Source organism: Galleria mellonella, unplaced genomic scaffold, assembly GCF_026898425.1.
Source record: "Galleria mellonella isolate WM207_F2 unplaced genomic scaffold, CSIRO_AGI_GalMel_v1 utg109, whole genome shotgun sequence".
Taxonomy (NCBI): Eukaryota; Metazoa; Arthropoda; class Insecta; order Lepidoptera; family Pyralidae; genus Galleria; species Galleria mellonella.
In genome coordinates this window covers 334,731-623,088 of record NW_026441972.1, presented here as the reverse complement: position 1 = coordinate 623,088, position 288,358 = coordinate 334,731, and the positions used below count along the sequence as shown (strand labels likewise).

At 35.0% G+C, this 288,358-nt stretch overlaps 2 protein-coding genes across 2 annotated transcripts; one reads left to right on the top strand and one right to left on the bottom strand.

Moving 5' to 3' along the window:
* Positions 1-42,290: 42,290 nt before the first annotated feature.
* Positions 42,291-45,642, top strand: LOC128200150 (uncharacterized). The gene is made up of 2 exons (XM_052892561.1): positions 42,291-42,983; positions 43,508-45,642. Exon 2 carries the CDS (start codon positions 43,513-43,515, stop codon positions 45,382-45,384), a length of 1,872 nt encoding a protein of 623 aa, XP_052748521.1. The 5' UTR covers positions 42,291-42,983; positions 43,508-43,512; the 3' UTR covers positions 45,385-45,642.
* Positions 45,643-80,955: 35,313 nt separating this feature from the next.
* LOC113511273 (orexin/Hypocretin receptor type 1-like) lies at positions 80,956-234,340 on the bottom strand. The gene is made up of 8 exons (XM_026894891.3): positions 234,020-234,340; positions 123,360-124,168; positions 114,371-114,518; positions 112,300-112,441; positions 109,934-110,061; positions 107,053-107,209; positions 102,551-102,663; positions 80,956-89,079 (listed from the first exon to the last, which is right to left on the bottom strand). The coding sequence occupies exons 2-8, from the start codon at positions 124,053-124,055 to the stop codon at positions 88,745-88,747; spliced, it is 1,719 nt and encodes a 572-aa protein (XP_026750692.3). The 5' UTR covers positions 124,056-124,168; positions 234,020-234,340; the 3' UTR covers positions 80,956-88,744.
* Between the last annotated feature and the right edge of the window lie 54,018 nt (positions 234,341-288,358).

Here is a 288,358-nt window from a genome sequence, read left to right as displayed (position 1 = left end):
GTAGGCACCATTACCATTCCATTATCATCCATAAGAAAAAGGTCTGTTTGAATCAAAGCATTTAGAGTTCCGTTGTTTCTGCCTACTCTTATAGGAATAGGCGTGACAGATATGTATGTATCATCTATAAAAAACCGCTTGTTACGTATCACGGTAGATTTTGGCAGTACTAATACTATGTACATATGATAAAAATCGCGTCGTTTATAGACACCAAAACACACCCGTATGTTTCCATCACACGTTAGAGCCTGATGAAAGGGGTAATTAAATTATGTTGGTACACGCACCGGCGCTTTTGTGATCGTTATTAACTTAAACTCAGATCGAGTCTTCTATAGCGAATCAATTAGGTGTGAACCTTTGTGACTGGTACCCTAATTACTGACTCCGCTGTTCCTAAAACCAGTCTAGTCACGGTTTCATTGCGGCCGCATTAGGCCCGATTCACACTGTAGTGCCTTCCCTATCCGCCCCAAAAAACGTAAGAAACGCTTCCAAGAATTTTTTTTATGCAACTTAGAATGGCAAATAAGCTGACGGCCCACATGATGGAAAGTGATAACCGTCGCCTATAGACATGAGCAGTACCATGGACATAACAGAGTATTATTTAACTGTTTTGCACACGACACCCCCTATGCGTTGCCATTCCTGAAGACTCAGGTGTTATTCCTCTGTACCCTGTAAGTTCACTGCTATATTCCACCCTTCAAACCGAAGCAGCCATGTAAACACAGCTGCTTCACAGTAGAAACACGAATGGGACAGAGGTGACCAAGCAAACGACTTTTGTACAGTCTGTCTGGCATATGCAGTAAATATAATCTTATATTCGGTTTAGATCCGGATATGGTCGTAAGACATGGCTCGTTAGCGACGATTCGCGGTGAAGTGCTGAAGATCAAGTAGATTCGAGAGTTTAATAACATATTAATTGTAAATTTAATTTATTATATTAATTATATTGTGACATTTATATGCATGTAATCTGTAGTCAATGTTGTGTAAGCCTGCTATAGGTAAGTATGCATTGAGTCGGGGCCCGCAAGCCGGTGCGGGCTAACACCGTTGGGGCTCGGTGGACTTCGAAAGGGAACCCGGGTCCCTAACACTTTGGCGCGGCGAGGGATGCCGTGGTGGTTTTAGTCGATAGTCCGGCATGCATTTCCCCACGATAAAAAAAAGGTAAGTATGCATATCAGCATGCTACACAAAAAATGTTATTTACTTTACATATATATATATATATATATATATATATATATATATATATATAATATATATATATAATTTTTATTTTTGTTTATTTTATTTTATTTGGGAAACAAACAATTTCTTGTTACATTTAGTATATACATATAAATAACATACAAGCCATCAAAGTTTCCACAAGTAAATAGAACATATATAGCATTGAATAGACAGAAATGCCAAATATTCATTTAACAGTAAAAAGCAAGCATGGCAGAGATAATTGGAATTAAGTAACTACAAATATATAATTAGGTATAGATAACTTCTCTAAGATATTTTAAGAAAGAAAAGAAAGAAATAATTTAATCAAAAGAAACATGCGGCCCACACAGTAGCGCACAAAACAAAAACAAAAGATATCAAAAACAAAACAAACAAAAGAAAATAATAATTATATACAAATAGATAGCAATTAAATTATAATGTACGCGTGCGCGCGTGTGTGTCGCAATGTTCTGTGATGTAGGTCCGTGCTCAGCATATTGCTGCAGCGCTTGAAGCGCTACAGCGCTGTTTTTCAGCAAAGGAAGGTAAAATTCTGAAGTAAGGATCTTAACAGTTTATTATTATTTTTTATTTATTTATTATTACAAAAATACAGAATTACAGAAAATATGTCATATTAGCATTCAGAAACCACGTAATAATAAGCATTTTTGATATATTTGATGATAGTTATTTTGTTATAAACTATTTAATATAAATAAATAAATAAAACAAAATATGCATTCACACTACAATCCAGTCCCGTTTCAATCAATCTCGAACTGTTTCTACGAACTACTGAGCGTAGCAAGAGCGAGCCCAGACCGGCACTATAGTGGGGATCAGGCCTTAGTTACTAGAGACATTTCGTATAGGATCATTTGTTGTTTCACACGTGTTCCTATCGTCAAGCAGCTACTTAATGTTACTTATTAATGGGTAAAAATTGAACGATAACCCCCTTCCCGGGGGAAAGGGATTGTTAGTAATAGGGTCAAATAGCCCCATTACTACTAATTAAACGGTTTTATTTAGCTCGACCTGTACGGTATTTATTTATTTGGGTCAAAATTAGAAATTGGAATTTAAGCACCTTCCCGTTGTCAGATTGATCTGAAATTTGGTACACACATTTAATTTAGATGACAATACAATATAATAAAATCAATAACATTATAAATCTAAGATGGCCGCCGATACAAAATGGCGGAGTACATATTTTTCCTTAACCCCTGCAATATGGGTATCAAATGAAAGGGCTACACTAGTAAAACACGATGATTATGTCAAAATTTAAAATTCAAGATGGACGCCGTTCCAATATGGCGGACTAGGTACATATTTTTCCACAACCACCACAATATGGGTATCAAATAATAGGACTACACTGAGACACCCAGACACTAGACACTCGGACACTAGACACTCAGACGCTAGACCCTCAGACACTAGACACTCAGACACTCAGACCCTAGACACACAGACACTAGACACTCGGATACAAGACACTCAGACACTAGACACTCGGACACTAAACACCAGACACAAGACACTCAGACACTCGACACTCAGACACTAGACACCAGACACTAGACACTCAGACACTCGACACTCAACGTCACTCGACACTCGACACTCGACACTCGACACTCAAATACTAAACACTAGACACTAGACACTCCGACACTCGGATATAAGACACTCAGACACTAGACTCTCAGACACTTGACATTCAGACACCCAGACGTTAGACACTCAGACTCTAGACACTCGACACTCAACACTCGACACTTGACACTCGACACTCGACACTCGACACTTAGACACCAGACACTCAGACACCCAGACACTAGACACTCAGACACTAGACCCTCGGATACAAGACACTCAGACACTAGACTCTCAGACACCCAGACACTAGACACTCTGACACTAGACACTCGACACTCGATACTCGACACTCGACACTCGACACTTGACACTCGACACTCGACACTCGACACTCGACACTCAGACACTCAGACACTAGACACTCAGACACTCGACACTAGACACTCAGACACTCAGACACTCAGACACTAGACACTCAGACACTAGACACTCAGACACTAGACACTCAGACACTAGACACTAGACACTAGACACTCGACACTCGACACTCGACAGTCGACACTCGACACTCGACACTCAGACACTAAACACTAGACACTAGACACTCAGACAGTCGACACTCAGACACTAGACACTCGACACTCGACACTCGACACTCAGATACTAAACACTAGACACTAGACACTCAGACACTGGACACTCGGATACAAGACACTCAGACACTAGACTCTCAGACACTTGACACTCAGACACCTTTTTGGCCTCAGTTCCGTCGAACCCAAATGTACGAAACAGATATATCATCAGTTTTAATTGACTTTGGCACAGACGGCATGCACGTTATTTACCCTAAAGCCATACAGTTTCCAGCAAAATTCAATTATGGTACGGCTGAAAAAAGGATGTTGCCCTTAGTTTTGTCATGAGCATTCACCGTCCATAAAATGCAGGGCAGCACCGTCGACCATGCAGTAGTATATTTGGGCTCAAAATGGTTTGAGGAAGGACAAGCATACGTGGCTCTAAGTCGAGTCAAGTCTCTGGAAGGGCTATGTATTGAGGAATTAGATTGTACTAAATTATCAAGTAAGAAACCATGTAATAATGATGCACTGAATGAATTAAATAAAATGAGGAATATTCGGTAAACAATTTCACTAAATACTAAAAACAAGAAAATAAAAATCGGTAAAAAAACTTTTAAGTTAAACGGTTTTATTTTATGTGCACTGAAAACTACAAAATAAATAAATAGTTACTTACCTATCAACCTACGTAGGTGATCTCGGTCATTAATATCTCTGATGGTAGTGGTTGTCATAACATGAACCATGTCAGCGGCCGAAAGGCAGTTCATGAGAGAACACTAACACCAGGGTTTGCTTGGTAGGTAAACTAAGCAGCCCGCACTATAACAAGTAGGTATTTTGACCTTCTAGTTCAGAAATATTTTAGTACTAGGCAGAATAGCTTTTAGGCATATTAGACTAAAATAAAAACGTGGGGCCCCTCTGAAATCATACCTATAGCAGAGCATATCTTATACTTTGCTAGATCATGAGCTCGGCGTTCGCTGGTGAAGCCGTAACGGCTGGTTATTGATGGTCAAAACCTCCAGTTACGATTATAGTAAGTCGATTCAGCGGACCCTGGACTCCGGAGCTATGAGGTTTCGGATGCGACCGGGATAAACCGCTAGGATGATGATGATGACGATTATAATAAGTCGATGCAATCCACACTTAGTATAGTAGAAAGTAATACAGAAATAGTTAATGGGCCCCACGTTTTTATTTTAGTCTAATATGCCTAAAAGCTATTCTGCCTAGTACTAAAATATTTCTGAACTAGAAGGTCAAAATACCTACTTGTTATAGTGCGGGCTGCTTAGTTTACCTACCAAGCAAACCCTGGTGTTAGTGTTCTCTCATGAACTGCCTTTCGGCCGCTGACATGGTTCATGTTATGACAACCACTACCATCAGAGATATTAATGACCGAGATCACCTACGTAGGTTGATAGGTAAGTAACTATTTATTTATTTTGTAGTTTTCAGTGCACATAAAATAAAACCGTTTAACTTAAAAGTTTTTTTACCGATTTTTATATACCCTGTCAGGTCGACCTCCACGTGGTTCCTCCTGGAAACCATCGTGGTTAATTCTAGTTGAATTCTTCGTCAGGATTGGCTAATTGACCTGCTTTCATCCTCATCAGTCATCTATCACTGGTGTCCCGCCAGTGTATACCGATAACGCAGACGGGGTTACCATACCATTTTCAACCGGTAAACTCCCCTCTCCCCCGTCCCGCCCGTGCTAACGATATATACTGGCGGGGCACCAGTGAGAGGTGACATGTTAGGATAAAAATAGGTTAGTTGATTTATCGTCACGAGTTCAACAAGAATTAACCATAATGGTTTCCAGGGATTGTTAGTAATGGGGTTTAATCACCTCATTGCTAGCAGTACGCCTTATCAGCGCGACCTCCTCACAGTTTCTCCTGGAAACCATTGTAGTTAAATCTATTGGATGTGGTAATTGACCTGCTTTCATCCTCACCTGTCATCACTCACAAGTGTACTGCTAGTATGTATTGATCACGCAGGCTTTGTTACCATTTCATTATCATCCATTAAAAAAAAATAGAATATACTCAGGTCGACCTCCACGCAGTTTCCTCTAGAAACCAACGTGATTAATTCTTGTGGATGAAATCCACAATTATGATCTTAGTTTGTTCTGCTTTTATGATGAAAGATGATAGGTAAAGACCTATCATCTTTCAGCGTACACTGATAGCGCATATAGGGTTGCCATTCCATTGTTGCCAGCTACTACAAAATAACATCGAATCTAATGAAAAATACCTTAATTTTTTTCCACTTGATGTACCGAAAACAAACACTGGCCACATTATTTAGAATGACTGGCGTTTTTGCAAAAAGTAAGACGCCCAGTTAGAACCCATTATAAACAATTCCTTTCCCCTTACAAAGTGGGTATTGTAAGAGACGATTAAGGTAACTTAACATCTTTAAAAGCCTCATTGCGTTTGCCAAGCTACCTGCCAAGTGTATCAACTACGGGCAAAATTCCCCTCACTTTCTTTCACTTCACCGTATTTTTCATTCCTTTATTTTCAAAAACTTGTATAAAATTTAATTAAATCCCACTTTGATTAATTTTAACACCAATGTAAGTCTTAAATTTAGAAAGATTCAGAAATATTCGTATTTAAAGAAATCGGTTAAGTAAAAAAAAATTCAATATGGCCGTCACTTTAGTGACATTATCTGTTGATATTTAAAGTTTGCATGGATTCACAAACACCGATTTTCAACTTTCACTTCAAAATTTTATTAATTTTTAAAGCAATACCGAGAGTATGAAATTAAATATTGTAAAAGATTATTTAATCCTAATAATATTGTAAGTTACAACCTTCACATATTAACTTTAATTTTAAAATTAAAAGTAATAATTTGTAATCTGGTAACACTGCCACGTACACAATTATATGAAAAGTTGACCCGTTCTTTTCGAAACATTTGTATGGAGACAACATAAAACTCGTATACATTCTAATAATGATGAAGGTTATAATATTAAAAATAGTTTATAAATATAGAAACTGAATAGTCTAAAGAACCGTATAAAGAACGACTTTACAATTATAATAAATGGCAACACAGCATTCTTCGTTATCTGAATTACAACGCGAATTCTAAAACGCGCTATTGAAATATTTTTGTCCGTTAAGTATATATACAAACTGGACGATAGTATTGTTGGGCCTTAGTCCGAACAAACAACAGTCCGGCCATATTTGATGAAGAAAAGGCTGAATGCCTAGCAGACAGCCTAGAGGCCCAATGCATGCCGAGCACCCTTCCGGTGCCCGATGATCATCTAGAGAAGGTAGAATCCGAGGTGGAGCGAATCCTGTCGATCCCTCCATATCTACCCCACACTGGATGAGGTGCGAACACTCATCAAAGGAACTCCCAACCGAAAGGCACCCGGTGCCGACGCTCTAACAGACTCGGAGTCTGCCAGAAACCATTCTGCTACTCCTAGTAGCGATCTTCAATGCGGCAATTACCAATGCCATCTTTCCAGATGCTTGGAAAGAAGCCGATGTCGTAGGCTTTCCCAAACCTGGGAAAGATAAGTCCCTTCCCACCAGTTTTCGCCCCATCAGTCTCCTCAGCTCGCTGGGGAAGCTGTATGAGAAGCTAATACTCGCACGCCTGAAAGACTGGCTACAGTCCAAAGGCATCCTGATCGATGAACAGTTCGGCTTTAGAGCCAAGCACTCAGCTGTTCATCAAGTACATCGTGTAGTAGAACACGTCCTCAACGCCCGACACCTGAAATCCAACGGGGTCACATGTGCGACGTAGCGAAGGCCTTTGACAAAGTCTGGCACAGCGGCTTGATTTTCAAACTGCACAAGATGGGAGTGCCAGACAGGCTCGTGCACATCATACGAGCCTTCTTGTCCAATAGGTCATATCGCTATCGCGTCAATGGATTCCAGCGCACGACCGATTAGAGCCGGCGTCCCTCAAGGCGCTGTCCTTCCCCCACCCTCTTCTCGTTGTACATTCCCGCGTCAGCCCCGATCTTTGATGATACACCCTATATGTGGACAGCACGTCGGCCGCCTGTGCAGCCAACAGGCTTCAACGGGCGGTGGACGAGCTGGCATACTGGTTCAGAAAATGGCGCATCGAAGTCAACCCAGATAAAAGCGCCGCCGTGCTTTTCAAGCCTCTATTCAGCTGTTTGGCACGCCCGTATACGACGAGGCGTTAGGCAAATTAAATTTTTATACTGGGACGCCTATTTTTATTAACAAGCGCAGCCAATTGTCGCTTAACGCAAAGCTGACGCTCTATAAAGCATGTATAAGACCGGTGATGACGTACGCTAGTGTCGTATTGAAGAAAATTATATATTGCGCAACGTATTTTCAAAATACCCACTATAAGGCAATTCATGAAGCAAGCGTCTCGACGCTATTTTTTCAAATCCGCTCATAGTTTATAAATAAGAACGTCGCTCCAAAACGTCGTCGCCCGAGGCACGCACTCTTGGACCCCGATGATCCAACTACGACGGCAAACGCGTCTCCCTCCCTACCTACCGCGGAACCCTCGACAAGAGCCCCTCCAAACACACCCACACATCGCACACACCGCCCCCGCCGGCGGGGGCGAAGAACCCTACTGTTTTATTTATAAACTTGCCGTCCCTCGACGGGGGTCGAAGTGCGGTGGCCTAAGCCGAAACCCGAGCCACTCTGGCGCCCTTAGGCGCACACACACACCGCAGTAAATACACCTCTGTCGCTCCCCTCTCGCGGGCTTGGAGTGCCATCAAGAATCCATTTCTACTCGGTAAAATATATCTACCCCAACGCATTGTATATATTTTTTCAATGCCGTCAATCCTACCGGTTTCTAAACCGAGTGCGACCGGCCCTTGCGGCCTCCACAAATGAATCCTACAACCACGTAACTCGTGGTCTTACCTATCGAAGTATTTCTTCACCCCACCGCAGTAGAAGCTTTGATCCCTTTTTGGTTTCTTTTTATATTTAAATCTTTAACGTAGTTCGTAACTTCGTAATACAAGTATCTAATATAACGAGGCGTTAGGCAAATTAAATTTTATTTATTTATAACCAAATTAATCTTTGTATTGAAGAAATTATATATTGGAATTTTATTTGTTTTGTATTTTTACAAGTTTATAAATAAAGTACCATACTGTTTTATTTATAAACTTGTAAAAATAAATAAAGGTAAAAGGAAATCTTAAACATACGTACATTAAATTAACATATTCGCTTGATTGTATGGAATGTTTGTTTTTGCTCTTTAAACTTTTTTATTATTCTCTCGATAGAACAGGACATGTTTGCCTACAAACCCTGCATTATCAAAATGTGATGAAATTAAATTTATTTGCTAGAAACATTGTAGAAAAGGTATTGCATTTGTGAAGTTTATTAGATGTCCATTATGTTTCGCCACATCAAATAGCATGCAAATATGCAATGCCGAAACAAACATACAAAAAGACAGGAGAATTTCTGAACATTATTGTTTTCACTACTGATCTTATTAAGACTCGTCATATATTTTTTTCTAAAATATCTCCAATGCATAACAGATAGATGTATGAATGTTGAGGAAACTAAAATGATATGTTAGAATGGTAAATAACTGGCGGTCGGCGGGGTCCACACCAATGGGAATAAGGCGTGAGATTATAATAATAATAAATTTTTAGTAAAATCATTATTAATGTCTTCCTGTCCTGGTGTCTCGCTTTGTTGGAATTTATTGTTTGTGAAGGGGATACATTTCTTCATTACCTGGTTTTTAAGGTACCGCAATGAAAGCGTCCTTTTTTTCAATGATAGATAGATGGATATTCTTTATTGTTTCCTCCAAAAGATTACAATAGTAAACTTATTATAAATATAAAGAATTACAAGAAATAATCACAATGAGAAAACAATGGGCGATCTTATCGCTAAGAGCGATCTCTTCCAGGCAACCTTTGGATGGAGAGGAGTAATTATAAACAATTTGGTGCGAGGCACTGATGTACTTAATTTTTTTTTTGTGTACTGTTAAAGTAACTATTTACTCTTTATTGCACCAGTTAAAGAATAATTCGGCGGTAGTCACTTACCATCAGGTGAGCCGCATGCTTGTTTGCCCCCTGTGTTGTAAAAAAAAAATATAATATATCTTCATATCAGACGATATCTGTCCACTGCTGATGGGCCTCCCCTATAAGGGAGGTTTTGCTAGTAGTTGCCATGATGGCAGGTGAGTTGGCAACCGCAGTTAAGGTTTTGGTGATGTTTTAAGAAGGGTCCTGCTATTCATCCCTCGACTATTAAGGTCCCTTAGTCGCCTCTTATGACACCCATGGGAAAGGAAGAGGTAGCCGATTCAATGTTGGAATCACACCTAAATATATGTATAATAATATACAATATCATTGGCTTGTTGTAAATATTGATATAAAATTTATTCGCATTAAATTTAGTTTATTGAAATATGAACTTTAATATTATGCAACATTAGGGTGAAACTTGTAAAATTCTGAAGCACCACAAGTATTGAAAGTTTTCATAGTATTCTCAGAGAAAGGGAAATTGTTATTCCCGTAATGATGCACAGGTGTGTAAGACGGATTGGCTAGAGTTAGCTATTGACGGTTACGGCGATTATATTTTTAACTGGTTCCAGTTAGTGACTTTGCTTATTGAATAAGAAATTTGTGGTAAAGTATATTTCCAATGGCTCGCATATAACTGACAATATTAATAAATAAAAATAGTCTTATATACTAAATACAAATACAGTAAATGAAGACAGAAATGATGGGGCGACATATTGACCTAGTACGTGCAGTGCTATAATAACAATTATTAAATTTTTAGTAAATCAACAATTTTATTGCACTGCACGCGTGAATATAGCTTAATTCTGCAAATTGCGTTAGAGTTACTAATTAATGCAGTAGTTTAAAATGAAATACCAAGGGCAATGGCCCTTTTACTATAACACCAAAGCCCAACTGTGGATGTCATTTCTCCTACTAGCAAAACTCCTCCTTATCTCCTCCATAAGGAAGACAGGAGCTTATGTTCAGCAGTGGACAGTTAACGACTGACATGATGCTACATATATATGTATACACACACACACATATATATATATATATATATATATATATATATATATATATATATATATATATATATATATATACACACACACACACACACACATATATATATATATATATATATATATATATGTATATAGTAATAGCTAAGTTTTACTCAGTTAGATTTTAAAAATGATGGTTATATTTGAAGATATTGGAATAAAAAATAATGCATTTTTTATTTATTTCATTAACTGGATGAGTTTTACAGTCTTCCAATACGCTCATTCAATCACGCTTCGGACACTAAAAACCGACGTCCGTTAAGTCATATCAGAGGCTTTTGTACACATCGAAGGCGACCTAGAAACTCTCGACATCAGAGGGCGATATCCATATACGAGTAGCAGTAATTGGATGCTGGATTCCATTACAAACAATCCCCTCTCTCCCTCTAGTAGGGTGCTTTTTTTTGTTGGATGAAAATGGATTGGTAACCCCACCCGTGCTAACGGGATACGCTGGCGGAGCACCAGTGAAGGGTGATAGATGAGAATGAAAACAGGCCAGTTAGCCCATCATGATGAATTCATCATGAAGAATTAATCATGATAGTTTCCAGGGGGAACCGCGTGGAGGTCGACCTGGTTAGGTATATTGCTAGCAATGGGATTTTTAGTCTCCATTACAAACAATCCCTTTCCCCCCCTCTAATAGGGTGTTGTCCTAAACGTCAAAACATATAGAATAATTTCTACTTTATTTTTACAGACTGATTATTTGTGGAATTACAGAGTAGCCAACAAAGGGGCGAGCACCATAGCTTTAATTTAGTTCGACACTAAGGACTGGTTAGTGAATAAAGCGACCTTGAGTGAACGTTGTAGGTTCATAGCACCGCATATAATGTAATACGATACCACTGTAATAAGAGAGTAGCGGATAATTTATAGCTTTACCCAATATTTGACTATCCCAAATATAAATCATTAGAAATGAAAGATACAAAATACTCCTTTTTTTTTAAGTCGTATTATTTTTCTGTTACGCCTTGACCAGACATTTTAATTATTTCTCTTCATCCTAAGGTTGCCTGGAAAAGATCACTATTTAGCGATAAGGCCGTCCATTGTTGCCTCTTTGTCTTGCTTTTAAGTATACATTTTGTTTAGGTACATATTGTTAATATTTACAATCTTTATTATTCTTTCAAGAGAACAATAAAGAGTTTTTATTCATTCATTCATTGTCCAGCTTTAAATCCAATGCAAGATTGCTGGCAGCAGAAGTGTCGGGAGAAGTTTTAAATTGAAATTCCCTTTTAAAAGGCCGGCAGCACACCTGCAATGCCGTTGGTGTTGTGGGTGATCATGGGCGGCGGTAGTCATTTACCATCAGGCCAGCCGCATGCTCGTTTGCCCCTGTGTTGTAAAAAAAAGTTGTCATTCCTGGCTGAAGAATCTGCGGGAGTGTTTTGGCGGTGGCAGCATATCGCATTTGACAGCGGCAGCTTTAAAAGCTAATATTGTCTCTATGTCGTCTAACCTCCGATAGGAGTGAAACTCAAAGAAAAAACGTTAATCAAATTGAGAACTCGTCTAATGATGCCCATACATGGTGCGACAATTGTAATGATCTATGTCCGATTTTGAAATCGAACGATGAATGTTATACTAAATTATTCGATTAAAATGATCAATCGAAGATAATAATTTATTTATTTATTTTATTTTATTTATGCTTTATTGACCATATTACAAAAAAAAAATGTCTGGTACAAAAGGCGGACTTAATACTATATAGCATTCTCTCCCAGTCAACCTTTGGCAAAACAGAAATTTTAATATGCTGTGAAAAAAAATTACAACACATGTATGTGTTGTAATTTTTTTTCACAGCATAATAGAGATTATATAAATATACATACATGAATATATTAAACAAATATTACATAAATATACAAATATGTAATAAAAATACATATATACAAATATAAATACACCTATAAATTATAATTACTATTTATTACTATTTAATTATTACAGATTAGTTTATTTATTTAATTTCCTTGTTTCCATGTCTTTACAGGACACATTCCAACTCGACATGGTACAACAAACAATAATGTTTAGATTTTAGAGTACCAAATAGTGAACACTACATTAAATAAAACACGAGAACAAGTGACTTGGTAAAAACCCATCCTTGTTTCTATAATACCAGGTAAGTATAAGCTGAGAAATAATGGAACATAATTGTAATATTTTGGAGGCAACAATAAAGATAGTTGCTCTTTATTGTTTACAGTTTCAATGATTGTTTAAATCGAAAAGTGAGTACTCGTATATACTTTAGTATTTTATTATAAATTTTAATTGTCATAAGATATTAATTGGTTTGGTCATTTGGAGAGGATGGATGAAAGAAGAATTACGAAAGAGATATATCGAGCAAGAATGGATGGAGATGTCGGTAGGGGCCGTCCTAGACGGACGTATGTCGACCAAATAGGCGTCGTGCTGAAGAGGGGCCAAATTAAAAGTACCCGTAACCGGCGAGCGTGTATGAAAAGATTGATGAATGTGGAAGAAGCGAAAGAGGTTTGTTTGAATCGAAGCATTTGGCGTTCCATTGTTTCTGCCTACCCTAATGGGAGACAGGCGTGACAGATATGGATGTATGTATGTATATTAATTTTTATGAAAAACTTCGAAAATATTAGCAAGTTTTTGAAATAATTTTGCATTAAGCTGGCAATTCTGGACTGGAGTCTGTTGATTTGCGGTCCACCGTCACGTGTCACTCGACTATTAGAGTATTCTTAACTAGTAGAGTACTCAGCAGGCTGTAGAGAGGGCAGTACTTGGGGTTTCCGACATAGTCCGAAAGATAAGCAAATGAAAGTGGCTTTGGGCTGGTCACATAGCTCGAATGGTCGAAAACCGATGGAGAAGAAAAGTTCTTGAGTGGTGACCTTGTACGGGCAACTGCAGTGTAAGACAATCCCCAATAGACGTCCTCAAATACATTGTAGGGAGTCACTAGATGCAGTTGGCTCAGGAGCATTCCTTATGGCAGTCTATGTGGGAGGCCTATGTCCAGCAGTGAACAGATAATGGCTGAAATGATGATATTGATATTTTTTTTTATACAACTTAGAATGGCAAACAAGCTGACGGCCCACCTGATGGATAGTGGTAACCGTCGCCTATAGACATGAGCAGTTCCATGGACATAACAGAGTATACTGTTTCGCCCATGATACCCACCATGCGTTACCATTCCTGAGGACTCAGGTGTTATTCCTCTGTACCCTGTAAATTCACGCCATATCCCACCCTTTAAACCGAAACACAGCCATGCAAACACAACTGCTAAGAAACACGAATGGGACAGAGGTACCAAAGCAATCTACTTTTGTACAAAGTCTCCCTCTGGAAACAAACAGGATGAACATACTGTTGAACATTATATACTCTTTGGACTATGTCTATTGGCATTACATCATTCTATCACACCGAAGTACGATTATGGGGTCGATGCAAGAAGACGGATCTTTGTGATTATCGTCTAGATTAATCGAAGAGATAAATCTGCCCGTGCATGTGGGGCTTACGATTTTTCTTTCCTTTTCCTGGAACTTTGATCAATCAAATGGATTTAAAGCAGATAAAACTATCCGTTTCCAGGGCAACTGAATGATATGATAAAATAAACTTAGATGGCTACATTACAAATGCGCCGAAAAGAAAATTTATTATCTTTCTGCCATGATGTCGTTATATATGGCAGTGTTTCAGTTATTAAATAAATATAGGGCTCTTCCATAGCAAGGAGGATTGCCAGAAATTGCCACGCTTGGCACGTGGGTTGGCAACCGCAGTTAGAGTTTGGTAATATTTTAAGAGGAACGCTGCAGTCCATACCTCGACTATTAAGTTCCATTAGTCGCCTCTTACGAAATCCGTGGAAAAAGAAGATGTGACCAATTCCATGCCTAGATCACCCGGTAAAAGCTGGGATATGACAGTGAAATTAGAGTGTATGAAAACATAAAACTTTAGTTTTCAAAAATGGTAAAACACGAGGGGCGTCATGGACATTATAGTATACATTCTGTCAGTTTCACGGTGTTGTTTATGTCTATAGACGATGATTACCTTTTTCCATCAGGTGAGCCGGCAACTTGGTTGCCAAACTTTACATACATATGTATGTATCTTTGACACATTTGATGTTTCATATTCAAATTAAAAAGGCAGCTTTATTATAATTATTATAAAACTAATATGGTGGCTCCGTGTGCTTTTAGAATCTTATATATATTCATCGGTTATCAAAAATAATTATTTAAATCTTTTCAGAACTTTCGACGTACATACTCGCGTAATTTAGTCACGTAGTAATTATAGAAAACGTTTTTTCTTTTCTCTTAAAAAAACACTATACTATGTCTGATTATACTATTTTATGGTATAATAAGCTAATGAATATGTATTGTAATATGCTATTCTAACAACCAGACTTTTGACATATACTTACCAAACAAAAATAGAAGCAAAGTTAATTAAAATTATTAAAAGACCTTTCGAATTATCATTAATATTCATGAGACAATATTCCCTTCGAAGTGCAAATAATACGATCTCTTTAGAAATTATAAAAATAAAAAAGACATGCAATGAGCATTATATTCTTCGCTGAGACTTCAAAAATAAAAAATAAAGTTCTGCATTAGTTTATATTTGTGTATGTATTTTTAGGCGAGAGCTACCTCAATTAGAGACGAGGGATAAGCAACAGCGTCCCTTTTAAAAGATTTCCAAAGCCTAACTGTGTTTGCCAATCCGCCTGCCAAGCGTGGCAACTACTGGTAAAAGCCGCCAAGGGCTTATGTTCAGTAATGGACAGTTAAAGGTTGATATGATGATGACGAATATGGTCTACCTCAATTATATATGAAGTTTTATTAATTAGTTTTAGAATTAATATGGTTTTCTTCCGAGTTGGTTTTTATTAATTTTATTAATGAAGTTGCTGGTTTTATTGCGGAATAGTTTCCAACTGACTTCAAAAAGAAAGAGGTCCGCAATTCGGTTGTTTTTTTTTTATTTGTAACTTCATAACTTCGCCATTTCTAAATCGATTTTGAAATTTTTTTTTTATCTGAAAGGATATACTTACAGATTGATTCTATAGAGATTTTATCATAATCGGTTCAATAGTTTAATTTTTAAATCAAAATAAATGGTTGGTCGCAATTAAGGTCGGTTTTTTTGTGGAACACAATTTTAATTAGTTATTTTACAAAACCAAATATACTTTTTAATCTCAATTATTACATTTCTATTCGATATGGCATGTCGTAAGTCTAATTGTGTGATCAGGAACTTTGTAACGAACAAATTATATACTATTTTGAGTTTTAAACTTCATTCGAGAGCAATTATCTTAGTTTGCACATGCAAACAAAAGCGATCGGGAAACTTATAGGGAACTATATAGATCGAGAGCTTGCTATCATAGTTTGTTGTTGTCCTGATCGTCTTTGAGTTATGAAAACGGTGCATTAATATAGAAATAATAAATTTAAACGTCACAACCAAAAGTCAGTCTTATCTCCATCATCCTTGAGGTCATTATTTAAAACGCTACCGAAAATAACCCTCTATTAGTGTTGTCAGTGCAGTCGCCATCTTGTGTACCTACTTGACTTGCAAATGGCGGATGAATAAATTAAAAACTTACAGTGTGTAATTAACACGACAAGCTTGATATAGGGTCTTCATTATTATGCTTGTTTAATAAACATACCCACTAATAAATAGTGAAAAATATACTGTTTTTTTTTTAATCGGAGTAGTAGTTACAGAGGGCACTAATTAATGAGCTGTTAAGTCGGTTTTTTTTGTACAAAAAACAATTTTTGTAATATGGTCAATAAAGAATAATGCCCTGTAAAAAAAGAAAAGTTTAGCACGGCAATCCAAACTCCAAAGATTTTAAAGAAAAAGAATTAGCGGGAAACGGGATGATTATCATCCATTGCCATAGAATAAATAAATTATAAACAATATTTATAACCAACTATGGATCCTGTAAAGTGTAATGTTACGGATAATATAAAACTATACTAGATAATGCTAATTAAATTAAAGCACAATAGTTTCCTGGTAAAAAAAAAAAAAAAAACATTTTTTTAATTTTCATATAAAATTAATGAGATTTGGTTTAAGAATCCATTATTTTATTTTTACGTATTTTGGAGATTTTTTTACAATAAGAATATATATAATATATAAGTGATTTTGTTTATTTTCTAAGACTTTCAGAAGCATTAATAGTAAATCGCGACTAATGTCGCCATCTATTAATTTTTTTAAGCCAATTTTTCTTCGTCATTGCCATCCCCTGTTAACGTGCACTATTAATTACAAAGATTTAGGACAGCACCTGCGGTCCTAGTAGATATGACACGCAATACCAGTAATAGTTAGAACGAGACACCATTATAAGCAAAATCTGATTGTGTGAGCAAGATCAGAAAAATTTTGTGTGTTTCTCTGCATACGCAATTTATTTTTAAATGACTCATTTACTGCGTAAAAAGCATTATCCGTTTAAATTAAATATCTATGTCATTATTATACGTCGCGAACAAGGAGATATATTTTTAATTTGGTTTATATATACTACGTACATTTTTTATTTCAAGAGTAAACTTACTGGACTTCTGTGATATTCTAAATCTGTTGTCGTGTTTGTGTGTACCTACATTACACTTGGGTTTCAAATCTAGGTCTAAGAACAAGGAATTACATAGGAGTGATAAAATTGTCAATTTATAGCAGGCTAGTGTATAGAAAATGTTATACGGCCGTATAACCCAACCAAATTCAGATACAACCTGCTTGCATACTTTTTTACATAAACTGTGTCGAATATATATTATAATCTAGTAATAATAAAATTTGTCACTGACAAATAATTGACTTATCAAACATTTTCTATACACTAACCTGTTATGAATTGAGAAAAATAGCAACTGATGGTGTATCTTTTGTCCTCTTTTTACTAATTATATTTGCATAAGAAAAAGAAGGCTACCATATGATTTACAGATTTTATTTTATCATTCCTTTTATGTAATTCCTTGTTTTTAGGTCTAGGCTAAGTTATACGGCCGTATAACCCTACCAAATTCAGATACAACCTGCTTGCATACTATTTACATAAACTGTGTCGAATATATAACTTAGTATTGTAAAATTTGTTATAGTCAAATAATTGATATATCAAACATTTTCTATACACTAGTCTGTTATGAATTGAGAAAAATAGCAACTGATGGTGTATCTTTCGTCCTCTTTTTACTAATTATATTTGCATAAGAAGAAAGGAGGCAAGCAAATGATTTTAATTTTTTATTTTATCATTCATTCTATGTAATTTCTTGTTCTTAGGGTCTAGGTAGCTATTGACAAATGACTGTAAATAGTGGCAGTCGTTACGGGAGCTTGGAGATGGCGATAAAATCGAATGCTGGTATCACGAGCGTTGAGCCAGTTCAAGTGTCGGTTTGTTAAATCTAAAGGTTCTCGACAATCGAATGTGATTCTTTAAATTTTATATTTAGAAACACGACTGCGAAAACCGCATCCGATTTGGTGTAGTAGTTTAATCATGATCCCGTAACAAACAAAATTATTTCTCTTTTCTATTGTTCTTAATAGATAGATAATTTATTTGCATTTCTTACAGCACACAAATTATAACAAACATAAAAAGCGAGATAATATATTATAAATGATTAGAAAAATCCATAAAGTCAAGTACAATTTTTCTATTGTGCGTGTGCCATAACAATACAAAATGGTCACAACTCAGTTTATTGCTTCGCCCTCAAACGAGTAAAGCACTGCACTGATTCTATTGCGGCCAAACACAATAATAACACATAAGTATCAAGTTTTCTTAAATATCTTCCATGTGCTGATATCAAATTGCAATTTTATTTTATTAGTAAGGCAAGAAATAAGAATTAGTAAGAAGAAACCGCGTGAGAAACTTACAGTAAACAGAAACAATTAATATTATGACTACATTTAGTTTTACAAATTTGTAAGTAGGTTATTTTTAATGCGTGTGCGTGCGTGCGTGCATGCATGCATTGTTGCGTGTGTATAATAAAAAAAAAACATTTGAACGTAGTTTTAAGTCTTACTAACAAAATGAGTATTTGTTATTCCAATTTTTTTATGCTACTTAGAATACGAGTAGTAAACAAGCTGACGGCCCACTTAATGAAAAGACGGCTGACCACCCGCTTATAGACATGAAAAGTACCATGGATATAACAGAGTACACTGTGTCGCCCATGATACCAATCATGCGTTGCTATTCCGGAGGACAGACAGAGAAAAATTTTAAAAATCATTGTTTTGGTTCTAATGCGTTCAAAGTGCACCTATAATAGTTTTTCTTTTATATCTTCCTTTCTTTTATATACAAACAGCGACCAGTTACCGTTTTATTGTATGTATTGATTTCACACAATTAAATTGTGTTTCTCAAAAAATATAATGACTTCAAATATGACAAAATCAGTTATTTTGATTTAAACATTAAATACTGAATCGATTTTGATAAAATTGTTATGGAACTGTTTGGTGTGAATTTATTGGGTACAGAGGAATAACACCTGAGTCCTCAGGAATGGCAACACATGTGGCGTATCATGGGCGAAACAGTATACTCTGTTATGTCCATGGTACTGCTCATGTCTATAGGCGTCGGTTACCACTTTCAATCAGATGGGCTGTCAGCTTGTTTGCCATTCTAAGTTGCATAAAAAAAAGTCGGTTTCCAATTGACGGAGTTGTGACGTAACAAACATAGATAGATAGATAGACAGATAGATACTCTTTATTGTTTCCTCTAAAAGATTACAATAGTAAACTTATTGTAAATATAAAGATACAAACAATTACAAGAAATGTTCACTCTGAGAAAGCAATAGGCAGCCTTCACGCTAAAAGCGATCTCTTCCAGGCAACCTTTGGATGGAGAGGAGTAATTATAAACACTTGTTCGGAGGCACGATTTAAATTTTGTTATTTTAAATATTGATAAAGATGATACATGAACAAAATATAAGCAAATTGAGAGCTTTCTTCTTTTATAAGTCGCTTGAAAACGCGGGGACAATTTTCAATGTATCGACGTATTGTTTAGGCGAAGTTGAATAACCCACTTTTGATCTTTGTACCGTATTGACTCCGTATTCATATTTTATGTTCTTTTTTTTTCTGTAGATTTATCGCGATACGAGACGAAGCGTTAAAAGGTACTTTGTTATGACAATGGCTCTGAAGGAACGGATTAACATACGAGGGTTTTGTGAGAATAAATTCTGTCATTCTTTTCAGCGACGCGGCGGCGCGGCGGGCGGAACGAAATTATTCTAGCCTTAGATTATGTAGATAAAGTATCGAGTATCAAAACTATTGTTTGTATTGTATTGTTGTATGTATGAATGAATGAAAACTCTTTATTGTTCCCTTCAAAGAATGATACAGATTATAAAGGTTAACAATATGTACACAAAATGAATTATTGATTACATAAACTTAATTATATAAAATCAAGATGAAGAGGCAATAATAAGCGACCTTTAAGTACATTTTTTTGTTTTTTTTTTTATGGGTGAAAATGGTATGGTAACCCCGCCTGCGCTAACGGGATACGGCGGAGCACCAGTGAAGGGTGATAGATGAGAATGAAAACAGGCCAGTTAGCCCATCATGATGAATCCACCAGGAATTAACCATGATAGTTTTCAGGGGGAACCGCGTAGAGGTCGACCTGGTTGTGTATATTGCTAGCAATGGGATCTTCAGTCTCCATTACTAACAATCCCTTTCCCACCAGACCTTTAAGTACTACGACGGAGATGTTTGTTAATGTTTAAATCTTAGATTATGTAGATAAAGTGTCTCTATACAAATACGTTTAGATAAACGGGTCAACTTTTTCATACAATTTTGCGTGATAAATAGTATTATTTATTTATTTATTCATTAATACATATATGTGTACATGGCGGATGATGCTAAAAGTATTCTCTCCCAGTCAACCATAGGGAAGTGTTATAATGCTTGAATGCGGTACTAGTTATAAGTGATTCCTTCATAGCTTCTATATTTATTTTGTATTATAATTTCTGTATGTTTTTAATGCGCAAACACTCATTATAGTTATTAAATAATACGTCAAGATACATTTTATGCGTAAATATATAGAACACAGATTAAGAAATAAATATATATAATAATTCAGGTATTCAGAATAAGTCAGGTAATTTGACAATTTGCTGACAAAAACTTGACCCGTTTTTGAGGCTCGATACTCTATCTACATATATAATGTAAGGTTTAAGATTTCTTGTTAATATTGCTAATTATGTACCGGTATCTGTATCATGCTGTATACACATTATTTATGGCCTTGAAATTTGTACAAATACATTACCTACAATCAAACAAATACGTTGATTTAATAGGATTAAGATTTTAAAATAAAAAAAATATATATTTATTTATTTCCTTGATCCTTTGTTTATTTTTATAACTTTATAAATAAAATAGTATTTATTTAAAAACTTGTAAAAATACAAAATAAAGAATTAAAGTTTTGTTTGAGAAATCAGTTCAGGGTACAATAGGACTGATATACCTGAAAAAGGTAAAAGCCCTTAAAAAAAAAGAAGAATTTCTTCAATATAAAGTTTGATTTAGCTATAAATAAATAAAACTTAATTCGCCTATCGCCTCGTTATATTAAATATTACGAAGTATTATTACTATAAACATTCCGTACATCACGATCTATGTTAAAGATTTAAATATAAAAAGAAACCAAAAAGGGATCAAAGCTTCTACTGCGGTGGGGTGAAGAAATACTTCGATAGGTAAGACCACGAGTCACGTGGTTTTAGGATTCATTTGTGGAGGCCGCAAGGGCCGGTCGCACTCGGTTTAGAAACCGGTAGGATTGACGGCATGGCGTCGGACTGCATTACAATAGCTCCGCCGATAGCGTATTGTACAATGCGTTGGGGTAGATATAGGCGGCTCTGCCCCAGGTACCGTTTCACCGAGTAGAAATGGATCCCCAACAATACTATCGTCCAGTTTGTATATATACTTAACGGACAAAAATATTTCAATAGTGCGTTTTAGAATTTGCGTTGCAATTAAGAAAACGAAGAATGCTGTGTTGCCATTTTTAATAATTGTAAAGTCGTTCTTTATACGGTTCTTTAGACTATTCAGTTTATATATTTATAAACTATTTTTAATATTATAACCTTCATCATTATTAGAATGTATACGAGTTTTATGTTGTCTCCATACAAATGTTTTGAAAAGAACGGGTCAACTTTCATATAATTGTGTACGTGGCAGTGTTATCAGATTAGAAATTATTACTGTAGACTAAGTTAAATATGTGAAGGTAACAATTTCCCTTTCTCTGAGAATACTACGAAAACTTTCAATACTTGTGGTGATTCAGATGTTTATAAGTTTCGCCCTAACGTTGCATAATATTAAAGTTCATATTTCAATAAACTCAATTTAATGCGAATAAATTTTATATCAATATTTACAACAAGCTAATGATATTGTATATTATTATACATATATTTGGGAGTGATTTCAACATTGAATCGGCTACCTCTTCCTTTCCCATGGGTGTCATAAGAGGCGACTAAAAGAACTTAATAATCGAGGGATGGATAGCAGGATCCCTCTTAATGGGCCTGGAGACCCATCAGCAGTGGACAGATAAAGACGGATGTGATGATTTATATAATTATTATTTAAGTGGTGAAATAAAAAAGTGACAATCACTTGAACAAAAAAATAAAGTGCATCATTAAAAAAAAGGACGCTTTCATTGCGGTACCTTAAAAAGCAGATAATGAAGAAATGTATCCCCTTTACAAATAATAAATTCCAACAAAGCGAGACACCAGGACAGGAAGACATTAATAATGATTTCACTAAAAATGTATTATTATTATAATCTCACGCCTTATTACCATTGGTGTGGACCCCGCCGACCGCCAGTTATTTACCATACTGACATATCATTTTAGTTTCCTCAACGTTCATACATCTATCCGTGCATTGGAGATATTTTAGAAAAAAATATATGACGAGTCTTAATAAGACCAGTAGTGAAAACAATAATGTTTAGAAATTCTGCCTGTCTTTGTGTATGTTTGTTTCGGCATCACATTTTGATAGTGCAGGGTTTTAGATGTTATTAATAAGGGTGAAGTGTCCTATTCTATTGAGAGAATAATACAAAATATTAAAGAGTAAAAAAGTACATTCTACACAACTAAGTAAAGATTTAACATGTATTCAAGATTTTAATATAAAAAAAATATATATATTTATTTTACAAGTTTATTTTTGTACCTTTATATATTTTTACAAGTTTATAAATAAAATAGTACGATTCTTTATTTAAAAACTTGTAAAATACAATAAACATCCAATATATAACTTCTTCAATATAAAGTTTTTAAAAAATGTATTTGCCTATCGCCTCGTTATATTAAATATTTGTATAATATTTCGAACTATTATTACTATGTACATTCCATACATTACGAACTATGTTAAAGATTTAAATATACAAAGAAACCAAAAAGGGATCAAAGCTTCTACTGCTGTGGGGTGAAGAAATACTTCGATAGGTAAGACCACAAGTTACGTGGTATTAGGATTCATTTGTGGAGGCCGCAAGGGCCGGTCGCACTCGGTTTAGAAACCGGTAGGATTGACGGCATGGCGTCGGACTGCATTACAATAGCTCCGCCGATAGCGTATTGTACAATGCGTTGGGGTAGATATAGGCGGCTCTGCCCCAGGTACCGTTTCACGGAGTAGAAATGGATCCCCAACAATACTATCGTCCAGTTTGTATATATACTTAACGGACAAAAATATTTCAGTAGCGCGTTTTAGGATTCGCGTTGTAATTCAGATAACGAAGAATGCTGTGTTGCCATTTATTATAATTGTAAAGTCGTTCTTTATACGGTTCTTTATACTATTCAGTTTGTGTATTTCTAAGCTATTTTTAATATAATAACCTTTATTATTATTAGAATATATACGAGTTTTATGTTGTCTCCATACAAATGTTTCGAAAAGAACGGGTCAACTTTTCATATAATTGTGAACGTGGCAGTGTTACCAGATTAGAAATTATTACTGTAGACTAAGGTAAATATGTGAAGGTAACAATTTCCCTTTCTCTGAGAATACTACGAAAACTTTCAATACTTGTGGTGCTTTAGAATTTTACAAGTTTCGCCCTAATGTTGCATAATATTAAAATTCATATTTCAATAAACTCAATTTAATGCGAATAAATTTTATATCAATATTTACAACAAGCCAATGACATTGTATATTATTATACATATATTCAGGTGTGATTCCAACATTGAATCGGCTACCTCTTCCTTTCCCATGGGTGTCATAAGAGGCGACTAAGAGAACTTAATAATCGAGGGATGGATAGCAGGACCCCTCTTAATGGGCCTGGAGACCCATCAGCAGTGGACAGATAACGACGGATGTGATGATTTATATAATTATTATTTAAGTGGTGAAATAAAAAAGTGACAATCACTTGAACAAAAAAATAAAGTGCATCATTAAAAAAAAGGACGCTTTCATTGCGGTACCTTAAAAAGCAGGTAATGAAGAAATGTATCCCCTTTACAAATAATAAATTCCAACAAAGCGAGACACCAGGACAAGAAGACATTAATAATGATTTTACTAAAAATTTATTATTATTATAATCTCACGCCTTATTCCCATTGGTGTGGACCCCGCCGACCGCCAGTTATTTCCTTTCTAACATATCATTTTAGTTTCCTCAACATTCATACATCTATCTGTGCATTGGAGATATTTTAGAAAAAAATATATGACGAGTCTTAATAAGACCAGTAGTGAAAACAATAATGTTTAGAAATTCTGCCTGTCTTTGTGTATGCTTGTTTCGGCATCACATTTTGATAGTGCAGGGTTTTAGATGTTATTAATAAGGGTGAAGTGTCCTATTCTATTGAGAGAATAATACAAAATATTAAAGAGTAAAAAAGTACATTCTACACAACTAAGTAAAACTAAGTAAAGACATGTATTCAAGATTTTGATATAAAAAAAAAATATATATATATTTTTTTTTTTATTTTTTTTTTTTTACAACACAGGGGGCAAACGAGCATGCGGCTCACCTGATGGTAAGTGACTACCGCCGCCCATGATCACCCACAACACCAGCGGCATTGCAGGTGTGCTGCCGGCCTTTTAAAAAGGAATATACTCTTTTCTTGAAGGTTATGTTGTCGTATCGGTTCGGAAATACTGCTGCTGGAAGTTGATTCCAAAGAATGGTTGTGCGTGGAAGAAAGTGCCTTGAAAAACGCACGGTGGAAGACCGCCACTCGTCCAGATGATTGGGATGAAACTTTAGTTTGTGGCGGGTTGTACGGTGGTGAAAATCAGCAGCAGGTATCAATCCGAACAATTCCTCAGAACACTCCCCATGATAAATTCGGTAGAAGATGCACAGAGATGCAACATCTCTGCGCAGTTTCAGTGGATCAAGCCGGACAGTAAGGCGTTGACTATCGATAATTCGAGCCGCCCGACTCTGAATGCGGTCTAACGGAAGGAGTTGGTACTGTGGCGCTCCTGCCCACAGGTGAGAACAGTATTCCATATGCGGCCTGACTTGGGCTTTATATAATTTCAGGCGGTGTTCTGGCATGAAATATCGTCTCACCCTATTGAGCACTCCTAACTTTTTGGAAGCTATCTTAGCCTTCTCCTCCAGATGACCGCAAAACTGGACGTCGCAAGATATATCAACGCCCAGAATTCCTAGACTCGACTTTTTATCAAGGGAAGTGCCCTGAAAGTGAGGAGATACGACAAACGGCGTCTTTTTTGCGGTAAACGCGCAGACTTGTGTCTTTTTGGGGTTAAATTGGACAAGATTTTGTTCACCCCAGATCGAAACTTGATGGAGTGAAGTTTCGATTTCAGACACAAGTCTATTCCGGCACTCATCGGTATGTGCCCGCGAGATCTTTGCATGACCGGTATATAATGTATCTCCTGTACTGTCGTCTGCATAGCAATGAATATTACTTATCTGTAACATATCATTGATATGCAGAAGAAACAGAGTCGGAGATAGTACAGCCTTGCGGGACACCAGCATTCAAAGGTTTTAAATCAGAGCATGCTCCGTCGACTACGACCTTAATGCTACGTTCCTTGAGAAAACTGGCGACCCAAATGCACAGTCTCGCAGGCAACCCAAATGAAGGTAGCTTTGAAAGCAGCGCTCTATGCCACACCCGATCAAAGGCCTTCGCGATATCCAGACTAACTGCTAAGGCCTCTCCCTTACTCTCGATTGCCACTGCCCATCGGTGTGTTAAGTAAGCTAAAAGATCACCAGCCGAACGTCCCTGTCGAAAGCCGTACTGGCGATCACAGATCAGCTGGTGCTCTTCTAGGTACCGGAGCAGTTGACGGTTAATGATGGATTCCATAACCTTCGAGAATAAGGAAGTGATAGCTATGGGCCTATAGTTAGCTGGATCTGAGCGATCTCCCTTTTTAGGGATCGGATGCACCAGAGCAGTCTTCCAAAACTTTGGGACTATGCCCGATGAGTAGCTAAGCCGGAAAAGACGCGTAAGAACCGGAGCCAACTCTGGTGCGCACGTCCTAAGCACAATTGGAGGAATACCATCGGGCCCACTCGACTTATGGATTTCGAGGGAGAAAAGTGCTCTACGCACTGAGCTATGCGTGAATTTAATGTCAGGCATAGAGCTCCTACAACACGTGATGGTCGGTGGTGATTTCTCCCCGTCATCCAATGTCGAGTTTGACGCAAAGATGGATCCAAGAAGATCGGCCTTTTCCTTAGTGTTCTGGGCCAACGAGTCATCCTCCCTGCGCAATGGTGGAAAAGATGACTTACAGAAATTCCCTTGTGCAGCTTTGGCAAGAGACCAGAAAGCTCGAGTTCCAGAGGGCAAACTAGCCAATCTCTTGCCAATTCTACTAATATGCTCGGACTTCGCTGTGGCTATAACTCTTTTGAAAGACCTAGAGGCAGAGTTATACTTCTTTTTAAGAGCACTGGTGTTAGGATCTCGCGTCGCCACACCTTTAGCCCAGGTTAGGAAGCACTCCTGTTTCAGACGAGATGCTGTTCTACAAGAGGCTCCATACCAGGGCTGGTATTTCCCGCCGACGGGCACCACAGAGTTAGGAATAAATAATTCCATTCCCTGAAGCACCACATCAGCAATGGAATCGGCAATGGCGTCGGGATCATCCAGTGTGAAGCAAACCTGCCTCCATGGGTAAGATGCGAAAAAAATCCGCATCTCATCCCAGTCTGCTGACCTGTAGTGCCAAACACGACGTCTACCCGTGGAACGTGGTGGAATCGGACTCATGAGAGGCACCTCGCTCCGCACCAGACTGTGATCCGACGATCCAAGCGGAGCTTCGACGGAAATCACATAGTTGTCTGGGTGGGTGGTCAGCAGAAGGTCCAACAGTGAAGGTGAATGGTCCAACACATCAGGTATTCGCGTAGGCGAGGAAACAAGCTGCGTCAGACCATAAGCCAAAGCAAAGTCATGAACAGATCTTCCCGCATAGTCGGTTGTACGTGAACCACTCCATTTGAAGTCCATTCTACTCGTGTCATTCACAGCGAATAGAAAGTGTACAGCGTGCTTTTACTAGGCACCTGGCTTGGTTTGCACAAAACATATCGCATAGATGCCCATACAACCAGCGTCTTAAATTCTTTACTATGCGGACCCTGTTCGATCGTCGCCGCCTGCATGATTTGGTATTTCTCCATAGGATTACGCATCATGATATGGACTGTCCTGAGCTTTTGAGTGAAATTAAATATGTAGTTCCTCACGGTATCCCTAGGTATCCTATCAATAAGATATTTTATGTGCCACTGTGCAAAACTAATTTGGGATTGAGTGCTCCTCTTGCAAGAATATGCAATAACTACAATCATATATGCGGTATAAATCCGGATATAGACGTAAGCCATGACTCGTTGGCAGTGTTTCGCGGTAAGATACTGAAGACCATGTAGATTTGATGATATTGTCCAGTCTTGTTTTATATTTAATTGAATTTTGTAGAAAAGAATATGTAATTGTAAATTTAATTTATTATATTAATTATATTATGACATTTATATACTTATAATCTGTAGTCAATGTTGTGTACGCCTGCTATAGGTATGCATATCAGCATACTACATAAGAAATGTTTTTAATTTATGTATAATATGTATACTGTTGGTGTGCCTAATTCAGAATAAATAAATAAATAAACCAAGCCATTCGGTATGGTGGGCATTAAAATCGCCAAGAATCACGACTTCAGCGGAAGGAATCTGTTCGAGCAGGGAATCTGTAGCCATTTGGACGTGCTCAATGAGTTGGTCGGTTTCGATGTTACCGCTGTGGGACCTGTATAGGCATGCATAGACGCGAGGATGGTCATTGCAGTCTACGCGCAGCCATAAAATAGACAGGTCCGTACCTTCAAGAGTTCCAAGGCGACAGCAGATATCCTCTCTGACATACGCGCATACACCGGCACGCGAAACAAAACAATGTTCAAGTTTATAGCCCGGGTACGTCAGGTATGAAGTTTCGTTTGGAGAGGATATCTGTGTCTCCGTTAGAAAGAGCAATGCCGGCCGCGCCGTTTCTAGGTGGTGGTGGACAGCGTTTAGGTTAGAATGTAATCCCCTGATATTGCAGAAGCTCACATTGAGCGAAGGGGATGCCGTAGAAATCTTGCTCCGTTTGCCCTTGGTTCCAAAGAGCGGAATTTTGCCCCCCCAGAATACGCAGGGCAGCCCGAGCGTGGTTGCTCGAGAGAGGATTCTCCAGCAACATGGTTACTGGTACCTCCCTGGGGTATGTTATTTTTTTTTAATTCCACTGCCATGGTTGCGTGTTGTAAGATAGGGGGACGGGGTTGGGGAAAGGATTTTAGGAATAGGAAAGGGATGGGTATGGGATGGGCCTCCGGACTCCCTCACTCACCATACGGAATGTGATCGCACTAAAAGTGCAACCACTTAGCGTCGGTATTCTGTGAGGGTGTGGTACTTCCCCGGTCGAGCCGGCCCATTCATGCTGCAATATCATATGGTATTACAGCGTGGCTCTACCACCTGAAATATATATATATTTATATATATATATTTATTTTACAAGTTAATTTTGGTACCTTTGTATATTTTTACAAGTTTATAAATAAAATAGTACGATTCTTTATTTAAAAACTTGTAAAATACAATAAACATCCAATATATAACTTCTTCAATATAAAGTATTTAAAAAATGTATTTGCCTATCGCCTCGTTATATTAAATATTTGTATTTCGAACTATTATTACTATGTACATTCCATACATTACGAACTATGTTAAAGATTTAAATATAAAAAGAAACCAAAAAGGGATCAAAGCTTCTACTGCGGTGGGGTGAAGAAATACTTCGATAGGTAAGACCACGAGTTACGTGGTATTAGGATTCATTTGTGGAGGCCGCAAGGGCCGGTCGCACTCGGTTTAGAAACCGGTAGGATTGACGGCATGGCGTCGGACTGCATTACAATAGCTCCGCCGATAGCGTATTGTACAATGCGTTGGGGTAGATATAGGCGGCTCTGCCCCAGGTACCGCTTCACCGAGTAGAAATGGATCCCCAACAATACTATCGTCCAGTTTGTATATATACTTAACGGACAAAACTATTTCAATAGCGCGTTTTAGAATTCGCGTTGTAATTAAGAAAACGAAGAATGCTGTGTTGCCATTTTTAATAATTGTAAAGTCGTTCTTTATACGGTTCTTTAGACTATTCAGTTTGTATATTTATAAACTATTTTTAATATTATAACCTTCATTATTATTAGAATGTATACGAGTTTTATGTTGTCTCCATACAAATGTTTTGAAAAGAACGGGTCATCTTTTATATAATTGTGTACATGACAGTGTTACCAGATTAGAAATTATTACTGTAGACTAAGTTAAATATGTGAAGGTAACAATTTACCTTTCTCTGAGAATACTACGAAAACTTTCAATACTTGTGGTGATTCAGATGTTTATAAGTTTCGCCCTAACGTTGCATAATATTAAAGTTCATATTTCAATAAACTCAATTTAATGCGAATAAATTTTATATCAATATTTACAACAAGCTAATGATATTGTATATTATTATGCATATATTTAGGAGTGATTCCAACATTGAATCGGCTACCTTTTCCTTTCCCATGGGTGTCATAAGAGGCGACTAAGAGAACTTAATAATCGAGGGATGGATAGCAGGATCCCTCTTAATGGTCTTGGAGACCCATCAGCAGTGGACAGATAACAACGGATGTGATAATATATATAATTATTATTTAAGTGGTGAAATAAAAAAGTGATAGTCACTTGAACAAAAAAATAAAGTGTAACATTAAAAAAAGGACGCTTTCATTGCGGTACTTTAAAAAGCAGGTAATGAAGAAATGTATCCCCTTCACAAATAATAAATTCCAACAAAGCGAGACACCAGGACAGGAAAACATTAATAATGATTTCACTAAAAATTTATTATTATTATAATCTCACGCCTTATTCCCATTGGTGTGGACCCCGCCGACCGCCAGTTATTTACCATTCTAACACATTATTTTAGTTTCCTCAACATTCATACATCTATCTGTGCATTGGAGATATTTTAGAAAAAAAATATATGACGAGTCTTAATAAGACCAGTAGTGAAAACAATAATGTTTAGAAATTCTGCCTGTCTTTGTGTATGTTTGTTTCGGCATCACATTTTGATAGTGCAGGGTTTTAAATGTTATTAATAAGGATGAAGTGTCCTATTCTATTGAGAGAATAATACAAAATATTAAAGAGTAAAAAAGTACATTCTAAACAACTAAGTAAAACTAAGTAAAGATTTAACATGTATTCAAGATTTTAATATAAAAAAATATATATATATTTATTTTACAAGTTAATTTTGGTACCTTTGTATATTTTTACAAGTTTATAAATAAAATAGTACGATTCTTTATTTAAAAACTTGTAAAATACAATAAACATCCAATATATAACTTCTTCAATATAAAGTTTTTAAAAAATGTATTTGCCTATCGCCTCGTTATATTAAATATTTGTATTTCGAACTATTATTACTATGTACATTCCATACATTACGAACTATGTTAAAGATTTAAATATAAAAAGAAACCAAAAAGGGATCAAAGCTTCTACTGCGGTGGGGTGAAGAAATACTTCGATAGGTAAGACCACGAGTTACGTGGTATTAGGATTCATTTGTGGAGGCCGCAAGGGCCGGTCGCACTCGGTTTAGAAACCGGTAGGATTGACGGCATGGCGTCGGACTGCATTACAATAGCTCCGCCGATAGCGTATTGTACAATGCGTTGGGGTAGATATAGGCGGCTCTGCCCCAGGTACCGTTTCACCGAGTAGAAATGGATCCCCAACAATACTATCGTCCAGTTTGTATATATACTTAACGGACAAAACTATTTCAATAGCGCGTTTTAGAATTCGCGTTGTAATTAAGAAAACGAAGAATGCTGTGTTGCCATTTTTAATAATTGTAAAGTCGTTCTTTATACGGTTCTTTAGACTATTCAGTTTGTATATTTATAAACTATTTTTAATATTATAACCTTCATTATTATTAGAATGTATACGAGTTTTATGTTGTCTACATACAAATGTTTTGAAAAGAACGGGTCAACCTTCATATAATTGTGTACGTGGCAGTGTTACCAGATTAGAAATTATTACTTTAAATTAAGGTTAATATATGAAGGTTGTAACTTAAAATATTAGTAGGACTAAATAATCCTTTATAATATTTAACTTTATTTATATATTTAATTTTATTATTTATTTATTTATTATGAATAATGAGCAGATAAAGAATAAAAATGCGGTAGGTAGATTTCTTAAATCTTTCATAATGCTTTAAAAATTTGTAAAATTTTGAAGTGAAGGTTGAAAGTCGATATTTGTGAATATTGCCGGCCATTTTGATTTTTCTTTTATTTAACCGATTTGTGTTTGTGTTTCGGTTTGAAGGGTGGGATATAGCGTGAATTTACTGGGTATAGAGGAATAACACCTGAATCCTCAAGAATGGCAACGCATGGGGGGTATCATGGGCGAAACAGTATATACTCTGTTATGTCCATGGTACTGCTCATGTCTATAGGCGACGGTTACCACTTTCGATCAGGTGGGCCGTCAGCTTGTTTGCCAATCTAAGTTGTATAAAAAAAATCTACGTATGGGAATGGAAAATTTGAGTTAATTAATTTTAATTATGTTAAGTACATGTAAAACATTGAATTGTATTTTATTTAAGTTTACATTTTTAATGCTATTTTGTTAATTCTTACCCAAATAAATACTTTATCACTTTAAATAAAAATGGCGGGCATTTTGATTAATTCTAACACCGGATCCATATTTAAAGTTTTTACGGACCTTCAGATATCCATTTTAAAATTAGTCAGTCAAATAACAAAGAAAATAAAAATGGCGGCCATTTTGATTAATTCTAACATCAGATCTTTATTATATTAATTGCAATTATACATATATATAATAAGTGTTCTGCTGGCCGATACTAAGGGTCCCGGATGGTCCCAAAATGGACCTGAATGGTGGTTTTTATTCTATATATAGACATTCGACCTTTACAGTTTTATTATATGTATGTATATATAGATATGACTTTGTTATTATTGTCAATACTCGATAGTACTTAATTAAAGATTTTGACGTTATTCAAGTAAGATTACAATATTCCGTTCGATAAAAATCTAACTCAAAGAGAAATGACGAGGGTTGTAGCTCAGATAAGTAACTGTTTGCTTTATAGAGTGACTTATCTATGAGTTATAATGAGATATATTCGATTTCGTGGTCGTTAAACTTGATAAATTTGTTTATTTATTTAAACTTTAATACACAGTAAAATTCCACGTACATTTGGCGGACTTAACACCGGACGGTGTTCTCTACCAGTCAACCATTGGGCAAACCGAGAAATAAGTAGGCGGTGCATTATTTAATGGTAGTAAAATAATGCAATCCTTGATATATTCACATAAATGCTTTTGTACATTCGCTTATATGTAGTACATATATTTGTTTACAACAAAAATATACACAGGCAGACTTATTATTAATATTTTGTTCTAAAGATATTAAAATCATCCAGGGACTTTAATTCTTTAGGTAGTTTATTTTATAACACCACCGCTTAGTTATACATATATATATATATACACACACACACACATATATATATATATATATATATATATATATATATATATAACTAAGTACATGTAATATTATACTAATACTATAACTTTTTTGTCGGGTGAAAATGAAATAGTGATCCATCCATGGCTGAGAATGAAAACAGGCCAGTTAGCTCATAATGATGAATTCATCAGGAATTAACCATGACAGTTTCCAGGAGGAACTTGAAGTCGACCTGGTTGGGTATATTGCTAGCAATGGGTTTCTCAGTCTCCATTACTAACAATCCCTTCTCCCCCTCTTAACTGCGGTTGCCAACCCACCTGTCAAGCGTGGCAACTACTGGCAAAATCTCCTTTATGGGAGAGGCCTATGTTCAGCAGTGGACAGTTTGCTGATGTTCTGATCATGGTGATAAAATAAAGATAAGAACTAGTTTATCTCAGACTAAAGTATAGACAGCTGACATTAAAATGCGTAACGTGATACATCCATTAAAATGATCTGTCATGTTAATTACTTCTATCCTAACTTATGAATATTAATGATTAATTTAATAAAATTAGTTCATGAAATTTTATAACACTGTCCGGGATATATTTGAAGGGTGTTCTTGAAGTTTTCAAAATGTTACCGTGTAGATTTTTTTTTATTGGATGATAATAGAATGGTAACTCTCTATGTTCTATTTCGAGGGCTACACTGAAAATTTTAAGAACTGGTCATTACGTAGAACTACTGGGTCATCCGCCTTATAGCCCCGACCTCGCACCTTGCGATTTTTATTTATTTCGAAAAATAAAAAGAAAACTTCGAAGAAAACGTTTTATGGACGTCGAGGAAGCTGTGGCTATGTTTCAGAAGGCCATAGAAGAGATCCCTAAGGACGAGTGGGCAAAGTGCTTTTCTCAGTGGTTCTATCGGATGCAGCGATGTATTGACGCGAATGGACACTATTTTGAAAAGATAAAATAAAGGTAAAAACTTGCTAATATAATCAGTTTTTGATTTTCTAAGGCCTTTGAGTTTGACCCTCGTATATGCTTTTTTTATAGATGAAAATGGAATGATTACCTCGCCTGCGCTATCGGGTTACGCTGGCGGGGCACCAGTGAGGGATGGTAGGTGAGGATGAAGCAGACCAATTGATCTACCGTAATGAGTTCATCAAAAATTAACCATGATGGTTTCTAGGGGGAACTGCTTGGAGGTTGACCTGTTGGGGTATATTGGTAGTATATTGGTATATGCTGGCAGGGCATCATGATGACAGGTTAGTTGGCCTATCGTGACAAATCCAAAAATTATCAACTACGATGGTTTCTAAGAGAACGGCGTGAAATGCGACTTAATAGGGCATATATTGATAGCAATGTGGTGGACCACTAGAGGAAGACTGTACAAAAGTCGTTTGCTTGACCACCTGTCCCATTCGTGGTTCTACCGTGAAGCAGTTGTGTTTGCATGGCTGTGTTCCGGTTTGAAGTGTAGGATTTGGCGTGAATTTACAGGGTACAGAGGAGTAACACCTGAGTCCTCAGGAATAGCAACGCATGGAGGCTTCATGGGCGAAGCAGTATACTCTGTCATGGCACTGCTCATGTCTATAGGCGACGGTTCCATAAGGTGAGCCGTCAGCTTATTTGCCATTCTAAGTTGTATATAAAAAAAGAAGAAAACCAGTTTAGTAATATAGTAAAAACATAGATACATAGAGAGTGTTTTTTTTTTTTATTTTAATAGATCATTTTGATCACACGGATCATCCTGATGATTGGTTAAAAAGATTAGTATTCGAAGAACGTCGAGCGGAGCCGGCCGGCGCCTTTAAATAAATATTTAGAAGCCGTTAAGAGGGCCAATGAGTGCAGTTTCTGGTTTGTTGAGTATTAAGACTTTGAGTACGTAAGTGGTTAGTACGTAAGAGCTAATTGCTGATGAAATAGACTTAGTTAATGGCAGTCAAACAAAAGTAAGGAATAGAAATAAAATATTTCTGGGCAAAATTATTTACATAATAATATAATAATAATAATAATATTTCTTTATTATAGATCACAAAGATCCATTTTTGTTAGTAACAATTGACTTAAACTATGTTAGTAGATTTAGGATTGCGTTACACAAAAAAAAAAAGATTTAATTTTTTTTTATGCAACTTAGAATGGCAAACAAGCTAACGGTCCACCTTATAGAAAGTGGCAACCGTCACCTATAGACATGAGCGGTACTATGGACTTAACAGAGCGTACTCTTTCGCACATGATACTCCCCATGCGTTGTCATTCCTGAGGACTCAGGTGTTATTCCTCTGTACCCAGTAAATTCACTGCCATATCCCACCCTTCAAACCGAAACACAGCCATGCAAACACAACTGCTTTACGGTTGAAACAAGAAACAAACAAAATAAACATAGAAGTTATAAAGAATCACTCATAACTATTTATCACGCAAAATTGTATGAACAAGTTGATTAGCTTTTAGATAGATAGATAGATAATTTATTTGCATTACTTACAGCACACAAATTACAACATACATATACAAAAAAAAAAAGCGAAATAACATAAATGATAAAAAAAATACATAAAGCTAAATACAATTTTCGTTTGTGAGTGTGCCATAGCAATACAAAATGGTCACAACTCAGTTTATTGCTTCGCCTTCAAAAGAGCAAAGCACTGATATTGTGTTGCGGCCAAAGGGAATAATGTAACAATAAAACAATACTACCAGATTATCCGTACAATAAAAAGATAGATATACAGTAAACAGACAGATACGACAGTTTATCTAGCAGACAAATGGAACATAGAGGTAAGGTTTTATTGAAGTATTTGTATGGAAACACTCTATCTATATAATCTAAGAGTGTACGATATTGCCGCTCCAGGCAGAAATTTGATTTGCTACTATATACAACGGTCAATATGCCATCTTTCATTTTGCCTCTTTAGGCAAATGCTTGACAAGGAAATTTTGCCTCAGCGGGCAAAAAATACATTTGTCGCCTTTTTCTTTCAGCCTCCACTTTGCCGGACTTTTGCCCTGCTTGCCCGCTCCAGACCAAATACTGTAATATCTTCGTATTTAGTAAATTCATTTACATAAATGCATATATACTCGTATATATATATATCTGTCACGCCTGTCCTCCAAATTCATTTAAAAGTATATAAATTCAATGCATACTCGTGCTTATAAACCTTTTACTTTGAAAATAATATAAACTTATGTCTAAGAACACCGAAAACGTTATGGAATAATTTGAGAAATTCTGTATTGATGAAAACAAGATCAACAGAACTGTCAGACTTCTGTGATAATCCTGATGCGTTAAATGCACATTTTATAAATATTCCAGGTAATAATCAGGTTACAATATCGGCTTTAACATACTATGAATTCAATAAAACCATTACAAATGCATTTACTTTAACAACTGTAGATGAACACCAAGTAGCTAGTATTTTAAATTCATTAAATTCCCAAGCGGAAGGAATAGATCAAATTAGTTTAAAAATGATAAATTTAACTCTGCCGTATACATTGGATATTATTACAATCATAATAAACAAATCTATTTTAACTTCAACTTTTCCAGAAGTTTGGAAAACAGCAATTATAAAACCTGTTCCTAAAATACAGATTCCTCTTAGTATTGGGGACCTTCGCCCTATAAATTTACTACCCTGTCTATCTAAAATTTTAGAAAGAGTAGTACATAAACAGCTATATCGGTATATAGAGGCTAATAGATTATTACCCCCCAGACAATCAGGATTTCGCCCTGGATTTAGTACATCTACAGCTCTATTAGACGTTACTGACAGCATTCTCGCAGCTCAAGATCAGGGAAAGGGTACGATCTTGGTTTTACTTGATTATACACGAGCATTTGATTCCATAAATTTAAATCTACTTATTACAAAATTGTCGTTCCTTGGATTAGATTCTAAAACAATAGAATGGTTTCGAAGTTTTCTTACTCTTAGATCTCAAATTGTAGAAACTCAAAGAATGGATGGTACAAAATGTTACTCAGAATCTAAATATGTAACTAGAGGAGTACCCCAGGGGTCAATATTGGGTCCACTTTTATTTACTTTGTATTGTTTTGATATTATTAATTGTATTAAAGGCTGTGAGTACCAAATGTACGCGGACGACTTCCAGATTTATATTCATTTTGACCCCTGTAACATAGCATGTGCCATTAAAAAACTAAATGAAAATTTGGATCGTATCTCCAGTTGGTCGGATAAAAATTGTTTGATGCTTAATCCTAATAAATGTAAGTTTGTGGTTGTTGGGACAAAAAAGTTGATAGCTGATATAGAAAGACATAAACCATGTATTAAAATCAATAATAAACCTATTGATCAATTAAAAGAAGCACGTAATTTAGGATTAGTCATTGATCCTCATCTTCGTTTTGAAACATATATTATGCAAACGGTGAAAGTCTGTTTCTATCGTCTTAAGTTGCTATATCGATTTCGGAAATATCTAACTGTGTCTACTAGGGAAAAGTTGTGTGAGGCTCTTGTCTTATCCAAATTAAACTATGGTGATGTAGTGTATGGCCCCTGCTTGTTGTCTAGAACTGAACGATTGATCCAAAGAGTGCAAAATGCATGTGCCCGGTTTTGCTATCACATTCCTCCGCGCCATCACGTTACTCCTTTCTTAAACAATGCCGGTATCATGAAAATGTTTTCACGTAGGAAGTTGCATCTTGCATGTTTAGTGTTTAATATAATAAATACAGGTAAACCTCAATACCTTTACGATAAATTATCGTGGGCGCAAGAGCATAGTATATATAATTTAAGAGTAGCTTCTATACGTTTAAAGGTACCACGACATAGAACTGCAAGTTTTCAGAGAGGGTTCAAATATGCAGCTTCCAAGATCTGGAATGACCTCCCGCCTCCCATACGAAATTTAAAAACAACTTATACTTTTAAAAAATATGCTAAAAACTATTATTTAAATCTACAAAAAGCATGTAACTCCTTGTGATTGCATAACATTGCTGCTTCGTTGTATAATATAGTGTTGTTGTATTGTTATTGTATTATTGTTGTACATATCTATATGGGTATATCTTGTCGGTTAGGTGTATGTATGTATGTATATGTAAGTGTGTGTGTGTGTATGTGTATGTATGTATGTGTGTATGTATGTGTGTGTATGTATATGTGTATGCGTGTATATGTATATATATATATGTATATATATATGTGTGTGTATGTGTGTATATATATATATATATATATATATATATATATATGCGTATGTTTGCTGTCGTCGTTCGTAATGTCACGTATGGGCACCACAGAATATCAGCGCTGTAGCAATTAAATTGCTGCAGCACATGCTGAGTGGTGACCATGTTGGCAATAATAAATGTAAAGTTTTTTTTTTTTTAATTCATAATGTATGTAACTTTTTGTTGTTGTCAATAAATGTTTTCTTTCTTTCTTTCTTTCTTTTAATATGCACACGACACAAATACATAAATTAGGGTTGTCAACTCCAAATTTGCAAAAAACAAGGATTTGAAGTCTGAAAAGCAGAGACAGTTTAAAAAGAGGACGGACTCAAAAATTGTGTAGCAATAATTAAATAATTTGTACTGAAAATAGGTGAAATGAAATTCGAGTAATAATAATTTTGTAATAAAAGTATTTTTATTCACTAGTAGAGTTTATTAACAATTACAGTACATCAATAAATTAAAGTTAATATACAATTTCTTAAATACTAATTATAAGTAATCTCCCAACGCACCACACCGAGGCAACGTACCCAAGATACTGGCAGCATTACCTCTTTGGATTGGCAAACTTATCTTTCGGGTAAAGTAGCTACTAGCTCTCGGGTAACCAGTAACCTATATGAGGCACGCTGTGATCGTCCAATAAAAAATCTTTGCATCTGGATCCCACTGGCCCATCGTCAGTACAACAAATGACAGAAAACAATAAGACCCCTCCAGATGTGAGTATTTACGCCTTACTGTTTCCGCTGTCACTGCCGCTGCACTCGAACAAGAGGACGATCTAGATAAAGGGCTTGGAGCTAATGTGTCTACACACGTCGCATCCCTCACCAAGCACTTCCCCATTTTCCAAGTGACTAAGGTCATTAAGGTATTTAAAATGTTTAGAAAAAATATTCGAAAATTATAAAGTCTGTGAGAATTTTAAAATACACGACTTTGTCAGGGCGCTTTATAAACTCAGGACGCTGTTAATAATTATCCAAGACACCCTAGAATACCTGCTTCAATAATCAGAACATGTCCTTGGATACGAACGGTTGACAACCCTAACATAAATGAAACACAGGACAAGTCACGCCATCTGTTGTAATTAATAATACTCGTATTCTGCGACAGAATAATAACTCTATAGTATTTTAACTATTTTATTATACTAGTGCTAATGACTTTTGTATATTTAATTTTTTATAATTATTTTAATTTTTGATTAAAAAATAAATATATTAATAAATAATTTATAATTTCATTATCATATCAGATTTTAACTATCTACTGCTAAACATAAGTCTAGGGGGAGAAGAGGTTGTTAGTAGTCAGGGGTCTAACAGTCCTATTGCTAATCTATCAGGACGACCTCCACGCGATTCCCCCTGGAAACCATCGTTATCAATTCTTGTCGAATTTGTTGCAATGAACTTACAGATCTGTTTCATTCTCACTTATCATCCCTCACTGGTACCCCGCCAGTGTATGTATACCGACAGCGCAGGCGTGGTTACCATACCACTATCATTCATAAAAAAAAACAGAAGTCTCTCCCTAGGGGAGTTTTGCCAGTAGTTTCCACGCTTGACAGGCGGGTAAGCAACCGCAGTCAGGCTTTAGAGATGTTTTAAGAGGGACGCTGCTGCCCGTCCCTCGCCCTCCCTTAGTCGCTTCTTACGATGCCCACGAGAAAGAAAAAGGTAGCTTCTTCTATGCTGAGCCCACACGACCAACATTACGTATTTACATTTTTATTATATTCTATCGAAACGGATTATACTGTCTAGATAAATGCAATTCTTTATCGCTATTCGCTTATAAATTCCATCCTAAGTTTGGAGAGGTCAATCAGCCCGCAGATTAAACGCACCTGTGACGTCAGACCTTGACATGATACGCCATAGTGCGGTTATTATGACGTATTCGAGCTTCTAATGAACTGGCTTTGTGAGTTGCTAGTACATGCGTTTGTCACAGTGAATCACCTTTATTTATGTACTTATTAGTACATTTATTTATTTATTAAAAATAATTATAACATTATAACAGCAAAAGCCAAATCAATGTTATAAATCTAGTGTGCTAACACACAAAATTATAATAAAATAGCGGCACGGTACGTACTTCGCTACGTATAAAGTAAAATAATAATAAAAAAAAAACAATTTAAAATCCTCATTAACAAAATGATCCGCCATTTATTGAATTCATTTGTTACAAAAAATGTGATAAATGAAGAACCGCTCGACCGATGTTGTGCAAACTTCACATAAACCAGCTACTAAATAGTCCGAACAAAGCCTAAACATTTGGTTTGGATAGGTGAGCCCGTTCTTGAGTTATAAAATTACAACCACAAGTGGCATTAATTTATATATATATATATATATATATATATATATATATATATATATATATATATATATATATGTATTTAACCCGACTCTAGATATTTGTGAGCCGCTTCCAATATCTTTGGCAGGCTGCTACTAAATATATCAATGATGTTTATAATATTATTTAATAACCGTACTACGTGAGTTAAGGGAGCGTGCTGAAGTAGGTTAGTTCTTACTGGCGGGACATTCAACGTAACCGTATGTATACATGGCGGATTTAATGCTAAAAGCATTTTCTCGCAGTCAATATATAATTTACATACAAAAAAAAAAAAATATATATATATATGCCACACTTGACAGGTGGATTGGCAACCGCAGTCAAGCTTTAGAGATTAAACATCTCAGAGGAACGCTACTACCCTTCCCACGGCATCCCTTAGTTGGTTACGCACCTACAGGATAGGAAGGGGTGGCCTATTCTATGCCGGGATTACACGGCCAACAAAAAAAAAACAATATAAATAATGTTTATGTAAACTTAAGCTTTGATAACTGATCAATACAATTAATATGTACTTTATGTATTCGTTTACACGAACAATACCGCGGGAAACAACTACTAATTCATAATTTGCAATTTAATTTCCTGCCTCTGTTCCGGCTGCACCGAAATTCGCCCGAAAATCACTTTTCGGCAATATAAAACATACTAAAGAAGATTAATAGCAAATAACATGTTATTTTAGACTATTACGAATTGTTTACGAGATACGTAATTAGGGGGTGAAACATAATATACAGCAAAGCTGCCTTTTTTTTTATTATTGCACGTACAGATGGGCAAAGCACCGGGTTTAAACCCGGTGCTTTGGTAAAAACCCAATAAACACCCATAAACTCCCATAATCACCCAAAAAAATAGGTTTTTACGTATTTTTTTGAAAATATGTAAGTAATACCAATAAATTATTTTTATAAATTGTATTGATCAATTCTACAATATTAAATAAAACGTTAACTAATAATATTTCAGGAAATTTTAAAAATCTATATATAATAAAATGAAAGTAATTAATTTTCAGTGTTTTCATGTTGCAGTTGATCAACATGTTGGCCTTTTGCTTCCCGTAGATACTTTAAAATTTCTTCATAACACCTCGTTCGCACACATGGCCGTATATATTTAAATTCTTGAGCCACTAACAGTCCGAAATACTCATTTCTTTTATCCTCTTCTCCATAAATTAAGCATTTAGAACAGTTTGTTTCTTCTTTCAGTAAATTTTCTTTTACTTTATCCTCGTTTTTTTCTTTGTTGCGACGACGCTGGGTAAATCATCTGGACACTGGGTCTCACTATCGCCAAATATATTTGGAGATCGGCTTCGGCTACGGCTTGGCAGACATTTTTTTCTTTCTACAATTTTAAATTAAATTTATTAGAATAAATGCTTCGAACACACGCGATCTAAGTATTTTGTGTTTATTATATTACCTACCTATATAAAAAGAGTATATATTTTCTTTTATTAACTGTTTTATATATCTCTCAAATATCCATTTTATATATTATCATAAATTAATAATATATTTTTATGAAATATATACCCTTTAAATATCGATCGTCAGTAACTGTGGCTGACTTACCTATATTCTAGCAAGCAGGACTGCCAGATGTGAAGGGGAAATCCCCAATAAATTGTTGCATGTGACTGATGATGTGAGCATGTTCGTTTCATAATAAAAATGTTGCCAGGTAACCAAAAAGTCGTATGTTTTTGTGCGAATTACGATCATAATCTTTACGATCGTACATTAAAAAATAGACAAATAATAGTATGAGTACGATTTAAATCGTATATCTGTCAACCCTGCTAGCAAGACAGCGACAAAATCACGTTGCATAACAATGTAGCCCAAGCTTATATCTTATGAAATATACGGAAGAGATACGGACTTAGAAAAAACAGAAATGTTGTTCTTTGTGGAAGTCATTGATGAAATTCTATGTATTTTAGCCCGCAAACTTTCTTCAAACAAAAACAGCGCCATCTAGTATCGAGTTCTGTAATTATCTCTTTGTTTATGGATTTGAAGTAAGACCGCCACGCATGCAATACATTATGACTGGGGATTCCCCTATTCGTCGACGCTGAATATGAGGCGACGACAATCACTGTCAAACGTGTTCACTATTACTCTGACTCTGGTAACGTGACTTCCTGGTAACGTGTTAGGTAGGAAAAGCAGTAAAAAAGTGCATATTAAGGGAGCAGATTTGAAATAATATTTATACTTAACAAGAAATAATTAAAGGTAAGTGGATTTTTGAATGATACAATTATATCATGATCACTTAACAATTTTAACTTAAAATTAGATGTATTATTACAAGCTTTTATTTAGCTTGCGTTATGTAAATAAAAGTATGTAGGTATGTTCGTATGTTGATGCAATTATCCTCAATCCTCAACCGACTGGGATAAAATTTTCTATACACGTTTATTTTGGATGATAGTGCATAGTTAGCTGAGAGTCGTCATTGGATAATAATGGTGGATAGCCTAAGATGTGTACTAGATATTTATTTTTAACATAATATGCGTAAGTACCTAATCGAATTAAAGAAGTTGCTGAGAAAAATACAGAACAATACGATAATAAACTAGCGTCTGCGTTTAATCCTCCGAGGAGATGTAATTTTACAAAGGTTTTTTGTATTTATTTTATTATTTTTTTAATAAATTTATTGTAAATAACAAGAAATAATCATTGTAAAAAAATAGGCACTCTATTGTTGAATTTTCGTCAGACCAACTAATCATCGTTCATTTTTTTAGGTTCAATGGGGAGACCTAAAGATTTACGCATATGGGAGCACTACCGTACTTTACCAAACAAGTCTGTTTCTTGCAAGCTTTGTAATAAGGTCTACAAATTCAGTAATGCTGCCAAAATGCTTCAACATCTTATCACTTGTCCAAAATCTCCAGAAACATTAAAAGACTCTATGAAACTTATAAAAGATAGCTCGTCCAAAACCAAAATGTCTGGACTGTCAGAGATAGAGACAAATGATTCTTTTATAAGCCCCTCGTCGTCTGCTAACACTACAATAAATGCTGAGTTTCAAGACACCGATGATCATATAAAAACAGAATTAGCGAGAGCTATATTTGTAACAGGGACGCCATTATCGATGGTGCAACATCCTTTATGGATACAATTTTTCGAAAAATTGCAACCAAAATTTAAAATACCTTCACGTAAAGCTTTAGCGACAAAATACTTAGATAAAATATATAGAGAAATGCGTTTTGAGTTAAATGAGGAACTAAATGCTTGTAGTTACTTACACCTTCAGTGCGATGGCTGGTCTAATTTAAGAAATGAAGGAATAATAAACTTTCTTATATCAAAACCTCAACCTGCATACGTTAAAAGTTTGAATACAGAAAGTAATCCTCACACTAGTGAATACCTTAGCCAAGAAGTTGAAAAAGTAATGAAAGTGTATGGAGCAAATAAGTTTCTTGTACTTATTGGCGATAACGCTAGAAATATACAAAAGGCATTCGAATTAACAAAACTCAAATATCCACATGTTGTTCCTCTCGGTTGCTGTGCACATATCCTTAACTTGTTGTGCCAAGATATTGTAAAGATACAAGAAGTAACTGTGTTTATTATGCAAGCCATAAATATAATAAAAACTGTTAAAAGGAGTCAACGATTAAGTTCCTTGTTGATAAAATCAAGACAGGGTGAAGATTCTACACAAACACTAAAATTGCCTTGTGCTACAAGATGGGGAAGTCATGTTACTTCGTTAAAAAGTTTGAAAGCAAATAAGATAGCTTTGCAAATATTAACAGTTAGAGAAGATGTGGTAATTTCAAGAGATATTAAAGATTTAATTCTAAGTGATGATTTCTGGACGAAGACAGGGGAATGTATAAGTATTTTGGAACCAGTCACTGAAAGCATATTTTACTTAGAGAGCGACCAGAATCGTTTGCATCGCACATACATTACATTTAGAGATGTACAAGCTAAGATACGTTTTGCATTAAATGAGATTTCGACATTGAGCGAAGAAAGCAAACAGCAGATTATAACATCAGTATCTTCAAGATGCAATATGGCAATGAGGCCAATACATTTTGCAGCATATATTCTAGACCCCAGGACTCTAGGAGTCGAACTTACTCAAGAGGAAGAACTTAAGGGTATGGAGTTTATCTACAATTTAAGCCAACACTTAAGTTTGTCAAATGTAATGGCAGATTTGGCGTGTTATAAAGCTAAAGAAAACTTTTGGGCCAGAGGATTTGTATGGAGCTCATTAGATAGCATTGAGCCCCTAATATGGTGGAAAGGTATTTGTGGTTCCACTGAGTTAAGCAAAGTAGCGATTCGTATTCTATCAGCTCCCTGTACTTCGGCAGCCACTGAGCGTTCCTTTAGTATCCAAGGCTACATACATAATAACAAAAGAAATCGACTTACAACTGAAAGAACTGAAAAAATTTCATTCATTTGTTATAACTGGAATCTTAAACATAAAGCTGAATGCGAGGACATTCAGTTTAATGAAGAAAATACCTTAGAAGCTTTCATTGAGCAAGTAAATGAACATAACAGTTTAGACGAAATAGAGCCTATCGAACCTATACAATTCATCGCTTGTAATAACTCTGAATCTGACAGTGATTGACTGTAGTTTTACATTTTACTTTCATCTCTTTCTTAATAAACTCAAAATCAAATTAAAAGTTTTTTATTCTGTAGGCTGCATAATAATATTGTCTATGTCCAGTATAGTGGACGTCTTGCGGCTGAGATGACGATGATGAAGTACAAAATCATAAACACCCAAAAATTTGGGTGTTTATGGGGTTTAAACCCAATAAACCCAAAACACCCGGTTTTTACCCACCAGACTTTAAACCCACCCAGGTGGATTGCCCATCTCTAATTGCACGACATGTGACCACACCATGCTGAGCAAGCACAGTTTTTTTTCTAGCTGTTGGCCGCAGTTGGCCTTTACAGCTTCACCGAACGCGTGTGCAGGGGCCAGTGCAGACGGTACTCCAAGCCCGCAAGAGGGGAGCGACGGTAGGCGTCAGCTCTTTCTGATGGACTGCGGCGTATGCCCAAGGCCGCCAGAGTGGCTCGGACCTCGGCTTAGGCCACCGCACTTCGCCCCCCGTCGAGGGACGACGAAGGGGTGACGGGGACGACGTCGCGATGGATGTGGACTCGGGGTCGTAGGGATGCGCTCGGGCGCAAACATGATCGCGCGCGGACTGTGTGTCGCGGTGGGTCTTCGTCACCGCCGGCGGGGATGCTGTGTGCGGTGTGCGGGTGTATCTGCGGGGGCTCGTGGCGAAGATTCTGCTGTAGGGAGACGACATGTTCTATAAATACGATCATATGAAAACAGACTGTTCTGCTCAATGTCTCTCATTCTCTCTTTCTCTCACACACATACACACACACACTCACTTTCTCTCACACATATACTCTCATTCTTTCCCTCAGTCTCTTTCTCTCTCATTCTCTCTTTCTTTCTATCTAGCTGTTAGCCCCACTATGTCAGCTTACTTAGTACTTTTTCAAGTTATGTTTGAAGGACCCGAGAGTATAGGAGAAAAAAAGACTACGAAAAAGGCCATTTCAACAACTATTGGCCAACGGCAAAAATTTAAACAAGGTTTCCTCAGGGTCGGCAACGCGCGCGTATTGCAGGCGTTCATAGGCTACGGTAATCGCTTACCACCAGGTGGGCCGTATGTTTATTTGTCACCTTAGTGGTATAAAAAATATATAAGGATAAAGGCCAAAACATAAAGTGGTTTTTATGCAATTTAAAATAGCAAAGACGCTGACGGCCCGCCTGATGGAAAGCGTTAACCCTCACCTATAGACATAGTCCTCTCTGCCTGCCCCACAAGCGACTCGAGGTGTAGATAAAAAGGTTTTGTCAAACATAAAAGTTTGGACAGACTAGACGATTTATCGCCTTTAGAATATCTACGACCAAAAAGTTCCCCGACTGTGCAAACATAAAGGTCACCTTTACCCGCTGACATTGATGCTCCTGTCCATTTTGGGTATTGCTGGAAGAAAACTCTTGTAGAGTTAAGTTCGCCTTTGTACAGGAAGGTTTCTGCAGGAAGCAGTTAGTATATGAATATATTAATATAATAAAGCAGAAGACTTTATTTGTTTGAATGCGATAATCTCTGAAACTACCACTTGGACTTGAAAAATTCTTTTTGGATTTAATAGCTTAACTTTTAAGTATGGTCATTGGCATTTAACATTATGGTGTGACTATAGGCGAAGCCGTAAAATATAGCTAGTTGTTTGTAAGACAAAGCTATATCCCAGTTGCAAGCAAGCGAGGTCAGTTTTCAAGTTACAATTCCCGATGTGCCACTTCTTGACGTTTCATGAATGGATCGTCCTCGTAACAATATCTGGGCAATTAATCAGTACTTTGTAATTTATAGACCCTTTTCCGTTCGCGGATAAGGTTGGCACTTATTTTAGAAATATTTTATAAAGTTTGAAGCCTTTGCTCGAATTTGTCTTTTTGGGATTGCATGTATATAACTATAGATAACTCGGCAACGAAAACGGTATCATGGGCGAAACAGTATACGCTGTTATGTCTATGGTACTGTTCATGTCTATATGCGACGGTTACTACTTTCCATCAGGTGGGCCGTCGTAACAAATTCAACAAGAATTGTTCACGATGGTTTCCAGGGGGAACTACGTGGAGGTCGTCCTAATAGGGCATATTGCTAGCAATGGGGCTGTCAAACTCCATTGCTAAGAATACCTTTCCCCTCGGTAGGCCAAAGTTTAGCAGTGGACAGTTAACGATTGATATGCTTACGAAGCTGTATATAAAAAATACATATTTTTTATATATCTGTCACTAGACCAGTATCTATAGTACATTGTTAATTTAGGAACTATATTTATCGTTATTATTATTGAGAGACGGGGTTTTTTTCAGACAGAAAAATCTGTGACACTACGACCCTTCCAAAATCTTTTGTGCTTGCCTCATTTTTAAAGTTTTCTGTTAATCCCTATCAGTGAGAGGTATTTTAAGATGTTTTTTTTTTTCGTGGCGATGTTTTTTTATCTTCTCAGGATATAAAGTATATTTTTCATAGGAGATATATCGTTTATGTATGAGTGGGCTACAGTCACAAATTAAGTGCTGCGGCGTGTTTTCCTCGTTGTGACAAAATCTGCAAACACTTTTTGGGCATAAGCCTAGTTGGGCCAAGTGGTTGTTTAGTTTTCATTGTTCTGTGAGAGCTCTTGTTAATACACATATATTATTTTTGCTCAAAATAATTAATTTCTTAGAGTAATTATCTGAAAACCCCTTAATCAGGACTTTTGAGTGATTTAATTCTGGCTACAAGAGCCAGCTGTGTCTGTGTTTTAGGCTTCGAGACATGCCACAACAAGGTCCTATTTGGGCATTCGAATATTATAAACTAGATGGCGTCACTAAACTATGTAGCATATGCAGTGGTATTTATTATTAATATATTTTATTTTAATAATTGCTACAAAAATTTGCATACATTTTTCTTTAAACCTTTACAAATATTAAATACTAGCTTTTACCTGCAACTTCGTCCCTGTGAGCAGGATATACCTACTGACCAAGATAAAAAGTAATGCTGTCTTTCTATATCCCATATTGTTACTATGAAATTTTGTATATATATTTTTTTTATACAACTTAGAATGGCAAACAAGCTGACGGCCCACCTGATGGAAAGTGGTAACCGTCGCCTATAGACATGAGCAGTATCATGGACATAACAGAGTATACTGTTTCGCCCATGATACCCCCATGTGTTGCCATTCCTGCCATATATCATCATCATATCAGTCGTCAACTGTCCACTGCTGAACACAGGCCTTCCTTTATTGGAAAGTTTTGCCAATAGTTGCCACGCTTGGCACACGGGTTGGCAATCGCAGTTAGGCTTTGGTGATGTTATAAAAGAGACACTGCTGTCCATCCCTTGATAATTCAATTCTCTTAGTCGCCTCTTACGACGACCACTGGAAAGGAATCGTTGGCCTATTCTATGTCGGAACCACACGACCAGGGGTGAAAGGGATTGTTAGTAATGAGTTCTAACAGTTTCATTGCTGGTAATATACCCTATCAGGTCGATCTCCACGCGGTTCCCCCTAGAAACCATCGTTGTTAATTCTTGTCGAATTTTTCACGATGGGTCGACTGATCTGCCTTCATTCTCACCTATCATCTATCACTGGTACCTCTCAGTGTATACCGATAGTGCAGGCGGGGTTACCATTCCATTTTCACTCATTAAAAAAAACAATGTATTTTATATACACGTACTGTATATGTACTAAATTTCATAGTGATCGGTGGTTAAGCCATTAAGGCCTTAAGAGGTAACAAACAAAAAAACATTTTTCATATTTATAATGTTATTAGAAATAGTCTAAAAATACACTAATAAAAATTGTTCACAATGCTGTATTCTCTCACTACACAAAAGGTAACTCTAATTCAAGCAATATGTTCATTATATAAAAGCCCATTCATGTTATTGGAGTCTAAAATATATCTAGACGGCTGTCACCTACTCCCAAGTAAGTAGTATAATATATATATGCTATAACGGACCGAATGTTATGTTTTTTTTTTGATGGGTGAAAATGGTATGGTAACCCCGCCTGCGCTAACGGGATACGCTGGCGGAGCACCAGTGAAGGGTGATAGATGAGAATGAAAACAGGCCAGTTAGCCCATCATGATGAATTCATCAGGAATTAACCATGATAGTTTCCAGGGAGAACCGCGAGGAGGTGGACCTGGTTGGGTATATTGCTAGCAATGGGTTTCTCAATCTCCATTACTAACAATCCCTTTCCCCCTCCGAATGTTATGTTGGTAGCGTAAACCAATAATATAGATCATATATAGATAGATGGAGCATTGAGTAAAAAAAAAGTGTAACAACCAGAGGGTGACTTTGTACAAAAGTCATCTGTTTGGGCTCGAGGCGTAGGTAATATGGGTACCGATTTGATATCTATGTATTGGATTTCTTTGGATATTGGTCTCGGAAAAAAGGTCATCATCCATTTCAATATTGCACATGTCGGTCAGATCTCTCTGATCTATTTTCGAATATGTTGAAAGTAAGTAATCTAATATACCAGAGGGAGACTTTGTACAAAAGTCGATTGCTTGCGTACCTCTGTCCTATTCGTGTTTCAACCGTGAAGCAGCTGTGTTTGCATGGCTGTCGGTTTGAAGGATGGGCGTGATATGGCGTGAATTTACTGGGTACGGAGGAATAACATCTGAGTCCTCAGGAATGGCAACGCATGGGGGGTATCATTGGCGAAATAGTATACTCTGTTATGTTCATGGTACTACTCATGTCTATAGTCCACGGTTACCACTTTCCATCAGGTGGGCCGTCAGCTTATTTGCCATTCAAAGTTGTATAAAAAAAAATTAAGATCTGCTACTGGCAATCACCAATATTTTGTAAATAAATTAAAAAAAAATTAAATATGCCGAGACCGATTGCAACTCTTCTAGATACTTAAGTACAAATCATAACATAAATGGAAACTTGAAATATTTAATACAATGTGTATGGAACTAACCAGACATAAACAAAAACTTAACCAATACGGTTACTGTTATGTATTATATAGGGCCGATGCTTACTGACAGGAGTACGCGACATGTGATATCAAAGTATTTTTTGTTACTATCCAGAAATAAGTTAAGGAAGGAGTTATATTCAGCCATATTCTTAAATTCACCATTAATCGTCATATCAGCCTTTAACTCTCCACTGTTGAACATAAACCATCCCCTTGGGGGGTTTTGCCAGTAGTTGCCATACTTGGCAGGCGAATTTGCAACCGCAGTTAGACTTTAGAGATGTTTTAAAAGGGACGCTGTTGCCCATACCTCGCTCTCTTTTAGTCGGTTTTTACGACACCCACGGGTAAGGAAGCGGTGGCCTATTCTGTTCTATTAAATTATTCAAGTTTAAAGTACCGTCTTTTTTTTATACAACTTAGAATGGCAAACAAGCTGACGGCCCACCTGATGGAAAGTGGTAACCGTCGCTTATAGACACGAGCAGTACCATGGACATAACAGAGTATACTGTTTCGCCCATGATACCCCCCATGCGTTGCCATTCCTGAGGACTCAGGTGTTATTCCTCTGTACCTAGTTTCTTCATTACGTTTAATTCTAAAGGTCAAATCTCTGTATAGGATACAAAGGACTACCGTAGGATTGGCTGTAATTTTTTTTGTGTACTTCGATATTTAATTTATTTACAATCCTGATTGATTCACCAGTGAAGAACCATAGTAATTTCCAGTGGAGAGTTCGCGTGGAATTCGGCCTGACATGGTCCATTGTTAGCAATAGGGTCATTTATTCCCGTCCCTAACAATCTCCCATTAACTTTATATTCCAAAATTTGGCACGAGTCATCTAATAACCTACTAACCTACACGTCGATGAAGTAGCTAGTTAATGAGTTTCTTTACCAGTTTTCCTTATTTTTACACAAGCATTCTCTATTTCCTAGTCATCTTTTACGATGTATTGGAAATGAGAATAAGTGGCAATTCTTATTTCATCATCTCCACCATACAGAACTGTTTGATAGACCAGGGCTTCCTAAACATTTAAGGAATAGGGATAAGGAACACCCATCAAATACATTTTTTTATATGGAACCCCATATCAAAAGATTATAGATCAAAGACTGTAATTTAAACAAGGACGAAAACTTTTATTAGTAGAATATAATACACATATAATGGGAAATTAAACAACTCACCGTGATTTGACGTTTCCGACAATTTGACTTCATCCGGATGTCTTTTTCAGGGGGCGTACAGCGCTTTTCGTCGCTTCTCGCTAAAATTGGATATTTTCCCATTACATATTTATTTATTTATTTATAGGATTACTGACATAAGATACAGCTAAACATTTTAATACAATACACTGGTAGATTAGATCTAACTGTTCTTACATTTATAGGCGACCACAGCATGTCTTGTGTTTGATAAACATTAAAATATAATTAAATTATTAAATGTCATTATATGAGTAAAGATATTAACAATATGAATAATAATTTAATATAAATAATGGAAATTGTATTTAAATTATTATAAATTATAAATAAATATAATGTAATGGGGAAGTACAACAACATATGTCATATAGACATCGTATCGAAAATAAATATAAGTATTATTTAAGTTTCAGTCAAATAAATATTCATTTTAAGAATTTTAAAAGTGAAACATTTTATTTTTTTCTTTAACTTTTGTGTATATCGAAATAATATTTGTTCTTAACTGTGGTTTTATTTAACAGCCAAAAATAAACAATTTCGCGGAGCTACTAAGTACTCGAAAAGAGGATTGATTTTTTTTGATACAACTTAGAATGGCAAACAAGCTGACGGCCCACCTGATGGAAAGTGATAACCGTCGCCTATAGACATAAGCAGTACCATGGACATTACAGAGTATACTGTTTCGCCCATGATACCCCCCATACGTCGCCATTCCTGAGGACTCAGGTGTTATTCCTCTGTACTCAGTAAATTCACGCCATATCCCACCTTTCAAACCGAACACAACTGCTTCTCGGTAGAAACACGAATAGGACAGTGGTACCCAAGCAATCGACTTTTGTACAAAGTCTCCCTCTGATTTATTTTTCGCGCCATTCCGTCAGTAAAAAATAGACACGAAGCTCAATACACTAATAGGTTTCGCGGACTTTATTTTCGGATAGACTAAGTGCAAAGTCAAAGTCTGTCCTCAACTAAAGAGGTTTGTTTTTTCGCGCCATTCTGTCAGTAAAAAACGACACGATGCTCATGAGCGAATATAGGAAATGTACGCTTCAGTGAAGTTACTGCTGAATTAATAAACATTTCTGAAAACTATCGTTGTTTGGCAAAGCCGTACACGGTTGCGGTTTGGCTCTCAGCCTAAATTTTCTGCATCAGGTTATGCTGGATACCAACGAATTATTCAGATATAGTATATATCTATGTAATGTTTAAAATATATCCTTTAATATTGTGTATGTGAAAATGAGTTTTTTTTATTACATTTAAAATGAAAAAAAAAAAAAACTGGTAGCCCATCTAATGTTTATTCTTTTTTTACCATTGATAGGGTCTCGCGATTGATTACATTTACAGATTGATTTACAGAAGAATAACACAACAATGTCTGTTTTTATTTTTAATTATATTATTTAAAATAACAAATTTTAATATACGGTAACTATGTATTTAAAATCTAGCTTTGTGTATGAATTTATATTAAGACATATCGTCGGAGATGTACTGATTCCGAATTTGGCATTTTATAGAAGTTATTCTTCTGTAAAATGCCAAAACAATAAAATTCAATATCATTTTTTTTTATTTTTGTATTATTTATTTACGCAATAAGTTTAATTATACGGCAATTGTATAAAATCATGATTTCTGATTATTTCAGCTAATTCACACTACTCTAAACAATTGACTCGAATCAAAACATGAAAACAACGAAACAAGAAATTACTTAAGCGGTGTTAGAACTTCACATGTCTTCAATATGTCTTATCTCGCACAATGCAGTGTTCTGATAATAGTCGCTACGTGCAAATCAACAGTGATTCCGGGGTAACCAGGTCAGAGATGGGGTTCTGAGATAAGGGAACGTTAATGGAACATATATATATGTATATTCAGAACTTCCTAAATTAAATATGTAGCGGGATTATCTTGCTATTATATATACCTAAGAACAATCTTGTATGTCTGTTTGTCAAGCTGATAAAATTGAATTGGTAGGGAACATTCTCTTTATTATTATTATCCTATTATATTTCCATCTGGGGGGGGGGGGAAGTATTGTTAGTCTAATGGGTTCCAATTAAATTAATTTTTTTACACAACTGTCCTGAAAAACAAGTATGCGGCCTGCCTAATGGTACCGTAGCCTATGGACGCCCATAACGCCAAAAATATCACATACGTTGCCGACTCTTAAGCAACCTTATAACTCTTTTTGAAGAACCCCACGCTGTAGGCATTTGTTGCCATTGTAAGTAATATAGCCTATCAGGTTTCTTTACGCGTTTATGTCGGGAAACCATCATGGTTAATTCTCGTGGAATTCATCACGATGATTTAATTGAGGTGTTTCCATCCTCACCTATCGTCACTCACTAGTACTCTCCCAGCGTATATCAATAGCGTACTCGAAGTTCATATTCCATTTTCATCCTTGAAAATCATCATCATCATCATATCAGCCTTTAACTATCCACTACTGGGGGGAAAGGGATTGTTAGCAATGGAGTTTGACAGCCCCATTGCTAGCAATATGCCTTATTAAGTCAAACTCCACGTGGTTCCCCCTGGAAACCATCGTGAACAAGTCTTGTTGAATTCGTTACGGTGGGCTAACTGACCTACTTCATCCTCACCTATCATTCTTCACTGGTGCCCCGCCGGTGTATACCGATAGCGCGGGTGGGGATACCATTCCATTATCATCTATTCAAAAAAACTATCCACTACTAAATATATATATAACATAAGGGTTTTACTACTACGATTAATTGTATGAAATCGACTTGAAAAAAAATACACATAATAAAAGAGATAAAAGAATGAAAATAAAAAAGCACAAAACAAAAAGAACACAAATAAAAAAACAAAATATATAAACTAACAATCTCCTTTCTTTCTCTTCCTTCATGCGTGTGCCATAGTAACATAAAATGGTCACAACTCAGTTTATGGCTTTAACCTTAAAAGAGCAACACTGATATTTTGCTATATAAGGTATATAAGGTAATAAATATAAAAAAATCGGTCATTTAATTTAAAACCTTTTCTTTTTAATGTCGGTTGATAAGCTGTGACAAGTTGAACACTGGTCGTACGAGTAGGTACGTGATATTCTAAGATCTCACCCGACGGTTTTTCATAAAAATGTTCCCCAACGAACATTCGAAGTGGAAACAATACGCTACAAAGGTAACTTTTGAATAGAACAGAGCTTTCATAACGAGAATGTAGACTTTATAACGGTATAGAACTGTTTTGTAATTATTTACTTACTACTGTTGCTGATTGTACGCGACCAGCGTGCTGTTAAATAACAGCATGCTGGTCGCGCAGTGCTGCTCGCGAGCTCCAATAGCGAGTAATTTACGCGACCCAGAACTACCAAAAAAAAAACACACTCATGAATAAGAAAGCTCTAGCTCGAAAAGTCAATAAAAAAAATATAATATGGTATATAACTGTCTGGTTTACTTAGGCTTGTAAAGTCACTTAAAAAAGTAGATATACGAGATATGCGAATAGTTTATTAAATTTGAAAAATTTGCACTATGAAGTACATGTATAATACATCAGAAGTTTTTTAAGGGACCTATCGAAATCGATATTTTGAACAGAGTCATAAATTACATATAAAAGTAGTATAACACTAGGAATTAAAAGCTATTTAAAAAATTTGTATATACATACTATAAATATATATATATATATATATATATATATATATATATATATATATATATATATATATATATATATATATATATATATATATATATATATATATATATATATATATATATACATATATATTTATATATATATATACCTTAATAGTTACGTAGATAAAATCGTGGTTAAAAGCTACTATTGAATTAAAACTATAAAAAGTCTTGGATCATCAGCTAGTTTGTCATTACAGTTTCCATAACAGAAAAGCTAAAAATTGCACTGTAATTGTTGTGAACAGTTACTATTGGTAACTTTTAAACAAAGACGCGAGTTCTAACTAGTTTATATATACTTCCAATTTAGTTTTTAATGTCGTTACTGCTTTACAAGGTCCATGTGACCCTTTTCCCTTTTATTTGCTGGGAATAGCTCCATTGGTTGTTAACTCGAATTGTGTTAATGGTTGTTTGAGGGTTAAAGTTATTTTTGGACGGAATGTGTCCATTTTCTATTTAATTAATAACTAGAGGATACCCACAAGTCCGTCTGCAGTTATTTTTATCTATATTCGTAATCAGATAACAGAACTTTTTGATGAAATTCATCCATTTAGAAACGATATAGTTTTCTGTACTTTTTATTATAATAATTTTTGAATACATATGTATATATTATACATACATACGTATCTGTCACGCCTGTCTCCCATTAGGGTAGGCAGAAACAATGGAACGCCAAATGCTTCGATTCAAACAAACCTCTTTCGCTTTTTCCACATTCATCAATCTTTACATACACGCTCGCCGGTTACGGGTACTTTTAATTTGACCCATCTTCAGCACGTCGCCTATTAAATATGTTTTGATATTTCTAATTTATCTAATAACTTATTTACATTCAATTGAAAATAAGATAAATTAAGTAAATTGGAAGGCTGATAACAACGATGTCTCAGCCTACTTTGTTAAAGAAAAAATCTTCCGTTTGCAACAAGAAGTTTTTAGTTCTGCTTAGAAAAATAACAACTTTAATCGTTATGAAACTAAGGCTGTCGATTGTAAAAATAATCATTAAAATCGCATCAGAATTGGCAATGTAATGAAACCAGAGTGAGACTTTGTACAAAAGTCGATTGCTTGGGTACCTCTGTCCCATTCGTGTTTCTACCGTGAAGCAGTTGTGTTTGCATGGCTGTGTTTCGGTATAAAGGGTGGGATATGGCGTGAATTTACAGGGTACAGAGAAATAACATCTGAGTCCTCAGGAATGGCAACGCATGGGGGTATCATGGGCGAAACAGTATACTCTGTTATGTCCATGGCACCGCTTATGTATATAGGCGACGGTTACCACTTTCCATCAGGTGGGCCGTCAGCTTGTTTGTCATTCTACGTCGTATGAAAAAAAAGAACACAAATAAAAAAGATTTTGAAACTCTTTTTAAAAAAAGAAAATTTTTTTGTCTATGATTTTCCTGGTTATTGTCATAACTTAATATAATAGAATTTCCAATAACTCTAAGTGGTTTACTCGAAGACGCGCCTACACTGTCGTTTTTATTAAATATTTAAAAGTAACAATCCTAAAACAACTTCGCAACTCCCACACATTTATTGGAATATCATTACCAACTGTGTCCTTATTGTTTTCCGTATCATTATTTAGGTTAATTCATATTTAAAGCATTCTGTGCATAGACAGTTTCTGTTAAGATTAAAAAAAAAATCTAGTTTTACACCAAGAAAGTGGTAAACAAGCATACAACCCGTCTGATTGTGGGGGAAAGGGATTGTTAATAATGGAGACTAAAAATCCCATTGCTAGCAATATACCCAACCAGGTCGACCACCTCGCGATTCCCCCTGGAAATTATCATGATTAATTCCTGATGAATTCATCATAGTGGATTAACTGGCCTGTTCTCATTCTCATAAATCACCCTTCACTGGTGCTCCGCCAGCGTATCCCGTTAGCGCAGGCAGGGTTACCATTCCATTTTCACCCATCAAAAAAAAACCCCGTCTGATTGTAAAGGCTCACTGTAGCCTATGGACGCCTGCAGCACTAGGGGTGTCACGTGCGCGTCGCCGACCTTGAAGAAACCTTAATACTTATTTTTTGAAGAACCTCACTCTGTAATCTCTAGGTAAATATAATTCCCTGTGACATAAACGAAGGTTTAAATATAAGAATATATATTTTTATGGTTTCTGAATAACGATGCGCGACTTTACTATTCCGACTACTAATTATTCGACTGAGCAAATTATTCGGATTATTCGAATGTAATTCGGATTATTTTTAAATACCAGAGGGAGACTGTACAAAAGTCGTTTGCTTGGGCACCTCTGTCCTATTCGTGTTTCAATCGTAAAGCAGTTGTGTTTGCATGGCTGTGTTTCGGTTTGAAGGGTGGGATATGGCGAGAATTTACAGGGTACAGAGAAATAACACCTGAGTCCTTAGGAATGGCAACGCATGGGGGGTATCATGGGCGAAACAGTATACTCCATGTCCAACAGTATACAGTATGTCCATGGCACTGCTCATGTCTATAGGCGACGGTTACCACTTTCCATCATGTTGGCCGTCAGATTGTTTGCCATTCTAAGTTGTATATAAAAAAACTGCTAATGTCAATCGATTACTAATGTCGTTCGACTATTAATATCATTCGATCATCGACTACTAATTTAATTCATTAGTAGTTATTGATGTACGAGTCGGTACGAATATATCCGAGTCGATCCGATCGTTGGAATATCTTTTTTTGTTAAGGAACAAGAGTGTTGCCAATTAAAATTTTGTAAAAATTACCAATTTTCGATAGTAGTATTTAAAGTAAATGAGAAAGAAAATTTTTAGTAAAAATTACCAAATTGTAATAGTTATAAATAAAGAAAGTAAGTAAGTGATTTATTTTTGGTCGTCGCACGTTATCACCGACCGATAGTAACATGGACAGGTAATGGACTTGGTAGCAGCAGATACAGGGAAAGGACTTTGGTGTAATTAGTTACTAAATAGTAAAATTATTGGAATATGGAAATTATTATATTACTGATTTAGTAGTCGATTTTAAAATTAGTAATTCCTAATTATTCGATTACCGAAATTATTCGGATTCATGCATCGCTATTTCTGAAGAATTTTTCTCTATATTCAAAATTAAAAATTGTAATTTGATATTACGGAGCTACGATTATTCCAAGGATCAGCGTAAATTTTTAGTAAGATTGCGCCAGAACTGTTTTACATTTAATTGATTTATTTGATTTTTCTATTTCAAAAATCCACGTGTACGAAGTGGCTGGCAAAAAGCTAATATTACGAGTATATATATATATATATATATATATATATATATATACACTCCTCGCAAAAATTAAGGGAACAATCGTACAGGAAATTTAAAAAAAGGGTTTTGAAGCTTGAAAACTCTAGTTTTCAGATTTTTTGGTGAAAAAATTTTTTGAGCTCCGGTTTCTATGCAATTCTTAAACAAAGCTGAAAATAATTTTTTTCTAAATTTTCTAGGTTTCGTTTTTCACTCTATGGGCATGGAAAAATTTTTTCGAGCTACTCCATTGTATAGGTCTCTTAGCGTGTTTATTCAGCTTCAAAAATCGCTTTGGATGGCTCAATTACGACCATTTGTCTCCGAGATATCGAACTTTGAATGCAAAAGCATCCTTTTCCATTCAACTGCTAATATCTCTGGAACTACTGGTCGCACAGCAAGCGGGCGCCGAGTTTCTTTATCTGCATAAAATTTCCAATTAAGCACAGTCAAGAGTTAGTGAAGAAAAAATTTTTTTCCACCTCTAACATTGAATTGAAAAAAGTGGAAAAAAGTGACTTTTTCTCCTTTTTTGGTTACTTGGCTGTATCTTCGCTAATATAGGCGGGAAGCTTCAAGCTTCAAAACCCTTTTTTTAAATTTCCTGTACGATTATTTTTCACTGAAATACAGCCTGTTGAAAATCACCCAAAAATTTCAAAATTTTTTATGTTCCCTTAATTTTTGCGAGGAGTGTATATATTCATTCATCGTCATTACTTGCTCTTTGGCTTCAGCAAATATTATAAATGTATTGCCGTGTAGTCCCGGCGTAAAATAGGCCACCACTTCCTTTCCCGTGGGTGTCGTAAGAAGCGACTAAAGGAGAGCGAGGGATGGGCAGCAGCGTCCCTCTTAAAACATCTCCAAAGTCTAACTGCAGTTGTCAATTCGCCTGCCAAGCGTGGCAACCACTGGCAAAATTCCTCAAGGGTAAGGCTTATGTTCTGCAGTGGACAGTTAAAGGCTGGTATGATGACGATAATATTATATTTTACACATTTAATACAGAATCTGATAATATCCATGTTTTTTTTTTTGTTTTTTTTATACAACTTAGAATGGCAAACAAGCTGACGGACTACTTGATGGAAAGTGGTAACCGTCGCCTATAGACATGAGGAGTATCATGGACATAACAGAGTATACTGTTTCGCCCATGATACCCCCCATGCGTTGCCATTCCTGAGGACTCAGGTGTTATTCCTCTGTACTCTGTAAATTCACTGCCATATCCCACCCTTCAAACCGAAACACAGCCATGCAAACACAACTGCTTCACGGTAGAAACACGAATGGGACAGAGGTAGCCAAGCAATCGACTTTTGTACAAAGTCTCCCTTTGTTTATTCTGTTCAGGTAAAAAAACGTGTCCTGTCTATGAATTTTCGTGGTCTACAGTCCATAGATTAGAGTTGAATATGAATCCGCAGCACCGCATGCCGTATCTGTCATGTTACAACATCGATTGTTTTATATCTTAACGCCAATAAAAATCGCCGAGCGAACTGTGGAGAATTTTGTTTATTTTTTTTTATGCAACTGTAAATGGCGAACAATTCGACGGCGACTCTGATAGGTAGTGGTGACCGTCGTCTATAGACATATACAGCTTTGTTCTTTTATGACCATCAAAGAACTACATCACCGTAATGGGCGTCACAGTGTACTATAGCAACTATAATAGTGCAATAGCATTGTTACAGTTGTTCTGGACAATTATAATATAAATATAATATAATAGAAACTCATTTCTTTGGAGTTCTATTTTAAAATTTTTATTTTTTCTATATTTGTTAGAAATACATTGACAGATTGACAGAAGAGATTGTAAGTAATACGGGCAACCATTACCAGCAATATACCCTGTCAGGTCGATTTCCACGTGGTCCTCCCTGGAAACATCGTGCCGAATTCCAGGTGTATTCATCACGATGGGCTAACTGACCTGCCTTTTCATCCTCATTTATCATCTCTCATTGGTTCCCCGCCAGCATATACCGTTAGCGCAGGCAGGGTTACCATTCCATTATCATCCATAAAAAAAAAACTATACAATTAATTGAACAAACTGATTTACACATTTCTAATATTAGTAAGGAGTTATTATGTAAATTTATTTAGGTACTTAACAGCCAGCAACAAAATATAATGCAGACGTAACTAATTGTGGAACTAACTTCCATTTGCTCTGGGACCAATAGTTACTTGAACTGTATTTGTTTCGATTCCGCAGTTGCATTGTTTATAAACTAACACGGGGGTTATTGTTGGCTCGCTTTTGTTAAACACTAGCTTTTGCCCGCAACTTGGTATACTCGTACATGGATTTTGGAAGTCACATCTAGATGGCATATTAAAATAAAACGCACATCAGATTTTGCCTTGCCGTATGGTCCCGGTATGGAATAGGCCACCCCTTCTTTCCCGTGGGTGTCGTAAGAGGCGACTAAACGAGCTATGGTCAAGGGATGGGTAGCAGCGTTCCTCTTAAAACATCTGTAAATCCTAATTGCGGTTGTCAATCCGCCTGCCATGCAAGGCAACTATTGGCATGAAACTTGCAGGAAACTCCCCTGTATGCTTAGGCTGGTTTCACAGTCGCCACGTCGAACAGCGCGTTTCAACAGCACGCGCTTGACGACGAATCTGGAGTATGTGAATTCGGAACACGACGAAAACGGAACAAACGATTTTAAATAGCTTAGTTGGGATCCTAGTTTATTTTTTGTCCTAGGGTCTTTGATGAAAGCAGGTCAGTTAGTCCATAGTGATGAATTCATAAAACAATCAAGATGGTTTCCAGGGGGAACCGCGTGGAGGACGACCTGACAAGGTATATTGTTAGCAATGGGGCCTCTAGTGCCATTCTTAACAATCCGTTTCCTCCCAAACTAAGTTGGATTGTATCTATTTATATCGAATTTAATATATTTACAAGACATTATGGATTTTGTATAATTCTCATTGAAGACGTCCCTTAAAATAAATTAGTAAGCGTATGTATAAAGTTCATTCCATTTTTAAATTACAGTACAGATATGAGTTTACATAGTAATTTATCTGGCCGCAAAACACGACAGATATGGATTTTCATACAACTTTTGCCGGCCGCTGCCCGCATGTATCTGGCCAGTACGGCAATTCTGATTTATCTCGAAGAAGACTGTCAAAATAATGCTCACATTTCCAAGCATGTTTGAGAAAAGTACTTTACTAATACATCAATATATTTATAATGTGCTAACTGTCACTAACAATAATATTAAATATAATATCTTAAAAGTTCTACAAAAACAAACTTTATATCATTCGTATAAGGTTTGATTTTATACAATTAATTTTTATTCGGCGCTCCAATTTTTGTTTCGGATAAAACTGGATTAATGTCAATATATTTCGTAATCGTAAGCCATGTCTAATATTCGTCTCTGTGTTCGGGACGTATTGATTGATTAGCAGGCTTTTTATTAATCGAATTGGGCTCAAATCGTATCGAATAAACGTAAGGTCGATTTGATGTCTGATCGACGCGACGTGATATCGATTCGATCCCAAGTCGATTGTGTCCAAAATCAGCTAACCTCTGTCTCACTCATTAGCTCACTCATCATAGGTCATGTTTTTTGTTATGGGCGCGTCTGTCCCATTCCCGTTTCTTCTATGAAGTATTTGCGTTTGCAAGGCTGCGTTTTTGTGTGTTGAGGTTCATTGTTTCCACTAAAAACACATTATAATGTTTATTCTTGAAAAATAGCAGACAATTCTGACATTGCCACCATTACGTTAAGAACGCTCTAAAATAAAATCGGTCAAATACAAGTTCTACCTGTACGTCGAGGGTTCTGTACATAAAGAGTAAAATAAATTTGTTCAATTTCTTATAGACAATTCGTGATTTATTACACACACAATTATGTTTGAATACTGTATTAAGTTTGTTTTTATGAGTATTTTTTTTTATTTGATAAAATATCAAAAACTGTGCTTGTTACAAACGTAGTTTTATTTTTCTTGTATTATTGATGTTTACCTTTATAAACTATAATTATTTTACATTTTTCGCTTTATAAACTTCGTAGATGAGCCTGGGAGATGTTTTTTTTTATTATAATTCAAAAATTATATGGCATAAAAATATATAAAAAATAATTTATATAAATGTTTGCCATTACATAATACATGAGTATCCCTTTTTGACCATTTTGTAGAGGGAATGTAAGTATTTTTTTCAATTATTTTCATTGCAATATATGTGGGTTCACAATTTGTACAACTATTTCAAATTTCAAAATGAGAGCATCAGTAATTACTTAGATATATCACAGTGTGACAGATGGACTGATAAAGTCGCACTAAGAGGGTTCTTTCGTATCTTTTTGATACGGAACCCTAAAAAGATATATAAAATAAAATTTACAACCTTCTCCTTCTTACGTACTTCTTACTTGCGCAGGTTAATAATAAATTTTCAATGTACACTCGAGGTAATTCCAATGCATCGGTTCGTTTCAAAACAAAAATTTCCCCGAAACGAGATCTTTGTGCCGGTGGCGTTTTCCCATCCCAAAAAAAAAGGTTATTTCTAAATTCTATAGAAATCGTTAAAGCCTTTTATGGTATCTTATTATTTGTTATGTTAAAAAAAAGTATCTATTGGTTCAAATACATAAAACCCGTGTGGAGTATCTGTCCTATCATTGAATATCGTATTCATCCTGGAACATCTCGTCCTATTAGATATATAAAGATGAAAAAATGAAAAATGAAAAAATATTTATTTCGTAACAAAATTGATACAATACTAAGATCGTTGTTGTGACCTTCTAGTAAGTGTTATCACCTGCATCAGAAGGTCACGCTCCTCCATAACCATGCAAATACAAATCATAGTACCATGAAATTAAGACATAACATTATCTAGTATTAGTAATAAGTATATCTAAATGCATGCATGCATGCAAGATATATCTTTATCTATATTATCTATATAAAATTAGATATATCCTATTAGATATATAAGAAAGAAAGAAAATACATGATACAATTTCAATGACTGGATAATATTGTAACAGACTCTTAAACTATTTCTAAAGTGAAAAAAAGTGTTTTTTTATACAACTTAGAATGGCAAACAAGCTGACGACCCACCTGATGGAAAGTGGTAGCCGTCGCCTATAGATGTGAGCAGTACCATGGACATAACAGAGTATACTATTTCGTCCATGGTACCCCCCATGCGTTGCTATTCCTGAGGACTCAGGTGTTATTCCTCTGTACCCAGTAAATTCACGCCATATCCCACCCTTCAAACCGAAACACATCCATGCAAACACAACTGCTTCACGGTAGAAACACGAATGGGACAGAGGTACCCAAACAATCGACTTTTGTACAAAGTCGACATATTTGATATATTTTTTTATATAACATTACGAATTTTAATGACTCATTTAATTAACATTCATTATTTTTAAGTTTTAAATTTTGCATGCCTAATTATGGGGAAATATGAGTAAATAAGTAAATGAATTCCACAAAGGTGGCAAACAAGCATACAGCCCGTCTGATAGTAAACAGTCATTGTAGCCTATGGACGTCTGCAACACTAGGGGTGTAACGTGCGCGTCGCTGATCCTGACGGAACATTAACTAAACTAAACTTTTTTGAAGAACTCCATACTGTAGTCTCTAGAGAAAACTTCGGCAGGGAGCTCATTCCACAGTCTGAGCCTTTGCGGGAGAAAATCCCTTTGAAACCGCACTGTACGTGACCATTTAGGTTCCTGATAAATGAAATGGAACTCTTTAAGGTAATTTTTGTTTTTATAATCACACTAATAAAGTCAGATCGGCCTCCACGCGGCCGATCCTTGTAACTATCGTAGTTCATTCCTTCTCAATTCGTCACGATGGCCAAACTAACCTATCTGCATTCTCACTTATGACTCTTGATTGGTACCATGCCGGCGTGTACAGATAGTGCGGGCGAGCATTCTTTTCTATTGCATCCTTTAAAAAAAATAATATGTAATAAAAAAAAAAATTATCATTAATTCGAAATTGTTACTAATATTATAAATATGAAAGTGAGTTTGTTTATTTGTTTGTTACCTTATATCGCCTCAGTGGCTTAACCAATCACTGAAATTTGATATACACTTACTATGTGGGATGGAGAAGAATTTATTACAATTGACAATTGAGTTACTTGTATACATAATATTTATTCTATGTTTATATAGATTTATTTAATTATAATTTTATTTATCTATTAATTATATAGCCATTATATTAATTTATTATTTATGCATCATATATGTTATTTATTTATTATATTTTATATACAAACCCTATAGACATTTTCTCCTTTTCAGTTCTCCAAGTTGACTGGAAGAAATCTCTTCAAGGGATAAGTCTTGCCATTTTTGTTATAACTTGATATTTGTATTAAAAATAATTGTTTAAAACTATTATAATTATCATCGTCATATCAGCCTTTAATTATCCACTACTGAACATAAGCCTCCCCTTAGGGGGTTTTAGCTGTAGTTGCCACGCTTGGCAGACAGTTTGGCAACCGCAGTTAAGCGTTGGAGATGCTTTAAGAGGGACGCTGCTGTCTATCCTTCACTCTCCCTTAGTCGCCTCTTATGACACCTACGGGAAAGGAAGGGATGGCCTATTATATGCGAGGACTACACGAAACGGGTATAAAATCATATAAATAAATAAATATAGGCAACTTTTTATCCTGGTCAATAAACATATCTCGGTCACGCGGATAAAGTAGCCGGTGAAAGATACTAAAAAATGTTAAAAAGAAATGAAATGAATTTGAAATGAAATGCGGCGTCTCGAATCAATAAAACATAAAAATAATTTAGCTATATTTATAGAATTAAATTATGAAAATAAAAGTTCTAATAATAAATCTTTTTTAATGGCAGTGCGGAGTTATTTTAAATCGGTATGAAGGAATCATTAACTGTTATTGGTGGAAATCGCCGTGTTTCTTAGTATTATTCAAATTTGCGAACTTGAAAAGCTTTTCAGTTAGTACGCGGATTACTGGTGTAGCGGAAAACATGTAGGCATTTGGGGAGTCCGTGGGATATCCGGGGAAACCGCGATAAATGTTGCTATTCTAAAGTGTTACGTATTCATGAAAATTGATTAATTTAAATTACAATTGTAAATAATAAGTCAATATTATGTTTTTAAAGTGTTAATCAGAAATCTTAAATTACAATTATTTAAAAAAAAAAACTTTTACAAAATAGAAACAATTATTAAATAGTTGTTAGTTTTCTACCGTGAAGCAGTTGTATTTGCATGGCTGTGTTTCGGTTTGAAGGGTTGGATATGGCGTGAATTTACAGGGTACAGAGGAATAACACCTGAGTCCTCAGGAATGGTAACGCATGGGGGGTATCATGGGCGAAACAGTATACTCAGTTACGTCCATTGTACTGCTCATGTCTATAGGCGACGGGTACCACTTTCCATCAGATGGGCCGTCAGCTTGTTTGCCATTCTAAGTTGTATAAAAAAATAGTTTTAAATTGTTTGTTGGTCAAACTTTAATTATTATCAAACAATCGTGGTTATTTAATGATGAATGTACCACAATGGGTGAACTGACTTGGCTTGATCTTTATTAATCATCAATCAGTGATAATACCAATACTGTTACCTATAGGTCAAGCTCAGCCTAGTGGAGGAATCAATGATAAATTTTGTGCTTATACAAATATACTTTGTTAATAAATATATTTATATTTTTTTTATTGGTATTCCCGTCAGTCTACATCGATAGTACAGGCATCACTATTTCAGTAACATTTACATACATACATACATATCTGTCACGCCTGTCTCCCATTAGGGTAGGCAGCTACAATGGAACGCCAAATGTTTCGATTCAAACAAATCTCTGTCGCTTCCTCCACATTCATCAATCTTTATATACACGCTCGCCGGTTACGGGTACTTTTAATTTGGCCCATCTTCAACAAGCCTTTGTACAAAAGTCTTTCAACCTTAAATCAGTTGTTTGCATGGTTGTGTTTCGGTTTAAAGGGTGGGATATGGCAGTAAATTTACAGGGTATAGAGGAATAACATCTTAGAATGGCAACGAATTTACAACACTGGGTATAGAGAGAATATACATCTTAGTCTTTTGGAATGGCAACGTGAAGCAGTTGTGTTTGCATGGCTGTGTTTCGGTTTGAAGGTGAATTTACTGGGTACATGGATAAACAGTATGGCAACGCATGGGGGGTATGATGGGCGAAACATGTCTATGTTATGTCCATGGTACTGCTCATGTCTATAGGCGACGGTTACCACTTTCCATTAGGTGGGCCGATTCCTTGTGCCCAAGCAGACGACTTTTGTACAAAGTCACTCTCTGGGACGTATAGTCCGCATTACTAACAACCCACTATGGCAAATATTATCTGTCCGATGCGGTAAAATATCTAGATTTGGCACTGACTATCCTATTACCGTTCCACTCAGACCATCCAGGTTTAATGGTTGACCTAATTAGAACTAATTGTGAATTATCAACCGCATAAAAGAAAATGGGTTATTCGAGCTTAATAATGTTCATAACTTTAGAACAAAGCCCTCTAAAATCAAAAGGCGGTGGCCAACCCATTTACAACCGACATCAAAAAGGAGGTTCTCGATTAGGTTGAACTTCTTTACGTTTGTTACCTCATAACTACGTCGTTTGTAAAATTCTTTTTTTTAATTTTATACTTATAGATCGGTCTCTTAGACATTTTATAAAAATTAGTAGTTCAATTTTTAAGTCAAAATAATTGATTTTTTATAATCGAAATCGATTTTTTTGAAACATACACGTAATCTTTAATTATTTTTTTTATTGGATATTACTGGAATGTCGGTAGGGCCCGCCCTTGTCGACCGAATAGGGGACTTTTATTATGCAACTAAAAATGGCAAACAAGCTGGCGGCCCACCTGATGGAAAGTGGTAACTGTCGCCTATAGACGTGAGCAGTACCATGGACATAACAGAGTATACTGTTTCGCCCATGATACCCCCCATGCGTTGCCATTCCTGAGGACTCAGGTGTTATTCCTTTGTACCCTGTAAATTCACGCCACATCCCACCCTTCAAACCGAAACACAGCCATGCAAACACAACTGCTTTACGGTTAAAACGTGAATGAGACAGAGGTACCCAAGCAAACGATTTTTGTACAAAGTCTCTCTCTGGTTTCTGTTTTTCCTTCTTTTTTCAAATTTAATTTAAACAATCCTGACTGAGATTTGATCTTAGGATCTCTAAACTGCAGTCTAGTATTGTGCTAATAAGGTGTCAGTTTGGGGGGAAAGGAATTGTTAGTAATGGGGTCTGACAGCCTATTGCTAGCAATATACTCTATCAGTTTGACTTCTATGTGGTTCCTCCTGGAAACCCTTGTGGTTAATTTTAGTGGAATTCGTTTCGATAGGCTATATGACCTGCTTTCATCCTCACCTGTCATTTATCACTGGTGCCCCGCCTGTGCTATCGGTATATGCTGGCGGGATTGACATTCCATTATCATCAATATATAAAAAAAAATAAGTGCTATTTTCCGTTAACATTTTGTTTCATTAATGCGAGTTAATTATTGCATAGACTTCAATTCTTCCAACTAAGATATGGGGCGAATCACTTAGTATATCATTTAAAACTGTACGCCAAGTTCGTCCAACTGCTCAAGCTTTTGAAGTTTGGCAACGAGTCGGATGCGACGGCAGGTAAGCAGCGATGGGGGGGGGGGGGGAGTCAAGTGGAAAAGGTGCGTTCACAAGGCAATAGATTGCTGTGCAAGTTTTATACTACATTTCCAAAGCCATCCATTACCAAAATAATTTTAACACATATGAATGTATGTATTTACTAGATATAACTACAAGAAAATAAGTGGTTTTTTTTTTCAACTTCAAAAAGAAAGAGGTTCTGAATTCGTTTGAATTTATAAAAAGTATAACCGAATTCAAGAAAGAACGAAAATACAACACAAAATACAAGAAAGAACGAATATAATTAGCTGTATCTCGTGGAGTTATCGTTGACTATAAAGGACTCTCTTCTCCGCTGCTGCTCTCTTCTGAGTTGGTTATCTCAAGGGCGTCATCACGGCTATGCGAGTTACAGTCCACATTGCGAGCCGAGATGCTGTCATGCAAAGCGCTAAACTTCATGCATGACTTTCGGATGAAGTCAAAACAATTGTCGAAAACGACAAAAACAGTGAGTTCATTATTTTTCCGTTACATATGTATGTAGTATAATGTATATTCCCGTGTGTTTTCGGCGTAGAATAGTCCACCCCATTCCTTCTCTGTGGGTGTCGTAAGAAGCGACTAAGAGAGGGTGAGACATAGGCAGCAGCGTCTCTCTTAAAACATCTCTCAAGCCTAAATGCGGATGCCAAACCACCTGCCAAGCATGGCAACAACTTGCAATTGACTGATGCCCACCTCAGGATATGACAGCGAAGCTTCGTAAACACATGTCTGAGATCTTTATTAAGCCCTGGAAAAATAATCTTAAATTCACCAATGCAGGCATTTGTCACACTTATTTTTTTATTTAAACATAAGTATTAGTTACAATCTTTGCTTAGTTTTGGCTAGATGGCGTTGTATGATATTTTCAACAGTGTTTCTTTATTTGTAAACTAAAAGATGTAGTGTGAACGGATCCTAACGACGGTGGGTGGGACATAGCAAGATAAGCGCAGGTGTCCGTCCGTAGAATGAGGTCGGAATTGTATATATTCAGTATCAAGTTATATATTGTTTTATTTATTAGCACTGTGTCGAACTAATGATTAATTTTGGAAGTTCATGTCGAGTCTGACAGGTTGGTAGGCTCACATGTTAGTATAGAGGACTATGGTGTTATACTTCTGTACCCAATTACCCGTAATTTCACAGCCGTATCCCCTTCAAACAAAGCGCAGCTGCCACATGACGAGGGCAAGTTTTAGTCTACCTGTTGTATCTATGTAAATATTTAACAGTGCCCCCCTAGTTTCATTCCTTGCTGAGGTTGCTCTCAGCAATCCGTGTTTTTTACTACAATAATCACTGGTACTTCTGTGACTCCACTCTTAGACCTTAGCTCCCTTTTTGGATCTCGACGCCCTCAATCTTTCCAGATAACGTCATACTAGTTCCGACTCCCTCCCAAGGTCTTTACTATTTACGACAGAAAGATGAGTCATCATTATCATTAACTGTTCACTGCTGAATATAAGCCTTCTTCTTAGAGGGTTTTGCCAGTAGTTGCCACGCTTGGCAGGAGATTAGCAATCGCAGTTAGGTGGAAGGAGAGATTGTTTATAATTCGGACTACCAGTCCCATTGCTAGTAATATATCCTGTCAAGTCGACCTCCATGTGGTTCTCCCTGAAAGCCATTGTGCTGAATCCTAAGTCTATTCATCACGATGGCCTAACTGACCTACTTTTTCATTCTCACCTGTAATCCCTCACTGGTATCCCGCCAGCGTATACCGTTAGCGCGGACGGGGTTACCATTCCAATATCATCCATTAAAAAACCACAGTTAAGCTTTTAGTGATGTTTTAAGAGGGACGCTGTTGCCCATTCTTCGACCATTGAGACTCCTTAGTCACCTCTTACGACTCCCACAGGAAAGGAAGAGGTGATCCATTCTATGTCGGAACCACATGGTAAGAAATACGAGTGCGACTTATCAAATGAAATGCCTTATTTTATAAAGGCTTTCCCTGCTCCCTTTTTACCTTTAGCAATATTTAGGTTTTAAATTCAAGACCAAGAATAAAACTAATCCGAAACTAAGCTAGGTATAATAAATCCCTTTTTTGTTGCTGTTTGTTTAAAAAATACTTTGTTTCGTACCGCGATAAGGCTACTTGCGTCACTCATTGTTTTATTTTATTCCTTATTTAGGACCCCGCGGGTTGGCGAGGCTCGTGCTGAAAATCAGCGCTGTAGCGCCTCTGACACTACAGCATAATGCTGAGCACGGACCTCATTTTGCAGGTATTGCGACGCACGCACACACACTCATTTTGGATGAAACTGTTATTATACGAAATGTTTTTTTTTTATATATATATAAATATTGTGTGTAGTTTCGTTGTTATAATTCTTAATAATTTTTTTTAACTTCTGTGTGGGTGTAGTCGCATATTTCTGTAGAATAAAGTTTCTTTCTTTCTTTCTTTCCTATTTGGTTATATAAATTAGGTAATTATTTATTTAACTCTCTGTTTATAACTTGATCATGCTGTGTACGCATACTTTTGGAGGATTAAATTGAAATCAACATTATTGTACCTGTTTTGTTTATCTGCAGTATATTTAATACTAATACATAGGGGTGGGGGGAAAGGGATTGTTAGTAATGAGGTCTAATAACCCCATTGCTACCAATATACCTTCTCAGGTTGACCTCTACGCGGTTCCCCCTGGAAACCATAATGGTTAATTCTTGTCGAATTCAACATGGTGGGTCAACTGATTTGCATTCATTTTCACCTATCATCTTCCACTGGTGCTCCGTCGGTGTAAACCTACCAGTAGCGTGGGAAGGGTTACCATTCCATTAGCATCTATTGAAAAAGGCAGTGCCAGCCATGCCAGTCGTTCTTTGCCTGTGAGCAGCGAATCATCTCATTTATCTTTATTTCTCAAGGTGCATGTTTTAATCATTATATTTTATTATGCGATGAAAATGGAATAATGACGCTGTCTTTGCAGTCAATATACATGGGTGGAGAATCAGTCAGAGACGAGAATGAAGTAAGGCAGTCTAGTAACTAGTGTCGTGATTAACTTACCAGTAATTAACTACAATGATTTCCAGGTAGTACCGCATGTAGGTCGATCTGATATGATATATTTTATAACACAAAAGTGGCAAACAAGCGTGGCAACCTGACTAATGGTTTTTTTTTGTATACAACATAGAATGGCAAACAAGCTGACGGCCCACCTGATGGAAAGTGGTAACCGTCGCCTATAGACATGAACAGTACCATGGATATAACAGAGTATACTGTTTCGTTGCGTCCCCATGCGTTGCCATTCCTGAGGACTCAGGTGTTATTCCTCTGTACCCAGTAAATTCACTGCCATATCTCACCCTTCAAACTGAAACACAGCCATGCAAATACAACTGCTTCACGGTTGAAACACGAATGGGTCAGAGGTACAATCGACTTTTGTATAAAGTCTCCCTCTGGTAAACGGTCATTAGTAGCCTTTGGATGCCTGCAACACTAGGAGTGTCACGTGCGCGTTGCTGACCTTGAAGAAACCTCAATATATTATTTTTGAAGAATCCCATATATAGATATAGAACTAGCAATAAAGCCATGAATTTCCATGACTAACAATTCTACATAGCTTTGTTTAGTTGGCTTGCATAGTTAGTTAAGTTTAGTCGGCTATACTAAATTAAGTTAGCTCAGCTTATTAGTCAGTTAAACTAAATTAAATAAGTTTAGCTCTCACTGTGGCCTGCCCTTAAAAATAACCCAAACAGAAAATAATTTCCTATTCTCTGTGTAATCTTTTTCTTTACAAATTTATATACATTTGAAACAGTGGATATAAGGTACATTTTTAAGTAAAAACATCCTATGTCAAGCGTGAGTTGACGGGTTCGTTGGACGCTGGAAATCTGCAAATAATCTGTGAAAAGGTTTTTTGTTTACGTTAGATAAAAAAAATTTAGAGTACTAGCATTTATCCATGACTTTGTCCGCGTGACCGGGACATGTTTACTGACCGTGACAAAGGTTTTCTTTATATAATATTCCTTTATATATATAATATTGTGACAATATTACTTAATTGTATTATTAAGTATTAATGTCGCAATATTGTACACCGCTTTACCCGCTGACATTGATGCTCTTTTCCACTTTGGGTTTGCTGGTAGAAAACTCTTGTAGAGTTAAACTCGCCTTTGTACATTTGATTACCTATCATATGTCATATTTTTTATGTATTATTAGTGTATACAATAAAATATTAAATAAATATTAGCTTTTACGAACGACCATAATAATATGTATATACAATATTATAAATGTGAAAGTGAATTTGTTTGTTCGTTCGTTACCTTAACGCCGTAACGACTTAACCAGTCACTATAAGATTTGGTATAAACGTACCATAAGACATGAAGAAAGGCACTGACTACATTTAACACGTTGAGCGCCACGTGTATTTCTACAGCAATCCCGTTCAGGCCACGGGCGCCGCTTCGAAGCGCTGGTACTGCAGGAGCTGGTGTTTCCTATCGTAGTAGAAGGTAGTTTACGTTTGGAACGTGATTCCTATAAATTTTAAATAAATTTTCTGTAATTCCGTAAAATAGTGTAAAATTTTATAGTTCTCATGTTACACGCTGTCAGACACCGATGGCTGACGCGGCCTACACGGAAAGTCTAGTGTCAGCCACCGATGGCTGACATGGCGCTCAACGTGTTAATACCGATAAGTGACGTCACGTGAACGAAGTTGCGCTCAAAAGTTACTTATAAATATTTTATTAATATAGTAATTCGTTTAGATTTTTCGCTTTTTTTATTTTTCTAATTACACATTATGGCAATTCACGCTTTATTTTATTTACCCCACAACTGATAAACTAGGGTTGTATTGTGTCGATATGTCGATAATAGAATTTATCGACAAAACGTTCCCATATAAGATTAATTGCCTTTACACTAATGATACGGGTGCTGGCCAAAATAAATCTTGTTGCGTTTGATTATCTCGGTATCTGAACAAATAAATAAATAAACCGTGGACATTCTGTTTATTTATTTATTTATTTATTTATTTAAATAACTTTAAGAGAACACTTAAATAACATCTTCTAGCTTTGTGAAGATATATTATGTGTGTGTATGTATGTATAAGTATATGCATAGGTGTGTGTATATATTTATGTCTATGTATATGTGTATTTATACGATTAAATGTAATGTAATTAATAACGTATAGATTTAAATTTGTCTTAGATTCTTTGTTTGAAAATTGTCACAATATTGTACACCGCTCTACCCGCTGACATTAATGCTCCTTTCCACTTTGGGTGTTGCTGGAAGAGAACTCTTGTAGAGTTAAGCTTGCCTTTGTACATTTAATTACCTCTGTCATATTTTTATTTATAATTAGTGTGTACAATAAAATATTAAATGAAATTAAATAACTTTACTGACCAAAAGAAAATATGGTACAAAAAAGAGAGCTTAATGCTTTACTAGCACTTCTCTATCAGTGCATATTACACTAAGGTATCTAATTCTAAACTTAGCAGAACTTGTATTCCGGATACTAGACAACTGAAAGGTAAAATACTTTTTTAGTTTTTTTTTTTTTGTTTAATTATAAATACATAGATTAAATAAATACAAATAGTTTCATCCCAATCATCTGGACGAGTGGCGGTCCTCCACCGTGCGTTTTTCAAGGCACTTTCTTCCACGCAAAACCACCCTTTGGAAACAATTTCCAGCAGCAGTATTTCCGAACCGATTCGACATCATAACCTTCAAGAAAAGAGCGTATTCCTTTTTAAAAGGTCGGCAGCACACGTGCAATGCTGTTGGTGTTGTGGGTGACCATGGGCGGCGGTAGTCACTTACCATCATGTGAGCTGCATGCTCGATTGCCCCCTGTGTTGTAAAAAAAGAATGTATTGTGCGAAAATATAACTCACGACCATAGGAAGACAAGGCGATAATAATAGTTAACTTTAAACTTTTGCGTTATTTATACATGTTTTTAACTATATTATAGGCTCCTGTCGTGACTGCGGCGTAGTGCATTCCACGTCGAAACGTCGACAATAAAGAAGCAGCTATGTAGGTACCACAGCTATGTAGGTTTACCTGCAAATTTTTCATCTTGCTAAATCCCGATAGTGTATTTAAATCAGGTTTAGTAGTATAATACTAAGAAACTTACATGGATTCTTATATTCCGCCTTATCTTATCATACATATTTTATTTATGCAATAAAGATAAGCAAAGGAGTCGTTTTTATGCAACATAAAATGGTAATCAAGCTGACGGCGCACCTGATGGAAAGTGGTAACCGTCGCCTATAGCAAGCAGAACCATGTACATAACAGAGTATACTGTTTCGCCCATGTTACCCCCCCCATGCGTTACCATTCCTGAGATATCAGGTGTTATTCATTTGTACCCAGTAAATTCACTGCCATATCCCACTCTTCAAAACTAGATGGAGAGACGGGGGGGGGGGGGGGGGTGTGAGGGATTGTTAGCGATGGAGTCTAACAGCCCTATTGCTAGCAATGTTACTAATCAGCTCGGCCTCCACGTGGTTCCCCTTGGAAACCATCGTGGTTATTTCTCGTGGGATTCTTCACGATGGGCTAACTGATCTGTTTTCATCTACGTCTATCATCTCTCACTGGTGCCCCGCCAGCGTATACCGTTAGCGCAGGCGGCATTTCATTATCACTCAAAAAAAAAGATGGAGTGACGACTTCAAATACATTGCAGGGAGTCAGTGGATGCAGATGGCTCAGATCTTTTAGACAAGTGGCAAGCAAGAATTTGTGCGTTGGAATGAGACATCCGACATTGCTATTTCATTCTATCTCACGGACTCGCTAATGATGTCGATTCCATTGATGAATTCGCTTGTCACTTCTAGAGGGCCAGGAACCGTTGTTTATGGTAGTCTTTGGGGGTGGCCTATATTCAATAGTGAAGAGATAATGGCTGACATAATGTTGATAATGATTTTACCCTGTACGCAGGGACAAAATCACTCATATGATTGATTCTCGTCTGAGCAAAATCTGTTGGTCTGGAATTACCCTTCTTATATTAAAGTCGTGGTATGAATAAGTTAATATATGAAATTTGTTATTCTATATAGACGGCGAATGACTACGAAATACGTTGGTACGACTGATAATAAACCGATTTTGATAATACTTTTTAGAAAAATAATGTTTCATTCAGTTATTTATTTATTTTATATTTTATTGCACTATTTATGAAATAATAAATACAGTTAATTTTAATGTGATGTGATACAAAAGGTAACTTTATCGCTAAGCAATCTCTTCAAGATAAACTTTGGGTAGAGAAGATTGAGAAAAGAAAGAAAAACAAAGGGTAGGTAGCGCACTGTAATATATAAACTAATACATATATGGTATACAGGGAGAAAGGAAGTGTTAGTAACGGGGTCAAATTTCCCCATAACTAGCAACTCCCTATTAGGTCGACTTCTACAAGGTTCCTCCTGGAAACTATGGTGATTAATTCTAGTGGAATTTGTCACGATTACCTAATGGACCTGCTTTGATCGTCACCTATCACCCCGCACTGGTGCCACGCCAGCGTGTACCGATAGCGCAGGCGGGGTTACCATTTCATTTTATATACATATATATATATATATATATATATATATATATATATATATATATATATATATATATATATATATATATATATATATATATATATATATATATATATATATATATATATATATATATATATTATGTCAAGCGAGAGTATGTTCCAATGTTCAATATGTAGCTTGAACAATAAATATATATATGTGTGTGTGTGTGTGTGTGTTTTGTATGTTATGATAAAACATTCTAACAACAAACAGTAATGTAAAAATCGATCCATATATAGACATACATTCATATATACACAGGAAACAGGAAAAAATGAAAGTGGAGGCTTAAGAGAACACGGAAAAAGACTTAAAGGGTAAGAGACAGTAGAACTTGACAGAGATTTTGAAGCTAGCGAGAGATATGTTGCACTTCACTGTACACAGTTATAACAATTTTCTATAAAACAAAGACGTCGTTTTTATTTTGTGAAATTTAAATTAAAGACTTAAATTATTTACACTTCTAGCGTTAAATAGCTACCGTTTTTTTTCTCTTCTACTTAAAGGTTGTCTGGAAGAGATTGCTTTAGCGATACGACGGCCTTCTGTATTTTGTAATATATATTTATCTTTGTTTAAGAGATGCAATAAAGAGTAAATAAATAACTAAATACATTTTCTTACCGCTATAACTCATGTGAATTTACCATTTGCTATCAAGAGTTTCCAGGCTGCCTTCATCCTACATGAAGTCCTCTGACGTGGCTTCCCTGATGACGGCTTTACATGTCCTCCAAAACACAAAGTGAACGATAGACATTTTTAAATGATTTTAACATGATTTGTAAAATCCAGTGTTTTATATTTTGATGTAATAACTAACGGATTAACTTACCTGTAATTAGATCGAAAAAGCTCGACCAGTTTCGAAATCAATTCGTGATTCTTAGTCATGAGTAACTGTCATGCGAGCACAAGCCTGACTGCATGCCTCGGCCCACTGAGAGATTAAAGATTCAGAAATTTAAACTGAGATTTGATTTTAAGATCCCTTGACAGCAGTCAAGCGTTACTCGACTGATCTGTTATTGTTTATTTTTTTTAATGCAACATAGAATGGCAAACAAGCTGACGGTCCACCTGATGGAAAGTGGTAACCGTTGACTATAGACATGAGCAGTACCATGGACATAACTGAGTATACTGTTTCGTCCATGATACCCCCCATGCATTGCCATTGCTGAGGACTAAGGTTATTCTGATTTTTTTTTATTACACTTAGAATGACAATTAAATTAACAGCCCACCTGATGGATTACGGTAACTGTCGCCTATAGACATGAACAGTACCATGGGCATAACAGAATACACTATTATACCCATGGTACTCCTTATACGGGGGGAAAGCGATTGCTAGTAATGAGGTCTAATAGCCCCATTGCTAGCAATATACCCTCTTAGGTCGACCTTCACGCGGTTCCTCCTGGAAACCATCATGGTTAATTTTTGTCGAATTCATCATGGTGGGCCAAGTGACCTGCATTCATTCTCATCTATCATCTTCCCCGCCGGTGTATGCCGATAGCGCGGGCGGGGTCACCATTCCATTATCACCCATTAAAAAAGGTACCCCTTATACGTTGCCACACCTGAGGACTAAGATGTTACGCCTCTGTTCCCTGTTACTTCACTGCTATATCCCATCTGTCAAACCGAAACACAACCATGCAAACGTAACTGCTTTACGGGAGAAATACGAGTGGGACAGGAGTACCCATGCTGATGACAAACTCAAACTATCTATGTGGTATTGATTGAATAATTTATACTATATATATATATAGTTTTGAATAAATTTATTGAAAATATATATATATATATATATATATATATATCACGATGTACAGACATGTTATATTTCCTTTAGGGACCAATTTCACTATTATATTTTACATGGCACATATATGATACGAGTATATGCAATATGCATATTACAGTCACAGTGGAAACGAAAAATTAATTCATTATATTTGATTATTAACTTTACTTTGACATGTAAAAGTTTTTACAACAGGATGAAGTCGAAATTGTTAGCGTTGTTTGAAGGAAAAATTCTACTATCAAAAGAAAAAAAATACAGTTAAACAAAGAACCTCCTTCTATTTTGAAGTCGGTTAAAAGAGGGTTAGAAAACGACAAAAATATTTCGAGTCACCCATACTAACACGGCGGATTCGGGGGGAAAGGATTATTAGTAATGGGGTCTAGCAATCCCGTAGCAATATACGCTATCAGGTTGACTTCCACGCGGTTCCCAGAGAAACTATCGTGGTTAATTCCTGTGGATTTGTCACGATGGGCTAACTGACCTGCTTTCATCCTCACCTATTATCTATCACTGGTGCGGGCGGGGTACATTTTCACAAAAAAAAAGCGCATTTAGACGTTGCGTTAGTATAGGAGGCTCAAAGTTCTTTGAAGATTTTAAAAATTTCGTTCACAAAATTTCTGTCCTAATAATAATTTTATATGTAGATAGAAATCGCTGAATTCTTAATTTTTCACGTGCATTAACGAATTCGACTTCATCCTATATATAAAGAATATTAAATCATATATATGATCATACATACGATCATTTACATGTGATAATGGAATAAACTCCCCTATAATTTATTAAGTTATAACTGGATGTTACATTCCGTGTTTTTATTCTTACCCGAGGAAAACATTTAAAATTCAAAATTCTCTCGTGATAACAATTCCAAACTCTACATTCGGTAGAAAAATCTCGGAGAGTCTGTGACAATATATACAAACTACAAATTATTATTAATTAATAATTTAATAAATAGACTTTAAATATTTAAATTATCATGCCTTACTCAATAGTAGTACAATTATATTTACAAATTTGAAAAATACTGCCTCATGAAATACTTTGGTCTATATTGCATTTTTAACATGTCGTAGGCGGGAAACATGTAAACTGTTTTGTCGCTTTTTAGTACTAAATCAAAAGGGCGCGTAAAATGTGTAAAATTTAAATTCGAATCATCTTTATTGAAATAAACTTATTTACAAGCACTTTTAAATTGTGATTTTTTAATTTAGTGCAGTGTGCAGGCTATTTATTATCTGTTGAGAAGAGCCCGCAAGAAACTCAACAGTTACTCTTTTAACATTAATCTGTTAACATTATGTGTTTTAATTTGTGGGTTGACTATACACAGCGGGCATACAGCGCTCTGCGTGTTCAATACAATAATGTTTTCAGGGTGTTGTTGCGGCTGCCACGTTTTTGTAGTGCATCCACAATGTTTGCAGCGGCATGGACAGATGACTTCTATGCCATCAGACGCAAACGGATTGCATCTCTTTTATACCGATTGCGTGGCAGCAGTAACGGCATTCTGAGGGCATTATGTAATAAATACGATAGCCCGATCCTCTCATTGTGGGTCAAAATTATTATAGGGGCTATAAAATGAATTTTGTATTTTTTTCTCTACTAACATAGTTTAAGTCAATTGTTACTAACAAAAATGGATCTTTGTAATCTATAAATAAAGAAAATATTATTATTATTATTAATTTAAATGTACAATGTCTAAAATTACATGGTCGTTAAAAGCCCGTGCATGGTCGACTAATACCATGCACATTTGTTATTCAAGTAATCGTTTAGTGCGTAATAGGCTTTGTTCAATAAGTGTTTTTTAATACTTATTTTTTTTATGCAACTTAGAATGGCAAACAAGCTGACGGCCCACCTGATGGAAAGTGGTAGCCGTCGCCAATAGACATGAGCAGTACCATGGACATAACAGAGTATACTGTTTCGCTTATGATACCTCCCATGCGTTGCCATTCCTGAGGACTCAGATGTTATTTCTCTGTACTCTGTAAATTTACTGCCATATCTCATCGTTCAAACCAAAACACAGCCATGCAAACACAACTGCTTCACGGTAGAAACACGAATGAGACAGAGGTGTCCAAGCAAATGACTTTTGTACAAAGTCTGCCTCTGGTTTTGTCGAACCCCGCGTTTTAGTACTAAAAAGCGATAAATAAATTTACATGTTTCTCGTCTACAATATGTTCATATTAACAGAGTGCTGAAGAAATTTTTTTTTCACAATCGATACAAAATATTTAATCTTAAGGATTTATTGCATCGTCAAATATGTAGGATCATATAATATTTTACTGTCACAGTGTCTACTAGAAGTAATAACAGACAATATTATAAAAGTAAAAGATGTTACAATGTTTTTTTCTTATCTACCTACCCAAAAGACTAAAGTAATTTTATAGACTAACCCCTCGTAAACCTATTCTAGCTATTGAACTGTTTTGTCTCTTTCTTGTGTGCCACATTCTCAATTTGAATGAAAGTGACAAAACACTGTGATAATAAAAGCAGGTTTGAAGGTTTAAAATTTTAATAATAAGAGGGTAAGTAAGTAATTTTAATTTAACACAAACTATTAAAGCCAGTAATAAATGAAATCTAACAACAGAAAAAAGTACAGGTTAATACATAAAAGTAATGTAACTATATATTAAAAAAAAAAGTATTTATCATCATATATTTATCACTAAAATCTTTATTCCCAAAATCATAATTAAAAACGTAGACATATATATATATATATATATATATATATATATATATATATATATATATATATATATATATATATATATATATATATATATACACACAAGAAAGATTATATAAATCAATACACATAATGTTAACAGATTAATGTTAAAAGAGTAACTGTTGAGTTTCTTGCGGGCTCTTCTCAACAGATAACAGCCTGCACACTGCACTAAATTAAAAAAAAATTACAGTTCAATAGTGATTGTAAATACGTATATATATATATATATATATATATATATATATATATATATACACGTTTAACGAATATAATAAAACCTTAGATTATATAGATAGTGCATCGAGCCTCAAAAACAGGTCAACTGTTTCTAAAACAAATAGTACGAAAACTTCATAAATGATCCTATATATTGGACAGTGTAATAAATCCCTTAGGCGTTTCTACATTACAGCCGCTTAAATGGTTAAAATAAATTTCAAATACATACAATTCATGTAATTCTAATTAGAAATTACAAATAGCATAGAATAAGCAATTCAAGTAATCTTACTTATTTAATACTTAATTATGTACAATTTTTTTTTTGGATTTGAATTTATTTCGTAACTCTTTACTGATATTTAATGCATTTATATGATAATTAAATTAAGATTTTGAAATGAAAAAAGTATACCGTCGTCAATTGTGAAAAAGTTAATTATTTTGATTTAAAAATTAAATAAATATATAAATTATATGTCCTTCTTCATTCCATGTAATAAGTGTACGAGTTCATAGAGATTGTTTAAATTGTTAAGGTACCGAGATGTGACAAACAAACTCACTTTCTGATATATAAAATATTTATAAGAATTGGGTTCGGAGACTAAATAAAATACTATAGTAACTTAGATTATATAGATAGAGCATCGAGCTTCAAAAACCGTTCAACTTTTGGTCAGCTAATTCTCAAATTAGCAGACTCATTTTTTTTATCAGTATTTTATTTACTTACGCATAAAATGTATCTTGACGTATTGTCTATACTTATAATAAATCTGTAGAGAGGTCAATTCTGTACATGAAATATATTTCCAAAATAACTATCAGCGGGTGATTAGTGATCGATACTGATGCCGAAAATGCAATCAGTAAAATTTTTGTCTGTCTGTCTGTATGTTCGTTATAGAAACAAAAACTATTCAACGGATTTTAACGAAACTTGGTACAATTATTCTTCATACTCTTGGACAGGTTATAGTATACTTTTCATCACGCTACGATCAATAGGAGCAGAGCAGTGAAGGGAAATGTGTCTGTTACATCAAAACCACTAAACCGTGAGGAAGGACATGGGCTATTTATTTTACGATATTTTGCCATTTCGCCATTGTTAGCAATATGCCCTATTAGGTCGATCTCCACGTAGTTCCCCCTGGAAACCATCGTGAACAATTCTTGTTGAATTCGTCACGATGGGTTAACTGACCTGCTTTATCTTGACCTATCACCCTTCACTGTTGCCCCGCCTGCGTATACCGTTAGCGCAGACGGGGTTGCCATTCTATTATCACCCATTAAAAAAAATCAGATTAATATATTTTCATTATTTTTATTATTTATTTCACAGATATTTAAAAATTCTTACACATGTATAAATCTACATTGTCAACAAGTAACGTAATATATATTTCATTTAAAAAACAGTGCAAAGCCGGGCCCTGGCTGCTAGTTAGTTATATATTTGCTCCGTCGTCAGACGAATATCTCTCATTTTAGTACACAACTATAAATATATTTCCAAGATATGACCACTAAAATAATGTTTTTCATTGATATTAAAATAAACCAAGATTCATAAACTCATACAAAAGTAATTTAAACTATTTTGAATTTAAATTAGAAAAAAAAACCTTAGTAAAAAATAGAAGTGGTAAAAAGAAACTATATGTCTAGTTACTAGAAAGAGATTTTTTTTAAAAGACACTTTCTTTGCTTGGGTACTTCTGTTCCATTCGTGTTCATGGCATGAAACAATTGTGTTTGCATGGCTGTGTTTAGAAGGGTGGGATATGGCAGTGAAATTACAGGATACAGAGGCCTTATTTCTCGGGAATGGCATTACATGAGGTGTATCATGGGCGATAGAATATCTGTTATGTCCACGGTACAGTTCACGTGAGTAGGCGACAGTCACCATCTTCTATGTAGGAAGCCGTTAGCTCGTTTGACGTTTTAAATTACAAAAAAAATTTACAAAATGTGTAAGTAGATTTCTGACTACCAAATTTTTTGGTTAGTTAGAAATAAATAAGTGTAAAATTTGATTTAAATGCGTTCTATTTAAATCAAATTTTACACTACTTTTTAGTATTTGATTGTGTATCTAGAGATTATATATTATCGATGTTTATAGTATCATATTTAAATACCTATATCAATTCTAACGGACGTTATTCGAACATTTTATGAGAAAAACCGACTTTGCGCATAAAATTTATGACCCCTAATATTATTCTGTCATTTCCAAGTCTAGTATATCATTTCGGATGTAGATAAAGAGCAAGTCTCATCGGATTCCAGGTGGAATATTCTAGAATATTCTGGTATCTACTTTGGTGGTTATTACTCGAAAGTTTGAGGTACGTTGCTTTGAATTGAGATTTTGTGTTCGATTCCCGTTGAGAATTTTGAAAATGAAGTTTTCTAAATAAAATCGTACCTGGGTGTATTGGGTTGTGGTTCAGTTGAGAAAGCAAACATTACACGTTTATGGAAAGGCCAGTTGTGTTAAAACTTTATAGACTTTCGTGGTTTATTTTGTTAATTAAAAAAAAATTAAATAAAAACAGTGGCACTCCGTGAGTGCCGACAGAAGGGTGGAATATGGCAGTGAATTTACAGGGTACAGAGGAATAACACCTGAGTCCTCAGGAATGGCAACGCATGGGAGTATCATGGGCGAAACAGTATACTCAGTTACCAGAGCGACGGTTACCACTTTTCATCAGGTGCCCACCTGATGAAAAGTGGTCAGCTTGTTTGCCATTCTAAGTTGTAAAAAAAAAAACCTCTTTACTCCTGTTTTGAAGAACCCTAGTGTTCTATATTTTTTATTGATTATTTTAAAAGAGACTACGTTCTAACATAAAAGTAAATTTCTGCTGTTTGACTAGATAGTAACATGTATAAGGAATGAAGGGTATTTTAGTCTTTTACTATACTAAAGACGCGGAATCATTCTGGTATTCGGTAGAAACATTCCGGAATTCTTCAGGTTTCGAGGACACACGTCAATCTTATGTTAATCGTATCATGTATAGATAAATCAATATTAAACACAGTATTGCCAGGTTGTATATTTTTTTCACAATTTCGGGTAAATATGTTTAAATATGACTTTGGAATGTTTTGTAGAAATAACATTGTTAAAGAATATTTTGGAGAAAAAAGAAATGGGTGTATGCAACATGAGGTAAAAAAGCCGTATGCTGTGTGGTCCCGGCATAGAATAGGCCACCCCTTCCTTTCCCGTGGGTGTCGTATGAGGCGGCTAAGAGAGGGCGATGGAAGGCAAGCAGCGTCTCTCTTCAAACATATTCAAAGCCTAACTGCGGTTGCCAATTCGCCTGCCAAGCGTGGCAACTATTGGTAAATTAGTAAGAGGAGACTTATGTTCATCAGTGGACAGTTAAAGGCTGATATGAGGAGATAAATAAGGTTTTTTTTTATTATTTACATAGTGGTTACATTGGAAAACGTGGTAAAAACTAACAACACAAGTATGTGATTGGATAAAAGTGAACGAAATCCTTTTAGTGTAGATTTTCTTGACATTTGGACAAAAATAACAACCGAATCTGGCAACTCTGTTCAAAGAATCTGTATGTTTCAAGTTGGCAAATAAAATATTCGCTAATCTATATATATATAAAAAACAATTGCTGTTTGTTAGTATCACGAAAATTAAAAAATGGCTAGTCCGATTTGAATGCATTCTTGTTCGTTTTATTTATTTATTTATTTTACTCATTATTGTACCAGAAATACAAAAATAAACAAAGACGTATGAACAATTTATTCTACGATTACCATGAATACAGGGTTTGTTTAAAAAAAGTCGAGAAAATCCCAAAATTTAAAATAGGTAATTTTGTATGAATTATATAATCAGGTCATCTCATTCCTCGTACGAGGGAGAAACACTACTTCTGATTACATTTAATAGATGGCGTTGATGTTACAAATTTCGCCGGTTCATCTATTTCCGAATAAATTTTGATAATTTGTTTTTGCAATTAAAAGATTATTCGATGTTCATTCGAACAAAATGAGATTTTGTTTATTAGAACCGCCATTTTTTTTGGTGCTTGTTGTGACGTAATAAACATGTCATGTGTTCTAAATTCAAAACGAAATGTTTCGTTTATCGAATGTTCGTAATTAAATTTGTTATTGTTACTCGGTTAGAATGGAGGAGGATGCTTTTTATTTCGTTCAACCAATATATTCCGATTACGCAGACAGACTCACGAGTAAAAACTAGTAATATAATATATTTTTTCCTTTTTAACAATTCTTTTTGCGTACATATATGAATATCATATCAGCTTATAAATAAGCTTATTTTTTTATTTGGTATGTACGTAGTTTCTTGTAATGAAGGTACACGAATTTAGTATTAAGCACGAAAACGACATAGTGTTTATACAGCGCCTAACTAAACATATTCTTGGGATTATCCATCTAATCTGTCTATTTATTTATAGCAATGGTTCTCAAAGTTGGCGGTATTTTTTTTATGGGTGATAATGCAATGGTAACCCTGCCTGCGCGATCGGTACACGCTAGCGGGGCATCAGTGAGGGATGAAAGGTGACGATGACCAAGTGGGTGGTATTGACCCCTGTGAACGGGGGAAAAGAAGATATTGTTAGTAATGCGGGCTACCGGTCCTATTGCTAGCAATATACTATAACTTGTGTTAAGGGGCCACAGAAATGATGCATTATTCACAATTATACTCCTAAAGGTCTAATTTAAAATCCGGTATCTGCTTTATCTTAATACGCCATCTAGCGGTGATATATTTAATTAGTTTTCCTAATACTGAAATAAACGCTCCGAAGTAACCGTCAAGAAGATAGCAAGAAAAAATAATAAAGAAAAAGTAATGTTTGCAATTCGAACGATTTTTAAACATGCAATAAATATTTTAAGGAGCGCTAGAAAGTAATTGATTCACACTGTGGGCGGTGGCCGTCATAAATTTGGGAGCAACTTTGAGAAACTCTGATTTATAAGGTGGAGGAAGGTAGGGGCTAGAAAGTAGGAAAGTACCTTAGATATGAATGCTAACAAATTTTATTTAAATAAGCATCCCTCTTAATTAACTATATTGATAGCATTAGAAACATCTACAGGGACTGTCTTTTATGTTTAAGGATCAATAATAAGGGATATTTTTTAGACGAATTCCAAACGGGAGTCTCGATTTGACGGTGTATTTTATTACGTGATACATACATACATACATATCTGTCACGCCTGTCTCCCATTAGGGTAGGCAGACACAATGGAATGCCAAATGCTATTTGCAATTATAATATATTATAATATAATGCAAATTACGTGATATGAATGCTAAAACTATTTATTTATTTAATTTCATTAAAATTTTAATGCTCATTGAAATTTTATGTATATTTGGCGGACTTGACACCGGACGGTGTTCTCTATCAGTCAGTCATTGGGCAAAATTTTTTTTATACAACTTAGAATGGCAAACAAGCTGACGGCCCACCTGATGGAAAGTGGTAACCGTCGCCTATAGACATGAGCAGTACCATGAACGTAACAGAGTATACTGTTTCGCTCATGATACCCTTCATGCGTTGTCATTCCTGAGGACTCAGGTGTTATTCCTTTGTAAATCGAGAAAATAGTAGGCGGTGCATTATTGAATAGAGAAAAAATGAAGTAATATTTAATATATTATAAACATATAATTTTTTTATGTAATTTAGAATGGCAAACAAGCTGACATCCCACCAGATGGAAAGTGGTAACCGTCGCCTATAGACATGAGCAGTATCATGGACATAACAGAGTATACTGTTTCGCCCATGATACCCCCCATGCGTTGCCATTCCTGAGGACTCAGGTGTTATTCCTTTGTACCTTGTAAATTCACTGCCATATCTCACCCTTCAAATTGAAATACAGTTGTGCAAACACACAACAGACAACTGTGTTGTTGAAACACGAATGGGACAAAGGTGCCCAAGCAAATTACTTTTTTGTAAAATTTAGAAAGGTTAGGTTTTCATTTAAGTGACTGTTATTACTGAAATTATATTATTGTAAATAAACCTTGTTTTTGTTTGTAATTTACCTCCTCCGTTTGACTTTTTTCTCTTCGTACAGTTAAAAGTATTATGGCAGGTAGGTTAAAAATATAAATATAAAATATTACATTTTAAAATAAATCTGTTCATACTAATATTATAAATGTATAAGTGAGTTTATTTGTCTTTACGGCTTATTCAAACATTAGCACGTTGAGCCCGGCGCCGAATTTGCTGTCCTTTCCGTTCAGCCGGCAGCCGGCGAGAGATACAATGTTGTATGCTATCGCCAAGAGATTACTTTAGTACTAATGAGATAAAGAATTCTTTGTCGCGCTATTTTGGACGTTTTTTAGGTGTATGTGTAATGTAAGTGTGATTTTATTCCATATTTTCGTATGATGTACGTATTTTCGAGAGGTGATCAGTTACAAAAGACCTATCGAAGTGTACAGATTGTTCGTAAAAAGAAAATTGAATTTAGTTTTTTTTTGGAAATAGTTATTGCCCATCACATTGAATATGTCCGACGCTGGCCACACGGAAAATTCTAGTGCCGGTCCCCAGGGGCCGACGCTGACCACACGGAAAGTTCGCTGCTGGTCCCTAGGGACCGGCGCCGGCCACACGGCAAATTCGCTGCCGGTCCCCAGGGACTGGCGCCAGGCCCAACGTGTTAAATAAAATATGAAATTTTACTTACATGCAGTATTTCAATCTCCAGGTCGTACAAGCGAAGTCACGGGTAAAAATTAGTGACACTTATATTATTCACTTTGTGTACCCAAAATGCTCGCAAGTACTTAATACAAGCAAACAGCTGCCCAACACGCAAACCCGTACGGGTTAACTAGCTAGTTATAATCGATTATGTTTACAAACATAGTTAAGTCCACGGAAACGGCGTATGTTGTTTATGCATCTAAATGCAAACAGCGTTTCTACACATTGTATTTTTAGTAGCTGCTGTTACTGTGTTGAGTTATTTCAATTGGATTATCAGCTTTTTCAGCTTGTTAAAAAATTAAATTTGACACCCATGTTTTGTTTTTTGCAATGGACATCAAACAGGTATCCAGACACGATCAACTTAAAGTGAACTTGGTTTTTTATATATTTTTTGGACATTCAATGTTATGATGGAGATTTCCACCATTATGCAAAGAAGGGTTAATGATGTGATTTTGGATTCTGATGTACATGATTTACCTGTATTACCAAGTACCTTAGTATTTTCTCCATATTCAGCACTACATCTATCGTTGTTATTAACAGTCTTTTTCACCGGTTACACTAAATTAAAGAATTCAAATTAATTTATGATTATTCCAAAATATTCATGTTCCAAAAAAAGCCAGATCTAACTTGTTCATGGTCTAATCCTACTTAATCTAGTACACGGTATTAATTTTTCTCTTATTTTTAATCTGACAACTATTTAAACTACGGTTGAACTTAAATTTAAACCCGTTTTTGCATTCGTCGTGCAGAGTGAACAGTTCTTTCGACTCGTCCTCTCTGTAATCCGCATAGGTGTCGCTGTGTCGTTCGTCCATGAAATCGATCTTCTTCTTACCAAACTCACACCCTCCGCTCGTACCAGCACCTTTGAAGCAATCGTAGTGCGGCTTACAGTCGATGCTGTTCGTGCTTCTAGCTATGTAACTTTCGATACCGTCTTTTCTTATATCGTTGTAGCAGACAAGAAAGTTCTTGCCTAACTGTCAATCTCTACCGTCGGTAGTTAGGGTGAATCTCGTAGCGGATTCACTGAGCGAATCATCCCGGACCTTCGGTCGTCGGTTACCGTTTATTTGCTCAATGAAAGATGTATTGGAATTCCTCACACAGTCTCGATGTAAGTTGTGGTTCGATGGGGAGAGATGGGTAAGTCTGTAACTCACGCAGGAGTCGTTACGTCTCACAATGGTCCGGGTGGTGCCCGCTCGGGAGCTGCCGATCGGAGCGAAGGATGTGCCATTCTGTTCTGCTGGTGGTGCTGAGAGGCAGCAGCAGAAGCACTTGAAGTAGGATCTGTGGAATTCCCTGCGGAATTTGCCTGCAACAATGGAGAAGGTGATGAGAAATGTGATGGAGTATTGAATGGATAGGCCACTACTCAAATCATAATGAATCCATTATCATCTTTAAAAACCCTAAAAACTGAAACACAGCCATGCAACCACGGCAGAAATACGAATGGGACAGAGGTACCCAAGCAGATGAGTTTTATGCTATATTCTTTTATTTTCCCTCTGATATATATGCGTTATTTAGATTTTGCCACATAAAACGTAGTTCTTTTGCTCTGCATAAGAAAGCAGCTACCATAATTATAAAATTAATGTGTAATCAACACTGGAGTAAACCCGATCATTAGAAAAAAGAATTACGCAAATCGATGCACAATTATCGTAAATACTTAATGTAGTCGCAAAAAAAAAAAATCAAACATACTGAGAATGTCGTTCTTCTGAAAATAATTTAAAAACAAAATAATGGATTGTCACTCCCAATATGTTCGTGTAAATTGAATTTCTTTGGAACTCTGAGTTACGCACAGGAAATGTACTTTCTAAAGTAACTGAGGGCCACATAAATGGGAAATATGTATAATTATTGAAATATAGTGACGTCCTAATAATTTATTTATCGATAAAAATCATTCTCATCATATCAGCCTTCAATTGTCCACTGCTAAACATAAGCCTCCTCCTTGGAGGGTTGTGCCAGTAGTTGCTACGTTTGGCAACCGCAGTTAGATTTTGTAGATGTTTTAAGAGAGATGCTGCTGCTTATCTCTTGCCTTCCCTTAGTCACCTCTTACGACACCCACGGGAAAGAAAGGGGCCACACACAACCAACCGATAAAAATCCAGACATATTATGTAAAAATAATGCAGAGTTATCTAGGTAATATATGGTACTAGAGACACGCCCCATGCCTTTTTTTTAGACGAGCGTGTAAAAAATTACGTCTACGTACTCGTAATTCATTGCTAATGTAGCTTTCTATAAATGAAAGAATTATAAAACCATTTAAGTATTTTTTGAGTTAACAAACCTAGATTTTATTCTCAAGCGTCTCTTAATTTCATACAAAATTCACAAGAAGCATAAAACTGAGAAATATGCAAATTGGCTTTCTTAGTATTTTACACAATCAATCTGAAACTAATGCAGTGAGACATTGACCTCAATTCTACTACGATTGATACGTTACAAACTAAAAACTCTGTGACTGAACTAGATAATTTTGTGAAGTCAAACACAAATACAAATAAATCAGACTTTAACATGCATGTTGGACAAATCAAGTCTACAACACGAATCGATGACTAGTCTCACGAGGCTAGAAGAAGAAGAAGTATAAAACTGAGGAATATGCAGATTGGCTTTCCTAGAAGTCTAAACAATCAACTTACAATTAATACAGTGGGACATATTGACCTGAATTCTACTATGATTAACATGTCACAATCTAAGAACTATGCAAATGATCTAGACAATTTTGTGAAGTCAAATACAAATACAAATAAATCAGACTCTAACATGCATGTTGTCATCATCAAGACTACAAAGGAGCAATACGAATCGAAGGCTAGACTTGTGAAGCTAGAAGAATCTTCAGATAATAATTCACATAAACAAAAAATAAAATTGACACATAAAGTCCTATTATTAACTGATAATAATAAATGACCCCCAAAAAAGGAAGGCCCATGTTCAGCAGTTAACGGCTGATATGACGATGATGATGATTAACAAACAAATATGGTAATGGTATGAGAAAAAAGAGTTGGCTCAGGATCATTCCTCATGGCAGTGTACAGAGAGACCTATGCCCAGCAGTGAACAGATAGCTGAGATAATAATAATGATGAAAAAAACATTACAGACTCTTTTGGGAACGGATTTGTTGTGTCCTCAACTATAAAGACTCACGAACAGTTATATGATATTCTTAATTCTTGTTACTAAAGCCCAATTGCGGTTGCCAACCTGCCTTGTAAGTATGGCAACTACTGGCAAAAATCTTCATTGGCAAATTTTTTTTGATGCGTGAAAATGGTGTGGTAACCCCGCCTGCACTAACGGGATACACTGGCGGAGCACCAGTGAAGGGTGATAGATGAGAATGAAAACAGGCCAGATAGCCCATCATGATGAATTCATCAGCAATTAACCATGATAGTTTCCATGGAGAACCGCGAAGAGGTCGACCTGGTTGGGTATATTACTAGCAATGGGATTCTCAGTCTCTATTACTAACAATCCCTTTCCTCCCTATTGGCAAATATTAGGTCAAAATGGCTTCCAGTCTTATGGCTCGGGAGCATTTTTTATAGTAGTTTATGCGGGAGGTCTAAGTTTAGCAATAGGTAATTCACAGCCTATATCATTTCTCATTCTCATTTCAGCTATTGTCCCACTGCTGAATATAAGGCTTTCCAATGAGGAGAGTTTTGTCAGTATTTGCCACGTTAAGCTTTAAGTTTTTAGAGATGTTTTAGGAGGCATGCTACTGCCCATCTCTCTACTATTAAGGTCATTTAGTAGCCTCTTACAACATCAAAAGGATAGGAAAGGGTGGCCTATTCTAATTCTCGGGACCACACATGATGATAAATTTATTATTTTGTTATTTCGGTTTTGGATTTTTTTTAATTTATTATTTATATTATTTAGCTATTAAACGTTATTTTCCTTTGTTTCATGTTCATTGTACTCCATAGAGCTAAGGGTCTAAACCATTGCAGCGCCACAATGTCTGGACGAGGCGATTAGATTGTTGGAATTATATTGAAGTTTCAACCTAGTTACAGAGTTGTGTTTTGTCTTATTGTCTCATCTGGATATAACTGGAGAAAACTTGTTGGGTAAATTTAATTAAATGTAGTATTTCAAGGAAGAAATAATAGTAGATTTCTTAGTTTCAAAGTCCACTTATTAAAGTAAATATTATTTTATAAATTTGAAAGAGTTATGTCAAGGAAATGAGTAAATTTAATTATAATTTCAGTGTAGTCAGTGCAGATAGTAAACTAAATAATATAATCTTGTTAGTAACATTTAAGGAGGTTTTTATTTCGTTTAAATTTGTTATGACTATGTTACGTGATCGAAATCTTTGTTATGTGATTAAGCTGATGGTTTTAGACTGATTTTCATAGTTCTTTTCTGTTCCCTGTTAGTTTAGAATGGAATTTTAATATATTAAATATCTGTTTATTGGTGTGCGTGCGTGCGTGCGTATATACGTGTGTGTGTGTGTGTGTGTGTGCGTGCGTACGTGTGTACGTTCGTGTGCGTGTGCGTGTGCGTGCGTGTGCGTGTGCGTGTGCGTGTGCGTGCGTGCGTACGTGCGTACGTGCGTGTGCGTGCGTATGTGTATGTGTGTGTATGCCCGCACACACATATCTGCGTGAATGCGTTGTTGATTAAAATAGCTTTTTTTTGCGTAATAAAAATTTTTTTCTTTTATTTTTGTCATATAACAAACAAAAATAACTTTTAATGAGAGATTAGAACACAATGTGTTATTGCCCTATTAAGCTCATAAAGTATTCACTAAACTAAACTAAACTCCAGGCCACCTGATACCTACTATAATCCCCTAATGAGTGGTGATCTTTTCCCATTGAGAGATTGTTTCAATGGGTTATTCAAAAATGCTTAAAAATAAAAATGTATTGGCACAGTAATGTTTAATTATTGAAACTTAATCAAGAACACAATCCTTTGTCTATACTTATAATTAAATTCCACTGAAAACTGTTATTTTATTCAGAAACAATGGGTTCGATATTGACATGCGTGCGCTTAATATAATTTAAATCGGTAATTGAATTAATTATTGTGTTTCATAGCAAAGGGTTTTAATATAAATTGTCTACAAATATATAAAATAAAATAGAATATATAGAATAGGCAATCTATTTCTTTCCCGTGGGTGTCGTAAGAGGTGACTAAGGAAGAGCGAGGGACAGGCAGCATCCTCTTAAAACATCTCCAAAGACTACACTAAAGAGAAAGTGAGTGTGTAAGTTAGTGAGTGGGTGGGTGTGAGTGAGCGAGCGTGCGAATGAGTGAGTAAGTGAAACAGATGATAGTAGAAAATTATTTTATAATTATTATATATTAAATAAAATATATATATTTATTAGTTATATTTATTGCGTCAAATAGCTATCGCCTTTTTCTTTTCTCCTCTACACAATGGTTGTCTGGAAGACACTTGTATTAAGTGATAAGATCGCCTTTTTTATTTCATATATATTTATATATATGTTTTGTATTATTCTTTAAGTGTTGCAATAAATAATAAATAAATAAATAAAATATATACTTTTCTACCTTATTCGCATTCTGCCACCAAGCTGCTGGCAGTTTCGTGAAATTATACGAAGATAAAATATTATCACCCTCAGGAAACGCACGAGAGGCACCATGGGTGTCACAATGTATACTGTTAATTCCCAGAAAACGTATGAGAAACACTATGGGTGTCAAAGGATATTCTGTGATGATATTTATGTCTATAGGCGAGGGCTACCACTTTCCATCACCTAGGCCATAGTTTGTTTCCCATTCTAATTTGCATTATAAAAACTATTTGAATAGACAAGAAAAAGTGTAGTTATAAAAAAAATATTACTAATAATAAGTGCCAAGCTAATATTATTAAAGTGCATACAGATAAATTGTTAATGTTTTCCATCAGGTGAGCCGTCGGTTTGTTTGTTTCATAAAAAAAGATGATATGGAAATATTTGGCTACGTAAATAAACAGTGATTTCAACAACGCACTTCACAGTGACGCACACACACCCAGACACACTCACACACACACGCTGGTACGCATGCATGCACGTATACATACAGACCTACAAATACTCATTGAAGAACGTTCAGATATTTTTTAGACAAAATGAATTTTAGAACGTAGAATTGCACGTTTACATGTAGATTTTGCTTAGTATTGCTAAGCAGATGTTTTAATTTAATTTTTAAATTTACATATTTATAAATTGACTATATATATATATATATATATATATATATATATATATATATATATATATATATATATATATATATATATATATATATATAATAAACTTACACACATATAAGATATACTATGTATATTATACAATATTATACAAAAAGATGAGAATAGTGGATAGCACTATATATTATATTATTGTTAATTAATGCATGCAGGCAAAGTCGCGGGAAAAGGCTATTTTATAATAAATATAACGGAGAAACATATACAATGAAACTCATAATGGAAAATGTTTGTTGGACCCGTGTTTGTCATAGGAAATTCCAACCAAGCCTCACAACAATGACCAAGGGTATGATAAATTCCTTAACTTCAGAACTAACCAAAAATATACTAGTGTGGAACTATAATATGCTGGAATAAATTATATTATTTATTTCAATATAAATAAAAATAAAAATTGGCCAATATTCCATTTTTAATTTTATTTACATATTCATAAACAATAATTTGTATTTGAATCCATGACGTTACAAGCAAATACAAAAAATAATTAAAAACAATGCATAAATTCAAATGAATTTAGAGTCGCCCTCCTTTAGTCGCCTCTTACGACACCCATGGAAAAGGAAGGGGTGGTTTATTCTATGCCGGGACCACACTACCATTATTAATATATTATGTAAAAATTAAAACATTTACATGCCTACTGTTAAAAGACTGCCAGGTAAAACCACTGTGGTTCTAGCTGGTAAGTTTCAGGGGGGAGAAGGGATTGTTAGTAATGGGTATTAGCATCCCTATATAAACCCTATCAGGTCGATCTGCTCGCGGTTCCCCCTGAAAACCATTGTGATTGATTTATTGTTTAATTTGTGACGATGGTCTAACTGACCTTTTTTTTTTATACAACTTAGAATGGCAAACAAGCTGACGGCCCACCTGATGCCGGCCCCCATGCGTTGCCATTCCTGAGGACTCAGGTGTTATTCCTCTGTACCCTGTAAATTTACGCTGCTTCATCTTCACCTATCATCGCTCACTGGTGCACCGCCAGCGTATATCGATAGCGCAGGCAGGGTTACCATTACATTATTACCCCTTAAAAAACCACTGTGGTATCAACAGTGTATTATATATTGGACTGCATATAAATAAATGTTTAATCATTCATTCATTCATTCAATAATAGCGACTAGGATATAGTAAATTGGAGAAAGATACACGAGTTCATTGCCCTTTTCACTTAGAAAACTCTTAAATTGAACGGACATGAAACTACTTACATATATAAAATAAACTTCAAATTGATTTTCGTCTATTTTTCCAATAATCCACACGTTTTTCTCAATATTATGATATATTGTATAAAATATTGGACTCGAAACGATGAATGAATCTTTATATGAAAATTGAATTTTTACTATAATATTTATTTTACGAAAATGACTATTTCAATTTTATGATAAGAAAGTGATAGTGTTTGAATAAGTTTATGGTAGACTTTAATTACTATTAATACTACTTATTAAAAAAATATTGACTAAAGCGAGTTTTGTGTTAGTTGATCATGCACAAGATTATTAATAAAATAGGCATTCGAAATATTAAACATAAAAAAAGAAAGAACAAATTAAAATATTAAATTATTTTCTGTCTTGACAGCTAATAATCTACCAAATTCTCTTGTAGAATAATGAAAAAAATAAATATGAATAAAACACTTTAAAAATAGAAAAAAAAAGAAAAAAAATGTTTCCATTTTCTATTTCTTAATTTGAAATTCTTCTCTCGAATATGGTGCTTACGTAATTTAACGCAGCACAACATGTTATCATACGATTTTATCGTTACGATATAATGGGAGAGCAAAACGTATGCAATCGTATGGAACTTTTACTTTTATACAACGATATCGTGAATGTGCATGACACGAACATACTGTATATGTGTTATTTAATTTGAATATGTCTCCATAAAATTTCATGCATTATGCTCTTCAATTATAATTGTAATAATGAAATGGTTTGAAAAGGGCTGTGACAGTATACAGTTGTGCAACATGCAAACTATATATTGTGAGAAAAATGTAAGGAAACTATTCAAAAGGCTATTGTCACGGCATTATGGATGCATCTAACTACAACACTGAATGGGTCACTGACCTGAGAAGCCTGGGAATCCTGCAAGCAAAATATATCAGATGCATTTTTTAACAAAAGCAGACGATAAAGAATGTTACGATATGATACAGATATAACGCATGCAAAAGTAGCTCATATTTACTAATATAATAAATGTCAATGTTCATATAGATGTTTGTTACATAATCACGCTTAAAGCTGAACGGATTTGGATGAAATTTGTTACACAGATACGTAACTAACTAACACTAGGTAAACACATATGATATTTTTATTCTAATACACGCAGACAGAGTCGCGTGATACAGCTAGTTAAGAATATTATTTACCTTTTTGATTTACTAATATAATTGAGTCTGTAATGGTGTATGTTTGTAACTAAATCACACTTAATCAGATGAAATGAATGAAATTTGAATGAATTAACAGATGAAATACTTTTTATGATAACTCACACAGATAAAGTCGCAAAATAAAGTTATTATCTAATAAAAATTGTAAAGATATTAAGACATTTGTTACTTAATTACAAATAAATAGATGAACAGGTTTGAATGGAGTTTAATACATAAATGAATGGATTCATTTCATTTACATATGATGACAATCTTAAATTTATAAATGTAACCCATGCGGTTACATTTTATTCTAATTTATATGGGCAAAGTCACTGAATATAGTTAGTATATACAATTTTGTCAATAATATCAATAAAGTTATTTTTATGTCTGATACACAATAAAAAAGACTAAATGGTTTATATGGAGATTTGGTACACAGTTGTGCGATGTCTTAGAATAACATAGGCATGGAACTTGCATATTGTTTTAAATTAACAAAGCCATTAAAATATAATAATATTGCAATAAATATTATAATTATTTCGAGTTTATTTTTCAATTCTATCGACAATACATCATTTCCAGCACTAAGCTTACTTTGTTAAAATATACGAAAATGAAATCCCGAGAACTTGAATATTCTAACGATTTATTGAGATGCCACTGGCGGGAAAACGTTATTAATAGTGACGACTAGTCATATTGCTAGCAATATATTCCATCAGGCTGACTTCTATGTGGTCCTCCCAAGAAACCTTCGTGGTTAATTCCTAATAAACTTGACGCGATGGTCAATTAAAATAACAAGAAATAAAAATCCATTTATAGTTGAAATTAAAACTAATAAATTGGACGTTTTGATAATTTACCGTAACATGGCACAGCACCGTACAATATTATTATCACGACATAATAGGTAAGCAAAATGTATGCAATTGTACAGTACACTTTTAATTTTATACGCAATTCCGCGTTCTAAATTCAAATATATTAAATGTACTGTCACGATACCATATGAGAGCAAAATGTATGCAATTACATGGGAACGCTTTTTATTTTGCATGCGATTCCGTATTCCAAATTCAAATATATTCAATGTAAGGTATATATCTACAAAAATTACGTGTGTGTGTAATCACTATTAAAAGCTACTTGCATTTTTTTTAATAGCAAAAAACGTGTTCTTAATTAATATTTTAAATATGTATAAAAATACGTTTGTTTGTTTATTTGTATTGTACCTTTACCTCTCTTTGGTATGTACTCTCTGAGATGTGAGAAGGACATAGTTTATTTTTTATCTTAGTCAATCTATATGATCAAAGTCGTAGAAAGAAGCTAGTATTAATTATATTCTTTATACATACTCTATACTCGGCGAGCTATGGAGAGGGAAATACTTGGAGTTTCTTTGCGTGATAGAATCCGAAACAAAAATCCGATATATGCAGAAGAAACAAAGTGACTTACACAGGCTGAAGGATAAGCAAATTAAAGTGGCAACTGGCTGGTCATGTAGTTCGAAGAGCGTACAACCGATAGGTAAGAAAAATAACTTTTCGACTCTGAAAATGGTAGTCAATTTGTAATAAATAATGCCTGAATCGATTTAACATAATAGCGCGTCTTCCGAAGCCCATTAGCGTTAACAAAAGGACGTAAGTACTTACATTATATCCAGTTTCGATATTATAATGAAGCGAGACGTTTGTAATTAGATTGAAGTCACTGGTTATTTGATTACAATTATTTTGTTTAATTCCGTTGTTAACTGCCAACTAGAGATAACAATCCCGGGATCCTGACTGACAAAGGCTGTTACATATGCAGCTCAATTATATGTAAATGTTTTATTTTATTTATTTATTTATTTATAGGAATATAGAAAGCATATTGCATTATAACACATATAACAAACATTAATTACAATACAATATTAATGCACATGCTTTTTAAAGGTATTCACAGTATTTGTTTAATCTTGAATGTATTGTATAGTCGTAAATTAAAACAAAATAATTAAAAAATTTTTAATGACCACAGACGTAAAAAAAAAAAAATATTAAATGAAATAAAATTCTCTACTGCCAACACTGGAACTTTGACCACCACTATTATTGCTGGAAGTTCCACAACCTCCCATATTAGTCCTCGATATCCAACTACGGTACCCAAACTATCGAACAGTTAAAACTAGGCTCCGAGTAATTATCCAATAATCTGCACGAAGATACCTCCTTTAAAGGTGAAATATGTGTCGCAAAATGTGCGTAGACGAAATGGCAATCGGAGATGCGATACGAACACAAGGCGGACAACTTCTGTGCAGTATTCCCCTAGGCTCCTTTAGACACAGAGTACAGTACGCATTAGCCTGTAAAAGTCCCTTGGGACTTTTTTCCGTAAGCTGAAATTCTCTGTTGTATAAGTTATAGCTATGAATATTCGTAGGACAAAAAAGTATACGTCGAGGATTGATTCTCACTTACACAGATCTTTATATCAAGATGAAACAAGCATTTTACAAAACCATATTTCAGGAAAGTCACGATTTTTTCCCATGAGAACAAATAATTTATTGAAGAAATAAAAGTAATGTTTATATATATATATATATATATATATATATATATATATATATATATATATATATATATATATATATATATATATATATATATATATATATATATGTACGAGCTTTTTATTTGAAATTTTTTACGCATGTATTTTTGAAGTAGGCATCCATTTTTAGATTATATATTAGGACAAAACATACACTAGGTTTCAAATCAGATTTTCAGCAAAACAACTGTATTAAATGTATCCAATTGGGTCAAGTATTTTTTATGTGATACTTGAACAAACATACACAAAGATTACATTTTAAAAACTCCTGTTTTTTGGCTTAAGAATAAATATCTCTTTATTGTTATGGAAAACCATAATAAGAACCCTCTCCTTTTATTATTGGTGATATTAATTTTATTCTATTAGTAAGATATCTCTCCCAGAGTAATAACATCGAGGAATGTTCCCTCTTAATATTTGACCAACTTTTCTCATCACCTCGAATCGAAAATATCTGTAGCATCGAACGTTTACTTCATTTTGTTTGTTACATATAACTTTTTATGAAAATATTAAATTCGATGTCATTTTGGAATAATGAACATGTTTGAGAACATAAAAGTTATACTACTTTATGTTAAAAAAGTGGATCTTGTAAACCTCCTCCCCCCTTAGGGGGGGAAAGGGATTGTTAGCAATGGAGTTTGACAGCCCCATTGCTAGCAATATACCTTATTAGGTCGACCTCCACGTGGTTCCCCCTGGAAACCATCGTGAACAAATCTTTTTGAATTCGTCACGATGGGCTAACTGACCTACTTCATCCTCACCTATCATCCTTCACTGGTGCCCCGCCTGTGGATATCGATAGCGCGGGCGGGGTTACCATTCCATTATCATCCATTAAAAAAAAACCTCCTCTCCCCCGACCCCCTCCGATTTCAATCGCACTAAACCCAGTTTTTTTAGATTAAAAATCCAAACTGCTGAACTGACTGGGATCAATGTCTTAATTTGGTCATACAGAGGGAGACTTTGTACCACAGGGAGACTTTGTACAAAAGTCGATTGCTTGGGTACCTCTGTCCCATTCGTGTTTCAACCGTGAAGCAGTTGTGTTTGCATGGCTGTGTTTCGGTTTGAAGGGTGGGATATGGCGTGAATTTACTGGGTACAGAGGAATAACACCTGAGTCCTCAGGAATGGCAACGCATGGGGGGTATCATGGGTGAAACAGTATACTCTGTTATATCCATGGTACTGCTTATGTCTATAGGCGACGGTTACCACTTTCCATCAGGTGCGCTGTCAGCTTGTTTGCCATTCTAAGTTGTTAAAAAAAAATACAGGATAGAATAGAATAGAATAGAATAGAAATCATTTATTCAAATAAACTTACATTGAAGCACTTTTGAAAAGTCATTACATTTTTTTTAATTTACCGCTCGTTCGGAAAGCTGTCTCATCACAAGAAGAACGAGCAAGAAACTTGCGTGATGCTCTTTTAAATAATTTTATTATTATTTTACATTTTTAAGTTTAATTGTGTGAATACAAACTACCAATTAGCACTAATTCAATTAAATACTCAAAAAGAAAAAAAAAATTGAATACATAACCAACTGGTTAAACAATTAATAAGAGGAAATCAGTCATAGTGATTAGAGCAGACCAGTCCCTACAAGCAGCACCCGTTCACGAGTATGACGGATGAGCCAGCCATCACTGCGCTCGACCATATTTTAGGGAGCCCAATGACCCGGCCCACCACGCCGCCACAAGTCTGGACATTTTAGTGAGCATGACTACTCAAAACACTAGACCACGTCAAAGCTACTCACAATTGCCATCTGATAGTTATAGTATTCACATTTTACATAAGAATGCATGCGGCAATTAATACAAAAAACCGCTACGCTTTCATATTTCTAAAATTAATCAATTAAATCAAGAAAGCAATGAGAAAATAAAATTATAACGTTGTATGCTACAGGGTTACACTTTGGGTTCGTTGCACGCGTCCGTGTAGCTCAACTTCAGACTGTAGCTGAAAATCAGTGCTTTGCTTTTAAGAAAAACTATCACTGAGCTGTATCCTGTTTGGGTCACTGCGACACACACGGCGAAAACATATTTTCTTATTTTATCTTTTATTTTATATTTAAAAAAGTACAATTAATTTGATTGTATGAACCCATTTGTTAATTTACGTGTCTCATAAATGACTCAAATAAAGTATTCTTTTATCTATCTATCATATCCTTTCAGAAAATAAAGAATTTACCAAATATTTATTTTACATATATAAATATTTAAAATAATCACAAGGGAATTCCCAATTGGGAACGTCCTTCATTTTAAAGTCGACTGAAAATTACATAATATTTTAAGCCCTCTGAACTGGTTAGTATGGGAGATTCAAAAATCTTTTTGTTTGAATTTCTGATTAATGAAATTTATGTATTAATTTATTCTGTTGTATGAGTGATTTCTTACCTTCAACCTATTTTAGCTATTGAATTGCTTTGTCTCTTTCTTTCGTGATACATTAATTAATTTTATGCTAAATTAATGGTGTTTTAACCTAATGATTAGCTGGTAAAGACAGCATTAAGCTCGCCATTTGTATAAATATTGAGTAAAAAAGAATAAATAAGGTGAATAAATAGAGGTGAAAGGGGGGAAAGGGATTGTTAGTAATGGAGACTGAGAATCCCATTGCTAGCAATATACCCAACCAGGTCGACCTCCTCGCGGTTCCCCCTGGAAACTATCATGGTTAATTCCTGATGAATTCATCATGATGGGCTAACTGGCCTGTTTTCATTCTCATCTATTACCCTTCACTGGTGTTCCGCCAGCGTTCCCCGTTAGCGCAGGCGGGGTTGCCATACCATTTTCACCCATAAAAAAAAATAGAGGTGAAATTGGAGAACGGGAATTTATTACTATACTTCATCATCATCATCATATCGACCTTTAACTATTGGCGGGTTTTGCCAGTAGTTGCCACGCTAGGCAGGTGAATTGGCAACCGCAGTTTGGCTTTTGGTAATGTTCTAAGAGGAACGGTGCTGCTCATTCCTTGTCCTCCCTTAGTTGCCTCTTACGACACCCACGGGAAAGGAAAGGGGTGACCTATCCTGTGCTGAGATCAAGACTAGGACCGGAGTCACCAGTGTTACTTAGAATGAAATTTCTGAACGAAGCCAAAAACAATTGTAGGCAGCGTTACCAACAGTAAGTATGGTACAGATATAGTAAGTATGTATTAAAAGTACAAGCAGAGTAAGTTACAACTCCCGTCTATGTTATAAACTGCCATAAGAACGGCCAAGTTTTTTATGACAGCCTATGAGGGAAGCCTATGTTTAGCAAAGAATATTAACAGCTGATATCATGTCGATGATGTCCAGTTATATATAAATAGATGATAACGGTGGTGATGATGAAGATACTCACCACTCATGAAGTTGTAGATGAGCGGGTTGACGGCGGAGTTGGCGTAACACATCACGTGCGATATGAGGGCAATGCACGTCATCACATCCGTTTGTTGAACGTCGTAAGCCAATCTGCGGGGTAAAAATGATCATTAGCGTCAAGGGCAATAATAATAATAATAATAGTTTTTGCTGAATGTCACCGTACTGCATGATGAGAACCTCGTGAAAGCCGAAACCGAGAAAAAGAAAAAATATCTCGACCTGGCTCACGATGTGACTGAAATATGAGGGGTGACGTCCACTGAAATCATTCTAATCGTTTTGTCGGTGAACGGTCTTATCCCAACCAGCCTGGAACAACATCTCAGACGGTTGAGATTCCGAGGCGGCTCACATCCGGGAAAGATGCAGAAAGCGGTGCTCTTAGATACCGCCCGCATTGTATGCCGGTTTCTCGCCCTGGGCCCCTGAACCCCGGCCGACTGTCCTTCTGCCGGGGATTAGTTACCATCTCCACTTCTTAAGAGGGGAGACAAGAATTTTTGTAAAAATTAAAATTAAGAGATTGTTAGTAATGGAGACTGAGAATCCCATTTCTAGCAATATACCCAACCAGGTCGACCTGATAATTCCTGACGAATTCATCATGATGGGCTAACTGGCCTATTTTCATTCTCATCTATCACCCTTCACTGGTGCTCCGCCAGCGTATCCCGTTAGCGCAGGCGGGGTTACCATACCATTTTTACCCATAAAAAAAACCCTTTCTATTCCCGTGGGTGTCCTAGGAGGCGACTAAGGGAAGACGAGGGATGAACAGCAGCATCCCTCTTAGATTCCCTCTAAAGTTTGACTGAGGTTGCCAATCCGCCTGCCAAGTGTAGTAATTACTAGCAAAACCCCCCCAAGGGGTTAACCCCTTAGATCTTTTAAACTACGCAACGGATATTCATGCGGTTTGCATCAATAGATACAGTGATTCAAGAGGAAGGTTTATACATACAATTTAATATTGTTTTGTATTTATTAATTTGTTGAAATATGTCGATAATTGTTTAAGATTTTTTACCGAAGGTTTTCCAAGAGACTAAATCGTCGGGTTCTTCAAAAGGGGAGGTAAAAAGATTTGTTCTGGATCGGCAACGCGCGCGTAATACCCCTAGTATTGCAAGCGTTCATAAGCTATGGTTACCGCTCACCATCTGGTGGGCTGTATGCTTGATTGTCACCTCAGTGGTATAAAATAAAGATGTTCGAAGAAATCAAGTCGACTGACTGAGAGCTTTCATCGAAAACGCTGTCTAATCCGTTTGAGATATAACAAAATAATGTATGGTGGGGTTATTTCTCTTTCTTAAGTCAACAAAAAAGGTATGGTATATGTCTATCTTTTAAGGATAGTTTACTATATCTACTTTAATTCATACTCGACACAAAAAGTTGAGACAAAAAAGGAAAGCATATATGCTCTGCAATTCGTGCGAAGCCGGGCCATGTCACTAGTAGCAAAAAAGAAAAGAATGTACATAAATACTAAGTAGCAATGGCATTTTGTATACAGACTTTAAACTAATTTACCTCTAATGAAAAATATTTAAGCAATTTTACAAATTGAATTTATTTATGCGAAGATTTCGCTTTCTGGCCGAATGTTCTGAGCATCTTAAACAGATTTCTTTTTTTATACAACTTAGAATGGCAAACAAGCTAACGACCCACCTGATGGAAAGTGATAACCGTCGCCTATAAACATGAGCAGTACCATCGACATAACAGAGTGTACTGTTTCGTCCATGATACCCCCATGCGTTGCCATTCCTGAGGACTCAGGTGTTATTCCTCTGTACCCAGTAAATTGACGCCATATCCCACCCTTCAAATCGAAATACAGCCATGCAAACATAACTGTTTTACGGTTGAAACATGAATGGGATAGAGGTACCCAAGCAAACGACTTTTGTACAAAGTCTCCCTCTGGTAAAAATTCCGATAGAATACCGGAAAATTAGGTAAGAGATAAGCGCGCGGAACAAAAACTTTGCCGTTAATGATCTAGTGTCGAAGCGTTCAGGTGGAGTTCTCAAGTAAGTTCACAAAGCGCGGCGCGGTGAGCAAAACTCAATATAAAATTTGGTCGACAACAGTTTTAAAAGACCACACCAGTTTAAACAATGTTATTCACACTTAGAAATGAGAGAAATATGTGATTTTGAATTAAATTCATTAAGGGAATTTGGAAATAAGATGGTTTTTATTCGGGTAATTTTATTGTAAATATGCCATGTGACCAATCTAGGATCGATTTTTACATTTCTGTTTGTTGTCGGTTAGGTTTGGTGTTAGCAGACCAATCCGTCATACTCGTGAACCGGTGTTCACGAATATGACGGATGGACCAACTTAATTAATGGAAGCTTCACTGGTAATACTTACTGTTATAAATGTAAAAGTTTGTTTGTTACCTCTTAGCGACTCAATGTCTCAACGAATCGTTATAAAATATGTTATACTAACTCAAGTATTGCTGATGAAAAGAGACAAAAGTAGGTTATATTTTATCTCTGCCAATAAATAAATTACCGACCGTTCTTTATGGCAGTCTATGGGGTAGACTTATGTCCAGCAGTGGACGGATAATGGCTGAAATGATGATGACGATGAATAAATATATAAAGGTCACACGGACGAAGTGGCGAGTCAAAACTTGTATTATAAAAAAATATATACATCCAAAGCACATAATAAGAATGCTTCCAGCGAAAATATTCAGACATTAATTTTAATTTGAAGAGAAACAGCAGCCGTGTCTCAAATAAACGCAGGGCTCGTCTCACGAACCTCGTATTTTATTTATTAGCTTATTTACCTTCACAAAGTTAGTCGAACAATACATAATTCTCATTTAAATATTGTCATCTAACCACTATTAGAAAATTATACACAAAATTAATTTAATCTGAATTATACAAATTAAAAAAAGTCCAATGTAAATTTACTTTACTGTGTGTTCAAATACGTATTTTATGTTTTATTATTTCAGCCGTTAATTGCTGAACATAAGCCTCCCCTTAGGAGGGCTTTGCCAGTAAATGCCACTCTTGGTAAGTTTTTTGTTATTTTTTTATTTTTTTTTATACACCTTAGAATGACAAACAAGCTGACAGCGCACCTGATGGAAAGTGGTAACCGTCGCCTATAGACATGAGCAGTATCATGGACATAACAGAGTATACTGTTTCACCCATGATACCTATCAATGGGTTGCCATTCCTGAGGACTCAGGTGTTATTCCTCTGTACCCAGTAAATTCACGCCATATCCCACCCTTCAAACCGAAACACAGCCATGCAAACACAGCTGCTTCACGGTTGAAACGCGAATGGGACAGAGGTACCCAAGCAATCGACTTTTGTACAAAGTATCCCTCTGGTAATAGTGAATAAGTGGATTGGCAACCGCAGTTAGGCTTTGGAGATGTTTTAAGAAAACGCTGCTGCCCCTCTCTTACCCTCCCTCAGTTGCCTCTTACGACACCCACGGGAAAGGAAATGGTGGCCTATTCTATGCCGGGATCACATGGGAAGTATTTACTATCAATAAATTATTATAAAATTCAGATTTTGCTAATAATATAGATTTTATAAATGAATTTAGTATGTAATTAGATTTATATTACATTTACATTATCCCTTCTTTGCATAATGGTGGAAATTTCCATTATAACATTGAACGCCCAAAAATTATATAAAAGACCAAGTTCACTTTAAGTTGATCGTGTCTGGGTACCTTTTTAATGTCCATTGCAGAAAAAAAACATAGCTGTCAAATTTATTTATTTAACCATTTCTCCTTTAATTTTTAACATGAATTATATCACTTTGATTTATTTTACCAATAAAAAAAAATCATGTAAAGAAGTGTTAAATTATAATTATTAAAAAATAAAATTTAGTGAAAAAAAGTGTTTTTAATTTAAATAAAGTGTATAGAACTAACATGTATTGAAAAAGAGATTGTAAAAAGAGAAATTATCACAATAGTTGAGCATTAACAAATATATTGTGTAATGTATTATCAATCATCATCATATAAGCCGTTAACTGTCTACCGCTGAACATATGCTTCCCCATTAAAGGGGGGTATTGTTAGTAATTGCCAAGATTGGCAAGCGAGTTGACAACTGCAGTTAGGCTTTTGGCAATGTTTTAAGAAGGATGCTGCTGCCTATTCCTCAACCATTAAGTTCCTTTAGGACAATCACGAGAAAGGCAACGCATGAAGGGTATCATGGGCGAAACAGTATACTCTGTTATGTCCATGGTACTGCTCATGTCTATAGGCGACGGTTGCCACTTTTCATCAGTTGGGACGACAGCTTGTTTGTCTTTCTAAGTTGCATAAAAAAAAAATTAAAAAAAGGAAGGGACCGCCCATTTTACGCCAGGATCACAGAGATCTTGCTCTGTGATCCTGGCGTAAAATGGGCGGCATAAACAATAAATAATAATAAATTTTTACCTGAGTACAGACAGAAGATGCACTGGAAAGTAGCAGACAGCGAACATGACCACAACTGCTACCAACATCTTGGCGGCCTTTCTTCTAGAACGAAGTTGTCCCTCTGTCGATGCGTTGGCGTGGATTGAAGGCGTTGTCCTTCTATTTGCTGCTAACCCTATGAAATAGGGAATGCTTGGTAACAGGTACTAGCGACTACATTGTTTTTACCAACGGTACTTGATGTTACTACATTATTATGTCAGTATGTATTTTTTTTTATATAACTTAGAATGGTAAACAAGCTGACGGCCCACCTGATGGAAAGTAGTAACCGTCGCTCATAGACATGAGCAGTATCATGGACATTACAGAGTATACTGTTTCGCCCATGATACCCCCCATGCGTTGCCATTCCTGAGGACTCAGACATCTGAGTACATTATTCCTCTGTACCCTGTAAATTTACGCCATATCCCACCCTTCAAACCGAAACACAGCCATGCAAATACAACTGGTTCACGGTTGAAACACGAATATGACAGAGATACCCAAGCAATCGACTTTTGTACTAAGTCTCCCTCTGGTATTTATGTTGATTTTATTTCTTAGTATAAAATTTTTATGTTGTTTTATTTTATATTAAAATATTATTTCTCCTGAACAAAATAGGTTTAAAATAGTTTATAATGTAATAAGTATTTGTTTTAGATTTCTTTTTAGTCTAAAAAGCGCGAACAAAGTTAGACGATCTTGTAATATATATAGATGGAGGCAAGAATGAGCCATTCTTGTCTAGCTCAAACAGCAGTTCTCTCCAATCAAAATCTATTTTATACATAACACTTAATGCGGTATGCATTAGAGAAATAAAGCAAAATAAACTGCTGCTAACAATTTTAGGTCGAAAGGAAAGGAACCGTTGGTAATAGGCTCTTAGCGATAAGGCCGCCCATTGTTTTCCCATTGTGATTATTTCTTGTAATTGTTTATATTTATAATAAGTTTACTATTGTAATCTTTTGGAGGAAACAATAAAGAGTATCTATATATCTAGGAAATAATGGGGGAGATTTATTTTCTAGTTTTTTTTTTATTTTCTAGTACCTGTGATGAACTTAATTATATTTAAAAAGCGCAGAGAGAGTTTAATGATCTAGTACCTTGTGGGGGCATGTACTGATTTCATTCCTACCTAGCTCAGGCAGCAGTTTTGTAAACTGTATAAGTTACTATAGCTTTTTAACTATCCCACGGGAAGTCTTTGATTTTACGAGACTAAAAGTATCTAAACTGTTGACCGGTGATGTAAGGTAACACCATGATAAATTTCACTAAAATCAGTCTAACCGTTTCGGAGATTAGCCCGTGCAAACAGACAGAGAGACAAAAAAATTTAAAAAAACATCTGAATGTGTTCTACATCACTTCTATCATCCTCTTGATTCGATTTTAACCGTTTTTTTTTCTATGTACAGATATTCGACCTCTACAGTTTTATTACATGTATAGATGAATGAGTATAAATGAATGAGTATACTTTATTTTCATTATACAGTATAGGAAATAAGCAAGACAATTTACAAACACAACGATACAATTGTATAAGTACAGTGAGGCGGTCTTATTGCTGAGAGCAATCTTTTCAAGACAACCTTAAGGTAATGGACTAATTGTTGTACAAGTAGGTATGATAGTGCTGTATAATTAAAAAAGCATTTTTATTTCCCATTTATATTTTAGTATCTGTGGTGAATTTAATTACATGACATATGTATTTAAAACAGTTCGAATCAAGATGAGTGATTTATGCGGAACAAATTAAAGGAACGCAACGATGGGTGGTTTGTTTGTTGTTGTAATGGTTTGTTTATGTTAAAACAACTTAATCGGGTCGGGTAGGGTTTTAAACTTTTCTCATAATAATAATTTCCCGAGCGTAGATTATAATAAGTGTGTTTAATAACTTATTCTGATGAAATATACATATATATTTATAATTTAAAGTTTGACCATTTGTATGTACAAATGTATTTGTACCTTTATGTGCATGTTTGTTTTTTTTTTATATCAACATAGTAAACAAAAAGAGGCATAACTTTTATTATAAAGTTTACAGTATTTTCAACCGACTTCAAAAAAGGAAGTTTCAATTCGGTTGTATTGTTTTTATATTTGTCACCTCATAACTCCGTCAGTTATAAACTGATTTGGAGAACTCTTTCTTTATCCAAAAGGTTAATTTTACAGATTTTTTACAACACAGCGAGCAATCGAGCATGCGGCTCACTTGATGGTAAGTGACTACCGCCGCCCATGATCACCCATAACACCAGCGGCATTGCAGGTATGCTGCCGGCCTTTTAAAAAGGAAAATACTATTTTCTTGAAGGTTATGGTGTCGTCAAAATTTTTACAAAATTATTTAAGTTGTTTGTTTTGTAAATTAAAATAACAAAGTTTGCTACAATTTAAGGCGATTTTTTTTTGTGGATACAGTAATAAATTATTAAATTAATAGTCATTGTTAGAAAAAAAAAACTAATAAGAATTATGAACTGTATGTTGATGTATTTAATATCTTTTGAAAGGAAAATAATTATAATAAAGAAAATTACAGAAGACAGACTAAGAAAGCGACAAAGAGCAAAATTTAAAAACAAAATCTGTAAAAGAACTAAGAAGTTTACAACAGTCAGGAATTTGTTATAATAATTTGGCCATTATTTATAATGAAATTTGTCACTATTATAATGGTTTGTCTGATATTTATTATAACAATTTGTCAGGTATTTATTATAACAATTACTTTTATATATATATTATAATACTTTGTTAAATATTTATTATAACAATTTGTGGAAGAATACAAATATTTTTATTTCAATAATATCTAACTTACAGTTATTCTGTCCAGCGGTGGGAGTGGCGCAGAGTTTATGGGATTCCGTGTGGCCAGGTATGTTGTCAGACCTCCATAGCACCCTCACGATTTGACAGTACGCTATCATCATGAGTAGTAGCGGAAACCTGGTGGAAGATAAATCGATTATCCATATAAATTTTTTAAGCTGAAAAGAAATTTAAGTAAGAATTTAAGTAAATTTAAGAAATTGATGAGTAATACATAAGAAAGGTCATAGAGCCTCTGCTAATTGAAGTCACTATTCAAATGTTGGCAGTCGCACCCGTACTAATGGTAGCGGAATTAAGTAAAAAACAAACATATTTATTAGTTACTACACTAGAATTATTTATACATCTTGGAATAACAATCAAGTAGATCATAAAGCCTACTAGTTATAGAAAATACTCAAATGTTGGCAGTCGCACTCCTACTAATGGTAGCGGTAATGTTTATATATTTAGCGTGGTAATCTTTATATATTATATGCGTATTTCTAGATATACAGACAATGTTTTTCAAGAAAACATTGCTTTGGCATTTATTAGTCTTAATAAGACCTTTCATATTAAATTCTCCTTAAATATCTCTCATGTACACATATCGTCTATTTATAACTTTATTATATTAATAAGATACATATCGAGTAGTAGTGAAGCTATATTGTTTAATACTTCTTGAAAGTTCTTAATAAACCTTATTAAGTATTAAGAACGTCGAGAGGCAAACAACGCTAGCCTTATTATGCCGAGAAGCGAGAGATTTTGCTTGCTATTCAACAGGATAAATTTAAATATTCAATGACATTATTTTAATGAATTTCAAGTTTATAAATTAAAGTATTGTTTATGTAAAGGATTAATTATTACCAACTCGTCTACCAAGCGTGGCAACTATTGGCAAAATCCTTCCAATTGTGAATTGGCATAAAGAATACCCCTGTTCCTTATAGGGGAAGTCAATGTTCAACAGTGGACAGATAACGGCCGGTATGATAAAAGGATTAATGGGGTCACAGTTGTAATCCAAGATGTGATAGTCAGCGGTATTCGTCAACTAAAAACATTATGATAGCGTGAAGTCCCCGCGGTATTATTCGTGGTAGAGGTCAACTATCCAAAATATGGTTCAAGTAAATGCAAGGCCAAACGACAATGACAGATTTGAAGTTTTTTTTTTTATACAACTTAGAATAACAAACAAGCTGACGGCCCACCTGATGGAAAGTGGTAACCGTCGCTTATAGACATGAGCAGTGCCGTGGACATAACAGAGTATACTGTTTCGCCCATGATACCTATCAATGCGTTGCCATTCCTGAGGACTCAGGTGTTATTCCTCTCTACCCTGTAAATTCACGTCATATCTCACCCTTCAAACCGCAAAAAGATTAATACGACTGCTGTATACGGATAGATATAAACGTTGTGGCAAATATATGAAACTGGAACTGGGAGGTGAGAGCACTTAGGAATCGAAATTGATAAGAGATGAATCGACTGTTTTTCGATATCGATCGATTAATCGATTCAATTATATACGAGCATTTAAACTTTTATGTAGAATATAAAAATACACATATGACGGATTTTAAACTAGAAGGTGTTCTCTACTGGTAGATATTAGACATAGTCGTGACTCAGTTTTGATATAATTTTCCAAAGGATTAAGAACTTAAATTTTTTTTCTACAACTTAGAATGGCAAACAAGCTGACGGCCCACCTGATGGAAAGTGGTAACCGTCGCCTATAGACATGAGCAGTGCCGTGGACATAACAGAGTATACTGTTTCGCCCATGATACCCCCCATGCGTTGCCATTCCTGAGGACTCAGATGTTATTCCTCTATACCCAGTAAATTCACGCCATATCTCACCCTTCAAACTGAAACACAGCCATGCAAACACAACTGCTTCACGGTTGAAACACGAATGGGACAGAGGTACCCAAGCAACCGACTTTTGTACAATGTCTACATGGGTACGGTTTTTCCACTCATATTTCCGTCACGAAGTAGCTGTGTTTACATGGCTGTAGTTTGGTTTCAAGTATGGGATATGACAGCGATATTACAGGGTATGCAAATATAAAATTTTAGTCCACAAATGTAAGAAGTTATTTTTATTTAAAACTTAATCTGCTGAAACGACTTTGATAAAAATTCTGGAGCCAATCTGTAAGTATATCCCATTAAGATAAGAAAATCTTTTCTAAATCGGTTTACAACTAATGAAGTTATGAGTTAATAAACATTAAAAAACATACAACCCCTCTCGTTTTGAAGTCGGTAGAAAAAGAATATTGACATTTTATACAGTTCTCCAGTTACTACTTTAGGTGACGTTTTAAGATTACGACTTACGTGTAAAGAAAAAGCGCTTTTATGATGTGCCAATTGAGGTCACTGTCGTCTGACCACGTCGAAGCACACTGCATGAAGTACTGCACATTGAAACGGAGCTGCATCTTCCTTTGCACTTGTAGCATCACGAATTCTGGTATGTCTGTGAAGTAGACGATTTGTTAAGGCCACAGTGTAAAGATCAAGAAACAGATTACAGTGAGTTAACTATTTTGAAGTTGTTAAAAATATCAGCGAACAACTTACAGAATAAATTAATCAAGTAGCCTAGTAAGAAGACAAGGGTTTTCATGTATTTGTATTCGCAGTAATTAGGTATGATAAAAAAATTTAAAAAACTGTTGATAGAATAGTAATGGTCAACATGTTGCTATACACACACTGACGGGATATCAGTGATGGACGATAAGGCAAGGATGAACATAGAGAAGCCATCGTGTTAAATTTACAAGCAACCAATAATGAAAATTTCTAGAGGGTCACGTGGAGATTCCAGAAGAATTTATAGTTAGAATCGTTATCATTCTTGTTGCTTCCTGAGACAGAATGAGATTATAAAATATCTGGTATTTTGTTATTTTTTTTTTCTTGGAATGATTTAATAAATTGATTTATTTGCCAATTGTCTAATTATAATTGATTTATTTGGTATACATATGCTAGTAATATATTTTAAAGTTAGTATGCTAGTAATAGTTTGGTATAAATATGTTATCAACATGCGTGTTTTGCTAAAACAATGGCATGCAAAATTTTAATATTTATAGTAATTTTTTCAAATACTAATAAAAAAATATTATGTATGTACTTAAAAAGTGTAATTTTTTCTAGACTAACAAGTCCTTAATTGAATAATAATAGGAGATTTCATCCTTCCACCTCCCTACCCGTATATCATTTCTCCCCCAAAGGATGGCATTTTAAGCCGAGGGCCGAGCTGTGTTCTGAGCCTTTATGCAAGTCTTGAGTTTTAACTACTTCATAAATTCATTCGCGGATTTATTCTAATTTATATAGTCCATCAGTCAACAGTGATTAGAGACCTTTGAAAAGAAAAAAACAGCAAGACAGAAAATATAAACACTGAGAATCTTGGAGGGTTCATACAATAATCATGAAATTTTGAACACGTGACACGAATAAGTACTTTCTTTTTCGGTCAATGAGGTCGGTAAAGTGGTGTAAATTGCGAGAAAAGTGAATGTATGTATAATCGGAGTAGTATATAAGAGGTCTAGCTGACCCGACCTCGTTCTATTCTCAATAGATTTGTTTGTAATGTCTTTGTAAATTGACAAAAAGGTATTGGAGATATAGAAAAACTAGAAAATTTCTAAAGAAGTTTGTGCCTAATAGGAGCGTATATAGATAGATAGATACTCTTTATTGTTTACACCAAAAGATTACAATAGTAAACTTATTTTAAATATAAACAATTACAAGAAATAATCACAATGAGAAAACAATGGGCGACCTTATCGCTAAGAGCGATCTCTTCCAGGCAACCTTTGGATGGAGAGGAGTAATTATAAACAATTTGGTGGGAGGCACGTTGAAAAATTTTGTTAGTTCTAAATATGGGAGATGTGATACATATAATAATATAAATATTATCCCTACTCATTATTATAATGTTCTTTATTTACTTTCATGTCATGATTTTACATTGTATCCTGTCAATCATAGATTATGATTGTTCCAGTTTGGGATATATTTGTTCTTAATTTAAAATTACTTTAATGTTTTTAATATTGAATTTTTGAGACAATTTTCACCATTGACGATATGGTTACCAAATTAGTAGTAGGAATGTCCTAGGAGTCGATCGCGACCAACTAGTTAAGCGCCTTAACAATGATTATTTTTAATTTTAGCTTGAAGAAGTGTGACAATTATCTGTCATTTATTAAAAATAATTTAATAGTAAAAGTAAAGGAACAGAAGTTGACAATTACTTGAGGTGAAAGAATAATTTATAACACATAGAAAAATAAATAATTGAGGCGTATCATGTGTAAACATTATACGTAAATATTAATTTTATTATATTTCTATTTCTATAAATACTTACTGAAAAGAAGTGATAGCAGCCATATAATAAGTATGGCGGTCTTGGCTCGTCCAGTAGTGGACTTGAACTTGAGCGGGAAGCAGATGGCGTACCAGCGGTCCACCGAGATGAAGGTCAATGTCAGCACGGACACTGTCACTGACACCGACTGAAACAACAAAAAATACATTCATTTACACACTAAACCATAAAATGGTCCCGGCATAGAATGGACCACCCTTTTCTTTTCTGTGGGTGCCATAAGAGGCGACTAATAAAACTAATGTTGAAGAAAAGTGCAGTAGCGTCCCTCTTAAAACATCTGTAAAAGTCTAACTGCGGTTGCCAATCCACTTGCCAAGTATGGCAACTACTGGCAAAACTCCTCTTATGGGGTAGGCTTATGTTCAGCAGTTAAGAGCCGAAATAATAATAACACACTAAACAATTACTTGAATGGCAAACGTGCATGGTGTTAGTCGATCACGCACGGGCTTTTAACGACCATGTAATTTTAGACATTTAAAAAAAAATACACATAATGTTAATAGAGATTTAAAAGAGTAACTGTTGAGTTTCTTGCTGACTCTTCTCAAGAGATAACAACTTTGTGAATACTGCGTTTATAAAAAAATTAACTAAACGGGCTTGTATGATAAATCTTAGGTTACATGTTTATTTTTATTATTTACCTAATTTTCTCGCACTGTGTTAGTATGTTAAAGTGAATGTTGTGAATACCTATAATAGACATGTGCATTAATATTGTATTGTATTTAATGTTTGTTATATGTGTTATAATGCAATATGCTGTTGGTGTTCCTTAAATAAATATTTTTTTTTAATGTGTTCATCTTAAGATGTTGATTATTTATTATCAAGGATTTTTCCCATTTAAATTTATTAATAATTATATTAATTAATTAATTAATATTATTAATTTTCTAACTAGATTACAGGCTGAAAACACGGAACGAACTATTACGACCTTTTGTAATATTGCATTTTGCAAATAAATTATTTTATTTGATTTGAAATGTTATTGTATCTAGAGTGGGACTAAGCTATTTTTACTTCTCTGAATCAGAATATCCTATGCTGGGGGTTTACCATGTTTCATTACATGGTCCGAATTTTCGAATTCAATTCCATGTTTTTTTTTTTTCATATAGAAACCAGCCCCGTAAAAGGTGTTTAACATTTCGTTTGTCTTAAATCCTACCATAAAAGTCTAAAGGGACAATATTTTAACCCATTTAATATTTTTAAACAGTATGTATTATGTAATTTATTATTTTATCTATCTGTATATTTACCATATTTCTTGCAAATAAATATTCATTCATTTATTCATATATTTACAGTGTGTTGATTTTTATTATAAATAGTTATTTAGATAGATAGATACTTTTTAGTGGTTTACAGTAACTTAGTAAAAATCTTAGTATTTAAATTAGTATTTTGAAATTAATGTGTCGTTTAAAAAATAGTAATAAATGTATAATTAATAATTTAGAAATTGTAATTAATTAAAAGGAAATTTTAATCATAATAACTGTAAACTATAGGTTAAATAAAATAAAAGATTTATTATTATTATTTAATATATGAAACGCTAGAAAATTCAATTAAAATACTTAATACAAAATTGTTATTGACATTAGACCGGATTGATATCGATATTAAATTCAAGAGTTATCCTAATGTTTATTTATTTATTATTATTATTTTTAATTTATACTTTAATTGAGCAGGAAATTTTGGTTTTTATTTGTATACTATTGTTTTTTTTTGTTTCTTTTGTTCTTGTTTTGTTTGTTACTGTGTGAGTCGCATGATTTTTTGATTAAATTATTTCTTTCTTCCTTCCTTTCTAATACAAACTTTCTAATATTACAAAAAGGAAATTTGAATATTTAATAGTTTGGAATGGATAAATTCAAAAATTTATCCATTACAAACTACTAAAAGCATGGCCGTAGCTGGGGGGGGGGGAGGGAGTGACATTGAGGGACCAATGCCCTACCTTAAAAAGAAAGACCCCAAAAGTATTAGATACATTAGCTTTTTCGAGGTCATTTAATTATGGCTTCTTAATAAAGATAACAAAGATACTACTTATGATGTATTTAGTTTCGTATTTTTTTTAGAACGGCCATAAGTTGAACTATAAGACGTTTCAAGGTTATCCATTAACTACCGGACACCCTATATGTATTAATGAACAAATAAATAAATAAAAAATAAATAAATCTTGTACACTTAAATAACCAGACTGAATTCAAATAATTTTTATATAATTAATATGACATTTTAAATTGTTGTTCATTTATTCAACGTAATTCGAAATTATTGCAAGACAAATTTATTTAAAAACGAGCAATTATATGTAAAATATTTAATTATAATCTGACATCTAAATTGACATTAATACATGTACAATAGCTAGCTAACAATATAATTTTGCTACATCCATACAAGGTTCGTGTACTTACTCTATATAAGAAAATTATAACAACTCTATGTTATTTATTTATTACATTACATCTACTGGATGAGCTTTACAGTATTCTAATACGCTCATCCAGGAAATCATCAATACAATAACATACGAGGTTTGTCCGGAAAGTACGTATAAAAGTTTTTAAAAATTTTATTTTACAATTATTCAGGTAAATCAATTTTATCCCCTTCAAAGTACTCCCCCTGTGACATAATGCACTTGTGCCAACGCCGTTTCCACTGTGAGAAGGCTCCTTGAAAGTCCTCTGGTTGTAGGTTTCTCAGCTGCCCCGTCGTAGCTTTTTTTATCTCATTTATGTCCCCCAAATGCCGCCCCCGAAGTACCAATTTGGTTTTTGGGAACAAGAAGAAGTCACACGGGGCCAAATCCGGCGAATAGGGGGGTGTTCGGTCACCGTAATGGAATTTTTACTCAAAAACTCACGGACAACAAGAGAGGTGTGGGCAGGGGCATTGTCGTGGTGAAGAATCCAACGCCCCTCTCGCGCCAATTCTGGACGAACTCGTGCCACACGAGCTTTGAGGCGTCTGAGCACATCGACGTAGAATTTTCCATCAACTGTCTGGCCTGGAGGGACGAATTCTTGATGGACAATCCCCCGAACATCGAAAAAAACAATCAACATTGTCTTGACATTTGAGCGGGATTTTCTTGATTTTTTTGTTCGTGGTTCCCCGGATGTCTTCCACTCTTTGCTTTCACGGCCATTCTTGCCGAGTTTCGAGAGAAACTTGATTACGACGCGCTGCTCTTCAACGGAAGCGGGCTCCATGCCGACGGGGTTTCGTTAAGAGGTAACTTCACAGATGGCGTGACAAGCCAGTTCGCACCGCACGGCGGTCAGACCAGAACTGAAGCATTGTTAGGGACATAAGGAAGGGGTCCTGCGCTTACCTGGCCTCCCCACTCCTCTTTCTCGCATTCCAGAACACTTTTATACGAACTTTCCGGACAGACCTCGTATATAAAAAGGAATAATACATATAAATAAATTTAATTTCTAAATTTCTGCACACATACACTTTGCGGTCATGCGACGAAACTTCAATATTATAATTAAAAATTTGGACTATGGCAAGATTTGGCAACTAGCCAAAGTAGATCGATGTAAATAGGGGCATATAATGTTAGGACGAACACATTTTCAGCGTACTGTTGATTGGTTAATGTAATTATAGCTTAACCACACTGATCCCTCGCTGATTAGGCAGCCTCCTTATCTTAAGGTCTCGACCTCGGGAGAATATCCTAGTGAGAGCTCATATGATCTTTTACTAATCTTAATTAGCTGTATCAATTGACTTAAAAAAAATGGACGTTTCCAATTCGGTCGTATTTTTTTATGTGTGTCATCTCTTAACTTCGTCAGTTTTAAAACGATTGAAAAAATACTTTTATACAAAGACTTTTATACAAAGTCATCCTGTGGTAAAAGTAATTAATAATTAATTATTCTTTATTATAATAATAGGATTAAATATGTTTTAATTCCATTTACGATAATTTTAGATATAAAGCTACTCAATAATCAGCCAGTATCATTACAATCCGCTTAAACCTTGAATAATTAAACACGTGGAACGAGATCTGGGACAATATTATTATAATGAGGAAGTTACAGGGCTGGATTCAAACTGTAATAACAACATATTATTTGAATATTACTTATTTTATATTACACTATATATATTTATACTTTACACGTTTATTTTGTACCTCTCACTATATGTTACATATATAATAGAAGGACAACATATTTCTCTTCGTTAATTTAAAATGCTGCGCGAACATACTCGGTCACGTGACATTTGAGTTGTGACGTCACAATCATTACAAATGTTTAAAGTAACTACGCTTGTAGATGCGTCTTTGTGGGGAAAGTTTAGAAATGTGACGTCACACGACACTTAAATATGGAAGCCCGCGTTTTGTATCTTACAAAATTGCAAACACAGACAAAAAATAATAAATTTATTTTGGAAAATATTAAATATCGGCTTTTACCCGCAGCTTTGTCCGCGTGATCGACATGTGCTCACTGACGGGGGAATAGTAGCCTATAACCGTCTCCAGGGTCACATTTAACTCTAAAATCTCCAAAATTCATTATAATCGATTCAGTGGTTTAGGCGTGAAAGCGTAACAAACAAACAAAAACACATTTTTGCATTTATAATATTAGTTAAGGATTATTATATTTATAATTTATTTGTATGTTTATACAAGAATACATATGTGTATATATATAATATGTAAATACTTTATATTTTTCAACCAACTTTAAAAAGAAAGAGGTTGGTTTTGGTTTCGGTTGTAATTTTTTTTTTAAGATAAGTTACCTATTAACAACGTTAGTTCTAAACCAATTAGATTTTTTTTATCTGTTATAATATACTTAAAAACTGGTCCCGTAGAAATTTTATCAAAACCGGTTTAGTAGTTCAGTTTTTAGATTAAAATAACTGATTTTGTGACAATTGAAGCTGGTTTTATTGTGGATTCGTCTTTTAATCATTGTGTTGGATCCTGTGGAGGTTGTTCCTTTTTCCTACCTTTATCTTAACTATTATTTGAGGTCGGCGTTATATGTTTTTGTTTTCCATTCTTTTCTATTTCTATTTCTGCATTCACGCCCATTCTGGCCGTATCAACTTTCACACAGTCCATCCATATCTTTTTAGATTTTCCTCTGCCCTTATAGCCATTCAAATTCATTTTTGTGAGACACAATCTTTAATTATTTACAATAATTCCTGTATTCAGATGCGATGAAGGCGCGGGTGTAATAAATAATCAATTTTGTTTTTTTTTTAAATAAACAAATAATAAATAAATAATAATAAATATACATTTTCAGGTGCTGTGTTTACTGAATGCGGCCCAGTGCGTTATCACCTAATAACAGATGGTGTTAACTTGTTGATCGTCGACGAGTTGTTAAACAATAGATTAATAAAGCTTAGGTTACGTTAGTACTAGGGTAGCATGTTTCACAAACGAGTGACAGGAATCGGTGACATTGGAATGATAGGAGTAAAACATTATAAAATTATAAAAAAATTGCTTTTATATTAGTTGATATTTTTTTTGGGTGTTTGAATGAATAAATGAATTTTTTTCCCTTCTTTTGAAATTAGTTCCTTTCAAAGAATGATATTGAAAAAAATCTTTGTTTGTATCATCTTCATTTCAGCCATTATCCGTCCACTGCTGGACATAAGCCTCCCCCATAGACTGCCATAAAGAACGGTCCCGAGCCACCTGCATCCATTGACTCCCTGCAACGCATTCCAGGTCGTCACTCCATCTAGTGGGTGGTCGTCTTATACTCACTGCGTTTACCCGTATGTGATTGCTCTTTGCTACTCAAGAACCTTTCTTCCCCATCGGTTGTCAGTTCTTCGAGCTATGTGACCAGCTCATTGCCACTTCAGCTTGCTTATCCTTCGGGCTATCCTATATTCCTTTGTTTGTATACATATTGTTTATCTTTATAATATATTTGTGTGTTACCTCATTGTTCCATTTGATTTGATTTGGAGATTTTTTTCTTCTGTAAAGATCGACACGGATTAGTCCCTGAGAAATTTTATCAAAATCGGTTCAGTTAACAGTAGTTAGGTAGTAGTTCGGTTCAGTAGCTGGATTTTTTGTGGGACGCAAACTTTAACTATGTTGTGTAAGAAGTAAAAGCAATAAAATGAATTATGTAGTTTTGCGTGATATTGGAACAAATATACAGACAGAAATCAATTAAAAAAAATATATTTTTACTTTTATTCTTTTTTTTATTAAGATTAATATATATATATATTTTTAAATTTTATTCTAAACTACAGAACAAATTTTGATAACATTTCTAAGAGACCAATTTAACAGTATATCCTTTAAGAAAAAAAAAATCCTAATCGGTTTATAAATAAAGGATTTAACACGGCAACAAGCTTAAAAAAACGAATTGAGAACATTATACTTTTTTGAAGTCGGTAAAACTTCCTTAACTAAACCACAGATAATATAATACTATATAATATAATAGTGACTAAATAACTATTGCAGATAATATATATTCTTTATTGCACAAGTGCAAGTTACATATAAAATAATGTATTTATAAATGTTGTGAGCAAGGCTGGACTTCTCTCTGACAGAGATCTCTTCCAGTCAACCCAGTACAGTAAGAAAACATATTGTTAGCGGGCAGCTGAAGTGCTACAACTATTAATACATAAACAAATATACAGTTAAATAAAATATTAAAATATATAATAAAATATTACATAAATACATACACTATAAATACATGTAAAACCTACCTACTTATATAATAAATGTTAAAATGAATGAATATACTACTTAAATTAGAAATTTAGTTTAATGATTTTAAGATTTGACAGTTCAATTAGAAAAATACAAAAAAAAATATTACTAAGGGAAAGAAAATGTATGTACTTATAGATTAATTATGACAAAAAATATTGCACCTAAATGTTTACCTAAAGTTATTATTAATATTCATTGCAAAACAGCAATAAAATAATCAGTGGCAGCAATAAGAAAAAAAAAAATAACGACGCCATTTGTCGAAACAAAAACGTAGACCGCTTTAAGAAATTCGGCCGGTGTTTTCGTGCCGTTATCACGTCTCATTGTATATTGTATCTTATAAAAAATATATGAAAACTTTTTGGGTCCAGACTACGGGTGCCTATATTACAATAAGTTGAAGAATACGAGAGTTTGAGTGCTCCGAGGTTACGTGATGGTATTTTGAATGTGTGCGTGTATGTGTGGGTGCGATTGCGGCGTCCCACGCATTTTTCACTAAAGTCAACTAAATGACAGTTCTGACACTAATTCTATCTCACTAATATAATAAAATAACTAGACGACTGACTATACATGGGAGATAAATAAGAAAGATTTATAAGCGGGATCCGAGTAAGTACAATAGAAGCTAAAACAACTTTTTTTTTAGAAATTGTGTTGCCCTGTTTGTCTGTCTTAATTGGTCCGACATCACACCTATACTATGTCAAATCAGGTGAGGTATTCACAACTACTTACGTACGTACTTCTGAAGGTACAAGTTGAAAACATTTTTTTTTATGCAACTTAGAATGGCAAACAAGCTGACGGCCCACCTGATGGAAAGTGGTAACCGTCGCCTATAGACATAAACAGTACCATGGACATAACAGAGTATACTGTTTCGCCTATGATACCCCCCCATGCGTTGCCATTTCTGAGGACTCAGGTATTATTCCTCTGTACCCTGTAAATTCACGCCATATCCCACCCTTCAAACCGAAACACAGCCATGCAAACACAACTACTTTACGGTTGAAACACGAATGGGACAGAGGTGCCCAAGCAATCGACTTTTGTACAAAGTCTCCCTCTGGTAGATGTTATATTTTTGCATCGCCATTTAGAAGTGCTCTATATAATTACTTTTCCTATTTTGAAAATGTCTACCAAATGGCGGGAAAATAGCTAAGCTAGTAATTTAATAGCTGGAAGATTGATTACCGGCTATTATCAGAAATAAAAGATATTTTTAAACCTTGGATACGTATGTTTAATACGTGTTCCCTCGGCAAAAATTAAAGCAGCAATGAATGACAGCCAGTCTATTCATTACTGCCCTCTCCAAAAATTGTAAATACAAAAATAATTTATTATTCTAATATTATAACTTTTTTAATTAATTAAAAATTTCCAAAAATAATAACACTTCAGTTGTGACAAAACCAGTTGTTTTAATTTAAAAACAAAACTACTAAACTGGTTTTAATAAAATTTCTATGAGATCAAACTGTAAGTATATCCCTTCAAAAAAAAAAGTATTTTCCAAATCGGCTTAGAACTGACAGAATTATGACGTAACAAACATAAAAAAAATACAAACGAATTCGTTGTATTGTTGAGAACCTCCTTTTTGAAGTCGGTTGATCTTGATAATACTAAGATTTAAATAAAATAAATTCTTATTTTTAATTAATTCTAAAATGCAATTATTAGTTTTATATATATATATATATATATATATATATATATATATATATATATGTGTGTGTATATATATATTATAGATTATTAATAATATGTTTAGGTGTTATTGTAAAATCTTTATTGTATTGAATTAATTATGTATTATGTAGAATTGTATGTTACTATGAATATTATAACAATAAATTTAATTCTTATTAAAATTATAAGCGTAAAAATGAGTTTGTTTGTTATTTCTTAGCGCACTAAACAATCACTATGAAATTTGATATACACGTATTGTATGGGATGGAAAAGAACATACGAGTAGGCTACTTTTTATTCCAGTCAGTAAACATATCCTGGTCACGCGGGCAAAGTTTACGACTTCATTCGGAAGTCTTGTTCAGGGTCAAACAATTATTGGAAACAATAAACATGGTGAGTTCATAGAATTCCTGTTACCTACTATGTATAAACATATGTTGAACTCACCTGAAAATAGAGGACGATTCTACACATTGCAGTGCCGAAGAACCACGTCTCTGTCACGTCCCACAGCACGGTCGGCGGTAGACATATTAAGATCACCATAAAGTCAGCCACTGCCAAATTCACTATGAAATAGTTCGTCACTGTCCTCATTGAATGATTCCTATACACCGCTATGCACACTAAAGCATTCCCTATGAGTCCAATCACAAACACAATCGCATGAGTCGCTATCAATACCCATTCGTAAGGGTGTGGAAATATATATTCATTTAACATATCTATGTATTCTTCTCTTGTCATGTTACAAAATTCTGGATCACCAACACATGGCTCTTCTGTGTAGTTAAAGCCATCGTATTGATTATTGATATCTTCTTCGCTATTTACAATTCTTCCATATTGTATATCGGAGTCATTTATTACCTTATCATCGTTTGGAACTAATTTATTACTATTATTTGTAAACATATATTCAGCATCATCAAAAACAGGTGATGTATCACCCGAGTTATTTACAGATCTTTTATATTTATCTAAATTTAATGAAATAAATTTGCTATCTACTATATCATTTAAAATCACAACGTTTGTAAACTCCCCGTTCATGTTTTCGTTTTTTACGTTGTTTATTAAACAAATATTGCAAAACAATACCATAGCGATGGTTTGTGATATCCGTTCTATTCTTACATCCATTTTATTTGTAGTTAAGTAAACATTTTCCTCTGTATTGTTTTTGATGTGATATGTTTCCGCTCATTTTACATTCATCAGAAACTTTTGTAATCACAGTCTCGAATCCGCATTATCTGAAAAAGAAAGAAGTCATTTGAAAATATTCTGTTTGCTTATTGAAGTTGAAATGTTGGAAAGTTTGAAATTGGTATGTATTCTATGTACATTACTGTAATAGACGATGTTACGAACTTTGACAAAATTTATTAGGTCATGGTATGCGGTAAGAATAGCTATAAATGAAGATTACCTTTGTAGATACTAGGTAGGGAGACAAATTTATGGTTTAAAATTTAGTCAAGTAAATATATTTGCAGGTGTTGTCGGGAAGAAATGGGAATATATTTAGCAATTGAGTATAATTTGTAACGAAAGTTAGGTTTTAAGTTTGATTTTGGTATTGTTGTTACTAACAATTTTCCAATTATTAAAACATATTTTTGGGTTCTATTATGTCTATGGTTAAGTTTTATATGTGTATTTAGTATATCCATGTTCATAAATTATGGTTATTACTTTCTATTAAGTGGTCTAATATATCTTGTGCTTTTCAGAGTGGCGGGTTTTTTTATAGTTAGAGGTAAAATTTTTCAGGTATCATGTTCTCGTTATTTGATACAGGTGGCGAGATGCCTGCTCTATTGGGCACATAGAGTATATATATTTGGAGATAAAGTGCAAATTAGGGGACATAAAGTAAGATCGATGGCCTAAGACTGCTACTGAGATTATAGAGTGGTCGGCCCTCAATTGGGCAACCCCATCATCTTCTGATCGTCCATTGCATAGTCGACGACGATTGAATAGTCATTGGCCGTCAAGTGCGCGTTATTGGTATATTTTTTTTTTGAGAAATCTCATGTTATGATGAAATACATATAAATAATTATCCATACGAAATTATTTTAAGACTAAACAATTGAAATCCGTAGACGACTTATATTAAGTTGAGCTTAATGAGCTTTGAAGATTCAAAATTCAGATTCATCACATGTTAATCGACTTCAAAGATAACTCTCAGCTTTAATTATCTAGGTCTGAGCCTTTTGATCCGTGACAAAAGCCAAATCTGAGCGCGAAAACCCAGTCTCATTTGAATATGTAATTAGGATTTTATGCTAAAACGTAGGGTTATCCAAACGCGTTCTGGTAAATAGTGATACAGCTTTTGATTGTGTAAATGTTGCTAGATAAATGAACAAGGGTCAACTATCGTTTGGCTTACAGCATCTGTCATTTTAGTATTTTTATGTAGCAAAGGAAAGAAGGCTTTTACTAAGTTTGAAATCTATCTGAATGTATGTGATGATGTAGCTTTCAATCGAATGATTTAGTTTAAGTCTCTCGTAAAAAGTATCTTAATAAGTCTGATTTTTATATATTAAGGTTTCATGATTACGAATCAATATTGAAAATTCTTTTCGAGCCAAAAAAGCAAAACCTATTTTCTATGTTTTTATATTATCCTTGATGGAAGTGGAGCCAGCAGAGGAGGAGGTGAAGCCTGTTTTGCTAGCTCTTCTGAACGGAATATGGAAAAAGTCACTTTGACGTACTCGAGCATAATTAGAAGACGCTCGAATGAATATCGATGCCATTGTGATCTGATTATATTTACACCCTTTATACACTTTTAAACACCTGAGTCCTCAGGAATGGCAACGCATGGTTGGTATCATGGGCGAAACAGTATACTCTGTTATGTCCATGGTACTATTCATGTCTATAGGCGACAGTTACCACTTTCCATCAGGTGGGTCGTCAGCTTGTTTGCCATTCTAAGTTGTATAAAAAAAAACTTCTATCCCATATAACATTCTCTATCAGCTAATAATTAGGTAAAAAGCAGAAGCGATATGTAAGCAGAGACGTTATCTTTTTCTTTATCAGGATATTTTTAGGGGGCAAAATTGATAACGTAAACTTGTAACGTACACGAAAAAAAAAAATAGAGACGAAATTGGGAACTTCATCGTTTTGAGAGCCGCAAAAAAATGTATAGAACCTCGTCGAGTCACCTTCATCAATCAATTTCTTCGGGGTACATACAAATCTAAAACAGTTGGTACAGATAAATTAGGAATCCACTTAAATTGCTCTGTACACGAGGGTTTTCGAATAGTAATTAAATTTTGTTGGAACGCTGATAAAAAGGAGCGATTTGGGTACGTTCTCAGTTAATTAACCTGTCAGTCCGCGATTCTCACCCGTTTGCGGTAAACTGGGCACTGACTAAAAAAATATTTGGCAATCGAAATATTTATTTAAGTAGTTAAATATTTTCTTTAGATTAGTTAGCGAATTAATTATAAGCAAGAAAGTTATTGCCGTGTGGTCTCGGCATTGAATAGGCCATACCTTCCTTTCCCGTGGGTATCGTACGAGGCGACTAAGGGAGCTTATGGGAAAGGGATGGGCAGCAGCGTCCCTCTTAAAACATCTCCAAAACCTAACTGCGGTTGCCAACCCACCTGCCAAGGATGGCAACTTTCGGCAAAACCCCCCAAGGGGAGGCTTATGTTCAGCAGTGAACAGTTAAAGGCTATATGATGTGATGAAGAAAATTGTAAGCCACCATGTTCAATAATTTAATTTAATTAATAATTTAAAGTAGCGTCCCTCTTAAAATACTACCAAAAGCCTAACTACGATTGCTAATTTGCCTGCCAAGCATAGCAACTACTGGCAAAATCTCTCTTATGGAGGAAGCTTATGTCCAGCAGTGGACAATTAACGTTTGTTATGATGGTAATGACCACATTACGTAAAACTGCAATGCACGTTAAGTTAACTGCAAGTCACTGATATAGTTGTTTACCTAGATAGAGTCCAGTTACCTAGAAACAATATAGGAACAAAATTATCTTATAGCTAAGGTAACCACAAGGATTTTATTTTGATGGGTGAAAATGGTACGGTAACCCCGCCTGCGCTAACGGGTTACACTGGCGGAGCACCAGTGAAGACTGACAGATGAGAATGAAAACAGGCCAGTTAGCCCATCATGATGAATTCATCAGGAATTAACCATGATAGTTTCCAGGGAGAACCGCGAGGGGGTCGATCTGGTTGGGTATATTGCTAGCAATGGGATTCTCAGTCTACATTACTAACAATCCCTTTCCCCCCACAAGGAAAATTGTATTTACATATGAAAGTATATCTATTTTATTCATTGTTTGTATTCTTTTGTCTGTATATTGTATAAAAAAATATACACTCATTTATTCATGTGTCTGATATTTTAAACGTAATATTTAATAAAAAAAAAATGCACATTTTACGATTGTTTCCTGTGGCTTCTGGAGATTTGACACGTGAAGCCCTAATGTCACGTTACCATAGTAATTTCCAAAAATCTATTCATTGTACGTTACAGCTTGTATTATATGTAATATACGTTTTATTTATGTTACATTGAATACGTTCGTAACGTTAATTTTTGTACACGCATAATAAACACTGGGCACTGTGTAAAATTGTAAAAGCGCTTCATCTATACATGTATGAATCATTGGTTACTCGATAAGAATTATTTTGTGTTAGTTTTTAGGTGCAAATTCACAGACTGGATGCCGAACGGTTAACAATAGGCTCCGATCAGTGATCTATTACTTTGCCTGAAGATGCCTCGTTTAGATGTTTTAAGAGGGTCACTGCTGTCCATCCCTCGATTATTAAATTCCCTTAGTTGCCTCTAATGTCGTCTACGGGAAAGGAAGGGGTGGTTTATTCTTGCCAGGACCACAGGGCAAAGGTAATGGCAATGATAAACAGTGCCACATAATCATACCAATCGTCTGGTCATCGAGACAGGATACCCTGGCTTACAATATACCTTGCGACGAATATCTGAGGGTGCAACCCAAAATAGGATTTGGGGGGAAAGGGATTGTTAGCAATGGAGTTCGAAATTGCTAGCAATATTCCCTGTCAGGTCGACCTCCACGTGGTTCCCCCTGAAAACCATCGTGAACATTTCTTGTTGAATTCGTCACGATGGGCAAATTAAAAAAAAACTCGGAATAGGACTAACGGTAATGGAAACTAAGGGCCCCATTGCTAGTATTATGCCCAATCAGGTCGACCTCCACGTGGCCCCTCTTAGAAACCCTCGTACTGAATCAGTGGTCAAGGCCTATTCATCACTGACCTCCCTCTTCATCCTATCATCACTCACTGGTACCCTGTTAGCGTATACCGTTAGCAAAGGCAAGGTTACCAATCCACTGTCACTCATTAAAAAACAACCCAGAGCATAGACAAAACAATACCTACTACGTTGTTATTTCTCTATGACATATCGTGTAATTGGTTGGTAGTTTTTGGCTGTCACACGAAAATAAATGCTTCGTCAGCATTAAACATGCAAGAAACACGCGAGGTTACCTCGTATCGTGAGGACTGTTCGTGCCGGCAATTAAATATCTTTGTGTACCATGAAACAGGTATACAAAAATAATTCGTTTACAAAAAAAAGAAGGTACGTGACTAAACAGCGAAAACTCTATAATTAATCTTCAAGGGGCTTAATTAATAAATGCGAAAACGGGACAATATTATTATAATTTCCTTTAAGTCGCCACTTACGCTAAATTATCGAATTATCGCACAGAGATATACAAAAATAAAAATAAAATACAATATATAAGAAAAAAGTATAATTCCCGTTTCCAAAATAATTAAAAATTTTGCTCCACAAAAGAAAAAAACTACGTCAATAGGGGCAAAATCTGTTATTTTGATTTAAAAATCTATTTACTCGGTTTTGAAAAAACGACTATGAGACCAATCTGAAAGTATTTATTTATTTAACTCTTGATTAGGTGAGGTTACCATTACATTATCATCCACTAAAAAACCCCCTATTGGTGGGCTTTGCTAGTAGTTGCCACGCTAAGCTGGTGGAATTATAACTGCCGTTAGGCTTTGGTGACGTTTAAAGAGGGACGTTGCTTTTTTTATACTTTTTTTATAATGGAAAGTGGTAACCGTCGCCTATAGACATGAGCAGTACCATGGACATAACAGAGTATACTGTTTCGCCCATGATACCCCCCATGCGTTGCCATTCCTGAGGACTCAGGTGTTATTCCTCTGTACCCAGTAAATTCAAGCCATATCCCACCCTTCAAACCGAAACACAGCCATGCAAACACAGCCGCTTCACGGTTGAAACACGAATGGGACAGAGATACCCAAGCAATCGACTTTTGTACAAAGTCTCCCTCTATCTATCTCTTGAACATTAAGTTCCCTTAGTCGCCTTTTACGATAAGCACAGGAAAAGAAGGGGTGGCTCACTTTATGCTGGAACCACATTTCAAGCCAAACTAATTTTATAGGAACAGGGGAAGGAATTGTCAGTAATGCGAACTACCAGTCTCATTGCTAGCAATATACCATTTTTTTTATACAACTTAGAATGGCAAACAAGTTGACGGCAGGTGGGCCCTGATGGAAAGTAGTAACCGTCGCCTATAGACATGAGCAGTACTATGGACATAACAGAGTATACTGTTTCGCACATGATATCCCCTATGCATTTCAGGTCGACCTCGTGGTTCTCCCTAAAAACCATCGTGCTGATTTCGTGGTGTATTTATTCATCACGATGGACTAACTGACCTGTCGTTTCATCTCGCCTATTATCCCACACTGGTAACCCACTAGTGTATGCCGTTAACGCAGGCAGGGTTACCATTCCATTGTCATCCATTAAAAAAAAATATAGTAATAAAGTTTATATAATACGAAATCAAATATCAAGATGTGTGTACATTTACACATGAGCGAATGCATTTGCCATATTGATCAAACATTCGTACCAACATTATGAGAGTTTGTCAAATATGTATACAATTTATAAATATTTGTATTGAATATTTGTACAAACGAGTTCTATCTATAACTTTGAAAACAGAATCCATTTAATGGAATAGAAATTCTTTTTTCACTGAAAAATAAAGTTATGAAACTTACAAATAATTTTGGAGTTGTTCAACAGGAAATATCGACTTTAAGAAATGAATGAAATGGAATGAAATGAATTTATTTTGCTATAGAGTATATCCCTTTAGATAAGACAAAGTTATACTTACAGGTTTTTTTAAGAGGTGATAATGGAATAGTAACCCCGCCTGTGCTGTCGGTTTACGCTGGCGGGGTACCAGTAAGGGATGATAGGTGAAGATGAAGCGAGTCAGTTAGTCCATCGTGACAAATTAAACAATAAATCAATCACGATGGTTTCCAGGGGGAAGCGCAAGGTTTTTTTTAATGAGTGATAATGGAATGGTAATCCCGCCCGCTCTATTAATATACATTGGCGAGGCACCAGTGAGGGATGATAGGTGACGATGAAAGTAGGTCAGTTAGCCCATCGTGTTGAATAGGACAAGAATTAACTATGAACCAGAGGGTGACTGTCTCCTATAGACATGAGCAGTACCATGGACATAACAGAGTATACTATTTCGTCCATGATACCCCCATGCGTTGCCATTTCTGAGGACTCAGATGTTATTCCTCTGTACTCTGTCAATTCATTGCCATATCCCACCCTTCAAACCGAAACACAGCCATGCAAACACAACTGCTTCACGTTATAAACAAGAATAGGACAGAGGTGTCCAAGCAAACGACTTTTGTACAAAGTCTCCCTCTGGTTCTGAACACAAGTCTTATTTATAACGGAATTTTTGCCAATAGTTGTCACGCTTGGCACATTTCGCAACCACTGTTTAGTGATGTTTTAAGAGAGACGCTGCTGCCTATCCCTCTACCATTAGGTTCCCTTAGTTACCTCATACGACACCCACGGAAAAGGAAGGGATATATCCCATCCGGGGATATACTCGTTGTTATATTCGTTTCCTTTTTAATTCGCCTACGTAAATTAAGGCACGTAGTAAATTTCTCGGAGACTCGTTTCAAACAGTTAATTTCGTCCCAAAGGGCTTGTTGTGTTGATAATGTCAAAGGTAAGAGATATGTGACAAAATATTTGTTTTCCACCACATATTTACTCAAATGTGACGCAATGAACTCCTTTATTAACCAACTAGATTTCACTCGCGGCTTCGTTCGCGTGACTGTGACATTGATCGGGTTGAAAAGTAACCTACATCGTTCTTTATCTAATGTGCGTGCGTGCGTGCGTGAGTGCGTGCATGCGTGCATGCGTGCGTGTGTGCGTTGTGAATCGCATGTGTTTGAGAATCGCCTATACCCAATATACGTATGTTTAAAATGCATCTAATCTAAATGTTTTCATACCTAAACATGAAAAAAAAACAGAGGCATGTTATATTATATTAGTGATAAGTTTCCTTATAGAGTTTCGAGTCTCTAAATGCAGGCAAGGAAAATGGATAGATACTTATTTTAGTAGTAAAGTGACGCCGATGTCCCCTAGAGGTCAATTATGATGAAAGAGTTTATGTCATCGAAAACTAAATTGGGAATTCATGGAAGTAAGTGGGTATCTATCATAATTTTTTTATGTACATACTTAGAATTGGACGGTGCGATGACCTCGAATGCATTGCAGGGTATTTTTTTTAATATTTTTAATTGTTAATGGAATGATGACCCCGCCTGTGTTATCGGTCTGTCTGTCACGTTCAGGCATGAACAGTATTATGGATGTCATAGGATGCAAAAAAACAATGCTTGATGCATTCCAATGGTATCCATCAAGCATTGCCAATCCTGAAGGTTTTTTTTTATCTTTTTTAATCCTGGAGGTTAAGATGTTTTTTCTCCATCTATATACGAGTATATAAAAATTAATGCCACTTTTCCTTGTAATTTTATAACTCTAGAACGGGCTCACCTATCCAAACCAAATGTTTAAGCTTTGTTCGAACTATTTAGTAGATGGTTTATGTGAAGTTTGCACAAAGTCGGTCGAGCGATTCTTCATTTATCACATTTTTTGTAACAAATGAATTCAATAAATGGCGGATCATTTTGTTAATGGGAATTTTTTGTGCCGAATTCAAACTTTTTTTAAGATGTAGATTGTGCTGTCAAATTGAAACTTTTTTCAGTGTTGACAGTACAAGCATGTTGTTATGTCATTCATGCGGTCATTTAATTTTTTTTTATTATTTTACTTTATACGTAGCGAAGCACGTACCGGGCCGCTAGTACTCTATAATTTCACTGCTATATTTTTTGCTACCAGATCGACCTCCACGCGGTTCCTCTGGAAATCATCGTGGTTAATTCTAGTGGAATTCGTCGCTATGGGCTAAGTGACCTGCTTTCATCGTCACCTATCATCCTTCACTGGTGCCCCGCCAGCGTATACCGATACCACAGGCGGGATTACCATTCTATTATCACCCATTAAAAAGCAGCCCCATTGCTAGCAATATCAGGTCCACCTCCACGCAGTTCCTGCTAGAAATTATCGTGGTTAATTCTTCACGATGGGTCAACTGACCTGGCTTCATCCTCATCTATCATCTATCACTGGTGCCCCGCCAGTGTATACTGATAGCGTAGGCGGGGTAACCACTCCATTTTCACCCATTAAAAAAAGACCCGAAGTGCTGCGAAGGACGATAATTTGCATAAATAAAAATAAAGTCAAGGTGAAAGGATTTTAAAAATAAAACGATACGTAATAAACGCGGGACTAGAGAGAGTCGGGCACGCGTGAAAAGGGACCCGTAGCTATGGTAAAACAACTCCACCCTTTCACCTATTGCTTCTATTTTTTATTTTTCTAAGAATTACCGCCTACGTTATCCAGTAAAGTTCAAGTTTATATATAATAAAAATAAAGTCCTCAGGAATGGCAACGCATGGGGGGTATCATGGACGAAACAGTATACTCTGTTATGTCCATGGTACTGCTCATGTCTATGAGCGACGGTTACCACTTTCTATCAGGTGGGCCGTCAGCTTGTTTGCCATTCTAAGTTGTATAAAATATATATATATAGTAGGTAAGTGACACCATAACATCAGAGTCATCGCAGGTGTGCTGTCGGCCTTTTAAAAAGGAATATGCTCTTTTCTTAAAGGTTACGATGTCGTATCGGTTCGGAAATACTGCTGCTGGAAATTGATTCCAAAGAGTTGTTGTACGTGGGAGAATGTTTCTTGAAGTTTTTTTAAAGAAGAAAAGAAAGTTCGCACGGTAAAAGATCGCCTCTCGTGTAGATGGTTGGGATGAAACTCCTCGCATCGTAAATTCCTCCTAGGGACTTATGTTAAGCAGTGGACAGTTAAGGGCTGATGTGACGGTGATGAACAATACATTTAGTTTTCAACCGACTTTAAAAAGAAGGAGGTTTTCCATTCGGTTGTATTTCTTCTCTATTTATCTCATAATTCTGTCACTTGTTAACCGATTTAGATTTTTTTTATCTGAAAGGACATACTTACAAATTAGTCCTATAGATATTAATAAAAAAGCATAAAATGTGTTCCACAAAAAAAAATAACCGTCTTAAAATATGGCAAAATCAGTTATAAAATAACTGATTTTGCCATAAACTACTAAACCGATTTTACTAAAATTTCTGTGCTGGTCGCACAGGAATTCTGTGAGTACATCCTTTCAGACAAAAAAATAATTTTCTAAATCGGTTCACGACTAACGGAGTTATGGGGTAACAAACATTAAAAAGGACATACAACCAGATCGACAAAGTCGTTTGCACGGGTACCTCTGTCCTATTTGTGTTTCAACCGTAAAGCAGTTGTGTTTGCATGGCTGTGTTTCTGTTTGAATGGTGAGATATGGCGTGGTACAGGGTACAGAGATATAACACTTGAGTTCTCAGGAATGGCAACACATGGGGCGTATCATAGGCGAAACAGTATACTCTGTTATGTCCATGATACTGCTCATGTCTATAGGCGACGGTTATCACTTTTCATCAGGTGGGCCATCAGCTGGGCTGTTGGCTTGTTTGCCATTCTAAGTTGTATAAAAAAATGAGCACCTTCTTCTTTTAAAGTTGATTGATAATAAAGAATTTTAAACAAATATGCCATTATTATTTTGTGATAATTGAACCCTAAAAGAATAACGCCCATAAAAACAAATCATTTAATGTAGCTCGGTAATGACAAGCAGATTTGTATGATAATCGCCTAATTTTTTTCGTATACATTATTCCATGTTTATGTATCGGATATGGTGCAAGTTATAAACGGATAGTTGACTTTGAGCGATTTTTATATCACGAGACTGACTAACAAGCATATTGTCATAGTCGTAGAATACTGACGGATCTATATATGTAATCTTTGTCAGATCCGTCAGTATTCTACGACTATGACGATATAGGCTGTAATGAACGGTTAAGACATTTGGACGTCTGCAATATCAAGCGTGTATATTAATACTAAAAACTGTCTATTAATGAAGCTTAAAATTGTAATATCATCATCATCATTTTAACCATTAATAGTCCACTGCTGGATATAAGCCTCCTCTATAGACTGCCATAATGAACGGTCCTGAGCAACTTGCATCCACTGATTCCTTAAAATTGTATGATCAGTAAGAAATTATCAATTTGCCTTTATTTATTTTTTTGCAGCTACATATTTAATAAATTCTGTATCGATTACCATTATTTTGTTTTATTTCGTGTTGATTCAATAGAAGAAGAATTCTGAAGAAGGGCCAAATTAAAAGTGCCCGTAACTGGCGAGCGTGTATGAAAAGATTGATGAATGTGGAAGAAGCGAAAGAGGTTTGTTTGAATCGAAGCATTTGGCGTTCCATTGTTTCTGCCTACCCTAATGGGAGACAGGCGTGATAGATATGTATGTATGTGTGATTCAATATTAATGTGAATACTGCTTTTTACATATACAGTAAATTTAATAATTTTTATTTACAGAGCATAAAACTGTTTATTCGAGGTAAAATCTAATTAATAATAAAATTATGTGGCATTTTAAGTAACCTTTTTATTTTTCTACGATCAAATTATTATTATTATTGACAAGAAGATTCTCAATTAGTATTTGTTTTTTGTACAATTGACGAATACATTTGTTATGTGACACAATTCTTTATTTTTAAATAATAACTATTGTGACCCATATTGTAATTATTTTACATAAGCGAAGCCGATATAAAGAATTATAATAAAATTGTTTATTTAAAGATGTAACTTTAAAATTATATATTTTTTTGTAATAATTAATAATTATTTTAAACGCTAAATATCTCGTTTTATACTTTTATTATTTTGACTTTTTTACAAAACTTAATTTTTAAAGTTATTGATACTTTTATCGCTTTAGCTAGTTACTTGCACCAAAGAGATTTGTTTTAGCGCTCTTAACACTAATGAGGTGATATGACGGAATGCTTTTTCCAACTACGAAAACATGAACATTCATCCACTTTAAATTGTTTTATGTGTACGAAATGTCTGGATTCGTTCTCCGCCCTATAGTATACTTTATATGAAATTGGCTATACATTCATTCAACTCTAGCCAATAATTTCTACGTTTCATAGAGGGAGACTTTGTACAAAAACCATTTGTATGAGTACATAGTTGTCAGTATGCAAAAGCTTCAAATTATTCAGTGGGCTTTTTGTTGAGTGAAAATGGTATGGTAACCCCGCCTGCGCTAACGGGATACGCTGGCGGAGCACCAGTGAAGGGTGATAGATGAGAATGAAAACAGGCCAGTTAGCCTATCATGATGAATTCATCAGGAATTAACCATGATAGTTTCCAGGGGGAACCGTGAAGAGGTCGACCTGGTTGGGTATATTGGTAGCAATAGGATTCTCAGTCTGTATTACTAACAATTCCTTTTCCCCCTTACTCAACGGGCTATGAAGAGGGCTATGCTCGGAGTTTCTTTACGTGATAGAATCCGAAACGAGGATATCCACAAAAGATCCAAAGTAACTGACATCGCCAGAAGGATAAGAAAATTTAAATGGTAATGGGCTGGTCATATAGCTAGAAGAACCGAGAACCGATGGGGAAGAAAGTGTATTGAGTGTCGACCCCATACGGGCATACGCAATGTAGGACGAACCCCCGCTAGATGGAGTGACGAACTCGAGTGCATTTTAGGGAGTCAGTGGATGCAGGTGGTTCGGGCCCATTCTTTATGGCAGTCTATGGGGGAGGGCTATGTTAAGCAATGGACGGATAATGGCTGAGATGATGGGTACCTCTGTCCCACTCGTATTTCTGCTATGAAATAGCTACACTTACATGGCTGTGTTTCAGTTTGAAGAGTGGCATATGACAGTGAAACTACAGGGTACGAGCTCATAACATCTTAGTCCTCAGAAATAGAAACGCATGAGGGGTACCATGGGTATTATAGTAGATTCTGTTATGCCCACTGTTCTTTTTTTTTATACAACTTAGAATGGCAAACAAGCTGACGGCCCACCTGATGGAAAGTGGTAACCGTCTTCTACAGACACCAGAGGGAGACTTTGTACAAAGGTCGATTGCTTGGGTACCTCTAACACTATTTTTTTTTAACACTGAATAGTGTTAAAAAAATGCATTACTTAAAGCACATAGTATGTACTCTCAGATATGTCTTTGTGAGGCTTCATTTCCGTTTTGGGGTGGGCACCAGACAGTATTGGGGTGGGCACGGCCTCCTGGCCCCTTCTAAATACGCCTATGCCGAGGTGTGGGGTTAACGAACTTCTAATACGTAACTGGGTGAATGTCGACGGATAATGTGACTGATAATGGATTAAGTATCTACCTATCTAATACCAAAAAGACAGTTGCTATGGAAATTTATATCATGTCGTTTAAATTATAAAGTTCTATTTACTTTGTAACAATGATAACGGATTAACAGTGTCACGATAGATCAGATTAGTTGATCTATCGAGACTCTACTCTGTTATGTCCATGATACTTTTCATGTCTATAGGCAACGCTTACCTCTTTTAATTAGATGAACTGACAGCTTGTTTGTCTTTCTTAGTTGTATAAATAAATAAAATGCATTTCATAACATCTACATGAATATACAAGTAATTACGATATTTCTTGTAAATAAATATTCATTCATATATCCATTCATTCACAATCATTCATTCATTCATTCTCCATTCATTCATTCAATAAATATTTAAAGTCGATGGAGAGAAACGAATTTATTTCAGGCACGACCTTACTGGACCGCTAAAACTCTACAAAAACGATTTCTCTGCATTTTTTGTTATTACCCCATCCATTTGTTTGCGGTTTGCTAAAAATACATACGATAATTGATTAAATTCATTACTCTTCACCACCGTTTGCTTTATTTTACTAGTAACCGGTATGTTTCACTTCTATTTTTATTACTATCAATATTTGCCTGTGAACGTATTAAGTGTTCTTATTTTTTAAAGCCATCCGCGTTTCTGGTTAGCGTCTCTTATACAAAATTGGCTGACAGTTGCCAAACACAACGCAGGTAGGAAGTTTCCAAAAATATTATGTTGCCCCATCTGTGTGAAAAGGAGAGTAAAAACAATGTACATGTGTTGAAGTATTTTTTTGTGCAATGGCAAAGAAGTTAATGACTCGTTTGATGGAAAGCAGTAATCGTTACGTATAAATATAAACAGTGTTATGGACAACGCTGAATATACAGTGACGCCAATGATAAACTTCGTGTGTTGCCTGTAATTTAACTGCCGTATCTTATCCTTTGCAGGGAGTCAGCGGATTCAGGTGGCTTAGGCCGTTTCACACGGCAGTCTATGGAGTAGGCCTATGTTGCAGTGAACACATAATGACTGAGATGATGATGATGATATCATTTTGGTTTGATTTGGTTTAGTGGATATTGAGAGATTAAAGGTTAAAAATTCCCAAGAGACTACAGCATGGGGTTCTTCTAAGGGGGGTAAAGAGGTTTCTTCAGGGTCGGCAACGCACGCGAAATACCTCTGGTATTGCAGGTGTTCATAGGCTACGGTAACCACTTACCATTAGGTGGGCCGTATGCTTGTTTGCCACCTCAGTGTTATAAAAAAAAATATAATCCCTACTTACTAACCCTCTATTAGACTCCCAATAGCCTTTCACGAATCACTACACAAACATGTAATAAGGCGTGTCTTTAAATTTCTCTCAAAAATGTAGCCAGTGCGTACGTTTACACTGAATGTTGGCCATCACATTTTCGGCATTTCAAAACTAGTTGCGTTTAATCGCAACATGTAAGCTTGAGTACTCATTTATTATTATTTTTTTTCCTATAAATAAGACGGATCGCTTCTACGGAGAATTTATAAATGTTTTATATAATATTATATACTCTTGAATGAATAATAAATTACCTATCAATTGTTATTTATCGACTAACGTTGAAAATTTATTTATTAGATACTTGTACTTGCTTGATTATATGCTTATAACAGATTGAACACATAAAAGGAACTTTATTAAAACATCGTGTAAATTTAATTTTCTAAAATGTAAAGTAATATTAAATATTAACGCTCTTTTGTGTTCAATTACTTAAGTTAAACTAGCAAAAATACCAATTACCTTGGGTTATTGTTAATTAAATACATCGATTATTTTACTATTCTTCTTTTTTTTGTCTTTTTTTATGCAATGCAGCTTAGAATGGCAAACAAGCTAACGGTCCACCTAAACTGTTAAATTGAAATAAAACAGAAATTTTATCAATAGCTTCAGTAGTTTAGCTTTTAGAACAAAATAAATAATTTTACTACGATAGATTTTTTTTCTTTAAGAAAATCTTAAAATATAGGTCATTATAGATACATCGTATTATCTATCTGGCTGTAAGGTTCCGGTATAAAATAGGCCACCCCTTTCTTTTTCGTGAATGTCGTAAGAGGCGACTAAGGAAGGACGAGGGAGTGGCAGCAGCGTTCCTTTTAAAACATCACCAAAAGCCAAACTGCGGTTACCAGATCGCTTGCCAAGCATGGCAACTACTGGTAAAATCCCCCGTATGGGGGAGGCTATGTTCAGCAGTGGATAGTTTTTTTTTTGATGGGTGAAAATGGTATGGTAACCCCGCCTGCGCTAATGGCATACGTTGACGGAGCACCAGTGAAGGGTGATAGATGAGAATGAAAACAGGCCAGTTAGCCCATCATGATGAATTCATTAGGAATTAACCATGACAGTTTCCAGAGAGAACCGCGAGGAGGTCGACCTGGTTGGGTATATTGCTAGCAATAGGATTCTCCGTCTCCATTACTAACAATCCCTTTCCCCCCAGCAGTGGATAGTTAACGATTGATATAACAAATGAACATATTCCGGTCACATACCATAAACGAATTCGCGGGTAAAAGTATTTTATACACAAAGATTCGGGCGAACATAAGTTTGTCGTATTTTATTCACCTCTAGAAATCAAATTGAAGCGCAAAGTGTTTTCTAAGTGAGAAAACTTAGCGCTTTTATTTGATCTTCAAACTAACAGTTCAGCAGTTGTAGTTTTCTTCTTGAAGGAGCAGAAATTCAGGAGTGTCACGCGCGCGTTTTCGACCTTTATAAACTCTTTTTGAAGAACTCGTCCTGTAGTTTCTCGAGAAAATCTTGGGCTTAAATTATTATAGGCACATAGTACCAGAGAGAGACTTTGCACAAAAGTCGATTGCTTGGGTACCTCTGTCCTATTCGTGTTTCAACCGTGAAGCAGTTGTGTTTGCATGGCTGTGTTTCGGTTTGAAGGGTGGGATATGGCGTGAATTTACTGGGTACAGAGGAATAACACCTGAGTCCTCAGGAATGGTAACGCATGGGGGTATCATGGGCGAAACAGTATACTCTGTTATGTCTATGGTACTACTCATGTCTATAGGCGATGGTTACCACTTTCCATTAGCTTGTTTGCCATTCTAAGTTGTATAAAAAAAAACATAGTAACAGGAAGGGAGCTTTTGTATATTATATAATAATAATAAATGACACACCCAGAAAGGGAGAGATTAGTGAGATGTGTGTAAAGAGAGGCGAATGGGAGAACAAAACATATTGCTCGAATTATTGATGATCAGCGCCTTACCGTCTGACTCCAACCACTGAAACTGCATAGAGATGTTGTATCTCTGTGTATCTTTTATTGAATCTATCATGGGGAGTGTTCTGAGAAATTGTTCGGATTGATACCTGTTGCCGATTTTCAGCACCGTGCAACCCGCCACAAACTAATATTTTACCCAACTATCCGGATGAGTGGCCGTCTCCCACCATACGTTTTTCTAGGCACTTTTTTCTACTCACAATCATACTTTGGAATCATCTTCCAGCAGTAGTATTTCCGAACCGATTCGACATCATAGCTTTCGAGAAAAGAGCATATTCCTTTTTACTCGTTAAAGGCCGGCAGCACACCTGCAGTACTTTTGGTGTTGTGGCTGATTATGAACGGCGGTAGTCACCATCAGGTGAGCTGCATGCTCGTTTGCACACTATGTTACAATATAACTCAAAATGGATATCAGAAAAGGGCAGGAAGAAGGAGAAGATAATGTCTGTAACTGGAGGATATTTAAGAAAAATTAATACGAAAAGTCTTAATAAGTTTGATATATGCTAAAACAATATTTTTAAGAAATTTTGTCTGTCTTTCATTCTATCTTTCTTTATTTTATATTGTACACAAACATTTTAAATGTATTGTACAAAGGCGAACTGTCTGTATATTTATTTTGGCGTCATACATAAAGTGCTTCACCAAATTTGATGTGGTTTATAAATTTGTTTTCCTAAAAATCTAAATTAAAATCTGATATATGTTTTATCTTGATACGTCATCTAGAAGTGGTATAATATTTCAATAGTTTTACTACTTCCGAAATCGCGAAAAATCCGCGTACAAAGAAGCCGGTAAAAAATTAGCAACTCAGTAACATTTGTGGGAATTAAATCGTGCCAATTACTATTACCCTCCCCCCACCCCTTACAGTACGACTGTACAACAAGTGAAGAGTTCAGTCTTGATTAGTGAAATAAAAAAAATCTTTTAGTTCGTTGATACACTTACTTCACAAGACTATGTCCCAATAGTCACCGTCACATTTTAGATGATAAATGGTCACGTTCACTGCGGTTTCAGAGGAGATTATTCTCACAAATGATCAGGTTACGCAATGAGATTCCATCCGGGGTTTACTCTGTAGACAGCTAAGAGAAATAAGGCTGTTAACACATTGTAGGCGGGACATAGGTAAGCTAGTTTGACGCCTTTTAGTACTGAAACGCGCGAGACGACAAAACTAGTTTTGTTTTTGACAGATAAATAGACAATCTGACAAACTGACAAGCTGACAGACTAATAGACAGATAGACTAACAGACAAAATTTTTAAAATTATTGTTTTTCATCTATTGGTCTTAAAGGACCCTTTATATTATTTTTTCTTAAATATCTCTCATGTTCAGATATTCTCTAGTTACATATATTTTTTTATACCACTGAGGTGGCAATCAAGCATACGACTCACCTGATGGTCTACCTATGGACACCTGCAATACCAGGTGTATTACGCGCACGTTACCGACCCTTAAGAAACCTCTTTACCTCCCTTTTAAAGAACCACATGCTGTAGTCTCTTGGTAAAACCTCGGCAGGGAGCTCTATAATTTTATTATACTTATAATTTGTTATATGTGTTATAATGCAATATGCTGTTGGTGTTCCTTTAAATAAATAAAATAAAAAATAAAATATTATGTTAAAAGATTTGTAAATTATTATAACACGATATTTATTATAAAAATGTTTACATTATTTCTAATTATCTAAATGTTTTCCGTCCAATCGCTGACCTTCATTCATTCTTCGTTCTATTTCGAGTACATTTTTTTAAACGCAATAAACGAGGGATTATTTCTTTCAATTTATTGTTTCAGTGTGAAAAATGCGAGCACTTTTATGAGGCCCTATAAGATAAAATCCTTGTACCCAGAGGTATTTGGCGGGAAAACGTGGAGGGCGCCGTGAAGTGGGCTGCGCTTATTATGTTGGCAGTAGACTGAATACATAAAATTACGGCCGACTTTCTTTTACAAATAAAATAATCCTCTGAAAACGACGCATTGAGTGTTGTCTGGTGGATTTTTTTTAAATATAAAAAATTATGATGTCTGTGTCTAGTAGACTATTAATGAAGGAGGGTAATCAAATATTTAAAAAATTTGAAATTTAAAATGAAATTTGAGATGATATTTGAAATGAAACTTGAAATGAAATTTGAAATAAAAGGTAATAAAATTTGAAATAAAACTTGAAATGAAATTAAAAATAGAACAAAATAAAATTTGAAATAGAACTTGAAATGAAATTTGAAATAAAATAAAATAAAATTTGAAATAGAACTTGAAATGAAATTTGAAATAAAATAAAATAAAATTTGAAATAAAACTTGAAATGAAATTTGAAATAAAACAAAATAAAATTTGAAATAAAACAAAATAAAATTTGAAATAAAACTTGAAATGAAATTTGAAATGAAACTTGAAATGTAATTTATTGCGATAAATATGGTAAATTGAGATAATATTATATATTATACCTTAACATTCAGCCAGTTTGGGATGCAATATACATATATACATGTATCATTATTGCTAAAACTTAATTATAAATTACATTAATACTAAAGTTACACTGATATTAAAGTTATTATTGTAAATTTACACATGAACGTTATTAGGGATGTTGTAAGTAAGGCTTAATTTTTTAATGAATTTGCTACAATTTTGTTTTTAACTTTTATAATACAGAGGGCAAAACGAGCATGCTGCTCGTCCTACTGAAACTATCCCCACCCATAGGCACAATACCATGGCGATATATATGGTACGATATCTCTCTGACTATGGAGGTTTTTGTAATGGATGATAATGGAATGGTAATTTCGCCTGCGCTAATGGTATACATTGGCGGGGCACCAGTGAGGGACGATAGGTGAGAATGTAAAGGTAGGTCAGTTAGCCCATCATGAGGATTTAGGGTTACTCTAATTTTTTGTACTCTTTTAATAATTTTATAGTTAGATAGATATATAGTTTATTTGCATACTTACAGCGCACACGTACTAACAAATATTGATACATATATATATATATATATATATATATATATATATATATATATATATATATATAGAGGACAGAAGCGGACACTTGATACGACACGACGAACTTATGAACATTATAACAGAAGGTAAGATAGAAGGAAAGAGAGAGACCGAAGCATAGTTACATCAGGCAGATCAAGGAAGGAGTTGGTGTCGTGTCGTATCAAGAGGTGAAGAGACTCGCTGAAAATCGCAAGAGCTCCACCGACAAGAGAGCAGCTCTTAAATAGAATAGATAGATACAATAGAGTTTTATACAAAATCTTTGCAGTGTCAGACGTAGATAGAAACTTGAAATTTTATCGAAAGCGATTACAATAAAATAGCTTTGGGACATTTTTAACTGTTCTGCAGTTCAATAATAAATTGAGAGAGCCATAAAAATTTTATTTTATCTATTCACTAGTCTTTACCCGTGAATTTGTTCGCGTGACCTGGATAATGGTATTAATAATAATAACTAGTTGTACCTCAATTGAAGTCCATTTTTTTTTTGTAAGACAATATTAATTAGAGATTCCTCCAAAAATTATAATATTAAAAATTAAGGTATCAAAAATTTGTCCATTAAGGCTAATCATCGTCATATCAGCTTTAAACCGTCCACTGCTAAACATACGCCTCCTTTTCGGGGGGTTTTGCCAGTAGTTGCCACGCTTGGCAGGCGGATTGGCTGACAGTTATACTTTGGAAATGTTTTAAGCAGGACGCTGCTGCCCATCCCTTGCCCTCGTTTAGTTGCCTCTTACGACACCCACAGGAAAAAAAGGGTGGTTTATTCTATGCAGGGACCACACGGAATTATCATATAGCTCTACCTATTTTTTTATACAACTTAAAATGGCAGACAAGCTGACGGCCCACCTGATGGAAAGTGGTAACGGTTGCCTATAGACATGAGCAGTACCATGGACATAACAGAGTATACTGTTTCGCCCATTATACCCCCTCATGCGTTGCCATTCCTGAGTCCTCAGGTGTTATTCCTCTATACCCTGTAAATTCACGCCATATCCCACCCTTCAAACTGAAACACAGCCATGCAAACACAACTGCTTTACGATTGAAACACGAATGGGACAGAGGTATCCAAGCAAACGGCTTTTGTACAAAGTCTCCCTCTGGTAATACCTAATTAGATTGCTTCAAAGTCAATCCAATGCATCCGGATCAACTAAAGTATCTAGGTATTGTAATCGGATTTCAGATCGTCGGAATACTAGATTCCGATATTACAATTTGATATTTTATTCACTAACTTCAACTGGACAGAAGGCATTGCGTCGTGTTTAAACTTAGAGCCTTAAATTAAAGAAGATAAAGTTTATTTTTTTTTTATTTTACTAGTTATTACTGCTACTTCGTCTGTGTGACCGGGATATTTACTAGGGGAAGACTTTGTACAAAAAGCGTTTGCCTGGGCACAGCTGTCCCAACCGTGTTTCAACCGTGAAGTAATTATGTTTGCATAGCTGTGTTTCAGTTTGAAGGGTGGGATATCGCAGTAAATTTACAGGGTACATAGAGTAATAACACCTGAGTCCTCAGGAATGGCAACGCATGGGGGGTATCAAGGGCGAAATAGTACACTCTGTTATGTCCATGGTACTGTTCATATTTATAGGCGATTGTTACCATTTTCCATCAGGTGGGCCGTCAGCTTGTTTGCCATTCTAAGTTGCATAAAAAAAGTTCACGAATAGATTCTGAAACTAGTCGAGCTGTCTCGATCTATTTACACGTAAGTTAAACCGGTAGTAATTGCATAAAAATTTTAAAAAGTAGTAAATATCGTCAGTAGATAAGTAAAAAAATGAGAAGGAAACTTCTTTCTTCCTTCTTTTTCATTTTTTTTTAAATAGTGTCGCCAATTGCGGGTTAAGCCCTAAAGTGATTGAGAACCAATTACATTACGCGTGAGGTCCTACAGTGACTCAAATAGACGAGTTTTATAAAAAAGAATGTGTAAAATACTAAAAAACATCCGTAAAACGAGAGATCCTTCCGACTGGGACCATACCGCCCACGCTACAGACATTAATAACATCATGGTAATCACAGAATATACTGTGACCCCTCATCATGTATTCATTTCTGAGAATTAAGCTGTTTTAACTCCGTACCCGGTACTGTATATCATATCTAATTTTTGAAAATTAAAAGAGGGGCCGGGTAAGATAAATGTTAGTGACAAGAACGGGCCTACTACTAGCAATAAGGGAAAGGGATTGTTAGTAATGGGGAGGTTAGTCCCCATTGCTATCAATATAACCTATCAGGTCGACCTCCACGCGGTTCCCCTGAAAACTATAATGATTAATTTATCAATGAATTTGTCACGATGGGTTAATAAACCTGCTGTTTCATCATCACCAATCTTCCCTCACTGGTGATCCGCCAGTGTATACCAATAGCGCAGGTGGGTTACCATTTTATTATTATTCATGAAAAAAACTACTAGAAATGATCCTGTCTAGTTGACCACCGCGCGGGATCGACTGTAAACCATAGTGGTTAATTAATGAATTCGTCACGATGGGTGAACTGATCTGCTTTCATCCTCACCTATCATCCATCGCTGGTGCCCCGCCAGCGTATACTCATAGCTCTATCAATATACGCTGCTGGGGTTACCATTTCGTTATAATCTATTTATACAACCCTTAGAAAGCATAACCGTTTGGCGCTATAAAAAATTTTTGTAGGATAAAGTTAGATCGTTTTAGACAAATTTTGTACAGAGTTTCCCTCTGGTAAATTACGTTGACTTAACCTTTAATTTCTAACGTTCAAAGGTCATTAACCTAATAAACAGTTTAAGTACTTCGACCTTTCCGTGATTTACATCCAGAGACCAACAGTCAAACAGAAACTTAATTTCCTTTTACATTCACAAACAAGTAGAGTACTTAAAAATTTATGAGTTAATTAACTTGCTGTTAGTGTTGTCTGTTGGTTATTGGGTATCGATTATTAATCGGTAGATCGATTGGTGATCAACAATAAGAAAATAATCGATTGAGTAATAAATAATATCATTATCATTACATCAGCCTCTAACTGTCCACTGCTGAATATAAGCCTTCCCCTTGGGGGATTTTGTTAGTAATTACCACGCTTGGCAGGCAGATTGGCAATCGCAGTTAGAATTTAGAGATGTTTTAAGAGGGACGCTGCTGTCCATCCCTGGCCCTTCCTCAGTCGCCTTTTACAACACCCACGGGAAAGGAAGGGATGGCCTATTTTATACCGGAACCTCACAACCAGATAGATAATATGTTGTAACTATAATGAACTATATTTTAAGATTTTGTTACACAAAAAGAAACCGATTTCAATTATTATTTCGCACACCAGTTATTTTGGTTTAAAATCTAAACTATTGAAGTGATTTCGATAAAATTTTTGTTACATATATTTCAGTTTAACAGTTTACTGGGTACAGAGGAATAACACCTGAGTCCCCAGGAATGGCCACATGGGGGGTATCATGGGCGAAACAGTATACTCTGTTATGTCCATGGTACTGCTCATGTCTATAGGCGACGGTTACCACTTTCCATCAGGTGGACCGTCAGCTTGTTTGCCATTCTAAGTTGTATAAAAAAAAAGTTTAGAATTATTATAATTTACCTAAATGAACACATTAATTCACGTCGCTCATAAAACAGAATATTTCTTTGACACCAGAAAGAAAGTGTACCATTTCAGAGAAAACTAGAATTATCCAAATAGTTTCCAAAATGTATGAGCTTTGATATTTACATAATATAATTTTAAATTACATAATTTTTCATCTAAATCTCTAATAATATTTTTTATGTGTTCAAATTATAGATTGGATAATCGAATAATAGATTATTCGGGATAAACACTATCGATTAATTGATAATCGGTTAATAGTAACACTACACACTAGCTAGCTTTGGTGTTGCAAACGCAATAAAATCGAATGGGAAATATTGGCGCGACCAAGTTTAAAACGACTTTGTTCGGATTGAATTTAATATTGGAAAGATTTCAATGTAGTGCATAACTGTAATTATAAGAAAAGTAACGTAGAAATGCTAGCGATAGAGGGCGTGACCCTCACATGAATAGTAAACCAGAGGGAGATTTTATACAAAAGTCGTTTGCTTGGGCACCTCTGTCCCATTCGTGTTTCAACCGTAAAGCAGCTGTGTTTACATGACTGTGTTTCGGTTTGAAGGGTGGAATATGGCGTGAATTTACAGGGTACAGAGGAATAACACCTGAGTCCTCAGGAATGGCAACGCATGACGGGGGTATTATGGGCAAAACAGTATACTCTGTTATGTCTATGGCTCATGGCTTATATAGGCGACGGTTACCACTTTTTATCAGATGAGCCGAGCTTGTTTGCTATTCTAAGTAGCATAAAAAAAAGGAAATAAAAAAAAATCAAAAATACAACCGAATTGAGTACCTCCTTCTTTTTGAAGTCAGTTAAATAATCTAAAATTTAAAAGCCAGTCAAATATTTAGGAGAAGTAAACAGACAAATAGACAGACAGTTTTATATCATCTGAAATAGTATATAATGAAATAGTAAATTTCAATTAACCTAGAAGTGTATGTGTATGTATATATGTGTATGTGTGTATATATATATATGCAAAGATACATCATTTAACATATAATGTCAATAAATCGGAAATTATTATTTTTAAATATGGAAAGGGACCTGAAATTTTGCCAAAAATTAATTTATGTGGGAATACTTTAAAAATAGTTAATAAATTTAAATATCTTGGACATATGTTGACAGAAGATCTGAAAGATGATAGCGATCTGGAGAGACAAAGGCGTAACATTGCATGTAGAAGCAATATGCTGGCTAGACGATTTAACCACTGTTCGAAGCTAGTCAAATTGACATTGTTTAAGTCTTATTGTCAGGCTTTCTACACCAGCCAGTTATGGTATAGTTATACGAAAAGGGCTTATAACACACTGCGTGTGCAATACAATAACGCATTCCGAGCGATGCTCAACTTGCCATGGCGGTGTAGTGCGTCTGGCATGTTTGCAGAGAACAGGGTTAATGATTTTTTTGCTATTTTACGTAATTATAAGGCAAAATTTCATGACAGATTAATGACAACAAGTAATAATATTGTAAAGACTGTATTTCTCACAGCATATGACGACAAGAGATTTTATAACGAAATAATTTAAATTGGTATTTTATAATTGATGTATATTTTAAAAATAATAATAACAATTTATTTAATTAATAATATAAAAATGTTAACTATGGGTATATACCTGAAAATAAAGAGATTTATTATTATTATTATTATTATTATATATATGTATGTGTGTATATATGTATATAATTTTCATATATTTTTAATTTGCAAAAGATGCTTTTTTAATTATTCAGCACTATCATACCTACTTGTACAACAATTAGTCCATTACCTTAAGGTTGTCTTGAAAAGATTGCTCTCAGCAATAAGAACGCCTTACTGTACTTATACAATTGTATCGTTGTGTTTGTAAATTGGCTTGCTTATTTCCTATACTGTATAATGAAAGTAAAGTATTCTCATTCATTCATTCAAGATTTAAGGATAATTCAAAAGAGAGATAGTTATTGACCGATTCATAAAATAGCGATCAGCAAGTCGTCACAGTCGTAGAATACTGTCGGATCTGACAAATATTACATATATAGATCCGTCAGTATTCTACGACTGTGACGAAGTACAGTGAACTGAAGGTTTCAACTAAAGTTAAGCCAAGTTAATTGCAAGGTTGTAGAACTCTTTATTAAAATAAAAGATTAAAGCCCAACGTCCAGTGGCTGGGCTGAGCTAAAAATAGTTTCTACCGACACCAAAAAAATGGAGGGTTCATTTAGATTAGTTTATTTATTTATTTAACTCTTTATTGCAACAAAAACATAAAAATAAACAAGGATATATAAACAATTCAAGTGAAATACAGTAGCATGGAGTACAGTTTAAAATATACATATAAAGGTACAAAAGGCGGTCTTGTCGCTAGACCAATTTTTTACAGATAAGTTTACTTAATCACGAAACAAATGCGTTCAAAGTTAAGATTTTTTTTTGTAAAAATTAAACAATTAATAAATAAAAAATCTTTACTTCGTTATGAAATATGGTATATATATGGATTCTGTTTGTTTGGTATATAGCCTTCTCGATGCCAAATAAATATCTCCCAACGTAGGCTACTTTTTATTTCGGTTCATTCTTAAATAAAGGACTAGCCCATAAGGGGCGTTTTGCCAATAGCTGCCACGCTTGACGGGCTGCCTGACAACCGTAGTTAGGCTTTTGGTGCTGTTTTAAGAGTGACGCTGCTGCTCATCTCTCGTCCTACTTAGGTCGCCTGTTACGACACCCACGGGAGACGGGGACACGGGGAGGCCCGTTCTATGCCGGGACCTACACGGCTACTCATACGATGTTGCTTATAGGACGGAGGAAAATATCACAAAAAGTCAAAATGCGGTTACCAATCCACCTGCCAAGCATGGCAACTACTTGCAAAACCCCCCTTATGGAGAATGCTATGTTCAGCAATGGACAGTTAAAGGCTAATACAATAATGAGTAACATCAAAGAAATTCAACAAAACAGTTCAGAATATTCGAAGCACTGTAGCATTAAATTGTTTCTGTGTTAAAAAATAATTTAGCGCATCGCTTCTGTGTTATCTCATTAGTGTGCAACGAGCCTAACTTACACTTTTATGAGGACCGGTTCAACTCATTTCAAACCGTAATCTCACTTTAATTGAGTTTTAATTTCTTATTTGATTTTCAGGTAGTTATTACACTATGAATATACAGGCATTTTTTTTAATGGATGATAATGGAATGGTAACCCTGCCTGCGCCATCGGTATACCTTGACGAATCTAACAATAAATCAATCAAGATGGTTTCCAGGGGGAACCACGAGGAGGTCGACCTGATAGGGTATATTGCTAGCAATGGAGCTACTAATGCCCATTACTAACAATCCCTTCTCCCCCCATATACAGGCATTATGCACTACTACAGTATATCTTAGAGACGTAATCATCGGTTTTTTTAAGGTATTCCCAACGAAGTAATCATCATCACCAGCTCAGTCATTATATGTCCACTGCTGGACATAGGTTTCCCCCATAGACTACCATAAAGAACGGTCCTGAGCCACTTGCAATGTATTTGAGGTCGTCACTCCATCTAGTGGGGGATCGTACACTGCAATTGCCTGTAAGGGGTCGCCACTCAAGAACCTTTCTTCCTCATTGGTTTTCGGTTCTTTGAGCTATGTGACCAGCCCATTGGCAATTCAGTTTGGTTTATGCTGCGGTCTATGTTTTTTTTTATACAACTTAGAATGGCAAACAAGCTGACGGCCCACCTGATGGAAAGTAGTAACCGTCGCCTATGACAGTTACAAAAGTACCAAATACTTTTGTAAATATCTTACGTTGTAATCATTATCATGAAATATTCAAAGAATATTTAAATAAACGGGATTAGATTAGTTTAGATATTAAGTTAGTTAGTGCGTTATTCATAAAAAAATATTTGTATTAGATTTTCTTTTTTGAAAAATAAATTATGAAGATTGTGTTTAATTTTTGCAAAACTTTTTAAAATTTTTACAATGTCTTTAGTAATTTTTTTTATTTTACACTTTAGTAAACATTTGAGGTGTTTAATCTTTAAATAATAATTTATTATTCGCAAAAATATGCTGTATGTTGGCGCGTTTTTTACAAAGTAAATTAAGAAGGTTGCGTTTTGTTTCTGCAAAGTTTTTATCCATTTATTTAAATTTCAACGCATATAAGTAAGTATACATTATGACAGATCTAAGTAGTTTTTTTTTTCGTTCTTTTTTTAGTAAACATTGTACAAGGCGTTTAGTTTTTGCATTCAACGTTCATAGAAGAGAGTGCTAGTGTAAGTCTTTTTCACAAAGTAAATTAGAAAGATTGCGTTTTATTTTTGCAAAGCTATTTATTAATTTATTTAAAAATCTACGCTCAAATATATAAATAAGTGTACGTTATCACGAACCCAATTAGTTTTTATTTTTTTGTATATTTTAGATCTTTCTTTTTAGTAAATATTATACGAGGCGTTTAGTTTTTACATTCAACGTTCATAGAAAAGGGTGCTGGCGTAAGTCTTTTTCACAAAGTAAATTAGGCAGATTGCGTTTTGTTTCTACAAAGCTTGTCGTATTTTCTCAATCCTATGTTTAGTAAACATTGAATGAGGCGTTTAGTTTTTACATTCATCATGCGTAGGTTAGGGCGTGGCAGGTTGGCGTGTGTTTTTCGTGATTAATGTCACGTAAATGTCTCCGTGCTAAGGACGAATGGCTGGATTAGCTATTTTTTTATAGAAAAAAAAATAGCGAAATTTGCAGTTTAGAATGATAAATAAATTAAATTGGAAGAAAAAAAAAGTAAATAAAGTGTTAGTTTTAGCGTTTAATCATAATGATCATCATTTCAGACGTTTTCTGTCCTCTCCTGAACATAGGGCTTCCCCATAGACTGTCATAAGGAGCGGTCCCGAGTCACCTGTTTCCACTAACGGTTAGTCTAATATGACGATGACAATGATGATGATAACAATGATGATCATGATGAAGGTAACTTATCATAGGCTTTTGTCTCGTAATAAACGTGGTTTGCAATACACTTGCCATACTATTTTTGGTACATACACACATAAAATTTTTCAAGAATATTTAAAACATATTTCTCAATGTAAACGCTACTTAATAAGATTATGGAAGGAACGCAACTCTTGGAAACTATGTACTATAAATATTAATTTTATTAAAATTAAACTTCGAACAACTCATACTAACCCACAAACATGTCAAAGTAATGTGAGCGTTCGCCATTCCGCCATTCCGCCATCCACTACATCATAGATCTCATTTAGATGCTAAACTTATTTCATCTCCTGTTCCTAAGAAGTTTGTTTGGTCCAAGTCACGAGATGAGGCGGGTATTCTTTGTAAAGTGTTTGCGTCCGTCCAATCGCATCGCTCTTCTATATAGACATAAGTTGTAGTTTACAAACATCAGTACAAATAAATATGTCCAGCATCTAATCTATGTTGAGTTTATTTTAACGTAGTAAATAAATTTATTAATAAGTAAGTTTCACTCATGATTTTGTCGACATTTTGAAGACTTTGTACAAAAGTCGATTGCTTGTTTACCTCTGTCCCATTCGTGTTTCAACCGTGAAGCAGTTGTGTTTGCATGGCTGTGTTTCGGTTTGAAGGGTGGAGTATGGTGTGAATTTACTGGGTACAGAGGAATAACACCTGATTCCTCAGGAATGGCAACGCATGGAGGGTATCATGGGCGAAACAGTATACTCTGTTATGTACATGGTACTGCTCATGTCTATAGGCGACGGTTATCACTTTCCATCAGGTGGGACGTCAGCTTGTTTGGCATTCTAAGTTGTATAAAAAAAAAATGAATAAAAAGTATTTTAGAGATACTAAAATACTTTTTCAATTCAAAATTGTAAATGATCGAAACACTGGCATGCTAGCACAGCTGTCTAACAGTAGAAAAATGAGTAGGACAAATATATACATGCAAAAAACTTTTGAAAATGGGGGAAGAGATTATTGGTAATGGGAATTAGCAACCCCATTGTTAGCGCAACCTCCAAAAGGTTTCGCCTGGAAACCATCGTGGGATAAACCAACTGATTCTCTCACTGGTGTCCTGCCGGTACATACCGAAGACAGGTTCACCATTTCATATCCATTACAGAAATAAAACTTTTGATAGTGCAATGTACCAGTAAAAGATATGAATAATATATAATGACACAACATACATGTCGCAAAATATATCGCAGCAGAGTAATTCCCATCTGAATACATTTTTATGGCCCATCCGTGGTTTTAGCATCTCGTAAGTTATTATTCTTAAGGACTACGATGTTGTAGCTTTTATATATTTGAATACTAGTGTGCTATCTTTGTATGGTAGTTTTATACCTTTACACGTATAGTCAAACCGCTTATGACTTGCACCATAACTATGCAACAGTAATGAGATGAGTGGATAAACAAAAAACACTTACGTACGAACAGAATTGGTATGAGAAATCTGTATTGATATTTTTAGATACTATGTCGATATTATTTTTTAATAGACTACAAAAAAGTGGAGATTCTCAATTTTTCCATATTTTTTCGTGTAATTATGGTATATACGAAAAAATATGGAAAAATTTACATACTCTATATTTAAACCGATTTTAATCATTCCTTTCTGCAAACAAAAAAATCGGGATCTTTTCATTTTAAGATTTATTAAACATATAACATACTTTGTTGAGGGAAAAGCAGTTGTTTAGATTTAAAAACTAAACTTGTAAACCGATTTTGATAAAATTTCTGTGGGACCAATCTATAAGCTTTTATATCCTTTTAGAAAAAAAAAGAATCTAAAAAAACCTCTAAATTTTCAAATATATGTTTTTTTTTCAAATACTGTCACTTGCTTTGTGTTTCAAATACACGTAAAGCCGTCTGGTAATGAGGTACGTGAAAATTCTTCGTGTAACACGAAAGCGGCTTAGAAATTCTCGACACCAGAGGGCAACACTGCTTCAGTGGTAATATTAATCTGATGAGAAGTTAACAAACTATAAACGGACATTGTTCTCAAAGTTCTTGCAGATTAATTCACTCCGACAACTTCGGGTTTAAAGGTTAAAGTTAAAAACATTATCTGCATAACAGAAAGGTCATACAAAGTTGACGCAGTCGTGTTTGAACATCAAAGGGGCTACCATGCAAATATTTCCGAAGTTTTGCGGCCGAACGAAACACGAATTTGATGTTAAAATAATATAATAAATGCATTTTAAACATATTAAAAATGTTAAAAGATCGATCTCTTGCAATCTTATGTAGAATTTACAACAAGTAAAACGTTAAGCTTTGTGGGTACGGTTTCGGTACGAACGAAAACACGAAAATGGAGTCCGAAACGTGGGAATGTTATTTCATGGTAGACTCCCAGTTTCGTATCTATTCGAGTGTCACGCAAGTTGAAGATTGATTATACCATTAAAAACACAAATGCAAAAAAGAGGTCAAGTCCCATGTATGCTAAAATACATATATTGTAAAAGATGAAATGTGCGTGTGTGCGGGTATTTTTACATGAATGCTCAAAAAATAGAGTAATATTTTCTGAGTTTATGTATATGTGTGAGTTTCTTTATTCCATTATAAGATTTAAATGCTTTAGATGTATGAGAAATTGTTAATAACTCTTTATAATTCTTTTTTTAAATTGTCTCTGGCAGGACAGACTTTTTTTTAATTTTCAAAGCACAATGGAGAGGTACTTGTCTATTGTTTTTGTGACTATGTTAAATAATATATTTATATCAGTATGTTGCCAGTTTTGAACCATCGCATTTGTTCATTGCTGTGCAATCATATTGTAGTCGATAGAATGTAGTTTCGTGTAGGTACTTGCGTCTGTTCGTGCGTGTATGCGTGTGTTAGATATTTATTTTAAATTATATTAATTTTTATAAACATCTCATGTCATAATGTGTACCTACATTTATTAATAAAAAGCAAACTAATTACTTTAAATATAATAAAGTATTAAAATTGTTATTATACCAAATTTTGTAATGAATTATTCTTTTAATGTTAATAAAACGCTATATTTTAATTTATTTTATAATTATTTATTATCATGATGCTTAAATAAAAAGTAATGAAATTGCAAGAACACGTGGTCTCACTGACTTGTTCACTCGAATTCGGCCCTGTAGATATAAAAGATTGTTATTTGGGTGGGGAGACACTTCTTGTCCAACCGTTGAACAGAGCGGAGCTCCCTGCCGTATCAAGAGTGAACAAGTATAGTGAACCACGTGGTCATTATATAAAATATATCGCAATTATCGTTGATCGAAGTCCTAAAGAAGCTATAATTAAATAAGTGTCAATGGACTAACAGAAGTTGGGTATTTATGTTATATTATTTCTTATATATCGAATACAAAGTAAAATAAGTAAATATATGATTTAATACTATGATATCTAAATTAAATGAACTGTGTGAACTTGTGCTTCATTTCTATTTATTACTAAGAGGCTTACAACCTTTATATTGCTAAAGAATATATCATATACCATGTAAAGTTACAATTACGTAATTAAATTACTATATAAATCGATTATCCTACAGTTATTTAATATTTATTTTCAGACGTGCGTTCATGTATGTGTGTGTGCGTGTGTGTATAAGTGTGTGTGTGTGTGTAACAAAATGTTATTTATAATAACATTCATCTTTTAGAACTTGCATGAAAATATTTTTTTTTAAACTTTTGGTTTTGTGACCTCCGCAAAATTATCCTTAGTGCAGAATTCAAATTTATTTATTTATTTACTTTAAAATCATAATACACAATTATTGTTATGCAGATGACAGCAGTGGGGATGCCCATTACAAGGGTCGTACCAATGTCTCTCGTTCCATCGTGGAGTTCTTCAAAAGGGGGGTAAAGAGGTTTCTTCAGGGTCGGCAGCGCGCGCGTAGTACCCCTGGTATTGCAGGCGTTCATAGCCTACGGTAATCGTTTACCATCAGGTGGGCCGTATGCTTTATGCCACCTCAGTGGTATAAAAAGCATGTAAAAAAACTAGTGTCGTAAATAACCTGAACTGTCTGAAACCGGTTAATCGGTTTAAGTGAAAATCGATAAGAAAGAATAGACCCGCTAGATGGCAGTAGTGGACCAAAGTTTGTCGGTTTACCCAGTAAATATATTTATAAGATCAAAAAGGCCCCAGTAATGTCAATATTTCGGCTTTACGAAATAAAAGTTGAAAAAAAGGGCATGGAAATAGACGCTCGAATGAATTCAAGTAAACACACTTGTACGCAAGTGCAATGGAGTGTCGATGGATTTAAATCCAAAGGGAAGTGGGTAATATTATTGGATGTATGGTATGTACGATACAAATTTTTGGAGCAACGTAAGCCGCTAACGGCTTTATGGATTTAATGCAAGAGTTATTATTAGATTTATCTTAATTGTGGACGTATTCAGGGTTTTTTTTTTGATGGGTGAAAATGGTATGGTAACCCCGCCTGCGCTAAAGGGATACGCTGGCGGAGCACCAGTGAAGGGCGATAGATGAGAATGAAAACAGGCCAGTTAGCCCATCATGATGAATTCATCAGGAATTAACCATGATAGTTTCCAGGGAGAACCGCGAGGAGGTCGACCTGGTTGGGTATATTGCTAGCAATGGGATTCTCAGTCTCTATTACTAACAATCCCTTTCCCCCAGTAAACGGGCTTACCTTAGCCTAGAATGCCTGCAACACTAGGGATGTCACGCGTGCATCAGAGTCCATTGCGGACCCTTAAAAAACTATTTTTTTTTTAATTTTATTTTAATATTACATCTGGAATTAACAGCTTATATCTAGAATAATTAAATATACATATTTACACTATACATTAGCTAATTACAGATTCCCAATTTGTATACCAGACAATATTACGCTTAATTTTAGAGGGTAGGTTAAATTAAATAGAAAAAAATTAAAAATTAAATCTATGGAGATGCTTATTTGAAATGTCGTATCACTGGAAGTTCAGCAATAATTAGTGTAAAAGTGTGTATTGTTTGTGTGTGTAGTGTTGCGTGAATGTGGTGTACAAAGAAACAAAATGACATGTGGTGTGAAAAAAAAGGGTATTTTGCGCGTATTGTTTTGTGTAAAGAATACTTTAATACGCCCATTTCGAAGAACCCCATGCTGTAGCCTCTAGAGAAAGTTTCAACAGGAACAGCAACGCATGGGGGGTATCATGGGCAAAACAGTATACTCTGTTATGTCCATGGTACTGCTCATGTCTATAGGCGACGGTTACCACTTTTCATCAGGTGGGCCGTCGGCTTGTTTGCCATTCTAAGTTGTATAAAAAAAAACATTTTTTTCTGTACATATATGATGTGTTAAGACGAAATGTAAATAAGAACGTAAGAAGTCTACCACGGAGGTTGTCACGTCCGATGTGAAAACTAATTTCTTGACGCCGTACTTAATGTTAGGATTAGTAGGGAAGGGCGCGGTACAACCGCTAATCCCAGTCGTTACTAGGCTGTTATCCTCAGGGCTAGTACACACGGGAACTGCTTTGAGCAACATAGTGTATTTACTATAAGACTACGTTTTACCTGCGACTTCGTTCGTATGATGGAAATATGTCTTTTGATGGATAAAGACAGACTATTCCTTACCATATCAACTGTCCCCTGCTAAACGTATACCTCCCCATATTAGAGAGATTTGCCAGTAATTACCACGTTTGGTAGGTTGGCAGCTGTAATTAGGTTTTGGTAATGATGAAGGATGCTCTTTCCTCGATTAAGTTTTTTTTTTATACAACTTAGAATGGCAAACAAGCTGACAGCCCACCTGATGGAAAGTGGCAACCGTCGCCCATAGACATGAGCATGACCATGGACATAACAGAGTATATTGTAATACCCATGATACCCCCCATGCGTTGCCATTATTGAGGACTCGGTGTTATTCCTCTGTGCCCAGTAAATTCACGCCATATCCTCCCACCCTTCAAACCGAAACACAGCCATGCAAACACAACTGCTTCACGGTTGAAACACGAATGGGACAGTGGTACCCAAGCAATCGACTTTTGTACAGTCTCTCTCTGGTTCCATTAGTTGTTTCTTACGACACCCACGGGAAAGGAAGGAGTGGCCTAACGAGTGACTAAATAATTAATGATCCGGCCCCACTTATTACGTGTTTATAGAATTTTCAAAAATAACACATAGCCTATGTTACTGTCTATGGATGAAAGAATTTTTAAAATCCGTTGAGTAGTTTTTAAATTCTTTTATTCTCTTTGAAATATTATTAGAAATAGATAATGAAATAATATTCTGCATTGATTTAAAGTGCATTACGATGTCCGACGTTCAATGTTCCGATTATGAAGCGGAGTAACAAGAAATTAAAGATATACTAGATATGCCTTTAAATAAATTAGATTTTTTAACATTCAACGTAAAGATTTGTACTAAGAATATGGGGTTTTTATCAAGCTTAGAATGACAAACAAGCTAACAACTCAATTCATCATCTGATGGTTATTGGTACCGTATCGCCTAATACATGAACAGCACCATGAATATCACAGAATAATAAATAGCCGTAGAACTTCTTTCACATGCGTTGTTATTTTTTAGGACTATGGTATGCTTATGTTCTGTAAGGCTCGTGATCATATCACAGTCGCTCATGACTAAGGATCACGAATTGATTCCGAAATTAGTCGAACTTCTTAGATCTAATTACACGTAAGTTAAATGGACAGTTATTACATTAAAATATAACGTGTGCTTACGAACTTTTTATCCAAGTTTGTGTGTAAATAAACAATATTAGGGGGGATACTGGATTGTTAAAATTGGGGATTAGTATCCCCATTGTTAGCAATATACCCTATCAGGTCGACCTCCACGCAGTTTCCCCTGGAAAACATCGTGGTTAATTCTAGTGAAATTCGTCACGATGGGCTAACTGACCTGCTTTCATCGTCACCTATCATGCCTCACTGGTGCCCCGCCAACGTATACCGTTAGCGCAGGCGGGGTTACCATTCCATTATCATCCATTAAAAAAAAATAAACAATATTTGCAATATTAAATTTTATACTTAATTAATACCATAATTATTGATATCACTACATAGTATAAAACAAAGTCGCTGTCGCTGTCGCTGTCTGTCCGTCCCTATGTATGCTTAAATCTTTAAAACTACGCAACGGATTTCGAAGCGGTTTTTTTTTCAATAGATAGAGTGATTCAAGAGGAAGGTTTATATGTATAATATAGTAGAGAAACACTGATAATTTTAGAGATTTCTAATGTAATGTGATGTAGTGTGCATCCGTGCGAAGCCGGGGCAGGTCGCTAGTAATCAATAAATTTAAAAGTTTATAATTAATTACCGTCTCTTATAAAACATAAAACTTACAATGAACACTAGCTTATCAACGTGACTTCATCCGTGAGACGGGGATATGTTGATTAATTGAAATAGTATCCTATGGTCTTCATCTTATATAATTTTTTTTTTATACAACTTAGAATGGCAAACAAGCTGACGGCCCACCTGATGGAAAGTGGCAACCACCGCCTATAGACATGAGCAGTACCATGGACATAACAGAGTATACTGTTTCACCCATGATACCCCCCATGCGTTGCCATTCCTGAGGACTCGGGTGTTATTCCTCTGTACTCAGTAAATTTCAGCCATATCCCACCCTTCAAACTGTAACACAGCCATGCAAACACAAATGCTTCACGGTTGAAACACGAATGGGACAGAGGTACCCAAGCAATCGACTTTTGTACAAAGTCTCCCTCTGGTGAAAACTCACTTTTCTTGTGTTTACTAATGTTATAAATGTAAATGTGAGCTTTTAGTACCTAAATGGTTTAACCACTCTATTTACTTGTCATGCTTTTATTGTGTTTCTTGGAGAAACATATTTTAGTTTTATACGTATTGACTGAGTAACTAAATTTAGCTCATCATCATATCAGCTTAATCGTCCACTGCTGAACATAAGCCTTCCCCTTGGAGGGTTTTGCCAGTAGTTGCCATGCTTGGCAACCGCAGTAAGGGTTTAGAGGTGTTTGAAGATAGACGCTGTTACCCATCTCTCGCCGTGCCTTAATCGTCTTTTACGATACCCACGGGAAAGGAAGGAGTGGCCTATTCTATGCCGGGACCACACGGCCATACGGCAAATTTAGCTCATATTACTTGAAAAAACAAGTGACAGAAGCATCCACTGAAAAAGGCTTATTATTAGGTAATCCATGGTACTGCTCATGTCTATAGGTGTCGGTTACCACTTTCCATCAGGTGGGCCGTCAGCTTGTTTGCCATTCTAAGTTCTAAGTAATAAAAAAAATCCTTTACACATACCCTTGCCACATCTAGATGTTAAACATCATTTAATCTAGCACTACGCCAATCTGTCCACTGCAATACGCCGACGGAAGATAGTAATTTTCAAGCCGATTTCTATATATCTACCCATTTACCAATATTAACTTTATCGCAAAGGAGCAAAGTTGATTTTTCCTATAACTGGTTTTACAAATTTAATTTGAACACGAGTTCGAGCTGAACGAATGGGCGCTTATAAGGACAAGTACCAATATCTGCATTGTCGTTGAATAAAGGTAGCTCATGCTATTCTTTGTTAGGAATGGAAGGGGGGGGGGGGAGACATTTAAATAGACAAAAACAATTTAAGATTGCCTCAATTTACGTTCTTCCTTCCATTTAAGAGTTGCCTCTTGTCGGTGCAACTAATTCATGCATCTTCTTCCAGCCAGTTCTATCCCAGGCCATATCCTTGACCACTCAATACGACATGATACCTAGTGTTTCTTTTACCTGTCCCTTGTAGTTATTCCTCGGTCTTCCTCTTCCTCTATTGCCATCTATTTTTCCTTCTATTATGCTTTTTAAAAAATCGTCATGTCGTATAAGATGGTTCAGGCTTAATTTACGTAGGCGAATTAAAAAGAAAACAGATATAACAACGACTACATCCCCGAATGGGATTTATCCCTTCCTTTCCCGTGGGTGTCGTATGAGGCGACTAAGGGAATTTAATCGTAGAGGGATAGGCAGCAGCGTCCCTGTTAAAACATCACTAAACAGTGGTTGCGAAGTCGTATGCCAAGTGTGGTTACAACTGGCAAAATTTTCTTTATGGGAAGACTTTTGTTCAGCAGTGGACAGTTAACGGCTGATGTTGATGATGAGAATGATGATATATAAATTATACCTTAACAACTCCTTAACCTGCCCACGATGATAGCTAGTAAGAACAAATCTTTTCATACTAAGAATTAATATGATGTTAAAAAAAAAAAACTACTTCAATTATTTTACTATAATCAGTTAATTTAATTTAAAAACTAAATTATTAAACTATTTTTGATAAAATTTCTATTTATTTATAAATTTCTCACCACACTTACAATATCCCAAAATGTGTAGTGAGTCATAGGTTTATTTTACAAAGTTAAAAATTTTAAACAACATACAAAAAATATATTAGGTTATAGTAAAAATGTATACAGGTGGACTTATCTCTTAAAGGGATTTCTTCCAGTCTGCCTTGAGAACCCGAAAGTGGAAAGTGTCTATTCTATAGAGTAAATCTATGGAGCCAATTTGTGAGTATATGCTCTCAGATCAAAAAAAAAAAAATTTCCGAATAGGTTCTTAACTGATGGATTTATAAGACAACAAACAAAAAAAAAAAACAAATCGAGAACCTTCTTTATTTTTAAATCAGTTTCAAATAATTTTGATTGAATTTTATATTGGTGAGGGTGTATGGTTTGCGGTACAGTATTTAAGGCATCCTATCCTATTGGTGATGGTTATCACTTTCGATCAGGGGGCAGGGGAGGGCTTGTTAGTTATGCGGACTACCAGTCCTATTCCTAGCAATATACTTCGTCAGGTCGACCTCCAAGTAGTCTCTCCTGGAAACCATCGTGCTGAATTCCAGATGTATTTATCACGATGGGCTATCTGACCTCGCCCTCTAGACAATTGGCAAGTGAATTCGTCGATGGAATCGACATCGCTAGCGAGTCCGTGTCTTGGAATGAGTCACCCGGCGTTGCTATCTCATTCTATCTCACAGACTTGCTAGCGATGTCGATTCCATCGACGAATTCGCTTGCCACTTGTCAAGAGAGCCAGCTCTTTCATCTTCACCTATCATTCCTCACTGGTATCCCGCCGGAGTATATAAAAAGCGCAGGCGGGGCTACCATTGCATTATCATCCAGGTTGTCTGTAAGAGATTGCTTTTAGTGATAAGGCCGCCTTTTGTATTGTATTGTAAAAATCTTTATTGTACATAACTCAGATTAAATACTAGTAAATGATTTAGTATACAATGGCGGACTTATCCCATAAAGGGATCTCTTACAGTCAACCTTTGAGAAGCTGAAAGAAAACTGTAGAATGTATAAGGGTAATAACCGTACAATTAAAGATAAACTAAATAATACCCAGTAAAAAAAATTGAATATATAATACAATAAAAACAGCTCTATATACCTACATATGTAAATAATAAAAGTAAATTAATAATAATATAACATTAATAAATAAAAACTTATACACATACACATATATATATATATATATATATATATATATATATATATATATATATATATATATATATATATATATATATATATATATATATATATATATACATATATATATATATATATATATATATATATATATATATATATATATATATATATATATATATATATATATATATATATATATACACTCCTACATACACATACATGTATACATAATAAATACATATATTCACAATTGGCTCAATGAAGAGGCTCAAGAATAAAATTTTATGATACCTGCTTTAAAAGATTATATATGCACATTCTGTATAAATATATCTCTATTGTGCGCAATAAAGAGTTTATTATTATTGTTATCCATTAAAAAAACCATTTTCGATCAAGTAAGGGGACCACCAGAGGGAGACTTTGTACAAAAGTCGATTGCTTGGGTACCTCTGTCCTATTCGTGTTTCAACCGTGAAGCAGTTGTGTTTGCATGGCTGTGTTTCAGTTTGAAGGGTGGGATATGGCGTGAATTTACAGGGTACAGAGGAATAACACCAGAGTCCTCAGAAATGGCAACGCATGGTGGATATCATGGGCGAAACAGTATACTCTGTTATGTCCATGGTACTGCTCATGTTTATAAGCGACGGTTACCACTTTCCATCAGGTGGACCGTCAGCTTTTTTGCCATTCTAAGTTGTATAAAAAAAAGCAGTAAATTACCATGTAGTTTGCCTTTATAAGTCGTGTAAATAATTGAATAAATTGTTCTGGATAATAAAATTGACGCTTCGTAGGTAATATAAAAAAACTGTTGACTTTTATCGATGCTAATAAATAACAAAAGCCACGCAAGGAAATCCTGTCATAGAAATTTAGTATCCTATTTCATTTATCACCCTTCCTTTAATAGCATTCTTTTTTTTTTCTGAATAGAAGACTTTATTTTTTATTTCAACGTCACAGAAATATTTATACGTTACTATTATTATAGTATAGTTAACCCCCTCCCCCCCCTTGGGTTAAGAGGTTTCTTCAGGGTCGATAACGCACGCTTCTGGTATTGCAGGTGTTCATAAATTACGGTAACCGCTTACCATCAGGTGGGCCGTATGTTTGACTTTTGTACAAAGTCTCCCTCTGGTATAATCATTAAGTCCGCCCTGTAGACATTTTTCAATGTGTGCAAAAGTATAATTTAATAATAATAATGTATTTTACTCGACTATTTTACGTAAAAAGTTTTAAAATTGTAAAACTCTTTATACGTTGCACAATACAAGTTCAGAATGCAATATTACCATTGCAATTTTGGTTTAACATAGTCTGAATTCGCTGGTCGTAGTTGACTGTCATATACGTAATGTCATATATGCAGCACACCTGCAATGCCGCTGGTGTTGTGGATAACCATGGGCAGCGATAGTCACTTACCATCAGGTGAGCCGCATGCTCGTTTGCCCCATGTGTTGTAAAAAAAATTTTTTGTTTGTTTCGACATAGAATGGGCCATCCTTTCCTTTCCCGTGGGTGTTGTAAGAGGCAAGTAAGGAAACTTAATGGTCTAAAGATGAACAGCAGACTTCGTCTTTGAACGTCGCCAAAGCCTAACTGTGGTTTCGAACTCCCCCGGCCAGTTCGGATACTACTAGTAAAACCCCTCTTATGGAGGCGGCCTATGCTCAGTAATGGAGAGTTATGGCTGATAAGGTATATAAGACATTCTCTTTTTATTTAAGATTTTCCTCTTGTCGGTGCAACTAATTCATGCATCTTCTCTCAGCCAGTTCTATCCCAGGCCATATCCTTGACCTCCCTATACGACATGACACCTAGTGTTTCTTTTATTTGTCCCAAGTAGTTATTCCTCGGTCTTCCTCTTTCTCTTTTGTCCTCTATTTTTCCTTCTACTATATTCTTAAAAAATCGTCATGTCGTATAAGGTGGCCCAGCATTTTGCCTCTTCTATTCTCTATTATTTTAATTAATGTTCTTTTCTCGTTCACTCTTTTCAGGACTTCCTCATTCGTTAGTTTTTCTGTCCAGCTTATCCTTTCCATTCTCCCCCTTGTCCACATTTTGAATGAAAGAATACAATCACAGAAGAGGCTAGGTACATATTGGACATTAAAACTAGATAACAGTCGCAAAACAGGCCTATAACAACAAAAAACATATTTACATCAAAAAAATCCAAAATAATCCTTAAGAAATTTATAAAAACTTATATTTGGAGCATAGCATTATATGGATGTGAAATATGGACAATGACGCAGAAGGAAAGAAAGATGCTTGAGGCATTCGAAATATTAGACGTTAAGAATACTAAATTACTGTCAGCCATTTAGAAGACAATCTTCCCGTTGCGGTCCCAGCAATATTAACGGAAAATCAAATAGAGCTGTGTGTAGCAATTTAATTAATATTTCACGTTTTGATGTGCTTGAAGCAACCGTGTGTACAGTACAGTCGGCTACAAAAACATGAAGTAAAAGGTAGTCATGCGATATAACAGTTTTTTTTTAATGACATCATCATCATTATCCTATCAGCTGTAAAAGGTCTACTGTTAAACATAGGTCCTCCCCTAATGGAGAGTATTGCCAGTAGTTGCCATGCTTAGTAGGCGGGTTGGCAAACGCAGTTAAACATTTAGTGATGTTTAAAGAAGGACGCTGCTGCCCATCCCTCGATCATTAAGTTCTCTTAGCACCTCTTATCCTTTTACAATACCTACGGGAAAGGAAAAGGTGGTACATTCTATGGGTAAACCACACGGCAGAAAAAAAATCTTACTTATATTATAAGTGAAAAAGCGAGTTTGTTTATTTGTTACTTTACAACGTCTTCACAGCCTAACTAATCACTATGAAATTTAGTATATGCGATGGAGAAGAATACAGGCTCTATATCACGGTCTAAATATATCCTGGGTACGCGAACAATGTCGCGAGTAAAGGCTAGTAGTAATATATTTGTAGCTAGTAGTAATGATATTTTTTGTTAAAAATTTTGTAAGTACACACAATATTTTAATGTAATAAGTACTGGTTTAATTTACTTGTAATTTGCTCAGAACTTGACCAGTTTTATTTTAGTTTTATAGTTCGTGTCATATGGAGCTGTTTTGGACTAAGGGTCTCAAATGGTCTTAAACTAGTCGAACTTTCTCGACCAAATCAAACCGGTAATAAACCGGTAAGTTAAACCGGTAGTTGTCATATTAGAAAATAATTTTATTTTTTTTATAACACAGGGGGCAAACGAGCGTGCGGCTTACCTGATGGTAAGTGACTACCGCCGCCCATGATCACCCACAACACCAACGGCATTGCAGATGTGCTGCCGGCCTATTAAAAGGGAATATGCTCTTTTCTTGAAGGTTATGTTGTTGTATCGGTTCGGAAATACTGCTGCTGGAAGTTGATTCCAACGAGTGGTTGTGCGTGGAAGAAAGTGCCTTGAAAAACGCACGATGGAGGACCGCCACTCGTCCATATGGTTGGGATGAAATTTTAGTTTATGGCGGGTTGTACTATGGTGAAAATCAGCAGCAGGTATCAATCCGAACAATTCTTCTGAGCACTCCCCATGATAAATTCGGTAGAAGATGCACAGAGATGCAACATATAATACATATTTGTTAGAGTACAAATCATATAATAACGCCCCATATTTAAGACCCCTGTCCCTTTATATCACGCTTATTGTTTCCGACCCGTATATTATTTAATACCATTTGTCACGTACAACAAATATATTGTTTAGGAGGCGTGTAACTGGAAAATCGAATATGACATATCCTTTAGCACTGATCCAAAAACTTTTTCCGCCCCAATAAATGTAAATAATAGAAACTAAAGACTTTTTCATATATTGTCACTAATATTAGCCGATAATCTGTGTAACAAAATGCGTAATAAATCAATATTTTGCATCGCAAAAGCAATAACAATTGATAGTAACAATCTACATATTAATATTCCAAGTTATATAAAAAAAAAGTTTTTAAGTATCCAGTATCCATTTCAAAATCAATTCGGGTATTCTTTACTCTGGAACGAGGATAAAGTGGGGGGAGGGAAGGTTACTACTAAGTAAGGCTTTATTGAGTTCAACTGTACATATAAGTCGACAATCTTCAGTAATTAACCCTTCATCTAAAGCTATCCCCGTTTACATAAGCCATTGTTCTCCAAAAGCGTAGTTCATGTCACTTTAGAACAGCGTTTTCAATACTGTTATAGAGGTATATGTATGGTTTTTTTAATGGATGATAATGGAATGGTAACCCCACCCGCGCTATTGGTATACACCGGCGGGGCACCAATAAAGGATGATAGGTGAGGATGAAGCAGGTCAGTTAGCCCATTGTGACGAATTCAACAAGAATTGTTCACGATGGTTTCCAGGGAAAACCATGTGGAAGTCGACCTAATAAGGAATATTGCTAGCAATGGGGCTGTCAAACTCCATTGCGAACAATCCCTTTCCCCCCGGTATATGTATGGTTTATCTACTTTTACTTCGGATTCCTTGCTGGTAGACATAAAGGAAGAGATAGAGTAGAAAAAGTTTTATTTGGTTTAAATAAATTAAATTTGGTTTAAATAAAATAAATTAAACAAAATAATTGTTTAATTCCGCTACCATTAGTATGTGTGTGACTGCCAACACTCGAAGATTCACCAACACTACTACTACAATCTTCGAGTGTTGGCAGTCACACACATACTAATGGTAGCGGAATTAAACATAATTCTAACCAAATAACCAAATAGCTAAATAAGCAGAACTTCCGCAAGATAATACTAGATTTTTTTTTATACAACTTAGAATGGCAAACAAGCTGACGGCCCACCTGATAGAAAGTGGTAACCGTCGCCTATAGACATGAGCAGTACCATGGACATAACAGAGTATACTGTTTCGCCCATGATACCCTCCATGCGTTGCCATTCCTGAGGATTCAGGTGTTATTCCTCTGTACCCAGTGAATTCACGCCATATACCACCCTTCAAACCGAAACAGCCATGCAATCAACTGTTTCACGGTTGAAACACGAATGGGACAGAGGTACCCAAGCAATCGACTTTTGTACAAAGTCTCCTCTGGTAGATAGATCTTCAGTAAAATAGATAATTAACACATTTGTGATTTGTTAATCTTTGTCGAGTGTGTTTGTTTGTTGGGTGCCAACGATACAGGTTCGCCTAGTGTAGGGCCCATTGTATTTCATTTTTGTAACTTTGTGTTTTTTGTCAAATAAATAAATAAATAAAAAAATAATAGAAATCCTTTTGTATATGACAGTGTAAATACAGTTGAATTACGATATCCTTTATATTTAAAGTCGGTTAAAAATCAATCCGATGTTCTTATCGGTATTTCCTTACCAAAGCTTTCACTTTAATGCGCACTACGTCGGAAATACCTTTCTAGTTTTATGTAGAATCTTAAAACGTTTAAAATAGAAGGGGCTATTAGTTGACCTTCCTCTAGGAAGTAAATACTTCTTTCTTTTATATTTTTCTTAATATTTTTTTTCTTTTTCTACTGCTTGTACTCTAAAGCCGAGGAAGGACTTACGGAGTGGCCTTTTGCCGTCTGCTGTCCACTGGATACAATTTTTATTTGAGGTCACTACGAAACGATTGAAAGCTCGTCTCAAGCCATCGTATTTCGTTTGCGAATATCACAATCTCAAATCTACTTACTGTGATTGTCACATTCTTAAGTCATAACATATCCACATGTGACAGACTATCACGTCTACTTGTGACTATCACGTCTATTTATTGCGGATTTGTTGCATACACTTGTGGCAGTTATATCTATTTGTTGCGACTGTCACATGACTTCTTGTGACTATCACGCCCACTTATTACGACTTTGTCACACATACTTGTGACGGTCATGTCCACTTATTCTGACTGTCACATCCATCTGTTGTAACAATCACGTCTAATTCATTACTATCCAAATAAGTTTGTATTATCAAATTATAGAAACGACAAAATAAGTTAGAATCTATTAAGCATAGTACGGCGGTGACATCTTGTGTATCTTAGAGAAGACGCAATCTACAAGTTACGCATTTAGAATGTAAAACATTTGTCACGTCTTCACATTGATGAGGCCAGTGTCTTTTTGACAGCGTAATGTTGAAATATAAATAAAATGAAAACAAAAATAAACTATTTAAATATATATATTGAAATTTAAGCAGCGATAATTATATTATATATCTAGCCGTGTGGTCCCGGCATAGAATAGGCCACCCCTTCCTTTCCTGAAGGTGTGAATAAAAATATCACTCGCAATAATGTATGATAATTTTTTTTAAATCGCAATGACTGAATATTTCTTGCAAATAAAAAAATTGAATTCATTTCATATAGTATTTTGTATATATATATAATAGTAAGTAGTTTAATAAAGTACATGTATTTGATATTAGTTTTTTTTTGCATTACAGGTTTTTGTATTTTATGCACGAAAAATTATTAATTCACTCTTGCGCCACCTGCCCACTTCTATCTGTTCTCCTTTAACCAAAGGTTGTCTGTAAGAGATTGCCCTAGCGATAAGACCGTCTTTTGTGCCTTTATGTGTATATTTCAATCTGTATTTATGTTACTGTATTTCACTTGAATTATTCACTTGTCATTGTATATTTTTTATTTATGGTGCAATAAAGAGTTAAATAATAATAATAATAATAGTTACCACCATCATTGTCACACGTTAGATTAATTTTTGTATGTATATGAGTTTATGGTAGAAGTTATTTGTTTATGAGCCAGTTGGCCCATTGTTCAAACCTATTCAACAAAAATTAACCACAATGGTTTCTAGAGGGAACTGCGTGGAGGTCGACTTAATAAGGTATGTCAGGACTGAAATGTTATGCCTCCGTATTCTGTAATTATAATAACATATTTCACTTTGCAACTGACCTCAAAAAGAAGGAGTTTCTTAATTCGGTCGTAATTTTTTTTTATGTTTGTTACCTCATATTGTCACAGTCGTAGAATACTGACGGATCTGACGAATATTACATATAAAGTTCCGTCAGTATTCTACGACTATGACGATATGTCAGTTCTAAACAGATTTTTGTTTATCTAGGATATACAGATTGGTAGAAATTTTAAAATAACTGGTTTTGTCACAGATGAATTTTTTTTTGTGGGACATAATCTTTTTGAGTACGATAGGAGGCGCTGTGATATTAAGCGCCAAACGCCCCCTGAAGAAGACCCCATGAAGTCGAAATAATTGTCGGAAACGGCAAAACACAGTAAGTTCGTTAATATCCCGTTATATATAGATAACAGATAAAAAATGAACATAACTTTTGAAAATAAATATTAACACGTTTTTTTATTACTAAACCGAAACAAAACAGCGCAAACACGGCTGCCTTTTTTGTCGAGAAACCGAGAAATATGCTCATGCAGATCCACATACTTCGGGGGAGAAATGCGGGTACTGCCGGACTTTTACTGGCTGAAACCCCCCGGTTCTCCTTCTCAGCGCTATCATCGTAACGTGTGCAAGCAATCGTCCCATCCAAGTACGGCGACCTAGGTACGTTTTATCAGTATTTTTTTTATACAACAGGTGGCAAACAAGCATACGGCCTACCTGATGGTAAGCGGTTATCGTAGCCTATGAACGCCTGCAATACTAGAGGTATTACGCGCGCGTTGCCGACCCTGAAGAAACCTCTTTATCCCCCTTTTGAGGAACCCCATGCTGTAGTCTCTTGGGAAAACCTCATTCCATAACCTTTTTGCTTCTATAAGCATTTAGACACTGCAAGTGATTTAACATTTATTCGCAAGCTTTAATCCAACCATAACTAACATTGCATCTTATATAAAACTTGTAAATAAGGCCAAAGGTAAAAAAAGGTGGGAGGTAGCATTCTCGTATTTATTTCGTACATAAAATTTCATTTGGAACTCACTGTTGTTTATCGCTTGTCGCTCCAGAAAGGGCAGTGGTTTTGTGGTTTTACTAGGCATACAATTGCCTACAGAATACTATAGCAATAGCTAGGACTCCGTTAAATAACTCTGTTTTATGTAAATTTTATTGCTGAGTTCTTTACAAAGTACTGAGTTTTGAAATTAAACACTGACTTATAAATCTTTGTCGTTGTATGAATGAGTGAGTTTATAATTGTTCGAATTGTGATTTTTTTATTGATATTGTTTATAAAATTTGCTGGTTCTTGTTTTATATATTATTATTTATTTATTATATTATTTGTAAGTAAAAATACTGTCTGTAGACTTAATGCATTATATGTATTTTGTTCTATTTCAATTATTTATCAATTTTATTTTTTATAAAAAATTACAATTGTCAGTGTATGTAATAAGGTTCATTTTGGACAGATATACACTCAGGGTTTGCTGGAAGTGAACTCTTACAGAGTTAAGCTCGCCTGTTGTACATCTTTATTTTATATTTATTTATTTATTTATTCTTTATTGTACACAGAAAAAATTACAACATATAATATATATATAAAATAAAGATGTCCAACGGGCGAGCTTAACTCTGTAATAATTCTCTTCCAGCAAACCCTGAGTGGAAAGGAGCATTAATTATTATATTATATATTATATGTTTCTAATTTTTTTGTCTACAATAAAGAATAAATAAATAAATATATATTATACTGTCAACTCATAACAGATTTATCATATTAGATATGAATAAAGTAATTGATTAGCTAAATTTAATTTGTTTACATGGCAAATAAAGAATCTGAATCTTAACATAAATATATAGTAGGGCAGGGCATTGAGAGATGATAGGTGAAGATGTAAAATTTCTGAATCTTTACGGATATTTATAATAAGGAAAATGAATAAAAATTACAGTACAATTAATTGTAGGTTTGCTGGTCTTTTTTATACCACAAAGGTAATAAACAAGCATACAGCCCGTCTGATGATCAATATTCATTATAGCCTATGGACGTCTGAAGCATTTTTTTTTTAAATATATGCTCTTTTTTTGAAGGTTTCCATGTCGTATCATTTCTGAAATACTGATGCTGTAAATTGATTCCAAAGAGTGATAAAAGTGAATATATATATATATATATATATATATATATATATATATATATATATATATATATATATATATATATATATATATATATATATATATATATATATATATATATATATATATATATTAGATTGTTCTCGCTACGCCGACATTCTAACCACACCCTTTTACTCTCCCAATTTGCATGTAGTTTAAATACATAACTCTCAAATTCAAGGGCAAGCCCGTTACAAGCCAATCGCGGTATTAATAAACTTTATCTCGTTTCGCAATGTGACATGACAAAAAGTGGACTGGGTACAGCTATCCCCAATAGATGACACATAGAATGTAATTATTATTAATAATAATGTAAATATTTATTATTTTATATGATCACCAACATAAGATACAGCTAATCATTTCAATATAATACACTGGTAGATTAGATCTAACTGTTCTTACATTTATAGGCAACCACAGCATGCCTTGTGTTTAAAAAAATAATTAAATAAAATAAAATAATCAAAATAGAATTAAATCATTAACTGTTATCAAATGAATAAAAACGTTCATAATTTTCATTCATTTGATGACACCCGACAATCAAAATTATTTCAATTAGATTTAAATTAATTTAAAAATAAAACAAAACATAATGGCGAAGTACATCAACTTTTTAATTTAGATATGGAATTAGAGTGAATGTTAATTTTATTTGACAATATTGAATATGGGCCTACACAAATTTATTGGTTTGATCTAATTGTGTTTTTTTTTTCTTTAATCCTTATAATTACATATTTTAGTCTTGTATTTTTATTTAATTCATATTAAATAATACATATAACATATTACATTCAAATACCTACAATTTTAAGGCAATTAAAACACATGCAAAAAGTCCTGTTACATGACCTTTATTATGTTAAATGTCTGTTCAAATCAAACAAGCTGACGGCCCACCTGATGGACAGTGGTAACCGTCGCCAATAGACATGAGCAGTTCCGTGGACATAACAGAGTATACCGTTTCGCCCGTGATACCCCCTACGCGTTGCCATTCCTGAAGAATCAGGTGTTATTCCCCTGTACCTTATAAATTCATTGCCATATCCCACCCTTAAAATCGAAAAAACAGCCATGCAAACACAACTGCTTCACGGTAGAACAGAAGTGCCCAAGCAAACGCCTTTTGTGCAGTCTCCCTCTGGTTTATATATGGTGTATTTATACATAAACAGTGTTTTACTATTTTTTTTAATTGTCCGCTCCGCTGTAACAGTGACCCTACCATAGGCGGTATATGTAAACAGTTTACAGTCTATAGAGATAGGGACCCCTCCCATTCTGTGTCGCGACCCAAATTAGTAAACTTGTTGTGACAGTTAATGACCCTTTGCGGGGTCTCTCTTTGTATTTTTTACCGGGCCCCCAAATTGGGGGCACCTCCAACAAAGTTTGCCTTATAAAAAAGTTAAACAACGCTAAAAACTATGCGAAAACTTGCGAGGGTCTCTGTTGGGTTAATTTAGCGAAATAAATTGTTTCATTGTGTTATGCTTACTAATATTATAAATATTCATGTGAGTTTGTTTGTTCCTTGTTAGCGTCTTAACGGATTCACCAATTACTATGAAATTTAGTATACACGTACTATATGGCCGGTCACGCAGACAAAGTCGCGAGTAAAAACTAGTATTAAATAAATTTTCTTACAATAAAAAATTGTTATAATAATTTGAAAGGACTAACATTCTAGTTTCTTGACTACTTGCTTGCTATTTATGATCACGAAAAAAAAATATTGAGAATTCAACTAAAAATTGAAATATATCTAATAAAAAAAACCTATAAATTATACAAAAAGTGAATGTTTAGACAGATAAACTCATTAATTGGCCTAGAAAGAGGGGATTTTTAATAATAATGGGTTCTAACTGCCCTATTGTTTTTTTTTATGGGTAAAAATGGAATGATTTACCCTCTTGCTCGGGGAGAGAACGGATTGTCAATAATGGTGATTAGTAACCCCATTGCTAGCAATAAACTTTGCCAGGTCGACCTCCTTGCGGTTCTACCTGGACACATTTGACATATTAAACATTTTCTATACACTAGCCTGCTATGAATTAAGAAAAATACTCGTAGCAACTGATGGTGTATCTTTCATTTTCTTTTTACTATTTGCATAAGAAAAAAGGAGGCAACCGTATGATTTACATAGTCTTTATTTTATCCTTCTATGTAATTCTTTGTTCTTAGTACAACACTAAGCATGTTACATGCCCGTTGCCAACCCTGAAGAAACATTAATATACCCTTAATATTCTGTCGAATTCATTGTGTGCTAACCCTTTCATCCTCACATAAAAAGGCGGGGTTACCGATCCATTTACATCCATTAAAAACAATTCTAATATTCAAATAGCCTCTCCTATATTAGATATATAATGCATATTAATGAATAAAGAAATACAAAGAGCAAGCCTCTCAGCATGTGTAATTTCGTTGGAATTTAATCAAATCGTATGACACGTGTCGTGCACGCAATGGCGCGCGCACGTGATTTTATGACATTGTATATTTCTGTTTCATGTTGCATTATAGGTGGATTGGAAAAGTGATAAATCTATTAATTTCTATCTTTCCATGTCATTTTCTAGTAGTGTGTAGTGCTTTTTACATTTTACTGAGTATTCTCCCATTGTACTGTGTATTTACACAATTGTACTGAATCTTTCCTCATTTTGGGTCGACTTAATGGTCGCGTACTGCGCGGTTTCAGAGATGTTTCCTCCCACGAACACTCAGGTTGTGGAATGAGCTCCCTGCCGAGATTTTCCCAAGAGACTACAGCATGGGGTTCTTCAAAAGAGGGGTAAAGAGGTTTCTTCAGGGTCGGCAACGCACGCGTAATACCTCTGGTATTGCAGGTGTTCATAGGCTACGGTAACCTCTCACCATCAGGTGGGCTGTATGCTTGTTTGCCACCTCAGTGGTATAAAAAAAAACTTAAAAAAGAAGGAAATATTTTATTTTATATTTACCATGTCAGACGGTAATTGTCCGATGCTAAATATCGGCCTTTTTCTATTGGGAGTCTTACCAGTAGTTAACACGCCTGGCAGGCAGGTTGGCAACCAATCACTTTTAGGCCCTGGAGATGTCCTAAAAGAAACGCTGCCGTCCATCCTTTGATAATCCCCTTTTACGACACCCACGGGAAAAGAAGAGGTGGCCTATTCTACGCCGGGACTATATGACCGTATTTTTTTTTATATTTCTTACCTCAACTCAGTTAGTTGCAAACTAATTTGGAATTTTATCTGAACGGATGTACTTACAGATTGGTCTCATAGAAATATCTTTAAAATCGGTTTAACACTTTAACTTTTAAAAATAAAACAACTAGTTTTGCTACATTTGGAAGTTTGTAATTTTTTATTGGAACAAAATTTCATACTATTCATTTATTAATTTCTATTGAGTAATTACTCAGCTTCGAGTAAACATTGCGCTACTTACCCGTTGTTATTTACAAGTATTTTTTTATGGGTGATAATGGTATGGTAACCCCGTCTGCGCTATCGGTATACACTGGCGGGGCACTAGTGATAGATGACAGATGAGGATGAAAACAGGTCAGTTAGCCCATCCTAACGAATTCAAGATTTAACCATAATGGTTTCTAGGGGGAAACCGCGTGGAGGTCGACATATTGTTAGTAATGGGACTATTTAACTCCATTACTAATAATCCCTTTTCTCCCGTTTACAAGTATTAGGCAAGTAACCACGTATAATTTATCCAGCACTTTTCACATGAATTTCAATTTAATAATCACCTACTTTTTTTAATGGGTGATGATGGAATGGTAGCCCTACCCGCGCTATCAGTATACACTATCGGGGCACCAGTGAAGGATGATAGGTGAGGATGAAGCAGGCCAGTTAGCCCATCATGATGAATCTAACAATAAATCAATCATGATGGTTTCCAGGGGGAACCACGAGGAGGTCAAACTAATATGGCAAATTGACAGCAATGGGCTACCAATCCCCATACTAACAATCCCCTCCCCCCCCCAATAATCACATACTGTCACATTAAACAAAGAGAACCAGGTATCCGAAAAGATTGATGCATGTGGAAGAAGCGAAAGAGGTTTGTTTGAATCGAAGCATTTGGCGTGCCATTGTTTCTGCCTACCCTATCTGTATGTTTTTTTTTATACCACTGAGGTGGCAAACAAGCATACGGCCCACCTGATGGTAAGCGGTTACCGTAGCCTATGAACGCCTGCAATACCAGAGGTATTACGCGCGCGTTGCCGACCCTGAAGAAACCTCTTTACCCCCTTTTGAAGAACCCCATGCTGTAGTCTCTCGGGAAAACCTCGGCAGGGAGCTCATTCCATAACCTGAGTGTTCGTGGGAGAAAGCATCTCTGAAACCGCGTTGTACGCGACCATTTAGGCTGTAAGGTATGAGGGTGAACTCCCTGTCGATGGCGAGCCGTACGATGATAGAAAGTGGCCGTAGGCATCATATGTATGTATATAACCAGGTATCCGGAAGAAATACGCAGCCTTCACTTCTTATCGCACGAGTTTGTGTCGAATGGCTTATCTCGATACTAATGACTAACGTATTTACCGATAATATAATCGAATACGAATCTATCTTTCCCTCTAAAGCGAGTTGCATACGAATCAAGCATTGTTTTAGCAAAATGATTTAGAAAAAAATATATTCTGTTTTTAAGGTCAGTCGTTGATAACCTAAATGGGCAAGGGGGAAAGGAATTGTCAGTAATGGGACTAGAGGCCCCATTGCTAATAATATAGCTTATCAGATCAACCTTCACGCGGTTCCCCATGGAAACCATCTTGATTGTTTTTTTTATGAGTTCATCACTATGGGTCAACTGAACTGCTTTCATCTTCATCTATCATGCCTCACTGGTGCCCCTGGTACTATTCCATTATCATCTATTAAAAAAAATACCTAAATGGGCAAAGTCGAGTTTCATGTCAGTTTTCCACAAATGAATCTGCTTATTAAACTGAAAGTGTTTTTTTTTTTTAATAATTTACGGAATATATGTAAATGTATTTTTAATTTTTTGTGTTTTATGTACATATGCATACTTATATTAATTCTACGTAGAAACATCTAAATCTGTATTGAGCATACTTTCAAGGGATTTTAATTTTTTTATTCTACCAGTGTTCTACTGAATTCTACTGAATGTGTTTCAAATTGAAAATAAATAAAAAAAATATTTTTCTTTTGTATAATTTTTAATCAAGTAAACTTAATAATAACTTTTAACTAACAATTTTAATTGAGAAAAGCGGGCAAGAAACAAAGCTGTTGCTTTTTTTTTTAATAATTATATCATTTGAGCCTACTACCACGGCTCCTCCAGCTATCAAATTTCTATGGAGGCTCGAATTTTGTCTTTCAACACAATTTTCTTTGTGAGAAAATTTCTCTTTTGAGTTTACTCACAATTTATCATTACGACAACTCATTAAGCTGTTAAAGGAAACCAAAATAATAATGGCCATCTGGAAGTTACAGCCAAGAAAAAAAAAAGATTATTTTGTTTTTCTCCCCCCCCCCCCCCTTTTCTAAATTAACTCGTTAATTTGGAAAAGGATCTAGCAAATATTTTTTTTTTATTTACCTAACCGAGTATCGAATCCACAATATATAGATTATGGTTGCTTAACTAATTTTGTAATCAAATCATGGCACGTCATAGTTATTTCGTCAACATGCCGTTGATACGTAATTCGTCGACGGAATTCGAAAACATCAAACATCATCTAACTTCTACCTTGTTTACAGAGGGATAAAGTTAAATATTAATCACAAACACTTCGAGGTAAGCATTTGTGCTGTACTTAATTCCAAATACTTTGTTAATCTGCTTCATACAATTGATGGTACAGCGGTTGTTTTAGTTGCGGATTCGATTTCCGCAAAGTACAAATATTTTGTATTCATGAGGATGTCTTGTTTTAGTGTTAGTATATTCTGTATATATGTAAATTTACCAGAGGGAGACTTTGTACAAAAGTCGATTGCATGGGTACCTCTGTCCTATTCGTGTTTTAACCGTGAAGCAGTTGTGTTTGCATAGCTGTGTTTCGGTTTGAAGGGTGGGATATGGCGTGAATTTACTGGGTACAGAGGAATAACATCTGAGTCCTCAGGAATGGCAACGCATGGAGGTATCATGGGCGAAACAGTATACTCTGTAATGTCCATGGTACTGTACATACTCTGTAATGTACGTGGTACATGTTTATAGGCGACGGTTACCACTTTCCATCAGGTGGGCCGTCAGCTTGTTTGCCATTCTAAGTTATATAAAAAAAAGTACAGAAACACCTCTGTCCCGTTCGTGTTTCTACCGTGAAGCAGTTGTGTTTGAAGGGCTGCGTTTTGGTTTGAAGGGGTTTTCTTTTAATGGATGATAATGAAATGGTAACCCCGCTTGCGCTATCGGTATACGCTGGCGGGGCACCGGTGATCGATGATTGGTAACGATGAAAGCAGTTCAGGCGAGGTTACCATTCCATTATTACCTATTAAAAACACTCGCCTGCTAAATATGGCAACTACTAGCAAAAACCTACTAAAAAGAAGAGGCCTATGTTTGGTAATGGACAGTTCATTATCTCTCCACTACTAAACTGTTGATGTGATGATGGTGATCCAAAGGTTGCCTGGAAGAGATCGTCTATTAACGAGAAAATTGTCCATTGTTTACCATTTCTTGTAATTATTTGTATATATATATATATATATATATATATATATAATTTTTTTTTAATTATTTAATTACTTATCTCTAATTTTATATTTAGATTAACTATCTCTTCTATACTTAATATGTAAATAAATTATTTATTGTAATCTTATGGGGAGGACAATAAAAATATCTATCTGTCCAACCCAGTTATACGCAAGAAGTCGTGGGTAAAAACTAGTATATTGAATTTAAAAATAACCCTTCAATATACCTATTATGCCTGCGAAACATTTCAATAGGACAAAAATAGTCCACCGTTGCGCTATTTCTGAACTTTGACATTGTAGGAGCAACCGGCGCGAATACATTTGAATGTAATTATTGAATTTGACGTCAATACGTTTTTAAGATAATCGATTGACTTCAAAAAGGAGTTTCTCAATTCGATGCCTAGATGGTCGCGTACAGGAGACTGCTCCCTGATCTTCAAAAAACGGGCAAATAGTTTCTTCAGGGTCATCAACGCGCGCGTCATGCCTCTGGTATTGCAGGCGTTCATAGGCTACGATAATTATTACCATCAGGTGAGTCGTATGCTTTTTTGTCATCACGGTGGTATAAAAAAAATCGGTTGTATTTGTTCCCTCTTAAAAGCCATATTTAAGGGGTTTTCAGAAAATTAATCTAAGAAATTAATTATTTTCAGTAAAAATAACGTGTGTGTATTAACAAGGGCTCTCACTGGACACTACAAACTAATCAATAATAAGGCACAAATAGGCTTATCCCCAAAAAGTGTTTGCAGATTTTGTCACAATGAAGAAGAAACACCACAGCACTTAATTTGTGGCTGTAGCTCACTCATACATATACGATATATCTCCTGTGGAAAATATACTTTATATCTTGAGGAAATAAAAAAAAAAACATTGCTACAAAAAACATTTTTAAATACCTATCACTGATAAAAATTAGCAGCGAACTTTAAAAAAGGGCGAGCACAAAAGATCATGGAAAGGTCGCAGTGTCACAGATTTTTCTGCCTGAAAAAGTCCGTTTTTCATAAAGTCACCAAATACCTTATAATTCCGTCATTTGTAAGCTGAATCAAGCCGCCTCCACACATCACTGTTAGCTGTTTTCAGGAAACTGACGATTATCAGTCGTGAAATATATTCATTTATCGTTATTTCTAATGTTTGCTAGTATTATAATCTTCCAAGTGGTGTTATATGCTAAAATAAAAGTGGATGACTATAAAAAACATTAATAACCGTGCCTCGCACATTTCGTAAATCTAATAGATTGACTCATGGTATGTGCCCAGTTATATATAATAGATTATACCTGACTATACAGGGTGTAAGGGACAATTTGGCAAAAACTGAAACGGTAAATTCAGACCATTATTCTGAATTGAAAACCAGTGCAAATTCTTTTCGGAAAATTTAAAATTTTTCTCTTATTTTTTTTCATTTAACTTCATGTAGTCTATGATATTACGCCATAATATAAAGAAATAATAATATTTTATAGTGAAATACTATAAAATACCAAAAAACAGTAATGTAATACACGAAAAAATAAATGCAATGTAATATACTAAAATCTTACCACGATGCGCGGAATCAGCTATGTGAGGTCAACGTCACAAGTGTACGAAACTACCTACGAAGTAACGGCATTGATCGCATTGTCTAAGTATCGCGCATTGAATGTATCGTGAAATTTTAAATACATTGCGCGGCGTCAAAACTATGGATCGTTAATTATATGGCTGTGGTGCATTTTCGATGGGAAAATAATTTACCATCTGATTCAGACCATTCATCTGAATCAACTGCTTTCGTTTTGGCCAACCCGTCCCTTCCACCCTGTATAACTACTGCAAGCAGTCTAAATTCATTTAAAAAGAAACTAAAAGACTGGCTTATCGAGAAGAGCTTCTATAGAGTTTTTTGTTTATGGGTGAAAATGGTATGGTAACCCCGCCTGCGCTAACGGGATACGCTGACGGATCACCAGTGAAGGGTGATAGATGAGAATGAAAACAGGCCAGTTAGCCCATCACGACGAATTCACAAGGAATCAATCATGATAGTTTTCAGAGAGAAGCGCGAGGACGTCGACTTGGCTGGGTATATTGCTTGGGATTCTTAGTCTCCATTACTAACAATCCCTTTCCCTCCGCTTCTATAGTGTTGAAGAGTTCTTAAAATACAAATAATCTCTAATGCTGAGTTTTGTTAATGTAATAACAATTTGCAGTGACGTCATTATTATTGTTATAAATTAATATTAATTTTAAATATAATAATTATTATATAGAAAACGCTATCTTCTCGAAATTAGAATGAAATATGACAAACTTTCAATGGGAATGACATAATTAATTGAAACGGGATTTGTAATTTTGTAAATTATGAATAAATTATGTGTATGTGTATTTGTATACACGGTTGTCCTCGTTAACAATGATAAACAAATTTGCCATAAATATAATATTTCAAAACACATTCTGCATGCATTCGTCTTTAAAATTTAAGAAATTCCAAGAATACTTACTTTACAATACTTGTATTGATATAATAATGTAGATTCAGTTATGTATTGTAAATATATATATATATATATATATATATATATATATATATATATATATATATATATATATATATATATATATATATATATATATGCTCTGGAGAGAGCCTGGAGATCTGTAGTACAAGTTTCGACCTAGTTCAGTCTCCAGACTCTCACAAGGATATTAATTTTAAGTTAAAATTCTAAATAGACATACAATGTAAAATATTCCTTGTGAGTAGTAGTAAATAAAGATTATTTATTTGAGGCCTAAAAAATCAAACGTCATAAAATCGATTTCACGATGAAATCTTCTTTTTATTTAATACTAGCGGCCCGTCCTGGCGTCGCACGGGTGGACATTTTTAACATTTCCTTTTACGGTTCTGCTCCTGTTGATCGTAGCGTGATGAAAAGTATACTATAACCTGTCCAGGAGTACGAAGAATAATTGTACCAAGTTCCGTTAAAATCCGTCGAGTACTTTTTGTTTCTATAACGAATACACAGACAGACAGACAGACAAAAATTTTACTGATTGCATTTTTGGCATCAGTATCGATCACTAATTACTCTCTTATAATTATTTTGGAAATATATTTCATGTACAGAATTGATCTCTCTACAGATTTATTATAAGTACCTATAGATATGCAGGGTTGTCTCCGTAAACAAGGCTAGTAAATTAGTTTAAAATAGAAAAAATATCAGCAACTTTATACTTAAAATACGACAATAAATAAATTATTCATAATTTATCCTACTGGAGTAGTTTTACAATAAGACCGAATGAATGGAAATGAGTGAAAGTAGCATAAAAAAAAACTAATTATGTATTAACAACGCCATCTAGTATTTAATTTGAAAACTAAAATTTCTATATAAAAATACATTCGTTACACACACACATTAACGTTAAATGTTTTATTTTTGGACAGACCCATAAAAAGTAACCTGAAATAATGGCAATATAAATAAATTTACTTCAATTAACATTAATCATGAAGAGATTAGGAATAAGCCGCGTTTTGTTTTTACTTTTTATTTTAACACGGACAACGAAGACGAGGCAAAAGAATTAAGCATTTCATAATTAGGACAAGACCCATCCCAACACAATCAACATAGCGCAGTTGAGTTCATACTTTATATTTCATTTATTATTCTATTTTTAAACTTCAAAAAGAAGTTTTCAATTTAGTTTGATTTTTTTAAATATGTTTATTATGTATAGGATAGCAAGCAAGCTGGACTGTATGTACGTTAATCACTGCTGCACAATTTCCATACTGGTAAGGCATCAATGAGAGATGATAGTTGAGGTTGATTCAGGTCAGATAATTAATCCATCGTGACGAGATAAGCAGAAATTAACAGCGATGATTTTCAGATGTTACCTAACAGGGTATCATACTAACAATATGGCTGCTTGTTTCTGTTACTAATAATCACTGCCCCCACTCGTTGCACTCGCCAATCTTAAGATATTTTTGTAATGGACGATAATGGAATGGTGACCCTACTTGCGCTAATGGTATACGCTATTGGGTTACCAGTGAGAGGCGATAGGTGAGAAGGATAAGGCAGGTCAGTTGACACATCGTGTTAAATACACCTAGAATTCAGCACGATGGTTTCCAGGGGGAATCACGGAGAGGTCGACCTGACAGTGTATATTTCTAGTAATGGGAATGGTATCCCGTATTACTAACGATCCCTTCGCCCAATCCAAAGGTGTTACAACTCCGTGCAATGTAATTTCATCAATTTTGAACGTTGTATAGTGCAAACACAATGTGTATGGAATATTTCGCCTATCAAAATAACGAGACTAGAAATTTCACAGCAAATACTAGGAATTTGTACGTGAAATAGTGACAATTCCTTTGCTAAACTATCAACGGAGTACACAGAGGTTCTAATCATTAAAATAGTGCCCTCATACTGTAAATTCCATGCGATCATTTGCTTTAGAATGCCTTTGCTATCGTAGAATATATCATACATCAACAATATGCTTGCTCCTCTACACATTGTTATGAAAAATTCAAACAAATTCAATGATAAAAGGTCAACTTTTAAAGCTCCGCGTTGCATGGTTTATAATTCATAAGAGACATTTAATTGCTATCTGTAGGTAAACTATGATAAATTATCTTAGAAAGTGGTAACCGTCGCCTATAGACATGAGCAGTACCATGGACATAACAGAGTATACTATTTCGCCCATGATACCCCCCATGCGTTGCTATTTCTGAGTACTCAGGTGTTATTACTCTGTACTCTGTAAATTCACGCCATATCGCACCTTTTAAACCGAAACACAGCCATGCAAACACAACTGCTTCACGTTCATTCAAATATGAATGAATCTAGTTTCTATTTGTATGAACACATTAGCAGTGGTTATGCAAAGCGGATTATTTATAGTACACAAACGCTATTCTGTTTGTTGAGATTATGTGTGAGCCTTTAGATAAAACTGCATTTTAAGTAGGTTGCAAATCCCAGTGCCAAGATACAAACAACTTAATTCTAGAAAGAGCTATAATATGGACGGAATTGCAGTCTTGAACAGCGAATTTTAGGTATGGTGTTGCGAATAATTTATATTACTTTAATTAATCAGCTGTTAATTGTCCACTGCTGAACCTCCAAGGCTTCACTACATTGTATAAAACAAAGTCGCTGTCGCTGTCTGTCAGTCCCTATGTATGCTTAAATCTTTAAAAATACGCAACAGATTTTGAAGCGGATTTTTTTAATAGATAAAGTGATTCAAGAGGAAGGTTTATATGTATAATATATGCATAATATAATAGAGAAACACTGATAATTTTAGAGGTTTCTAATGTGATGTGTGATGTGCACCCGTGCGAAGCCGGGGCGGGTCGCTAGTCCTCTATAAAGGGATTATGCCAGTAGTTTATTAATGGATGATAATAGAATGGTAACACTGCCTATAGCCTACAGTATACGCTAGCGGAGCGCCAGTGAGAGATGAGTATACATGATAGGTGAGAATGAAAATTAGAATTGACATAAATTAATATATGATCATTGTACACAAATTTTCTTTTTTCTTGAAGTAGATTTTTTTAAAGTCAGATTTATATATTAGTGTTGGAAACACTGTTTATGAGTAACAGAAATGAGTGGTTCTTTAATCATTTTATAAATGTCTTTTGGCAGAGCAAAATCGAGAAATATGACAATTTTTATATTAAGCTTGACGGGTCCATATATGTATTTTGTCAATACTAAAATTTTTTTAGAATTTTTTTTTTGAATAAAACTTGAGTTCTTAGGAATGGCAACGCATGAGGGATATCATGGGCGAAACAGTATACTCAGTTATGTCCATGGTACTACCCATGTCTATAGGCGACGGTTACCACTTTTCATCAGGTGGGCCGTCAGCTTGTTTGCCATTTTAAGTTGATTAAGAAAAAAAGTTAATTTTGAAATTAGAACTAACGACAAATTATTTTTACAATATTAAAATTGGTCTCATAATGTTATTTTTTTTTATTAGACCTGGCAACACTGTTTATAAATGAAGAAAACGAGTGATCGTTAATGAGCGCATTAGGATAATATCCTTGGTGGACTTTCTGTCGAAATATGCAAATTGTCTCAGAATACTTTACGCTCCAATAATATTTTTACGAGAGCTTCTCGTAATTGGTGGAAGTGGAGATCGACTTTACCCCTATCAAGTATCTAAGAGGATTACGAAAAAATATTTCCCATTCGTGTCACGAAGTTACGAACAGTTTACTGGCTTACTGTCAACTTTGCAAAGTAATTTATAAAGTTCTCTCATCATCTCCATCTGGATGTGTGGGGGTCATCCAAAATGTGTTTTACAAGGCAATTTCTTCCACGCATAACCATATTTTGGAATCAACTTCCAGCAGCAGTATTTCCGAACCAATACCACATCGCAACCTTTAGAAAAAGAGCATATTTATTTTTAAAAGGCCAGTAGCACACCTGCAATTAATTACTTTAGTGTTGTGGATACTCATGGACTGTAGTAGTCACTTACCATTAGGTAAGCCACATGTTGGTTTGGCTTCTGTGTTATAATTTGTTTCAAATTTCTCATACTGTACTGGTACTGTACTGTACTGATACTGTACTGTATTGATACTGTACTGTATTGATACTGTACTGTACTGATACTGTATTGTACTTCTCATAATATACTGTGACATTTTATTAGAACACATTCTGCATACAAATCTTTAGTAAAAAATATCTAAATGATTGTAAATCCTGCACCACAATCCGTTGCGTAGTTTAGGTGAAATAAGCAATGAATCGGACAGACACGAACTGTAGCTTAATTTTATCAATACTAAATTATAAAAAGGAAATGTTTCATTGTAAACCCGTATCTGTCACGCCTGTCTCCCATTAGGGTAGACAGAAACAATGGAATGCCAAATACTTCGATTCAAACAAGCCATTTTCGCTTTCTTTATATTCATCAATTTTTTCACACAAGCTCGCCGGTTACGAGTACTTTTAATTTGGCCCATCTTCAGTCGCCTACATCGCCTATTTAGTCGACTTATGCCCTTCTAGGGCGGCCTTTACCGACGTATCCATTCCAATCCACATTGATACATTTTTTAAAACGCCATTACGAAGTGATATATTTAATTGATTTCTTTATTTCCAAAATTTATGCTTACGTAGTCGCAGACAAAAACGAGTCCACCATCTATATGATAAATTGGGATCACAACTATTTGTGACCCAAATTTATTATTAAAACAAACGTAACATCACACTGAATAACAGAATTCATCAATTCATACATGTGTTGCATCAAAAAGTCTGTACTAGGTTTTTAACATACCAAAACATTTACGGAGAAATATTAAAAGATTTTTTTTTTTCACATCAAACGCAAAAACACTTCGTTAACGTTCGATGTAAAAGTTCCCTTAATACAATTTCATGATTGGTTTCGAAGGAAAACATATTTTTTCCGTTAAACACCTTATTTTATCGCTAACACAGCTGATTGGAGATCATTGATATTTTTTTTTCGTACACCCAACATTCAGGCATCGAACGTGAAGGAATGAAGGAATAAACGTAATAATAAGAAAGAGAGATGAGAAAACAAAGTTAGCTAACAAGAAAAATAGTACATTTCGTTATAAAATTACAGATCACAATGTGGCTCGTTTATTTACTTCGAGTCGGTGTTCTGTTTGGAATATTCAGTAGGTAATTCCATGAATACAGGACTTCGATGCCTATTTACTGAAGTCACGTATAAGTCCTAGGGTAAAATCTAAATAGGTAGGTAATTAACATCGAAAACTTCCGCGGCGCAGTGGTAAACAACGCTTGTTTTGCACAAATGAAGTTCCGATTTCGATTTTTAGTCGGGTCAATTTTGGAAACGAACTTTTTTGGATTGGCTTGCTGTCGAATGTTCTAGATTATGTCTACAGATGTGGATTTTTTTAAATAGGTGATAATGAAATAGTAATCCCGCCTCCGCTAACGGTATACGCTGATGGGACACCATGAGAGCAGGTCAGTTAGCACATCGTGATGAATTCCACAAGAAGTAACCACGATGGTTTCCAGGGGGAGCCACGCGGGGGTCGACTTGATTAGTAAGATTGCTAGCAATGGGGCTGTTAGACTCCATCCCTAACAATCCTTTTCCCCCCACAGATGTGGATTGCCGAGTTCCTCATAACACAGGGTAACCTGGCCTGAGGATCAGGCGACTGGTATGAATGTATGATACTTGTTATTGGGGGAAAAGGGTGTGTTAATAATGGGAACTAATAGTGCCATTGCTAGCAAACTCTGTCAGATCGAAACTATTTTTTTATTGCATTTGTCATGATTGGCTAATTGATCTGTTTCCATTCTCATCTATCATCCCTTACTGGTGCCCCGCCAGTGTAAACCGGTAGCACAGATGGGGTTACCATTCCATTATAGTCTATTAAAAACTTAAATCACATTTTTTTTTCACTGTAATCTTTTTCTTTCTTCTGTAAAATTTTACTGGATTCGTCATATTTCCTAGTGCTATGTATATATTTATATGTATATATATATGTATTGTATATTATTTATTATAATAAGTAGTATATTATTTAATATGCATTTAATATTTTTATGCGGAATAGGTTTTTGTATTTTATGCACGTAAATTTATTAATACACTCTTGTGCCACCTAAACACTTTTATCTGTTCTCCTTTAACCAAAGGTTGTTTAACCAAAGGGATTGTCTTAGTGATAAGACCACCGTTTGACCTCTATTTTAATAAATAATTTATGTTACTGTATTTCACTTGAATTGTTTGTCATTGTATATTTTTATATTTCTGGCGCAATAAAAAATTAAATAAATATATAGATTATGGAAATCAAAATAAACTTTATTTATGTAAGCAAAGTTCTAGCGTGAATCTATTTATAAAGTATATATTTTATATGTTAAAATATTATATGATTTTTTATTAGTTTTTTTTTTATACCACAGAGGTGGCAAACAAGCATATTGCCCATGGAGTAAGCGGTTATCGTAATCTATGAATGCCTGCAATACCATAAACATTACGCGCGGATTACCGACCCTGAAGGAACGTCTTTATTTGAAGAACCCCATGAGGAGATATAAGCTCATTATTTATAGACTTGAATACATTTTGACATATTTTTGATACTCAATGCTCTGTACAATCCAAGAACAAGACATAAAATCAACACATCACGATTGACATGCTGTTTCGCGGCAGAAATAGGAAAGACTGAGACGTATCACAATTCAAATATATATGTATATATATATATTATTATATATATATATTTTAATATAATTGTTTACAAATATTTATTCGGCGCCGGCAATTGATCCCAGCGATGCGGACGTGAATGTTGGTCATATCGCCAAAACAAACAATCGCAAACATTTGTATGTAATACATGAAAGAAGATATTTTGGTAACAAAAGTTAGTTTTCAATATATGTCGGTCGATTGCGTGGAAATAGTTTTGTATTATAACTATTGCTGTTTACAGATTTACCATAGAATACTTTGTACAGTTATTTTTTTTTAATTAATCATCATCATCATCTTATTAGTTGTTTGAACTGTGGCAATTACCTTTTCAAGAGGTTTGCCAGTATTTGCTACGGTTGGCAGTCGCCTTGGTGACGTTTTAAGAGGGACGCTGCTGCCCAGCCTCCGACCATCAAGTTGTCTCTAATGACACCTACGAGAAAGGGAGGCGAATTAAAATTAATATTTATTGCAATTTATATACAATATAGTACTTATAGTAATATAATATTCTATGTCGTGTAATTCCGGCAAAGAGTGGGCTACCTTTTCCTAAAGATATATCTATGTATGCATATGAAAAGAAAAACATTTTGATTTCCCAATTTTGCACAATTTTTTTATTACATAAAAATGATTTTTATATTATTTTCTGAAAAAAATATATTATATTTTTATGTACAATATTATGTGTGAGCGTGACTAAGTAGAAACACTAATCTTGATGTTTATTTTCACAATTCACTAACATTAACGATCGAGGAATGGCCGGTGATATCATTAAGACGGGGCCGTCACCAATGTTGACAGAAATAACAAGCTTTGGCTAGCTTTTAGCGAAATATGGACGTCCCCTTCCTTTGTATACAGTCCAGTTATAAGAACAAATTTCTAGGTAGAAACTACACAATATTTACATACATGCACAATGCAAATTTTATGAACTATATTTGTCGATTAACAAATTTTTTTTTATACAACTTAGAATGGCAAACAAGCTGACGGCTCACCTGATGGAAAACGATAACCGTCGCCATAACATGAGCAGTACCATGGGCATAACAGAGAATACTGTTTCGCCCATGATACCCTCCATGCGTTGCCATTCCTGAGGACTCAGGTGTTATTCCGCTGTACCCTGTAAATTCACGCCATATCGCACCCTTCAAACCGAAACACAGCCATGCAAACACAATTGCTTCACGGTTAAAACACAAAAGGGACAGAAGTACACAAGCAAACGACTTTAGTACAAAGTTTCCCTCTAGTATATATAATGTATAACATATATAAGATATAATGAAGATGAACATTTAATGTCTTAATTTTTTTTATTAAGTCGAGAAAATAATATCAGCTAAGTGGCCGCCGGCAGTAGTGGTAACCTGATATGGTTCCCATTTATGGCATTTTCCATCACTCTTGCTTGAATTTCCGGCGGTAACTTCCCGCATTATTGCAGGATATTCTCTTGAAGTACTCAAAGATTCTAAGGCTTATTTATATATTTAGGCACGGCAACAGTAATACAATCCACATTACATTGACTATAATAAGCTTTATCTATACTTATAATAAGTCTGTAGAGAGGTTAATTCTGTACATGGAATATATCTCCAAAATAACTATCAGGGGGTGATTAGTGATCGATACCGATGCCAAAAATGCAATCAGTAAAATTTTTGTCTGTCTGTCTGTATGTTCGTTATAGAAACAAAAATATCGATAGATATTAACGAAACTTGGTACAATTATTATTCATACTCCTAGGCAGGTTATAGTATGCTTTCCATCACGCTACGATCAATAGGAGCAGAGCAGTGAAGGGAAATGTGTCTGTTACATCAAAACCACTGAACCGTGAGGAAGGGCTACTGCCCTTCTTGTACTACTGGTACTTCCTTCCACACAGTAGCCCATGTAGTACATGGGTTACTTATTTTACGAAATCGACGGAAACGCGAAGTCGCTGGCAATAGCTAGTAACTAAATAATTGTTTTAAAATTGGACACCGTAAAGAAAGAAAGAAATATTTTTATTGAAGTAAACTTAGACTTAAGCATTTTTAAATAGAAATTTCAGCCAAGAAGAACAGCCGAGAAACTCAGCCGTTACTCTTTTAATAAAGTTTAATTATATCTTATATATAAAATTCTCGTGTCACGGTGTTTGTTACCAAACTCCTCCGAAACTGCTTTACCGATTTTTATGAAATTTTGTGTACATATCGGGTAGGTCTGAGAATTGACCAACATCTATTTTTCATATCTCTCAAAGATAAGGGTGACCCACGCTTAAAAAATTTTTTTTTATTTTTTTGAATTTTTTTTTATTTTTATTTAAATATGATTTAGCATTGAAAAATACATACAACTTCAAATTGTCACCCTTTTACGATCAACCCCTGTTTTTTAAGCGCGATTTTTATATTCCGCTATAGGGTTGCAAGATGGCAATCGAATATAATAAAATAAGTATACTTTAATTGCCTGCAATGCTTCATTCCTCTTTCAATTATAATTACATCCTAACACACTTATAGTGTTAGCTATTTTTGATTGAACTAAAAAAACTATTTTCTAGAAATAATGTATATGGCAAAACAACGTTTGCGGGGTCAGCTAGTAAAATTATATTTCTTTGTGAAACTAATTAAATTCTATAAACCATTTACGGATCACGAGTATGTATTCTCTTTACTACCAGTTACATTAGCAGTGTATTTTAACTTTCTGCAGTTACAACGACTCTCTTACTTAGAACAGACAGAAATGGAAAGCAAATAATTAGCTTTAAATGGAGGACATTGCGATAGGTCACGGAAAAAATAAGGTTAGCGGCGTACCAGGCGGTTTTTTTCGGCGGAACGAAAACTCATTTAACTTTTTTCCAATGTCAGTGTGCACGATGCACTTTTTTGCTTTCAATTTCTTTTTTTATTAATATTTTTGTTCACCAACATTTGTATGTTACATTTGATTGTTTTAATTTTTTTTTTCTTTTGTGAAATATGCTCTTACTGACCCTGGTCATATGTAAATGAAGCAATTTTTTGCTCCGATAATACGATACGATAATCGTAATTATTCATTACAATATTTTATATTGTAATGTTTTTTTTATGCAACTTAGAATGGCAAACAAGCTGACGGCCCACCTGATGGAGAGTGGTAACCGTCGCCTACAAACATGAGCAGTACCATGCACATAACAGAGTATACTGTTTCACCCATGAATACTCCTCAAGCGTTACCATTCCTGAGAACTCGGGTGTTATTCCTCTGTACCCAGTAAATTCACGCCATATACCACCCTTCAAACCGAAACACAACTGCTTCACAGTTGAAACATGAATGGGACAGAGGTACCCAAGCAATCGACTTTTGTACAAAGTCTCCCTCTAGTAATAAATATATTTACTGATCAGGATAAGAACCTGTCTATATCCATCTCCATTCCATATACATAGTACCTATGAGTATATACCAAATTTCATAGCGTTTTGTTAAATAGTTAAAGAGCTGTAAGGTATAAAATTGTATAAACACACAAACTCACTGTCACACTTACAATTATAGGGTGAATTTTACAGGATATACATTCCATCGAATTATTGTGTATTTGCTCGGAGAATATTTGCAATGGGACAAATTATAGGAGGCCTATACACGTATGATTGTTACGTTTATTGCTCAGTGTATGGGGTTGATAATACAATAAGTCGTTCACGGGCGGCTCCTGTCGTGTACGCACGTACAGGATATTTGACAACGCGGAAGATCCGCGTCGGAATACAAGCTTTTAGGCTGCGGAGTTACCGCCGGGGAAATTCCGCTTAATGTGTCTCGAGCCTATGACATTATTGTGGTTGTGTTGTGACCCCAAAATGACTTTCAATTTGAAGAGTAAATTGTTTCGAGAATATTGAAAAAGCAGAGAATAATTCCTTGGTATTTTTTTTATGTATATACTTTCTTGTATACTGCTTACTAGTATAATATAATATACATATATGATGAATGTAAATCTACTGCATTGCAGTTTTTGGCCAATATCCCCTCCGCAACTCCAATTTCCCTCCCCCTTTCCTTTTTTTTTTAATTTTATTTTATACAAAAATCCACAGCTGTTAATAAGCACAATTTACATGCTAAATCTTTTATGAATACAGCCAATAACGGATTTTATTTATACAAACAAAAATTATAATTCCAAAGCGAGGTAGGCAAGTTAGAGTGGGTGTGTGCAAGTAATAGAAGCACAAGTATGAAAGAAACCATGTATAATAATGAGTGTCCATAAAGTTAGGTTAATTGATATATAAAATAATTAAAATCCATGTTGCTACAGTTCAGATATTGACAGCAATGATTAAATAATATAAATTCATGGTAACCAATTGTAAAGAGGTATAAATGTATGAGTGTGTAAGTAAGTGTGATATAAATAAATGTAAATATGTAGTGTGTATACGTACGCAACATAGGTAATTATCTCATCCATTATCACAGCCCTGAATTTATATCTACTGAGGTGGAATAAATTCACTATTAAAAAAAAGTTAAAATATGAATTCATTAGACGACAAACTATTGAGTTCTTAGAGTAATTGGTATGGCCATAAAATTTTCTTTTTAGATAGATAGATAGATAATTTATTCGAATTATTTACAGCATACTAATAACAACAGACCTAGACAGACATGCACAGTGGAAAAAGTTTAAAGAATACATACATGGGCGTTCATAGGTAACCGCTTATTATCAATACGTATGGTGAATACCATCAACATTGAAAGCATTATTCCTATAAGGGGTTTGTGGCGTCTGTAAATAAATATTGTACATATTCATCTCATAGCCACTTGTCAACATCATTACTTTCTTTTCCATCAAGTAGGTTAATTAAATTGTACATATATATTTCACCTCTTTCTTTCCTTCGGACTAATCGTACAGACACGACAGCGACGTTTACTTCTTACATTCATTTCTGCTGTCATTCTTTCCATCACGTTCGCTCGCCTCTTACATTTCTAATTTCCGTTTTTATATATTATTTTTTACATATACCTTTGTATAAAATATTTACCTTCTGTACATAATATATGTAAATAGACAAAGTTAGTTGTTATACTTATTTCCTCCGAACAACTACAGGTTGATTTTTTTTTATACAACTTAGAATGGCAAACAAGCTGACGGCCCACCTGATTGAAAGTGGTAAACGTCGCCTATATACATGAGCAGTACCATGGACATAACAGAGTATACTGTTTCGCCCATGATAACCCCCATGCGTTGCCATTCCTGAGGACTCAGGTGTTATTGCTTTGTACCCAGTAAATTCACGCCATATCCCACCCTTCAAACCGAAACACAGCCATGCAAACACAACTGCTTCATGGTTGAAACACGAATGCGACAGAGGTATCCAAGCAATCGACTTTTGTACAAAGTCTCCTTCTGGTATATAAACCTTACTCAAAACCTTGGATAATATGAATAAAAACTGATATTTTTACGCATATTTATATTCATTACCAGATGTATCTCGTGGCATAACACTATGGTCTTCAGGAATAGAAACGCATAAAGGGTACCAGAGTACTATAATTATATTCTATCACTAACTGTGTCCCGCGGCTCCGACCTCTTGAATAAGTACATAAAGTATACTATGTACTAAATTAAAATATAATCTACTCGTATACTAAATTCCTTTCAAATCCATTCTGCAGTTTCTACATGACAGAATAACAACCACCTATCTATCATTACAAAGTTTCATTCATTTTTAATATTAATAGCATACGCTGATTTCAAATAATTAGGTAAAAATCTGTAAGAGATAGGTCCACCCTTGGTCACAATATTTATAAATGCATTATTTTACATGTCATTAACGAGTGCAATAAATATGTGTATATATATATATATATATATATATATATATATATATATATATATATATATATATATATATATATATATATATATATATATATATATATATATATATATATATATATATATATATATATATATATATATGTACTAATGAATAAATAAATAAATAATGATAATCTGTAAATATTATTATCATATAGTAGTCGATTTTTTTTTTAAAGTTATCTTAAAACAAACTCAAAGTAGTGAGAAGCATCAATGAAATCTTAAGCATTTGAACAGAAATAACAAATGTCGTTTAATTAGGTAGATTTGTTTCGCAGTTTGACATTTTTAAATTGCCATTTCTCCGTGATTGTACTAAGGCATTTGGAATGTTCTAGAAAATGGAATGTCTGACGAGAAAAGAAAAACAGAAAGAACGATCGCTTCAGAATTTCAATAAAATTGCTCTTAATTTTGCTGAAGTGCAGATGTCCATTAGAATTGCTGGTGAATTATATTGATTATAAACTTTTATACGAAGTTCTAGTCACTGGCTGGGATAAATGTAGGCTATAATTTATTTATTTAAATAAATTTATTGACTTAAAGAAAATATTTATTTTATTTATTCACTACCGGCCCGTCTCGAGTTCGCACGGGTGGACATTTTTACATTTTAAAAAGTGGCCATTAAGGCTGCACACGCGACGGAAGCTTAAAAATGGAGTAACTTCTCCCGTTTCCTCAACATTTCACATCTCCCCTCTTAAGAAGAGGAGATGACAAACTAACCTCCGGCAGAAACACAGTCGGCCGGGGTTCAGGACCCCAGGGAGAGAAACCGGCGTACAATGCGGGCAGAATCTAAGAGCACCGCTTTCTGCATCTTTCCCGGGAGTGAGCCGCCTCGGAATCCCAACCGTCTGAGATATTGTTCCAGACTGGTTAGGATAAGGCCATTCACTGACATAAGATTGGAATGATTTCGGTAGACGCCACCCCCCACATTTTGGTCACCTCGTGAGCCAGGTCGAGATATTTTTTCTTTTTCTCAGTTTCGGCTTTCACGAGGTTACATTTTTAATATTATTATACGTCCAATATCTATATATATTTTTTTTAATGGATGATAATGGAATGGTAACCCCACCCGCGCTATCGGTATACACCGGCGGGGCACCAGTGAAGGATGATAGGTGAGGAGATGAAGTAGGTCAGTTAGCCCATCGTGACGAATTCAACAAGAATTGTTCACGATGGTTTGCAGGGGGAACCACGTGGAGGTCGACCTGATACGGCATATTGCTAGCAATGGGGCTGCCAAACTCCATTACTAACAATCTCTTTCCCCCAATATTTATATATTGGGTTTTTATGGCAATTGATGACGAGAAAAAGTCATCTGCCATTTTGATTTCATCCATTCCAATATGTGCCACAAAAAGAACAACTTTAATTGTGATAAAATGAATACTGAAGCGATTTTGATAAAATTCTTGATGGGCACCAATCTGTTAGCGTTTTTTTTTTTCAGATAAATTTAATGGAGTTAAAAAAAGTTAAAAAAAAAATACAACAGAATTAAAAACTTCATTCTTTTTGAAAGTTGATCGAAAAGTAATTTCTTAGAATGGCAAACAAGCTGACGGCCCACCTGATGGAATGTGGCAACCATCGTTTATAGACATAAAAAACCATTGATATCACAGAGTACACTATGACGCCCATGGTACCCTTCATTTGTTGCCATTCTTGGAAACATCATCATCATCATCTCAGCCATTATCCCTCAACTGCTGTACGCATGCTACAGACTGCTATATCGAACGGCCCTGAGCCATCTGCATTCGCTGACTCCCTGCAATGCATTTGAGGTCGTCACTCTATTTTGTATGGAATCATCCTACACTGCGTTTGCTCGTACAGGGTTGTCACTTAAGAACTTTCCTGGGCGTATATGCAACGCTAACAGCGACCGAGTTTGCGACGAAGTAGGCGAAGTACATGCAAATAATTTTCATCGAAATACCATGTTTATTGCTTATAAAGGTGAATTCCACATGCCAGTGAGTGCCAATAATCACGGCCATCAATATATACATTAACTACGTCATTTAAATTTGTTAGTACAGTCAGCAAAAACATTTGATGAACATATAAATATTTTGAAAACTCGTAAACAATGTTCCGTACATGAGTCGCTCAACAATTGATAATAAAATTGGATGAAATTCGAGAGAGTCTTCGAATGAAAACGAGGCACTTGAATAGATTGTCAATATTTAATCAAAATTTATATGAAAATATTTAATACGTTCTCGAAAGATGTTTCTTTCTGTCAAAATATTAATATAAAATATACATCAGTTTGCGCCATATGGTCCCGACATAGAATGCGCCAACCCTTTTTTTTACCGTGGGTGTCGTAAGAGGCGACTAAGGGAACTTAATGGTCTAGGGATGGGAAAGTTGGCTTGACTAATTTTTAGCTTGAATTATATCGCAAGTGAAATAAATGCATTGTATAAATAATTGTCAGTTAAAATTCAAGAATTTATAATGTCTATTAAGTAGCAAACGCGGTAGTAGTAGTAGTATCAAGAAATAAGAAATTGTTATATTAATTCTGTTTAAATTGTTGTGTATACTTGTAACTTGTAAATTTTAAGATTTTCCACATAGAACTTCGCACCTGTATAAATCTTGCTTGCGTTAGAGATCGTTCAGTGATAAGGCCGTCTTTTATATCACTTCTCATTGATACTTACTGTATTTATTAATTTTTAAATGGTACAATAAAGTGTAAATAAATGAATCTTAATTCTTTCTTCGACGGAGTCAAAACGATGTATGTTCGTAATATTGAATTTGGTTCTCTTTTAACATATATGTTTTTGTACAGATTAATTCTCAAATATCTCCCATGTATAGACAATATCTAGTTTCAATTTTATATGTATAATAGTAAGAAAACATGACGATTTTTTAAAGAGCATAGTAGAAGGAGAAATAGAGGGCAAAAGAAGTAGGGGAAGATCGAGGAATAACTACATGGGACAGATAAAGGAAACACTAGGTGTCATGTCGTAGGGAGGTCAAGGATATGGCTTGGCATAGAGCTGGATAGAAAAAGATGCATGAATTAGTTGCACTTAAAAGAGGAAACTCTTAAATGAAAAGAAAGAAGAAATAGTAAGTTTCCTTTATTCAATAATGCACCGACTATTTCTTTCTCGGTTTGCGGAATAGTTGACTGGTAAAGAACGCCGTTCTGTGTCCACCAAATGTACATAGAATTTTAAATAAATAAATAATATTCAACAATCTTTCCCCTCTCACCGTACTGGTTTCGCTTCAAACTCTTTTTTCTTACATTCTTTACGACTCGGAACGCGCTTCCTGATACCATTAAGACAAAACCGACTAAACCGTCTTTAAAAAAAAAAAAGTTCACGCTCCCTTTTTTACTATATCCGAGCAGTAAATTAAGTGCTTATATTATATATTATTCTCAATTTTGTGTATAATATAGTATATGTCATATATGTGTAAGTATATTTGTTACTTATATATATTTATTCGTTTATATATGTAATTTTAGTATGTATGTATATCAATAATTACTAGTACCGCATTCGAGTATTCTGACACTTCCCTATGGTTGACTGGGAGAGAATGCTTTTAGCATTAAATCCGCCATGTACACATATTTGTACTAATGAATAAATAAATAAATTAATTAATTAATCGACTTTTGATTCTGACCGTACAACAAACTATTAATTACAATGTTCCTACAGAATCAAACAGATATTCACTTGAAGTGCCACAGGCAGGCAGCCCTGATAACTTATTGAAATTAAGTCGAAGTACATAAGATTCATATGAGTATATATAATATTGCGATACGTTATTACACAAGTAATGAAATTGTTACTTGCAATATTTGGCAGGTACAATTGAATTGGAAAATGCGGAACTGCGAATTAGGGTTGTCACTACTAATTTCTATTTATTAATTCATATTTTATTATAATATCTAAGTTATAGTATATTGAATTTATTTTAATTTTTTTTAAATGTATTATCTCTAAATGGTTTAAAACACATCAAAATTACATATTTATTTATGTATTTATTTGTTAAAGTTACAATATCAGTTTGCAAACAGAAATTTGCAATATGAAAATCTATCAATAGGCAATTTGCTAACCTTACATTGAAAACGTCATTTGGTAGTAAGTTAGAAGTAAACGTTATAACGCTTTTACATGTACATTACATTACTGATTACAGTCACGAAACAAACTTATTCCATTTCAAAATTATATAAAGATATCGAATTTTTCGCTAATTTTGTTGAACATCTAAAAAGGACTATTTTGTGACACATTATTATTTGGTATTTTTTTTATACAACTTAGAATGGCAAACAAGCTGACTGCTCACCTAATGGAAAGTGGTAACCGTCGCCTATAGACATGAGCAGTACCATGGACATAACAAAGTATACTGTTTCGCCCATGATACCCCTTATGCGTTGCCATTCCAGAAGACTCAGATGTTATTCCTCTGTACTCAGTAAATTCACTGTCACATCCCACCCTTCAAACCGAAACACAGCCGTGCAAACACAACTGCTTCACGGTAGAAACACGAATGGGACAGAGGTACCTATGCAAACGACTTTTGTACAGTCTCCCTCTGGTGATTTGTATTTGGTGGATGGAATACTAAATAGTCAAGGATGTCTAAAGGAGGGTTTAATCCTTAATTTGATATTGTACACTACACCGGACACAAACTTTAAAAAATTCAAGTCATTCAAATTTTACTATATTATTTTACACTACTTTGGTAATATCCGCCACGGAGGGCGTGTATTTTCTCAAAAAGGGAAAGAACATGATTTTTTTATTATTTTTTACAAAGCTCTACATCCTAAAACATATATTATTCACAAAATAAAAAAAAAAAAAAGATTTTTTTTTGTCAAATTAAGGGTTATATTCAATCAAGTTCAGAGACGGAAAAGAAGGGTATCGGGTGAAACCGGGGCGCTACGTCAGTATACATTATTTGCCACAGTTAAATTAGTTGGCATATCAAAACTATTAATTACAATCTTCGCTTAAACTTAAACAGTTGTTTGAAGTGTCACATGCGAGATATGCCGTTAAGTTATTGAAATTAAGTTGAAGTACATAACTTTCATATATGTAACATATATTACGATACGACGCCATTATATGACTAGAGAAATTGTTTCTTGCAATATTTGGCAGGTTTCTCTAAAATGGTAAAGCTGCGATTTTGTTGCAAAGAGCGGAGTTATGTATTAGGGTTGTCAAAATTTCTTTATTTTTAATTTGGCTTTGACTACGCTACTTCGTATGTGAGGATTTCGGTAGGAAATATATGCCAGATTGTTTTAGATAGAATTAGATATTCAAGATCACAATTGTAAAAACCTCAATATGTATTCATAACCAGACACAAATTATAAAATAGTGCCAATACCGTGGGGTGAGGACCTGGTGATCTGTAACACAGGTTTATCCTACTTCAGACACCAGTTCTTCACAATACATTAACTTATGTAACCTCCAAAAATAAATATATTAGAATATAATAGATGTACAACTGGTATTGTGAAGAGAATAAACTTTATTATTATTATTATGTCTTTATATATATATATATATATATATATCATCAAAAAAACAACAATTTAAATTGTAGTATAATAAATTATTTTGACTTCAAAACTAAATTACTTAACCATTTTTTGATAAAATTTCTACGGAACTAATCTAAAAGTATTTCCTTTCAGATAAAAAAAAGAATTCTCCAAATCGGTTTACAACTGGCGGAGTTATGCGGTACCGTACAAACATAAAAAATGCCATCGAATTGAGTACCTCCTTCTTTTTTTGAAGTTAGTTAACAAATGACTCGAGATCTTGCTAAATCTGATTAGGTACCGCTTATTCAATTAATCCTTTCAAGTCGTATAACCTTTTAAAGTAGACACTAATAGAATTCTCGAAATGCGATGCTGTCTTAGTCCTTTTCCATTGATACTAAAAACGAGATTTGTGCTAAATTACTGAATATTGTTGGAAGCCGGTTATTTGTTTAGAATTGTTTTGTTTAATTCCGCTACCATTAGTATGTGTGCGACTGCCAACGCTCGAAGATTGACCACCATTATTACTACCAGAAGTTCCACAACCTTCCATATTTTTTTTAATGGGTGATAATGGAATGGTAACCCCACCCGCGCTATCGGTATACACCGGCGGGGCACCAGTGAAGGATGATAGGTGATAGGTGAGGATGAAGCAGGTCAGTTAGCCCATCGTGACGAATTCAACTAGAATTGTTCACGATGGTTTCCAGGGGGAACCAAGTGGAGGGCGACCTAATAGGCCATATTGATAGCAATGAGGCTGTCAAACTCCATTCCTAATAATCCCTTTCCCCCCAACCTTCCATATTACCCATCAATCTCAGACTGCCATTATGTTCACACATGTCTTGCTACACTTGTTACACCTATAAATGAGGTATCTTCAGGCAAATTATTAGATCACTGGTTGGAGCCCAGTGCTAACCGTTCGGCGTCCAAACTGTGTAAATTCACAGTTTGGGCACCAACATCATACTTTAGTGGACTTTATGATGGCAAAATAAAATTAATAGCACAGAATAATAACAAGGTAGCTATGAAGCTTATCATCAGCGTGCTTCTTAAAACATCGCCAAAAGTCTAACTGCGGTTGCCAATCCACCTGCCGAGTGTGGCAACTATTGACAAATACCCCCAATGATAAACTGCTATACAAAATAGTCCCGTTCCTTATGGCAGATCTGCGGAGGAGGCCTACTTTCAACAGTGGAGGTGTAACGTCTGATATGATGATGAAGATGATGCTCGAAGATCCGACAGTTGATGGGGAAGAAAGGTTCTTGAATGGCAAACATAGTACAGGACGACCCCACATAAGATGGAATGACAACCACAAATACACAGCAGAAAATTATTGGATGCAAGTGGTTCAGGACTGTTCCTTATGGCAGTATGGGGAAGGCCTATGATCAGCAGTAGATAGTTAACAGCTAATATATGTAGCCTGGGGGGGGGAAAGGGATTGTTAGTAATGGAGACTAAAAATCCCATTGCTAACAATATACCCAACCAGGTCGACCTCTTCGTGGTTCCCCCTGGAAACTATTATGGTTAATTCCTGATGAATTCATCATGATGGGCTAACTGGCCTGTTTTCATTCTCATCTATCACCCTTCACTGGTGCTTCGCCAGCGTATCCCGTTAGCGCAGGCGAGGTTACCATTCCATTTTCACCCATTAAAAAAAAATATGTTGCCTATACAACCCAACCTTGTTACAGCATAATGCTGTCGTTGCGAATCCTGGCTGATAAGACACATGACTGACGTGGCTGATTAGTTTAAGTTCGTATCCTGAACTGGCCCGACGGGGATCAAACCCGGAACCACAGTTACGCAAAGCAACGTGTTCACCACCATACCACGGAAGTCGTCAAGTTAGAAGAAATTGGTACAACTATTTAATAAAATGTCAAGGGATATTGGTGTTAAGCTGTCGATATGTAAGATATTGAAGAACTGCGTTGCCACATAGTCACATGTCTGTGTCTCGAGAGATCACGTCAGTACGTGTAGATGATGCTAATACTGTGAATACTGAAATAGTGATGTGCCAAGTACGCCTTTTTTGGTATTCGAATGTTTTGGTATTTGTTACAAAAAGAATCGAATCCTAAGTCGAATGTCAGAATTTGAACAAGTACCTACACGAGTACTCGTAAGGGTATTCGAGTACTTACTTTATCAGATTTCAGTATTTTTGAAAATAAAGGTAAAAAATGTTCAGTGGTACAATATTTACTTTTTTCTTAAAAAAATATAAAAAAAATTTGAATAGAAAAGGTTGGTAGTCTTAATAATTAAAAAAATTTGAATAGAAAAGGTTGGTAGTCTTAATTAATATGGTTACTAGTCTTTGCCCATAATTAAAATTAAAATAGAAAAATTTGAATAGAAAAGGTTGGTAGTCTTAATTAATATGGTTACTAGTCTTTGCCCATAATTTTGTACGCGTTTTTTTTTACAACACAGGATGCAAATGTGACTACCGCCAGGACTAAAAATATGACCACTACTAGAAAGTGTATCGATAAAACATATATCAGACTTTAAATTACACATTCTGGAATGTAATTACGAAAACTGCATCCAATTTAGTATAGTAGTTTTTACATGATGCCATAACTAATATAGTGATAGACAAAATTTCTAAGACAAAAATTATTTTGGTATCTACTGTTCTTATTAAGATCCTTTATATTATATGTTTTCTTAAATATCTACAATGTATCTAATGGTATCGTCTATTTATAGTTTTTAGATACACGAGTAGTATTCGAATACCGTAAGTATTCGAAACTTGTAATCGAATACCCTGCTTTCAAGATTTGCATACCTGAGAACCTATTAGACATTCGAGTCAATACTCGAGTTAGCTTGACTCCTCACACCACTATTCTGAAATATTTATATAAGGATTTCAAAGCCCTTAAGGAGATGCTGTTCTCTTCAATATTTATCATGGATAAAACCCTGAAAGGCAGTGAATGCAAAAAGCAAAGATCGAGTATTAAAAATTTCGGTCACGTACATAGATACGGCGATCTACTTTCAAACTTCATCTCCGCGACCGATTAAACCCATAGGGAGTTTCTTCGATTGCTTTTAGAAAAGAGGTTATAAATTCAAGTTTTTTTTCTTTATGCCATGTGAACATTACATTAATTACCAGAGGGAGACTTTGTACAAAAGTCCTTTGCTTGGGTACCTCTATACCATTTATGTTTCTACCGTGAAGTAGTTGTGTTTGCATGGCTGTTTCGACCTATCGATCAGGTAACAAACAAACTGGGTTTGCCAGTCACTCTTGGCAGGCGGATTGGTAACCGCAGTTAGGCTTTAGACATGTTTTAAGAGAGACGCTACTGTCCGTCCCTTGCCTTCCCTTAGTCGCCTCTTATAATATCCACAGGCAAGGAAAGGGTGGCCTATTATATGCCAGATCACACGGCCAATATCCATCCAGATCATAATCCGGGTTCATAAAATAGAGACTCGAAAATGCCAAATTAAAGTATAAGATTTAGAGACATGGCGCTTCCAAATCGACCCCACTGGCTGTAAATTTTTTGAAGTAGGCAGTTCGTTGCAGGGCAGCCGAGATTTTATTATTATTTGTGGCATAACACTTATTTTATTCTTATTGCTTTCGTTACTTGTTTTTTTTTTTGCCATTCCGTTATCATAATGGAATGACAACTAACGGTATACTCGTACGCTAGCGGGGTACCACCAGTGGAGGATGACAGGTGAGAATGTAAAAGGCCTATTTGATGAATCAGTTAGTCTATCGTGATGATTACACCTGAGATTCAGCACGATGATTCCCAGGGGTAACCACGTGGAGGTCGACCTGACAGGGTATACTGCTAGCAATAGGACAGGTAGTGCGCATTATTAATAATCGTTTCCCCCTCCCCCCGTTACTGTGTAAGTCCTATATTAATTTTTTCATTATTGAAGTAGTTGCTTTACTTTGAGAAATAAAATTCAGCTTGATGAGAAAAAAACATGTAAATAAATAAATAAGTAAATAGTTAAATAAGTAAAATATTTGTTTAGACAAAATTCAGCGTATTTTTATAAATTATTTTTTTTTATTTAGAATGGCAAACAAGCTGACGGCCCACCTGATGGAAAACAATAACCGTCCCCTGTAGACTTAAACAGCACCGTGGACGTTACGAAAGAAACTGTGGCGTTCATGGTACCTCTCATGCGTTGCCATTCTTGAGGATTAAGATATTATGCCTCCATCATCATCATTTCAGGCGTTAACTGTCTACTGCTTAGCATAAGCCTTTCCTATAAGGGGAATTTGCCAGTAGTTGCCACGCTTAGCAGGCGGGTTGGCAACCGCAGTTAAACTTTGATGGTGTTTTGAGACGGACGCTGTCACACATCCCTCTACCATTAATTTTCTTTAGTCGCCTCTTACGACAGCCAAAGGAAAAGAAGAGCCGGCCTATTCTATGCCGGGACCACACGGATACGCAACTATACCTTGTAACTTATCTGGGGGGAGAAGGGATTGTTAGTAATGGGGATTGGTAGTTCCATTGCTAGCAATGTACTCTGTCAGGTCGACCTCGTAGTTCTCCCCGGAAACTATCGTGATTGATTTATTGTTAGATCCGTCACGGTGGGTCAGTTACCCGGTTCATCCTCACCTGTCATCCCTCACTGATGCCCCGCCAAGGTATAACCTTAGCGCAGGCGAGGTTACCATTCCATTATCATCCATAAAAAAAAAAAAACTATTTTTTTATTTTTAATCTAAAAACTAAAATATTACACCATATTTTGATAAAATTTCTATGGACCCAAGCGGTAATAAATGTAATTTTTTGATATAAAGAAAAAAGTTCTAAATCGGTTAAGAACTGACGAAGTTATGAGGTAATCAGCAAAAAATAATCAACCGAATTGAAAACCCCTTTTTGAAGTCGGCTGATAACTGGTTTTGCCATAATTGACGTCAGTTTTTTTGTGAAACGCAGTTTAATTAATAATCATATAACACGGTTGGCAACTGTCAAATTAAACTCCAATAAACAGCAACGACAAGACAACGGGCCATCTGTTTTTAGTGACCGACCCATTTGTAGTGAATGAAATATGAATTATGTAACAATCTTCCAAGACAGTTTTCTGTCAGTAAAGATGAATATTTTCCCCAAAGAAAAATGCGTCGAAAACGATGTAAAGTTTTGAGCCCTTCATATTAATACGGTGCGTCGAGCTGTCAAGTTAGTGTTTACAGTTTTTCGAGATTTTTTTATGCAACTTACAATGGCAAAAAAGCTGACGGCCCACCTGATGGAAGGTGGTAACCGTCACCTATAGACATGAGCAGTACCATGAACATAACAAAGTATACTGTTTTGCCCATGATACCTACCATGTGTCTCCATGAAGAATTAGGTGTTATTTATTGTTCTGTAATCTATAAATTCACTGCCATAACAATAAAATTTCTTTGAAACTAATCTGTAAGTATATCCTTTTAGATAAAAAAAGAATTTTCCAAATTGATATATAACTGACGGAGAAATGAGAAAACAAACTTAAAAAAAAAAAAATTAAGAACCTTTTTTTTAAAGTCTGTTGAAAGAGGAGACACCTCTGTCCCATTCATATTTCAACCGTGAAGCAGTTGTGTTTGCATGGCTGTGTTTCGGTTTGAAGAGTGGGATACGGCGTGAATTTACAGGGTACAGAGGAATAAAACCTGAGTCCTCAGGAATGGCAACGCTTGGGGGGTACCATGGGCGAAACAGTACACTCTATTATACCTATAGTACTGCTCATGTCTATAGGCGACGATCACCATTTTCCATCAGGTGCGCCATCAGCTTGTTTGTCATTTTAAGTTGCATAAAAATATAGTTTTGTTTATGTTTGTCCTTGGAACTTCTATTTAACGAATTATTTAAATTAAGAACTTTATCTGAATAGACCAAAAGTCTGTTTTAATAAAATGTAATGCAATTTAGATTTAGATTCCATTAAAATAAACCAAATAACACTTCTTACACAGAAATTCGGACTAGAATAGTTTTATGTTTATTGTGGATTAAGTCGAATAAACGTAGTAAGCAGACAACCCTGGCTTTTCTAAGATTAATAATTATGAATGAACATTATTTAAAGCGGCCAGCAACTTAAATTTATATTTGGAACAGAATTACAATTTAATCCTGCTTATTTGAGGGTCGAGTTTTTAAAAAAATAACGACCACAAATTTAACCAGAGAAATAAAGAAAAAAATCGGGAAATCTTGTATTCAGGGAACTTTTTTTTTTACAACACAGGGGGCAAACGAGCATGCGGCTCACCTGATGGTAAGTGACTACCGCCGCCCATGATCACCCACAACACCAACGGCATTGCAGGTGTGCTGCCGGCCTTTTAAAAAGGAATATGCTCTTTCAAAATTGCTGCAGTTGTAACTAATTACTAAATTATATTTAAATGAAAATATTTAATTAATCTTAATTTACAATTATTGATAAATTTAAAAGCTCTATAAAATAGAATGTTAGGTTAACTAATGAGAAGATATCTTCTGATCTTTTACCCTTAAAAAATACCTAAAACTAATTAAATGTCAGCAAAACGATTAACTTGTCGCAACACCTAGCGTAATCTTCAACCATACATAACATACTAATATTATAAATGTGAAATGTATATGTTTGTTTGTTTATTACCTCTTAGCGCCTTAACAATTGAATTAATCACTATGGACTTTGGTATGTAAGTTCCACATGAGATGGAGAATAACATAGGCTTTTTATCTCGATCGGTAAATATATGGGCTGTGAGCAGAAATAAATGGAGACACATTGCGGGGAACTCAATTGCGAAGAAGAGCCACATTGACAATCCACAGAGGACTGAATCATGGAATCATGAAAACCACGACCTCTCTGTCAAGAGTCGACAGACTGTGCATCTTATATCGAATTTATCATGGGGAGTATTCTGAGGAATTGTTCGGATTGATACCTGCTGCTGATTTTCACCACCGTACAACCCGCCACAAACTAAAGTTTTATCCCAATCATCTAGACGAGTGGCGGTCTTCCACTGTGCGTTTTTCAAGGCACTTTCTTCCACGCACAACCATTCTTTAGAATCAACTTCCAGCAGCAGTATTTCCGAACCGATACGACAACATAATCTTCAAGAAAAGAGTATATTCCGTTTTAGGTGGTCATGGGCGGCGGTAGTCACTTACCATCAGGTGAGCCGCATGCTCGTTTCCCCTCTGTGTTGTAAAAAAAAAAAAAAGATCTGATAGATAAAAAAAATAATGAGAACTTTACAACTGGCTTACTGATAAATGTTTTCATTCACTCGAAGATTTACTTAATTTAATATTAAATTTTAAATGCAAATAGTCTTTTTTAACATCAAATACTTCTAAATTAATAACCAGAGGGCCTACCATGAAATATTTTCCGAAATTTCGGGCACGAACGCAACAGAAATTTGATGTTAAAATTACATAATACATGCCGTTTAAAATTATTAAAAATGTTAAAATATCATTCCTCTGGACTATTAGGATAGGATTTATAATGAACGAAATGTTAAGCTCCATTTACTGGGTCGATTATGGTACGAACAAAAACACGAAATTGAGCCCGAAAATTCGAAAATTCGAAATTTTGTTTCATGGTAGACCACCAGTATTAAAGCAAATAAAGTTATCATTCATTCATTCATTTTAACAACTATCAATCACAGCCCTATTCAAGACTTACGAAAAAAAAGAATTAAAAGACCATAGACATTTTTTTTTTATTTTCTTTTATAAAACTCGGTGTGAACATTTATCAAATGAGCGGCGCTACTTGTCTCGACTATAAATTCACAGCGGGGCTGTTGCGTATTTCCTTGTTGAATTTATTTTATTACCATCATTCTTTCACCACTTCTGCTGCTACGTTGTTTTTGTTTTATAGCGTAATAATACGGGCCGGTTTTTATGTTTGATTCTATTAATGGGCAGTTCTATTTTATTCAAATTCAAAAGGCAAATAACCTGATGGAATAGTGATAAACGTTCTAGACTGAACTAAGGTAAGTTTGTACTATGTATTAATAGATGGTAATACTTATCAAAGTCAATCAATCAAGGGGTTAATTATATATATATATATATCTCAACTCAAGAGTGAAGAAGAAGCCCAGAAGGAAGAAGACACCACGCTGGCATACACAGACCAACAGTGTATGGCGGCTGCAAATCCAACGACCCGGAGGTTGTTGCCTCCGGAGTAGAAGCCGGGGTAATGGGGTACGCCCCGAGGCCGCTACCTCGACCGCCCGCACATCATCTGGCAGGCAAAGAGAAGCCCTTGATTGACTTATCAAAGTAGCAATGGGCTGATCACATAGTTCGAGGAACCGACAATTGTTGGAGAAGAAAGGTCCTTGAGTGAGTAATAGTTTAAAGTCTTAACCCGCCATATTTACGTGAGTCAACGTGAAATAAAGTAAAGAATTTTTTTTATACCACTGATGTAACAATCAAATATACGGCCCACCTGATGGTAAATGGTTTCCGTAGCCTATGAACGCCTGCAATACCAGGGGTATTACGTGCGCGTTGCCGACCCTGAAGAAACCTTTTTACCCCCCTTTTGAAGAACCCCATAATTAATAATATCTAATACTAAAATGTAAATTAACTGTAGCACATTAAACTGGTACAAGGTGGTTGCAAATGATTTAGAAGATTTTTTTTAACATATTATTGTTAAAAAAAATTGCGGAATAAAATCTAGTATCTTATAATTTCGGTAAAATTTCAATAGGTAGCTACTAAGAAATTGTAATTAATGAGATGCGCTTGGAATATTAATTGCGTTTTATAATCGTTTAAAAAACACTTCCAATAGATCCCAAGACGCGTCCGGAATATTAATTTCGTTTACAATAATTTAAAAAACACTTGTACTTAGTAGGTGTTCCACAATTTAATTTTGTTTTAAAACAACTTTAAATGACAAGTGGTTCTTTAATTTGACCATTTTTTTTGGGTCTAAGATATATTTTTAACGGTATATTCCAATGCGCAATATTCTACTACAAATTTGACAGCTTTAGATTCGTAATAAACTTTAAATATATATTTATAGTGATAGATAATGAGGATTTCATTAATGAGGTTATAGTTCGTTACACATATAGACACAACCACGCACGCACGCACGCACGCACGCACGCACGCACGCACGCATGCACTCACGCACGCACGCATGCACTCACGCACGCATGATCTCACGCACACGCACACCTTCACGTACACGCACACACAAACACGCTTAAGCACACGCACGCACAATACACACACGCGCACGCACACATCACAGACACGCACATACAGCTTTAGTTTATATACACACATTATCACAATATACGCAATAATTTACACATACACATAGAAGTACGACGAAATATTTCGCAGACGCATAATACTGAAAATAATTTAAATTTAGACCATAGAAACTTGTGTCTGAAATTAGATTTTGCTTCTCATTAAGCAGTTATTTGCCCTGTAATGAAAGCTTTTAAAGCTACTCACAAAATGAATAGGAGATCATGCATGTTCATCAATATTGCCTCCAAATGCTTTCTGTTTTCACCTAATGGCTAAATAGTTTAGTGGTTTAGATCACCATAGAGTATAGTAGAGAATGCCTTATTATTATTATATAGCTTAATAATATAAGGCATATATATATATATATATATATATATATATATATATATATATATATATATATATATATATATATATATATATATATATATATATATATATATATATATATGCCTTATATTAATAAGCTCATCATTTGTAAAAATTTTATTGAACAATAAAACAAGTTACTAATATAGTAAACTGTAAATGTCGCCCATTGTTTTCTCATTGTGATTATTTCTTGTAATTGTTTATATTTATAATAAGTTTACTATTGTAATCTTTTGGAGGAAACAATAAAGAGTGTCTATCTACGATGTTTGTACAAGTACATAAGAAATATTAAAAAAAAATTGATATAAAAGATCTCGATAAGAGCAATAGAAGCCAATACAATAACTTGAAACTTTTATCCATCTATATGTTTGTTCCGGTATTAGAGAAAAACTAATGCACAGTGATATTTTCACAGTTGTATTTCCTAAAGGCTAAAAACAAGTATATAGTATACTTATTTATTTAACACTGTATAGCATCAAAATTACAGGAGTTGTTGAAGAATTTTCGATAAGCATAGTGTATATTTATGTGTAAATCTTCATATACCTAGTCCAGTCATAAGCTTTGTTACAAATAAAAATGCATTTCTTATGAAGTAATGTAATATTACTAAAATTTATACCTACATATTTATTAAAGTCTCACAAAAATGTAGTTCTGTGACTCCTTAATAAAACACGCCTTACCAAATCATCACTGATGCAGGATGATGTCCACGTTGTACCTTTCCGACCACTTAAGCAGCTTCTTTAGAACTGTGAGCGTACCTACATTTTATTATTTTGCTTATTGTAGTGTTCTTAAATCGTCGGTAAAGAGGATATTTCTGTATTTTTCACCTACGTATCGCGACAAGGCGTTTTGATCGATCCACTCTCTTTAATTGTAATGATTAATTTAGGGCATGTCCTGTATATCGACGATAAGCATCGAGCTTCAGCTCTTGTTTTATAATACGCAACAGAGTGCTAGTGGGTATCTTCATTTTTCGCGATAAGTTTTTTGCTTCCCAATGGGGTTTCGACGAATTCTGGCTTTAACAGTATTAACAGCCTTTATAGTTCTAACAGCACGCGGCCGTCCCAATCTTTTCTGGTCTTCGACAGAGGAAGTGTTGTTGTATCTGTTAATAGTACGATATACGAACATACGGCTGATACCAAGCTTTTGAAGTGTCTGGAATACGACCGACGGCTCCATACCCACTTTGTGCAAGGCGTTCACTGCAATCCTATTTTCTTTAACACCCCATTTTATATTATAATTTGATAATGAACATGAAAAAAATATGTGAAATGGCGCGAAAAGTTTTTAAAATAATAAATGTGTTCCAAATTCAAAATAATTAAAAAGTCGAAATAAAAAAGTTTTTATGCAACAGTATTTATGGCCAGACTAGTTATATATATATATATATATATATATATATATATATATATATATATATATATATATATATATATATATATATATATATATATATATATATATATATATATATATATATATATATATATATATATATATATATATATATATATATATATATATATATATATATATATATATATATATATATATATATATGTTCTGTTTAATTTAATATTCTGTTTAGAACTGATTGAATTCATTTTCTTAGTTTCATTATAATCGTTTGCATAATTATTCAATATAGCCGAATGCTAAGTTAAAACAAATAACAGAGATATCACCTAGCTATTTCGAATAAATGAATTCATCCTATCTCATTTATCATTCAATATTCAATGAAGACAATGTACTTAATTATTTTTTTACGATATTAAAACAAATTTATTTAATATAACTTCTAATATTCCAATTTTGAAAAATGAAACTGTACCTATAACGTGTATGATGCTTTACATTTCTATAGGAGATATCATGTATATGAATAAAATAAAAAATCTACTTCAATTGTAGCATTTGTTTTTATTTCAAAACTAAACTACTGTACCGATTTTGATAAAATATATCTCTATATATGTATATCAGAGGGAGACTATACAAAAATCTTTTGCATGGGCACCGCTATCCTATTAGTGTTTCTACCGTAAAACAGTTGTGTTTACACGGCTGTGTTTCGGTTTAAAGGGTGGGATATGGCAGTGAATTTACAGGGTACAGAGGAATAACATCTGACTCCTCAAGGATGGCAACGCATGGGGGATATCTAGGTGAAGCAGTATTCTCTGTTATATCCATTGTATTGCTCATGTCTATATGCGACGGTTACCACTTTCCAACAGGTAGGTGGTCAGCTTGTTTGTCATTCTAAGTTGCATTAAAAAAATATATCCTTTCAGATAAAAAATATCCAAAATTCCAAATCCATTTATAGCTGACGAAGTTATAAGGTAACAAACTTAAAAAAAATTACAACTGAATTGGGAACCTCTTTATTTTAGAAGTCGATTGAAAATATTGTTATTTTGGGAATTAATAATCAGTCATGAAATTATGTCAGTGGTAGTTATTTTTTTTTAATGGATGATAATGGAATGGTAACCCACAACCCACCCCATCCGCGCTATCGGTATATACCGGCGTGACATCAGTGAAGAATGATAGGTGAGGATGAAGTAGGTCAGTTAGCCCATCGTGACGAATTCAACAAGAATTGTTCACGATGGTTTCCAGGGGGAACCACGTGGAAAACGACCTAATAAGGCATATTGCTAGCAATGGGGCTGTCAAACTCCCTTGCTAATAATCCCTTTACCCCAGTGGTAGTTAATTGTAATTACAATTAATTACCCGGTAGGCTAATTAGTCTACCCGGTATCCCATCTACTACCGGGTAATACTCCTTGCCAGGGGGGAAAGGGATTGTTAGTAATGGGGTCAAATAGCCCTATTACTAAAAAAGGGGGAAAGGGATTAATAGTGATGGAGACTGAGAATCCAATTGCTAGCAATATACCCTGTCAGGTCGACCTCCATGTGGTTCCCCCTGGAAACCATCATGACTAATTCTAGTTTAATTTGTGAGGATGGGCTAACTGACCTACTTTCATCTTCATCTGTCATCCCTCACTGGTGCCCCGCCAGTGTATACCAATAGCGCGGACGGGGTTACCATACCATTATCACCCATTAAAAAAAAAGTACTCCTTGCCATTGGATCTTGATATAATAAGTAGGTATATAGTTTATAAAACCATATAACATGTTGAGTTGAAATGTGTGAAACTTTATGACATGTGAACATGCCCTTCGCTGATTTTATTCCCGTCGGGTCCACTTTTATGTCGAAGAGTTTGACAGCCTCCGTGCCTACTAGTTTTAGTACTATCCACTCATCTTTTATATATTACGTTACGTTATATATATAATATATAAGAAATATATAGTATAATGTACTTATTTATTTATTAAACTTTATTATACCTAGATAATGTAAATGGCGGACGTAACACCATATGGCGTTATCTACCAGTCGACCGTAGACAGGAATAACAGAGAATATAATTGCAACGTAATGAACAATATTAAATTAAAATAATAATTTAAAATATTCAAAATTTCGTCATTATTATCATTCTTCGTTTATTGTTTTCTCATTGTGATTATTTCTTGTAATCTATATGTACATATATAAAAATTAATGCCACTTTTCGTTGTAATTTTATAACTCGAGAACAGGCTCACCTATCTAAACCAAATGTTTAGGCTTTTGTTCGGACTATTTAGTAGATGGTTTATGTGAAGTTCGCACAAAATCGGTCCAGCGATTCTTCATTTATCACATTTTTTGTAACAAATGAATTCAATAAATGGGCGGATTATTTTTTCTAAGGGGATTTTTGTGTCAAATTCAAACTTTTTTTTTAAGATGGGGATTGTGCTGTCAAATTGAAACTTTTTTCAGTGTTGACAGTATATACAGACGTGCTTCGATTAAAGCAAATTGTCAGCGATATTGATGTTAATTTTTTTTATTATTATTATTTTAGTTTATACATAGCGAAGCACGTAGCGGGCCGCTAGTTGTTTATATTTATAATAAGTTTACTATTGTAATCTTTTGGAGGAAACAATAAAGAGTATCTATCTATCAATAAATAAAATGCTTTTAAATATACAAGCCATTACACTCGTAATACCTATTTGCTTACAGTCTACGTAAGCGTTGTACCTATTAAATACTTCGCCATATTAAATCAGTGACGTCATACACGATGTGGGGGCGATAATGAAAAATCTATAGACACCACATTAATCAAATTTATCAAGGTTTTATGTTGTAATATGGGGTGTGTGCCATATAAGCTCTCCTTGTGAAAACCAGAGGGAGAGTTGGTGCGAAGTTTTATATTTCACTTACAGATAATGTACGGCGTAACCTACTTTGCCGAGGGGGGGGGGGGGGTTGTTGGTAATGGGAACTAATGCGTCTATTGCTAACAATTCTAGGCCAGATGGAGTTTTACACGTTTCGGTTTAGTATTTTTTTTTTTATATTTGTCACATAATAACTCCGCAATTTATAAACCGATTGTAACGCAACGGCAACACATTGGGAATATCATGGGCGAAACAGTATACTCGGTTATGTCCATGGTACTGCTCATGTCTATAGGCGACGGATACCACTTTCTATCAGGTGGGCCGTCAGCTTGTTTGCCATTGTTAGTTGCGTCAAAAGAAAAAAAAGAAAAAGTACACATTTTATAAGATGAAAGTACCTACGAGTATTACGTTTGATATGTCGGTAAACAGTGTAGATATAAAGTCGGTATAACGTTCATCTTCGAAATATTATACACAGATGACCCTATTTCGGGTTTATCGCTGATACCTTTAAAGCTTCGACCCTAATCTATAGGTATATACTTTTTTTAACCGGTTACCAATTTCAGTGGTTCTTTATGAACAGTGAATCATGAACGCGGTACTTCATTGTAATTTATATACAATAAATAATGTAGATATATATACAACTTTTTTTTTATACAACTTAGAATGGCAAACAAGTTGACGGTTCACCTGATAGAAAGTGGTAACCGTTGCCTATAGATATGAGCAGTACCATGGACATAAAAGAGTATACTGATTCGCCCATGATACCCCCCATGCGTTGCCATTCCTGAGGACTAAGGTGTTATTCCTCTGTATCCTGTAAATTCAAATCCATATCCCACCCTTCAAACCGAAACACAGCCATGTAATCACAACTGTTTGACGGTAGAAACACGAATGGGACAAAGGCGCAAACGACTTTTGTACAAAGTCTCCCTCTGATGTCACTGAAATATGGTTTTTGATGGCAAATGTTTGCATTTTGATTTTGAAAACTTTTTGAAAAATTTCGGAGCGAAATATGTATTAGGTGTAAAGATTTTAAAGTTGGATTTATTTTTTGGGGTTTCATTGTTAATAGTTTCGTAAGCACACATGATATTATTGTAAGGCACGCAGACAGGCTCGTGATCTCGTCGTCATTCACTCACGACTAAGGATCACGAATTGATTCCGAAACTAGTCGAGATTTTCCAATCCAATTACACGTAAGTTAACCGGTAGTTATTAAATTAAACTAAAAGATAATTGCGACGTTGTCACACTTTGGTATGCTAAAGTTACGACCTCTTTTAGCATTTTAATGGTAATTAGATAAAATAATAAAAATAATGTACCGCCTACTTCTTTCTCCGTTTGCCCAATGGTTGACTGGTAGAGATCGTCCATGTATGTACACAGAACATTGCAACGTACATAGAACTTCACTGTGCATTAAAGTTAAAATAAATAAAATATATATATAATATACATACATATATATATATATATATATATATATATATATATATATATATATATATATATATATATATATATATATATATATATATATATATATACTAAGTAAATGTAACGAAATGTCAATTCATATTTTAATGCTCATAGCTGTCATGTTCAATATTATTTCGAAAAGAAAAAAAAAACATTTTCAATTTGGTTATTTATTTATTTATTTATTTTTCTGTAAAGGAATATCTTCTCTTTTTCTGAAGCAATTATTTTTGAAATTGATAGCGTGTTGGTGTTTTATTAATTTTACTACGACTGAAATCATTTTTTTGTGGAGCAAAATATTAAGTTACATAAACTGGTCAGCCTATAGCATTTCCGCAATTTCATTTTTAATGGTTTTTTTAGATTCAATATGCAATTATTGTTATAATGAAATGGCAACCCCGCTTGCGATATCGGTTTACGATGGCAGGGTGCCAGTAAGGTGTTAGGTGGGGATGAACATAGATTAGTTGTTCCGTTGTGACGAATTCACCAGGAATTTATTAATTACTAGCGGCCCGTCCCGGCTTTGCACGGGTGGACATTTTTACAACATTTTAAAAAGTGATTATTGTGACATAGCGATAATAATTGGACATATAGTGTCGCGATGTTTTTTGTAGTTATTGATATTTTCTTCAATGTTGTAGAACATACTTTTGTTCTATCACCAATACTCTCCGCAGCGCACGCGACGAAAGATATTTTTTTTGCATTTTTTTACACCTTGAGTTACGTTATTAAAGTATTAGTAAGGATCCCTAATCTTTTCTAGCAATAAATATAGTCTATGTTACTCAGCGTGAATGTAGCTTTCTAATGGTGAAATAATTTTTGAAATCGGCAAAGTAGTTTTAGAGTTTATTCATTACAAAAATACATACACGCACAAATAAAAATCGTTTCCTCTTTATAATATTAGTGTAGACTAGTAACCCGCCCCCGTTTCGCACGGGTAGAATTTTCGCAAATAACATATAGATTATGTTACTTGTTGGTAATGTAGCTTACTATAAGTATAGGCTCAGGACAGTTCCTTATGGTAGTCTATGGGGCAGGCCTATGTTCATCAGTGGACAAATAATGGCTGAATTGATGACGATGATAGGTGAAAGGATTTTTTTAAATCAGTTAAGTATTCATTGCGCTCAGACTCTACACTAGCTTGAAAACCTCTGTTAAATCTTACTATCTCTCCCTTTAGTACTATTTTCCTGTGTTTCCTCTTCATTTTTCTTCGTCATTCTCTCCTATTGTATGTGTGATATTGAATATGTGAATATTTATGTATATATTTATTTATATAAATAATATGTGTATATTTGTATACAATAATATCTCTGTAATAGAGCGCCATCTACCCTTTGTTTTTTTCTCAATGTCCTCTATCCAAAGGTTGCCTGGAAGAGATTGCTTAGCGATAAGGCCGCCTTTTGCATCACTTCTCAGAAATATTTTGGTACTGTATTTATATTTTTTTTTAACTTGTTGCAATAAAGTGTGAAACAAATTAATAAATAAATGAATAAGTAGTTTATGAGTTTATATATTTATAATTAATAAACAAACATACAAAAAATCAAACCATTCCTCTTTATAATGTTAAATATAGACAACATTTACCAGGAATTTGTTATTTGACTGCGAGAAGAGTATATTGCTAGCAGTGGGGCTGATATGCCATATTACAGACAATCCCTTCACCCACGCATTCTCGAAATTTATTTATTTATTCTACAAATTAAAGCACCATTTATAAAATAATACATACAGTTAATTGTAATGAGATGTGATACAAAAGGCTGCCTTATCGATAAGCAATCTCTTCCAGGCAACCTTTGGATACCTGCCTTGAGGCCTGCATCGGACCATAGATTATTAAGTTTTTTTTTTGTTCCACGACATTCCTTTCATTCATTATATTTGATTTGGTGGTGTCTTTTGATTGTTAAAATATATACAATAATGTCCTAAAATTGATTAAGGTACGATGGGACTGACGTGCCTAAAAGGACAAAAGTCCCTGTATAAATAAAGATAAAAAAAAAAACCTTTGGATAGAGGATATTGAGAAAAAATAAAAAGGGGAGACGACGCACTGTTATAGAAATACTAATATATACAAACAGGGTGGGAAAGGGGTTGTTAGTAATGGGGTCTAATTTTCCCATTACTAGCAATACACTCTATCAGGTCGACCTCCACCCGGTTCTCCCTGGAAACTATCACGATTGATTCTAGTAGAATTGCTCATGATGGGCTAACTGGCCTGATGTCATCGTCGCCTATCATCCGTCACTGGTGTCCTGCCAGTGTATACCGATAGCGCAGGCGGTGTTACTATCACCCATTAAAAAAAATATACAAACATTTAATTTAACCAATTCTATTGACTTCAGATACGGATATCCGTTTTATTTGAAAAAAAAAAATACAATAAATTACCTTTTTATTGACAGAATGTCGTAAAAGGCAACAACTATTAAGTAAAACAAATAAACATAAAGGCTATACAGGGTGAAACCAAAATAATCGTTTATTTCAAATTGTTCCACTGTCATGATCATCGTCATCATCATATTAACTATGAACTAAACATAGGCCTCTCTCTTGGGAGAGGTTTTTCAATAGTTGACAACTGCAGTTAGGCTTTTAATGGTGTTTTAAAAGGCACGCTGCTGTCCATTTCTCGTCATTAAATTCCCTTAGTCGCCTCTTACGACACCTACGGGTGCTAGAGAAGAATGGAGAAAATTAGCTAGAGAGATCGATTTGTCCAAAAGTCGATTGCTTGGGTACCTCTGTCCCATTCGTGTTTCAACCGTGAAGCAGTTGTGTTTGCTGTGTTTCGGTTTGAAGGGTGGGATATGGCGTGAATTTACTGGGTACAGAGGAATAACACTTGAGTCCTCAGGAATGGCAACGGGTATCATGGGCGAAACAGTATACTCTGTTATGTCCATGGTACTGCTCATATCTATAGGCGACGGTTACCATTTTCCATCAGGTGGGCCGTCAGTTTCTTTGCCATTCTAAGTTGCATTAAAAAAAAGAGGGAGATCAAAGCCTAGTTACATCAGGCAAATCAAGGAAGGAGTCGGTGTCGTGTCGTATCAAGAGGTGAAGAGACTCACTGAAAATCGTAGTGAATGTCAAGAGCTCCACCGACAAGAGCGCAGCTCTTAAATAGGATACATTAGTAGACGGGTAAGAAAGGGATGGTCCATGCTATACCGGGACCACGCGACAGATGGTCGTAATTATAAATATTTAATTTTACATAATAACCACTATTTGAGAGTAATATAAATAAGCCGTGGACAGATATGGATTCTAAATAACTTTGATAAGTGTGGATATATTAAATTAATCCACTTGATGTTATCTGATATTATGTTGACTGAAGTGCCGTCAAATATGTCAAATATTTAGTCATTTATATATTGGTATTCCACGAAATATATACACTAATTTTATTATTGAATGCTGTCATTATCAGCCTTTAAGTGTCCACTGCTGGACATAAGCCTCCCCTTTCAGGGTTTTTCCAGTAATTTCCACGCTTGGCAGGCGGATTGGCAACCGCAGTTAGGCTTTGGAGATGTTTTAAGACGGATGCTGCTGCCTATCCCTCGTTCTCTTTCAATCGTCTCTTATGATTACGGGAAAGGAAGGGGTGGCCTATTCTATGCCGGCACCACGTGTCGTATTATTGTATGTAACCTGAGTACATGGCTTAGATTTATAACTGACTAGCTTTTACCTGCAAATTGATCCGCGTGACCAGAGGGTTTACCATGACTTTTATATTTTTTTATGTATTTGTATATGCATGTACATGTGTATATAACAATGTGTAGGGATATGTATTTACATTATTACATGTAGTATTAGATCTCCATATTGAAATCTATGTATCATTTCAAAAATGATAGAATTTTCATTGTGCCTTCGATCGAACTGTTTATACGCCTCTATCCAAAGGTTACCTAGAAGAAATCGCTTTTAGCTTTTTAGATCGCTTACTATTTTCTCACTGTGATTATTTCTTGTAATTGTTTGTATCTACAATAAGTTTATTGTCGTAATCATTTGGAGGAAACAATAAAGAGTATCTATTTATTCCGAATAAACAACGTCGACTTATAATCGATTCATTATTCACACTAAAGCTGGCTTTCGTTAAAGATATTCGATATTTTTGGCCCAATCACGAGGCCGAGTGCGGAAATGGCCTGACAAACTACACTAAGCATCGTTGGATTTTGCATTTTTATACCTACGGGGAGGGATTTACGTCTTTACTAAAAATAGATATGCTAATCATAGCTTATGCTTACCTTTAGAGATTTGGATGTCCTTGGAGAATAAGTATAGAAAAAATAACTATATCCCATGTTTTTGCTTGCGTGAATCTTATGTATTTTATATATTATAAAAATAGTTTTTTTTTTAATAAGTGATATTGAAATGACAGCCCCGTCTGCGCTATCAGTATACGTTGATGGAGCACCAGTGAGAGAAGATTAATAAGAATGGAAAGGCAGGTCAGTTAGCCCATCGTGATGGATACACCTGGAATTAAACATTATGGTTTCCAGGGAGACTGCGAGGAGGTCGCCTTGACAGGGTGTATTGCTAGAAATGGGGAAGCTAAACCCCATTTCTAAGAATCCCTTCCCCCGTTTTTGTTAATTTAAGATACAAACTATCTTTGTATTTGCACAAACATGTGCATGTAGTAGATACATATTTTGTTTTTTTTTTTTTTTTTTTTTAAGAATACAGGGGGGAAAACGAGCATGCGGTTCACCTGATGGTAAGTGACTACCGCTGCCCATGATCACCCACAACACTAAAGGTATTGCAGGTGTGCTGCCGGCCTTTTAAAAAGGAATATACTCTTTTCTTGAAGGTTATGATGTCGTATCGGTTCGCAAAATACTACTGGGTATTTTAATATTATAGTTCCAACATTTTTTGCTAACTGTAGCATTAGAAAAGGAAATATTACAAATTATATAATTTGTTTAGCAGTTTAAACATAAAAGAGTTACCCAGTAAACCGCGGGTAAATTTGATACACTTTAATGTAATAATTGGTTGTAATTTAATAATAGATACAATATTATATTATGGTATTAAACATATAAATAACTAATTCAAATGTCGGAACAGTATGTTATAGTAATTTATATAAAATCGATCGTTTCAGGACTTTTCAACAGACTTCTAAAAGAAGAAGAAGAAGTTGGCTACCGGAAGAAAAAAGAAGAAAGTTCGGTTTCGGTTGTACTTTTTTGAGTACTGAATGAATAAATTATTACTAATTATTTGCATTATATAATGTAGGAAATAAACACGATAATTCGCTCGAAAAGCGGTCTTATTGCTGAGAGCAATCTTTTCAAGACAATCTTTCAATTCGGTTGTATTTTATTTTTGTTACCGTATCCGTCCGAATTACAAATCGATATCCGTTAGTACAACTAACGGATATCGATTTGTAATTTTTTTTTAACTGAAAGAATATATTTGCAGATTAGTTCTATAGAAATTTTATTAAAAACTATTTTAGTTTTTAGATCAAAGTAACTGGTTTTGTCGTCGAATTGTTATTGAAGTCGTTTTCTTTTTTTGTGAGGTACAATTTTTAATTATCGATTTTTTAATTTATAAATTTATATTGTTAAGTGTAGCTAGTGAGCTGGCCAGGCAAACGTTGTTTTGCATCGTACCTACCGCCACCTATCGGGTAAATGTTTTCTTATTATTATTACTGTATTAGTAGCGATCTGACCCAGCTTTGCACGAGTAGACAATTTTCGAAATTCAATATACTTATATAATAAAAAGTTTCAGCCAATTCAACTGATCGGTTATTGTATAGCATTTTATATGTGAATTTTTAAATTAATATAACATTTTTATTTATGAACCAATAGAAATAAAATAAACACTAAATGTTAAGTGGAACAAATAACAACGCACTAGTGATGACCTTATTGATATAGATTAAGCCGTTTCTGAGATTAGCATACACAAACCTACAGGCAAAGAGACGTACAGACGAATAGACAAAATTTTTAAAAATCATTACTTCAGGTTCTATTTCCTTTATAAAGCTCCCCTATAATAGTTTTACTTATATATGTTCCATGTACAGACAGCAACCAGTTACGATTATGTTATATGCATTGATTGATTGATTACATCTATCATTAACTGTACACTGCTGAACCTTTGCTGAAAATAGATCTAGATACCAGACTGCACAAAAGTCGATTGCTTGGATACCTCTGTCCTATTCGTGTTTCTACCGTGAAGCAGTTGTTTGCGTGGCTGTGTTTCGGTTTGAAGGGTGGGATATGGCGTGAATTTACAGGGTACAGAGGAATAATGCCTGAGTCTTCAGGAATGGCAACGCATGGGCGGTGTCATGAGCGAAACAGTATACTCTGTTATGTCCATGGTACTGCTCATGTCTACAGGCGACGGTTACCACTTTCTATCAGGTGGGCCGTCAGCTTGTTTGCCATTCTAAGCTATATAAAAAAAAATCTAATTAACTGGATTTACCACAATTTAACAATTTTTTCTTTGTTTTTTTTTTAACGCGATTTTAGATTCTTGCACATATGAATTTTCGAATCATTTAATTTTCAAATGAATGATAGAATGTTTCGAATCGCTGTTATTTCTTTCGACGCAAAAGAAAACTTCTCAGACTGAAACTTTATCAATACACTCTCATACATTCTGCGTATTTTTACAATAAAAATGAGGTTAAAAACCCCGGGTTACGTAAAGAAAATCCTATTGTGATCCGTGAGTTTTTTAACCCCGAAGATATTATTAAAATTAGGTAAAATTATCGCGTGCTAAAAGCAATCAGGATATTCAAAATGATCCTACAGTATAATATAATAATATGACTGTACAAAAGTCGATTGCTTGGGCACCTCTGTCACATTCGTGTTTCAATCGTGAAGCAGTTGTATTTGCATGGCTGTGTTTCGGTTTGAAGGGTGGGATATGGCGTGAATTTAATATAATAAATAAATAAATAAATTTATAGGGTACAGAGAAATAACATCTGAGTCCTCAGGAATGGCAACACATGGGGGGTATCATGGGCGAAACAGTATACTCAGTGGTATAACCATGGTACTGCTCATGTCTATAGGCGGCGGTTACCACTTTCCATCAGGTGGGTCGTCAGCTTGTTTGCCATTCTAAGTTGTATAAAATAAAATTCTAACAAATGATTCAATGATATGAGTTTGGCACGCCATACCATCACGCAATAACAAATGTTAATGCCATTATATCTATCCATTATTAACCAACTTTAGAAAGAAGAGTGTTCTCAATTTACTGGTATTTTTTTCAGCCGACTTAAAAAGAAGGAAGTTATGAAATCCGTTGTATTTTTTCATGTTCGTTACCTCATAACTCCGTCAATATTTTTTATTTTGTTATACACATATTAAAATAATCGACATAGCCCGAAGGATATGCAAGCTGAAGTGGCAATGGACTGGTCACACAGCTCGAAGAACCGACAACTGATGGGGAAGAAAGGTTCTTGAGTGGCGATCGTGTACGGTTAAACGCAGTGTAGGACGACCCCCTACTATATGGAGTGACGACCTGAAATGCATTGCAGGGAGTCAGTGGATGCAGGTGGCTCAGGACCGTTCTTTATTGCGGTCTATGAGGGAGACTTATGTCCAACAGTGGACAGGTGATGGCTTCAATGATGATACACGTGCTATATAGGATAGAGAACTATATAGGTTATTTTTTATCTCGGTTAGTACACACATGACGGTCACGTCGACGAAGTAGCGGGTAAAAGCTTGTATGAAATAATTTTATTAATTTATATTAATAAAAATTGAATATATTTGTATATATTCAACACTAGCGGCCCGTCCCGGCGTCGCACGGGTGGACATTTTTACATTTTTAAAAGTGGCCATTAAGGCTGCACACGCGACGGAAGCTTAAAAATGGACTAACTTTTCCCGTTTTCTCAACATTTCCCTTCACTGCTCTGCTCCTATTGATCGTAGCGTGATGAAAAGTATACTATAACCTGACCAGGAGTATGAATAATAATTGTACCAAGTTTCGTTAAAATCCGTCGAGTAGTTTTTGTTTCTATAACGAACATACAGACAGACAGACAAAAATTTTACTGATTGCATTTTTGGCATCAGTATCGATCACTAATCACCGCCTGATAGTTATTTTGGAAATATATTTCATGTACAGAATTGACCTCTCTACAGATTTATTATAAATATAGATTACAGATTGTAACCCCTGTTTATTGTAACTAAATTAAATGTATATATTGATTATTTATTTCATTGAATCCCTCCGTTTTTAAATTCGGTTAAAATAATATTCGACTCGTAGACTTTCATAAAATAATATTCCACTGTCATTTCTCTTTCTTATTATTATTATCAGAAAAGACGAGTTAATAAAATCAGTCAAGCGTGAATGTAACGTGAGCATTTTATATGTATTTTTATTATTTTATAGTTTAAGATCCCGCTACTGAATTCTGCAGGCATAAAACTTTTTAATGAAACTAGATTTAAATTGAAGAAAGGGGTTATTAGTAATACGGTCAGCATTAAGTTATATTGCTAGCAATATACCCTATCAGGTCGACTTCCACGTGATCCCCTGGAAACCATTGTGCTAAATTACAATGGACAAACTCACCTTTTTTTTTTATACAACTTAGAATGGCAAACAAGCTGACGGCCCACCTGATGAAAAGTGGCAACCGTCGCCTATAGACATGAGCAGTACCATGGACATAACAGAGTGTATTGTTTTGCCCATGATACTCCCCATGCGTTGCCATTTCTGAGGACTCAGATATTAGTCCTCTGTACCCTGTAAATTCACGCCATATCCCACCCTTCAAACCGAAACACAGCCATGCAAACACAACTGCTTCACGGTAGAAACACGAATGGGGCAGAGGTACCCAAGCAATTGACTTTTGTATAAAGTCTCCCTCTGGTAAAGGACCTGGCAGTTTATTTACCTGCTTCATCTTCACTTATTCTTAACTTAATCTTGTCTTCCTTGCCAGTGTTTATCGTTAGCGCAGGCAGGGTTACCGCTCTATTGTCATCCATAAAAAGAAAACTACAAGATACTGTGGAAGCTCAAATTTTAATCCCCCCCCCCCCCACATTTGTTGTCAGTGTTGCCGTAGTAAAATTATATTTCATTCGACAACTTTTTTTATACATCATAGAATGGCAAACAAGTCCCCTTATGAAGGTGCCTATGTGCAGCAGCCTATGTAATAGCTTTATGGACATTATTTTATATTGAAGTTGGTTTCCGATGTTCTTTGCGGTTGTATCCGTCTTCGTAATAATAGTTCAACCCTCGTGAAGTTTTATAGCAAGACGCAGAATAGTAACCCTTGTAAATATCAAGTTTATTACACTAACAAAAATATACGGTCGTGATTTACGCAACTAGTCGGGGGAAAAAGTTTTCATGGTATCTAATGCAGTCTAATATTCCCATTACTAGCAATGTAGGGTCAAGTCGACCTTTACGCAGTTCCCACTGGAAACCATTTATAATTTATGATAAACAAAAATTACATAATTGTTTTAATTTATTGTGAGTAAAGATGTTATAACAGGCGAGCTTAACTCTGTAAGAGTTCTCTTCCAGCGACCCTTGAGTGGAAAGGAGGATTAATTGCCAGCGTGTAGTATGCTTAGAATAAGAAGAGGAAACAGTATGGTTGTTTCTAATAAGAAATAATAAATATGCTTATCTAAATATAGATTAACTTATATACTTACATCATAAACCATCGTAGTTAATTCCTAATGAATTCGTCATGATGGACTAACTGATTTGTTTTCATTCTTACCTCTCATACTGATTCGTCCATGATACCGCCCATGCGTTGCCATTCCTGAGAACTCAGATGTTATTCCTCTGTACTCAGTTAATTCACGCCATATCCCACCCTTTAAATCGAAACACAGCCATGCAAACACAATTGCTTCACGGTAGAAACACAAATGGGACTACTCATACGAAGCAGAGTTACTAGTTTTAAATAAAAACGTTGCCCACTATTTTTTAATTTTTCAAATAAAAAAAAATCCCAAAATATATATAACCATAATTCTAATAACAGTAATTATATATATATATATATATATATATATATATATATATATAGCGAAATAATATAAATGATTAAAAACTTATTTTATTATTAATTTATTATTATTTATTATATAAGAGAATTACAGAATATACTGTGTCGCCAATGATACCCCACAAGTATTGCCATTCCTGAGAACTAAGGTGTTATGTTTCTGTACGCTGTAATTTAATTTATTGATTAATTTTACAATATGAATATAAATAATTATAAACTACAGATAACTATATAATACTAATAATAATTACGATATGAATAGATACACACCGATACTTAAATAATGAATAATAATAATAAGAAAATACCTACTTATCGTGATACACTATTTCGAAAGTGAAAAAAGTGTTGTCCTCCTCTCTCCTACTTGCTGTGCCCAACAGGGTCCATAATTGAAACCTTATGTAATAATTATGTATTATGTATTAATTAATTATTATGGAATGCAATAAATAAATAATTTCTCAGAGTAGTTATCCAAGTTTGAAGCGTTTACCTTCACGTGTTCAATCGATTTGTGGAAACGCATCTTCTAAACAGAGGTATCAATGACTATAGTTTTAAAACAACTTCCTGATGTAGAGAATTCTTAATATGTCTGTATATTTTTTTTAACTATTGTGTTGCCATTTTTAAACTAACTTTTTTAAAACTTTCTGCTATCAAAAGGATTTATTCCCATAGTGGTTCCATATTAGTTTTGTAAACATTGAAATTCTTTTATGAAATTTAGAATGGCAAATAAACAACAAGCTGACGGCTCGCCTGATGGAAAGTAGTAACTGTCATCTATAGACATAAACAGCACCACAGATGCCATAGTATATTCTGTGACACCCATGGTTCCCCTCATGCGTTGCCTCATTAGTACCATGACATTTCACTTCCATATCCCACCCTTCAAACCGAAACACAGCCAAGCAAACACAACTGCTTCATGGCAGAAGTTGCAGTTTTGATTTACGAAATAAAAATTATTGACTGTTGTACTATTTATACCGTGTAGCCCTGGCAGAAAATGGGCCACCCCTTTCTTACCCATGGATATAGTCAGAAGCGACTAAGAGAACTTAATTGTCTAAAGATAGGCAGTAGCGTACATTTTAAAACATCACCATAGCCCAACAGCGATTGCTAACACGCTTGCCAAGTATGGCAACTACTGACAAAACCCTCCTTATGGGAAAGACTTATGTTCAGCAATATACAGTTAATGGCTAACATAATAATAATAATAATAATAAGCCTTCCAAAGTCCAACCCCGCGTCCGAGCTCACCATCTAGCTCACGTGGAAGGCGGTCACGCGTATAAATAAAACCTACGCGGCTAAAGGGGCAATGGCAAAAATAAAGATGGTGAATAATTATAATGGAGACATTCGCCGGGGCGCGTCTACAACTGGCGGTAGGCGCGGCAGAATGCGAGCCAGCCGACCGGCCCCACCACCTGGCCGGTCCGACCCCTATCGACATCAGCTGGCTTGGCGCCGGCAGGGCCGTCACAGGCCCAGCAATCGGTGCCCGCCACTGGTGGTACACGTCGTATGAGGTGGACAAGAGCCATGAATGAGGACCTCATACGTGCGTTCTTCAGGGCTACAGGGACAGAAACAGGCAGAACAGGATACCGGGCAGTAATGCACCGAGTTTCTGCGTCTTTTACCGGATCTAACCGTCTCGGAACAGAACCTATTCGGTACATACAGCGCTATGTTTAGCGCGACCGAACTCGAAATTAAAAGTTGTTCCAGAAGCAAACTCCGCGACCGTAGAGCAACCCATCTCAGACGTGCTACCTAGCGTAGAGGTGGTTGCCGAAACGCTTTCAGAAGCGGATGCGGACGGAACAACTTCCCAGGATATAGAGCATATGAGGAGCATACTAGACGAGGCGATTCTAGAGATAAGAACTCCCCTCGAAGAGAGACCGAAGCTTCCCCGGATATATCTAAATGTGGCGACGCGGGATGCCATTGAGGCCACAAATGGACTGCTGCCTCAGTACCTTGAGGGCAGCGGTGACCTGGGAGAGACGAGTTCAATCCTGTTTGGCGCTGCGTTGGCAGTATGCCGATATACCGGCGCAAAAATGCCCCGGGCTGGACGTAATATCCAAAGGAATAATATGAAACCAGCCTGGAAAAGAAGGATTGAACGACGGATCGCCCAGGCCAGAGTCCTCATTGGTAGACTGCTCTGCTTCATTATGCGCTCCGTAAAAGAGGCCTTTGCTGGGACAGGTGTACGTCTGTTCCAGCCGGACTTCGGGCACAAACTTACGGAGCGCATAGATGAACTGAAGCAGAAGATCGCTGCATGGGGGAAGCGACTCCGACGGTACTCTGAGAGGGTTGAGAGGTATCAACAGAATCGCCTCTTTATGAGTGATCAACGGAAGTTTTATAGGAACTTGGATTTCGTCGCCTTCTGGAGACAGCTGTGGTCTGAACCTGTGGAACATGAGGAGGGCGCATGGATGCACGATGTTGAGGAAGCATGTGCTCGAATAACGCCGATGAACGCCATTGCCATTACGGAGGAAGACGTGGTTGCCGCGATCCGTCGGGCTCCGAACTGGAAAAGTCCGGGAATCGACGGATTGCAGCACTACTGGTTAAAGGCGTTCTCGGCCAGCCATGCGACCTTAGCCGTGCAATTCCAGAGTGCCCTCGAAAACAGGACGCTCCCGAACTTCCTTACAACCGGGATCACTCATTTAGCTCCTAAGACGGACGATACCGCGGATCCATCTAAATATCGCCCCATCACTTGTCTTACGACAATATATAAGACGTTAACATCCGTTCTGAGCGCTAAGATCTCTCGTCATGTGTACGAGAATAAGATCCTATCTAGCGCTCAGAACGGATGCAGGGGCGGTAGCCGCGGATCGAAGGAGCTGCTCCTCATTGATGCTGTCGCTGGCCACGTGGTCAAGCGGAACCGTCGGAATTTCTCCGCCGCCTGGATAGATTATAAAAAGGCGTTCGATTCCGTGCCCCATTCATGGCTCTACTCGAGCTGTACAAGATCGACGGTACAGTTCGAGTGTTCTTGGAGGCATGCATGGGGCAGTGGACGACGATCCTGACTATCCAGGGCGAGCGATTGACGGATACCGCTGACCGGATAGAGATAAAGAGGGGAATATTCCAGGGCGATTGTTTGAGTCCACTTTTGTTTTGCCTGTCCCTGAATCCACTCAGTACTTTACTGGAGAATTCGGGGACTGGATTTCAGTATCGGAGAGGAGGTACACGAGTGTCTCACCTTCTGTACATGGATGACTTGAAACTGCTAGCTCCGAGCGTCGAACGCCTGACGGAGCTGCTAAATATCGTAAACGATTATAGCAGCTCTATTAGGATGGCGCTCGGAATAGACAAGTGCGCGGTCCTCCATGTGCAGAGGGGACGGGTCACTCAAACTGAAGAGATCGCCACAGATCCCTCTAATATTAAAACCCTCTCCGAGGCTGAAACATACCGGTATCTGGGCATGTCACAAAACATCGGTGTGAAGGAGACGGATATGAAACAGTCAGTCCGCGAGGAATTTTTTGCGCGCCTTACAAGAGTACTGAAAAGTTCTTTGTCGGGCGCCAATAAAATCCGAGCTTATAACGGCTGGGTCATACCCGTAACACTTTTGGCGTGCTCAGATGGTCTCAAACCGATCTCGAAGCCCTGGATCGGAAAGTCCGCACAACTATGACCCTCCATAGAATGCATCACCCGAAATCGTCAGTCATGAGGCTGTATATCCCGCGGAAGGCTGGTGGTCGAGGCTTGTTAAGTGTTAAGACCATGCACAACCGCGAGGTTGACAGCCTCAGGACATATTTTCTGGAGAAAATAGACGAGGGTTTGCATAGAGAGGTCATAGAATGCGACAAAGGATTCACCCCTCTTTCTCTGGCTAAAGAGGACTAAAACCCGAAGTTTTGGGTACCTCTCAGCGGGAGGCCGTATGGAAAGAGAAGGAGTTGCACGGAAGGTTCTTCAAAGCCCTTCACGGGCCGTACGTAAACACGAAGACCTCCGTGCACTGGCTACAGTTCGGTGATCTCTTCGGAGAGACCGAGGGTTTTGTCTGTGCAATACAGGATCAGGTGGTTAAGACGAACAATTACCGAAAGCACATTCTGAAGGATGGCACTGAGGACATCTGTCGGGCATGTCGCCATCCCGGAGAGTCACTCAGACATGTGCTTTCGGGTTGTTCAGCTCTTGCCAACACTGAGTACTTGCACAGACACAACCAGGTAGCCAAAATACTCCATCAAGAGCTAGCTCTGAAGTACGGCCTCGCGAATGAGAGGTTGCCGTACTATAAGTACGAGCCCCAGCCGGTCCTCGAAAGCGACAGCGTAAGGCTCTACTGGGACCGATCCATCATCACGGACAGAACCGTTCTTGCGAACAAACCTGATATCGTGGTGATGGATCGGGCACTCTCGAGGGTGTTTTTGGTGGATGTCACCATACCGCATGACGAGAACCTCGTGAAAGCCGAAACCGAGAAGAAGAGAAAATATCTCGACCTGGCTCACGAGGTGACCGAAATGTGGGGGTGACATCTACCGAAATCATCCCAATCGTTATGTCGGTGAACGGTCTTATCCCAACCAGTCTGGAACAACATCTCAGACGGTTGGGATTCCGAGGCGGCTCACTCCCGGGAAAGATGCAGAAAGCGGTGCTCTTAGATTCTGCCCGCATTGTACGCCGGTTTCTCTCCCTGGGGCCTGAACCCCGGCCGACTGTGCTTCTGCCGGGGGTTAGTTGCCATCTCCTCTCCTTAAGAGGGGAGATGAGAATTTTAGTGAAATTTAAAAAATAATAATAAATGTTTAATAAATTCTATTTGTATTCGATTCCGCGTTCTAAATACGAATATTTTCAACTGGCTGAATGCGAAAGCTTTTTGCAAATTATGTTAATTAAATCTCTCTATATGCTACAATATATTTACTGAAATTAAATTACATTTCGAAAATAAATTTAATTCTAATATGTCTATCAAACATTTCGTCGTTTATATCCTTGTTTTATTATGTTTGAAGTTGTTGCTCTTTTTTCTTTAAAAACATAAATAATAACACAGCCTTTTATTTATTTCCATATTCCTAATATATTTACAGTATTGTTAGTATCTAATCTATTTATAATTTTTCTTAATAACTAATTGTTAGTGTAATTCTTTCTTTGATTCTTGAATATGGAGCCCTCTTTGGGTGAAGGCCTCCTCCATCTTTTTCCACAACTCTGTGTTTCTGCTTATCATAAACCAGTCTTTTCCTGTATATTCTGGTATCAGTCCACCGTCTTGTTGGTCTACCAACGTTTCTCTTACCTCGTGGTCCTGTCCATTTCGTACTTTGAAACGTCCTTCTATTATCAGTAAATCGTGAGATGTGACCAGCCTTGAAATGAAATTCCGAAATTTCGGACCCAATTTCGTGTTTTTATTTATACCAAAATTGGACCATTAAATGAAGTTTAACATTTCGTTCGTCATACATCCTATCATAAAAGTCCAAAGGAACAATATTTTAACATTTTTAATATTTCCAAACGGCATGTATTATGTAATTTTAACATCAAATTTGTGTTTCGTTTGGTTCCGAAATTTCGGAAAACATTTCATGGTAGGCCCTCAGCCCATTGCCATTTTATACGTAGAGCATCTGTTAATTTAGTTTTTGCCTGATTTTTTCATTTTTAATTTTATGTATTTTTCTTAATCCTAACATACTTCTTTCCATAGCTCTTTGTGTTGTTGTAATTTTTTGTGTAACTTTCTTTGTAAAAACATAAATGATCTCGTTTATTTAGAAGCATGTTTAATTATAATTGTTTTTAAATATAAATATGTATATTTATATACTACGCTATGACTCATTAACGGAGCGTTAATGAGTTTTTATGGTGTGGTATACTCGTACGTATGTTGAAACCAACGTTTATAATTATAAAGCAACTTCGAAAAGCAAGACGTTCTCAGTTATTCTGTTACTAACTTATATCCATGACTTCATCCGTATGACCGGGATATATTTGTTATCCGGGATAAAAAGTAGCAGTACTAGTGGAAAAGGGGTGAAGAGGTTTTTTAATGAATGATAATGGAATGGGTACACCGCCGTTATAAGTATACGCTGGCGGGGCACCAGTGAAAACATGTGAGTTGGCCCATCGTGATAAATTTAACAATATTTAACCACAATGGTTTCCAAGGGGAATCGCATGGAGTGCGATCTAATTATTGCTAGCAATGGGGCTGTCGAACCCCATTACTAATAACCCTTTTCCGCCAGGTAAAGAGGTTTCTTCAGGGTCGACAACGTGCACGTAATGGTAATGTAATTTATTTATCAAACATTTTATTACACCATAAATAAAAATATACAATGACAAGTGAATAATTCAAGTGAAATACAGTAACATAAATACAGATTGAAATATACACATAAAGGTACAAAAGGCGGTCTTATCGCTAGGGCAATCTCTTACAGACAACCTTTGGTTAAAGGCGAACAGATAGAAGTGGGCAGGTGGCGTAAGAGTGAATTAATGTAATGTAATGTAAATTGGACTCTCTTTTCCGCGCTTAGCCTCTCATTTGGGTCGTTGTGCTTATGAAATGTCCCTGGTATTGCAGACGTTTATAAGCTACGGTAATCGCTTACCATTAGTTGTAAACCGATTTGGGAATTCTTTTTTATCTCAAAGTATATACTTACAGATTGGTCTCAAAGTGATTTTATCAAAATAAGTTTAGTAGTATAGTTTTTAAATCGAAATAACTTGTTTTGTTATAATTCAAGTAAATTTTTTTGTGGAACATAATCTACATTAAATTATTTATTATTTTATTTATCAGAGAGAGACTTTGTACAAAAGTCGTTTGCTTGGGTACCTTTGTTCCATTCGTGTTTAAACCGTGAAGCAGTTGTGTTTGCATGGCCGTGTTTCGGTTTGAAGGGTGGGATATGGCGTGAATTTACTGGGTACAGAGGAATAACACCTGAGTCCTTAGGAATGGCAACGCATGAGGGGGTGTTATGGACAAAACAGTATACTCTGTTATGTCCATGGTACTGCTCATGTCTATAATGGATGGTCCATTTCTACACAGAAGCCAGTGTGTTGTGGAGCTGGTTTAACTCTCAACCGCCTGCTGTTTCTTCCAACAAAACAGCATGTGAATGAAATGAAATTTAGGCGACGGTTACCACTTTCCATCAGGTGAGCCGTCAGCTTGTTTGCCATTAGCTAAGTTGCTTAAAAAAAATATGTTAATAACATTAGTAATTTCTCAGTTTCTCATTTATACTATTAGATTATTATTATTTTATAAATATTTAAGATTTTACGTCTGAAATATTTATTTTATTTATTTATTTATATGCTTTTATACATTCACTTATAGTATAGATATTGGGTTATAACAAAAATGTACACAGGCGGACTTATCCCTTAAGGGGATTCCTTTCAGTCAACTGTGAGAACCCGAAAGGAGAAAGTAACTATAAGGTTTTATATATAGGTATTATATATAAAGCAGTTACGTATATAGAGCAAAAATAATACTAAATTTAAAAATATATTTTTTTAATAGCTATATAAGAAGTAACAGTATTTTTTTTTCATTTTTGGAAGCAAAACCGTGCTTCTTTATTTAGAAGTTGATTTAATTAGAATTATTTATAGCTACAAGAATGTATATACGATGTCATAATAACTCATTAGCACTCCGCTAATGAGTTCCATTTGAAAGTCCTTACATTCCCAGAAGGAGACTTTGTACAAAAGTCGATTGCTTGGGTACCTCTGTCCCATTCGTGTTTCAACCGTGAAGCAGTTGTGTTTGCATGGCTGTGTTTCGGTTTGAAGGGTGGGATATGGCCTTAATTTACTGGGTACAGAGGAATAACATCTGAGTCCTCAGGAATGGCAATGCATGGGGGGTATCATGGGCGAAACAGTATACTCTGTTATGTCCATGGTACTGCTCATGTCTATTGGCGATGGTTACCACTTTCCATCAGGTGGGCCGTCAGCTTGTTTGCCATTCTAAGTTGTATAAAAAAAGAAACAAAGGAGGAGTTTCCTAATTTCACTGTTTGACTCTTTTTGTTTTATATACTGTGTATTGAGCAATATTTTCGTCAGTTTTGTACCGTTTTCGATGTGTTTTTTTGTAGTTAACAGACATAATTCTGCTGTGAATATAATAATTAAAGAATCATTTAAGTGAAGACTTTTGATGTTAACATTTTTTTTTTGTATTTTTTTAATAAATAAAAGTCTCCATGGAGCCTAATTAAGTAGTTCTAAAATATACATTTAATAAAAAAAAAAATACCAGCTTATAATTATAATGTTAATGATTTTTCAGTTTAGAAAAAAATATTTTTTATTTTTTTCTTTGTTTTCGGCCTTCGTGCAAATTCCCTGTAATCCTTCATAATGCACTAATATAAACATATTAAAACTAAATAAAAAAATATTTAGAATATATTATTTGAAAATATTATGGTTATATATTTATCGAAAATTAAATAAATTACAATAAAAACCGTATATTTCGTCAAAGTTCGTATTTAATAGAGTTTATTCAATAGATAAATTGCAGTGTTATGGCTCTATAGATATAAATACAAATACTGTAATAAATTGCTTTTGGATTACTTCCTAAAAATAAAAAAGACACAAATTGAAATTTCCTCTTAAAGATAAATTTTAATATTACATTACTATTGCAATCAGAATGTGAGCAGCACGTGGGAGCGTTTCGAAATAGTCATAAATCTATAATCGGTTTGGTCACGTCCTTACATTGTTATTATTTTTCTACTTACGATTAGTACTGGCACTTGTTCAACTATTTCTTAATTAACTGTAAACACAACAATTTCAACACACACACACTTAGAATTGTTGTTTCTCAATCATCCACACAAAGATCCTGGCATAAAGTTTTACCACTTTGTATATTATATTAAATAAAAAAAAAAGGAAAAATAAAATAAAAAGTGTGTACTGTCAACTTTTAAATATATGATTTGAAAATGGAACACTGTTTTAGAAACGAACAAGGTTCACAGAATTATTTTCGGGGGCGAGAAACTTTTTCGAAATTCGAACTCCGCGTTCCGTATCACTCTGCGTAGACATGCAACGCGGGCGGTAATCGACATAGAACTAAATCGCTGCTACACAGCGTTTCGCAGTAGAAAATAACATACCAACTCGTCAATGTACTGTGCTAAGGTGAATTCCAGGGTTGGTCTAGATTTTTATTGAATAACTACCTTATTTTCAACTTTATTCGTTGGACACGTCCTTGGCCCACAATATTTGCATTTCCATATTATGGCAAAGGACATAGCTGTAAACGTACATATGACGCTGCACGGTTCTTTGTTAAAAAATTTATTACTCTATGAATGTTTTTTGGAAAATGGAATAGGATTTTTTTTCTTAATAAATATGTTCAAATTGTTTCAGAAATACATTATTAGGGTTCCCTAGGTGCAATGTATTTAAGCAACTTTTAAAAGATTACAACTGACTCTGATCTCTGATTGGTATAAAAAAATTGTCTGTCAGCATCTGTTTGTTTGTCTGTTTACTTCTTTTAAACCCTGCAACGTATTTTAATACGAGTTTCACAACCATTTATATTTTTTTTGGGAAAGTTTGCATTACATCCTAATTAAACTTATACATTATCATATCAGATATCAACTTTTGTCAATTGTGGCAACTACTGGCAAAACATCTCAAGGAGAGTATTCAGCAGTGGAGAACACAGGCCTTTCCTTAAGAAGTTTTGCTAGTATTTGTCACGTTTGGCAGTCGGATTGGCAACCTTAGATAGGTTTATGGTGATATTTTAAGAGGGATGTTACTGTCCATCCTTCGATCATTTATTTTCTCTTAGTCGCCCCTTATGGCATCTACGGTAAAAGGGGTGGCCGTTCTATTTCGAGACTACACGGCAACCTTTAGAGATACTTAAAAACAATGTACCGAGCGAAGCCGGGGCGAAAGACTAGTAGTAATGTCTGTATATCTATCTATTACTACTCATTTAACCGTCTTGTTACTAATATTATAAATGTGAAAATGTGTTGTTTCTTTTTCTTTTTTAATGGGTGATAATGGAATGGTATCGGTATACTCGTACACCGGCGGGGCACCAGTGAAGGATGGAAAGTAAGAATGAAACTCCGGCTCGAAGGACCAGTAATTATGTTTGTAAAATATGCTAGTTCTTGTTTTGTATATATTATTTATTAATTATATTATTTGTAAGTAAAAATTGCCGTCTGTTGACTTGAAGTATTGTATGTATTTTTTTGTTCTATTTCAATTGTTTTATCAATTTTCTTTTTTATAAACAACTACAATGTCAAAGTATATAAAAAGGTTAATTTTGAACAAGGTCTATTACCCCATCATTCGACAAGTTATGTTCACGATGGTTTCCAGTGGGACCATGTGGAACCATGTGGAGGTCGACCTAATAGGGCATATTGCTAGCAATGGGGCTGTCAAACTCCATTGCTAACAATCCCTTTTCCACCTGTGAAAACGTGTTTGTACGTTGTTTCTCAGCCTAACTAAACGTCATGTCATTTGATACAAATGCATCATTTGAGATGGGGAACTCGTTCTGGTCAAGCGTATTCAGAGTATTTTGTAATGCAATTAGAGTATGGAACACATTTCCTCATGTAATTAGAAAAAGTCCAAGAGGAAGACTTTGTACAAAAGTCGATTGCTTGGGTACCTCTGTCCCATTCGTGTTTCTACCGTGAAGCAGTTGTGTTTGCATGGCTGTGTTTCGGTTCGAAGGGTGGGATATGGCGTGAATTTACTGGATACAGAGGAATAATACCTGAGTCCTCAGGAATGGCAACGCATGGGGGGTATTATGGACGAAACAGTATACTCTGTTATGTCCATGGTACTGCTTATGACTATAGGCAACGGTTACCACTTTCCATCAGGTGGGCCGTCAGCTTGTTTGCCAATCTAAGTAGTATAAAAAAAAGTGGTAGATTATGACGATAAACTTCAGAGCAAAGTTATGGGATTTTATTCACCTGCCTAGAAAACATATTAGGAATCCTTAGAATCCATCAGAAGAGCATGCATTGAAAGATATAGAAAAGAGAAAGTAGGACTCACCGACCAGGTTAACTTGCTGAGTAGTTGAACACCTTGGGTGCACGCTATGGCTTTGACACCATTTCCACACACCAACACTGGTTAGATTCACAATTAGCATGTAAAAGGCACGCGAATTTCCATAAATTTTCTAGTCTTTTTTCACTTAGAGTATGAGCGACACAAGGTCAGGCTATGGATATGGCGTGAATTTACTGGGTACAGAGGAATAACACATGAGTCCTCAGGAATGGCAACGCATGGGGGGTATCATGGGCGAAACAGTATACTCTGTTATATCCATGGTACTGCTCATGTCTATAGGCGACGGTTGCCACTTTACATCAGGTTGGCCGTCAGCTTGTTTGCCATTCTAAACTGTATAAAAAAAAAAGGGTACTAGCGACCGCCATAATGATATTTTTCGTTTAACATTCAAACACAGAGGTCGCCGGTCGGCGCGAAAATTTGAATTGGAGTTGTTAATAAATTAATGGGAATATATTATTATGAATGGATAAAGGAATTAGGAAAGGATGTTGGAGCACCAAGTATTGGGATTTACAAACCGATTCTTAAGAATGACTTAACCTCTTAAAATGGCTGTTGCTTATAATAATGACGCTGATTATGCTTTTTGCAATCATTGGATTTTACTTCCATGTTGGTCTCATAATAATTGCATCATAATAAAAATCACAGATTTTCTTGCGGCGAGGCGTAAATTACATCCTTATTACTTTACGAATTTTGTAATGTCATTTTTATAATTATATTTTGACAAGATTTAAATAAATATGCAATAAACTGAGCTGTGATCATTTTATGTTGCTATGGCATATGTATGAAAAGAAAAATTAAATTACTTCTTTTAGGTATTTTTCTTTTTTCTTCGTATGTGTATTCTTTTATCTCTTTGTGTGTGTGTGTGTGTGTGTGTGTGTGTGTGTGTGTGTGTGTGTGTGTGTGTCCATTTATGAAAAATGTTATTAAATAAAGGTAATTAAATACTAAACGATTCCTTTCAAAACAAATGAGCCTAGCTCTAATTTGTCATTTATTTATTTATTACTAAAGTTTAGTACGTGTACAAGGTGAACATAATACTAAAAGCATTAATCTATTTATTTATTTTACACTTTAATGCACCATTTATAAAATAGTAATTACAGTTAATTTTAATGAGAAATAATACAAAAGGCGGCATTATTGCTAAGCATTCTCTCTCATTAAACCTTAGGGAAGTGTCAGAATACTTAAATACGGTACTAGTAATAATTGATATATATAAATACTAAAATTTACATATATAAACAAGTAAATTAATATAAATAACAAATGTATGGGATATTTTTTTTTATATTACGGATTAAGTTTAATATATATTTGATATATAATTCAATACAATATTAACAGTAAAAGGACTTGATTTGACTAATAATTTAAATTTTTAAATATAGTTATAAAATATAGTTATTAATAGCTTTAAATTTTTTTTAGCCTAATAACAGTTGAGTTTTTTGCTTGTTCTTCTCGTCTGAAATTATATTCCGAACGGTAGAATCATAAATAATTATTCATTCAAAAATGTTTGAAATTCAATTTACTTAAATAAAAAAAATATATATTATTAATTAAATTTAAATTAAATCATAATTTATGGAGTGTATCTATGAAAAATCTACAGAACTCGGTTAATTTTTCATTAAATTCTATTAAATCAAATTATAATTGCCTTATTCTTTGTTTTCTATTATTATACAAAAATTCTCATCTCTCCTCTTAAGGAGAGGAGACGGCAAACTAACCCCCGGCAGAAGCACAGTCGGCCGGGGTTCAGGGCCCCAGGGTGAGAAACAGGCGTACAATGCGAGCAGAATCTAAGAGTACCGCTTCCTGCATCTTTCCCGGGAGTGAGCCGCCTCGGAATCCCAACCGTCTGAGATGTTGTTCCAGACTAGTAGGGATAATATTATTATTATTATATCAGCCATTAACTGTCTACTTCTAAACATACTTCTTCCCTATAAGGAGTTCTGCCGGTAGTTGCCATGATTGGCAAGCGAGTCGACAACCGCAGTTAGGTTTTAGATGATGTTTTAAGAAGAACACTGCTGCCTATCTCTCGACAATGAAGTTCTCTTAATCGCCTCTTACATCACCCATGGGAAAGAAATGGATGGCTCATTCTATTTCAGGACCACACGGCAGTCTTTGTAATGTACTGTAATAAAAAATATATAACAATAATTCTTATTTACTTCTTACGCTATGCTACAGATAGCTATTTGGTGAAAGCACGCAGCAACTAAGGGAAAGGTATGGGAGCGAACCGAACTCTGAATAAAAATACGTATTCGTAGAAACCGAAAGGAAGGCTGCCCTCCGAAAACGTTCACAAAAAATAGTCGATATATTTTTGTCCAATGTGTATTTTGACCATTGATATACAAAAAACCCAAGATTCACAATCCCACTGTTTTGGATTTGAATCGAATAAAAAAACAAAGAACAAACACATTACTGAGAAATAACAATGTTATATTAATTTATACGATACAATAATGTTTTTATTTTCAAGTTAACTCTGCAAAAGTATGCGTACACACATATCATAGAATAAGAAAATGGTGATACTTATCTCAATCAGAAAGAGTTCAAAAATGGACCTGAGTGGTTAAAAATACACTTCGCGCAAATCATAACCCGCCGAGTTTAATAGGCCTCTCATATTAAGGGTGTAACATTAACAGACTAGTATATTTACATCGGTGGGTTATACAAAACAAATATTATTATGGTTGTATACGACGGAGTTTATAACCTCAGGAATTCCAAAATCGCGTCCCAGTCTAAACCACAGAATTTTCTTTGTGTACGGATCCTTTTAAAAAAATGTTCGTTCATTTGTTTCGAGAATTAAAGAAGATATCAAATCACATCAAAGGTCTAGTTGTATGACGAAGAAGGTTTAGAAACATAGCACCAGAGAGCGACACTAGTAAGTAATGGTAGTACGAGTATAGGACAAGACATTAGTGGAGTCAAATACTTATCGTAAAAGTAATTGTTTATATATGAAAAAACATGGATTACAGTTTTACATACATTTCTACAAAATGTTTAATAATGACATAATATTTTTTGATAATAAATATCTTTTTTTTTACAACACAGGGGGTAAACGATCATGCGGCTTACTTGGTGGTAAGTGACTACCGCCGCCCATGATCACCCACAATACTAACGGCATTGCAGGTGTGCTGCCGGCCTTTTATATCATTTGATGAATTCAAATAAGTAACAAATTTAATAGATATAATATATAAGGGAGCTAGATAGTTTCCCAATTTGCTCACTTAACAATCACAATATATTAGTAGTAATTATCAATAATTAGCAGTACCGCATTCGAGTATTCTGACACTTCCCTATGGTTGACTGGAAGAGAATGCTTTTAGCATTAAGTCCGCCATGTACACATATTTGTACTAATAAATAAATAAATATATTAACCATAATAAAATTCAAATACTGGTTACTTTCTAAATATTTTATTGCCATTCTGCGAAATTCGGCAAGTCCGGATACTGGCTTATGACACCGTTGAGCAGAGTCAATGCTAGTGGAAACGAAGCCTGTTTTATTAGCTCTATTCTTTTTAACAGAATATGGGAAAAGTCCCTTGGACATGCTCGAGCATAATTAGAAGGCACTCGAATGGATATCGATGCAAGGATGCTCTTAAACATTTTACATTCTATATTCACTGCCATTTTAATCTCTGAATGAGTATCTAGAGATTTTTATACATCAATGACGTCGACCCATTGTTACTCGGCAGCTGGAGGGTTATATTTTTCGCGTATTTTTTATGTGATTGAGACTCTTTATGCCCTCATAGCCTCTAAACGGGTAGATCAATTTTGATAAACGAGGTACCATTTAATCCGGTCCTATCTGTAAGTGACACTGGGTGCATGAAAAATAACCATGGTTCGTATCCTATTATTATTATGATGAAAAAAATTTTTTTTTAATCCACATGTATCAAATATATAGGTAACCCGTTCCTGCTTCACTTGGACGCAATGAACTACTCACACAAACTTACTGTATACTAACTTTTACCCAGGGGGGAAAGGGATTGTTAGTGATGGAGACTGAGAATCCCATTGCTAGCCAAGACCCAACCAGGTCGACCTCCTCGCGGTTCCCCCTGGCAACTATCATGGTTAATTCCTGATGAATTCATCATGATGGGCTAACTGGCCTGTTTTCATTCTCGTCTATCAGCCTTCACTGGTGCTCCGCCAGCGTGTCCCGTTAGCGCAGGCGGGGTTACTATTCCATTTTCACCCATTAAAAAAAACTTTTACCCGCGATTTCGTCCATTTGACCGAGATAAAAATACATAAATTCATAGTGTTAGTGTCAAGCAGTTGTTATTTATTTATTTAACCCTTTATTGCATCAAAAACATAAAAATATACAATGACAATTAGAAAATTAAAGTGAAATACAGTAGCATAAAGTACAGATTAAAACACATACAAGGTACAAAAGGCAGTCTTATCGCTAGAGCAATCTCTTACAGTCAACATTTATTATTTTTTATTTATTTATTTATTTTACTGAAAAGCCAGTAACGTCTTAACTATGTATAATATATATCGTTAAGGCACTATAAGGTAACAAACAAACAAACTCATTTTCATATTTATAATATTATAGTGTCTGTAGTATTATTTATTTATTTATTTATACTTTTGCACACTTTAGAACATGCCTGATGGCATTCGCTACCAGTCAACCGTTCGCTAAACAACAATAAATGGCGGTGCATAGATTAAAAAAAAATTAAATAAATATTTTGAAAGATAACTAATACAAATCCACTTTGTTTTATACTATTTAAGGATATACTAGTTTTATCTCGTGGCTTTGTCAGTAAATTTGAAAGTGAAAAGAATTCTATTCTACCTGGTAGTTCAAGAGATTAGCGCGTTCAAACAAACAAACTCTTCGCTTTCACGACGGGTCAACTGACCTGCTTTCATTCTCGCCTCTCATCCCTATCTTGTGCCCCATCAGCGTATATTGATAGCTGAGATTCCCATTATATTATCATATATTAATAATTTGAAATTATTTTCCATAAAAAGTAAACGACGACTTCAGTTGTAGCAAAACTAGTAAATTTGATTTAAAAACTAAACTACTAAACAGATTTTGATAAAATTTCTTTAGGACCAATCTGTAATTATATTTTTTCAAATAAAAAAATAATTTTCCAAATCGGTTTATAACTGATAAAGTTATGAGATAACAAACCTAAATAAAAAAAAACAGCACCGAATTGATAATCTTCTCCTTTTTTAAGTCAGTTTTGAAGTCGATTGTAGATTCTCCAGGGAGAAAAGTTGGTAGGGACAAATGAAACTGGCCAAACTAATAATGGGGACTAAAGTTTAAGAATAATAAATTTCTTTCCACGTATTCTGGAATTGTATTTATTAAATATATATATATATATATATATATATATATATATATATATATATATATATATATATATATATATATATATATATATATATATATATATATATATATATATATATAAAAAAAGGTAATATGTGATTACATTAAAAGAGAGGTGTTAAAATTACATACTCGTAATATCATGAGATAATTTTCAACGAGTTGATTTAGTGCTATTGAATTTTTGTGGACCGTGAAATATTGTTCATTGGTTTCCATAAAGATTTCGCCTTTTCCAAGTTTCCGTAGTTTATTTATTTCCTAGCCGTAGGCTATGCCCGCGTGAATCAATAAATACATAAAGTATCCTATCCTATGTATTACTTTAGGATATAACTTACACATGCACCAAATTTCAATCTAATCCTTTCATTAATTTTTTAATAATACAATACAAACATGCATCCATACTTTTTTTTTTCATTTATAATATTAATAACATAATACGATTAGTTTTAACCGGTGACTTGTCTGTGTAACTGGAATAAAAAATAGTCTACATCCTTCTCCATTCTATTCATAGACAGATATACGTGTAGCACGTATACCTGTCTTGGTGATTGATTGATATCTTGAAGATGACAAGGGACAAATAATGTTTCTACCGCTGAACAACCGTGCTTGCACAACTGTATTTTGGTTTGCGACAAGGACAATCTATGGGTATCACAGTGTATTCTGTAACGTCCCCGGTGTTCATGTGTATAGGCAACGAATACCGTTTTCCATCTGTCCATCAAGTTATTTGTTATTTAAAGTTACATAAAAATAAAGTATATTGTCTTTTATCAATAACAATTTGGATGCCGTAAGTTTGTTCGTGTGAATCAATACATACAGTATCCTATGTGTAAGGATATACTCTACTTGTGTACTATATTTCACTAAAGTCCATTCAGCCGTTTAAGCATGATTGAATAACAAACTTCAATAAACATATATAATTTTTCCTTTTATATTACACTAAATACATATGTTCTGCAGCTTCGTTCACATGCATAAACAAATACATAAAATATCCTATGTATTAAATCAGGATATAACTTACTTGTGTACCAAATTTTATTAAAATTTTGTAGTTTTTGAGTAAAAAAACTAACATTCAACCATTAACACATCATAAAATAAAAATACTTTTGCAGTGTTTTTTTTTTTATTTTAAAAAGTTAATGTAACCAAAATAACATAACCTGCATGCTGTTATGTTCCTTGCAAAGCTTATTTGTCTTTGAAATATGAAATATAAACCGCTACATACAAGGTAATCTCTTTGAGAGTAATCTGCGAATATATTTATTCGCGCAACGAGAAAATGAACAAGCAGAAAGAAATATACATTTTTTATGTCTATATTAGGTGTCTAATATAAAAATTTCCTCCAAAAATGTCGTAGAGGGAGTCAACTTAATCTTTGAGATGTTTCTACTTCTATATCTATACAAAGCTATACATACAATCATACATATCTGTCACGCCTCTCTCACAAAGTTATACATATATCTTGTTTAATATATTTCTCTGAATAACTGATACATTAATTTGTGAAACATGATAGCTTATCTCCTAACTTATTACATAGAATACTTATATATAAAAAAGAAAAAAGAATATTCCAAATCGGTTTATAAATGACGAAGTTATGAGGTAACAAAATTAAAAATGAAATCCGACTTTAGAACTTTCTACTTTGAAATTGGTTGAAAATAAGTATGTAGATGTGTACTCTATTTTTTTTTTTATTTATTTATTTAAGGACAAACAAAGCATACATTTATATCTACTTAAAATACATGATAATAAGGTTACATTATAAAATGCTGCCTCAATTAAAGGCCGCCACGACACGCGCATTCATATATATATATATATATATATATATATGTGTATATATACAATGTATGCCCCGGCATAGAATGGGTGACCCATTCTATGTCGGTATGTTAAAACATGTCTAAAAGCCTAACTGCGGTTGCCAACCTGCCTGCCAAACGTGGCAAATACTGGCAAAACTCCCTTTATGAGGAAGGCTTATGTTCAGCAGTAGTCAGGTAACGGCTGAAATAATAATATATATAATTAATTCATGCGGGAAAAGTCGCGGAAAACAACTATTATACTGATATATTTAAACCAAGGAAGAAATACTTTTATTTCAAGTTTTTTTTAAAAGTGCTTAGGAACAAATATATTTGAATAGGCCTGATTAAAATTAATACATAGTCAAATTAATTATGAACTTATTTACTTACATAATCTATAATATATATATATATATATATATATATATATATATATATATATATATATATATATATATATATAAAACTAATATACTTCTTAGAATGACTTAAAAAATTAAATTAAATTAATTAAGTTTTAAATTTATCCATTTTTGAATAGACATTTCTTATAATTCTACCGCTCGTTCGGAATGCAGTTTTAGATAAGACGAACGGGCACGAAACTTAGAACTTAATACTCTTTTAAAAAGTTGAATATATATTATTGTATATTGCTTAGTTGGGTACGCGACAAGTGAACACAGAGGTCGGTTACACACTGGTTTAATTTACGAGGTCGATGATCTTATAAAGGTGGACGTAGCCACCTGTACGTGCTTAGTTCTACCCACATATTTAACATATACAGGGTGTCCCAGAACTCAACGTCAAACCGAAACGGGGTGACAGGATTGATTGTAACCATCATGATAAAAATCAGAAAAAAACTATACAATGCAGTTTGAAGATTATGGGCGTTTAAGAAAAACCTAGAAATTTCGTCAAACTATAACCATTTTGCAGTTATTGTGGTTAATTTTTATTATTTTTGTTCATTTTAACTTTGAAACCGTAACTCTAAATAACATTTCTAAAACCACAGTAAAAAATAATGACACAATTGCCCCAAGTCTAGAATTAAGACTGTTGAAATCAAAATGCGCTGAAATTATTTTAATTAATTCATTCATTCTACAAGAATGGGAAATTCACAGTGACCCGTATGAAAGTTGATGGAGGAAGCCGGAACGGAAACAGATCGCCGTGTTCCAATGCTACATTAATCAGTGTTTCCATATACAAAATTTGCATTATTACTTTATGGTTTTAGAATAAAAAATATTTTACGTTAAGATATAATATTGGATCTTAACAAAGACTATTTGTTAAACTATGAATTTAAAATTTTCAAAATTTGTCGACTTTAAAAGGCCTTCCTTTAAAAAAATTTACTAAAATGCCTTGGCAAGTGTCAATAATAGTTCGCGCATTTCATCAAGATTGTAAAATGATACAATACTTGTTAGTTTTATACAAAAAAAAAAACAAGTAAAAAATAACAACCTCAAATATTTAAAAAAATCCAGGAGATTTAAAATCTGGGGAACGGGCTGGCCCTGAGATAATTGAGAGTGCCTAAATGTCTAATCCACCTTCCCGGATATTCCTGGTTAAGGAAATCTCTTACTTGCACTGCGTAATGCGCTGGACACCCATCTTGTTAATACCACATATGGCGACGATCTGTTAGTGGTACGTCCTCTAACAGATTTAAATCCCATATATACTTACAGATTGGTTCCAAAGAAATTTTATCAAAATCCGTTTAACAGTTTACTTTTTAAAACAAAATAACTGGCTTTGTCCCAATTTAAGTGGCTTTTTTATGGGACATGAGGGGCATAGTCTACAATTATTACTCTAATGACAAAAACGTACGATACGCCACACTACTGTCAATTACTAAAGATCCAACAGGATAATAAATCAAAACGAAGTAATAACGAATATATTAAAACCTGTTTATGGCTTAAGAGACAGGATGCAATTTGTTGCTTATGGTACTTAACCCCTTTGTAGTGTCTGTGAATTTTTTCGTCCACTGAACTTGAAAATGAACAAGCCGAAATAAGGAAATTCGTTTTACATAATTTCCTAGCAAAGGAGTGAAGGGAGGATGCAATGATTGCCAACAGTGAAAATCTAAGGAACATACCCGGCGAATAATTGACTCTCTGTTGTTGTTTATACTTGATGGATGATTATATTTTGATATAGTAATTACCGGTTTAACTTGCATGTAGTTTAGTTGAGAAAGCTCGACTAGTTTCTGGACAGTTCAGGCCCCTTAGTTATGAGCAACTTTGACATGAGCGCGTGCCGGATATTTATTTAAAATATAATGTGTAATTATGTATTTTTTTAACAATAACAATAATAACACCAGAGGGAGACTGTACAAAAGTCGTTTGCTTGCCAAAATATGAAAAAGAGACTTTTTTTCTTACCCCTTAAATGCCTGAAGTTTCAAATTTAATACCGGGGTTTGCATTGTTTCATTGTTAAATAAATTTAAATATTTTGATTACCGTAATGCCTAAACTATCAAAACTGATACCAAATGTTTTTTCAAAATAAATTTATAAAAATATCGTTTTGATTTTTTTTTACTATTTTTTTCCATTAGTAAACACAGTACTTATATATTTTTTTATTTGATTTAAAAAATCAGGGTTTTAAGGGTTATTCGATTTAGGGTCTTAAATATTGGTGAAATCTTTTTTTTTTATATAAAAGATACTTTCTAGTTTTCGATCATTTTATTTTTAAAAGAAAATTTGTTGAATTTCCATAGAGTACAAGTTTATATTAGACAATTTTTCGAATACCGGATCGATTTGAGCAATTCGTTCTTTATTCAAATAATTTTCTTTTTTTATACCTAACTAAATATATTTATTTAATAAAACAGACAGTAAAAATGTAATATTTTATAAATTAACTGTTTTTTTTTTTATATTTTCACTGGTTAAAATATTAATTTAAATTGAATTACCTAATTTATTATGGACCTGAGTATCATGTACAATGTACAATATATTCTGACACTAATTATACCTAAAGGTCAACGTTCTATCTACCTGTGGGTCACTCTATATTACTAGCCCTTACGGTGTCCCTTGGAACTCTTCTTTATCTAAATACTTTACTGAATTAGATATTATTTTGCGGAAGTCCGATTGTTGGTTAGTTGATATTTCTTCACGTTTTCTTCTTGAGTTGACATTGTTCATTATCATCACCTACCTACCCTTATTTCAATTATATAAATTTTGATGCTGGCGTAATATATTTTTATCCATATTACCTATATTCACAATTCACAGTTGTCATTAATAATATTAATTTATTTTATTTATTTTTTAAACCACTGAGTTGGCAAACAAGCATACGGCCCACCTGATGGTAAGCGGTTACCGTAGCCTATGAACTCCTGCAATACCAGAGGTATTACGCGCGCGTTGCCGACCCTGAAGAAACCTCTTTACCCCCCTTTTGAAGAACCCCATGCTATAGTAGTAGTTTATTTGATGCACATAACAGAAGTTTACAAATACAAACTTAACCCTTCTTTGCATACTGGTGGAAATTTCCATCATAACATTGAATGCCCAACAATCATATAAAAGAACAATTTCACTTCAAGTTGATCGTGTCTGGATACATTTTTAATGTCCATTTCAGAAAAAAAAATTATAGCTGTCAAATTTAAATTTTTAAACATTTTTCCATTAATTTTGAACATGTATCACCTTGATTTAATTCACCAATAAAAAAAAACATGCAAAGAACCGTTCTTTGCATGTTTTTTTTTATTGGTTATAAACGATAACATGCAAGTACATTAATGTATTGATCATGCAAACTTGCCACAACAAGTGCACACAGCATGATCCAATAATAAATGCGACTGCAACAAAGTCATTCGGTTAAAATTATTAGTGAAAAAAATTAAACATAAAAAGAAACAAAAAAACATTTATTCGTTTATATATGTAATTTTAGTATGTATATATATCAATAATTAGTAGTAGCGCATTCCAGTATTCTGACACTTCCCTATGGTTGACTGGGAGAGAATGCTTTTAGCATTAAGTACGCCATGTACACATACTTGTACTGATGAATAAATAAATAAATAAAGATAAAGAAAGTTAAATAAAAAACATAACAAAAATTAATTATGAAAACATAAACAAAACAAAAATGAATTATGAAGTTTCTAAATATTACATAATTCAAATAATTTTACACAATTTATTTATTTTTATTTATTTATTTATTTACACTTTATTGCACCAAGTAAAAAGAGAAATAAGAAATACAGTAAATATTAATGAGAAGTGATACAAAAGGCGGCCTTATCGCTGAGCAATCTCTTCCAGACAACCTTTGGGTAGAGGACATTGAGAAAAAAAAAAAGGGTAGGTGCCGCACTATTATATAAATATTATCATATACAAACATATATACACACATACGTGTATGTATGTATGTATACATATATAATATATACACAATTAAATATATACATAACATACACATACTTAACAGCACACATACAACAGAAAAAAAATGACGAAGGAAAACGAAGAGAGAACACAGGAAAATAGTACTAAAGTGAGAGGTAGTAAGATTTAACAGAGGTTTTGAAGCTAGTAAGAGTTTGAGCGCACAATTGTTTACGATATTGATTATAACTGAGTTTAAATATATCAAGGTCAGCTAGATATATTTGGACTCGAGTTATTTGATCACTAATTTTATAAAACGACCATCCAATTGGATATATTGAATCCACTATTAGCATATATGAATAAGTGAATTTTTTCAAGCTATCACTTCACTGGGTGGGTAGCAATAAATTTTCCACGTAGCAATTTCCAGCAGCAGTTGAAAATGTATTTATGTCGTTGAATTTATTACTTATTGCCTCCCATTTTAATGTTATTTAACTCGCAAATGTGATGGTTTGAACCGTTTAGTGATGTACCAATAAACTTAGTATTGATATCGATGTTCATCACCTTCGTTATCATCATAATAGCCGTTAACTGTCCACTGCTGAAGATAAGTCTTCCTCACAAGTTTGGCCTGTAGTTGTTACGCTTGGCAGACGGGTTGGCAACCAAACTTAGGCTTTTAGTGATGTTTTAAAAGTAGCGCTGCTACTCTTTCCTTTATCAACAACGTCGCGTGTAAAGACTAGTGAAATAGAACAATTTATTTATATCTATATACTAATATTATAAAGAGGAAAAGCTTGTATTTTCTGTGTTTGTATGTAACACTTTATTGTACGGTAAAGTCTTAAATTATAAGATACCGAGTTCTTATGAAAAGAATGAGTACAATGGCGGACTTACCCCATACAAGGGATTTCTTCCAGTCAACCTTTGAATGCGTGATAGAAATTGCGAATTAGTGTAGACTAAAAAATAAAATAATGTAATGATTTTTTGTTTTTGTAATAGTTTTTATATAATAGAATTGTAAATAAAAAAAATGATATTGTTATTGCCATTTACGAATACAATTTTCCAATAAAATATATTTCATTAAAAACCATAAATATAATTTCTGGGGAAAAAAATTATGTTGAACAGAAGAAATAGCAATTAAGTCACGGTTAAATTTCTTGGAATCAGATACCTACCCATTTATAATGTTGCCAGCTACGAATAACGCGACGAGGATTTATTAAGTTAACCTTGAAATCTTTTTCTCGAGTCGACGTAAAGTGAAGTGTGGCAATACAATAAATTCAATTTTTGCATCGGTATAAAAAGTGGTCTGTCGAGCCTTAACCAAAAAATGTGATTTTCTCAATAACCAGAGGAAGACTTTGTACAAAAGTCGTTTGCTTGGGCACTTCTATCCCATTCGTGTTTCTACCGTGAAGCAGTTGTGTTTGCATGGTTGTGTTTCAGTTTTAAGGGTGGTATATGGCAGTTAATTTACAGGGTGTAGAGGAACAACACCCGATGCCTCAGGAAAGGCAACGCATGGGGGGTATCATGGGCTAAACAGTATACTCTGTTATGTCCATGGTACTGCTCATGTCTATAGGCGACGGTTACCACTTTCCATCAGGTGGGCCGTCAGCTTGCTTGCCATTCTAAGTTGTATAAAAAAAAAACTTAATAAGCCAAGGTTTTCCCAAGAGACTACAGCACGGGGTTCTTCAAAAGGGGGGTAAAGAGGTTTCTTCAGGGTCGGCAACGCGCGCGCGGCAATTGCTGGTATTGCAGGCGTTCACAGGCTACGGTAACCGCTTACCATCAGGTGGGCCGTATGCTTGTTTGCCACCTCAGTGATATAAAAAAATCTGTATAATACTTTGAAGGGAACAACAAAGAGTTTTCATTCATTCATTCATTCATTTATAACGCATTAATAATAAGAGGGATAAATAAACATTACAGAGGAACAGTAGGCCCATTGCGACGAAATCATTAAGAAATAGCTACAGGTAATTTTTGCTTTTGTACCGCTCGTCATTGACGGCAAACCCATCCGCACAGGGGGGCAGGGATTGTTAGTAATGGGGAGGTTAGTCTCTATCAATATACCTTACCAGGTCGACCTCCATGCGGTTCCGCCTGGAAACCATCGTGACCACTTTATCGCTGAATTCGTCACGATGAGCTAACTGACCTGCTTTTTATCCTCCCAAATCATCTATCACTGGTGGGGCACCAATGATAGATGATTTATGATAGATGTGGGGTGCCAGTGTATACCGATAGCTCAGGTGGGGTTACCGTTCCATTATCATTCAATAAAAAGAAACCAGTCCGCACATGCTAAATCCTACTCATAAATGGTCACGAACAGTGCGGTTTCATGGGAGTTTGCTACCATGAACGCTCAGGCTGTAGAATGAGCTCCCTGCCGAGATTTTTCCTAGAAACAGAAGACAACAGTATAGAGTTCTTCAAAAAGGGCGTTTTAAGATTTTTTAAGAGTCGGTGACACGCACGTGTTGCAGAAGTCCACAGGCTACAGTAATTGTTGACAACGGGCTGTATGCTTTTACTCCACCATTAAAATAGAATAGAATAGAAAACGTTAATTGCCAGTGAACACAATTACAATATAAAATATAGATAACATATATAAAAAATGTCCCATACTAGGCAAAAGGAACTGGCTTAGCTGATGCTGTGGGTGTGCCAGCGCAATGTAAACAGCTGCATAGCGTTGGTTTTCAGCCAGTCCCTCTCTTAACAAAACATAACCAAAGTGCAGGGTACCACAGTAAATTGCTACTTACAAGAATTATTTCTCAAACAATATACTAAATAAAAAGGAAATAAGTTTTCATTTGTGCCTATATTTGACACATAAACACACATGTACATACATATATATATATATATATTTAAATTGAAAAAAAAATTATCAATATAGGTTCAGGAATTAATTGAAAACCTTACGGAAATCAATTAAAAATCAATTAGTATGGTATATGAATTAAAACAAAATCGAATTGAAAATTGACTTTAAAGCCGCTTAAAAATAGATTCCAATTATAAACCTAATTTGTAATGGTCGATTGAAAAATAAACAGTAAGCAATAATAACGTGCGAGGAAAAAAAATAAATAAAGAAAACTCAATGAGACAAATCCTATTTCGTCTAATTGGTGCGTGGTCGACGCAATAGATTTGAGTTCCGAAACTGTCGAAGACATTTAACAAACAAAAGCTCTTTGTCACAAATATAATATAGGCTATAAAAAAAAGCATTTTATTTATTTTTTTATTTTTATTTGTAAGGTGTAGAATAGATAGTACATAGTACGGCAGATGTTTTTTTTCTATTTTTTTTTTAATGGAACATTCCTTTATATTTTGCGTCGACGACGATTTGTTGTCCTAATGTGAACGGATCATTTATAAGGAATAGATAATATTTCATGAGTATTCTGGCGATATTGTTTCAAATAAAATCAAATAATTATTTTATTCATATGCGCCTTTTATTTGTGTTGCGGAAATTTTTGCTCTAAATTCGAATAAAATATTTTTTTTATGTAACATAGAATGGCAAACAAGCTGACGGCTCACCTGATGGATAGTGGTAACCGTCGCCTATAGACATGAGCAGTACCATGGACATAACAGAGTATACTGTTTCGCCTATAATACCTTCCTTGCGTTGCCCATTCCTGAGGACTAAGGTATTTTTTTTAATGGATGATAATGGAATGGTAACCCCACCCGCGCTATCGGTATACACCGGTGGGGCATCAGTGAAGGATGATAGGTGAGTATGAAGTAGGTCAGTTAGCCCATTGTGACGAATTCAACAAGAATTGTTCACGATGGTTTCCAGGGGGAACCACGTGGAGATCGACCTAATAAGGCATATTGCTAGCAATGGGGCTGTCAAACTCCATTGCTAACAATTCCTTTCCCCCCGGACTAAGGTGTTATTCCTCCATACCCTGTAAATAAAATATATCTAAAAATAACAGAGAATTTGGTTGTTTACATTAAATTTACTTCATTAAATACAATTGTAAGTCAATTCGTTGTCTTTTTTTTAAAGAAAGAAAGAGCAAAACACGTCAATTTACTCGTGAAATATAAATATCATTCCGCTCCATGCATTTTTTTCTGTGTTTACATCTTATTTTTTGGGGGAAAAAATGTCAGTAAATTATTTTGTGTCCGCATTTTCCTTATTATTATTTAATATTAATCATAAAGGCAATAAATATAAGATGAAAATGGCAACCGTTAACTGTTAGAAATTAGCAGAAATTATTTCATTTTCGCTCGACTTCAATAAGAAGGAGATTTTCGGTTCAATTCGGTTGTTTTTTTCTTTTATGTTTGTCACCTCATAACTGCGTCAGTTCTAAACCGTTTTGGAAAATATTTTTTTTTTGTGTGAAAGGATATACTTATTGATTGGTCACATAGAAATTTTACCAAAATCAATTTAATAGTTTTATTTTTAAATTAAAATAATTGGTTTTGTCAACCTGTCTTTAACTCACGCAGTACGGTTATTAAATAATATTATAAACATCATTGATATATTTAGTAGCAGCCTGCCAAAGATATTGGAAGCGGCTCAGACATATCTAGAGTCGGGTTAAATACATTTATTATAATTTTGTATGTTATACATACATACATATACACTAGGTTTATAGCATTAATTTAGCTTTTGCTGTTATAATGTTATAATTATTTTTAATGAATGAATAAACAAATAAAATAAATATAATTATAAAATTAAGATGCGTTTTTTGTGACGTGTATTCAGTTGTTTATATATATATATATATATATATATATATATATATATATATATATATATATATATATATATATATATATACCCCTAAATCATATTGAAGAATGAATTTGCCACAATAAAAAGGTGCCTATACAAATAGGTAGTCATTCGTGGATACAGCGTTACAATAGTGGATTTATTAAACTTCACTAACAGTTCACGAGTGGCACATCCCGTGGGACACGTCGGACGACATTGATTTTATTATGTATAAACGTCTGCCAACTTATTTTCATTCCATTTTTTATTTGGTTTTCGCTTTGGATTTTGGCATTTGACACTGGCTTTTGCCCGCGACTTCTTACGCGTGTTAAAAGTCTAGATGACGCATTTAAATAAAACATATATCAGATATTATGTTAGGGTGTCATATTTCTTTATATATTACTAGTGACCCGTCCCGGCTTCGCACGGGTGGACATTTTTACAACATTTTCCATTTTCTTCATCTGCTAACTACTTAGCTACTTACTTCATAGATGTGCCCACCACTACCTGCCTCTCTTACGCACCGCTAAAATAGGTACGAATAACATGTACAACGCGAAAGCGTTATTTTTTCTATTTCTATGAATTATTAAATTCGTAATATCTATTGAATGGAATAGCCGATTTGAACAATATGTTTAAAAATATAAACACAAAGCAATAACAATTTGCTTTAATCGAAGCACGTCCAAAAAGAAATGACGTCATGAATGTCATAACAACATGCTTGTACTGTCAACACTGAAAAAAGTTTCAATTTCACAGCACAATCCCCCATTTTAAAAAAGTTTGAATTGTTTTAAAATTACAACGGAAAGTGGCATTAATTATATATATATATATATATATATATATATATATATATATATATATATATATATATATATATATATATATATATATATATATATATATAGATTAGCGTGTAAAAGTTTGTTTGAATCGAAGCATTTGGCATTCCATTGTTTCTGCCTACCCTAATGGGAGACAGGCGTGACGGATATGTATGTATGTATGTATTAGCGTGTAAAATAAAGTATAAATAAATACACAAAACGTTTTGTCATTTTAGAATTTATGATTCAGAAAATTTGCGACCTAGTATATTTCAGTCAGTCACTCTAATAATAATAATAATAATTCTTCATTGTATCACAAACATAAAAATGTACAATGTTAATTAGATAATTCAAGTGAGATACAGATACAGTTGCATAAATTACAATTGACAATTTTTACAATTTACATTGAACGAGAAATAAGTCTGCATTGAACGAGAAATCAGTCCCCAAACTTGGCCAGACCTGTATCTTGGGGACTATGAGTGTGGTTGTCTAATATTTAGTACACTTTATTTAAACCAAAAAATAAATAAATAGGAAAACTATGTAAAAAGGTGAGTACGTGTTTTTTTTTATACAACTTAGAATGACAAACAAGCTGACGGCCCACCTGATGGAAAGTGGTAACCGTCGCCTATAGACATGAGCAGTACCATGGATATAACAGAGTATACTGTTTCGTCCATGATACCTCCCCATGCATTGCCATTCCCGAAGACTCAGATGTTATTCCTCTGTACCCAGTAAATTCACGCCATATCCCACCCTTCAAACCGAAACACAGCCATGTAAACACAGCTGCTTTACGGTTGAAACACGAATGAGACAGAGGTACTCAAGCAAACAACTTTTGTACAAAGTCTCCCTCTGGTGTGTATATGTGTGTCTCTCTTAACAAAATATGAAAAAATACAAAGAGTTACAATTGCAAATGCATATTTGACATTTTTTTAGAACGTATATAAGATAAAAGGAAAATTTATCAGTTGGGTTTTTTTTTTATTTTATTTACATATATTTTATTAAAGAAAAAGCGACAGCTTGAAAATTTTATAATAAAAAAAAACAACCCAATTGAGAGGAACTTCTTTTTTTGCAGTCGGTTGAGAAGGATGACCGACCGGCCTAGATAAATTGAGCGAACAAAACGGAACCCGATTGATTCACGTGCGGTTTTAAACCTATGTGGTTTACCAATACAAGTCAACATGTTTCTGTCCGTTTCGAATTTTATATAAAAAAAAAAAACACGTTTTAGAATCAACTTTCAGCAGCCGTAATTCTGAATCTATACGACATCAACCTTCAAGAAAAGGGTATATTCCTTTTTAAAAGGCCAGCAGCACAGTTACAATGCCGCTGGTGTTGAGGGTGATTATGGGCGGCGATAGTCACTTACCATCAGGTGAGCCGCATGCTCGTTTGCCTTCTGTCTTAGAAAAAAATCATAAAATTGTACATATATATTTTTTATGCAACTTAGAATGGCAAACAAGCTGACGGCCCATCTGATGAAAAATAGTAACCGTCGCCTATAGACATGAGCAGTACCATGGACATAACAGAGTATATTGTTTCGCCCATGATACTCCCCATGCGTTGCCATTTCTGAGTGCTTAGGTGTTATTCCTCTGTACCCTGTAAATTCATTGCCATATCTTACCCTTCAAACCGATACAGAGCCATGCAAACACAACTGCTTCACGGTTAAAACATGAATGGGACAGAGGTGCCCAAGCAAACGACTTTTGTACAGTCTCCCTCTGGTAAATATATGTATATGACATAATAAAACAGAGGCCACAGTCACTCAAACTTTAAATTTATTATTTACATTTTGACACAAGACAATTGAATTTTAATTGAATCTTGCTACATACACCCCCATAGGGATAACTCGGTGCATCACAAAGGTCGCGATTCATCCCGAGGAAGGGGTAATTTCCCGTGGGATTTTTGCATACAAAATAGTACGCGTTAGAACAATAGCATCGTGACGTTGTCAAATATTTGGTACTAATTAATAGTATGTATATTTCATTTTAGACCGACTTTAAAAAGGTGTCATTCGTTTGTTAATTTTAGTATATATGTTACGTGATATCTTTGGTAATTATGGATCAATTTTTATAATTGTTTTTACAATAGCTAGGAATTACTCCTGTATGTATTAGTAATCATCGTCATCATCATTTCAGCCATTATCCGTATTAGTTCTCACTAGAAAATACTTTGAAAGCACATTTTTTTCCACCCCATTTGATGTCAATGTTGCCGTAGCAAAATTGTATATAATTTTTTGTTGTCTTGTGAAATAATATCGTTTATTTATAACCATTTCTTATTTATTTAATAAATTGTATTGTATTCAGCAAATCATTGGCCTATTCTATATGCCGGGACCATACGATCAAATATATGAATCACAATTACCCGACCTCTGACCTACCAAATGTTGTTTCGCTCTCTATCGCCAGTTATTTGGCCTATTTTTTCCCATCGAAAAAAATAAACTACCCTATTTCTCAAGTTGGAGTTAACGATATACATTTACCAGAGGGAGACTTTGTACAAAAGTCGTTTGCTTGGGTACCTCTGTCCCATTTATGTTTCAACCGTAAAGCAATTGTGTTTGCATGGCTGTGTTTCGGTTTGAAGGGTGGGATATGGCGTGAATTTATGTATGGGGGGTATCATGGGTGAAACAGTTCTCTGTTATGTCCATGGTACTGCTCATGTCTGTAGGCGACGGTTACCACTTTCCTTCAGGTGGGCCGTCAGCTTGTTTGCCATTCTAAGTTGTATAAAAAAAAAAAAAACATTTACAAAATTTCATTAAAATTAATTAAGTGAATTGTTTAAATTAATATAAACGAACCTAATAATGTACAATTTTATTTATTTATTTAATCTTTATTATAGACACTAATTATAGATAAAAATATGACATAGGTAATCAAATGTACAAAGGCGAGCTTAACTCTACAAGAGTTCTCTTCCAGCAACACCCAAAGTGGAAAGGAGCATCAATGTCAGCGGGTGGAGCGACAATATGGTGACAATTTTTAAACAAAAGACAAACTTAAATTTTTTATACATACATATATTAAATTTAAGACAATTTTAACGAGACCTCATTAAAATTCGTCAAACCATTTTAACTCCACATTTCACCAAAGATCCGAACATGCATAAATAAAGCCAAAAATATTACTCTCTCTTTTCAATATTCGGTTATTTTGAAATTATTCTTTATGCATCTTATAGCTGCATGCATTACAATTTACGACCTGTTAAATAAGCTGTTAACAGTTAAATTAGTGGTTAAAATAATAATTGTGACGTTCAGGCCTTTAACTTTGGTAGTTAACATTTAACAAAAAGCTATTTTTAGCTAGAGTGAGATATTATGTTAAATTTAGTTTAAAAATAAACATAAATTCGCCTTTAGTCCTGGCATAGAATGAAAACCCCTCCCTTTCCCATGGTTGCTGTAAGAGGTGACTAAGGGAACTTAATGGTCAAGAAATAAGCAGCAGTGTCCCTCGTAAAATATCACGAAAGCCTAACTACGGTTGCCAACCCGCCCGCCAAGCGTGGCAACTACTGGCAAAACCCTCTTAATGGGGGAGGCCTATATTAAGCACTGGACAATTTCGGCTAACATAATAAAAAAAAAGTATAAATTTTGCAAATTTATTTGCAAATTTGCAAATTTGCAAATTGTCTAAAGATTTTTTAGACGGAAAAGAAATTATCTGCCAACTGTATTTGTTATTATGAGTTACATGTTATTTTCTGCGTCCAGTTTATCTGTATATTTTGTGATTTAATTTATTAAAAAGTTTTTTCTTCTGTGTCTTCAAATTATTTGTTCTGAATCTGTGACGTAAAAAGAAAACTGTAAATATGTTTATGTAAATTATTAGAAAGAAAAGTACAAATTCTTTCTTTATCTATCCCAACAATATTTTGATATAAGACCATTCATCGTCATAATATCAGCCCTTAAAGGCCCACTGTTGAATATAAACCTCCCCTTGGAAGATTTTGCCAGTAGTTGCCACGCTTGACAGGCGGATTGGCAACCGCAGTTAGGCTTTGGAGAAGTTTTAAGAGGGACGCAGCTGCCCATACTTTACCCTCCCTTAGTCGCCTATTACGACACTTATGGGAAAGGATATGGATACCAAAGGGAGACTTTGTACAAAAGTCGATTGCTTGGGTACCTCTGTCCCATTCGTGATTCAACCGTGAAGCAGTTGTGTTTGCATGGCTGTGTTTCGGTTTGAAGATTGGGATATGGCGTGAATTTACTGGGTACAGAGGAATAACACCTGAGTCCTCAGGAATGGCAACGCATGGGGGGTATCATGGGTGAAACAGTATACTCTGTTATGTCCATGGTACTGCTCATGTCTATAGGCGACGGTTACCACTTTCCATCTGGTGGGCTATCAGCTTGTTTGCCATTCTAAGTTGTATAAAAAAAAAAGTATTCTATGCCGAGAGTACTAAAATAATTTTAGTTTTAGTAAATTTAGTTAAAAACAATTTAGAATACAATTGAGAAAAACCAACTAGAAATCAGTTGTTACTTTTTTCATAGAAAAAACTTGTTAAACTAAAATAATAAAAATATTGTAAAGCAAGTTATTATGCTAGTGTACTGTGTAATTTCATAATTTTATTTCGATATACCCGAGATCGAAGCGGCGTAAAACAAGAGAGTATTGACTCAAGTAAGAAGATCATAGCAAACTGCACAGGTACCATAGACATTTACACAAATAGATGTCGCAACTATAGTAAGTTTGCTTGTAGATATATTTCAGAGGAAATTAAAAAAGGTCATTCTAAATGCGATTTTTTTTGTATATCTTACACGATGTCTTAATTAATTTTACATTGATCTTAAAATTACTAGCTATTTACCGCGACTTTGCCTGCGTTAATCAGTACATAAAGTATATTATGTACTAAGTTGGAATATAACCTAACTCATTTACCAGGGGGAAAGGAACTGTTACTAGTAGGATTAAATAGCAATATACCCTGTCAGGTTGACCTCTACGTGGTTCCTCCTGGAAATCGTCGTGATTAATTCTAGTTGAATTTGTCAGGATACGCTAACTGACCTGCTTTCATCCTCGTCTGTCATTTCTCACTGGTGCCTTACCAGTATATACCGATAGCGCAGGCGGGGTTACCATTGCATTTTCACCATAAAAAAAACAAATATTATCACCAAAAAATAAAACCGTGTACCAAATTTAATTCAAACCCGTTCAGTAATTTTGTTCGCGACATTATTGTATATGTGTAATTATAGTGATATTTATAGCAATGTTTATAGATAGTTGTTAAGTCTCTAGTTTAATCGTTTTTGTATACTGTTATTTTATATAGATTTTACATAGATTTAAGATACCTATAGTGTAAGTTAAATAAAGTATTCCTTTGTGTGTTGTCATTATTACCTACAAATAGAAATAGAAATTGTAACAATAAATAGAATTAAGAAATTGTAAATTGTAATAAATAAATAAACGCTATAGGGTACCGATCTGAAGAGACACGCGTCTCGTTCATTCTCGCCCCGTCCCGCTCACACAGATTCGCTAACGCGAGTTGGAAACGTTATCGTGCGAGCGGGCGGGTATAAAGATAGGCCGCCTCCCGTCGAGCGGCATTCGCTTCCGGGCAGCGACGCACTACACTCGAGAAGAAATAGGACAAGAAGAAAAAATACTCTCTTCAGACGGTACCGGAGGCTTCAGAATAGTAATCGCTGTGTTTCACTCCAGCCTGAACCAACGCCCCTACAGTCCACGCTCACCGTACGGCAGTCCACACCGTACAAATTTATACCTGGAAGAGTTCATACATCCATCGTTACAAACTTTCGTATTTATTTTACTAATGGGATTATTACATAGTGTTTCATCATACCTACATTTACCTGTATAAAATGGCCTATCTGTAGATAAATTCAATAATTAATATTTACAAGCCATTTGATGTGGCGAAACATAATGGACATCTTATAAAATTCACAAATGCAATACCTTTTCTACAATGTTTCTAACAAATAAATTTCATTTCATCATCATCACATCAGCCATTATTTGTCCACAGTTGAACATTGGCCTCCCCCATAGACTGCTGTATCGATAGTTTTTATCTTTGTGTAACTCTGGCATTAATTTTAATATAATCGAAATACACACACACACACATACACACACACACACACACACACACACACACACACACACACACACACACACACACACATATATATATATATATATATGATTTTACTAAACAAAATCTTGAGGGGAAAGGATTGTTAGTAATGGAGTCTAAGAATCCTATTATCCTATACCGCCACGCAGTCCCCCCTGGAAACTATCATGGTTAATTTCTGATAAATTTTTCATGATGGACTAACTGATCAGTTTTTATTCTCATCTATTCTATCACCCTTCACTGGTACCCCGCCAGCGTATACCGTTGGCACAGGTTTCCATTCCATTTTACCATAAAAAAAGTCTTGAACCGTTTCTCTGACTTCAGCCTATTTAGTATTTGCATTTCTGTTTTTCGATTCAGAGTTACTACATGAAAGCATCGAAAAAAATAAATAGAGTATTGTTAGAAATAAGATTACGGGCAACATTTTCAAAAGGAGATTTGCTGACAATAAATAACTTTTGTGATATCACGGCAAATGGTACTTTTAACGTTTTTATTATGTTTCTAGTATTCATGAAGTATGTTTTTTTTATTTATTTTTTGTATTTAGGAAACAAGTTCGAGAAATATTTTTTTGAAATTTTCTCTTCTATATGTGAAAGTGAGTTTGTTTGTTTGTTGTCTTATAGCGCTTAAACGACTTAACCTATTACTAAGAAATTGGGTATATACGGACTATGTGTGATGGGTATAGGTAAAGGTCACTTTTTATCCTGATCAATAAACATATCCTGGATCACACGGATGAGGTCGCGGGTAAGAGCCGAAAAAATATTGTTAATGACAACTTTGCAATTTACGTGCTCGGCCTGTTCGAGCAGGCGTTTCTTTTTTTATTATTGCTCTACCGTCCACTGTTGTGTTTCTAGTACTGTGCCATTTTGTTTTTACTTGGACAGTTGTAACGCCAGCTAGAACATTACTGTTAATATTTATATTAAATTAAACGCACTTATCAAGTATTATCAGAGTTTATTCTAAAATAAATTCCATTGTGTCCACGACGAGACAAATATATAAGACATAATCTGTTACAGTCAAACTTTTTTCCTCACTCTCTGTTCGGGTATATAAACTCGACAAAACAATTTACCAAGATTGTTTACTCAATAATTCTAAGAATAAAAAGTTTTTATTTTTAATATTCACTGTTTGTATTGTAACTTCACGTAGTCCTGGCATAGAATAGGACACCTCTTCTTTCACTGTGGATTTCGTGAGAGGCGATTAAGAGAACTTAATGATAGAGGGATGGGAAGCAGCGTCCCTCATTAAGCATCACCAAAGGTTAACTACAATTGCCAACCCGTCTACCAAGCGTGGCAACTAATGACAAAATCTCTACGCCATCGCCTCCAGTACGTTGACATCAAGTTATACACATCTACGCCAATGTGTATCTATGGACTGGATCCACTCAAACGAAAGGCTTTGAGAACGAAGTCGTAGAGGTATAAGGGCTTGTTTCGATTCAATTGTTTAGCTTCGGTATCATTGTATTGCAGCAAGATGCCATTATAATATACTTCTAAAAGGCGAACGTTCTCGATACGAGTGTATTATGTTATTTGAGATGTCTACGTCGTTTATGGACCGAATTTGTTGATTGTTTTGTATACAATGAGTTCATTGACCCCTTGTTTATCTACTTATAATTATTAATAATTTTAATTATATAATTCTAATTCACGTGTAATTTTAATTAATTACGCGTGAATTAGAATAACTATTATATATTTTTAGTAATGAATTCCTCATTACTAGTTTTTTTTTTAATTAGAATGGCAAACAAGCTGACGGCCCAAATCAATACCCATGCGGTTCCTGTTTCGGAAGCCATCATGGTTATTTCTTGATAGTCTGGCCCAACTTCGTAAGGGAAGGGATTTTTAGTAATGGAGAGGTTAGTTTTCATTGATATTAATATACCTTATCAGGTCGACCTCCACGCAGTCTCCCTTGGAAACCATCGTTGGTGTAACCATCACGATGAACTAACTGACCTGTCTTTTCATCCTCACCAATCATTCCTCGCTGTTGCCTCGCCAGTGTATAGTGATAGTTGGATTTCAGCACGATGATTTCTAGAAGAGACCACGTGGAGGTCGACCTGGTTGGGTATATTGCTAGCAATGGGGCCCTTAGTCTCCTTTATTAACAATCCCTCCCCTCCCCTCACTGACAGGGTTAGCGTAAGCAGGCAGGATTATCATTCCCTTTTCCTCCATAAAAATAACTTTATTGTTAAGTTTCGTAAGCACATATTAGGGCCGTGCTCGCGTCACAGTCACTCATGACTAAGGGTCACGAATTGCTTTCGAAACTAGATAGATAGATAGATACTCTTTATTGTTTCCTCCAAAAATATTACAATAGTAAACTTATTATAAATATAAACAATTACAAGAAATAATCACAATGAGAAAACAATGGGCGACTTTAACGCTTAAAGCAATCTCTTCCAGCCAACCTTTGGATAGAGAGTTTGGAGATGGAGATGGGCTAGTTGAGATTTTTACATCTGATTCCATATAATTTAAACCGGCAGTTATTACATTAAAATGTATAAAAATACTTGTCATACGATTGTGCATCGCATTAAGTAATTAACGTAATCAAACCCGCAGTCTACAGTTAGTGCTCTTATCATTTTTCTAAAAACTCATTCTTTGCTATTTATCTTAAATAATCCACGATTAATATCTTGGAAAACAGTGCTTCTCAAACCTCATGGTCTTCAAAATGGCAATTACTTTACAGTATGACAATGCTGCTCTACCCAAAGATCGTCTAAAAGAAATTTCTTGGCGATAAGGCCGCCTTTTGTATCACCTCTCAATGATATTTACTGTATTTGTTATTTTTCTTTTTAATTGGTGCAATAAAGTGCAATACAGTACTATCATACCTAGTTGTACAACAATTAGTCCATTACCCTAAGGTTGTCTTGAAAAGATTGCTCTCAGCAATAACACCGCCTTACTGTACTTATACAACTGTATCGTTGTTTGTAAATTGTCTTGCTTATTTCCTATATTGTATAATGCAAATAAAGTATACTCATTCATTCATTCATTCATAAAGTGTAAAATAAAATAATAAATAAATAAATAAAATACTTTTTTAATTAGCCTTTTCATGAAAAAATCATTTGGAACGATAAAAAAACTGATGGAAAATCCAAACCCATCTAATGGAAAGTAGTAACCATTGTTTACGCATACAAACAATACCATGAACATTCGCAAACTACATATATGGTATACCAAGTCCACTATACTATAGCTTGGGTGTTGCCATTCCTGAGGAGTAAGGTATTATATCGCTGCGTAATCCCGGCATAGAATGTACCACCCCTTTCTTTTCTAGGACTAAGGCAGGACTTGGCAGGCGGATTGGCAATCGCTGATAGGCTTTTGGTGATGTTTTAATAAGGACACTGCTGCCTATCCCTCGTCCATCTAGTTACCTTAGTTACCTCGTACGCCTATGGGAAAGGAACGTGTGGCCCATTCTATGCTGGGACCACATGGGACATATTTATAATATCATTTCAGCCATTATTCTTCTACTACTGGACATAGGCCGCCCCCATAGACTGCCATATTATTTTTCTTGTATTTTTTTATACCACTGTGGTGGCAAACAAGCATACGGCCCACCTGATGGTAAGTGGTTACCGTAGCCTATGAACACCTGCAATACCAGAGGTATTACGCGTGCGTTGCCGACGCTGAAGAAACCTCTTTACCCCCCTTTTGAAGAACCCCATGCTGTAGTCTCTTGGGAAAACATCGGCAGGGAGCTCATTCCACAACCTGAGTGTTCGTGTAGTTGTATTTATAATATTAGTAAGGTTATTATTCGTAAAGTTAGCAAGACAGTAAACTAAGAATCTGTGATGACTACAGTTTGAGAACCACTGTTGTAGAGTAACAACATTAATCAACGTCTAACAATTTCTTTTTAGCGTCAAGTTAAGTTGCTGAACAAGTTAATAAAAAGACAGATTTATTCCTTTTAACCGGCGCGTGTAAAGTCTAAAAATATCAGTTTAGCTTTTAGAATTCCGCAGCTGAGCGATAAAGCCTTAATGCTTCTTTGCATGATTTTTTTATTGGTGAAATAAATCAACGTGATATAATTCATGTTCAAAATTAAAGGAAATATGGTTAAAAAAATTAATTTGACAGCTATGTTTTTTATCTGCAAATGTACATTAAAAAGGTATCCAGACACGATCAACTTAAAGTGAACTTGGTCTTTTATATAATTTTTAGGCATTCAATGTTATGATGGAAATTTCCACCATTATGCAAAGAAGGGATAAAGCCTGACTGTCGTTGCCAATCCACATGCCAAGCGTGGAAACAACTGGCAAAAATCTCCCAATAGAATTCGTCACTTCACAACTCCATCAGTTTTAAAACCATTTTCTATCTGAAAGAGGGTATACGTACAAATTGGTTCCATAGAAATTTTATCAAAATCGGTTCAGTAATTTAATTCAGAAGAAGAAGAAGAGAGATCAAAATAACTGGTTTTATCACAATTTATGTCGTTTTTTAATACACAATCTTTAATTACTATTAAAGTATTGTCTTTTTTTTCCAATCTTATATATTCTTTATTGCACTTGTAAGTTACATATAAAATAATCTATTTATAAATGTTGTGAGCAAGGGTGGACTTATCTCTGACAGAGATCTCTTCCAGTCAACCCAGTACAGTAAGAAAGCATTTCGTCAGCGGACAGCTGAAGTGCTACAACTATGAATACATAAACAAATATACAGTTAAATAAAATATTAAAATATATAATAAAATATTACATAAATACATACACTATAAATACATATAATACCTACCTACTTATATAATAAATGTTAAAATAAATGAATATACTACTTACATTAGAAATTTCGTTTAATGATTTTAAGATTTGAGAGTTCAATTAGAAAAATACAAAAAAAAAATATTACTCAAGGGAAAGAAAATGTGATTTCAACCTCTTCTTGAAAGAGGTAATAGAGGGACTCTCTTGTATGTGGGAAGGGAGTTTGTTCCATAACTGGACAGCTCGATACGAGAAAGAGTTGCCCATAAAGTGTATCCTACACATAGGAAGTTCAAGCATCCTGAACTGAACTCCTGTTGACAGGAGCGTTTAGGACGGACTGGTGGTGGTAATAATTTAAACCGGGAGCGGAGGTACGATGGAGAATTGGGGTTATTGAGTATGTTATTATATAAAGGAAAGAAAGGATGTGCATATCACGTGCATTTCTATTTTGATAGAATATTTAAAAGAATAGAAATAAATCATAAAAAGAATAATAAATATAAGAAAATAATAAATAAAGAAGAATAAAAAATCCATATAGAATAAAGCAAAAGAGTGGGACAAAGCACTGCTTAAGATAAAATAGATTTTTGAAACATTTGGAGATTGACAGCTGATAGATAGACCTAAACATTTTGTTTTGTATACACATATCTTGAACAATAGAAAAAGGCACTCATGAATACAAACATTTGTATTGTGCGCGGATCGAACCCACGACCTTTGGGTGGCGAGGCAATGTATTAAACTGTTACACCAAGCCGTCAATATATCACAACAGAAGAAGGTTATATATGACAAGATAAACACAAAATTCCGTAGATAATACTGAGTAATAAAACATGCAATGCGAAAATCTAAAAGTTAATAATATTAACTAGTTATATTATACGGGGAAAACCCCCATATATTTATATGAGGCAACAATCCATTAACAGAGGGAGACTTTGTTAAAAAATCGTTTGCTTGCGCACCTCTATCCCATTCGTGTTTCAACCGTGAAACAGTTGTGTTTGCACGGCTGTGTTTCGGTTTGAAGGGTGGGATATAGCAGTGAATTTACAAGATATAGAGGAATAATCCCCAAGTCCTCAAGAATGGCAAAGCATGGGAGGTTAGATGTTTATTTATTTATACTTTAAAATACACAAATTAGGACTGCCCCCTACTCTCATACTAACCCCGATTTTTTTGCGTAATTGTGTCAAGTTAAGACAGCCTTCCCGTGTAGGATATACCCACATGAGTAGGTTTTTGGCCTAATTTGACACATCGGATTTCTTATATCCTGATTCACGCAAGTAAAGGCGCAAAAAATAACTAGTATATCATATATGTTTGCATGATTTATATATTTATTATATTATTATTATTTTATTATATGTATTACCTATATATGATTTACGTATGTATATTTTTTTGTAAAAACTATATTATTCTATATGTTTGTATGTTTATTTATCATAAATTGTTGTTATCTTTCAAAATATTAATTTAATTTACAATTTTTTTTTTTTAAATCTGTGCACCGCCATTTATTCTCTCTGTTTAGCGTAACAGTTGACTGGTAGAGAATGCCATCAGGCATTAAGTCCGCCCTGTATTAATGTAGACATGTTTTAATGTGTGCAAAAGTATAAATAAATAAATAAATAAATAAAATAAATAAATATGTAGTTACAATATATATTTATAACGTATATATTAAATATCGATTACCTAATAATATTGAGATATATACCCACTAGTGTGGGCGATATCGAGTTGGGTGATGACCTTTTGTTTCCTTTTCGATATCCTGAGAAACCCGATAAGTATGTACGTATAGACATCGGAATGATATTGATATTAAAAAGCTTTGATTTAAATAAACAAATTCAATATGAATTTGTTTATTTAAATCAAAACCTTTTTTTATTAAAAAATAAAGGCATATTAAATTATTATTAATAATCTCTTCCCATAAATTATATTTATTACTTTGAATTCACTTATTATATTACAAGTATTTAGTAAGTAACCCTGCGGAGTGAGGCCCTGGTGACCTGTAATACAGGTATTCTTATACCTATCTCAGGCACCAGTCTCTCACAATTATATTTATAATTTGATTACTTTAATATAAGCATATCTCATTGTATTTCACTGTGATGAATTGTGAATAAATACATATCAATACTTAAATAATAAATAATACAGAAAATCCATCCATACGGTCTCGGCATAGAATAGGCCACCCCTTCTTTTCCTGTGGGTGTCATAAGAGGAGACTAAAGGAACTTAATGGTAGAAGGATGATCGGCAGCGTCAGCGTCCCTTTTAAAACATTATCAAAGCCTAACTATGGCTATCAACCCGCCTGCTAAGCGTGACATGGATTGTCAAAACTCACTTTATAGGGAGGCCTATGTCGAGTATTAGATAGTTAACAACTGAAATGAAATGAATACAGAAAATATGTTCCAATAGTGACAGAATTTTATTGAATTACCGTGAAGCAGTTGTGTTTGCACGGCTGTGTTTCGGTTTGAAGGGTGGGATATGGCGAGAATTTACTGAGTACAGAGAAATAACACCTGAGTCCTCAGCAATGGCAACGCATGGGAGGTATCATGGGCGAAACAGTATACTCTGTTATATCCATGATACTGCTCATGTCTATAGGCGACGGTTGCCACTTTCCATCAGGTGGGCCGTCAGCTTGTTTGCCATTCTAGCGGTTACCGTAGCCTATGAACGCCTGCAACACCAGAGGTATTACGACTTTGAATGAGGAGTTGCCGACCCTGAAGAAACCTCTTTACTGCTCTTTTGAAGAACCCCATGTTGTAGTCTCTTGGGAAAACCTCGGCAGGGAGATAGACTCATGTATGTTTGTTTAAAAAAAAGGAGAAATCGTTATCAGCGTTTGTCTATATCTTCTAAACCACGCAACGGATTCAGTTACTTCTGTCATTCAGATATCGATTTTGATTCCTGATACGGGCGTCACAGTCGATCACTTTTTTCCGAAGCATTTCTCTGTTACAATACATCCTATTTGCATCTGTACAAAGTCGTGACGGGTTGTTAGTTAACTATTGATAACAATGAATATCTTTCCATTCTTTTCCCACTGAAGATAGAATGCCGTGACGTAGCCCCTTTAACCCCTGTTTTGCCCCACACCTATGGTTTATAAATAATCACGCGACACACATCGAATGGATACGTGTTCACGTGAAATTTTAATTTCTTATCCAAAAAGTGGCTTGCACTTCAAGGTAAAAGTTCCCTTTGTACAGCCGAGATATGTTGGCTGAATTGTTAAGTGGATTGAGAGTAAATAAGAAATTCATTCTAAGATAAATAAATTTATGAATCTGTTTATATATATGTATATATAATATAATGTAAACAATTTGTTTTTTTTTTGTAGTCATTGACTAAGGTTGACTGGGAGAGAATGTTTTTTAGCATTAAGACAAGCTCATTATCAACTTAGCTTTCTTATCTTTTGGGCTATATAACAATAAGTAATATTCACCGGCATGGCAAGAAAAAAAAGGGTAAAGTATGGATATCAATTCGATATCTTTATATTGTGTTCATCTGGGCACTGATGGGGAAAAAAGGTCATTACCCATTGTGATGTCACTTATATCGGTATCTATTTTCGAATATATATATTAAAAGGTTATCCAATATTATGTTTTGGATTACAGACGATTAACATATTCATTTATATATATATATATATATATATATATATATATATATATATATATATATATATATCTAGCCTACAGACACAAATAGCGTCATGAACTTTGAATTGACGACACTTTGAACTGACTTTTACTCTTCAATGTTTGCAAAAGGAATTATTAAAACATATTCTCGTCTTTTTATTTTATTTGCCTATACAGGTAAATAAAAATAAAACAAACAAATAGAAATAACTTTCTTTCTTTCAAAAGTCGTTAAAAATTATTCTAAGTTTATATTCCCGAGGGCATGAGATGTCATCGTTGGACAAGCCACGTCAAAGACTACAGGAATTCTGTGATAATTTACTTAGAGTATAGTCAGTTGTCACGATTGCCTAATATTAATATTGATATTAACACGACCTTAAACAAATTCAAATTCACTTTGTATAAATTCTATAGTTTAATTTAATCTGTACTGGGTACAGAGGAATAACACACGAGTCCTCAGGAATGGCAACGCATGGGTGGTATCATGGGCGAAACAGTATACTCTGTTATGTCCATGGTGCTGCTCATGTCTATTGGCGACGGTTACACTTTCCATCAGGTGGGCCGTCAGCTTGTTTGCCATTCTAAGTTGTATAAAAAAAGAAGGTTACAGCATGGCATATATCATTGCACATATGTATAGATTATAAGTGTACAAATCTTTCAAATCCAAAATATTACTGTAGTCTATTTATTGTATAACTATATTGTAGTTTTTATCATTTTACATCCTATATATTATATATATATATATATATATAAATAAATATATTATATATATATATATATATATATATATATATATATATATATATATATATATATATATATATATATATATATATATATGAATGCGCGTGTCGTGGCGGCCTTTAATTGAGGCAGCATTTTATAATGTAACCTTATTATCATGTATTTTAAGTAGATATAAATGTATGCTTTGTTCGTTGGCCTTAAATAAATAAATAAAAAAAAAAATAGAGTACACATCTACATACTTATTTTCAACAAATTTCAAAGTAGAAAGTTCTAAAGTCGATTTCATTTTTTAATTTTTATATAACTTAGAATAGCAAACAAGCTGACGGCCCACCTGATGGAAAGTGGTAACCGTCGCCTATAGACATGAGCAGTACCATGGATATAACAGAGTATACTGTTTCGCCCATGATACCCCCATGCGTTGCCATTCCTGAGGACTCGGGTGTTATTCCTCTGTACCCAGTAAATTCACGCCGTATCCCACCCTTCAAACTGAAACACAGCCATGCAAATACAACTGCTTCACAAAGTCTCCCTCTGGTAACTTCGTCATTTATAAACCGATTTGGAATATTTTTTTTTTATCTAAACATATATACTTACAGATTGATTCCGCAGATATGTATGTATTCATATGTTCTCAAGTAGCCCATATTTTTGTTCATTGCATGTGATTAAGGCGATAAGAAGTAACTTTGAATATATCTTGCGAAGACAATATGCCAAGAAATAAAATCCTTACTAATATTATTAATGCGAAAATTAGTTTGTTTGTTTGTTACATCTTGGTGTCTTAACAGCTTAACCAATCACTATGAAATTTGGTTTACACGTACTATATGGGGTCCAGAAGGAGATAGGTTTATTTTTTATATCGATCAGTAAACGTATCCCGGACACGCAGACGAAGTCGCGGGTAAAAGCTAGTATAAAACTAGCTTTTACCCGTATATATATACCCGTATAGCTTTTATTCGTAATTTTCACGCTATCGCTCACCCCTTCCTGGAACAGAGTCGTCATAGTATAAAAATATCATTGGATAAAGTAAAATTTGAGAAGAAAGGGGTATTAAATTTTTCGAGTGGTAACAAACTTATGCATTTTGTTATATGAATTTTTATCCTAATCTTCTAAGAATTAGAGTTGAATTTTGAGCAATAATCCAGCGTCTTCGGCTTTTAGGCGACTAAATTTGCACCCACGACTTTCTATTGAATTTGGCGCGGTCGTATTTATAGTCGTGGCGTAGAATGTGCACAGTTATCGTCAACTTTATTAATAATTAACGGCCCGTCCCGGCTTCGCATGGGTGGACATTTTTACATTTTAACAAGTGGCCATTAAGGCTGCACACGCGACGGAAGCTTAAAAATGGAGTAACTTCTCCCGTTTTCCCAACATTTCCTTTCACTGCTCTGCTCCTATTGATCGTAGTGTGATGAAAAGTATACTATAACCTGCCCAGGAGTATGAAGAATAATTGTATTAAGTTTCGTTAAAATCCGTCGAGTAGTTTTTGTTTCTATAACGAACATGCAGACAGACAGACAAAATTTTTGGCATCAGTATCGATCACTAATCACCCCCTGTTAGTTATTTTGGAAATATATTTCATGTACAGAATTGACCTCTCTACAGATTTATTATAAGTATAGAAGATAGATTACTGTATTATTGTACAATTTCAAGATATATTTAATAATAACTTTTCAAGTTGCATTTTTAAATTTCATTTTAACCATTAACTGTTCACTATTGAACATTGACCTTCGTCTATTGGGAGATTTGGCCAGTAGTTGCTAGGATTTATTTAATTTGTTTGGGTAAATTAACAATAACAAAATAAAGAACAATACATAATATCATATCCAAAACGAGGATTTTTTTTTATACAACTTAGAATGGCAAACAAGCTGACGACCCACCTGATGGAAAGTGGTAACCGTCGCCTATTAACATGAGCAGTACCATGGACATAACAGAGTATACTGTTTCGGCCATGATACCCCCATGCGTTGCCATTCCTGAGGACTCGGATGTTATTCCTCTGTAACCTGTAAATTCACACCATATCCTACCCTTCAAACCGAAACACAGCCATGCAAACACAACTGCTTCACGGTAGAAACACAAATGTGACAGAGGGGTACCTCTGCAAATCGACTAAGCAATCGACTTATGTACAAAGTCTCTCTCTGGTAAATATATATACGAATATACCAGCAAAAAATCAAAATAACCGACATGGCTCGAAGGATAAACAAGCTGAAGTGGCAATGGGCTGGCCACATAGCATGAAGAATCGACGACCGATGGGGAAGAAATGTTCTTGGCTGGCGACCGCGTACGAACAAACGCAATGTAGGACGACCCCCCACTAGATGGAGTGACGACCTGGAATGCATTGCAGAGTGTCAGTGGATGCAGACGGCTCAGGACCGTTCTTTATGGCAGTCTATGGGAGAGGCCTATGTCCAGCAGTGGACGGAAATTGGCTGAATCGATGATGATAACATAATATCAATAAAAAAAAATTAAGCAAATTTGCCACTGATGCCGTTTACCACAGTTTCGATTGAAATATAATATAAATAGCGTAAGCAAACAAGAACATTTAAAAATTATGTGAAAGATTATAAATTAACTTTTTAAAAGTACTTGGAGGGGGGAAAGGGATCGTTAGCAATGGAGTTTAACAACCCCACTGCTAGCAATATGCCCTATTAGGTCGACATCCACGTGGTTCCCCCTGGAAACCATCGTGAACAATTCTTGTTGAATTCGTCACGATGGGCTAACTGACCTGCTTTATCCTCACCTATCATCCTTCACTGGTGCCCTGCCGGCGAATACCGATAGCGCGGGTGGGGCTACCATTCCATTATCACCCATTAAAAAAAAAGTACTTGGACGGTCGTTAATAATATTAACATCATTAAAAAAGCATTATATGAATTCACAAGTTTGACAGGCGGATTGGCAACTGCAGTTAGACTTTGGCGGTGCTTTAAGAGGGACGCTGTTGCTTATCATTCGACTATTAAGTTCGCTTTATCGCCTCTTATGACACCCACGAGAAAGAAAATGGCAGCGCATTCCCGAGAGCACACAGCGAACGTAGTAATTTCGATCGAATTTACTATCGAATTAAAATTTTCCTTTTAAATATAGGTTAAAAGAAAATTCTTAGAAACCACCACTGTCTCAACTATTAATTCAGCCAATGAATAGTTGCGTTAAATTACCGTGTTCCGATTTAAAGGGTTAAACGACAGTGAAATTATTAGGTACTGTTAAACATCTTAACTTTCAGAAATGGCAATTCCTTGTAGGTACCGGGAGCAACACTGTATTTATTTTGTATGATGCGGTGTTCTTTTTAATGCAACTTAGAATGGCTAACAAGTTAACGGACCAACTGTTGGAAAGTGGTAACCGTCGCCTATAGACATGAGCAGTACCATGGACATAACAGAGAGTATACAGTTTCGCTCATGATACTTTCGTACATGATTCTTACGACATCCACGGGAAAGGAAAGAGTGGTCTATTTAATGCTGGGACCATATGGTTAAAAAAATCGCTTATTGTGAAAAACGTACTAGTAGAGTAAACATGATTATTCGGTAATCCAAATTAATACTATTCAATCTAATTTGTCTACAAAACATCTAGGTAAATATTTTGTGAAAATAGATTTTTTTTTATACCACTGAGGTGGCAAACAAGCATACGGCCCACCTGATGGTAAGTGGTTACCGTAGCCTATGAACGCCTGCAATACCAGAGGTATTACGCGCGCGTTGCCGACCCTGAAGAAACCTCTGAAAGATGTGATGAAGATGTGGCTGTTTTTGTCATACTGATGGCTCATAGACGCCTATAATCGTGAAGAACATATTAATATGTATTTACCAGAGAGATACTTTGTACAAACGTCGTTTACTTGATCACCACTGTCCAATTCGTGGTTCTACCGTGAATCAGTTGTTTGCATGGCTATGTTTCGGTTTAAAGGGTGGGATATGGCGTGAATTTACTGGGTACAGAGGAATAACACCTGAGTCCTCAGGAATGGCAACGCATGGGGGGTATCATGGGCGAAACAGTATACTCTGTTATGTCCATGGTACTGCTCATGTCTACAGGCGACGGTTACCACTTTCCATCAGGTGGGCCGACAGCTTGTTTGCCATTCTAAGGCCATAGTTCAATCATTTGTATCATTTATAAGACACTGTTTCTATATTTTGCTATTCACCCCTATTACCAGTAACAAGACCAATTAAGAATGTCTCTCCTTTCAAAGTCACATAGAAACCCAACAGGATAGATTGTCTCATCGATAATTTAATAGTTTGAAAGGTAAATGATCACAAAAATCAACGATGCATACAATTATGTACTGTATTCTATTCGTAATACACTATTATTTTCTATTTTCATATGATAATATTTCTCCTTTGACACGTGTATAGAGACATAAGTATAACAGGTCTGTATTATCAAAGTGTTTCTATTGTTATTTTTGTTTTGTTTATTGTTATTTTTTTACTGATTGTTTGCACTGAGATTTCTATACTTGTATTCGAATAAAATGTTCAAAGAATTTATATTGTTTCGGTGACAATAAAATTACAAAAAGATGCCATTTGAATAAGTATATATATATATATATATATATATATATATATATATATATATATATATATATATATATATATATATATATATATATATATATATATATATATATATATATATATATATATATGTATATACATTTACATAAAGAAAAGATAAATAAAAATTTGTATATATATATATATATATATATATATATATATATATATATATATATATATACTGCTCATGTCTATAGGCGACGGTTACCACTTTCCATCAGTTTGCCATTCTAAGTTACGTAACAAAAGAGTTATATTCTGTAACTTTGCCAGCACGAATTATAATAAAAGGTGAATATTTTTATTTTGAAATTACTTAAAAATACAACGAATATTCTCAATTCGGTTGTATTTTTATTTATGTTTTTTTTTATATTACTATGACAGCAAAAAAGCATACGACCCGTCTGATGGTTAATGGAGTTACTGTAACCTATGAACGCCTGCCTGCATTGCAAATTTAATAATAATAATAAGTCATTCCACAATCAACCAAAAAGTTTTTACGGGATTAAGTTTGTTACCTCATAACTTCGTTAGTTGTAAATTGATTTGAAAAATTCCCTTTACTTTTGAAAGGATATACTTACAGCTTGGTCCCAATAGAAATTTTATCAAAATCAGTTCAGTAATTTAGTTTTTAAATTAAAGTAACCGGTTCCGGCCATTATTGAAGTTTATTTGATTGTAGAACACATACTTAAATATTTTTTTTCTGTTTTTACTATGTCTTAACCGTCAACCAATCAACTTTTGGAGTATTTTACTGATATGCTCATGTCGCCTGTTTCGCTGTTTCCATGATACCCCCATGCGTTGCCATTTCTGAGGACTCAGGTGTTATTCCTCTGTACCCAGTAAATTCACGGCATTGCAAATACAACTGCTTCACGGTAGAAACACGAATGGGACAGAGGTACCCAAGCAATCGACTTTTGTACAAAGTCTCCCTTTTAGCGATAAGGCCGCCCATTGTTTTCTCAGTGTAATATTTTCTTGTAATTGTTTGTTTTTATAATAAGTTTACTATTGTAATCTTATTGAGGAAACAATAAAGAGTGTCTATCTATCTATGTATCTATCATCACAATGCGCAGGTAATAAATAAAAATGTTTGTAACTTGTATTCGCTGTCCCCGGACACGTGTCAGCGTGGGTGCTTCGAAGTTTTATATCGTATTTCCACTCGTGTTTCCTAAGAAAAATATTCAGTTTTCTAAGTTGATAAGATGGTAATGTTTCTGTTTTTAGTCTGTGTAAATATATGCACTAGCGATCCGACCAGGCTTCGCATGGGAAGATAGGATTTTAGAAAACAACTAGTTGACTCGACAAACGTTGTTTTACCATTATACATTATTTCGAACTATACATAAAAAAATATCCTACTACAATTATTATATTCGATTACCATCTTGCAACCCTATTGCGGTATGTAAAAATTGCAATTAAAAAACAGGGGTTGATCGTAAAAATTGAATTTGTATGTCTTTTTCAATGCTAAATCTCAATAAAAAAAAGTCAAAAAAATAAAAAATAAAATATTTAGGAGTAGGTCACCCTTATCATTGAGGGGTATGAAAAATAGATGTTGGCCGATTCTCAGACCTACCCAATATGCACACAAAAATTCATAGAAATCGGTAAAGCCGTTTCGGAGGAGTTTGGTAACAAATACTGCGACACGAGAATTTGATATATTATATATTATATGGAGCCTGTTTTACTCGCTTTTAACGTAGTGTGAAAGTATTTTCAAAATTATTCGAGTAGTTACAACCTAACACTGCACCTACACAGTAAAAGGTATGCCATCATCTTTATACTTTGTTGTACACAAACATAAGGTTAAGAACAATTAGTTTTTAAACAATGTTTTTTTTTTATACTACGTAGAATGGCAAACAAGCTGACGGTCCATCTGATGGAAAGTGGTAACCGTCACCTATAGACATGAGCAGTACCGTGGACATAACAGAGTATACTGTTTCGCCCATGATACCCCCCATGCGTTGCCATTCCTGAGGACTCAGGTGTTATTCTTCTGTACCCAGTAAATTCACGCCATATCCCACCCTTCAAACAGAAACACAGCCATGCAAACACAACTGCTTCACAGTTGAAACTATGTTTTGGCTTTTTTTTTTTAGATGAAAATGGAATGGTACCCACCCCGCCTGTGGTGTCGGTATGACATTGGAAAGGCACCAGTGACTGACGATGAGTAAGAATGGAGCAAATCAGTTGGCCTCTGGCAGTGAATTTATTAATAATTGACCACGATGTTTTCCAAAGGGAACCGCGTAGAGGTCAATCCTTCATATTAGTCGTTAACTGTCCACTGCGGAACATAGTCTTTCCCCATAAGGGAATTTATTAGTCGAGGAATGGGCAGTAGAGTCCTTTCTAAGACATCACCAAAGCCTAACTGCGGTTACCAATCTGCCTGCCAAGCGTGGCAACTATCGTTGGAACCTCTTATGGGGCAGTGAATAGTTGAAAGCTGATATTAGAAGCGATGAACTGTTGCCATTCTAAGTTGTATAAAAAAAACATAACCCTCTATTTTTGGCCCGTTGGTTAAAGCCTGTACTATAAATACGGGAAGGTAGGGTTCCAACCTTTTAGCCGAGCCTAAACGCAGCGTCAGTCGTTCCGGGCCAAATGTCAAAACATCAAAAGGTTTATTAAGAATATAAAAATTGTATTTCTCCACTAAATTATAAGTGTTTATTGGTATAATAGATGTTAAAATAAATGTATTAAAGTCCAAAATTATTATTATAAATTTTGTTTGAAAATAATTTTCATTATGGACTTTATTATACTTTTTAACCGACTTGAAAAAGAAGATTCTCAATTTTTTTTTTAATACTTAATTCTCTTTATTTTGGAAAATATAGTAACGTTTAAAATATAAATATATATATATATATATATATATATATATATATATATATATATATATATATATATATATATATATATATATATATATATATACGTTCAGGACATAAAAACAATAGAACAATAAATTAAAGTTAATATAAAATTCCTTAAATACTAATAACAATTAAAAGTAATCCCCCAACGCAATTCTCAATTTTATGTTTGTAACCTCGTAACTACATCGATTTTAAATTGATTTGGATTTTTTTTAATTGTAAATGATGTGCTCTCAGATTGATCCCATATAAAAAAAATAATATAATATTTTATATTTATAATATAATATTACCAGAGGGAGACTGTACAAAAGTCGTTTGCTTGGGCACATCTGCTTCATTCGTGTTTCTACCGTGAAGCAGTTGTTTACATGCTTGTTTCGATTTGAATAATGAGATATGACAGTGAATTATCAGGGTTTAGGGGAATAACACCTAAGTCCTCAAGAATGACAACGCATGGGAGGTGTCATGGGTGAAACAGTATACTCTGTTATGTCTATGGTACATGGTTACCACTTAAATAAAACAACTGCAATGGAAGAGCAAATAGTAAATCTATGACTCAAACAGAGTAACCAGCAGGACAAGCTTAAAGGGAAAGTGATTTTTCTAAGAAATAGGATATTTATATATAGATATAGGTTACTCTGTTTGAGTCATAGATTTACTATTTGCTTTTCTATTGTAGTTGTTTTATTTAATTGTTTTATATAGTAATATTTTATTTATTTACATATCGCTCTTGAATGTTCTAGAAGATTCTCCTGTGTCTATTTGTATGTATATATTTATTTATTTAAAATATTATGTATATGTTTATATGGAATGAATTTATCAAGTATTGCTTTATATATTTTTTCTCTATTTAAAAATGCACCGCCTACGTATTTCTTTGTTTGCCCAATGGTTGATTGGTAGATAACACCGTCCGGTGTTAAGTCCGCTAAATATACATAGAATTTACTGTGCATTAAAGTTTAAATAAATAAATAATAAATAAATAAGTATGTCGTATAATCTAAATAAAGAATACTCATTCATTCATTTTGATTTATAGTTCTAAGGCTTTGTTTAGACAGCTTTAGTAATGCAGCACGTAGGTATGTTCTCTGTTCTCCATACAGAACTTTCAAGCTATTGTAAGAGGGTGCTTTCTGTAATATCTATGATTGTTTGTAATGCAAACTTTCAATCGCATTGCTAGCAATATATTCTGCCTGGTTGACTTCTACGTAGTCCCCCTGGAAACAACAAGCTGACGGCCCACCTGATGGAAAGTGGTAACCGTCGTCTATAGACATGAGCAGTACCATGGACATAACAGAGTATACTGTTTCGCCCATGATACCCCCCATGCGTTGCCATCCCTGAGGGCTCTGGTGTTATTCCTCTGTACTCAGTAAATTCACGCCATATCCCACCCTTCAAACCGAAACACAGCCATGCAAACACAACTGCTTCACGGTTGAAATACAAATGGGACAGAGGTACCTAAGCAATCGAATTTGTGCAAAGTCTCTCTCTGGTAAATAACGTGCCTTTTCATTCTCACCTATCATCCCTTAATGGTGACCCCCAACAGCGTATACCGTTACCTCCAATATCTCTATACATTCATAAAATAGCAAAAATCCGAATATGCGACATACCACTTTCATCCTTTCATGTTATTAATTAAGCCAGAAATTTCATATTTAATCTTATTAAGACCATCTCATAAACTCGTATTTCATACAAGCAATGCGATGTAACCTCTTAAACTCTCACTAATTAAAACCCCGAAGCATTCAGTATTGATCCCAAATAAGTACCCGTGCCAACCAAATGACATCAACGGTGAAGCGCGAGTTTGTAGTTCGGATCTCCGGAAGCTGTCGCCGTTGACGATTTGTCAGACCGCCAGCGACAAAGCGGCAGTAAGTGTGGGAAATAAAATTAATTACCGGTGAGATTGTATGAGAAGATTGATGAATGGCAGGCAAAATGGCTGAATGAGCGTTTAGCGTTATATTATAATACGAAACAGACGGCACCTGTGTGTGTGTGTGTGTGTGTGTGTGTTGCTGTAAATGTTTGAGGATCAGTAACTCCTGTGACATTTCATTAAATATACCTAATATACATATATAAAAGAATGTAAGATAGACTATTAAAATTTATGAAGTCCTAATGTTAAAAGTAAGCCATGTGGCTCTGATGTAGAATGAGCCACCCCTTCCTTTCCGCTGGGTTTAGAAATAACGAATGTGGTGCTCCATTCAGAAATACTGCTAGTGGAAGTTGATTTCAAATTGTTCCTAAAATTTTGTATTATTGTGATGTTTTATATATATACGAATATATATAATGATATTAGCCGGTATCTGTCTATTGCTGAACATATGTCTTCTTCATGAACTGCCAAAAAAAACGGTCCTGAGCCACCTGCATCCACTGACTCCCTGCAACACATTTGAGGTTATCACTTCATTTAGTTAGAAGTCACCCACACTACGTTTGCCTGTACGAAGTATACACAAATAAATTTGTGTATATATATATATATATATATATATATAACTTGGGTTTGCTGAAAGAGAACTCTTTTAGAGTTAAGCTCGCCTTTTTACATTTATTACCTCTGTTATATTTTTGTGTATTATCAATGTGTATAATAAAGTATAAATAAATAACAAGCTCTTATTATCTTATGTATTATAGTATAACACATCTATTTCTATGGCGACAATCTCTCAATTAACAACTCTTCATACATATCTATGTAGTCTAGAAAACAAACTCACATATATGACAGGTTATAATCGCATATAACATAGAACTCGTTTCATAAAATAAACATTATGACCCTCGTCAAGATGACTGAAAGAAATATTATTCTGCCCGAGATGCTGCTGAGAAGCCCATATCCCGTTTCAATGCAACCAAAAAGGAAAGTTTAATTTGATGAAACTTTTTAATATTCGGACGCTCAAATTTTACGGGGCTCCATAAAAACATAGATAACAACGCCAATACTTCCACCATAAAATTAAGAAGTTTTATGTAATATACGAATTTAATTGTATTCATATGAAAATGAATGTCTAAGGGGTCTTATGGTGGAGGGATCGGCAGCTGTGTCCTTCTTAAAAGATCACCAAACCAAAAGTCAAACTGCGGTTTCAAATCCGTTTGTCAAGCGTGGCAGCTACTGGTGGACTCCCCTCCCTTATGGGGGAGCCTGTGTTCAGCAGTGGACAGTTAACGGTTGATAAAATGTAATACCAGAGGGAGACTTTGTACAAAAGTCGATTGCTTACTTAATACCTCTGTCCCATTCGTGTTTCAACCGTGAAGCAGTTGTGTATGCATGGCTGTTTCGATTTGAAGGGTGGGATATGGCGTGAATTTACTGGGTACAAAGGAATAACACCTGAGTCCTCAGGAATGGCAACGCATGGGGGTCATCATGGGCGAAACAGTATACTTTTTTATGTCCACGGTATTGCTCATGTCTATAGGCGACGATTACCGCTTTCTATCAGGTGGGCCGTCAGCTTATTTGCCATTCTAAGTTGTATAAAAAAAAATCTATGAAGAAGCGTTGACTGTTATGATACTTTGTCAAGCTGATGGCCCACGTTATGGAAAGTGGTAACTAAAGCCATAAAGGGAGAAGGGATCGTTAGTAATGGAGATTAGCAATCCAGTTGCCAGCAATACACTCTATCAGAACGACCTTCACGAAGTCCCCTGGAAACCGTCATGATTAATTTATTATTAATTTGTTCCGATGAGCTGACCTGCTTTATCATTACCTATCATCTCTCACTGGTGCCCCGCCAGCGTATACCGATAGCGGGGCCGGGATGACCATTCCATTATCATCCATTAAAATATACCATAGCTATTCGAAATTGGATGTAAATGCCTCCAACTTGCTGCAGTTTCGTCGAGTAACCACAGAGTATTTGTGTTCAGTCGTTTTTTGTTTGTTTAAATCTTTTTATATTATTTTTGTTATTTTTTTGTGCAATATTCCTTTTTATATGTTATTGTACTCATGCTTCCCTGGGTGAGTGTATTGGAAGACTGCAAGGCTCACCCAGTGGATGTAATAAATATACATATATATATATATAATAGTCTTTAGATATGGACAAAACCATCTTCATCATCATCTCAGCCATTATCTGTTCACTGCTACATAAACTGCTACGATTCTGAGCCACCTGCATCCGGACAGCACCACGGACTTCTCAAAATGGTCTATGACACGTATACCTGAAGAGTAAGATACTGTTCCTTCATGTACTTTCACACCCGTGTGGTCCCGGCCAGAGAGTGGATCACCTCTTTCTTTCCCCTGGGTATTGCAAGATTATGGGGTGTGTTCAACAGTGGACCGTTAATGGCTTTTATAGTATGGGTATTTTGACTGTCATATCTTACCCTTCAAAGCAAACCACAGCCATACAAGCGCAGCTATTTGATAGCAGAAACACGAGTGGCATAAATGTACTATGTAGTTAACTTCAAATTTCCTCTCTAGTGGCCTAATATAATTATTTTTTATAGAAAAATAAAGAAAAAAATTTGAATGGCACATTTTCAGTAACTGTGACCCTTATTCAATTTCGGTGGACCTTTGAACTTTCAACTTCGAGTGCTTAGAAACGTCGTTGTCCCCGAAATAAATTTCGGGACATCGAAGTTTAGATCCGAAACCAAAAAAGTCTTTCATCACACATGTTGTATAAGGATTAGGAACGTGTTATTCAAAACTATCATCATTATCATATCAGCCTTTAACTGTCCACTGCTGAACATAAGTCTCACTCTTGGGGGGTTTTTCCAGTAGTTACCATGCTTGGCAGACGAATTGGCGACTGCAGTTCAGCTTTGGAGATGTTTTTAGAGGGACGCTGCTGCCCATCCTTCGCTCTTACTTAGTCGCCTCTTACGACATCTACGGGAAAGGAAGGGGTGGCCTATTCTATACCGGGATCACACAGCAAATATTCCATATGTTTTTATTAATATGTCTAACATATTAATACAAACAGGTAGCTAATTGTTAGTCGTTTCTATTCACCTATGAAACAGGTTCCTCGACAAACTTGCAAACTTCCCCAAACATAAGTGGAACACATCAAAACAGGTTTGCAAGTAATCAGAATCCGATATTAGGGAACAGATTAGTTTTGGTCAAGTTTATTTGTACCTATCTGCATACTGCAAAGTAAGTTATAACTTCTATAACGAATAAATTTAAATTAATTTATTTGAAATAATATTATAAAAATATTAAGATTGTATACTACAAGAGAAAACAAAACTAAACTATTAAAAGTGACTTTAATAAAATTCTGTGAGCCCAATTTTTTTTATGCAACTTAGAATGGCAAACAAGCCGACGGCCCACCTGATCGAAAGTGGTAACCGTCGCCTATAGACATGATTTTTTATTTTCTTTAATTATTATTCTTTAAATCCATTCATAAGTAATAGATACATAAGGACGAACATAAAATTACAATCGAATTGAGAACCCCACTCTTTTTGAAGTAGGATGAAAAGACTATTTTTTTTTGTTTGTAATGAATAAGCGCAAAAATATACATAACCTATTCTAGAAAATTCTTTCACCTATAAAAAGCTACAGTATCTATACAAAGCTACATTACTAACATAGACTGTACTTTTTTTTTATATATTAAAATCTGTTAAGCCGTTTTTTTAATGTAACTTAGAATGCCAAGCAAGCTGCCCACCCGATGGAAGTCCACCTGATAGAAAGTGGTAACTATCGCCTATAGACATGAGCAGTACCATGGACATAACAGAGTATACTGTTTAGCCCGTGATACCCCCAATGCGTTGCCATTCCTGAGGACTCAGGTGTTATTCCTCTGTACCCTGTAAATTCACAGCCATGCAAACATAACTGCGTCACGGTAGAAACACGAATTGGACAGAGGTGCCGAAGCAAACTACTTTTGTACAAAGTCTCCCTCAGTTCATCCATTATATACAAACAAATGTAGTAAAAATAAAATATTTTTTCATTATATTAGTGAGACAAAAAGATAGAATATATAAGTTTTTTTTTGCTAGCTCATGTTATATTACTTCCATATAGTATGAATGGACTACTGAATGGAGCAAAAGCGGAGCGTACCTGCTCGAATCGGATCATTTGGCGCTCCATTGTTCTACACTCTCTCCCATGCAACACGGTATGCATAATCTCAGGTTCTATAATCGATAGGTAAATTAATTAGGACGGCATTGTCCTATAAGACAATATAGTTTATTTGCATGACAAAGTTCTATTGGATCAGTTTAAAAGCGTTCATATTTTAGCTCACCGAAGTGTGGCAACGGCGGAATTATCTGTCAATTGTTAGTTTTAAACTTTTGTGTTGTTTATAGATAGATAGTTAGTTAGATAGATAGATACTCTTTATTGTTTCCCTCAAAAGATTATAATAATAAACTTATTATAAATATAGTTAAGTATAGTTAGTTATTGGAATTAGTAACAATAAAAGTAGACCTCGCGGTCTCGTCTGGGTACCATCGTGCTTAATTCCTGGTAAATTCAATACGATGGACTAACTGACCTAACTTTATGTTCATCTATTATCCCTCATTGATGTTCCACCAATGTATACTGATTGTGCAGGCGGAGTTACCATTCTAACTAATTTTTTCAATAAGTAATAATGGAATGGTAACCCCGCTTTCGCTATCGGGATACGCTCGCGGGGCACCAGTGATAGATAATAGGCGAGGACGAAAAGGCAGGTCAGTTTGCTCATCGTGACGAATTTCACTAGAAATAACCACGATGGTGTCCAGGGGGAACCGCGTGGAGGTCGACCTGATAGGGTGTATTGCTAGCAATGGGTCAATTAGACCCCATTACTAACAAACCCTTTCCACCCCATTAAAACCCCTTAAAAATATATCATTTTAGTATTATCATATCAGTTTTTAACTGTCCACTGAACATAAGCTTCCCCTTTGGGGGCTTTTTTCCAGTAGTTACCATGCTTGGCAGGCGGGTTGGCAATCGCAGTTAGGCTTTAGAGATGTTTTAAGAGGAACGCTACTGCCCACGCGCCATATTAGTATAAGTATTTATAATTATTTCATTTACCTAACTACCACAATAAGTTAACATATAGGTTATCTATCTAAATATATAGTTAAGATCATATACCGTGTCTAGGTAACTTTAAGTACACTTCGTCTCAGAGTTAACTAGATTACTCTGCGGGTGACACAGGTACTTCGTAAAGGTACACAGTGTATTGTCGCGTCTTAGAACTAACAACATTCTAGAACTTTCGAGAGGATTTAAATATAGTCTTTAAGGCGGACTGAAGCATAATTTGCATTGCGAAATACGAAGTTATTTATTTATAAAACTTTAATACACCTAGATAGTGTAAATGGCGGACTTTCGAAACATGCTTTTTTGAGAAAAATAATGAATAAATAAACATTATTTCTTTAAACAAAATTAGCCTATGGTACAATATACATAAGTATGACCCCGGACTAGGCAGTTTAAAGTCACTGATTTAAATAAAGCCTTTAAGGCGGACTGAAGCATAATTTGCATTGCGAAATATAAAGTTATTTATTTATAAAACTTTAATACATCTAGATAATGCAATTGAATACAGCCAATAAACGGATTTTATTTATACAAACATAAATTATAATTCCAAAGCGAGATAGGCAGGTTAGTGTGGGTGTGTGCAAGTAATATAAAATAAAGTGCATACGTAAAAGAAACCATCTATAATAAAACAGTTTTTGAAAAATGATCAATTTTTCCGCCGTTATCACATTTTGGTAAGCTTTCGTATTAACGTTCTTACACTCAGGAAAAATAAAAAAAGGAAATAGATACCAAGGTCCGGATTATTTAATTCAATTCAGGGCAACAATCGGCGGATTTAGCGAATTTTCTGTAGACTAAGGGAGTAAATGGTCGTACAATTGGGATCTAAATGCGAGAATCTGTAAAGCTTTGTTCAGTAACCTCGAAGGCCAACTTCCTAATATTATAAATGTGAGTTTGTTTATTACCTCTTAGCTACTAAATGGCTTTTCACGTCCATCTTAGAAGATCTTAGAAGAGTATTGAGTCTATTTTAGGATCGAAAGCGGAGTTTTTAGCTATGAGTAATTATTATTAATACCAGAGGGAGACTTTGTACAAAAGTCGATTGCTTGGGTACCTCTGTCCCATTCGTGTTTCTACCGTAAAGCAGTTATGTTTGCATGGCTGTGTTTCGGTTTGAAGGGTGGGATATGGCGTGAATTTACAGGGTACAGAGGAATAACATCCGAGTCCTCAGGAATGGCAACGCATGGGGGGTATCATGGGCGAAACAGTATACTCTGTTATGTCCATGGTACTGCTCATATCTGTAGGCGACGGTTACCACTTTCCATCAGGTGGGCCGTCAGATTGTTTGCCATTCTAAGTTGTATAAAAAAAAATTAAAAAAAAAAACGTTCGTGCTCAATTTTTCACTTTATCCGAGCAGTAAGTACTTTATATTATTCTCGATTTCGTGTATAATATAGTATATGTCATATATGTGTAAATATATTTGTTATTTACATATATAATATCTATTCCTTTATATATATAATTTTATTATGTATGTATATCAATAATTACTATTACCGCATTCGAGTATTCTAACACTTCCCTATGGTTGACCGGGAGAGAACGCTTTTAGCATTAAGTCCACCATGTACACATATATGTACTAATGAATAAATAAAAATAAAGATAAATAAATAATATGTCAGTTATATAAATCTCTATATGTCATTTAGACTATTTCATTGTTTTTTCTTATTACGAGACAAAACAACTTAATTTTGGAAAATAATAATTAAAGCTTGTGTCCCACAAAAAAAAACACTTTTTTTTTAACACCAGACAAAACCAGTTATTTTTTTAAAATAAACTACTGAATTGATTTTGATGAACTTGTTATGGAAATAACCTGTAAATATATCCTATCAGATAAAAAAAATCCAAATCCGTTTAAATACACGATGGAGATGGAAATATGAGATAAAAAGTTTTTAAAAAAGAGGTTCTCACCTCCTTCTTATGAATGTTGCTTGCAAATAAAAAAAGACTATCTAAAATGTACGTGAATTAAATCACGGGCTAAATATAGTATTTCATATTATATACAACGTTAATATTATACCTACTACGTTTAAATGTAACTGCGCATTATACGACTCCATTATATTAATTGCATTTTATTGAAATTCTAATAATAACAGGTGTCACAGTGTATTCTGTAAAGTGGAGTGTAAACTGAAACAAGAACAAACAAACTTACTTTTAAATTTATAATATTGATGTTTCACGTAACAATATTCTTTATTAGATGTATCTCGGGTGAATCGATAAATAAAGTATCCTATGTACTAAATTAGAATGTAGGTTACATCTTAATTTAGTACATAGGATACTTTATGTACTAAATTAGGATGTAACCTACCCTTGTACTAAATTTCATAGAAATAACTTTAGTACATTTTTCTTGAAAGAGCAACAATTATATTTTTGTTTATGCAACTTACAATGGCAAACAATCTTACGGCCCACCTGATGGAAAGTGGTAACCGATGCCTATAGATATGAACAGTACCATGAACATAACAGAGTATACTGTTTCATCCGTAATACCTCCCATGCATTGCCATTCCTGAGGACTCAAGTGTTATTCCTCTACACTCTGTAAATTCACTGCCATATCTCACCCTTCAAACCGAAACACAGTCATGCAAACATAACTGCTTTTTGGTAGAAACACGAATGGCACAGAGGTTCTCAAGCAAACAACTTTTGTGCAGTCTCCCTCTGGTATAATATTAGCATAGACATATACGAGTATACAAAAAAGTCGGATCTTTTTACTTCACAACATTAGTTTATCATCATCATCATCATCATATCAGCCGTTAACTGTCCACTGCTGACCATAGGCCTCAATACAGGGGATTCTGCCAGTATTTGCCACGCTTAGGATATACTCAGATAGGCTTTGGTGATATTTTAAGAGGGCACTACTGCCCATAGCTTGATCATTAAATTCTTTTAATCACCTTTTACGACAACCACTGAAAAGAATGGGGTGGTCCATTCTTTGCCGGGACCACACAGCAAAAAAATTTGTTTATGTAATATGAATAAATCCTTAATTTTACGCATCGCTAATGACTTTGATTTCATATTGTATATTAAAATAAATATATAAGAAGATTTGATTCATTTTTATACATAAGCTATGTAAATAATAGTCTGTTATTCACCTTTATAAGTAGGTATATGTTACATCTAGATTTATGTTCTTACTTAGTTAATCTCACTTCGCAACATATGTGGAGAAAGTTCCATAAATAATTTACCGTGCTAAAAGGACTATCTTCATATTCCAAAGAATAAATATCTAGGTAGAACCGTCATTCCGGTGAATTCATTATTCTAATCATGAATAAGTTTACGTAACATGCTTATTGGTCGCATTAGCAATGATTTTTGATGAAAATTGTACACTAAAAAACAAACTGATAAAATATTCCGAACACAGTAATAGCCCAGACGTGTCTATGTATAATATTTATGTTAACCGTTTTGATAAATTATTTAAAAATTAATTTAAACAAAGTTATGTAAAAAAAGATAATAAATAAGATTTTCAATATTTTGTCATCTGTATGGATTTCATTTTTGGCATGCTTTTAATTTGTTTACCAGTGATAGTCATCTGATAATTCATCTGAACTGTCTACCTATTTTTTTTTTATCAAAATATCACCATCAGTGGTTAATAGGTGATGATATTTTAATAATGCGAGAGTTTTTCTGTGAAATGAAATAGCAAAGCATAGCAAATAGCGCACTGACGCACGTACTAAATTACACTATTACAATAAATATACACTAAACTCTAGGAAATACAAACGGGCGAGAAGATATCGCTCCAGATAAAAATATAAACAGAATATGTATAAGTGGCTAGAGCTTCTCGGGATAGTGCAAATTGGAACAAATTTGATGCGCGAAAGGGTCTCGTTAGAGATGCTTAAGTGGCTAAGAGCTAAACTAGTCAAAACATGCAAAAAACAGATTAATACATCAATATGTTTTTCGAAAATCATCAGTAACAGTGAGAGCATGCGTTTAATTCACCCGCATGTATGTCTTATAAGTCGAAT

Bases quoted from the DNA above. Each gene is read 5' to 3' on its own strand.
- LOC128200150 (XM_052892561.1), top strand. From the start codon at position 43,513: ATGGGGAGACCTAAAGATTTACGCATATGGGAGCACTACCGTACTTTA.
- LOC113511273 (XM_026894891.3), bottom strand. From the start codon at position 124,055: ATGGATGTAAGAATAGAACGGATATCACAAACCATCGCTATGGTATTG. The intron at 114,519-123,359 runs GTGAGTTCAACA...TTGTTGTTTCAG, and splicing joins GAATCGTCCTCTATTTTCAG to TCGGTGTCAGTGACAGTGTC. The intron at 89,080-102,550 runs GTGAGTATCTTC...CCATTGTTGCAG, and splicing joins CATCTACAACTTCATGAGTG to GCAAATTCCGCAGGGAATTC.